The following is a 243793-nucleotide window of genomic DNA, read 5'->3' as shown; positions in this document are numbered from 1 at the left end:
TATGTAAAGGAAAAGGTGAATAAAGGAGATAGGAGGTGGCACAATTCTAGTTTAGAAAATTTTACCTTTTTATTTAAAACAAATTTTGACATAGTATCATATAAGAACCTTGCAACTCGAAATTGGTATTAGAATGTACCTCTGTTTTGTGAACTATAGAAGGAAGTCTGATATTTTTATGCTAAAAAGTGAAAGAGGGTGAGGGAGAAAAAAACTTCAAATGAATGAGTTAAGTAGAGATGACCTCTATTTGAACTACTGGGGCTTATAGCTGAGATACCTCACAAGTTGGAAAGGTCAACAGAAAACAATACATCATTGAACACTTTTATATGTCAATTTTAGAAATAAAATATTATTTATTAGTATCATTTCAATGTGTATTATTATAATTATGCATGAAATATATTAGTGTAAGTTTATAGGCCCTTTATATTTATTAATATTTTATTCATTTTATTGCACTGTGTTAACTTATTGGCTGTATGCTCTTTAGCTATTAAAATAATAAAAAGTTTTCTTCCATTTATGTATCACAAACAAACCAAAATATAAAGTGTTTCTAGGACATAATGTGGCGTAGTTTTAAAAGATATATTTAGAGTTAATAAGACTCTCAGCATCTGTATAATGTAAGAAAAAACATTTTCCCTAAGTGTCTCTACTTTTTCTTTTTGCAAAGGCTAATTCAATTGTTTTTTTGTTCTTTTGATATATTCCCTCCTGGTCATTCACATGTTGTGTTGTGTACAATTTTATTTTGTTATTACTTCCAAACATTGGGTGATTCAATTTTTTGCAACAATCCAAAAATAATTTCTTATGTGTCCAGCAATAATCTTTCAGTTCATCTATATTACTTAAGTGCTTCATCCACTATTAACAGAGTTTAGCAACTGATAACTGATGTGTAAGTAACCTAGCATCCTGCCTGTTCTCCTTAGAAATGTAAGTGACAGCCACTTTCTTGGGCTCTGATGGGTTGAATTTGATGCGATTTGGTTGAATCAAAAGTGGTTGATATGTGATCACAAGAGAGTTCATATTGTGATATCTCCTCCTGAAAAGAACATTTTCATTTTCAGCTTACAAAAAAAGTAGAATGTCTGTTAATGTCCAATTCAGTGCATACTATATAGGAAATTCCAGAGGACATATTGATGCCCACAAAGGTGGCTATAATTATTTTTAATAAATTTACTTTTTTGTAAAAATTTTTTTAGTTGTTGATGGAGATTTATTTTATTTACTTATATGTGGTGCTGAGAATCGAACCCAGTGCCTCACACATGCTAGGCAAGCGCTCTGCCACTGAGCCACAACCCAGCCCAATAAATTTACTTTTTTCAAATATTTTTTTTTTAGTGGTTGATAGATCTTTATTTTATTTACTTATACAGGATGTTGAGAATTGAACCCAGTGCCTCACACATGCCAGGCAAGTGCACTACCGCTGAGCCACAGCCTCAGCCCCAAGATGGCTATAATTTAAAAAAAGATAATAACAATTCTTGGTGTGTATGTGAAAAAGTAGAATACTCATGCTCTTCTGATGGAAATGTAAGTGACAGCCACTTTGGAAGAGTCTGGCACTTCATCAAAGGGTTAAACATAGAGTCACCATAAGATCTCTCAACTCCACTGCTACATAGGTATAAGAAAGAGCTGAGAAACACAGGTCCATGGAAAAACTTGTACACAAATGGTCATTGCAGCATTGTTCATAATAACCAAAAAGTGAAAATAACCCAAAATGTCCACTGATGGACAAATGGATAAACAAAATGTGGTATATCCATACCAAGAAAAGAAGTACTGAGATAGAGTCTCACTAAGATGCTTAGGGACTGGCCAATTTGCTGAGAATGGCCTCCAACTTGAGATCCTCCTACCTCATCCGGGCTTGCAGTTCAACCCCACTGCACCCTTTTTAAGTGAAGTTGGAGCAACAGAATATAGAATACAAGGCCAGGTTGTGGGTGTAGTTCTGGCAGAATAAAATTATATCCTTTCAAAATGTATTTGTATCTGGTCAGAACAAGGCTAACACTATCCGTGTTACTTTTCACTTGTTGGTAGTGACTTAAAGTGAGATATTTCCATTCTTTTGTTCTTTTTTTGGTACCAGGGTTTGAACCCAAGGATGCTTAACCGCTGAGCTACATCCCCACATCTTTTTGATTTTTGATTTTGAGACAGAGTCTAAATTGCTTAGGGCATTGATAAGTTGCTAAGGCTGGCTTTGAACCTGTTATCCTCCTGCCTCAGACTCTTGAACAGCTGTAATTACAGGTATGTACCACCACACCCAGCCCATTCTTTTATTCTTATAAATAATGTTGTGATAAACATATGCCTATAAATCTTTATATGCATGTATGACTATTGGTATTAAAAATTAATAATATCTCCTTTTATGTGTTTCCAGTTGGAACTGGTTCTTTTGATGGCAGGAAATGGGTCAACCTTCTCACCTGCCCTGTATTTACACTTAAATACAATGTTCAAATGATATTCAGAATACTGCATTGCTTATAGCCTTTTGCCTATAGCTGCAACCTCAGTTGTTGGATGGCTTGGTCCTGAGCCTTTGGTGATTTGGGTGTGGACAGATGAGTTTTGCTCAAAGTTAACTGCTGAGCCCTTACAGGGAAACATCTGGTGGCTCTTTCATCCACAGAGTGGTATCTGACTCTTATTACTTACTCAAAGGCTGAAATTTGGGGTCCTAAGGTGAAATCTATTTATAAATTGCTTTTGCTTTAGTTGGAATGAGAAGTGAAAAATATACCCAATCTAACCATTGAGACATGAATCAAAATGAACAAGCAAACTAGCATTCTCAACAAAGGACCCCTAAGCAGGGAGCATGCAAACATTATTCTTGATCTGCAGCCTCTTTTAGGACAGGGCATTTTGGTTTTGCTATGTCTTGCTTTTAGCAATGATATAAATCTGTTATTCCATTACTTTCTAGTGGGAAGGAAAAATCATTACTTAACAGAGCCTCGGCTTTCAGGCTCATTTAGGGATCTCAAGAATTTCTTGTAACAGTGATATTCCTGGTTATTGATACATATTGCCTAATTGCCTTCCACTCTCTGATGTATGATTATTGCTAAAAGACTAAACTTATTCTAAATAATTCATTTTCTTTTGAACTATGTGCAGTATTTGTTTGTAAGGGCTTCCATAACAAAGAACTGCAAATTGTGTGGCTTAGACACAAATTTATTTGATCATAGCTCTGGAGGCTGAAAGTTTGGGATCAAGGTGTTGGTAGGGTGGTTTCTACTGCAATCTCTCTTACTGGCTTGTCGGTGACCATCTGTCCCTAGTTTCTTCACCCAGATCTCCCTCTGTGTGTGTCTGTATCCTAATCTCCTTATAAGAACACCAGTTAGGTTGGGTTAGGGCCCACTCCTACAATCTCATTTCATCTTAAGTACCTCTTCTAAGACCCTATCTAATATAATCATATTCTAAAGTATTGGGGTTAGGAGTTCAGAAAATGATTTTGGGAAGGGGGACACAATTTATAACAAACACAAAACACAAATATATAAGGAAATGTGAATATAGAATTTTAAATCACCTACTTTTAAGGCTTTCATGAATTCAAACAAATCAAAGTCCTTTCTTGGTTTTTCCCAAATTCAGGCTTAATCAGTGATTCTTATTCCTGGTTCTCATTTACTAGTTTATAATAACATCAGCAATGCAAAGACTGTCAGTTTTATTGCAAATCCAGCATTAAGTATTAGTAGAAAATACTTCTATATGGCTCTTTTAATTCAACTTCTCTTAATGAATCTGCTAGATTGGATGTTTTCTCTTAGATTTCTTTGTCACTAACTTTAAATTTTTCTTTTTCTTTCTTTCTTTCTTTTTTTTTTTTTTTTTGGTACCAGGGATTGAACCCAGAGTCACATCCCCACCCCTTTTAAAAATATTTTATTTACAGACAGGGTGTCACTAAGTTTCTTAAGTCCTTGATAAGTTGCTGAGGCTGATTTTGAACTCAGGATCCTCCTGCCTCCGCCTCTCAAGCCGCTGTCATAAAAGGCATGTGCCACCATGCCCAGCTACTAACATGTTTTCTCATTTATGTTCATTTAACTGCATCAGGTCAATGTGTTCCTCATTTGATTAAATTCCTTTTGAACTACTTATACATAATCTAAAACAATATTAGAAACCATTATACATGTGTGTGTATTTTCTGATAGTTGCCTAATCTCTAGTATTGCCTTAAGGGAATACTATTAAATATGGAAATTTAAATTTCTATTAAAGAAGTATGTATAATTGGTTTGGTGGTAGAGGGCTTGACTAATATGCTTGAGGCCCTGCACTGTAAAATAAATAGTTAAATTGAAAAAGAGGATTTTACATAGGCCCTTAAAGACTGTGACTATATCAATTATCATATCAAACAATGGGGTAGGATGGTCTGGTTCTTATGGGGGTGCGAAGACTAAAACTCCCCAAGCCACATTTTAGAACCCCTGCAGACCCCAAGGAAACAAAAATGAGAAATTAGATGATACACCACAGTGATGTTTAGATGACAGTCTAAACAGGCATTAGAATAAATTATCCAAAGACTGCTCAATTAAACTGTGTGGTACTTGATCATCCTGCCTCTGGAGTCTGGTGATGAAAGAATATGATATTTGGGACTATTGCCAGCAAATTGTGGGGCTGTTGGTGCTTTTGTGTTCGTGCCAATGCAGTCAAGTCAAAGGAAACTATTGTATTGGGAGGAGTTTCCTTATAGTTCTGCATCTATCTTTTCTAATCATTGTCCAGTTGTATTGATGCTTTATTTATTTATTTTTAATATTTATTTTTTAGTTATCGGCGGACACAACATCTTTATTTTGTATGTGGTGCTGAGGATCGAACCCGGGCTGCACGCATGCCAGGCGAGCGCGCTACCGCTTGAGCCACATCCCCAGCCCCAATGCTTTTTTTTTCAAAAAAATATTTTTTAGTTGTATGTGGACACAATACTTTTATTTATTTATTTATATGTGGTGCTGAGGATCAAACCCAGGGCCTCACACATGCTAGGCAAACATTCTACCACTGAGTCACAAACCCAGCCCTATATTGATGTTTTGGAAGAAGTATTTCATTCAATTTTTTAATACTTACTCCTCCCAGCACTAAAATATAAATCCCCATAAAAAAGAAAAAAGAGTTGCCTTTTAACCTGAACTTTAATAGGAGACAGTGTTAGGAATCCATCACAGTTCTCCTTTTGTTTGTCATTTGTTGTCTTCTTTTCCAACAGCATTATGCTAAAGAAGTAGATAGATTATTTAGCCTGGATTTTATGCTGAACAACCTGGATGGGAACTTTTCCTTTGGGTTCTGATATGATTTCCCTTTCAAGGACTTCACATTTACTATGTCTCAGGACCAATAAGCATAATTTGGCTATTGATTTTCAGATAGAGATTTGGTGAAAAGTTTAGAAAAATCCAGACTTGGAGATATTTTTCAGCCAGGCCCTTGGGAGAAGAGTGGACTCTACATTTAGCACACTTAACCATTCTCATCTTCAATTTGCCTTTATTTTGTATCCAGTTGACTTCCCTAAGTCATGAATAGCTACTGTTAGGATCCAAGCAATCAAGGTCACAGTTGAGGTTAGGTTTGGAGCAAGAAGGCAGGGCTATTTGGACTTAGGACATGTTTCCAACATACTTTTAGGAGATTCTAGTGTTGGATAAAGTCTGGATGGGGGAGTTTTGAGGAGGTCCTGGTACACATTGCACAATGCTTCCAAAGGGCAGAAACATTCAGTTCCATGATTTAGAGTCCTTGGAATGTAGGTTAGCTGGTCATTATATTATAGGCAAGACACCTCTCTCCAGAAACCCATGTCTTTATCATTCCAATTACATTGTGGTTGGCCCACAAATCCCTATCTTCACAAAGAACTATTTTTTCTGCTTTTGATGGCTGAATTCCTAAAGTCAGTTTCTGTGCAAAGCATTGGAAGAAACCTAATATTGTTTTTTTTTTTTATTGGGGTGGGGCTGTCATTTAATATAATTTATGCTAATGATTATGACTGATTTTATGAGGCATAGAGGATTTGAGTTAGGAATTCAGTTTTGAGGGGTATATTTGGGGGGGGGGGTCAGGGAATTTGGATGTTTATGATAATGTTTAGTAAGCTTTAATGTGTATATAAATTACCTGGGTATAATTATTAAAATGTAGTCTCTGATTCAGCAGTTTGGTTATCAATCCTCGCCTCCGCCGGGAAAGAGGCTGGGATATTAGGCAGGACAAAACTGAAACTACAGTTAGATTAACTCTCTAGACATGATGTAGCAGAGACTAGACAAGAAGACTGAACTCAGAGATTCCTTTTCAGCTTTGCTATTCTAATTTTGGGTTCTGAGATTCCATGAAGTTTTTAAACTTTTGGGGTCACAGAACTCTGTGGGAAGGCTATGAACACTCTTTTTTCCTGAAATGCGCACACACGTCTGATTCTGCGAACTACTTTAGGCTTCGGGGGCCCGCAGTCCTGGGTTCAGGATCTTTGCCCTGTCTTTCAGGCCCCTGGCACTTGGGACGTATCAAGTCCTGCACCTCAGCTTCTGCAGGGAACTCTGCTCCTGGCTCCGGCGGGGGCGTGACCGTGGGGGCGTGACCAGGGCGTGTCTGGGGGCGGGGCCAAGGCGGCGCACGCCGCGCCCTCGGCGGTACGAGAGGCCGAGCTTGCTGCATTGCAGCCGCCGCGGCGCCGCTCGGCTCCTCACTCCCAACAATGGCGGCTCCGAGCCCGAGCGGCGGCGGCGGCTCCGGGGGCGGCAGCGGCAGCGGCACCCCGGGCCCCGTAGGGTCCCCGGCGCCAGGCCACCCGGCCGTCAGCAGCATGCAGGGTAAGGAACGCTCCCGCGCTGAGACCCTGGCCCACTCGCGCGGCCGTCGGCGTCGTCGCGGCCTGTCTTAGTGGCCGCGAACGCCCCCGGACCCGGCTGAGGAAGCCTTCCGAGCCTTCCGCGCCTCCTTCGCTGCCTCCTCTGGGGCTTCCCGCCTCGCTGTCGGCCGCCTTGGGTCGGGCCTGGATCCGGGCTTCGACCCGCGAAGGCCCGGCCGCGGCCTCTGCCTGCGCTCTGCCGTTCGGCCCTGCTTCGCTTCCCCGCCGGCTGGCGGGGCCCACCTGGCCCGGGACCGCCCCCGCGGTCGCCCCGATTGCGGTGGCCGCTTACCTGGCGCCCGCTGGCCCCGGTTTCCGGGAACGTGCCGGCTAGGACTTGAGGCGGGTGGGAGGTGCTGCCGAGCCTGGCTCCGGGTCCCTGCGGCCGCGCAGGTAGGCGGCGGCGTCCGAGGCCGGGGGCCCCTCGGCCCCGCCGCCCCAGCGCGGCTACCCGCCGCCGCAGTGGGGCCAGCTCAAGGCCATCTTGCTTCTCGCCAGGGCGCAGCTGTAGCCAGACCACCTAGCTGACCTCTGGGGTTCACGGGGCTGTTGGAACCTACGTTTCCAAACTTTTGCAGGGTGTCTGTTCTCTGGGAGGAGCGGGGCGGGGGGTGCTCAGTCCTGTGCCACCTGTAAGGTAGGTAGCTAGCCATTGGCCTGAGGGAGGGGGGCATTTGTTCCAGGTTAGATTTCTGTGTTAGCATTGCATGCAGAAAATAAGATAAAAATAGAAGACTAAATTCGGTTTAAATGGAGAGATAACAGGAAGTAGAAAGACAGAGGTCAAAATGATAGTATCTGGACATCTGAGGCAGTTCTTCCAATTAATGGCTTTTCCCATTGGGAAAGGCTTTTTTGCTCTGTATGACTCTTGACGGGGTGGGGGGGGGGGTGTTATGAAAAATACCAGGCCTGAGCCCATTAGTTTAAACCCTTAAGTTTACTGGGAAATTTTGAATAGTAGTAATGCTATTTTTAAAACAGAGACTTAGGCATCTTTTGACAACTTAAGCGAACTACTTATGTTGAATTATTAGCAGAATCGATGGGGTTATGTTTGGTAGTCAGTATGAACTTGGTTACTTTTAGATCATATTCTTCCTAAAGAGCTACTGTGTTTAGTTAGCGTTCAACAGAGATTTATTGAATCTTTTGTGTTTATGAAAGCATGCTGTGATTCAGGAAGCAGGGACAGGATTTTTATTCATCTTTATATCCCTCCCCATAGTATTTCATAAAAAAAAAAATGATATATAGACAGGATGATGTCAGAACTCAGAGGACACTTTCTGTGTAGGCCCTAAGCTAATTAATTCAAATTGAATTAGTTATTGGATATTCACTATGTTGCATAGCAGGTTATGCAGACTGTACAAGATTGTTTTCCTGATCTCACAGCTTTACAGTGTAGTTGATGGTAGAGGGAAATGAAACAGCAAAATGATGATTTAGGATTGTATGGCTTGTCTGAAATGAGTGACTTGTAAAACTGGTAAAATATTTTAAATTTGAGTGTTTTTTTGGGGGCGGGGGAGGCTGATAGCTTGAAAAAGCTGTATACATTTTTGTTGTTCGAAAAAAATATTTATTGAGCATCTGTTGAGAATTAATCATAGTACTCTAGTGCTGAGTCCTGAATATATAGAGAGGAGTGAATCTGACTATCTCATCTCATAGTGCTTACCCTCCTGTGAAGATGGAGGAGAGGAGACAATATACAGATAAATAAGAAAAATTGCTAATTGAGGAAAGTGTTATGAGGGTAATAAGCTGGGTTTTGTGATGAAAGACAATAGAGGAGGGCAGTTGGCTTGTTAAGATGTTAAGAGATGGCCTGTGTGGGGAGAACAGAAGAGGTTCTAGTCAGAGGGAACAAATGAGTTTGAAGGTTCCAAAACAGGGAAGAACTTGAAGTGTTCTAGGAACTGAAAATAAGTCCTGTGGTTAGGAGTTATTCTGATATTCTTCATTCTCCTCCCTTACCTCTGCGTTTTCATAATCCAGTAATCTGAACTATCGAATAAGCTAAACCCATTTTAAAAGGGTGAGGAAGGCCCCAGACCTCTCTTTGAATTATTCCTGAATTATTATTCTTTCTTTCTTTCTCTTTTCTTTTTTTTTTTTTTTTGTTCTGGGGGATTGAACCCAGGACCTCACGCTTACCAGGCAAGTTCTCTACTGCTGAGTAACATCCCCAGCCCCTGAATTTTCTTTAAATAGTGTTGTGTCTATCTTTGATCAGTGCATGAACATGCTAGCTGTAGCTTGTTCTTGAACCTCTTTAGATTGCTTAGAATGAGAATTGCTTGAAATTCTCAGAATGTTGTCTAGCCCAATCCCAAGTTATAAAACTTGAGCTTAGGTACCAATGAAGATATCTGTCTTACTTGTTTTTCTACATTGGAACCAAGCTTCCCGTACATTATATACCATTGACCTCCTTTGGCTTTATTTTATTTATTTATTTATCTGTTTTTGAGACCTGGTCTTGTTATGCTTCCTAGGCTGGCCTCCAACTCTTGAGCTAAACTGATCATCCTGCCTCAACCTCCCAAGTAGCTGAGACTACAGGCACCAGTGCTCCTGACTTCTCCTCCTCTGGCTTTAGATCAAACTTCCCATAGTGGTCCTTGAAAGATGTTTTGGTGTACTGCCGTTCCCTTCTGACCCACCTTCTTCTACTTGCTATCCAAAGCTGCCTTTCTGGGAGTTCATGACCATGCCCATCCAGCCAGCAGGGTTGTGGGTTGTATGGAATACATTTCATTTAACAGATATTGGACATTTTTTCTGTGTGATGGATGCCATGGTGGGTATTGGATATCTCTGTAGTTTTTTGTGGCTTTACATTTTGTAGTCCAAGAGAGATCCAAGTTGGGATTGTATTCTTTACATCATAGTACTGAAGAATCAGAGCTCTGGAGTCCTAGATTTGTATCTTCTTGCCAGGATTTAAACTTTTTGTTAGTACAGGCAAGGTTCTTAAATCTCTCCAAGCCTGGGTCTCAGTTGGAAAGGCAAGAATAATTCTTACCTCACAGGTACTTTGAGAAGTGTTTTAAATTTCATTATTAGTTGGTCCTACCTTTCTCTTTAATCTGTTAATTTCATTATTGAGCAATTTCTTTTTTAGAATATTCTAGAGGAGACTTTATTCTATTGCAAACTCCAGATCTTCTGTCTTTTCCATATCTTCTGAGGATTCTCAAATGATTGTAATGTTATGAATTAGAAGTCTAGTTATAAATTTGCTATGCTTTTTTTTTTTAATGTGTAGATGGCTGGAAGGGAAATTATGGTGAGTTTGGCTTCATAACATCATTTGGTTACTTTTTTGTGTAATCTGGCTTTTTTTTTTTTTTTTCCTTTTAGCATTCTTCCCATTATTCCTTATGATGGAGAGTAGTTGTTGATTTTGTTATCACTCATACATTTGATTATTTTCATTGATCCTGATTTTTCTTTTTTTCCTCTCATACCCATTCACAAACACATTCATCCTCTACAAGTTAATAGTTTTATACTTTGATTCTTGGGTGACTAAAACTACAACAATATAGATTGTTTTACCAAAATAGGTAAATGGTTTAATAAAAATGTATTTGACATTAGGATAAGTTTGCATTTGTGGAAAAAAATACTCAAATAAGCTACTGTGACATATGCTTATTATTATTGGTATTAGAGATTGAAATCAGGGTATTTTGCTTTGCCACTGAATTAACATCCCCACCCCTTTTTATTTTTTATTTTGAGCCAAAGTCTCACTAAGTTTCCCAGACTGGTTTTGAACTTGTGATCCTCTTGCCTCAACCTTCTTGGATTACAAATATGCAGCTTTGTACCCAGCTATGCTTTAATTCTTAACATTTCATTAACAATTTGTCATCAAGTAGATTTAATTGGGAGATTTTTTTTTTAATATTAGATTACTCTGTGATAGTATGATTCTTTATCTTTTTTATTTTTTACTTTTTGTTACTGGGGATTGAATGGGATCACTTAACCACTGAACCACGTCCCCAGCCCTTTTTATATTGTATTTTGAGTCAGAGTCTTGCTTTGTTGCTGAGGCTGGCTTTGAACTTGGCAATCTTCCTGCCTCAGCCTCCTGAGCTGCTGGGGTTATAGGCATGTGCCACCTTGCTTAGCTAGTGTGATTCTTAAATCCAAAAAAATTTGGTAAATTTAAAGCATGGGATAGACTTGTTACATTTGAGAACTTTTCTAGACAGGGCTTGAATTTTCTATTGTGGCAATTCAAAAGCCCAGGGAATTTAGCCATTTAGTAGGAAGCATGTGAAGAGAAGCAGATTTCCTATACTGGGCAGTTAAACTCAGTTGAGGAGAGCTCATGTATAGAACATGATATTAATATTATTGTTGACATGTTGGAAAATAGCATATTCTAGTTAGCTGATAGTTTAACAGCTTCTGGATTTAAATTTAAATTTAAATTTAATTATTGGTGGGTCCTACCTTTCTCCACCAGTAGCTAGCTTTACCTTGCAGGTAGTAATGTTTAAGAAAAAAAAAAGGATGTTGAAATGGCGAGAACACTGGATTTGGACCCAGAAAACCTAGGCACAGATAACTGCCATGCTGTGTACAAGTTGTACTTTGGGGAAACTTCTCTCTCCTTCCTTCCTTCCTTCCTTCCTTCCTTCCTTCCTTCCTTCCTTCCTTCCTTTCTTTTTAGAGAGAGAGAGAGAGAGAGAGAGAGAGAGAGAGAGAGAGAATTTTAATATTTATTTTTTAGTTCTCGGCAGACACGACATCTTTGTTTGTATGTGGTGCTGAGGATCGAACCCAGGCCGCACGCATGCCAGGCGAGTGCGCTACTGCTTGAGCCACATCCCCAGCCCTCTCTCACTTTTCTGAACTGAAAAATTAACATATCTAGAGATAATACCTAACTTATAGACTGTTTTGAGAATTGCATTATTAAATTAATGCATGTGAAATTGCTTTGAAAATTATAAAATAGTTATAAACATATAAGCATTATTAGATATGTATTTACCTGCTTTATTCGCCAGCCATTTAAAATGTAATGGATTTAAAAGTTCTTTTAAACATAAGAAGTAAAATTTATTATAAAGTAAATATAAGAATAAATTTATAAAATGTAAATGTTAAAGCAAAGTTTTCATAAAGATTTGATACAAGTGCTGAATGTGGTGGTACATACCTGTCATCCCATTGGAGTGGGATGCTGAGACCAGAGGATTGCAAGTTCAAGGCCAGCCTCAGCAACTTAGCAAGGCTTTAAGTTACCTAGTGAGACCCTGTCCCAAAGTAAAAAAAATAAAGGAAAAAGGGCTGGGGATGTAGCTTAGTGGTAAAGTGCTCCTAGGTTAAATCCCCTGTACCAAAAAAAAAAAAAAAAAAAAAAAAAAGTTTGTGTTATATATGTATATGGCTTGAAGCAGGGAAAAAAAAAAGCCTTTTCCTAAACTTTATTCAGGTGACTGAGAAATGTCAGTTTTCTTAAAGTGATTACAATACTTAGTACCTATAATTAATTCTGAAAAACACTGAGGCATTTATAAAAGTACTTGTTAGAGTAAATGGCTACAAAGTATGTGTTGTACGTGCCTCAGAATCCCTTAATGTGCTGAAGTAGGCAGTTTTTCTTCTTATTTTTTCTTCTCAGGTCTTAAACTTGAGTATATAACTGAAAGCTTTTTGTCCAGTCCTTACCTATTTACCCTCAGCTGATTGTTTTATGTATATCAGCCTAAGTAAAAGCATAATAACTTGATTCTACTTAAATAACACACACATAAAACTATATTGAAGTGTATCTGTTAAGAAAAATTGAGTATTTAAAATCAATGTATGTTTTCTCCCCGTAATATACAAAATATAAGCTGGGCATGGTGGCATGGGCTTATAGTCCCAGCTACTAGGGAGGTTGAGGTGGGATGATCTTGAGTTTAAGGCCAGCCTGGGCAACATAATGAGACCCTGTCTCCAAAAAGAAAAGTACGTGTGTATGACACCGTATCTCTTTGGGTATGTTTATCTACTTTTACACTTTCTGTGGTCAAAGAACTGAATTGTGCAGTGACGAGTTTTCAAATCCTGAAATTGCTGACTTTTCCCATTGTGTTGCATCCTTTTTTTTTTTTTTTTGCTATTTAGCATAACCTGCTACAAGTTCAGGTTAGCAAGTTAGTCCTTTTTCAAAGCACATATTGGATTTCTCTTATATTCCCTTAAAATGAGACTGTTTTAATTTTAATGAGAGCAGGTAAGAAAAACAACTTATTCTTAGAATACATATTCCCTTACATTTTTCTATAATGTATCATATCAGAGTGAATGCATGCTGAAATTTGTTTAAGAAGGGATATTAACCTGTTTTTTGAGTCATTCTCTTTTATACTACATTTCTTTCAGTCGATTTCTTCCAAAATTGAGAGCTAGATTGATTTGGGTCCAGAGGGCTTTCCTTATTTTAAGGAGTCTGAATATAATAATCAACTCCATCCTATATTATCCAGATCAGTCTTCTTTGTAATTTCTGGGAGATGGCTTACATTAAACAACCTGGGAAACTTTAATTCAGAGTAAAAAAAAAAAAAAAAACAGAAAAAGAAACTAACAATTGCCATAGATCTTTTTTTCTGACCTTACTTGATTTGATTTTCACAACCACACTTTAAGAGTAGTTGGACATAGGTTAGTAAAGTAGTCCCTTTCATAGGTTAGGCAATCAATGCTTACATTAAATAATGTGCTCTAGTAGAGGTGGGTTTTAACTTGCCTGAATGACGGGTACCTTTGTTCTTCCTACTGTTTGTAGGTTCATACACAGTGAACTCTAAATCATTTAAGCCAGTCAAGTCTGAAGAAAGAATCTTTGCCACAGTGGTACATATACAGGAAGAGATGAGAGAGATTATTTTAGGCTTCTATCAGGGAGAGAATCTTTAAGGAAGCAGGCACCATTTGGGTTGATTTTGAAGCCTTGGTACTTCTTGATGCTCCTTTATATTAGAGTTCTAAACTTGCTGGAATGTTTATAGTGACCTTTTGAATTTAGAGACATTTTAATTGAGAATCTACAAGTAAATAGAAGTCTTGATTTAGGCCTTAGTCCAGGATGTCAGAGTAGGTAATAAAATCCTCTTAACACTGTATAATATATAAAAGGAACCCATTTAGCATAAAGGTTAATAGCATATATTGTTGTTCTGACTAAATTTGTTATCTGGGTAGATCACTGTCTCTGTTAATGGTCATGTCTAGCTCCAGAAAGTCCTTGGGTGTCTCTTCACACTCTTAGCAAGACTGAGAGTTTAATTCAGAGTTTTTTTTTTTTTTAAATGTGAAACTAACAATGGACATAGCTCTTTTTCTGTCATTACCTGATTTGATGCTCACAATTTGCAGAAAGGATTGAAGGGCAAGGAGTCATAAGATTGGCCTAACTGGCTACACAGTGAAAGGGAGCATTGGTCAGTAGTGAACACCACTCAAGATGGGCTTTGAAAGAAGAAAACAATTACATCATACACAGCTTGATTCTTAACAACAACACATCTTTCCCCACCATGGGAAAGAGGACTTAAGTAGATACTGCAGGAGCTTTTTCAAGCTTTATTGTGTTTCATCTTACTCAAAATCATTCAAAACAGAATTAAAAAAAAAAAAAAAAAGAAGAAGAACCAAGTGTTGCCAGACATATTTCTCTCTCTGTGTGTATTTTTTTCTCTAATAAGTATGTATATCTGACATGTCTGTGTCTGTTTATTGTTGTCTTGGCTAAAAAATAAGTGACACTGTGTGACTCCTCTGATGTTTTTGGCAGTTTCCTTGGGATCTGGGTTAGGTTCCTGTCACAGAGAAGTATTGACTTTTTCATTTTGTTAGCATCCTTAGGACACCAGGCTGTGTCTAGGAGGAGTTATGGTTGAGGTCTTCTGTCAAATAAAGCATCTTTTTTCCTCTGTTCTCATATCATAGCAATCAATATAGAAGAATTCTGTGACCTCAAAAGATACTGGGACTTCTCCCCACCAGTAAGCAAGTAATTCTGCAGCAGCAGATACTAGTTGGGTGTCCTCCAGTTAAATACTGATAGCTCTACCTGGAGATAATGTCAGACCATAGGTTGAAGACTTCCCCACTTCCTCTTAGATGCTAGTCAAAAGCCCAGGTGGTTTTTTGTGGTTCTGACCCACTGGCTATAAAATTGGGAGCTCTCACAAACCCTTCCTCTTGTTAATTAATTTGTTTGAGCATCTGAACAGAATTTAGGGAAACATGTTTAAAAGGATATGAAGAGATGCATAGGGTAGGGCATGAAGGAAGGAACTTAGAGCTTACAGGTCACTCTCCAGGAACCTTTATGTTTCGGCTCTCGAGAAACTCCTGAAATCTGTCATTTTGTGTTTTTATGGAGGTTTCATTAGCATCAGTGCTAATAGATTGGATGGGGAAACCTAGCAATGCTTGTTGCTTTAGCATTCATCTTGGCCTTTTCCTGCAACATTCCTCCCTCCAGATTATGGGGCAGGACCCCTCTGGAATAAGGAGGGTCTTATGACCTAATGTAGTAGGTTAAGAGTAGGTCAGAGATTTAATTTCTTCCTTCCAGCAATTGAACCCAGGGCTTCAGACATGCTGCCTGGGTGCTCTACTGTTGTACTACACCCGTAACCCAGGTCAGAGCATTTCTTTATGGCTAGATCCAGGACAGAAAGGTGAGGGCTGATTAGAGTTTCTAAGAGTTCCCTTGAGGAAAAGAATTTACTTCTATGACCTGCTTTGGGAGGTTAGTTTAGAGCAAGAAATCATGTAATGAAAACTAATAAATATGTTATCATAATATCACAGACCTAGAGTGGGGTGTCCATCCCTAGGGTCGTGAAACAGGGGTGAGTGACAATATGGTGTTGTTTAGGTAGAATAAATAAGGTAGTCATTTCCCACAGGGAGAAGAAGAGCTGGCATATAAGGACAATAAAATCCTGAGTTTAAAAAATGTGGAAAGGATTTGATTAGTATTTTGTAAAATAACAACTGGCTCTGATTGGTAAACAACCCGAAATCACTATATTGGGCAGGCTGCTTTTTGATAAAGGTTTAGAAAGTTGAAGCAAGGAAATCAAAAAGCAAAAAACCATCAGGAAATAAACCTGTGGAACTCACTTTAAGTACAGTGAAAATACAAATATAGGACAATTTTACATAACTCGCTAGATATTAGGGCTGTAGTGCTATGCTATGGGTAGCTGCCGTGAAAGGCACCTGTCAGAATTTTGAAGTTGAAGTTGGAAGGTGGCAAACCACTATTTACATTATGACAGAAGGAAGATTATGTAGCATAATCTAAGGGCATGTCCCAGTAAGGCAGCTGCTTTCTTTTATGTTAGTGTAGGTTCATAGTGTAGTTTATAGTGCAGTTTTAGCATAAAAATCCAGAATGTCCAGGGAATCAGAAGGAACCATGGAGATGGTGGGAAACCACTTAATGTTCTGTCCCAAACTAGGTAATACTACCACCATAGAGGAAGGGGAACAGAGATAACTGCATAATCCCAAAAGGGCCATTACAAAAGCAAGATTTAGACACACAGTTTTCAAATTCTAAGATTGTCTGAGAGTAATTTTATGTATAAATGAGAAAAACTACGGCTCAAATGAAATGAAATTTAGTTTCCAGTGAAATGACTTTTAAGTAACTCAGTTGGAAAATAGAATTCTGGTCTGACACTTTTCATTTTGTTTTCTAACACTGTTTGCCTTATATTTATATACACACTTAAATCTTTTATAATTTTATTTTTTCAGTACTGGGACTGAACCCTGGGGTGCTGTACCATAACTGGGCTACACCCCTAGTCATTTTTATTGTATTTTGAGAGAAGGTCTAGCTAAGTTGTTGTGGCTGGCCTTGAACTTATGATCCTCCTCCCTTAGCCTCCCGAGTTGCTGAGATTACAGGCTTGCGCCAGGTACCCAGCTATGCACTGAGCTGTTAGCCTTTTAAACTACTATGGACTATCTTAATTTATTTGATAAATACAGTAAATTATAAGTTTCAGATTGTTGCCAGTTAAGGGAACTCAGAATTGCGGTAAGAGGAGTGAGAATGAAGGAAAAGTGTGAGGAGGACAAGAAAGAGGGTGTGAGAGACCTGGAGAGAAAAAGGAGGAGAAACTTCCATAGTTATAACTTTATTTCTTTCTTCGGCTTACTAGCATTTTGTCCTATATGTCTTGGTATTTATTCTTGGAATGATCTAGGATTTACTTAAACTTGACTGGCGCCAGAAAAAATGAACAAAACTCATTGAAATTGAAGTGGAAAATAATTAAGTCCCACTGTACAGACAACTTGCCAGTGTGAGATACACAAAACTTTGAAAATTAATCAGTTATTATCAACAAGATTAAACTGGTATCTAGCACTCCCAGAGATGTAGAATGGGAAGAGAGAATTTAGGAGATAAGGGAAAGCTAAAAATTGAAACCATGTGAATGAATGTGAGCGGTCATTGTAGCATAGCCACAAACTTGCATTTTGTAAAGTTGAGGATATTGGAATGTTTCCTCACCATTTTCTTTCCACTATGTTTCACACGCTCTAGTAGAGCTATTTGGCACTTTCTCAAATTTGTGCTGAAAGCACTTTCTGACTTCTTCAGATAAATCAATCAATCAATCTTTTAGCAGTATAAAATGATCTGCCTAAAATAGCTCTTTCTACCTTATTTAATTGATGTGCATTTTAAAAAGTCATGGAATTACCAAAGAAATGGTGAACCATCATGGTTAATTAGCTCTTGTTTTGCTGCTTATCAAGTCTTTGCTGAGTGAGGAATAATGCAGAGAGGTGACTGTATGAAACCTCAGAATCCACTCAAAGTGGATTTACCTGATTATGGATGAAGTAGGTAACTTCATCCATAATCAGGTAAAAAAGAGTGAGTTAACAGTTATGCATTAAGAATTTCAATCCACCTTCCCCTTTAGCTATTTGGATTGATTTTGTACTGATGACAGAACTTCAGGTTTTTAGTATATATTGGGCTTAGCTTCTCATGTGTTAAGAGTAATAATTGGTGACATCTATCATTTTCAGTCACATATAAGAAAACTTCTTCTGTCTCTATCTAATTTTACAGTGCTGGGGATGGAACCCAGGCCCTAATACCTGCTAGGCAAGCAGATTTACCACGGAGCCACAATCCCAGACTGTTTTGTATTTGTTATATTTTATTCTGTAACTTTTTCTTTGCACAACTTTACATTTTGTTCCAACTCCTGCTTTTTCATATACCTTTCAAGTTTATTTTTCTTGCTCTATTTGCCAATTATATTGCTATTTTATTCATTTCTCTTCTTACCATTTCTTTTTTCTTCTTAGTAGCAACTCTTCACCATATTTAGGGTTACAAAGAGGAGATTAACTGTTGCCTTAAGATTGTTTCAGTGTTTCCCTAGTGTCTTCCTGTTGTGGGAGGTGAGTTTTTCCTTTCTTCTAATGGAATGGGGAGAGTGTCTTGTTTCTGAGATTAGTGGAGAATCTCCTTTGCTCTCTCTCCCACTGTTGCTTCCAGAGAACCCTTTCCTTCTGACTTGTACCTTGCTCATTTTGGGAGGCTGGTTGACTAGTGTAAAGACCCCTGAGTTTCTTATTTTTCTTCCTGAATTTTTCTGCAGCATGTTCTGTGTGGAAGCATATTGACCTTAGGGTAGAGAGATGGGCAAGTGTACTACCTTTCAGGTTTGCCAGCAGGACTTCTTTCCCATGAAGTCTTTCCATTCCCATTTCCTCCTGCTTTGTCATTTGTATGATTAGGTAGGTACTCAGCAGTGGGTTATTTTTGTGGTGTATCAAAGGAACCTTGGCTATATTAGCATTTTTTCAGTTTTGTACATCATCAATGATAGCTTTTTCCAATTTTGTACATCATCATTGGTAGCTGGCTCTTCTGAGAATCCTAAGAATTTTGGTAATTGGATGGGAAGGACTACTTAAAAAATATCCTTCCTTCAGTCTTGGTTCTTTTTCCTATGTGTTTTCATTGAATTTGTGTAAACACAGACTAAATGATTTTCCTCATTTTGTTCCTTGAAGTCAGTAATAAACACAAGCATAAGTAGATGACTAAAGAAACCACATTTCAATAAACAAGGGGAATAAAACAATATTTTGTAAAGATTTCTGTTTTAAATGGCTTATTGTACTGGGTCCATTTTATAAAAATTAAATTTATATTTAGTGTATGTATGTTATAACCAGGTCCTGTTGGAAAATGTGTGCATGTTTCTAAGTGGAAATTCATATATATTTTTTTAAACCCCTGTAACTTACTTTGCCTTATTATCAGGCAAAGTTTTTTTTTTTTTTCTTCTGTAGATAATTTTAGCTTCTCTTCAGTAGTTTTTGTTTTATCATTTGAAGTCAGCTGATTGATTGGAAATAAATGTTTCTTTATCTGTGTTAAAAATTTTATAGTTTATAAATTACTAAAACTTGAACCATGAGTGGTGATTTATCATGGGTGCTTCTAAATTAATAATTTGAGTTAGTAAAATAACAATGTAATTGAGTTCATAGGATGAAAATATTGCAGAAATTTATGGAATTATCTGAAACTTCAAAGGGCAAATAGACTACTCTTTTTATTGAATAGATATGAAGATAAAGATTAGACATTGTGACACAATTTAAACTTGATTTCAGAGCCATATGATACATCTATTCAAAAGAGCCCCAGTGTTATCATTGTCTCTGTAATGTGGGGGTAATGTGATTTGAACTTTTCTTGAATTAGTTTTATTCAAAATGTAACATAGAAATACAGTGTCATTTTCTAATTTTGGTTTGTTTGATTTACAGTAAATGAACTGGAACTTATCTCTTTTACTTTAGGCTTTCAGATAAACTTCTGTGAAAAGGCACAAAGTAAGCTACAAATTTTGATATTATGCTACTTATTTTTTTCATATCCATCTTGGTATTGGGAATGTGTCCACTATTGTTTTAACTAACCAACCATGGTAAATTTACATGGAAAGAGCTTCCATTTTTCATTTTATTCCCTCACCCAGTGTTGTTATATTTTTGATTATAAATTGGTCTTATTTTTACTTGAATTAGGAAAAAAATGTATATAGATGTTCAGATAGATGTTTATAGATATAGAAAAATATAATCAGTATTCAGGCTTTGTAATTTAAATTGTAAGTTGAAGAAATTTCACTTTTAAGATGGTGGTGCAGAAATTATTTAACTACATTCAAAGATATTGTGCTTTAAAATTTGCTTTTTTAAAAAACATTTAATGCATTTTAATTTTTTTCTTAAACAAAACTTTTTTCTTCCCTCTTCCTTCTTTCCCGTTCCCATCATTCTGAATTAGGACATTAGTCTTGAAAGAATACAGAATAGATTTTCTATAGAAACGCAGTGTAGGTAAAGTTAAAACAAATGCATTTTGGACCTTAAACTTAGTCATATAAAGTACAGTTTAAAAAAATCTCAAGGAGGGTTGGGGTTGTGGCTTAGCGGTAGAGCACTCGCTTGGCACGTGCGAGGCCCTGGGTTCGATCCTCAGCACCACATAAAAATAAATAAAGTAAAGGTATTGTGTCCAACTACAACTAAAAAATATTAAAAAAATCTCAAGGAGACTACTTTTCAGTTAACATAAAAATATCCTAAAGTATAGTGTATGTGATTTTATCTTCTGCTTATTTATGGTCTGGGAAAGAATGATGACCAGTCTTTGATATGTATCATTTTTTAGTAAATTTGTTCATAGGGGGAAAAGTTTAATCTGGAGAAAAAAATATTTCTAGTGTTTAAAAAAATTTTTTTATGGCATCAAAATGCTTAGTTTTGGTGGTTGACCATTGTGACTTCCTTTGAAATATAGTGAGCAAAAATTTATTTCTTGAATGGTTTACACCCATGATGTGAATATATAATAAATGAGAGATAAGGCAGCTATGTCCTAGGTCACAGATTTTAATCGGTCCATTCTTATCACTTTTCTCTTCCTTAAATAATAAACTAAAAATAATACATGATTTCCTGCCCATAGTGTCCTATGAATATGATATTTATATATATGTAATGAAGTTACAACTTCTATTTATGCTATTTTAACTTTAATACAATTTGATAATTTTTAGCTTTTATCTACATTTTGACAAAATATTTCTGTTTGTATATAACACAATTTAACTTTTGTTGACTTAAATTCTAATTCAAGAAAAAAGGGTTGACTTTTCTAAAATTTAACATTCTATTCATACTATTTCTCTTTTCTCTAACTTAGTTGTATTTTGTACATAAAACAGGAAAAAAATAATTATGTTAAATTTTAAAAATGTGTACAGTTTCTGCAGATAACTCTAAATAGATTAAAAATGCCTTTGGACCTTCCAAATGGTTCTATCTTTTCCCCTTGTTGTAGGAATGATAGATTTGCAATGCTGCTTGCTTTGATAAATTTGGAAGACTCTAACAAGGAGGCTTGAGATAGCAGAACCTACTATAACATAATCATGTGGGAGGGGCATGTGCATCTCCACTTTGTTGCTCAAACTCTATTCACACTGCTTTGTCCTGGTTTTTCACATTTTCCTTTTAGTTTCTTCCTCTCCTCTTTATGAGGCTCCTACTTTTCTTTTCAAGCTTTTGGGATTCAGCAGTTATATCTATTCATTTCTGAAGCACATTTTAGACACTTAGGAACCATCTAGCAAGTGAGATTTTTGAACAAAAGATGAATACCATAGGTACCTGGCCTTAGCAGATTACAGTATTGTGGAATAGAGTTGATCCTCTATTGATTATAAGCATCTAGCTACTGATGCTACATGAAAATTGATTAGGAGCTAAAGCCCGGTGGGGCACCTTTGCTCCTGCTATTCCATGAGAGGGTACGAGCATAAGGCATGCTGTGAGCCCGATGATAACTGCTTTTTAAACTTTTATTTACTGATTTATTTATTTATTTATTTTTGAGAAGGGCTCTTGCTATGTTGTTCATGCTGGCCTTGAAGTCCTATGCTTAAAGCAATCCTTCTGACTCAGTCTTCTGAATAGCTGGGACCATAGGCATGTGCCACTGTACCCGGTGCAATCATTGCTTTCTTAATCAGAGATTGACTCAGAAATCCAGCAAAGGGCCTACCCACCCAGCTGTCTGTGCTGGCTCAGACCTCAGTGGAAGACTCAGGACAAAGAGCACACACATCAGGGAGAGGAGGAGTTAGGGAGCTGGTAGGGATGGCCAGCATGAAGTTGGTAGCTATATTATCAGTGTAGCTATCATTATCTATCTTTAGGATGACTTTTCAGTTACTTATATATGTGTTAATCCTATTTTTTTTTTAAACAAGGCTTGTCTGCTCTTATGGCTTAAAAATTAAAAGTACAATTTCATAATGTTTGCCTACAACCTTCTGTTTATTCTAGAAGGCAGACATTAACTTAGTTATAAGAGGTTACTCATTTCTTAAAAATCATCAGAGAAGTGATTTCTCCCCTGTATACTCTAGTTTCCAGAAACTCCAGTTTTATTCTAGGGGTATTCCAGAATTAGCAGAGAAACTTATATTTAATTTATTAAGAATAATTACGTATCATAAATTAATGGTACGATAGGGCATTAAGCACAAAATTAGATAATGTTAAAGTCTTATAAGTTTGAATACTGTTTTAAATGCTTAATTCTCTATCACAAATCAAAAAGATTTACTTTTAGATGATTCTGATGATTAATGGAAGCTCTGAAAGATTAATTTTTCCCATTGTTTGATTTTCACATAGCTTTTGTTCTTTAGATTGTTATATCACTCTATTCCAATCAGTTTATTATAATTGCCTGTAATAAGTTAGTGGAATTTTATTGGAGACTTACGTATTTACATGCACAAATGGTGTGAGATTATATATTTAATTTGGCATCCACACTCGTGGAGAAGTTTAATAAACCCACTGTAGACCTCATGATCTTCTGTTTTATAAATTAAAGTTTGTGTATTTATCTGATATTTGGTTTTCTAAATAAATGTTTATTTAAGAAAATAAGTTAGACTTATTAAGATAGCAATGTTTTTTATATATTTAATATATATATTATATATGACATATAATATGTATATAGTTAATCCTGATGGATCATTGAATTTTTCAATATATAAGTACTGTGTGTGTGGGAACCCTTTCTATTTGTAAATACAGAATTCTAAATGTAGAATTTTCTACCTTTAGAAAGTTCTTTTAATCATTTGGAACACTTGTAGGTTAATCATTGGAGAATAATGCTTTTGCTCATGAAAGGGTATTTATGTAATTTATGATCACATTTGAATTATATCTCATTGGCCTTAATGAACTTACTTAAAGTTCTTTAGAATATGATTTACTTGCTTTTATAAAATGCTTTTTTTCTTTTATAAACATCAACTTTACCTAGTATTGTCAGCATTCTGATTTTTTTTAAAATATTTATTTATTTATTTTTTAGTTTTCGGCGGACACAACATCTTTTGTTTGTATGTGGTGCTGAGGATGGAACCTGTGCGGCACGCATGCCAGGCGAGCGCGCTACCACTTGAGCCACATCCCCAGCCCAGCATTCTGATTTTTATTTTTTGGATAAGAACTTTGGCCCATTAAGGATCTTTGGGCATAGGTCCCCCCCCCCACCCCCGAAAATGTCTAACAGAATCCTGTGGTAGTCTGAATGAGAGTAGTTAGAAGTTTTTTATAAACTCCTTTAATAAATTAGTTTTTATTTAAGGTACTTTTAGTTTTCCCCTCCCCCCACCGCATTGCTGTATTATTTTTGGCTCATAGCTGAAGACTTCTTGGGCTCTAAAGAAAATATTGGGTAGTACTGCCTTTGCCTTTTATATTTTTGGTGGCTTTAAAAACTTTTTGTGCCCCACCCCTCTGTTCCTGCCCTGACTGGGGATCCAACTGTGGGTCTTCTAAAAATTTCTAGGCCTTCTAAAAACTGCTAGGCAGTTCTAAAAAAAGTCCCTAAACCATATTCCCAGTGCTACCACCACCCCTCCATTGTGTCTTTTAAGAATTGTTCTCCTTGGGAATGTTTGCATAGCAATTGAATCTTTCTTTAGAAAATTATATGCTTAGGAACTGTTATCCTTGATGGAATTAATTGAAATTAGACTACAGGTGGTGATTATTATAGGTGACACTCTATATTGGTGTATTTGGAGGAAATGAAATGACTCAATTAATTGTAAAACTATTCTTTTACAATAAATATCCCTAGTAGTTTTTAAATTGGTGATAACAGTAAAGCAACAAAAAGAGGAGGAAGGATGTTTTGGCAATCTTTTCAGAAATTTGGGGTATATATTAATAAGTTTTACTGAGTTAATATAAAGTGTAAAAGATGATATTTTGACTTCTAATAAAGTGGGGTGTGGGTATAGTTAACCAGGAAAAGTAAGGAGTGGAAGGAGGATCAAGTCTTGTGCTTAAAATTAAGAGGTTTTCTAATTCAGCTAAATTTCTAAATCCCTGGTGTGTGTGTGTGTGTGTGTGTGTGTGTGTGTGTGTGTGTGTGTGTGTATAGCAACAGTCTATAACTAATGACAAAAATTTTATCATTTTAAAATTATTAAATGCAGCAGAGCTTTTTAGCAGTCTTAGGAAATAAAATAACCACATTTGCTATTATCAAGTGTTAGTACAGTTAATTTAAAATTATATAGATAACAAAGTTAGTTGAAAAATGAAATTTTTGTAGGATTAGCTGTAAGCCAGGCTGATATCCACTATGTTTATTACTATCTGTGGGGACTTATATAAACAGCCAATACAAAGTCTATCTGCTTGGATAATCAACTTTTATACTAGTTTAAGGATTGTAGTAGTCTCATTTAGGCAGAATGGAGATTCACCTGTTTCCTTTATAACTTATACCATTCCAATGGGGTTGTTTCTAATTATCTCTGACCTTAGAAGTTGGTTGGAACATGAATTCTGAAAATGATTTTTGTTCCTAAAGAAAGGAAGTTTTTAACAGCTGCTGCACCTTAAAAATAAGTTGGAGAAACTTAATGCGTGGTATTTTTAAAAAAATTTTTTAGTTGTCACTGGACCTGTATTTGTTTATATGTGATGCTGAGAATCAAACCCAGTGCCTCACACATGCTAGGCAAGTCTTTGCCACTGAGCTACACAACCCCAGTCCAATGTGTGGTGTTTTTGAAAAAAATAAATATATATATGGTGAATTCTTCCACATTGCAGAAAGTTCCCCTTCATATGCCAATTGAACTTTACTATTAATAACAAAGAGATGTTTGACAATATTTTTGTGGTTGAAGAGATTCAAAGTAGAAATGTGGAAAAGTTTCCCAATACTATTCACAACTACATTGAATCCCCAGTTAAAGTGGTTTCCATGTTAGCTTGCAAATTTCGGGTGATGGTTTTCAAATAAGATTGGGAATTATTTGAATTCTCACTATATGGTTTTATGAGTTTTTCTAAATCTAGACAGAAATATCCAGATTAAAAGGATATTTTAAAAGAAACTTGATCCCATCTTGGTGTTCATCTTCTTATGAGGTAAAACTGCCAGGTGAACATTAATCAAAAAAGAAGATCAAGTGTATACAAGTATACTCACCCTCTTTCAGTAAAGCTCTTATAAGGATAAGTAGCAGAGGCTCAAGTGTAACAGTTAAGAATCTATATTTGTGTATACTTTCTCTCTTTGTATCTATATAGTTTACATAAGTATCAGCAATAATAAAAACCCTGAGTTTTTAAAGATGGAGTGAATCTAGAGACTATTTTGAAGAAGAATATGACTTTGAGAGGTTAAGTATGGGTAGAGAAGTCATGTGGTAGAAATACTAAATAAATAAATAAAACTGGTTCTAAGCACTTTATATTAACTTAATTCTGATAACAACTTTATGAAGTGGGTATATCGTTATTACTGATGAGGAAACTGGAGCATTGAATTTAAGTAAAATTTACACATAGAGCTAATTTGTGGCAGACCTGAGTGACCTTGGTCTTGTTACTGGTTACATTGTAAAAGAACAGTGTTTTATTGATTCTTGGGTGTGGGGGAAAGCAGGGGTGCTCATATAAATGGTTTTCTAATCCAAATGGCTTTTGAGTGGTCTTCAACAGCAAATGTTCATGAGGTCTGGCATTTGTATTTTTTTTCTGATTGTCTGGCACCAGATAATTCTAAATCTTACTGAACATTATAAATTGGGGAATCTACCACTAGGAAAAAAAAAGTTTAATTTGAAACAAAAACTTTGTCCCTGTTTAGACAGATGTAGGGAATGATTTGCTCCAGACCTCTCAAATGACTTGTGTGTTGGGGGTGGGGGGGGGCAGTCGAACAAGAGTAGTAGGTTGGGAGATGTGTAGTTAGTGGACAAGTGGCATAACTGAGCTGCATGAGGACCAACTGTGTATATAACTGTCTGAAGAATAAGTTGACATTTTTAGCAAAAGGTATTTCCCTCCCATGCCCACTTTTTGACAGGATGGAATAAAGAATATAATTGTACTTGAAAGAATTTTTTAATGATAGAATTTTTCAGACATACATAAAAATGATATGACACCCTGAATGTACCTGTTACCTAGTATCAACAGTTATCATTTCATGACCAGTATTGTTTATTTTGTTTCTCCTCCATTCACCAATGTATACTGTAGTATTTTATTTAATAAATATTTAGGGAACTGCTAAGGATTGAACCTAGAGTCTTGCACATTAATAAACACATGCTCTACCACTGAGTTGCATGCACTCCCTGCAGTCTACTGAAATATTTTAAATTCTGATTATCATTATTTCATCCATATAAATGTCAGTCACATGTCTTATAAGTGATAAGGACCCCAATATATTTAGCCTCCAATATTATTATCATAGCATTATATAACAAGACAAAGTTATCAGATAGCAACCCAGTGTTCACATTACCCCAAGAGCTTTGTTACTTTACTTACAGTTAATTTGTTCAAGTCAAAATTTCAACAAGGTCCAGGCACACATTTTGTTTGGTTGATATCTCCTCCAATCTATAATAGTTCCCTCTTCTCTCGTTTTTCATGTCATTTATTGAAAAATAAATTACATTTTATTTTGTTGTATTTTATACATCCTTTAATGCTATTTAACATGTTCCTGTGTGGTCTGCATTTCCCATTAACTTAACCAGAGATTTAATATTAGGCAAGAACACCACATAGGTGATAACTGTGTACTTCCTATTGTATCACATCAGGAGGTGTATGATTTCTGATTATAGCTTTTGTTAAGATTCATCAGTAGGCTTTAGTGTTACCAGTGTGATTGATATAGAATAAATTCCTCACCAACCTTTCACCTAATAATTTTGTCTAAATTATTTCATTAGGTTTAGATAACTCTTATTTCTTACCATTATGGGCCCTGCAAGTGGTCACTATGATTAGCCAAAAATCAAAGTTTGTGTTTGGAGCATAGCATTGAAGCAAATTGTAGAATTAAGCATTGATCATCTCTGACATAACTGTGACAGTATTGAAGGTTATGAAAGTGTGTGTCTATGTGCACACACATTATGCACAAAAATCTATTGGGGCTTTCTGTGTTATGAGAAGGTAAAAACTGGACGTCTGTCCTTCATAACCTGGTACATGAATTGATTTACTCATTAATCAAAGGATTTTTTTCTCCCTAATGAAAAAAGTCAATCTCTGAAGTTAATCAAAAGCCACATTAAAGTATGACATTCTATAATGAAATTGAAGAATAGTGGATATGCAGGACTGATTTCTTCCAAATTAAGAATCTAGCTTTTTATACCTGCCAATCCCAATAGAATCTAGCTTTTTAAATTCAGATTCAGTGCTTAGAATGCTCAGGTCTTTCAGGTACCTTCCCAGTACTTGGGAATAAGAATCGAAAGGCAGTTTGGTAGTTGGTAGAGTGCTTGCCTCGAATGCACAAACCATGGGTTCAATCCCCCCATCCCCCGCCCCACAAAAAATGGGCAGTTTGGTGAGAACAGAAGTCAGAGTGCTTAACCAATATATATAAAAGCAGAACAAAACTAAACAAAACAATAAAATACAAAACCTTATTTTCCAACTAGCAGTTGCTGTTTTAGCACCCAGTAAGTTTTTGTCCAATGGGGGGTCATTCCTCCCTCAGCAGTAATAATTTCTTAGCCAGCTCTCCTTTTCACTATTTTTATTCTGTCATCCAGTTTTAAATTCTTCAGGTCTTTCCCTCATGATGTTCTAAAACTGACTTGATCCTTTGATTTCTGTCTTGGATTGTAAGAATGTACAAGTTTTAAGTAACAAATTAGAAACATTTCAGTCAGGATATTCTCCAGTACTACATACACTTGAAGTAGATAGGATACAACATATCCTCTTTGAGTGCCTTTCACTCATGATTAGTCTTAATTTAGTCTAACCTTAAAAAAAAAAAAAAAAAAAAAACCCTCTATTTATAGAATACATTTATGGTCAACCGATAGTTCTTAATTATGTCCATTGAGAAGCAAAAGTCTTATTCACGTCTTAATGTTTTTGAAATTGGGAGGTATTTCATGAGGGTCAAAAGAAGCTATTCAGATGAGGGAGAGGAGTATAATAGTGCTGTAGTTACTGTTTGTACATATACAATACTAGCTTTGTATAGAAAATGCCTATTCATTTTCTACCTCTCTTATTTGCCTTGGTAATAACACAGTTGGATTTCATTTAAATTTGACTGTGCTTTGTTTCTTTGAGCAAATGGTACTTAAGACTATGAAATTGTATCTTATAGCTTTCTTTATTCTAATCTGCTTGTTAATGTAGTTCTTACAGAACTGAAGTCCAGAATAGTTACTTACGATTAAAGGGAATCCTTGTTGGTTTTGGGGCAGATATGGAAGAATACATCAAATTTACCTTTGACAAAAATCTGGCTTGCTTTTGTGGTTAATAATATTATTTTAAGTAAACTTTCCAAGGAGAAGTCATATTTGTTTGTTTTGGTAGCTCTTTGTGTGTTGCTGTGAATACTTTACCTGTTAGCTGAAATGTAAATCTCCAGTGTAAATCTCTGTAGCCCTGGGGCCACTCAGTGGAGCTTCAGGTTAGTGTCCTTCAGCCAAGAACATCATTGTTTTTTCTTTGTCATGTCACACAAATCTTTTCATCACATCATGACACATATAAAAAAGGTTCGATAGTCCTGATAGAGAAACTACTTATGGTATTGTTAGAAAATGTGGTTAAGTCCTCATTTCAATAATGGGAGGTGGAGAATTTAAGAAGTGTAGAGATATAGGGTGTTGTGGGTTTTACCAAAAAGGAAAAATACATATGGACCTATGACTAGCGAACACTTTAGTTCCTTACTAACATTTAAGTAAGCTATTCTTCTGAGACTATCTGTGTCTCCACGGTGAGAGCTCTGTGGGCTCTGGGAATAGAAATCAGAACAAGCCTTGGGACTTTTCTTGATATAGCTTTCATAAGTTTGCATGAATGTTATGTTTCTTGTTCCATTAGAAAGATGGCTGCCACAAAATAAGAGGCAGTTATGTGGATGATTTTCCAGAAATCTTAATATATTTCTATTGGTGCATAGTGAGACAGTAACTTAAAACTTAGGGATGCTTAATGAGAATGTTGAGGAGTCTGATTGAGAGACAGAGGTCATTATAATCTATCACAATGGCTGGTGCATTATGAAGAAAGTTCTACACTGTTGACAGTTCTACAAAGAAAATTGTATAGGGGTTGTTCAAGGTAGGGTTTATGCTTACTTGACTTTATGTGGCTCTTGTTGATTCGAGCACAAATTTGAGGCTTATAAACAAATTGTCCTATGGATTTGGCAGAATTTCAGGCATTACATTGATTTAAAGTGGTCTGGGCACCTAGATAAAGTACTGTGTACCTTTACTGACACTTGTTAAGCTGTAAACATTCCTTCCTTCTTCCTGGCTAAAACTCTCAGCACCATGTGTAGCAATAGTGTTTTTATGAGTGGAATTAATGCATGTGTGTAGCAGATAGGCCTTTCTAATTGAGAATATGAAAGATGAAGGGATAAAATAACTCTTTAAATGAGCTGGGATAAATTAGGGATGAAAAGAGTTAACACATTCTTTCTCTTTTTCCCTAAATTTAAGGTAGAAATATGTTAATATTAACAGCTGCACCTTTTATGTATCCATTTGGAACTTCTAATTGTATAACTATGGAATTCCAACTCTTAGATTTTCATGGAGTAGGCTTGCAGAATCATTGGTGCATGGAGTTGTGGTTGTATTGAATAGGTTTCTTGTTTTATTAGTGATTAAGATATTAAATTTAGGGCTGGGGCTGTGGCTCAAGTGGTAGTGCACTTGCCTAGCATGCATGAGGCACTGGGTTCGATTCTCAGCACCACATAAAAATAAAATAAAGATATTGTGTCCACCTAAAACTAAAAAATTAATATTTAAAAAAAGATATTAAATTTAGGTGGTACATATGCTTCAAAAATCACAAAAATTATTTATGAAGTATTAAAAGATGATGGAAATGTGGAAATGTCTAAATTGTTTCAGCAGGTATATGAAAGTGCCTATATATATATATATATATATATATATATATATATATATACACACACACACAAACACACACACACACACACACACACACATACATATATTTAGACCATTAAAAAAAAAAACTTGTTTTCTAGGTTTAAGATTAAGTTTAGAGAACAAGGTGTCTCCTTTTAGAAAGGTCTGCAATAACTGGCAAGGAGATTGTAATTAAAACAACAAAAAAATTCTTTTTTTCTTGGGGGAAAAACAATTTTAAAAAGAAAATCTAGCTTGCTTTTTATTCTAGCACCTTGGATTAATCACAAGTGACATTTTGAAGAATAGCCTGTGTGTGTACAAATAAATTACCATACCTAAACATGTTTTCCTAAAATGTTAATTTATTAATCCAATTACTTGCTGCCTTGTTAAAAAAGTTCTTATTACATTATTAATGTTTTCTAGTGTTAATTATTTTTAATCATTTTCCCCTTAGTAACAGTGTAATATTCCAGTTATGGATATACCATAATTTTTGAAGTAATATAGCATTAATATCACTGCTTTAAGCAACATCTTTGCTTAATCTTTAATTTCCTTAGGATTTTTTTTTTTTTTTTTTAAGTATTGGGGATTGAATTCAGGTTTGCTCCACCACTGTGCTACATCCCCAACCTTTTAAATTTTAGTTTGAAACAAGTTCTTACTAAGTTGCTGAGGCTGGTCTTGAGATCTGTCCTTTTTACCTCAGCCTCATAAGTCCTGGGATTACGGTAGTGCACCACTGTCCTGGCTCCTTAGAATAAATTTATAGAAATTGAATTATTGGTTAGTCATAAAGTTATCTTGAGGTGTTTATTAGATACTGCCTTTTAGAGATTGGACCAGTTTATACTCACAGCAGTAATATGGTTCATTCTTCTGTGTATGTTCACTTGTTTACTGAGTAAATGTCAAAGATTTATGTATCTGGCATAATTCTAGGCACTGAGGCATGTTAGAAAAAGAATTTCTGCCCTCTGGCAGATAAGAAAAGTATGATTGCTATGGTAGGCATTAATCAAATAACCACAAATAAAAGTACAGCTGTGATAAGTTACAGACTAATTGATGGTAATACCTTTGTTAATGTTGACATTAGGATTCTTTCTATTTCTGTGTGGTATTAAAGAAAACAATTGTATTTTAAATTTTTTGTAAAACTAGGAAAACTTGATGACTTTTCGTGTTAATGGTTTATTTGTATTCTTTTGTTTATTGCTTTTTCATATTTTTTGTTTATAAGTAAGGCCCTTTTATAATCTTTATAACCCTTTCAATTTGGACTGTGTAGCTTAGACAAAGGTGTATTTGTTTTTCAAAGGTGTATTTGTATGAAGACCTCACAGGAGAATGGGATTATAGAGATCCAAAAGCAAGATTCTGCTAAATAGAATCTGAGCAGTCGTACCACTGTTGTGGACAAGCATCTCTAGTCCTTGATATTTTTTTTCTTTTTGATAATCACATTACGGCTTTCCTGGATTAGCCTCGCCTGGGTATTTTTCAGGGGGTTAAACTATTCAGGGCTTGGCAGAGGGATTTACAACTTAACCTGAAGAATTATATATTTGCTTGTTTATATATACAAAGGAGGTATTTCAGAATCTGATAGAAATGCTGATATTGATATTAATTAATTGATACAGGTAGGTGTGTCTACCTGTAGAATCTTGTAATGATGACACTGTGCATAATTGAAATAAAATTACTGGTGATCACTGGGGGCAAATATAATCAATGTTTGATTATTGATGATTAGCTAAATAAGAAAAGGAAGAATGTATTTCTGTTAATAGGTTTCAGACAATTTTTGGGGTGTTTTATGAATTTCATTCTATGAATCTCTAATTTTACCATTGAAATGAGTTTAAATTTTTTTCTCCTTTTTTGGGTGAACAACTTGGGAGCAAGTGTGGGGTTTTTAAGCCTTTAAATAGTTACTAAAGATTTTTGGTAACCAGACAAGGACTTCATAGTAGTCTATAAGGTGAATGCTTCTTTTGATTTTGTCTGGAGATCATAAGAATCTACCAGGAGCTGTTAATATTGAGCCTTTCTATCAAAGGAGTACCTTTTTGAGAATTGATAGAGGAATAACAGAATTCATGATATTCCAGATTGTAAAATGTCTTTTTACCCAACGAAAGAACTCTGAATCATCTGCCAGAGAGTGGGAATACTGGAGGTGAATTATTTTGGTTGTTTCCTTGACAGTGGAGCCTCAGAAGACCAAGCTTACCAGATGGGGAAATATTTAATATTTAGGAAACATGGCTGTTAGTGATATAATGGCACTTTAGTTCAGGACTTTGCCATCATACATACCTGGACATTGGTAATGATGTTATCAATATCCTAATTGATTAATAAGCCTGGGGAAAATGAGTGACTATGTAGCTGACATTTATGCATAGCAGTACCTTTACATCTTACAATGCCTCTATGAGGAAGATAATTTTAATTCCATTTGTTAAGTATGCAGTCAATGCAGAGAGGTGAAGTCATTTTTGCCCAAGGACTGTGTAGTTCATTAACTACATAGTTAGTAAGTGTAGTTGAGTTTCCAAACTAGGAAGACTGGTTTTACTATGCTATATTGCTTTTTCTAGTTTCTGAGTGAGTACCTTTGGGATATTGGATTTGGATAGGAACAGGGATTTTTATGGAATAGTAGTTTAAACAAATCTACAAATCAAGTTTAATTCCTTTCTTGCTGCTAATATTGGTTGGCTTAAAAGCTAGTAGGCATACTTTTTTTTTTTTTCAGTTTTCTGTTCTGAAGAATTTAGTAATTTTTCAGTTAGGTTTTTTTTTTTTTTTTTTAAACAGTCAGTGGAGGGGGGGAGAGAGAGAGAGAGAGAGAGAAAATTTTAATATTTTTTAGTTTTCGGCAGACACAACATCTTTCTTTGTATGTGGTGCTGAGGATTGAACCTGGGCCGCACACATGCCAGATGGGCGTGCTACCACTTGAGCCACATCCCCAGCCCTAGTTAGGTTTTAATACAGCAAATATCCCAGGTGTTATCACTTTTTCATACCTACTATTTGCCAACCATTGCATATTGAAGGTATATTAATCCTTATCATAATGGTGCTGTTAAGTAAAGGAATGTTTTTATCCCAGTTTTGTAGAAGTGTAGATTTCTAGATCAAAGAAGTATCTATTTTTAGGCTTACTAGTAATTTTTTTTGATACTGGGGATTGAACTCAGGGGCACTCAACCACTGAGCCACATCCCACATTGGTATTTTATTTAGAGACAAGGTCTCACTGAGTTGCTGAGCGCCTCATCATTCCTGAGGCTGGCTTTGAACTTGAGATCCTCCTGTCATAGCCTCTTTAGCTGCTGGGATTATAGGCATGCACCAACGTGCCCAGCTGCTGGTATTTTAATGGTGATCATTTAGCATGTAGCAAAAGCTAGAAATGTTAGGGTCCTCATTCCCATTTCTAATATAAGGGAGAAATGGGAATGAAAGTAAGTTCATTTCTCATACTTTATTTCTCCATTTCTAAAGTTGAGTATAAAGTTGTATGGTTTTGTTTTAGGTTCTTATTATGTTGCAGGTGATTTGTAGAGATAAAAAGATAAAAAAAATTAGAACAGAAAATTATTCACAATGTGATGGTGGTAATAGATTCTTGAGTGTGAGAGGGGATGGCTGGGTAGACCCATCATCATAAACATAGTATCTCTGACAACAGATTTGATGTTTTTGGAAACTATAAATAATTCCAATTCTTAATGAATAATGAGAAAATGATACCATTTCCTTATCTGTAAAAGGTGAATAAAAGATATTTTTGGTAACCTAGGATGAAGAAATTTCCATAGATGCCATATATGAATGGTTGATTCTTAATTGCTAACCTTGGGGTCTTTGGCGAAGTTTGAACCAAAGTATAGGGTCATCTATGTTGATTGTATAAGGTGATGTTAAGTATTGCTTGAGAAGTTAGTAGAGGGAGAATTATCAGGGCTGTTGTCACCTTGTTTAAAGCTAAATAAAGTTGAGCGATAATTCTTCCTTCCAATTTAATAATCTGCGAGTTGCTCAGAATTAGAGCAAAGGATTTCCTAGGCTTCAGTAATTAGTTTGCCAAATCCCTGATCTTCAAAATCATGGTTCTTAATATACTTGATGACCCCATGCTTAGTAGTGCTTTTCTCATGAGGACTTTGAGAAGACATTGTATAGAGATGATATGAAAAACTAGTTTAAATAGTGCTGCATATTCTCTTTTTTTGGGGGTAGTGGGGATTAAACACAGGGGCACTGTACCACTGAGCCACATCCCTAACCCTACTTTGTATTTTATTTAGAGACAGATCTTACTGAGCTGTTTAGCACCTCGTCATTGCTGAGGCTGGATTTGAACTCACCATCCTCCTGTGTTGGGATTTCAGAGTCACAGGGATTAAAGGCGTGAGCCATCGTATTTGGCTACAAATTTATAATCTTTTTGATCAGTTATTTTAAACTGTGTCATACAAACATTTTAATCTCTGTTGCCATCTGAAACTCCAAGACTACTGATAGTTCACTTCCTTCATTTTCTCCTAGTGAAAGCTGTTTTGGGCTTTGGAAAAAAAAATCAATAGTAATGTCCTATAATTGTAGTTTTGGTGATTAGAAGTATCTGAATACTGGGCTGCATATATAGCTCAGTGGTAGAGTGGGTGTTTAGCATGCACAAGGCTTTGGGTTCAAACCCCACCATCAAAACAACAGTCACCATGGACTTGAATTTGATTGAGTTTGATCCTTTGGGCCCTTAAGAAAGAGAAGAAATAAAAGAAGGACCAGCATGGTAGAGGTTCTAGTAGATAAGTGAATGGGAGAGGGGGAGATGATTAAAATGTGCATGCACACACACTTATTTCTTTTTATTGGGGGGGGGGGGCTAGGTACCATGGATTGAAGTCAGGGGCACTTGAGCACTGAACCACATCCCCAGCCCTATTTTGTATTTTATTGAGAGACAGGGTCTCACTGAGTTGCTTAGCGCCTCACTTTTGATGAGGCTGGCTTTGGTGATCCTCCTGCTTCAGTCTCCCGAGCTCCTGGAATTATAGGCATGCACCAACCTGCCCAGCCACATACTGATTTCTATAGAGAGCCTGAATAGGCCCTTTTTAAGTATTGTAAAAACTACTCCTTTCTACCATACCTGAATTCACCTTCTTACCTTCAACTGACTGGAGCCTACCTTTACCTCAAGACTATCATATGTGTTCATCTTGAACTGATCATCATTTGGAGAGTTGGGGTGCATACATGAGAACAGGCAGTATAACTTGATTTGTACTCTTTGGCACTAATTTTAGGTTCTGATTCTTTACTTGGAGAGACTTTGAACTTTTACAGTTACTTAGAATATTTGTTAATCAATGAGATTGGACTATGTACTTGGATGTTTACAAGACAATTACAAATGTTTCTGAAACAGTGTATGTTTAAATTTATGTAAGTTAAGCCCCAATCTGCTAAACTCTGTGTATGTTTGTTTATGAAGTAAATAGCCAATAAAATCCCTGATTTTTTTAAGTGCAAATACAGTGCTAAAAAAGAATCCACATTCTCTCTCTGATTTAAGTGTACTTATCTTCAAAAAAGAGTTTGAGTAATTTTTAATTGTAATAATACATTTTATTATTTGCCTTTGTTTGTAGAAATTACCTATTGTATCCCCAAATTGGACTTTTGAAGAAAGGACCATTTTGGTATTTTTCTTTGGATGTTTTCTTTATTCTTTCTATGCTGTGCATTTCATTAGTGTTTTATCAATTTTTCTCCACATGGAGATCATGAATGATATACTATGTAAATTCAAACATATACCATATGAAAAGTGGCATTCAACTTTTGATTTGGGGAATTGTTGGGTTTGAGCTCATTCAAAATTATTATAGCAAAGGTTTTTTTTTTTTTTTTTTTTTAAACTTTCTGCACTTTGCCATATAATGAAATATTCATAGTTCCCAAGGATTTAGGACTTGGTATATTTGGGAGCCACCATTTAGAACACAAGTAGTCAGTCATATGCATTCTGTGTGTAAAATATGTTGACACTTCCCCAACATCCCCAAAGTTTTACCTCTTTATAGTGTCTTTACAGTATCTGATCTATCCCACATCTCATCATCAGAATTATACCAGTCAGGTAAGAATGAGACTCACAGTATTATTCCTTCTGACACAAGAATCTTCCCCTACTTGTGAACCTAGAAACTAGAAAAGGAATTATCTACTTCTAAAACACGTAGTGGGACAGCTGCTGAGTAACACAGACATTCCCATTCAAAAGGGAGGAAATAGAAGGAATCAACCATTAGTCTGAAGCAATTTCAGAATCCAGTACAGGAAATTCCACAGGGGTTCAAGGCCTGAAAATAGTCTTGTCCAAGTATTACAAAGAAATTTTCAAGAAATAAAGAGCATATTCATTAAAAGAAAAATATTTTTTTGTATATGGCTGAGCTCCTACCGGAAAGTTATATTTTCTGCCAGCAATTTATTGTATTACTGATTCTTTTATCTAGTCACATTGATCAATACATGTATTCATATCTCTAACATATCTGTAACTAATGTAAGACCTTCAGACTTGCCAGTCTTAACATGAGCAAAAGTTCTAACATTTTTAATAATTATACCTTTTCATATTTTTTTCCAGTTTGTCTTATGTTCATATCCTTGCCTAATTTTCTTTTTCTTGATTTGTGTGGTGTACACACACAAACATACATACATACATAATTTCATTTATTCCTCTTTTTTAAAATGGGGGTCTCAATATGTTGTTCAGGCTATTCTCAAACTCTTGAGCTTAAGTGGTCCTCCCACCTCAGCATTCTGAGTGTTAGTATTACAGGGAGGCACAGTGATGCGTGGCCTTGAGTTTGTTGTTTTTAATTATAGTGAAATCTGTCATTTTTTCATTGAGTACCTGATTATCATTATTATTTTGGTGGAGCTGAGGATTGAACCAAGGACCTTGTGCATGTTGGGCAAGTATTCTACTCCTGAGCTATGCCCTCTGGCCACTGTATAAGCACTTTCAATGCCCTCTTCTACTTGCTGTCAGGTAAAAATGATTTTAAAATAAGTATTAGATACCTGAAAGGACAAATTATGTAGAAAATTCATGTTGTACTCTTCTTATTCTGAGATTGGGTGTGTGTGGGGTTCTTAAGAAGTTTTTCCTGTAGAAAGGCCCATCCGTAATAGCTGATGTATGAGCCATGGCAGTGAGCACTGTGCTCTCACCCTTGCAGTTCCCTCCAACTAGCATGGCTCACTCCAGCTTTCAGATCTTATGCCTAGAGTTTGAGCCCTCTAATAAGTCTTCTAAATCTACTGAAGTGTAAAAATGCTTGGATTTTAAAGATTTTTTTTTAATAAGTAGGTACATATGTAATAAACTGTGGCGAGTGAATGCAGGCAAAAGCATCCTGTATGAACATGATGAAACCCAAATTAAAACAAAAAAAACAGATTTGCTGCAAGTGCTTAAAGAACCAATTCTGTTAAAAATTAGCTGTTTAAATCCTAAAGATATATTTCTATAAGATTTATTTATTTATTTTTTGTAGTTGTAGATGGACAGAATGTATTTATTTTGTTTATTTTTATGTGGTGCTGAGGATTGAACTCAGTGCCTCACGCATGCTAGGCAAGTGATCTGCCACTGAGCTATATCCCCTGCCCTGTAAGATTTTTTAATATTGAAAGAATGTGGTTATGAGTAAAATATGTTAAAAACAATGTGATCTGATTTAAATTGCAGTGGAAAATACATGTCTGTATCTGCATAGAAAAAAAATCTGCAATAGAAAGTAAACAGTGATTATTTGGGGATAATTGGATTGATAAACGTATATGAATTTTTTAAGAAACCAGGTGCAAGTGCGATAGCACACACCTGTAATGCCAGTGACTCAGGAGGCTGGGGCAGGAGGATCGTAAAGTTTTAGACCAAACTGGGCAATTTTGTGAGATCCTGTCTCAAAATTAAAAAAATAATAATGAAAAAGGCTGGAAGTGTAACTCTGTGGTAGCTGCACCTCTGGGTTCAGTCCTCAGTACTAGCAAAAAAAAAAAAAAAATAAAATAAAATTTAAAACCCAGGATAGCTCTGTATCTATAAATTTATATATGTATATATATATGTATACACACACATATATAAATGTATAAAAATAGTACCTGCATTTCCTGGCTTTGTATAATAAAAATATTGCTATCTATTCCCTTCTGATCCCAAATAAACTGATTTATGAAAATAAGTATTTGGAATACCTGTGTTATTAACTTGGAAGTTGACTGTACCATGATCCTTTTAGCTCTTTTTGGTTGCAGAATTCTTAATATTCCTTACTCAGTTGTTTATATTAAACATAAGGGAAAATGATTTTTATTAAGTTGAAGGCATTAAATTATAACACTGAGAGGTGGTAATATTTTACAGTTTATCTGCTGAAATAAATGATTCTTACAGCAACTATTATTTTTCTTTGCGAAAGTGTTATTACTTCTGAACAGTGTAAACTTGAAGCACTGAACATCATTACCTGATGCATGTAGCATAGTGAGTGATTGTGGTTAGTAACACCATTAGATAATTTTTATTTGCTTTTTCTTAATTCTGAGAAATTCTTTGTTGCCTTTCAGAATATTATTCTGCATTGATTATTTTTTAAAGCAAGTGTTTATTTCTGCCTTTTTAGTATAAGTTTCTTATACCCTCAGAATAGTACCTGTTTTATGGTACTTGAAACTTTCACTTTTTATTTGTTATTTCTTAGGTAAACGCAAAGCACTGAAGTTGAATTTTGCAAATCCACCTGTCAAATCCACAACAAGGTTTACTCTGAATCCCAATACTACAGGAGTCCAAAACCCACACATGTGAGTATTCTCGGTAATCAAATAAAAAGCTCAACTTAAGGTTTTAAAGTTATTGGATTTTATGAATTTTTTTGAGCTGAGGGGTTGGTGTTTCCATTATATTAATGGACCATTTGAAATATTACTGCTTCAACTTAAGTATAAAGTTATGGATTCTGTTGTCTTAAGTTGATAAACATGATTTTCCTTTTTTAAAAAGTTTACTTGGGAAAAAAGAGCTAAAGATTTAGATTCATTGTTAGCTTATTAAACTCTCTGAGAGTATTATTTGTCTTTTTCCTTCTAGATTTCCAGTTAAATGGCAATATATATTTAGGAAATTTATCTGTCCTGTACCTGTGTAAATCCTTACCATTCACCTGGTAATAGATTACCATTCTTAATAAGCTAAATTTCTCCAAGATTTTCCATGTCATGGCAAATTGAAAGAATGATATAATTATACAGATGTCAGTGATTTAAAAAAATTTATTCACTGAATATTTTTAATTAAAAATAGAATTGATATTGTAGCATCTCACTGAAAATATTATTAGAAACATCAGTTATTTGCCTTCAGAACTATATTTAGAATAGCAATGTCTAGAAGGGAGGGGTGCGTATGTGTTTGTACATACTTATGCTTTCACCTGTAGCCTTAGAACAAAGGATAGATTAAATGAAAGCTGCATATAACAAATTATTTGACTAAGAATTCTGTCAATTTTATTAGGCTAGTTTTCATAATTAGATTTCTTGTCAGAGCTCAGCTAAAGCCCCAGCCTTCTTTCCTTCTTTGAAACATCAGGTGAGGTCTATATTGAGTAAGGAAACATAGTACTTTTTAATTAGTAAGAGCTCCAGTAGCAAGGAAGTGCTCTTAGAAGGATCTCCTCCTCCTTCATTTCCTAGGATTTCTAGTGAAGGCTCATATAGAACTAATTCTTAAAGATATCTCTTGCTATTTACTAGCTAAACCACATACTTGAAGTACCAATAAACTTAATAGATCTATCTCTCTCTCTTTTTTTTAAGACCTTTGAATAGAAGAGACAACCTAACTTGGATTTATAACTAGGGAAACATTTACATATTGTACTCTTCCCTCAGAAGTTTCTTGATTTATGGAGAATTTGTAGAAAAAAATCTCCTCTTTTAGTTTTTTTTTTTTTTAAACAAGTAAATATAGGGTAAATTTTTTTCTAAAAAGAGTTGAGTTTTATTTATCTAAACTAGTGATTTATAATAATTTATAACCTCCTATGTTTTCCAATTTTTTCTCAACAACTGTTAAACGTTTGGGAGGACATGGTAATAGGTACTTTTACCTTATGACAGAATCTTTAGAACTTGACTCTGGTATGTAAAAATTTAGACCTAGACTTTGTTGGAATTATATAATTACTTAGATCTATGGATCTGGATCAGGAGTAGACAACTACTGGCATTGACATTGGTCAACTATAATTGTTTTATTACGTAGGAGGTATATACATAGTAGATGCCACCTCCCCAGCACCTTCTGTAAGGTGTTCTTTGTTCTCTTTGTTGATCGCTGTTTAGGATAGTACTTTGCAATTAGAAATCCTAACTTGCAGTTTGTGGGAGCATTGAAGTAAGATATCTCTTGCTATTTATGTGTTTTTCCTCTTATAATTTCTGTGAACATTTTGTTATGGAACTAAATGTAAATTTGTTCATGACTTTAGGAAAAAGAAATAACTAATGATGTTAAGATATGTCCAGGAACTAGTTTCAGATCCATTTCACATTTGATTTTTCCTGGGTGCAGCGATCCTTTGAAAGACTAAAAAAAAAAAAAATTCACGAATAGCATCCTTAGTTTCTGAAAACCAACAGTTTAATGAAAATGCAAGAGGTTACAGCAATTCAAGAATTGAGGCATAAAAATGCTGATTGAATGTCAAGTGAAAGGTACAAGGGGTGGGTAAGATCACTTTGTAAGTTTTGTAGTGAAAAGTTTCATAGAGGAGCAAGATTTGAATGGAATTTTGAAAGACGGGAAAGGATAGGTGGAAAAAATAGAGAATGGCTTTCTGTTGAGTCTAAGTGCAATATGTTTTGGGAATCATGTAGCTCTAGTTAATTGTAGTAGAGATGTTAGTTACAGATGACCTATTTCTTTCTCTAATTGGCGCTTTTAGCATTGTTTCTTTATAAATGGTATTCTAAAATTATAAGAGGATATGCCTAGGTATGGGTCATCTTTCTGTGTATATGATGAATGCTTTTTAAAGATTCAAGTATCTGTGTTTCTGAGAAAATTTTTACTGCTTTCCTTTTGGTTTATTCCTTTATGTTTTTCCTATGATCTTTTCCTGAAACCTGACTTATTTGAATGTTGGGTTGTCTAAATTCCTTGTGTTTTTTTAAATTTTATTTTTCCTTTTCTTTTTTATTTTTCTCTTTGTTTTCTTGTTCTATATCCTGGGAGATGTTTTTTTTTAATTTTTTGACCCTTCTATAGAATATTCTGTTTTGTCAAGCTCTTAAATTTCAGGGATTGATTGTAGCTTTTTCTTAGTATCCTATTCTTAATTTATGGATGCAAAGTAGGGAATTTTAACTGTCCTCTGGATTATCTGTTTCCTCAGGGGCTCATTTTTCTTGCATCTCTGTCTTTCTCTTTAATGCTCCCCCCGTATCTTGTAAGTCTTGATTATTTATTGATTGGAAGCTCTGATTATGGATCTTCACTTGATAGGCTTGACTTTACTTTTCTGTGAATAGTTGAGAGATGGCTGCTGTTAGAACTGGAATATTCAAAATACCAGATTAAGTAGGGCCAGTATTTTCCCCAGATGTGTTTGTTTTCTTTAGAATTATGCTCACTTTTCACTTTGGAGGGAAGGTGAAGAGAAAATGTGGCACAGACTAGACCTTTCTTTAGAAATAATTATAATAAACTCTTTAGATTCTAAACCTTCATTTCTTTTACTTTGAATCCTCTCTAATTTAGAGTTCATTTGGGGTGCTGGGGATGTAGCTCAGTGGTAATACATTTGCCTAATATGTGTTAGGCCCTAGGTTCATTCCCTAGTACCACCAAAAAACAAAAACAAAAGTTTTTTTTGGAGGGGGGAGCTTAGGGGTACTGGGGATTGCATCTAGAAGTCTTTACTACTGAGCTTTACCCCCAGCCCTTAGTAATTTTTTACAATTTTGAGATTAAGGTCTCACTGAGTTGCTCAGGGCCCCTTGCTAAGTTGCTGAGGTTGTCCTCTAACTTGTGATCCTCCTGCCTCAATCTTCTGAGCACTGGGATTATAAGCCTGTGCCACAATGTCCAGCTAAAAATTTTGATTTTTAATTATAATTGGTTAAAATTATAAATATTTCTAACATAGAAAATTAGTATTATAAAAGATAACTCTTATACCTACTACCTAGATTTAACAGTTGTTAATATTTTGCCTTTTGGTGTCGCGACCCCTTGCCCGCAAGGAAGACGCAACTCCGAAATCTTCTCTCAGTAGTTTTATTCGGGCCCTTGATATTTATTATTCTTTCTTCTTCTCCTCCTCCCGGATGCCCTCCCAGCCTTAATAAAGCATCCCAAGCCCCAATGCAAAGCTGCCGCGTGGAACTCTCTCACAGGGTGATGAAAAATCATGTGCCAACTCTCTCAGATAAGGAGTTGTTTGTCACATACCACAGCGGAGCCAGCGCCATCTCGTAATGGCGACCATAGTCTGCAGAAACGGCAGAAGCGGCTCACCACAGTTCCCCCTTTCTGTTTTATTAAAACAATACAGGCGAGAGTAGAGGTCCTATCCCACTGTGCAGAAGTGGCTGCATAGTATGGCTCAGTCCTAAGGAGGGCCCTTCCCCAGATCCGAGGCCATATCAGCCGACGCCTTTTTTCGTGGGGCGGGGCGTGGACGCGTCTAACCCGCATGCAATAGGACATGCTCTCCTTGAGGTCCACGTCAAGGATCACTCAAGTGCAGTGCCTTGCCTCGCATCCTGTATCGTGACGATGGTGGACGAAGGGGGATAGCTGAGGCTGAACTGTGGCTGTATTAATGACAAACAAGTTGACAGCACCCTGAAAGAAAGGCACGGACTTTAAAGCGATAGTAAAGCACTAGTGTGGAAACCCATCTGCGTGCAATGGCAGCAAGACCAGCAGAGTGCAAGGGCTTTCCAACACTAAGAGAATAACAAGGAAAGTCATGTCGATCCCAGTGCAATGTTATAATAACTTGGGGTGCAACGACCATGACAAAGGTTTACTGTTTAAGATGCGCAAGCCAGACTTGAGGTGAGTTGCCATTTTCTAAAGCTGCAAGAGCTTGTATGATCATAGCCTTTTCTTGTGCATGGCGAGTTTTAAGGCGACAGAGAAACCACAAACAAAGTATAACACTGAAGCAACACATTGCACCAAAAATGCCTACTCCCACCCACTCTTTGAAGAAGGAAAAAGCAGAAGATATCCAATCGGTGAATTGACCCAAAGTCACTGGTTCGACACGGGTACTGTTCAAGACAGCAATCTGAGTTAGTTGAGACTGGATCAAGTTTTCTGCTGCCAAGGACCAGGTTCCGGATAGATATTCCCCGATGATGCGGGAGGCATTTCTGGAATCATTAAATCTGACAGAGGTTATACATAAATGTGCACGTTGGTCAACACAACCCAAAAGCACTAAGTCAGCCAATTCTTCTACCTGAGCTTGAAGTAAATCTATCCTTTGGTTGGCAGCTAAAATCCCTGACAAAATATGTTGATTAATTGAATTTTGGGATTCAAGTATAGTGGAAGTTTGTTGAACAACTTGATTAATGGTGGCAGCAGTTTGTACTTGACTGGCCATGGCTACTCCAGCTGTAACTGCTGCAGCAGCAGACACTGCCACAGCTGTCACTATAGCTGCCGTAATTCCAAAATCTCTACGGACTCTAAGTAGCTCAACAATGGGGAATTTATCTGGGTCCGCAGTGACTGGGATTGGGACAAAGGTTGGAATTTTCATAACCACTGCTACAGTCCAAGAACCATTCCAACACTCAGATAAGAGACAGGTAACACTAGAACAATCCAGCATCCCCGACGAGGTATTGTTAGCCAAAAGGAGCAAGAACGGGGATTGGACGCAGACCATTGCAGGAGGCAATGTAGCATTATGTAGCAAAGAGTTGAGCGAAACAGATGTGAGCCTATTACCTCGTTCACTTTTCCTAACAGTGCCAGAAACATTAGCCAGCCAGGTTTTGGCTCCTAGCAATTGAGCCAATGCAGAAATATCAGCTGAAGCCCCCTTCTCATTGGAAATCAGCCATTGAAACCAGGACCAACCTACTCCTGTAGAGGAGTTGGCACTATGGTTAAAATTATAAACATACCTCTTAAGAGAGGGGGAAAAGGAGAAACCCTTAGTAACTTGAAGTTTCTCCCAAGAATGATCCTGACAAGGCGTAAATGTTGGAGGGAAACCAAGATTAGGGGTACAGTAAGGAGAGGCCTTGAAATGAGTGGCATTGTAAGTACTATTAGAAGAAGGAGGCACTGGGATTAGTACCTTGGAGATCATGGCCAAGGTAGTTATGTTTAAAGCAGAGCTATTTACAGGGGTCCCTGAACCTGATTGCTTCCCCGAAACTACTTGGCTCAGTACAGCATTAATAATACTCCCTGAGACCTGCTTGGACCGCAATGGGTCCTCCCAGTTAGTCAGATTTTTGGTCCTAAGGCTAATGCAATTAGCGTTTCCAAGGCTGAAACAAAAAACTCCTGTGAGATTAACCTGAGATCGATTAAAAATGCTTTCCACGTCCCCTCTAGGAGAGGCACAGGGAGCAGACATCTCACATGAGGTAGAGAAAAGAGTGGGGAGGACACTAGAACTACCATGAACCGGCATCGGCATTGGCCAAGCCCGTGCCACTGCCCACCACTGCATTGGTGTCGTCTGTGCCATCGGCACCAGCACCAGAACCAGAGCACGTAGCAGAGTGAAGATCCTCATCACAGGGTTGCTGTGGTATCTCTTGTTGCTGGTCGGTTGATGTCAAGACTCTTCTTGTCAGGCGTTCAGGGACCCACAACGGCTCCGTGCGATCCTGGGGAAAAACACATACAGATCCTCGTGCCCATGTCAGCACGGGGTCGGGGCCGTTCCATTGGCCTGTAAGAACATCCTTCCACTTAACATAACCAATCACAGAGGGCTGAGGGGACACATGTCTATCAGCCACAGAGCGACCATGAATATCCAAATTTAAAAAATTAATGGTAAAGAGAGCTAAGGACAGGCGTTCTTTAGGAGTGTGTTCAGCTCCTATTCCCCCTTTTTGTTTTTGTAAAGTTTCCTTTAAAGTGCGATGAGCACGCTCAACAATGCCTTGTCCTTGAGGATTGTAAGGCAGACCATGAGTAAGTTGCACTCCCATGGTAGAACAAAAGGATGTAAATTGTCTGCCAGTATAAGCAGGTCCATTATCAGTCTTAAGGGATGCAGGAGCACCCCATGCTGCCCATGCTTCTAGGCAATGAGTGATAACATTACGTGCCTTCTCTCCCGACAAAGCAGAGGCATGAATAACTCCAGAGCACGTATCAACAGAAACATGTACATACTTGAGGTTACCAAAGTCAGGTATGTGCGTCACATCCATTTGCCAGACAACCAATGGTTTTAATCCCCGTGGGTTCACTCCATAAGTAGGGGGATGAAGAAATGTGACACAATGGGGACATTGTAATACTATCTGACGAGCATCCGCTCTTGAAATGGAAAAACGCCTGCGCAGCGTTAAAGCATTAACATGGAAATTTTGGTGAAATAATTTAGCCCCCTGTAAGGAGGAAGCCAAGCATATCAACTGGCCTCTAGTGGCTGAGTCCGCACAGGCATTACCCTGTGATAACGGACCAGGAAGAGAAGTATGAGCCCGTATGTGCATTGGATAAAAGGGAGCAGTGCGGCTACAGATAAGTTGTTGAAGCTGATTAAAGTAAGCAGATACATTATGGGCATTACTAATAGCTCCCACGGCCTCCAGGACTTTGAGTGCTTGTACCACATAAATGGAGTCCGAGATAAGATTAAAAGGAAAAGAACACTGTTTAAAAACCTCAATAACAATTTGCAGTTCAACCCATTGTGGATTACCAGGAGCAAATTGATGCTGAACAGGGGGAGAATCATTAATTACATAAGCTCCCATTCCAGACTTGGAACCATCAGTGAAAATATTAACAGCCCCCGGAATTGGATTGGGTGAAGTTACCTTAGGGAAAATGATGGGATGTTCTTTAACAAAATGGAGTAATGGATGGGAAGGGTAATGATTATCAATAGCCCCTTGAAACGAGCAACATAGAATAGCCCAGTTGTCTAGAGTAGCACACAAAACATTAAGTTGAGCCTTAGTATAGGGTATAATAAGAGAAGAAGGTGATTGTCCAAAAAATTGAATGCTTTGGTGAATCCCTTTAAGTGCTAACGCTGCAACAGCGTCAGGATAGTATTCTAAAGATTTTCCTGGGGATATATGTGGATGGATCCATAGTAAAGGCCCATCTTGCCACAGTACTCCAGTAGGCTGCCGCATAGTGGCAAGCACACATAATTGGAAAGATTTATCACTTTGGAGCCTGCATAGAGTAGCATGTTGTATAGCTTCTTCTACTGTTATAAGGGCCGCTCTAGCCTCTTTAGTGAGGCTACGAGGAGAAGCAAGATCTGGATCACCCTTAAGGGTAGCATACAAAGGCTGGAGCACACCATTAGGAATATGTAAATATCCCCTTATCCAATTAATATCTCCCAACAGTTTTTGAAAATCATTCAGAGTTTGGAGATCTTGAGTTCTTATGGTGATTTTTTGTGGTTTTAGTTTATCATACCCAATTATTGCTCCCAAATACTCAATAGAATTCCCCGTTTGAACCTTTTCAGGTGCAATATGTAGCCCATATTGAGCTAACAGCTTTACTAAGTCTTTATAGGCCTCATTAACTATCTGCTCTAATTTAGCGGCCAATAACACATCATCCATATAATGAATAATCCTGATGAAGGGATACTTACGTCTGAGAGGTGCAAGTGCCTTCCCCACATACATCTGGCACATCGTGGGACTATTAGCCATTCCCTGTAGCAACACTACCCACTCAAACCTAAGATCTGGCTCCTCGTGGTTACACGAGGGAAGGGTGAAAGCAAAACGTTGTGAGTCTTTAGGATGCAAAGGAATAGAAAAGAAACAGTCTTTAATGTCAATAGCAATAATATGCCAGCCCTGAGGAATAGAGGAGAGCAGAGGTAGCCCTCTTTGAATGGGCCCCATAAGTTGCATTTGAGCATTAACTGCTCGTAAATCATGTAGTAGGCGCCACTTTCCTGATTTTTTCCTAATAACAAATATGGGAGTATTCCATGGGGAAGTAGAAGGTTGGATGTGGCCCAAGTTTAGTTGTTCTTTGATTAAATTATGGGCCGCTGCCAATTTAACCGAGGGAAGAGGCCACTGAGGCACCCAAACAGGCTCCTCGGTGAGCCATGTTATGGGTATTTGAGCCCCAGTGGCCCCTAGGAAAAACCCAGACCAAATCTGTTAAGCTTTTGATGACCTTGCACAGGAAGCCTACACCCCTGTAGGTGTTTTCCTAGTCCTAGACCTGGCCTATACCCCATATTTTGCATAATCTGTTGAGACACCGGAGAATAGTCATTACTAAGAGTAAACCCCATGTCTTTCATCAGATCACGACCCCATAAAGAGATAGGTAAATCAAGTACATAAGGCTGAAAGGTGCCATTGTGTCCTTCTGGGTCCTTCCAAGATAGATGTCTACAGCTGATTTGAGGGGCCTGGGCATATCCCAAACCTCTTAGTGATTGATCTGAGAGCTGCACCGGCCACCCCTTTGACCAGTCCTTTTGTGCTATTATACTACGATCTGCTCCAGTATCTAGCAATCCCAAAATTGATTTGCCTTCTATGGTTAAGGTTAAAGTAGGACGGTCATTCATATCTAAGGACAAATAAACAGAATTCCCTCCAGTGACTCCAATCTCATCACTTGTCCTTGAAAAGGAATCAGCAGGAAAGCGGGTATGCAGACTGGGTAGAATTAGCAATTGAGCAATCCGGTCTCCTGGGGAAATGGACACAATACCCTTTGGAGCTTCCACCATAACCTTTACTGATCCTACAGTATCAGGACTAATGACTCCAGGAAAGACATGAAGACCTTGTAATATAGAGGATGCACGTCCAATTAGCAAGCCTACAGTGCCAGGTGGTAAAGGTCCTTTGAATTTAGTTTCCACCAATTGGACTCCCATCTTAGGTGTTAGTACGAGTCTAGAGGTGGAACAGAGGTCCAATCCCGCGGCACCTGTAGTGGCTCTCCGCGTCTCATGGGATGGCGTAGAGATGGCCATGTCTCGGGTCTGGGTGTGACATTCTCCATTGCCCCATATATTTGTGGGCCCTGAGGTCGGGGGCCCCTTCGGCCGTTTTTTGGCCCAGCTGAAACAGGCTGTCCATAGATGTCCCACACTGATCTACACTCTTTTGCCCAATGCTTTCCCTTTTTACATTTTGGACACAGCCCCGGTTGACGAAGGCCATTGGAAGGGCCACCGCGAGGGGGTCCAGTAAAATTATCTTTTTTAGGACATTCACGTCTGAAATGACCAGGTTGACCACAATGGAAGCATGTTCCGGCACCAGGACTGCCCCCTTTTGCCATCCGAAGGACAGCAGCTGCAAGACCTGCATTAGTTAAAGGTCCTCCAATCTCTCTACACACTTTCATCCATGCTTCTATGCCCTTATTTTTATAAGGAGTGATTGCTGCTTTACATTCCTTAGTGCACTGCTCAAAGACCAATTGCTTGATAAGGGGCATGGCTCTATCAGGATCCCCAAAAATCTTTCCAGCGGCATCCACCATCCTTGCTACAAAATCTGAAAAGGGTTCTGTAGGGCCTTGTAGAATCTTGGTCAAATTACCAGACACCTCTCCTCTATTTGGAAGCGACTTCCATGCCCGAATGCAAATGTTGTTAATTTGATCATATGCCTCAAGAGGAAATCCTGTCTGTTGATTTGCAAATCTACCCTGCCCTAAGAGCATATCCTTGTCCCAATGGGGATGTCCCGCCGCATGGTTTTGGGCGGCCTGCTCTATTGCGCCCTCTAGCACGAATGCTCTCCAGTCCAGATATTTACCCAGGGAAACGCAAGCCCGAACAAGGCTAGCCCAATCAGAGGGAGTCATACAGTATCTAGATAGATTCTCCACCTGAGTCAGTGTGAAAGCGGCATCCACCCCATAAGTGCGCACAGACTCCGCCAGGGTCTTTACAATTTTAAAATCTAAGGGTTCATGGACTCTTCCCCTGTTGTCATCCTGAAAAACTGGATAAGCAAGACCCATCTCAGCGTGAACAGCCCTCCATGTTTGGGCATGGAAAGCTCTCCCCGAAGTGCCCCCACCATACGGCGGTGGATCCGGGGGATCGTTTTTCCTGAGCTCCTGTTTCTTTTTGTTCCCTTTTTTTGTAGCTAAACTCCCTAGCTGACAAGACAGCCTCCCGAGCTCTTCCTCCTCATCCTCCTCCTCCTCTGACCCACTTTCGCATGGGGGTGTACGCAGCGTACTGAGATCTGGATACAACCGTCTCCTCCCCCGTGTCATGTTCCGCACACTCCCCTCTTCTCGAGTCACTTCGCTTTCTGTCGTCTCCGACTTTTCCTCATGTAATCGCTCTAAAACCTCCTGTCCTTTAGCAAGTGCTTCCTGGCATCTGCCATCCGTAAGGCAACCACGGACCATTTTCCAAAGGGGTATCACCCCACCCTCTAACATGCCGTGCTCAGATGCAAAATCAAGATCTTTGCCTAATTTATCCCAACTAGGCGCAGTAAGGCTGCCCGAAAATGCAAACCACGGTGCAGCGATATCTACCTTTTGTAAAAATCTCTGTAGTGTACTATGCTTCACTTCCAGTCCCTTGGAACGTAACAGGCCATCTAGGGCCAGAAGAAGCGGACTTGAAGATGTGGCACCCATGACACAACGACAAAAAAAATACAGACAACAAAAACACACTGACACAGCGAAAGAGACACAGAAAGCAAAAGCGAAAGTAGACGCAAAAGTACACGGCGCGGCTGCAATAAAATGCAAGGCTTCCTCTTTCATTACAGACAGAGGAGCTGCCTCGCTTTCTTCGCGTATCCCACTTACCTGGGACTAACCCCGCTTTAATCGCGGATCCCCCTTACCTGGGGACTGACCCCGCTTTGAACGCGGATCCCCCTTACCTGGGGACTGACCCCGCTTTGATCGCGGATCCCACTTACCTGGGACTAACCGGTGCACCACCCCTGACTACTGAGAGTTCTGATTTTCCCGGGTTTCGGCACCACTTGTCGCGACCCCTTGCCCGCAAGGAAGACGCAACTCCGAAATCTTCTCTCAGTAGTTTTATTCGGGCCCTTGATATTTATTATTCTTTCTTCTTCTCCTCCTCCCGGATGCCCTCCCAGCCTTAATAAAGCATCCCAAGCCCCAATGCAAAGCTGCCGCGTGGAACTCTCTCACAGGGTGATGAAAAATCATGTGCCAACTCTCTCAGATAAGGAGTTGTTTGTCACATACCACAGCGGAGCCAGCGCCATCTCGTAATGGCGACCATAGTCTGCAGAAACGGCAGAAGCGGCTCACCACATTTTGGGTCTTAAAACAAAAGATTAAGATGTTTAACCAAGAAGTACAAAGGAAGATCAAAGAAAAAAATGTATGGCTACCTTTTAAATTTTTATCAGATTTGGATTGCATTAGCATATAAATCTTTTTGATGTTCTTATAAATGTGGCTGGTTTATGCTAAAATCATGTTCAGTACATAAATTTGACACACAGAAGTAAATCTTCTGTTAAATTCTGTTTTTATCATGATGAATAATGGTTGAATACTGTCGGTGTACTGAATCCTTAAAAATGCACATAGTTGTTTTTCTGAATGATCAGCCCATTTATCTTTATGGCTTATCAGAATCATCAAGCAAGAAGAAACACTAGTTTAAAAGTTAACACAGGAAATAAATGATGATGAGTACAGATATATTTTGACTCTTAAATATTTTGGAACCACTTTTTAAGTTTAAGGGGCAAGAGGATTACAGGATGTCATATTTATTACATTTGAACAAAGACACAAGTTGTGCTATAGAACATCTAGGAGTAGTTTTAAAGTCTCCAGTAATCACTAATCTTCTAAATTCTATGATAAACTACTTAGTAAAGCTATATCTTAAAAGGTAGAAGAGTAATTATGAATTGTCTAGACATTGTTGTTTAAATTGTGAAAACTTTAGAAATGTAGGAATCCTTGTTTCTATCCCAGCATTGTCACTATCTCTATGACCTTGGCTGTCATTTAACTCTGATCTCAAATTAAGAATTGAATTAGAATAGGGACAGTCACTATTTTATGTAGTCAGTTGGGGAGTTGTGAGGGGGATGAGAGAGAGAGCAAGAATATGAATGAAATAAGCTATTTTTGTACTACTTTTCTTCATATGAAGTCTCAGGAAAGAGTTCATGGAAGGACTGCTGTGACTGTGAGCCAGGAGAGGACTGTAATCTTGTCTACTTTTTTCCTTCAAAATAGTCCTCAAGACATCTCTGGTATATTTCTAAGTATAAAAATAATTAGTGTATATAAACTAGACAGGTTTTTTTTTTCATCTCTGAAGTTTTTTTGAAACAATTGTGGCAAAATGTGGAATTTCTATGTTTCTGTGGCGGAGCACTTAGAGTAGTAGTAATGGTATAAATATTTGTAGGTACAAGTTAATTGATGTTTTAAAACCCAAATTTGTTGAATCTGTGGATTTTTTTTTTTTTGTGTGTGTGTGAAGGAGGGCTTATTTGGCCTGCCTTTTTTTCCCCCTTTCTTTTTGTGATATATATATATATTTTTTTTTTCATGTAAATCATTTTAAGACTATAGTTCCTTGGCATTAAGTACTTTGACGTTGTTGTGTATTCCATCACTCCTATTCATATCCAGAACTTTTGCATCTTCTCATACTGAAACTCTACCCCTCATATAATCTTTTGTCTTTCGTCCCTGGAACCTGCTAATCATCATTCTACTTTATGTTTCTATGAATTTGAGTACTCTGGTTACCTAACTCTGAGAAATATCAAGGTGCTGCAAAAAATCAAACATGCTTGGAAGTGGGTGGGTAAGGCAAACTTTACTTCTGCCAAAAGGGTGTGCTACTGAACTTGGCTAGCAAGCACACTAGGACGGGCAGTCTGCCTGCTTTTATCCCTAACACAGCACTGCGCCTTGCCCTGATAAGGAAGAGTTTGGAATTATAATCTGATTTTAAAATTGGGGCAGGCAAAGGAAAGATTATAGAATTGAATTAGAATAGGGACAGTCACTATTTTATATAGTCAGTTGGGGAGTTGTGAGGGGGATGAGAGAGAGATCCAATGGCTACAATTGGATCTTACATCCCAATTAAGGATAAATGCTGTATTCTGAAAATGGACCACTGAACTTAATATTTCTCACCTAATGGAATCATAACAGTATTTGTTCTTTTGTGCTTGGTTTATTTCATTCAGCACAATGTCTTCAAGGTTCTTTCATGTTGCACCATATATTAGGGTTTCCCTCCTTTTTAAAGGGTAAATATTTTTTGTATATATGTGTAATATTTTGTTTAGCTATTCATTTGTTGTTGGACATTTGGGTTGTTTCCACCTTTTGACTATAGAGAATAATACTGCTCTGTGAATAATATTTTAAAGCTTGTATTATTGTACTTCTGAAAGTTGTAAGTTTAGTGGTATCCAGTCTATGTTAGTTCCCTGGATGGTTGTGGTACAGTTTCATAAGCCAGCTGCTATTTATTGGGGAAGCATTTCTCAACGAGGTGGCAGAGGTAATAGGAGTGGTTGAACTTATTCTGTGGCCTCCTACTCCTCACAATTCAGGGATATAAATTTCTGACTTGATTTTTATAGTTGAGGTAGTGGATGTTTATTCTGGAATACTTATTTGGAGAAATGAATGAGTTGCATGTATACTAAAAATGAGTTTAGTTTTGGAGTTATAAATCATTTTTCTTCATAGCAGACATTAAAGATGGTGTTAGTACTTTATTCTTTAACCCACAGTACTGAAAAGGCCTACTTTTTTTTTTTTTTTTTTAAATATCTGGATTCTTTGCTCCTGATGAGTTTATCAACTATTTCTATTGGGTAGCAAGTTTTGAGTTTTGATTAAGTTTAGAGTATCATGAGGACCTTGCCTTTGTAGTGTAGGCAAGTTTCTGGAAACTTTTGTCTGTTAAGAAAGTTTGCTATGTAAAGAAAATTTATTTTTTCAAATTATTATTTATAGTTGAGACTTAGCATGATAATATTATGGTTATTTAGCAAATTTGTTTTCCTGAGAGTTAACATCACCTTATTAAATGGATCACTGACTTTTCTGTCAACATGATTAAATACTTCAGTTGACCCTCAGTTCTTTTTTTCTATTTAAGAGTCAGCTGTCCATCTGTACTATTTCTGTAATTTGGAGTAGGTGTACTTTAACATCACTTTATAAAGATTTGTGAATGCATGATTTTGATTCTTTGTTTCTGGAATTTTATGTTTTCTTCTAAGTTTTTACCCTTATTTCAGTAGAGTATACTTTCTAAATCTTCCTGAGATAAGAGTACTTTTTTTGAAGAATTTTTTTTTTTTTTGTTTTGTTTTTGTATGTTGGGAAATTCTTCATCCTACTAATCCTCATAACAATTTTTTTTGGCTGTAGCATTCTGGAGTAGAAATTTTTCTTCAGAATTTTGGAGGCATTGCTCCAATGTTTTCTGTGTTGTAGGATTACTTTAAAAAGTCAGTTCTAGTTGTGATTCCTGTATCTTGGAATGTGACTGCTGTTTTCTTTGTGGTTGATTGTGGGATTTTGTCTTTTTTCCTAGTGTCTGAAATCTCACTACATCTGCTCCCCTACCCCCCTTTCTATTCTCCTCCTTTTCTTCTTTCCTCCACCTTATCCTTACTGGAATTTTTCAGTGTAGAAGCAACAGTCTTTCATACTAGGAAAAGCAGTTTATTTTATGAGCCTTCCTGATGGACCTTCACTTCAGGATTTGGACCTCTTAGTTTTAATTCCTGGGTTTTTTTTTTTTTTAAACCTTTTTTCCCCTTTGACTTTATGTGTTCTCTCTCTCTTTTTGTTCTTTTCTTTGGCTGTTTCTTGGGGGTGTGTGTGTGTGTGTGTGTGTGTGTGTGTTTTCTCTCTTCCTCCCCCCTTCTCACACACACACACACATACATGTACACACACACACACACACATACACACACAGACAATAAGACAACAAGAATTTGATTAGAAACTTTGAAATTTCACTGGTGGGACTTACAGTGAAGTGAAAGAAAAGCACTTGCTTTTTTCCTTTGGAGGATTCCCAAGTGTTAGCATCTGGAGGTCTTTTCCTTTTTTCTCTTGGGCTAGTCTACTCTTTTTTTCTTGTCTCTGTTTAAGGATACATAAGAGTTGGATAGGGTGTAGACTATGTTGCTAAACCTAGTTGTATATATCCAGCTGCTAAAATTCTGGGACTCATACTAAGCAAAGAAGGTGAGGTATATTTCCTTTGCTTTTATACAATCCACCTTACTGTATTTCTTCTCTGTGCCTGTTAGTCATCTTTTCATTGCTGTGACCAAAATATCTGAGAAGAACAATTTAGAGGAAGAAAAGTATATTGTAGTTCACAGTTTCAGAGGTTCAGTCCATGGTGGGCTGACTTTGTTGCTCCAGAACTGAGATAAGGCAAAGCCTCATGGAGGAGGAAAAATGCTTAGCTCATGACACCCAACAAGCAGAGAGAGAGAGAGCGCGAGCGCGTACGCTCCTGGAGCCAGGGACAAAAATATATCTCCATGTGCACACCTTCCAATCATACCCAGTCATGACTACACCTGCCTGTAGTTACTACCTCGTAGTCCATACAAATTATTAATCCATCATGAATTAATGCATTGATGAGTTTATAGTTCTTATCATATATAAATCATTTCACCTCTGAACATTCCTCCATGCACTGACACATAAGCTTTTTGGGGGAGATCTCATAATCAAATCATAACACTCTGGTATCTTTTCAGTATAGTTTCTCCAGAATTAATAGCCTTGTGTCACCTACTTAGGCAAAAGAGGGACCATCCCCTGGTTGAGGCCATCTAAGGATCTAATTGCTTCTTACATAGAATTTTAATAATGTCATTAAAATGAGCCCTTAACCCTAATCTTCATTCATGCACTTTTGTGGGTTTTATAGTTTACTTTTGCTCTTCCAAAAATTTATTGCTATTTCATCTTTAGTGTTGCCTCTTCTCCTTTTCTCTTTTATACTGTAAGTTTAAATCCTGTGAAAAATGTTTCAGAAGCAAGGGAAGACTAAAGGCATATTTATCTGGAAATCTCTCTATTAAATGGGCTTTTAAAATTAAGCTTATTGACTAAAGGAATTATACCCTTTTATAACTGATCTCACACACACATACATATTTGTTTTGTTTTGGTTCTGAGGATTGAACCAAAAAACAAACAAACAAACAAACAAACAAAAAAAAACCAGGGCTTTGTGCTTGCTAAGTCAAGTATTCTGTCACTGAGTTGCATGCCCAAATTTAAATATTTCTTAATTTAGGAATTGTGTTTTTAATTGAATAGACATGAATTAAACCCAGTTGAGGAAATGATTATGGTTTGAATGAATCAGGAAAAGAATGTGATGTTGTTGCTAAATATTGAAATGTCTAGGCAATGTACAACATAGAATCATTAGAAGAGTAATAAATAACTTTAAGGAAAAGAATGAATTAAATACTTAAGTAGGTAGAAGATAAAGGTTAAGAACAGAAATCAATGAAATAGAGAATGGATGAAGAGTAAAGAATATGCACCATTTCAAAAGTTGTTTCTTGGAAAGATCAGTAAAAGTGACGTACCTTTAACAAGACATAGCAAAGAAAAGAGGAAATCTAAGTTATCATTGTCAGGAATGAAGGAGGGCATATCATCACAGATCCCCTGAACACAACAGCATATTATGGAAATCAAATTATAACTTTATGCCAATAAATTAACCAACCTTTATTAGTCAGAGTTATTGACATAATTAAACCGAACACAAGAAAAATGAAAAATCCAAATCTTTTCATTTATAAAACAAAATTGAATTTATAGTTAAAATCATTCCCACAAAGGAAATGTGGGGGGCTATGTGGCTTTCCTGGTAAATTTTATCAAATATTAAAAGAAGAAATAAATGGCTTAGGTGTAGCTCACTGGGTAAAGTTTAGCTTATTGGGTAAACTGTGCTTGCCAGGTATGTGTGAAAGCCTGGCTTCCATCCCTATCACTGAAAAAAAGAAAAAAAATGTCAAATCTATAAAACTTTTCAGAAATTGTGATAGGGAACATTTCTCAACATGTTTTTATAAAATTAACATAATCCTAATATAAAAACAAGACAAGGACATTATATAAAAAAGAAAATTATAGACCACTATGCTTAATGAACATCTATTTGAAAATCCTCAGCAATGTATAGAAAGGATAGCATATCACAACCAAATGAAATTCATTTTAATTAGGCATTTGAAAATCATCAGTATAATCCATTGATATACTTCTTAATATAGTAAGAGAGAAAAAGCTTCTAAACATTTTAGTAGACATGGAAGAAGTATTGGACAACATTCAAAATTCACCAATAAAAATTTCTGACTAAATTAGGAATAGAAGGAAATATTTCTCAGTCTGTTAGTGGGCATCTACAACAAAAACCTACAGTTAATATCATACTAGTGATGAAAGATTCTTTGGCTTATTCCTGATTGATAACCAGGCAAGAAAGTTTATACTCACCAGTTGTTTCTCATTTTACTTAAAGTCCTAGCCAGTAATAAAACAAGAAAAAGAATTAGAAGACCTAAAGATTGTAATGAAAGATCAAGCCAGTATGTTTTTGAACAGATGATATGATTGCACATGTAATAAATCCTAGTCTGCCAGAATTACTAGACTTATTCAGTGGCCTTAGCAAAATCACAGGATATCTGAAGATCATACCAAATCAAATTTGTATTTTAAATGTTTATTTTTTAGTTGTATTTGGGCAAATACCTTTATTTTATTTATTTCTTTTTATGTGGTGCTGAGGATTGAACCCAGGGCCTTGCATGTACCAGGCAAGTGCTCTATCACTAAGCCACAACCCCAGCCCCCAAATCAATTTTTTAAAAAAGGTTTATTAGTTAAAAAAAAAAAACATGGAAAATAAAGTTTCAGAATGATTGTAGTATCTTGAAAAAGCTTAAAGTAGTTAGGGATACATTTAAAGAAAAGTACCTTAAGATTTTTCTTTCTGAGAGGTAAAGACTTGAAAACATGGATCACTATTCTACACTCTGAGGCTGGAAGTATAGCTTAGTGGTAGAGTGCTTGTCTAACATGTGGATAGCCCTGGGTTTGATTCCTAGCACCACTGAAAAAACAACAACAAAGAAGGTGCCATTTTCATGTATTGGAAGTTAATATCAGTAGTATGTCTGTTCTTAACACTTCAACTTCTTGATTCAATGAAATCTTAGCAAACTTTTAAAAATATATGTAATTTGATATTTTGATTCTGTAATTCACATGAAAAATTAAAGGACATAGAATAGTCAAAATTTTTTTAGCCTGCTGAGGCAAGAGGACCACAAGGTTGAGGAAAGCCTTAGCAAGTTAGCAAGACTCTCTGAAAATAAAAAAGGCCTGGGAATGTAGCTCAGTGGTAAGCACCCTTACATTGAATCCTCAATATCACAAACACACAAAATAATTGTAAAAGAATAAGTTGATTTCAGTGTTTACTATAAGGCTGCAATAATTAAAGCTTTGTGGAAGGATAAGAAATAGAGAAATAGATCAGTGAAATAGAATAGAAAGTCTAGTGGACACACACATACATATATATAGTTACTTCACAGGATTTTTACCAAAATAAAATTTTAATGCTCATCAAACATTTCTAAGAAACATATATACGCAAGTCATATAATCAAGAGAAAATATTGAGTGCATATACTTGACAAAGGACTTTTGTGTATGTAATGAACTACTACAACTTCCAAGATTCAAAACTGGGTTAAAGATTTGAATAGACATTTCACAAAGAAGGTGTAGGAATGGATAATAAATACATGGAAAACATGGCTTAAGAATGTTAGCAAATTAAAATAAGGTAGTACTACTATATTTCCCCCCAATGGCTAAAAGTTAAGACTGTATATAAATACAATAGAAAGTCTATCCTAACCTACCTCTTGATCTAGCAATTCTACTTTTTATTTACAAAGGTTGAAATGTCTTCTAAAAAACTCCTATACAAATGTTCATAAAAACTTTATTCATAATAGACCCCAAACTAGAAAGAACCCAAATGTTCAGAATGGATAAACAACTGTGGCATATAATTCAGTAAATAACTCTTCACCAATAAAATGGACAGTATAACAATATTCACAACCATATCGGTGCCCATCCAAAAATGTTGAGAAGCATTAGCAATACACAAAAGGGAACACACTGTTTGATTCTATGTATGTGAAATTTCGGAACAGGCAAAACTGATCTGTTGTGATTAAGATCAGAATAGTACTTGCCTTGGGGAGATTGACAAGAATGGCACAAGTGAACTTTCTGGGGGTGGTAGAGTGTTATATCTTACAAGTTTATAAGGCTGTATTCCTTTGTCAGAACTCAGTCATTGGACTGTATGCTTATAATTTTGGATTTCACTATATGTAAGTAATACTTCAATTAAAAAAAAGCCAGAATGATAACAAAGTTATATGAATAGGTTGTAATTGTGGTTTTCTGTCCTTGTTCTCAAAGGACCTGTGTGTTTTAGCACTCTAGATACTTGATGATAAATATGTTAACACAGAGTTGTATTGAATTCAGTTCTTATGCCTATAGAATAGTATTGTGACAAATTTTGTTTCTATTTTTTCCCCTTGTCATGGTATTAGAAACATAAAATCTTGGGGCTGGAGTGGTAGCTCAGAGGTAGAGTGCTTGCCTGGCACATGTGAGGCCCTGGGTTCAATTCTCAGCACCACATACAAATAAATTAAAAATAAAGGTCCAGCAATGACTAAAAAAATATTTAAAAAAAAACCATAAAATCTTTAAGAAGTATTTTGAATGTACTTTGAAGATTAACCTAGAGTAATTTGCTGTATTACAGCAAGTATAGACCACCTCTAAGCAGTTGGATTTCCCTAGATGACTTGTGGGAGTATATTCATTTTATTGTGCTTTAGAAAGAATATTTATGAGCTGGGTGTGGTGGCTGACTCTTGTAGTCTCAGCTACTTGGGAGGTAAAGTAAGAGGAGCCCTAGAATTTCAGGCCCACTCACCTGAGCATCATAGCAAGACCCCATCTCAAAAAAAAAAGGAAAAAAAATCTAGTGTTTCTCTCCTTTTTTAATAAAGAAAAGTATAATGAAGGAACCCAATATGGCCCATAATCTTACTATCTATAGCGATAGTTTATGCTATGTTTAAAAAATGAATGACATATGCTTCTGGTAAGAGTATTCAGTTGGTTCAGAAAATTGTCAGATAAAAGGTAAGCTTCATGCCCTTGATATTTCTCTCCAAAGATAAACCTGTTAATTATAATATGTTTTTGTGTACCTAAAACTTATTAGGTACCAGAATGTATAAAACTTATTAAAATATACAATAAAAGTATCCAATTACATATTTTTAAAAGTTTGCTAAGATTTCACTTAATCAGTAAGTAAAAGTGATAAGTTTTTAAGCTTATTTAAAAATCTTCACAAAAAGCTTTATTCAATACTGCTTTGTAACTTGATTTTTTTCTTAGTACATCGCAAAGATATTTTTAAATTAGTATTTACCTTCTTAACGTTATACAGCATTTATTAAATTGTGTAGGTGTATTATGTGTTAAGCTAATTCCTTAAAAGTAACTATATTTTTTTATTTTGAATTAAAAATGTTTTTACTCTTTAAGAAGAGTTTTGCGCTGGTATAGTGTGTGTGTGTTTAATTAAAACATATTTTGTCCTTTATAGATTCGTAGTTTTTGGCTCTTCTATCTTAGGAGAAACTTAAAGTATTTGTATCTTGTCAGTCTTGGCATTATGGACATTTGAGGCTGGAAGAGTGTTGTGGTGGCCCTTCTGTGCATTGTAGGAAATGTAGCACCATCCCTGGACTCTACCCACTAGATGTCAGTAGCACCTGCCTCCCTGAGTTGTAACAAAATATCTTCAGACATTGCCAAATGACCTCTGGGGTACAAAATTATCCCTCATCAAGGATCACTGATGTAGAGAACCTTGTGGCTTTACACAGATGGTTCTTATTACCTCTTTCCTGACAGAAGAGCTACCATGGTCAGATATAAATTTTTCCTTATCTTGGAGCTTGAGTGGATGCAAAAAAGGAGAGTCTGGGGAATGGATATTGAGATAAAGAGTCTAGGAGAACATTTGAGAATTGGGAGCAACTGATAGCATCAGAAACCAACGCAGCCCAGCATATGTTTTGTCATAAATTTATTGAATGCCCACCATCTGCGAGTTATTGTGGTGTTGGCTTGGGTATTTCTTGTTGAAAATGAGATGTTATTGCTACTAAATGAAGCTTAAGGTTTAGAGGTAGATGCAAACATCAAGATTATGTATAACTGGGCATGGTGGTGTGTGCCCAGAGTTACAGCTAGTCAGGAGACTAAGGCAGAACAATCACAAGTTTGAGGCCAGCCTTGGCAACTTAATGAGACCTTGTCTTAATAAAAAGGGGTCAGGGTGTAGCTCAGTGATAGAGTTCCCCTGGACTCAGTTCTAAGTACCAACCCTCCCCCCAACAAACAAAGACTAAAAGGAGGGCCAGCCTGATTTTTTTGAGTAGAGACACAGTAAAGGCCTCTAAATCTGAGTGAGTTTTCATTGAAGGAAGTGTTCCAAATGGAGGCAATAGAAGTATTTTAAATTGTCAGCATGGGAAAAATTAGGCTTTTCATAGAATGAAAAGAATGCCAATTTAGAAAATGATTGAATAAGGAAGGAAAAGTATGTAGGATTAAAAAGATGAAGAGGTAGTCAGTGGAGAGATGGGCCTCATAATGTAGTGCTTTGTTAAAAAAAAATTGGGATGAAATCCAAAGTGCATAGGGAACCTATAGACAGGTTATAAACTGGTGAGTGGTACCATTTGATACACATTCCAAGGTGATTGTTCTGGCTGCTGTATTGAAATCATATTAGAAGGATTCATTAGGGGACCCTAATGGAATTAGGGGACCCTAATAAGTCTCTGGTCTTATGATTGAAATTTGATGGGTGATGATGAAATTAGATTGATGATAATGGAGATAGAAATGGGAAAACTCCAACGAGTACGATTAACAAACATCAATAATAATTTGAATGTGGGTGGTGAAAAGGGGAAGGTGTTTATAGTGTCTGACAGAATGTTGGATTTAATGAATGGATTTATTTGTCATACTACTAAGGAACATTTGTGGATGAAGGGATATAAATAAAAGAACAAGAGTTCAATTTTAGATAAGTATGAGATTCCTATGAAATATACTATTAGAGATATGAAGAAAAAATACATGTGTGTCTATGTATGTATGTATGTATATATATGTGTGTGTGTGTGTGTGTGTGTGTGTGTGTGTGTATGTGTGTGTGTATCAAAGCTACACCAAAGTATGCAATATCAAGATATATATATATTTTCAGTATATCAATATTGCATACTTTGGTTATCAAATTAAGTCCGGTGCCAGAGGAAGGATTATAAGTTGGAGATACAAAGTTAAAGAGTTGTCAGCATATAGATTATAAGGCTGCCTGGGAACAGAGTAAATATGTATTTTGATGAGATAATTGGATACAGGACTGAGCACCAAGAAAATGTAACATTTAAAGGTTGAAGGGACAGGGAAAAAGAAAGATGCTTGAGAGGAAACAAATCAATTGTGTTTGGTTTTATGGAAATCCAGCACTGTTTTCTAAGAGCAGGTGGAAAGAGATTATGGTCAGCTATGTCTAATGTTCTGAGAGTACTAGTAAGGCTACTTTGTCAATAGAAAATTCTGAGATACACTTTTTTAAAAAAAAATTAATTTAGGACTGGATTAGTTAGGTCTCACTAGCCATGTTGAAATTGAATGCAACATTAATGTTTTTGCAGTGCTGGGAATCAAACCCAGGGTCTTGTGTATGTTAGACAAGCACTCTACCACTGAGGTGCAACCCCAGTCCCCTGAGATATACTTTTAACTACTCTGATTTCTTATATACGTGGAGAATGGGGAAGGGATTTTTAACCACCATTGGAGTTTGGGGCCCAAATAAGGAAATGATGCTAAGAAAATATATAGCCTGTTGGTTTATGGCAGCTTTCCTAACATTTTCTATATGAAGCATAGTCCGTAAAAACTATTATAATGGTAAGCTCTGAGTATAGCTGACATAGGATTAGCTCCTAGGGAATATGTAATCTATGGCAGTAAGGTACAACCATGAATGTTCTCCTTGTCCTCTTTAATATTACTCTTGACTATAAAAATACATATTTTTTCTTCTTAAATCAGTATTGCTTTAAAATACTGCAGGCCTAATTTGTCTAATACATTCTGAATATATTAGAATGTGAAAATTTCTCTTTGAAGTGTTTGAGCAATTCTTTTGGACATTTTTCTTTTTTCAGTTTTTCCTTTTGCCTCATTTTAGATTTAGGCAAAGATACTCATTTTGCTAGTAGTGCCAGGAAGCAGGCAGTTTCCATGGTAACTGACAGACTGAGTTTACTGTGGAAATTTCCGGAATTAACAGAGCTGCATTGCAGAAGGATGCAAAAAGCAGTATTCATCCAGAGATCTTAACGTGTGGACACAGAAGAGCAGTTGCAGTGGTATGCAGGGTATGTGTTATGTTTATTTTCCTACATAAGGAAGATTAACAGTTTTATATATGCTGAAGACAGAGTAAAACGGTTTGAGTAAATGCTGGCTTGATTAAATTAAGGTTGCTTAAGGAAAAAGAAGGAAGAAATGCTTTGGGAAGGAAAATGTGCTTGATAGCATTGGGAGGAAATCAACATAAGTCGGATAGAAGAAAATGATAATGAAACAAGAAGAGAAAGCACACTTCAGATTCATTGGATAATAAAGGTTCTTATAGATGGTGGCTCTGGGCATAAGAATACATATATCAAAGGAAAGATAGTTGGTATTGGTATGTTTGAGAAATCACATTCTCACGTCCAGAATGAAGAGGTCAGTGGAGGTAATTAGCTGTTAACTGCTGAAGAATATGTAGATATGTGAGATGGCCAAGGTGTTAAAGAAGACTACTGCCTTCTTATTGTACTTACCTTAGTGATGGAAGAGTCTGGGGAGGGCTACCAGAACCCTGATCCTACTCTTTGTTGACTTGGTGGGGGGGATTAAAGAAAAAGTCTGAAATGTATTTTGAGATTAAATTTTGGAAATAAAAACTGTAGGATTTGAGTAGGTAGGGTTTCTCTTTCTCTGAAAGAGAAAAAGTATATAGAAAATAAATATAGGTTTTAGACTATTTAATCGATTGGTATGATCTAGATGTGTAGCTAAAATTTAAGTATGAGTTATATCATGTCAGGAAACTACAGCTTATGTGCTAAATCTGGCCTGCTTATTTTTGTAAGTAAAGTTTTACAGGAATATAGCCACACCCATCTGGTTGCATATTTTCAACAGAGACTGTATTGTCTATAAAGCCTAAGATATTTACCATCTGGTTCTTTTTTTTTTTTTTTTTTTGGTACTGGGGATTGAACTCACGGGCACTTGATCACTGAGCCACTTCCCCAGCCCTATTTTATATTTTATTTAGAGACAGGGTCTCACTGAGTTGCTTATTAGTGCCTTACTTTTGCTGAGGCTGGCTTTGAACTCTTGATCCTACTGTCTCAGCCTCCCGAGCTGCTGGGATTACAGATGTGTGACACTGTGCCCAGTTTACCATCTGGTTCTTCATAGAAGAAGTTTGGGACTTATGATGATGTATTGATTTCCTAAGGTTGGTCTAACAAATTGCTGGTTTCTTAACCCAACAGAAGTTTAATTCTCTCATAGTTCTAGAAGCCAGAAATCCAAAATTAAGGTATTGGCAGACTCTAGAGGAGGATCCTCCTCCCCTCTTCTTCCTTCTTTTGGTAGTTCTGAGTGTCCCTTGGCTTGTGGCAGCATAATTGCAATCCTGCCTTTAACTTCACTTGATTATCTTCCTTATGTCTGTGTTTCTCTTACCTTTTCTTTTTCAGTCTTTTTTTTAATAAGGATAATCCTTATTGTAGTTAGGTTCCACCCTCATTCAGGATGATCTTTTTTCAAGATCTTTAATATTTGTGAAGATAAGGTTATATTCCAAGATTCTGAATGGATATGTATGTGTGTGGGGTGGGGTGGGGGAAGTGCATTACAGTTCCCCAATGCTATTGAAGAACTGGGTTTTGATTTTTTAAACTATATTCTATGTTAAGGATAGCCAGTTTCTGGCAAGTTTCCTTTGGAATCCTATGAAGAATGTACTCTGCAGGAGATGTGTTGAACTTCCAGAGAAGATATTAAATTCACTTTTCAAGGACAGGACAATATAGGCAAGTTAAAACTATAGAACACAGCCTGTATCATACAAATATAAGCAATAGAATAGAGATGGTAAGAGAAAAACTAGTAAACTGTTTACAGGGAAATGATGAAGACTAGCACGTCCAACTTCATATTGTTCTCTGATCTCTTCATGTCTTCCCAACTCTCACCCCTAAAAAAAAACAATGAATTTGGAATTTTAATGAAAAATGCTTGGCACCAAAATAAGAATCAGTTTTGAGGGATGAGACTTATGGTTATAGCACTGGGAAAAAATAGGATTCAAAAGAACTACACAATAAGTAAGTGGTAGAATGGCAGTATAGAATGTACATACCAGTGTATAGAGGAGTGAGCCTATGAATTGGTTCCTATTGGCCTTTGTATTATTGTGGCAGTATAAAAACTATTAATTTAGGCAGGAAAGAAGGCCTGTTTCTACCTCTTTCCTCTTATTATATGGGCACATTTGTAAGGCATAGTTATGATAATAGATATATCTAGGCTGGCATTCCTTGGAAATCTTATCTAGCATATTTGGGCATATTTTGAAATGTTTAAATAGTTATACATGGATATGATAAAGAATCAAATAATAAGCAAGGGATTCCAGTGGTGCCAGCAGAGAAAACCTTCCTCATTCTGTAATTTGCTAGTCTATATCTTCACCTGTATGCTTAAAACGAAACCTCTGACATCAAAACTTTATGGAGATATCCATAGAATTAAGCAAAAATGATTAGAAGTAATTATCAAAATTAGGGATTGCTAAGGATAAGCAGTACCAAACTAGCCTAACATTTTTTTTTTTTGAAAATGTTACTGGGTTTGTAGATGAGGGATTTGCCATGGGCTGGGTATGTTTTGCCTTCAACATACGTGAGTACAGGGGGGCAATGTGAAGCCCAATCCAAGGTTTTCGGGGAGAGTTTCCTAGAAAGACAAGACTAATAAAGTATGCTTCCTTTCCAATTGAATTTTATTAGTCTATGACATGTATATCCTCAACACCAGTTGAGACAGTAGGAAGTCATTAGATGAGTTTTCTTCTTTAACAAAACATTTGTACATGGTCTTGAACATTATGATTAAGCCTAAATATCTTCATAGAAAAATTCAGATTCCCTTGAATCCAACTATTGTCATACTTTAACTTTTTTCTGTTAGAATCATGAGTATGTGATAAAAAATATTGTAAGGAAATAATATTAAAACATCATTTGTGATTAAGTTAAGCTGGTTGGTCATAGTTCATATATGCAAGCTAAAATTCAAGCAGTATAAGGTGCTCAGAAATATCCTAAATTTCTTTTGAGTGTGGTGGTGGAAACCTGTAATCCCAGCTAATCAGAAGACTGAGATAGGAGGATTTCAAGTTTAAGACTAGCCTGGGCAACTTAGTGAGATCCTATCTCAAAATAAAAATAAATAAAGAGCTGGTGATGTAGCTCAGTGGTAGAGCACTGTTGGTGTCAATCCTCAACACCAAACAACCAAACAAAACAAGCAAAAAATAAAAAAGCAAAACAAAACAAAAAAATAAAATAAAATAAAACATCCCATTTCAAGGTTTGTGTCTGATGTAAAATAATGTGTTTGTGAATAAAATTTATTTCTATAAAGTCTTTTTTCTGGATATTACTTGTATATAAGTAGATTTGAGAATGGTTACAATGTTAAAAAGACATTCACATTATAAAATCAGCTACAAATTATTAAGGAAAAGTAAGTCTCAAGCAAACTAAAAGTGTTTAGTATATGCAATTTCAGGTTTGCGATACAAAATGATGTATGAACAGCAGTGTCTGCTAAAATATTTGTTAAGAAACAAAAGTGAAATACAAAACACTGAAAATTAAGACAACCTAGTGAAAAACTTTCTATAGGATCTCTACTAATAATAACATACCCAGAATCAAGAAAAATTTTATCTAGGGTTTCTCTTACATCAGAGACTGCCTGAGAAACTTGGTCTCCTCTGAGCCACTAGTCTGAAAAGACTGTTTGCTTTCATGTCCTCCACCCCAATAATTAGTCATTTGTGAGTAAAGTGTTATAGGTAGAAGTAGAGAATGATAGTAGTATCACTATAGACTGAGAATTGTATTTTTTGGTTTTTAATTTTGAGACGGGGTCTTAATGTGTTGCCCAGGTTGGTCACAAGCTCTTAGGCTGTAGTGATTGTGATTCTCCTTCCTCATTCTCCTGAGTAGCTGGAACTACAGGTGTGTGCCACTGGCCCTGGCTTGAGGGTTGTATTTTCGTTTCTGCAACTGTCAGTTCAGTGTTATAGTGTTAAGAGAACAAGGAAACTGGGGGTTGAAGAATTTGCCACTGAAGCAATGAGGACTCTAAGTGATACTATACTGAGACTTAAATATCTTAAATCCACCATATATAAGTAATAGACTAATCTCTTTCACAGAAGTAGAGTGGGGGCTGAGGATCTCTCTTTTTGTCTCTCTCAATTTTATTGAGGTATAGTTTATTGATCTATAATAAACTGCACATATTTAAAGAGTGTACTTTGCTAAGTTTTGACATACACACATCTTTGAAACTCTCACCGTGTAGTTAAGTCACATGATATTCTTTATTTCTAAAATTTCCTCCCACTTTTAGAGTTTTTATGTCTATATATTTGATTTGGTTCTTTCTTTTATCTCTTGTATTCCTATTTAACATTCTATTCATCCTTTAATTTCTTGAACATGTGGAATGCAGTTGTATTTTCCTTATCTATTCATTCTTTGTAATTTTGGGGTCAGTTTCAGTTGATTAATTATTTTTCTCTTTATTATTGGTTATAATTTCCTGCTTCTTTACATTGGATTGCATGCCAGACATTATTGGTACAGGGTGTTTTTGTATTTTTACAGATATTTATGAGATGTGTTCTTTGATTAAGTTACTTGGAAATAGTTTTATCCTTTCTGGTATTGTTTTTTAACTCTTGTGGATGAGACTAGTCTAGAACTGATTTTTATCCCACTAATTAAGGCAAAATCCTAGCGGGTAGGAACAGGAATTTTCGTACATGTGTCTGGGTGTTATTCCTTCTAATCTTTTTGATGGTTTCTAGCTTGTGTAGGTTCCTCACAAACATGCACTGATCTAGGAAGAATTCTGCCTTTCTGTGTGGCTTTCCCTTAACCAGTGTACTAACTCTAGTTACCTTGATCTGCCCAGACTCCCAGATTCATGTACTCAGTACAAGATACTGCCAAGATCTTCCTGAATCTCCCTTCCCTGTGTCATAGTCCGAATTCTCTAGGCAGTAAGTTGGAGACAGTTATAGAGCTCACTTAGTATATTTCCAGTCTCTTAGGTCCTACCATTCTTTATTTTTTTGTTTGGTGGTACTGAGGATTGAACCCAGGGACACTCTACCATTGAGCTACATCCCCAACCCTTTTTATTTTTATTTTTATTTTATTTTGAAACAGGATCTCTCTAAATTGCAGAGGCTAGCCTGGAACTTGGGATCCTCCTTCCTCAGTCTCCTGAGTAGCTGGGATTATAGGCCTGCACCACTGTGCCTGGGCCCACTACTCTTTATGGCCTGATGACTAAGATTGTCTCATGTGCTTTGTTAGTTTTTCCAGTTATTTCATTTGTGAGGGTAAGTCTGGCTCTAGATTCTCTGTAGGGACCACACAGAGGTGCCACTATGACACTGATATGGGAGTAAGAATTGAGGAAGTAGTGAACAATATCTTGATGACTTTGAGGAACAGTATCTTTAAGATATTTTGCAGGATTCTATATATATATATATATATATATATTGAATATATATATTTATATTTTGAATATATGTATATTCAATATATATATATTCAAAATATAAATATATATAAATATATATATATTTATATTTTGAATATATATATTTTGAATATATATATATTTATATTGAATATATATATATTTTAATAATGGCTTTGCATTCTTGATAGTGTGGAAAAAGTTACTGAATTTATAAAAAGAGATTGGAAAATCTTGAGGTGGGAACAGATTTGGATAAATAGGCAATGTGATTATTGAAAAAGGTAACAAACGAGGAAAAAAATTTTGCAAGGAACCTGATATGCAGTGGTAGAATGAAACCTGTATTACATGCAGTCATGAATACAAATGAAACTGCATGCTTGCCAGGTAAGATAGGCCAATAAACTGTTCTGTGAATATTAAAATAAAAAATGATACTGCATGATACCGAAACAGAAGAATGTAAAGGGAATGATTAATTCAAAGGCATACAAATTAGTGAATATTTTACATATGTAAATTTATAAATACATTGAAAAGGGAAACCACTAACTGGAAAAATATTTGCAATGCAAGACAACAGTTGATAGTGTTATAAAGAACTTGTAAGCAAAAGCAGCAAAAACAAAGTAAATATCAGGACCAGGAGGGCTGAAGTGTGCTATCTCAGGCAGTCAATAGAAAACACTTGTTTACCAAATAGGATAATTGTGTGTAGCTCTGAGAATAATAAATCAAAATGCAATTGAAAAGAGTCATCTAATTCAAATCACCTTTCAAACTGGATTGAGGAACAAGGGTATTATTGAGAAGGCACAGTGGGCACTCTGGCTTCTGGTGCTTTAAAACCAGTATAAATGAGCTGTGCAGCCATTACAGCAATGATATTAGTTTATCTAATTAATAGTCATTAGTTTATCTAATGACTGTTTTGTTAAAATATTTTAAGCAGGATCTGTTAAGCAGTAGGTGTTATTTGCCATTTTCTATACACCTAGTTTAGAAAAATACAAAAGAATTTTTTACTTTTGTTTTTCCTTTTTTCCTTTTTATTTAACTGCTACCTATGTAGCTTTAGGAGAATTTCAGGTTCACATATTTCAAAGGAGATACAACTGCATTTAGTAGATGGTACGGGTGCAACAGGGTATAGCTAGAGTTGGACCCAAGTAATCTCCTTGTATATATGTCACTTTATTTTTTTTTAAACAAGTTCACCCACCTATTTACTGAGCCCCACCCAAGTAGCTTTTTTAGACACAGTGGGTAGATATACAGCTTTTCTCAGTGCTCAAGTCTAATTAATGTTCCTTAACATTATATTACAGTTGTTTTTTTTAAAAAAAAAAATCTGTAGGAGTTCAGAAATTTATAGAGTTGTCTGGATCAATCAAAGGGTGACAGCTAACATAGTCACAGTATTGAATAGTCAGTGGACAAATTGTTCATTTCTGTTCAAAAGATAAATAATCAGAAAGGACTTCAGTACAAACAGTAGGCTCAAAGATGATGATCTCAGATTTTCTCCTAACAAGATATATCTCTGATTTCAAAATATAATATCTATGCATTATTTTGTACTTTAATAAAACACTTAAGTATGCTACCCTATAATCTTACCTGTTTAACAAAAGTTAATTTACAAACACACACATTTCACTTCTATTGAATGCCCATAGCATCTGTGTCAGTTGTTTTTCTCTGAATGTGTTTTCTCTAGAATATGAAACTGCCACGTTTCTGGATACCAAGAATTATTTATTAGATATGGAATTTACTAAGGCTCTTAAAAAAAAATCTGGGCAGTATTAAGTATTTTACTGAAAGAAGAGCTTCCTTTTTCACTAGTCTGTGCATTTGAAGAGGTTTAGTATCATTGGTCACCAGCCACTAAATTCAAATCTTATTTCCCAGTCATTGTGATGCCCAAACTGCTTCCCCAGTTGTTGGGAGTGTGGGGCACTACCTCCTTCTTTGAGAACTACTGATAAATAAAATAACTTCAGGGGCCATATTAATTAAAAGTGAGTTTATTTGCATATAAACATGAAAAGGACAAAACAAAATAATAAAAAAAAAAAAAAAAACCCAAACGAATAATGGCTTAACTAGATAGTTTATTTCCTCTTTCCAGAAATAAGTCTGGAGATAGGCAGGCTAGGGTTGTGTACTGGCTTCATTGTCATCAGACAACAATGTAGTTTTGGACATTGAGGGTGGCTTGAGCTCTAGTTGTTACTGACATTCCAGGCAACAAGGAGGTAGATGGGGAAAGAGAAAAGGGACCTTATTTGTAGCTGAGTCAGCTTCATATACATATATATATATATTTGGTCACAGTTATGGAAGCTGGAAGTCCAAGATCAAGATTTTAGCAAAGTAGGTTTCTTGCTTATAGGTGACCACCATCTCATGAAGTACTCATATGACCTCTTTGTGCATGTGGGAGGAAAGCAGGCTCACTGGTGTCTACTTTTATGAGGGCACTAATTCTGTTGGATTATGGATCATTAATCTTAATTACTTCTGTTTGGACCCTGTCTTCATTACAGCCACATGAGGGGTTAGAGCTTCAGCAAGTGAATTTTGTAAGGGAACACAATTCAGTCCATAGCAGTTGAGAAGTATAATCTTTTAGCTGAGTGCATTACTGCCCCCAAATAAAAGAGGTTCTCATTGAGAATAAAGAGGAGGATGGATATTGGTTGGCAACTGGTGGTTATTGCCACAGGTGCTCAACGGAGTTTCCCAGATTGATAGAGGAGATTGGAATCCTATGGAGTATTCACTGAAGTCAGCTAAGGAAGATCTGTATAAATCATGGCATAGAAAGTTAAGAAATGAAAGATAAGAGATACTTAGGAATTATTTTTTGATAAAATAGTCCTTTTCTCAAGAAAAATACTATCCCAAAGAGAAAGTCAGGAATTTTTCTCCTCTTTAAAAATACATCTATAGTGTTAGGAGGGCAATTCAATGATAGAGCACTTGACTAGTGTAATTTAGACCCTGAGTTGATTCCAAGTACTGGGGAGGTGGAGAATGTAATTGTAAAACAACATAAACTTTACATCTTTACTGATTTTTACTTTTCACCAGTTGTCTCAATGGAGGTGTTTTCTATTCATATTCTTTCTTTTCTAATCCAATAGTGTAGTTTTGGACAGAAATTGATTGATGGTTAGGTTCAGGTCAGGCTTTCAGATTAGGTAGTCCAGAGCTTTATCTGCTTGTAGTCCTTCTTTGGAAACAATCAAGATTGTGCTGTTGAAGCCATAGCTATGCAAGTTTGACGGGAAAACTTGACAGCCCAGTATGAATAAAGACTGAATGAATATGTTGTAGTGTCATAACCATATCTCGCTGCCCTGCTTTTGTGGTTTTCTTAACTCTTTTCCTATTTAAATGAAAAACATGGAACTCTGGGTAGTAATTATGTTTTCCTGTTCACCTGTTTTATTGTCAGCTTTATTGAATTAGAATTTACTTGCTATATAATTCACACATTCACTGTGTCCATGTAGTGTATCCAACACCTCATTCAATTTTTGGACATTTTCATTAGCCCAAGAAGATACCTGGTATGTTTTTTAATTGTCAACCTGTTCACTTTCAAAAATAAAATAAAATAAGGACTTTATCCAGGAACTGTATAGCAGACTAAAAGTAAGCTAAACTATTAGCAGGGATACTCCATGATTCTAAATTTTGATCTTAAAATGATAGAATATTATGACTGCAGTCTTCTGTATAGTAGACAGTGTGTGTGTGTGTGTGTGTATATATATATATATATATATATATATATATATGTGTGTGTGTGTGTACATATATGTGTATATATGTATATATATACAAATATATATGTATATATACAAATATATATGTATATATGTATATATGTATATATATATACAAAATAGTATACAGTATATATACTATACAAAATACATAAATACTATACAAGAATACTATTTAGTAATGAAATATACTATTTAGTAATGGAATATTTCAGTTCTCAAGAATTTTAGCAAGAAGGATTATATAACTAATATAATGATGTTTGTGATGTCCTATCACCTTTACCATATTCTGTTGGTTAGAAGTAACAGGTCTCATCCACACTCAAAGAGAAGAATTATACAAAAATGTGAAACCAGGAAGGTGGGAATGTTGGAAACACCTAAAGCCTGTCTGCCATAGCTATTGCACTAGTCAGTACTTACAAAATGTTGCTTCCAATTCACGAGTAATTTCAATTAACTTTTTTCAGTTACTATCAGCAATAGGCTTGTGTTGCATGTTTCACCAACAATTAAAGTGAGCCATGGAGATGATTTTTACTTGCCAGAGATTGTACTACAATAATTATTATATGTGGAACTCTTTTCTGTTAGAATATTTCCTGGCTGGTTGTCTACTTTATAAAATAATTACTGAGAAAATTCCTCTATCCTTGTCTAGATCGAATTCGCATCTTAAAAGGTCAGTACTGGCCTCAATCTTGACCTGTATGGTCACTTACGCCACTAATCACTGGGCTTCTTTTAACTCTGGGTGCTAGAGTATCCAATAACGTGAATGAGTTTTTGGACTGGAAAGTACTCCTGTGAACAGAAGCTTGTATTATGACTAATACTGTGATTTAAGAACCTGTTATTTGGAACTCTGCTTCACTAAGTTATTTAGATGGTATGTGCTAATTTTTCAACTATAATCTTGAATCTTGGTCATTATTAATATTAGTATGTATGACTATTCAGGAGGAGAGATTTTAACATTAAAAAATTTGGGGAACATTAAAAGTGGCTACGGAAAACAATACTGATTGGAGAAAACTTTCCAAAATTTGGGGGGGAACCCTCAAGCATATAATCTTGTCTTTGTTTTATATAATAATTAGAGTTCAAAAGATTCTTGATCATTTAGTATGAAATTGAAAAGTATGGTTTATATTTAATGGACTTCTTGAAGTTGCTAGGTTGGTATAGTTACATGCACACGTGCACACATGTGAATCGGAGAGGGAGAGAGACAAATTGACTTTACATTTTTCATTGGATTTATTTTTTTACAAAGTGTGGTTAGAAGTCAATCTTTTGATCTCCAGGTTGAGATTTTGGAGGTGATACTTTATTTAATGCAACTGTAATGAATGAGCTCTTTTTTCCACGAGTAACACATTTTTCAGCCCATTGTTCTACCTGTTGAACAAAGACTGAAAAGTTTAATTTTGATTAGCACATGACAGATTTTCTGTTAGAGCCATCTTTCTGTTTATTTCCTCTACCTCAACATGGTGTTAAGAAAAATAGGGCAATATATTAAGGCATTACTTCCCAAACATTGTCAGAATCACTGAGGGATATTTAAAAATGTTTGACTCCTATCTTTCGATATTCTGATTTGATTACCATAGGATGATACCTGGGCTTTGGAATAATAATAATAAAAAAAATCTCTCCAGGTGATTCTAAGATATAGCCAATTTTTGGTACAGTTTTATTAAACAAAAATTGAGGTTCTGTAATATGTAACTTTGAATAAGATAGAGTAAGCACTTTTGGAAATGAAGTTTACAGCTCCTGGGATGCTTACTTGATAATGTAGTTTTGCAAAGTGTGAAAAAATCTACTATTTGGAAATGAAAACCAATAGCATTAGTTTGATCAGTAAATGGAAATTTGATTTTATAAATGTTATTGATGCTATATGTATAAGCTGCTTAAATTTTCTTAATTTGTTGTATTAAAAAAAAAAAAAAACAAAACACCAAGATGACACAGAAAACCTCCAAAAATCTGGAGGTCAGACTGTTGAAGTAACTTACAAGAAAAACAGATACCCCCTCATATTAATCAGTGCTAGCTAAAAAAAAAAAAAAAAAAAAAAGTTAAAACCTATTTAAAATGTGGAAAAATTGCTTCCCAATATTTTAACAGAGAGAGACTGAGAACACACAGCATTGAGTCATCAGGAAAGCTGAAGATCTCCCCTGAACAGCACTGGGATTTCACTGCAGAGGACTTGAAAGACCTTGGAGAAATTGGACGAGGAGCTTATGGTTCTGTCAACAAAATGGTCCACAAACCAAGTGGGCAAATAATGGCAGTTAAAGTAGGTGATGCCATGATTATTTTTGGTACTTTAATCCACTAGGTGAAATTTCATGGTGCAGTGATACCACTATTGTTTGTTCTTGTATTTCTGATAAAAACGGGTATTAAAGAATTGTTTTTGACTTCTTTGAGATTGTTTTGTATTGAGGTTTTCTTGTTGGTGGCACATTTTCTCTCTCTGGAAACATGAGTGTATGTGTTCATTGAACTTTTGGCATGATGCATTAACAGGTTTTAAACTTCTGGCCCTTCCACTGTCCAGGTGAGTTCAGGCTGGGCGGCTGCACCCCTGGGAGCAGGGCAGTGCTGCTCTGAGCCAGGCGGGAGCTGGAGGAAGAGACAGCACACTGGGCTGGGCAAGGTGCGGGGCTAGGGCTAACAGCAGTCTTACTGAAGGTTTCCTGGAAACCATACACATGCTGTTGCCACTAACCTCAACCTTACTCTGTCCTGACCGGCTCGGCTTCTGTTTGTTTATTTCGTCTTTTCTCAGTACTGCCCTGTTCCCTGGTTTTAAAGTTGTATTGAAATGCATACCTTGTGATAATGCTGTCACATTCTATCCTTATTGTGAGTGTCATGCCACTTAATATGTTCATTAAAAAAAAAAAAAAAAAAAAAAGACCAGAAAGAGATTTGACCTATAGACTGTACCTGGCAGGCTTATATTGATACCCATAAATGAACTAATGATATCCATCTGCTCCAATTAGGTTTGTGTAATTGTGTTTATTTATTTGTTCAAATATTTAACATGCGTTTGTTCTGTGTAAGATATTTCAGGAAAATCAGCAATGTGGGGGGTGGTTTAAAAAGAAAATCCAATAAAAGGAAGATGAGGCAATACCCTCACTGCCTTTCCTGTGAATTGAAATTCCTATGGTTGTCAGTTGAGAATACAGGCAACCTAAGCTAATCATCATCCTGTTAATTCCCTGTTTTAGAGTTTATCAAAGTGACTTGCTGATATGAGGTTCTCTGGTTTTTATTTGACATTTGAGAGTGGGCTTATATCATACTAATTGAAAATGCTTTCTATGTGGAGGTCAATTGTAAACAAAATCTGTTAGTTTCCTTCATTGTTGACCACTTCTCTCTGCTCTTGGGTCATTACAAGCAATGTTAAATTAGTGGTAGGGGAAAATTTGATTCTTTGTAGAGGTTTTTGTTTTTGACCATAATTTTACAATGTCGTGAGAACTAATGATCTTTTTTAAAAAAGATGTGTATGTATACAAAACTGCATATAACCTGCAGACCTCTAAAGGTATACAGGCTAAGACCTCTGCTCAAATATCCCTTTAGATAATATATTGCTTTTCTTGAAATGTAAAATGATTTCTCTATTCTTATTTTGTGTTATTGCAGTGTTAGTGGGAAAAGAGTCATGTAGACTCTTTTTGTTGAGTGTTGCATTGTCCTTACACACTATGCATGCCGTGTCGTTATGTATTGTGCATTTGGTTTCAGTTGATGGAGTCTTAAGGGAAAATTTTTGTATGTGAAGTTCTAAAAACTTTTCTCCCAGGTATAAGGGAAAGGTACTTTTAAAGAACTATTTCCTGTTTGTTTTTTTTTTTCAGATTGTGTTGGGTGTACTTAAACTATGTTGATCAATATTATAAATTGTTATAGTAATATGGATGGAATTTAACTGTGGCTAAAGGTTTTAAAGTAAAAAATGATACTTTGTTTTTCACATTTTAAAGTTTTTTTCAGTGATTAATTTTATTATATTTGGAGTTATATAAAACTCAAATTTTGAAGAAATTTAAGAATGAAAAAATGAAATTGTTGTCCAAAATTCATAAACTGATTATGTAAATCCCAACTCATAAGAAATGCTTCAGAGATAGTCATGGGACCTATAAACAGTCAACGTCAAATCTGTACCCATTAAGTGTTACTTTCTTAAATACCTTAGCAAACAAAACAGGGATGGGAGAGTGTGGCAGTATGACATATCAGTTAACATATAGATGGAGTGTATCATTGGATTTCATAACTTAATACTGGAATAATAAGTCTCTTGTATTAATGTAATTATTATTTGATACAAGTTGGTGAATTTTAAAATGTATTTATAGTTGATTTCTTCAGAGAAGTCTAGTCTTTCATCATACCTGAGAGAGTTTGTTTCTTTAACATTTAGGCATACAGACCAATTTGACAAGCATAATTGTGCAGAAGCAAAATGTGATTAAGGAGGAGTGAGATTTGACACATTATATATAATATTGTTGAACAATGGTTCACACTGCTGAAAACTTTCTATTATTATTAGTGAAATGAGAAACATCCTTGAAGTAGCTTCATGTTAACATATTAGTATGCATTTTGAGAATTTAGAGTACTTTCTTAGATGTTAAGCCTGTCCTAGAAATTATCTTTAATATTTACTTACAGTAGGCTGAGTACAATAGCTCAGGCCTTTGATCCCTGGAACTCAGAAGGCTGAGGCGGGAGAATTCTGAGTTCAAGGCAATCCTCACAGAATAAAAATACAAAAAGGCCTGGGGTTGTAGCTCAGTGGTAGACTACCCCTGTCATAGAATAAAAATACAAAAAGGCCTGGGGTTGTAGCTCAATGGTAGACTACCCCTGGGTTCAATTCCTAGTACTACCTCTCCGCACACACATACATACACACACAAAAAGAAAGAACCGCATAGTAGCTGTACAAAAGTAAACCATGTAATTAGCCTGATTTTTTGTTTTGTTTTGTTTTTTGTTTATTGGCTTTTTTTAAGTTTGGAGGAAATCCTTCCCTTAATATATTTTGCCATATATAAAAAATATTTGAAAAAGATGACCTCTCAGTTACCAGAAATAATTATCTTAGACTTAATCTAAAAATCAATTAAGATATAATATATAATAAATCAGGTTTAGTGAGGTAACAAATAGTGTATGTAAAAGATTTCTTCATGTATTGTCTGAGGACAGTTTCCTAGGCTTCCAGTGATGTTCTGTGTTAGGATATCAGATATGGACATTTTTAATCTCTCAGTTTAAATTGCACATACCTGGGGAGAGTGGTCTTGCTCATTGATTTGTGGGAATAATATAATGCTAGTTTTTCTACCTATGTCTGAATGACTAAGCCCCAGGACTGCCTAGGACAAAAACATGTTGTCCCTGGGTCTTCTAAAGCTTAGGGAGGGCAACTGTCTGCTCTGACTAGGTACTTACTCGTGGTTTTGATCAGCATCCTCTATAAATTTTGTTTAATGACCCCTTGTTTCAATTTAAAATGTTTTAAACTAATACATAAAACATGAAAGTTGTACATATTAATGGGGTAATGTGATGTTTCAAAATATATATACATTGTGTAATGTTTTAAATCAGGTTAAACATATCTGTTTATTGAAACATTTATCATTCATTTATGGTGAAAACATTCAAAATTCTTTCTTCCAACTTTTTGAAACATATAGCTCACTTACAGTCATCCCACTGTACATATATATAATAGCACACAAGAGTTTCTGACTACTATCTAAGTGTAACTTAGTATCTGTTGATCAATTATTCCCCATCTCTTCCTTTCTCCTACTCTTTCTAATCTCTGGTAACTACCATTATACTGTCAACTTATATGAGATCAACAATTTTATATTTCACATGAGTGAGATTATGAGGTAATAGTCTTTATGTGCCTGGCTTATTTCACTTTATATGTTGAACTTTAGTTCAAAAAGGATTTCATTCCTTTTTATGCCTGAATTGTATTGCGTGGTGTACATATACCTCATTTTCTTTATTCATTCATCAGTTGATGTACTTAGGTTGTTTCCATTTTTTTTTGGAATTTTATTATAAATAAAAAACTTTGGAATTTTTATTATGAATTGTGCTGCAGTTAATGTAGGAGTTAATACCCTTACTTTATATGATGGTGGGGTGAATACTGAACGAAAAAATGAGACTGAACAACCAATGTCTTTTAGGGATAAAGTAGATATCTCTGTGTAGTTATCTAGAAGGGTTAATTGTAGTATGGTAAAACCCAGTGCTCAGACCCAGTGTTTGAAGAAGCAACAGTCGAGACTGGAATTCTAAGTTAGGTTTATAGAAATTTAGCTCTAGTAGAAACACACAGCAGCTTTTTTTTTTTTTTTTTTTTTTTAGGTGATTATAATTAAGATGTCAAAGTGAATTCCAGGATAGAGGAGAGAGGACTTAGAATAGGTGAAGTATCGCAGTTCAGATCCATGGGCTGAAATTTAGTGGAATTACACACACAGATTGTTAACAGAAAAATGACTGAGAGGATATAGTTAATCCTACATGTCTAGAGTATCAACTTCCTTGCTATTAGTCCTGTTCCTTCTACCTTCAACTTTATTCTTTCATCTCTCCATTTTTTCATTCATATAAGTGTTCCAGATCCTACATGGTTGCTTGATCTCTGGTGTTTAATTTTGATGTCAGCATCATTGAGACCTAGCTTAACTCTAGTGCATGATAGGAAGGACTAGAGCCTTCTACTGACAGTATCAGCAGCCCACAGGTTAGACTTGCCCTATGCAAAATGTCACTTTTATCTGCTGATTAGGTAGGCATCCTAGTTGCAGATTATATGTCAAGTATGAGAAGTCAGGGATCAGGAAAGCACAGCTTAGCTTGTTTTCCACCACAGTGGGTCCATGCCACTCCTGTCAGAGGTTTGTTGCTGTGTGATTTTGGTGGGATTGTGATGGTCAATAATGATTGAGGGAGTTGCGTTTTAGTGTTTTAAATGTTGGTCTTTGCATAATGTCCTAAAAACACTAGAATGATATTTGACAGGGATGGCCTTAAATTGGAAAAGCTCCTTTTTGATGACGTGTAGTGCTTTGTGAGACAGTTGAAAGACCATAGTGATGATGTTCAATTGTCCAAATCATTTGTGAGATGAAGAAATAATGGCTATGTTGTTTCGAATAGAGAATGGTTCTATTATCTTATACTCTTTTAATTGACCATATCATGATATCATGTGGTTTAATTAAAACCCATAGCTGGACATGGTGGTAGAGGCCTGTAATACCAGCTACTCTGTAGGCTGAGGCAGGAGGATTGCAGGTTTAAAACCAGCCTGGGCAATTTAGCGAGATGGTCTCAAAAATAAAAAGAGGTAGGGGTGTAACTCATTGGTAGAACTCTTGCCTAGCATACACCAGGTCCTGGGTTCCATCCCTGGTCCAGTAGCAAGAAAAAAAGGATGAAAGGAAAGAAGAGATGAATTAATCTGTGATTGACAGGACCTTTTTTAAATTTTTTTTACACTAATGTTGCTTATTAAGTGTTGTATTTCATATAAAAAGTGTAAGTGAAATGTTTCTGAAAATGGGCCAATTCCAGGGATGTGGCACAGTTGCCTTCAGTTAGCCTTGATTTTTGAACTAAATGTGTGCTTCCTTTGCTGTTGTTCAAGGCAGTGTTTTTCAGATGGGGTTCTTTCTAAAAAGAATTGTATATGAAAAAACTCTTAGCTTTTCATCACTGTGACCAGAATATTTGACACAAACAACTTGGAGGAGGAAAGGTTTATTTTGGCTTATGGTTTCAGTCCATGGTTGGCTAGCTCCATTGGTGAACAACATAATGGAAGGTCATGATGGAAGGAAACTGCTCATCTCATGCAAGAGAGAGAGAGAGAGGGGGGTGGGGGAGGTAGAGAGAGAGAGAGGTAGAGAGAGAGAAGTAGAACAAAGGGAGCAGGCATGAGAAATATCCTTCCAGGACATGCCCCACCAACCTACTTCCTCCAAAGTAGACCCCACTTCCAAAAATTTCCACCACCTCCCCATAATATCATCAAATTAGTAATCCACTAGTGGATTAATCCACTGATGTGGTTAGAACTTTCATGATCCAATCACTTCTCAAAAGCCCCATCTGTGATGGAAGGAAACTGCTCATCTCATGCAGCAGGAGAGAGAGAGAGAGAGAGAGAGAGAGAGAGAGAGAGAGAGAGAGAGAGAGAAAGAGAACAAGCCTTCAACACATGAATCTTTCTGGGACACAATATCCAAACCATAACAAATCCCTAAATTAAATAGTTAACATCAGTGTTAGAGGTGTAGTACAGGAGACAGAGTATGTGCTCAGCGTGTTGATGTACACGTGGGAGGTACTGGGGATGTAGCTTAGTGGTAAGAGCACACTCTTAGCATGCATGAGGCTCTGGGTTCAGTCCTTTGCACACACATCAATATAATAAAAGATGGGAAGTAGAAATTGAACCTACACATTGGAAGTCATCAGGGGGCATCATCTTAGAGGAAGCTTAGGAGCATTAGGACAGTCTGGGAATGGTTGCCCTAGGAATTTTAATCATCCATTAGGTGTTTCTAAATATGTAGTTTCTGAAACCTTCATTGACCTAACTGAATTATGACATTAGACTACATTCCACCTTATTTAAGTGCTTAGAGAAAAACCTGCCTTATTACCCCCCCCACTCTAAATAGGGGACATCTGAACTAAATTGTTGTTTTTTGGCAATAGCTCTGAAATTAGTCATTTATCAGATTTGTATTGTCATTTTTACTTTGTTGTCATGGGTACTGAGGTCCTTAAAATTTTCAGTGCTGAGATTAACATTGTATTCTTTAAATATGTATGATATAGTTAGTAAACAGGAAGTAGATACCACCCTTATCAAGGCTTATCAAGCTTGTTCCTTAAAGCTTTGTACTCAGGGCAGATTTTCCCATTAGGTAGTGAAACATGCCTTTGGAACTGATCTCCTGGGTTCTCTGATAGTGCATAGCAGAGGATATGTAAAAGGAATTAATTGGGCTTCAGTATCCCTAGTGAAAAGAATGGGAGGTACTACTTACTGTTAATGAATTAATGTGGCTAAGATACAACTGGGAGTTCATTAAATTGATTTCAAAGACTTGGATGATTTGGGGGTTAATCAGCATCCTTTCTGCTGGTCTTAGTAAAAGCATATGTCTTCATAATTTAAAAAAAAATTGACTTCACAGGCACCATTTGTCACTTTTTGACATGAAAGCAAATTTTGCATGTGATCAACATTCCTAATACCTTGCTTTTAAAACTATTTGTTTTGGCTAATACTGCCATCTGCTTTGATTTTATTAATGATGGCATTGTGAGATGTCATGGATTTTTTTTTTGTGTGTGTGTGTGTGTATGTATGTATGTTATTTGTGTGGAAGACAATAACAAGAATGAACTTACACAGCAAGGTTGTAAGTCTTACTGTATCTGTGGAATGTAGAATCTTTGTTTTGCAAATTAAGAAAATTAGAATTCTAAGATTTCCTGTGGCCCTGTAGAAAATGTTAGTACATCTATACTGTAGTAGTTTCTGGAATTTTACATATTTGTATTAGAACTGAATTTTGGACATTTTTGCTGGGAAAGCAGCATTTGTTTGTAAGGATCAGAAGAGTGGAGACGCTTTGGAGTCTGAGTTGTACCCCCTTTTATATTTTCTTCACAGACACTTTAGGAAGGTTTTTGACAAGGAATGTTTAATGAATATTTATGACATAGCAGTATTGGTGCTTGTTGATCACAGGAACTGGTCACATTTTCTTTTTTTGGTGGTTAGGGGATTGAACACAAGGCTTTGCACACGCTGAGCACATACTCTGTCTCCTGTGCTACACCTCTAACCCCTTGGATGCATCTTCAAAATATCATAATAATAATGATATTCATTAAGATAATATTGTTATTTTCGTCTTTTGATTTTAAATGTAATACTGTTAAAACTTAACTGTATCATTCTTTATTTTCTATGGTAAAGAGTTCTGCCTAAGGTCCCATGTAATATGTTTGCTCATGTACCAGTAGGATTTCTGTGTGGGTGATATTAACCAATGTCCTCCTCGTCCAAAAGGCAAACAGTTCTCATTACAGGGATCTTTGGTTTTGTCACAGAGTGGTTGTTCTAGCTATCTTCCTAATTAGCAAAACATTTGACAGTTGCTTTGACACATGGGATACATATACTCTGGTACCCTTAGACGACAGTAAGAGCTTACGTAGAGGAATGAGCCACATGCACTGAAATATGAGCTTTACTCTTCAGTATAAAACCATTGTGGGTGTGGTATATGCTGCATTCTCTGTTTTCAATCCCCTGAAAAGAAAGTTCAGTGAAGTTTCACTATCATTGGGTAAAATTTGCTTTTGGATATTATTTTGATGATAAAATGAGGATTCTATGGTTGTATGAAGTTATATAGAAAGAGAAGCATGTGTAACATAGTCAATATATTTTGCATTTCAGGCATTACATCTTTGTTTAAAAGGAAACATTTGGCTGATTTGAGAATAAAATACAATTGAGTATGCAACACTATAAAGATAAATCATATTTTATAATGATATTAATTAATATCATCTACTGACCTTAATGTTTTTCTTCAAGCTTTCCCTTAGCACCTTGATTGGAGCTGGAGTCAAGAAATATTATTTTTGTTGTAGGTAGGATATTAAAGGATATCTGTCATTAAGGGAAAAAACAAAGAAAAATGAGCTTTAGCTGATGGTGATAGCATGATCCATATAGTTTTGCTGGTGTTCTGAGTTTGGTTGGTGATAAATTTAAAATGGTACTGTTCCTTGATAATGGACTTATAGTACTTTGCATCTTTTTATCCCATTCAAATTGTTTCATTCAGTGCCTAGAGTAATCTCTAAAGTCCTATACTGATTTCTTCTATAGTAACTGAATCCATCACCTTGCTGAGTTTTATTGTGTGTATGCCTTATTTCTAACCAAGGAACTCACCTCTCTTTTGCTTTGGAGTACTCTTACCTTATTCCTACCATATTCTAAGCACCCTGAGAATGAACTTGGGCCTCAGGGATATGAGTCTTCTACTTCACTTTAATACCTTGAAAGATTGCCCTTTGTACCCTCAGCCATACAGAAACCTGACAAGAATTGATCATGTTAGGATTTAGAGACCTTATCTGCCAGGATTGTAGTCATGGTCTTCCACATTAGTTTTCCCATTTCTTCTGCTCCCCCAGCTTCATTTCTCCTATACATTTTTTTTTTTTCATTTTAAAGCAAATATTGTATCAGAACTAATAGTCATTTTGTAAAGTTTGTTGCTATTTTCAAGTCATTGCTTTCTTAGGTCACTTCTTGATTCCTGGTATGTTTGCTGATGACTCATATCCTTTTTGCATGGAGTATTCACATTCTAGGAACTGACATCTGTCATACACACTATGGAACTACTGTTTTAAATTAAGAGCATGTGTGATTTATCACCAATTATCCTAACTCTGAGTCTTTTGAAGATATAATGACCTCTTTTCTCTTTCTTTAACAGGAATGGGATCAGGTAATCCTGAATGTCTCCTCATACACAGTACAAATAGAGCTTGTCATCTGTTTAACCTTTTCAGATAGCTTGATTTAGTGGAAAGAAAAATTCTGGGTTGATCTGATGATAGTCAGTAGTTGTCACATCAGGACGCAAGGAGTTACACAATGGTCATTTCAAGCAGGCCCTGGTGCTTTGTTATATGGGACATGCCTTACCTTTCTAGCAACTGAGAGATAGATCTAAGAACCCCAAGATATCAGGTTAACTGTGAATGAGTGTGTGGCAAGGACCACTATCAGAATCAGATAGGTGTTTATTTAGTGTCTAAAACAAAATAGTCTTTGATGATCTGCTTTTTGCTACCAACTTTGTGAGTCTTATTCTTTCCTATGGTGGGAATCAAACCCAGCACCTCCTACATGCTAGCCAAGCACTCTACCACTGAATGTGTCTGTTATTTTGCTTCTTCTGCAGTTGCATCCTTAGCCATTGTATGGTCAGCGTTCCTTCTTTTTCTGTTTGCCACATTTGAGTCTTCTGGTTTTATCCCCTAATAGTGATGGGTTTATCATCATATTCTTTCCCTCTATTCCCTCTCCCTATTTCTCTCCACCCCTGAAAATAGATTAAAAAATGGAATGGGCAGGGGAGTCACCATTATGACTAGAATATGTCATATTATCTCAGTAAGAGATAGTTTTTCTTCAGAGTATATACACTGCTTATTACCATCTTCTTGTTTTCTTCTTTCTCTTTGGCCTTCCCACCAATAGGTCCTTCGGTGAATTGTTTTATTATTTTCCCCCAAATAATAATACTTTTCCTTTTCCATTATAACAATGTGTCTTAATCTACTTGAAAGTTCTTCATACTTATTGATGTTAGTTTTGTCACTGGCTATTCTTTCCTGAAGAATACCAGTAAATTGTGTATCCAAGGTGAGGTTGAAAAGGTTTAGACAGGTTAGAGAATCATGTCAGCATAGAGAGCGAGCTGCCCTGAAATTCCCAATGTTAAATTAGATGACATTTAAAACTATACTACATGTGCATGGATGTTCATTATCAGTATAAGGGGTATTTGTACTTTAAATTCATGTTGTTAAAACTTTAGGTTTTCTATCTAAGCATAAGATGTCAACATTTAAATTTAGCAGTGACTTTTGATACCATGTGATTGAGTGATTTGGGCCATTTCTTCTGAGTGGGACTGTTTTTAAAGTGAGAATAAAATACAATTGAGTATGCAGCACTATAAAGATCAGTATCTATGAGAAAGATTTCTACCATTTGAAACAAATGAAGATCTCAAATTAAGGTAGCATAACCATAAAATTGTTTTGTAATGAGGTAGGAGGGTGAGGAAGGGCAAGGGGATAATTTCTAACTGGAGATTTTTACCTTATTTGTTGAACTTGTTAAATTTTCATTATGGCAGGCTAGTCCTTACGGACATCCCAGAAACTGAATTTGCAGCTATTCCAACCAGTGGCATATGTTGGATTGGTAATTTTAGAAAAATGAAGCTCTTTGTTGTTGTTTATATGTAAGAACAATATATAATACTAGTTAGTCGAAAAACCAGATGGTTAGATACTTAATTTGACTTTTCCCCTCTGATTCTAGTTGGAGTCATTTTGGTATTTCTGATCTGCTCCTACTTGTTTTTATTGTCATTTACTAGCTTTTAAAGGCTTGCAAAGTGTATAAAACACCTTGAATACAAATTTGGACAATTTAAAAGTATTTTATGTACAATATTGGTGCAACATAATGCACCAATAAAAAATGTGGGGGAAAATAAAATATTTTGTTAACTTCAAGTATATGTGTTTCTTCACTAGAAAACATGTGCACACACACACATATACATAAATGTTTATATATATGGTTGTAGTTCTTATTTTGATTTTAAATGTTTCCTCTACATTATGTTTTTTAAAAATTAGAAATAATATGAAAATGATTTTCATTATTGGAAAAGAGATTATAGTGCTTTTCAAGAAAAAGTTTTAACTTGTCCCAAGGGCATGTAATAACTTAAGCTAGGTTAATAAAGAATTGACATGCATAAGAACTCAACACCATAATGGAGAAAAATAATGATTTTGATGAACTCTGATATTTGAATGAAAAATGAAACTCTTAAAACTTAAAGATTCTTTAGATGGTTTTAAAAAAATTTTTGTGGGGCTGGGGTTGTGGTTCAGTGGTAAAGTACTTGCTTAGCATGTGTGAGGCACTGGGTTTAATTCTTAGCACCATATATAAATAGATATATAGATAGATAGATAAAATAAAGGTCCATCAACAACTCAAAAAATAAAAAATAAAAAAAATATTTTGCAATCTCCTAGGAGCTTTCTTTCTAAAAGAAAAAAGAACGGAGAAAAAGACAAAGATTTGCTGAGCTCAAAATAAATATCAGCTTTACCTAAATTTGATATAATGAGCAAAAATTTTCTGGAATCCAAAGCATTTATCAATAGATTTTGATTTCTGAGCATTGTGATTACAGGAGGGAGAATTTTTAGTAACATAATTGCCTTCATCTTTATATTTCTATATTCCTGTGTCCCTAAGGACAAACTTATAAAAGGAAGGAAAGTTTGTTCTCAATTTTATGGTTATGTTACCTTAATTTTAGATCTTCATTTGTTTCAAATAGTAGAAATCTTTCTCATAGATACTGTTCTGATTTTTCATTAGAAAAATTTTTCCTGGTAGTGTCTTTCTTTACTCAGTGTTCACTGATTTTTAATCATAGATTATCATTAAGTATTCTTCACCTTGAATGAATTATTGAGTTGTTGAATTAAAATCTTAGCTTGAAGTTATTATAGGTATATGCTTATAATTAATCTCCTTTTGGGGGTTCTCTAGGTCTTTTGAATTAGTTTATTAAGTGCTCACATATGATACATGTTAAACCCAATGCTAAAACTTTATTTAACTGTACTTGCTTATTCCCAAATAATTCAGATGTAATATCAGCAGCTAGCTACTCTTCTACCTACCACCAGTCACTTGGACAGAATGTTTGGGGAGCTTGAGGAGCATCCAGGAGCACCATCGATTTCATGTTACATCTATAGGCCATTCAGCTGCTCCATGTTCTGTTTTGTACTAGAAGTGGCATTGAAGAATATGTTATAGATAAATAGTTTTCCTGTCATGTGAGATGATCTCAAAGGTTAGCTGTGCAAGAAAGCCTTCCATATTTTGGTTAATAACAATTCTGTTAGAGTTTGTCTTCGTATTAGGTATTGATCACATGCAGGAATTTCAGTTAGAACTCCAGTTCATGTAGTAGCTTGTATCCTTTCTGTAACTACAGCAGAGTTTTGAAAGTTGGCTTTCCAAAGACAAACATTGACGTTAACTGAAGAACTCTTGACTATCATGTGCTTTCTAAGAGTTGGAATATAAGGATTTATACAAATATAAATTTAGAAAGCTACGTAGCCAGTTTAAGAAAACTAAAACTAGTAAAGAGGACATGTTTTAAAATAGTATTTTTAAGTGCATACTTATATATTTGTACATTTACATTTGCCAGTATATCCATAAAAGTAAAAATAGAAAATATAATACATTTTTAAACCTTTTAATAGTTAAAATTGTTTAATAAATAGAAATCTTTTCCCAACTAAAGGGTCATTTGAATTTTCTTTCCTACTTGTTTCTTTTAAATTTAGATATAGTATTATCTTTTTAAAATCATCTTTTTAAATAAATATTTTCACAGCCATACTTACAAATTTATTTTTAAAAGTAGAAATAAAGGTAATTAAAATGATTCCAAAAATTACTTAGTGTCATGTTTTGAACAAACATAAATCATGTCTCTGAGCCATTTTGACTTTTAAAAAAATATCCTTTTTGGGCAAACATTATGCTGATGTGAATTTAAAAACAAAGTCAGCAATTCCCAAACTATAAAAATAGAGAAGTGGAGAGAGAAAGAAGGAAAAAGCTTCTTAATTTTAGCAGAACTAGTCTTATTTTCTTTTTCACTCTTTTTATCTGACAATGACATTGAATGTAGAAGTTTTAAATAAATCAGTGCATATAAGACGTCAGTTAATAAATTTTATTTGGTATGAAATACAGTAGCTAGCAAGGTATAATTTTGCAGCAAAATTAAATTTGTATTTGGAGAATATGGAATTCCTCGTTTAGTATCAATAAATGAAACTTAGAGAACCTATTTTTATTCTTTAAACAACTGCTTATTCTTGTCACATGGAATACATCTTTTGTATCTCTCTGTGCCTCTGGCTTGTCTTCTGTAAAATGGGCTCAAGAATTTAAATGACTGCCTTCCTCCCTTTGGAGAACATTGAGAACAGATACCTCCAAGTCTTTGAAGACAATTGCTACCTTGTCTATTTTTTGATTCTAACTTTCCCTGTAAGTATGTGCTGTGTATTGTATCCAGTGGCGCGATGTGATGTTGTGAACTTTTTAAGTGAGAACAGAAGTTGTTTGCATGCTTTCATGTTAAACTATAGTTCCATTACTAATGTTTCACATTTTCTGGACTTGATTGTGTCCTTTCTCTTGTGCATTGGGAACTGTTTCTCTGAACACCTACATATTTTATACTGTTCCTGGTTGGGAGATGGGCGGTGAAGACATGAATGGTATTTGGTAGTCTCTCAGAAATCTGCAGAGAAGTTGTGATAGAGCTTGATTACAGATATGTCCCAGGTCTTCATTGTACAGAGGAGTACTGACTGCATCAGCTTAGGAGTAGACCAGAAGAGCCCTATGTTTCTTCATTTTTAGGTTTTCTTTTATAGGTTTATGCTGACTCATGAATTGGATAGTTAGAACTTTTTGTTAATGTCTAGAAATTGCAGTGAAGGCTCCCAGTCTAGGATTTGAGCGACTTGGATTCTTGTTTGAGTATTGTCCCTACATTATATACTTTATGTGTTTTGTTTTCCATCAGTGAGGATGCTTTTGGTGTGAGGATACTAGGGAGTAAAGAGGGGTGTTATTGCATGGGATGTCTAAATCCCATACAGTTCTGAAATGGCCATTTAAAATACATATGAAAATACTTATGATTAATTATTTATGTGGAAACTGTTAACTTGTGATTTTCTTTATATTTGCATGTGGGTGTTAATTTTCACTGCCTAGGAATTTTTTTGCGTAGTTTCCAACATCATTAGTCAATGCTGTGGTTCAAAAGTCCTGTACCATTTAAAGAAGTTCCAAGTACTATCTTCATACTTTTTTTGTGTGATAAAAGGATGGTAATTTTTATATCTGGTTAGTACTTGTGAAGTCTGGTAATTTTCAGTACCGTGGTAGAGGTTTTACTCAAATTTCTTAAATTGTTTTATGTTTTTATGACATCTGTTGTCATTTTTTTTTTTTTTCCAGAGAATACGGTCAACAGTGGATGAAAAAGAACAAAAACAACTTCTTATGGATTTGGATGTAGTAATGCGGAGTAGTGATTGCCCATACATTGTTCAGTTTTATGGTGCACTCTTCAGAGAGGTAGGAATAAACTGTTTGGATTTTAGCTGATAAATACCTGGTTATAGAAAGAAAGAGGATGGCAGCATTAACTAATCTAAATGCCATATGTTAGTAATAAGTTAATTATCTCTATTTTCATATATAGCCTTGTTAAACTATATATTTACTTCTATCACTCATTGTTCCTTTTTTTTAATATTTTTTTTTTTTTTAGTTGGATACAATATCTTTATTTATTTATTTTTATGTGGTGCTGAGGATTGAACCCAGGGCCTCACACATGCTAGGTGAGCGCTCTACCACGGAACCACAACCCCAGCCCCTCATTGTTCCTTTGATTAAGGAGTGACTCATATATACATACATATAAATATATAAGTATATTTATATATACTTGTGACTGTCATTCTTAAGTCCTGTAATTTCTTTCTTCATTTACAAATATTTTCTGTTGGTTAAGAACTTGACAAAATCGCAATATCAGTACTTTTACTCACTTTTGCTCTTAATTCTATCTACACTTAATGTGTTAACCCCGCGCCCCATCCTCAGTTATACCCATTGGACATAGATAATTAACTATTACAATATAAATTCTTTTTTTCTAGTTCTGTTATCCTGAGTTTTGGGTAGAAACTAATACTCTGATTTCTTGATCTCATGATTATGTTTCTTCTTTTGCCATCTAGTTACTCTCTCTCCCAACACTGCCTCTAGTTGTCAGCCTACACACTCTAAGTCATACACTGTCTAACCATGAAATGAGTTAGGGCTAGGAGTAAAGACGGAACTGTACGTGAATGAAGTTATCTTACACCATTCTGGACTGTCATAAGTTGGAATATTTAATTAGTTGAATAAAACTTGAATTAAGTATTTCATGTAATGTTAATACCATTCTCATCTTGAAAATGTTAAAATTAGCTGATGGGGTTGTTATGAATTGGAATTGGGAAAAACTTCCTACTCTTTCTGATACTAGGTTTGAAATTGAAGGGTTCTCTGCCATTGAGCTACATCTCCAGGCCTTTTTATTTTTATTTTGAGACAAGGTTTTGTTAATTTCCTAGGCTGGCCTTGGAGCTTGCGATCCTCTTGCCTCAGCCTTTTAAGTAGCTGGAATTATAGGCACATGCTCTTCTCTTCTTTTGATGAACTGATTATAAAGATTGTGACTTCAGTGTTTCTCTCACTTTTTTGCCTAAAAATTTCTTCTTTTCTTTTAAAATAGTGCTGAATGTAGCATTGAATAGAAATATGTGAGATCTTGTGATATAAAAGACCTTTTAAGTTAGTTGTTTCTTAATCTAATTTTGAAATTTTTATGTATTTTTTGTGATCTTAATAGATAACTGTAATAATTATGATTCATGATAGAGCCCATTTCTTTGTTGTTAGTTCTTAATTCTATAATCATGTACTTTCTTCCTATTCCTTGAACTTTTTAATGACTTAAATATTCTTTTTTATGACCAGAAGCATTGAATTTGTTAAGTTTCTTTATCATTTCATTTCAGTGTTACACTGTATAGTATGTATGTCCATGACTATATCCTGACCTAAATATTACATAATGTCATAATGTTCATAAGATCATTAATCTGAAACTTTCTTCATGTTGTACAAGAATCTATTTCCTCCTCCTTTTATCCCCAAACTATATACTTACTCTTTACCAACACTAAATCCTCTGATCACTTGACTTAGGCAGAATATATTCTTTCATTCTTAGTCAGAATAGTTATTTAGGGACAGAATGAGATATTTTTCTTCTAATTAGATTTCACAGTTAGCTTTTTTAAGGCTCTTCATTATTACTGTGGACTCTCATCAGTTCTACCTTCGTTCCCAAATCAACCCCATAGTGCTGGAATTTAGTAGTTCATTTCCCTTCGCATTCACCTTGGCAGCATTTAAATATGTAGCCACAGGCCAAGATTGTGTGGGAGTCTGATTTTATGAAAGGAAGACCGAGTAAATGATTTCCATGATTGACAAGTTAATGGAAACAAAGCAAAGAAAGCTTGGAGTAGTGTCTGAACTGTATTTTTTTGTTTTCTTGTCATGGATAGTCGAGTAAAATTTGGTTTTATATCGTAGGTTAAAGGAGTTGAAAGATGCAGCTGTAAGCAGGAGCATGTGTTGAATGTTTATTGTTTTTACCATGTTGTCTTCCCAATAGTTCAGGAGATTTGGTGGCATTATTTCCTCTTTCTAGAGAGGAAAACAAAATTTGGAGTATTAATTTGAACAAAAGTGGTAAAGACAGGACTCCAGAGACAGAATGTTCACTGTTTTCTTTATCTCAATTGGTGCACGGTTGAAAAGCTTTTAGCTTCATGTAAAAAATAATGTACTTTTAAATGTTAGAGTGAAATAGGATGAAAGCTTAGACGCTACACAGTTGAGCTGTAGCAAGTCACAGAATACTTAAGTAGATGAAGTATTAACTTTCCCTTCACATCTTATAATCAAATAAGTAATATGTACTTCTCAATAATCAAAGACGAAGTTTTAGAAAAGTAGAAAGTTTATATTTTAAGAGAGATTAGTCACAGTGTGTTTCCTGAAGTTTCAGAGGCTAAAAAAACCAGTGTTTGGAGAAACATTTGAGGTGGATACCTTAGAAGTGTATATTTTTAGTGACATTACGTTCATTTCCAATGATAAAGGTGAAATTCTGTGTTTAACAATGGAAATGAATGTATGCCTATTGGAACTTTTTAACCTTACCTTATATACCATTGGAAAAGAGACCCTCCAGTGATTTAATTTCACATAATTTGTACCACTACCAGGAACTTATGAGATGCTCTTTTTCTTGGTCTTGCTGCTGCTGTGTGGATATTAATCTTGCTATAGGGTAATAGTGAGCCTCTGAAAGCTCCATAATTTTATTCAATAATACCTAATATTGAAGTTGGCAATTTATGTTTTTCCATTGTTTTTACTCATATCCATATATTTCCTTCAATTTGCCTTTATGCATTTCAAAGTTTGCATAACTGGAATCATCCTATATGTGTCCTCCACAGTATATTTTATTCAACATAGTTTCAAGATTTGTTCGTATAAATATAGGTGGATTTGTTCAATTTATTTTAATCATCTTGTACATTCTAAATGACTAAATAGACCATATTTGATTTTTAAAGAGTCCCAATGCAGTTTATCTCTAATTTTTTTTTGCAACTGTAAGCAGCGCAGAAAATGAATAGTGTTTTGCATGTCTATTTGACAACCTAGGTTACAGATTCTTTAGAATATTTTTCCAGGACATCTAATTGCTGGATCAAATAAGAATATCTTCAACTTGAATGATCATTTTTACATTTTTCTCTGGACTGGTTGAACTGACTGATATTTCTACCAGTAATGAATAAGAATTTCTGTAGCAGGAATTATATCCATTTGGCAGCAATGGAAATAGTAGATTGCTTAATGATATATATAGCAATAGATTAGTAGTTGCTTAATTTGTAGTTTTCATTGTTAAGATGCCTCATGGTCCATTTGGCACCCAGAGTTCATGTCATGGCCACTAGAAAGAAGGAAAAAAGAATGGAAAGGGTTTTCCTGAAATCATCAACTGACTTTTGAGTTGATATTTTATTGGCTGTCTTTCTCTATATGAAAGACTGGGAAATTTTGTTCTTAATTGTAAAAGGTAATGCTTATTGGATAGGTCATAAACATTTACTGTCACAGATCCCGTTTTTTCCTGGTCTATATTAATTTTAAATGTTTCTCTTAATAAGGGGTTTGGAATGGTATCTCACTTTTAAAATTGCATTTGGTTAATTACTGGTGAGATACAGAATATTTCCACGTATTTACATTTTTTTTCCTTGTGAATTATCTATTTATATCCCTTTGCCATTATCCTAATTAAGATTTGTCATTTTGAATAGTTTAGCATACTTCTTTATTATTCAGGGTACTGATCTTTTGTTTCTTTATACAAATTCATGTTTTAATCTTATTTTTAACTTTTTGGTATGATATTCTTTATCATATAGAAATATATGTTATAATGGAGACATTTAAATTTATAGGTCTCTTGGTGTGTATTTTTCACGTCTGATTTTGGCAAGAAATTTTTACCTACACTGAAGAGATTAAAAATCTCTTACAAAAATGTTTTAAACTTACTTTTCAGAAAATCCACTTAGAAGTTTTTATATTTGTGTTTATGAATGATTTGAGCTGATGATTTAATTTTAACTTTTTTTTATATGAAAGACCAATGGTCTCAGCAGCATTCATTAAATGATCCATCCTTTTAAAAAAATTTTTTTATTTGTTCTTTTTAGTTATATATGATAGTAGGATGTATTTTGACATATCAAACATACATGGAGTATAACTAACCATTTTTATGATTGTCCATGATATGGAGTTATACTGATCATTCATTCATATGTGAACATAGAAAAGTTATGTTCAGTTCATTCTACTGTCTTTCTTATTCCCATCTCCGCTCCCTTCCCTTCATTCCCTTCGTCTAATCCAGTGAACTTCTGTCCACCCCCCACACCCTTATTGTGTGTTAGTATCTGCATATCAGAAAGAACATTTGGCCCTTGGATTTTTGGGATTGACTTATTTTACTTAGCATGATAGTTTTCAGTTCCATCCATCTACCAGCATACTTTAATTCTCCTTTATGGCTGAGTAATAATAATCCATCCTTTTGTGATTGTTTTATTTTTTTTGGTCACAGCTGTCACATATCAAATTTCAGTTTGTGCATAGACTTTTAAATCTGTTCTATTGCCATATGTGTCTTTTAATAGTTATAAGTTTATAAAAAAGTCTTTGTTTAGTAGGTCAGTCCCTCTTCTTTGAATCTCTCTCGGCTGCTTTTAACCCTACTTTTCCTATATAAGTTTTAGTATAAACTTGAAAATTTCTATTAGAATTCAGTTGAATTTGTATGTTAATCTAAGGGAAATTTGACATCTTTATGATCTGAGTCTTATGTGGGTAAACATTCTGCCTCTCCATTTGGTCAGGTTCTTGTCATATCCTTTAATAACATTGTAGTTGTTTTCATTATAGTTTTTGTCTATTTTGTTAGGTGGAGTCCTGATTTTTATTTCTTTTGTAAATGGCATCTTTTTAAATATTTTATATTTTAATTGATTATAGTTGATATATAAATATGCTATTGAGTGTATCTAGATGTCATCTTCAGAAACCTGTGTTATCTCAGGAGTGTACTTTTTTTTTTTTTTCCATTAAATCCACATATAGTAGTTTCTTCCTTTGTGTTTTAGAGAAGTGACTTCTAAAATTTTTTTGTTTTAGGGTTTTTTGTATTTTTAAGTTTCCTTTTATTTTATATTTATTTCATTTGATTTATATATTTCTTATTTATTTTCTATATTTTAACATGAAAGTGGTATTGCTTTCACTGTTTTTTCAGGCAACTCAGACCTCAGGCCATTTCTCCTTTTTTCAGTTTCTTAAAATGTCTTGTTTTGGCCAAAGGGAACCGCTGAAAGAGAAGTTTTTAGAAACTACAAGGACTTTATCCTCTGAAGCTAATTGCTTCTTTCCAAATTGCTTTTTTCTCATCCTCAGTTCTGTTTACTTCTTCCCTTTATTCCTCTGCTCCCATATATTTCTTTTTTGTTTGCCTTTTTTTCCAATCTTTTCTCCCTTCAGTTTTAAAACTGTAGTTTTTAGTACCTGCCAGGTCCTTTATTGTATGCTTTATACATATTAACTCAATTGACATTTTCCCTAGTTCTTTGAGGATGGTAGAGTAGATGAGGAAGCAAGGAGGCCTGGGCTTATGTAAATAGACACAGTTGGAGAACCTAGATGAGTCAAGTCTTTCACTCTTTTTTTTAAATGCAAATATATTTAAAAAATTAAAACACCTAAGAAATGCAATCTACATATGGAAAAGTAAAATATTTATGTACAAAACAAGCAGTAGCAACATTGTCCATAAGCAGCAGTTAGTGTTTATTTTTCCTATATGTTGGTTTAATACCATAGTGGTAGTTTATTCTTTTTTAGGGAAATTATATAAGGTATACATAGAATATTGTGAGTAAGTTATACAGAAGACTATATAATTGGAAAATTAATTCCAAGTCACAGTGTTTACTCTAAAGACACATTTAATATTAAACTAATATTTTAAATTAATGGACCTCAAAATGAGCCTATAATTTATTAAGCCCAAGATATATAGTTAACTTGCGTAAAATTACATATGACAGTTAAAAAACAATTTAGACAATTGGGATTTCCACAGGAAATGATTTGTGTTTCATTTTATTTTTATGAAGAACAGGTCTGCTTTCAAGAACATTACAACTGTGTTATTAAGAAATGTTATTGTTTACTTCAAAAATCAAAATGGTGAAACGTATTCACCAGTATATTCTTTTACTTGTTGGTTTTAGCCCACAATCAGCATTTCAGAAGGTGATTTAAATCTAATAACTACATTTCCAAACAACTTTGGCTTTTATCCTCTTCTAGAAAATACATATTACATGTATAGTTAATAATTTAAATTTCTATTATAAACAGGAACCTAGTAATAATGTTTATCTAAAGATGTAAGAAATAAAGTACTTGGATTGTCTAGTACTTTATTAGAAATGTATCTGCTGACTTAGCAAAACCAACTTGTATACATTAGCAAAATACTAACATTTCTGGTTTGGGAGAAATAAAATACTATGAGTAGTTTCCCCTTCATCTCTAATTGTAAAAATTCCTTTTGTCTATTTATTTGGAACGTCTCTATTCATGCAATTTAATGAGCCCTTAGAAGAATTTATACATTTTATACAGAACTCACATCTACATCAGTAAACTGCCAGTCCTTTTATATTTTCAGTGCCTTACCAAAATATGGATAACAAAGTTCTTCATTCTGTGAGGCAGGAAGATGTTTCCTAAGAACTTCTTTCTTTAATTCTATTAGAAGGTCACCACATTAGTCAAGATTTTTTGGAAATGGCAGCCCATATCCAATAATAACTCTTCTCATGCCAGATTTCATAATATCATTTATTTGCATAGGTATGTTTCCCTTATCCTTTGTTGGCACATTAATTGAACACAGTGCCAAACATACAGGTCACACTTGATTGTAGATCCTCTGGGACCAAGTCTAGAGTCTTTTCCATAGCACTGGGCTGCCTGCCTTCAGTTTCAGACACTGATCAAACTGCTATTACCCCAACTACATGTAGAAAAGAGGCATATTCTCGTGAAACCTAGGTCTGCCAATGCTCTGTGCCTCTCCAGGCCTTTCACTCTTAATATAATCTTTCCACTATTAAAGTTTTCCCTAAGTGTTTTTCTATAGTTCTCTCTAATAAAATATTGTAGTGGGGCTGGGGCTGTAGCTCAGTGGCAGAGCACTTGCCTTGATGTGTGAAGCACTGGAGTTCAATCCTCAGCACCACATAAAAATAAACAACTAAAATAAAGGCTGTCCATACACAACTACAAAAAAATTTAAAACAAAAGTATAGCAAATTTATTGAGATGATGTATTTAAGTCTAGAGACTTAGACTTAGGAAAATACATAAAAGTTCACTATATGAAAGAAGCTTTACAAAAACCTATTCTGTATAGCTGTTTAGCTCCATCAATGTTCTAGCACATGGTCCTCTTTTAAGAGTACTGTTTTCATCTCAGTATCCATCACAATGTATGATCTTCCTACGTGTAATTTAAATAAGCTTGCATTGTAAATGTTGATGGTAAAAAGAAAAGACCTCAGAAAACTGAATTTTGTTCATGGGTCTATCACTAATTAGTCAAGCTGTTTACCTTAAAGAACAGTGCACAATTTAAAATTAAATTTATTGATTTCTTACATCATCAATCTAGGCGTAAGGGTAAGAGATTAATGGGTAGAAAATCTTTGAGGATACAGCTGGATCCCTAAATTGGTAACAAAATAAAAATGGCTTACAATAATTTTGTTCACCATTCTGGTGGTATTTTTATTTTCATAAGGTATCCATAGCCCTTGTTCATATGCATGCAAAGTTTATGGAATAATTATGTTTCCTGTTTTTTTTAAACTTACAGACTATATAAATTTATTACCAAGAAAGTGTACAGTTAGAGATACACCTATGTGTATACATATAACTTTTCCAAGTACTCTGCACTTTCAGCAGGAAAATATCAACATTTGATTTAATCAAGTATCCTATAATTTGCCTTTTCATAGAAGCAAAGATAGTTGAATAGCAATGAGCATTTCTAAGACCCATGTCTTACTGTTTAATAGTACTCACCAATGAGAGGACCTAGGGCTTCTCAAAGAAATTATTTGATCCATGACAGGACAGAATGGGCGTACATGGAGAAACAAACCATTTTTATGCCCAAAACTTAGAAATATATTCTTTTAAATGTCAGAGCATTTCATAAGGATAATATTGCCGCTGTGAACTTGTAAGTCTGGCATAATTTGGGTGCCAAAATAATTGTGGAAAAAATTAAAAAATTATAAGCCGTTGGAAAAATGGGAATCAATTAGGCTACACTAATATGAGAGAGAGAGAAAGAGAGAGAGAGAGAGAGATCCTCTTTCTAACAATAGAATGTGAAATACCAACTAATATACATAGAGAGTGGTAGAGTTGGGGCATTATAATTTTGGAACATCACATCAATATTGGTTCAGGCAAAAATCATCAATGAGTATTAACTTTGACAAGAATCAGGTATTTGAATGTTAAAGTGTTTCCCAGAGATTGCTTATTGGTTGCAAAAATAAAAATAGTACCTACACAGTGGAGAAATAAGACAATACCTAGACTAGAAGACCACAATTAGCATCACTAATGAAGGGTAGATTGGGGAGCATGCCAAGAAGCACATAATATTGTTTTCTGTTTTATATTCTTCATTTTTTCATGCCTACCTCTCATGAACTGTATAGTTGTCAAGAAACTTAATTTTAGATAACCCCTTTGTTTTACACTTCTAGTTTTTTTTTCTTTTATTTCTTTTTGTAATTTTTGGAGTATTTAAGTTTCATTCCCAGTCATGGGATAGTTCTGTGAAATGACATCAACACATTTACAGTAGTTTCCCCCTATCCGCAGAAAATAGATTCCAAAACACCAAGCACATGCCTGAAACCTCAGATATTATCAAACCCTGTATATACTGTGTTTCATGTACTATTTTTTCCTATATGTGTAAACCTGTGATAAAATTTAATTTATAAATTTGACACAGAGATTAGCAATAATAGCTAATATTAATAGAACAATTATAACACCTTAAGGATTACTGGAACATCAGAACTATAGTATTTTGACAGTTGATCTGATGAGTGAAATGGCTACCAAGTGACTGACTAACCAGGCAGGTAGTATATACAGTGTGGATATGCTGGATAAAAGGATGACGCACCTCCTGGTGGGGTGGAGCAGGACAACATGAGATTTCATCATGAGACTCAGAACAGTGCACAATTTAAAACTTATGAATTGTTTGTTTCTGAAAATTTCCATTGAATATTGCTGAATCATGGTTGACCACAAGTATCTAAAACCATGGAAAGTTAAATCTTGGCTAAATGGGAATTACTACTCTATTTTTTCTTGTTTTATTATAGAATTGCTTTTAAATTTGTTCAAAACACTTTGTAATGCTGCCAGCAGCATTTGAATGATTCATTTTAATTATAGCCAGCTTTCATTCATTTAAGAAGTATCTACTGAGTTCCTATCTTGGTGGAGGTTATATCTAGTGGGAAAGGTCTATAACAAACATAATAATTTTACTCCAGATGATAAGAGTTGCACAGAATTGATACCAGGGTAAAGGAACTCTGAGTGGAATAATTTGTGTATTATATATCAGAGTAGGTCTCACTAAGAAGGTGGCATTTGAGTAGGGTTGCTTTACATATTTGTTTTCTGATTTGCTTTCTTTTTTTTTTTTTTTTTTGTTTTGGGCTAATGTGAGAAGTTTATTAATCCCTCAAGATTGCTATTTATGATCTCTTTGCTAGTGAGAAAATTTTCCCACACATTTTGTAATTTTGTTTTTATTTTTTTTAGTCATACATGACAGCAGAATGTATTTTGACATACAATACATACATGGAATGTATGCAATTTTAATTATGCCAAAATTTGAAATTTTTATAAAAGGACAAAACTTTTCTACGTAAAATTGACCCTGTCCATATAGTTAAGAATGTGTAAAATTGATTTTAACCACATAGTTTGTATTTAAACCTGAGTAGAATTTTTGGCTCAGGGTTTTAATATGGAACCAAAAGTTATCATTAGGTTGAGAATTGATATAGTAAAGAAAAATAAGATTGCTTCTTTTCTAATTTTGGATCTGTTTTTAGTAAAGGCAAGGTAGTTCTTAATGTTAAAACTTATAAGAATAACATCTATTATTTTACAGGGTGACTGTTGGATCTGTATGGAACTCATGTCTACCTCGTTTGATAAGTTTTACAAATATGTATATAGTGTATTAGATGATGTTATTCCAGAAGAAATTTTAGGCAAAATCACTTTAGCAGTAAGTACCTGGGTTTTAAATTATTTGTTGTATATATGATTATATAAAGAAGTTGCTGGTGTTTTCAGTGCACATATTTGAATGTCCTTTACAGAATGTTATTACCTTCCAGGAAAATCATTTTTAGTAGATTTAGAGACAGAGTTACTTCTGTGGGAGAAACAATACAACAGACCATAAGAACACTTCAAACCATAGTCTTGGAAAATACTGACAGTGCTGTTTTTATTCACATCTCAGAGAACCACAACAGGTTGTGGTGTAAATAATGAGAAAAGGCTATTTTCTGTACATTTTCCCCTGTTGTTTTAATTATTTTCACATTTTATATTATCACACATTGTTCCTAAATTAATTAAATTGTGGAAGTCTCATGAATGGGCTCTCCTACCCACTCCTACTGGGGATCAAACCAAGAGGCACCATACCACTGAGCTACATCCCCAGTCCTTTTTTATATTATTTTGAGACAGGGTGTCGTCTCATTGCCCAGGCTGGCTGTAAACTTGGTATTGTCCTGCCTCAGCCTCTGGAGTTGCTAGAATTACAAGTGTGCACCACATTCCTAGCACAGAAGTCTCTTAATTAAAGGTCTTGGTCAAAGTATGTTTCTTGTAAGCTGGGAACAGTGATGCATGCCTGTAATCCCTATGACACAATAGACTGAGGTAGAAGGATCATGAGTTCAAGATTAGCCTCAACAACTTAATGAGATCCTATCTCAAAATAAAAATTAAAAGGACTGGAGATGTAGCTCAGTGGTAAAGTATCCCTGGGTTTAATCTCTAGTATCGAGAGAGAGAGAGAGAGAGAGAGAGAGAGAGAGAGAGAGAGAGAGAAGGGCTTGTTGGATTTTCTAAACTGTTTTAAAATGTTTACTAGCAATTTCAGGAACCAGCTTTAATACTAATTTGGCCAATTCAGTTTATCAGAGTACCAAAAGAGTAAAAAGGTACTCTCTTGATTATGCATTTATAGTTCTGAAAGTGAATTCATGATCCCTTTGTTTCTTGCTCTGAATCTTAGTTGACTGATTTTTTACAAATTTTTTCCCAAGGGAAAAGTAATTTATTTTTAATAAAGCAAAATTAATAAGATTCTTAGAAATTTCTGAGACTCTAGGCTAATAACATATCCTGGGTTAACTGATAATGTAAACTAAAGTATATAGGAAGTTGTAAGATAGTATGGTTGCATGTGATTTTTGTCTTTTTTGCATACACCTTTTACTTTCAATATAGTCTACCTCTCGGTGACCAATGTATCTTGGTTAATCATTAAGAATTAATAAAATGGGTGAAAAATATAAATGATTTCTGAACTACATTTTAGTTGTAAGAGATGTATGTATATAGCTAAATTTTAAAAATTCATTAAACTGTAGTCATTATAAGTTTCAGATTGTGTTAGAATTGTTAAATTTAATCACTTTGTCAAATTGATGATTAAATTTAAATGTTTTATGCGCTAATTTTAAGATACATACTTTCATAATTCTATAAAAATAAATTGAGTTAGACTAAAATTTACTCATTTTTCAGATGAGCATATGAAATGGTACATTAATTATCCATTTCCCTCCAATATACCAAACAATTATTATCCAAGAACTTGCCACCACTCAAATTATAATGATAGTGAGTAATGATAGTAGTTAATGTTTGGTGAATGTTTATTTAAGTCAAGCCAAGATTTTATTATGACATTTAATTTTTATAGTAATTCTCTGTGGTAAATAGTGTAACCTTATCTTTACATATGATGAATCTGAAGCATAGAAAGTTTAAATAATTAATTTGTTTTGATGCATATATGAGTTATAAGTAGTAGATGGTTAAAGCCCAGGCAGCCTAATCCCAGAACCCTGCTATATAACAGAATGGTCATGAAATTGAAAAATAAAGATAAAATTATTATATATTTCAGTAATACAATATATACATTAATAATCTATTATATATTTGCCTGTGTTTCCAGATTTGATGATCACCTTATATATTAAGCATGACATTTAACATTACTTTGTTAAGTCTTTTGGTAATTAATAAAGCAATGAACCTGGAAGAATAGATATTTAAACATTATAGGTTTGTGTATTCTACATTACTCACACCCAACAGCTTCATGACAGCCGAGACTTGATTTTTTTACTGTAGGCTGTTGTTTCTATTTTGATTTGAAGCTGTAGAAGTTTTAATACAGTTCTCAATTCCTTTTCTTTCTGAAGAAATCTGTGATTTTTCTGATTCTGAGCAGTGGTCAATCAACAGGATAAACTGTGAATAAATTGCCATGCTAGTTGAGCAGATAATCTGGCATTGCAAAAATTACTTTGAAAGCTGAGCCTCAGTGAGGATGAATGATTGTAAGGAACTGAGAATTTGGGACAACTGTTGATCTTTACTATTTACAGTGAGTTCTTTTTATTCTTGAAAATGTTTAAGGCACAAGAAAAATGATACAACTTTTAATGAATTTTTGAATCATGCTACTTTTTTTTTTAAGCTGTCAGAGAATACCATGTTAAGGCCACCAAGTTTTCAGATTCAAAATCATTACTCAGTATCTTTAGTTAACATAAAAAGAATATTGAAGTATTAAGCTAAACACCATACAAAGGACTACATGGAATATTAGGATAAACTATTGTACTCTTTTATTTGAAAGAAACAAGTTCTTTATCCCATCTCATCTTTTTTTTCCCCTAGACTGTGAAAGCACTAAACCACTTAAAAGAAAACTTGAAAATTATTCACAGAGGTGGGTATGGATTGCTTTTTATAGAATGGAAATTAACTTTCCCCCCTTAATTGGTTAAGCAAAAATGAGTAAAAAATAACAACATCACTGTGTAAGCTTTCCAAAATATTTGTATTTTTAGCAAAAAATACTCTATGCGTTCTAAAACTTAATTATTTAGGGGGGTGTGTGTGTGTGTGTGTGTGTTATTTCCTCCTTTGGGATTCCATAGATTTCAGGCTCTTTAGGCTTAAAAATTAAATTTTGCTGCAAGTAGTTACTCTAAGTTAGAAATAATTATTCACTTACATGACAGATAAGGAATGCTTCACTGCATACTGAAAAGACACCAAGTTGGTCCTGTGGACATTCAGAGAAGAATTAGGGGATAGTACCCTCAAGCATTTTTTGTTGTTGATAATGGAGATTGAACTCATGGCCTCTGCAGGCTAATGTTAGGCAAATACTCTACCAACTGAGCCACACCCCCATAATACCCTACTCTCATGCATTTTTTAAACCTTATTACCAATCCCTATCAAGTATTTCTTCTTCATTTTCAAGGATAATTCTTAAGAGGGATCTTTTAATTAATAGTATAAATTGAAATCCATTTAAGGCATGACGTATTTGTCAAAATGTTGGTCTTGGCCTCAGGTACAGATTATAAATTTAAATATTTGATGGAGTTCAACACTAAGAAAAGCAGTAAGTTCATGGGAATTCTGAATTTAGTTCAGCTAATATATTAAATGTTTGCTAGATTGAGAGCAAAAAGCAGAAAGGGTCACTACCCTCTGTAGATTGTAATGAACAAACAATATGTGACAATATATGATTCAACCTGATAGTTATTAGAATGAAGAGTAAAAGTCGAATTCATGAAAGTGAAAAACCTTGAGTTCTAGGAAATTGTGCTAGTGGTTAAAGAAGTTAGTAATTGAGGGAATTTATTTAAGGACTTTTCATTTGGGGTTGAGAGCAGTGATATTTAACCTTGAATATCAGAATATTTTGTTAAATTTTGCCTGGCTTAATGCTTGTTAAAAATATTACTAAATAGCCATCTTCTCTTTTGTCTTAAAGTCATGTAGGTTAGGACCCAAACTTTATTTGAAAGATTAAGTTCTTTCCTACTGTTTTGCCTGTTAAATAATGAATTTGGACAAGTAAATGAATATAAACTTCTTAATGAAAACAAAACATTCTAGAATGTCTACATTTATTCTGAAGCATTTTGGGGGTAGTTTTTAAGCATTAATGTTTAGAAAATGATTTTTTCCATTTCCAATAAAGAAAACTCATAGTTACTGTGTATGTTTTATAAATATGACCATGTAAAGAGAAATATAATCTCCATTCATATCTTTTGGATTATGACATTGGTGGTGAAATGGGTTTGGCTAGCATGCATTCTAGTCATTAAAGTTATGTGTTAAAAACATGAATAATGATTGCATGTGCTAAATGAAGTTTTTGTTGTTGTTTACATGTCTGAATTTAAGGACTTAGCTACTTATATTGTCTAAGGTTTTTTGATACTTTGCTTAAAGTACTTTAGAACTCATTGATTAATTTTATACCAAATGATAACTGTGTCTTGTAGATATCAAACCTTCCAATATTCTTCTGGACAGAAGTGGAAATATTAAACTCTGTGACTTTGGCATCAGTGGACAGCTTGTGGACTCCATTGCCAAGACAAGAGACGCTGGGTGTAGGCCATACATGGCAGTAAGTGTGCAGTCTAAGCCTTCTTGCTATTAGTCATTGCAGATAGTCTGTGCCCTTCCTTGCTATATCTCTAGACTCTACCATTTGTTCTCAGTTTCATCATTTTAGAATGTTTTTCTCTTCTCGAAGCTTGAGAATGCTTTTCTATGCTACTGCTAAATTTTTTCAGTGAACTTCTATATTCATTGTTTTACTCACTTCCTCTTATTTGGCATTTAGCACATATGGTCTTTTCCAATTATTATTTTTTATTTATGCAACTTATCTAATCAAACAGATGATAAGTTCTCAAAACTGTCTTGATGGTTCTCGTACTCTTTGTGCTCTTTTTTTTTTAGCTGTAGTAGATCATTAATACATGTTGTGAATGTGTCCTAGGCTACTAAGGGATACTGTTTCCAGTTAGAGACTTAAGTTTCTGGCAGAATGCAGCATGTTTTACAGAGTCTGAATTTGTGTTGTATTTGTCAGTTTCTTCCTAGGAGTGAATGAAGCATACAGACAAAGGCAGTCTGAACACTTGGTATTTTTGCATCCTGAAGTCTCTCTCCTCAGGGTATACTGTCCTTTCAGAGATATAACCCTCGGTGTATTTGCACATACATGTTTCTACAGCCCGAATTTTGATGTCTGTTTGATTTGGAATTTAGGATTAGTGTTTTAAACTTTTTCTCTCGGGGTTAGTGACCTCCATTAATGTGTCTATGGTTCTTTGGAGACTAGCACACACTGTAAATAGTGATTCATAAGGTTTTGCTACCATTTATTGAGACATTCCTGCCAGTCTGTTGTTTTCCCCATGATTTATGTTTCCAGGTTATAAAAAAAATAGAAATGTCAAAAGAATGAAAGGCCAAATATTATAAGTTTTCTGACTTGTTTATGAATGGATGAACTTAGTATTTTATATTTATTTAAAAAGCTTGAACAGATTTATTTTCCATGTCATTTACAAGTAAATTTCTAAAACATACTTATTTCTCTTCCTTTTTACCTCTCAATATGTAAATAGTGCAAAATTTGTATTATATTTCTTTGTACATATTCAGAACAGTTGCCTGTTTTTACTCTAGTTTTGTTTGAAAAACATTGTTATTTAAAATTTTTCAGTATTGACTATGTTTTAGAATTATTGCATATTTCAATATCAATGTTAGTTGTATGTGTATTTTAAGACAAAATAGACCTTCACTTAAAGTCTGGATGTTGACTGCCCAGGCATATTATTGGGACGATTCAGAAAATCAAGTATTTCTCATGATAATTAGGGGGATATGGCACAACAGATTCAAAGGCAAGAAGTAAAAAGCATTTGGGAAGTGGCATAATTTACACATTTAATAATAATGAAACCTAGAGAATTAAGTGAACATGTCTGCACTTTTAGGACATCCCTCTCCCTTCCCCCGCCAGTCTGGGAGTGAACCCAGTGGCACTTTACCACTGAGCTACATCCCCTGCCAGCACCTGCCCACGTTTTTTTGTTTTGTTTTGTTTTGTTGTTGTTAGAGTTAGGGCCTCCCTAAGTTGCTGAAGCTGTCTTGGAACTTGTGCCTCATCCTCCTTAGTCACTGGGATGATAGGTGTGTACTGCTGCATCTGGCAGGGCTTGTCTTAATACTAAGGTTGACTAAATGTTTTTGCTGCATTAGTCTGTTTTTGTTACTATAACAGAATGCCTGAAGCTGGGTTCTTGTTAAGAAAAGAAATTTGTACACCATTTATTACATTTCTGGTAAGAGCCTTCTTGTTGAATCACATTGTAGAGAAATGGAAAGAGAATTGGCTATTTGCATAAGGGGATAAGTGTGCCATTTGGCCTTGCTTTGTTAACAGCTCCCACAAGACCTAACTTGTGAGACCAGCATTAATCCTTGCTAAGGGTGATGCCCCCAGTGACATAATTACCTCCTGGTAGGCCCTACCTCTAAATGTTCCACAATCTCTTAATACCTTGGGGACCAAACCTCCAGCATGTGCACCTTTGGGAGATGCACTACATTCAAATCATAGCACCCTGTAACATTGGCTAAGAATTATATTTGATTCACGTAGGTTTTTAAAATTCATTTGTGGCTCAGAGCAGAATTTTTTTGAATTCAGGTAATTTTTATAAAAAAAGACTTTTCATTCTTGCATGGAAATGTGTTTCACTGGCCCAAGAAGGTACAGGGCTTTTCTTTTCTTGCTGACTTTCTTTGGCTTTGGATATTGAAGGCTAACAATAAACACTCTGCTTCTAATCTTTACTAAATCAAATGAAATGAACTTGTGTCCATCCTACTTTTTGCAGCCTATATAAATGAATGAGAATGTGGTCAGCATTAATTTTAAAAGCCTTTTTATTCCTTTTTGACAGAAGATTTATACTTTGTATTTAGTCTGTAGAAATTAGATTATTCATTAGATCACTTAACAGAAAAAGCACAACAAAATGTACGGTATATACGTAAGTTTTTTCATAAGCTAATTGTTAACGTTTTGCCACAGCTCCTCCTCCCATAAAGATGTATGTATGTTTGTGTTTTTATGTGCTCAACATACTGAACCACTGAACAAAAGTTAGTTGCAATATTATTATAAAAACTTAAGTGCACATCTTCAAAGACAAAGGACATTCTTTTTCATGACCACAGTATCAATACCACACCTAAAAAGGTAAGACTTTCATAGTATCTAGTATATAATTGATGCTCAAATTTCCTTAATGTCCCTGCCCCCCAACCCCCCAAAAAGTTCATGTTAAGGTTATACATTGATTTTAGTTGGTATAGTCTTTATTTTAATTTAAACTGTCTGGACCATTCTTTCTTTATTTTCTGATGACATTGCCCTTTTTTTGAAGTATTTTTCGAATATCTCACATTCTGGGTTTGTCTGATTGCTCCTTCATGATTAGATACAGACCATACATATTTTTGGTATTACTATTTTAGATGATGTGATTGCTTTGTATTGCATCACCTAACAAAGTACATAATATACATATTTGTAATGCTTACAGATATCTTTTTTTTCTTTATCAGTTGAAACATCTGTAATGTGGAAATTTCTGCCCTCATTTTTTTCCTTTGTTTGCCTTTTTCAAGTGAGTGATAATCTTTCATTTTCAAAGGATTCTCTTAACCCTCTGCTACCCTCCAACACAGATTTCTGAATATCACTTCAGTATCTCTTTTAGAACTTTCCTTCTTTTAAAATTCCTTCCATATTTGTTTATAATGTGGTCTTAGATCATTGGTGAAAGACATAAAAACTCATTTCATAGCAGTACTTTCTAAAATATTTCTCAAACTTTGGTATTATAATCTCTTGAAATCTATTCTAATATTTCTTTCCTTCTGTTATCTTTGTGTTAACTCTAGTGTTTCTAATTGTTAAGGTATTATGTTATTAGTGCTCTTTGTTTTTTTAATGTAGGTGTTTATAGTTATAAATTTTCTTTTGAACATTGCTGTTTCTGTATCCTTTAAATTCTATATTCTGTGTTTTATTTTCATTCATCCCAAAGTATTTTCTAATTTTACAGGTTTTTTTTTTCTTTTTTTATTTATTGGTTAACTGTGCTGTTTACATTTGTGAAATTTTTTTTTCTATTTTTATTAATTTCTAATTTCATTTCATTGTGTTCAGAGAAGATAACTGTGTGATTGAGTCTTTTAAAATTTAGTGACATGTTTTGTGAAATAACTTGTAGTCTGTTATGGAGAATATTCCATGTGCACTTGAGAAGAAAATGAGTATTCTACTAATGTTGGGTAGAGTTTTCTGTTTTGTTTCAGTTGGTTTATGGTGTGTCCTGTTTTGTGTTTGAGTCTAACACATCTTACACTGTTTGTTTGTAGTGTTGCTTAAATCTTCTATACTATTAATGATCTTTTGTGTAAATGTTCTATATAATTTAAAGGGGCATATTTAAGTCTGTAATTATTAATGTAAAACTGTATTTCTCCCTTCAATTCTGTCAAAGTCTGCTTTCTGTATTTTGTGATTATCTTGGTTTGTATATGTTTATATTTGTTACAGCTTCTTTAAGAATTAACATTTTTTGGTATTTAATGATCTTTTATCTCTTATCACAATTTTTTGTATTAGAAACTGTTTTGTATAATATTAGTATAACTCTCCTAGCTTACTTTTGGTTACTATTAAATTGAGTATCCGTTCTCTTACTTTCAACCTATTTGTGTCTTTGGATCTAAAGTAAGTCTCTTATAGATAGCCCACAGAAAAATCATGTTTTTGCCTCTTTTGCTAACCTTTACTTTTTAATTGGAGAATTTAATTAGTTTTATTACTCATTCTCTTTTTTTTTTTTGTTCTTTATTTTCTATATGTTTAATGCCTTTTTGAAAAAAATATATTTTTAGTTGTGGATGGACACAATACTTTTATTTTTATATGGTTCTGAGGATCTAACCCAGTGCCTCATGCATACTAGGTAAGCTCTCTACCACTGAGCCACAACCCTAGCCCCATGCTTTATAACTTTTTTTAATAGGGTAAAGTAATAAAATTTTATTTTTCAATTACTGCACACTTTTAATCTAGCCATTATAAATGAATTGTTAAAATATATAGTAATGTTTTGAACAACCAACAATAAAAAAAAACAAATAAATAAATAAATAAAACAGTTTAAAATAAAATCAGTACCTTTAGTACATCCAATAAATATCTGTTAATGAAACAAACCATTCACCAGATTTAACAGAATTGATGATTTAGAAGTAAATTGAGGCCTAATCTTTCCATGCAAGAAATTTAGAGAAAATTTAAAATTGAAATAATATTTTCTATAACCTACAATGTAATCATTGCTCCCCTGTGCTCTGGGCCTCATAGTATTTCATTAGTCCTACCACAGTTGAGACAATGGTTAAAAAAAAATACAGTGGAAAATACAGAATGATTCCATAAGATGAGAGAAAGAATTTATTTTCAAATGTTTTGTTTTTTAATATGCCCATTTTACTAAAACCAATAAATGGTAAATTGTGTTTGAAAAAAAAAATATATAGTTAGGAAACATGCCTTTCTATTGTTGCTTTGTCTTTATTTATTTTTTTAAAAAAATTTAAATTTGTTTTACCTAGTTATACATGACAGTAGAATGCATTTAAGTACTTTGATATACATAGATGGGATATAATTTCTCATTTTTCTGTGTGTACATATTGTAGAATCATATTGGTCATGCAGTCACATATATATATAAAGCAATAATGTCTGTTTCATTCTACTATCTTTCATATCCCCACATCCCTTCCCCTCCCCTTCTTTCATTTTCCTCTACCCAATCTAAGGTAATGCTATTCTTCTCTAGTGCCACCCCCCCACCCCCCCACCCCTCGCCCCCACCTTATTGTGAATTAGCATCTGCACATTCGGCCTTTGGATTTTGGGGATTGGATTATTTTGCTTAGCATAATATTCTCCAATGCCATAACTTCATTCTTCTTAAAAGCTGAGTAATATTCCATTGAATATTATATACACACACACACACACACACACACACACACACACATACATACACACACACACACACCACATTTTTCTTTATCCATTCATCTATTGAAGGACACCTAGGTTGTTTCCATAGTTTAGCTATTGTGAATTGAGCTGCTATAAACATTGATGTGGCTGTGTTACTGTAGTATGCTGATTTTAAGTCCTTTGGGTATAACCTGAGGAATGGGATAGCTGGGTCAAATGGTAGTTCCATCCCAAGTTTTCCGAAGAATCTCCATACCACTTTCCATAGTGGTTGTACCAATTTGTAGTCCCACCAGCAATATATGAGTATACCTTTTTTTCCACATCGTGTCCCGCATTTATTGTTGCCTGTGTTCTTGAGGATTGCCATTCTGACAGGAGTGAGATGAAATCTTAGTGTACTTTTGATTTGCATTTCTCTAATTGCTAGAGATGTTGAACACTTTTTCATATGTTTATTGATTGATTGTATTTCTTCTTCTGTGAAGTGTCTATTCAGTTCCTTGGCCCATTTATTGATTGGGTCGTTTTTTTTTGGTTTTTGGTGTTAGTTTTTTGAGTTCTTTATATATCCTAGAGATTAATGCTTTATCAGAGGTAAAGATTTTCTCCCAATCTGAGTCTCTCTCTTCACGTTATTGTTTCCTTTGCTGAGGAGAAGCCTTTTAATTTGAATCTATCCCATTTATTGATTCTTGATTTTACTTCTTGCACTGTAGGAGTCTTATTAATAAGGAAGTCAGATCCTAGGCTGACATGGTGAAGATTTGGGCCTAGTTTTTCTTCTATTAGGCGCAGAGTCTCTGTTCTAGGGCCTAAGTCTTTGATACACTTTGAGTTGTATTTTATTCAGGGTGAGAGATAGAGGTTTAATTTCATTTTGCTACATATGGATTTCCAGTTTTGCCAGCACCATTTGTTGAATAGGCTATCTTTTTTTTCCAGTGAATGTTTCTGGCACGTTTGTCTAGTATGACATAATCGTATTCACGTGAGTTTGCCTCTGTGTCCTTTATTCTGTACCATTGGTTTACAAGTCTATTTTGGTGCCAATACCATGCCTTTTTTGTTACTATAGCTTGTAGTATAGTTTAAGGGCTGTTATTGTGATGCCTCCTGCTTCACTTTTCTTGCTAAGGATTGCTTTGGCTATTCTGGGTCTCTTATTTTTCCAGATAAATTTTATGTTTGCCTTTTCTATTTCTATAAAGAATGTCATTGGGATTTTAATAGGAATCTGTATAACACTATTGGTAGTATGGCCATTTTGACAGTATTCATTCTGCCTATCCAGGAGCATGGGATATCTTTCATCTTTCCATCCTCTGAGGTTTTCTTCAATTTCTTTCTTTAGTGATGTGTAGTTTTCATTGTAGAGGTCTGTCACCTCTTTTGTTTGATTGATTCCCAGGTATTTCATTTTTTTGAGGCTACTGTGAATGGGGTAGTTTTCCTAATTTCTCTTTCAGTGGATTCATCACTGATGTATAGGAATGCATTTGATTTATGGGTGTTGATTTTATATCATGCTACTTTGCTGAATTCATTTATTAGGTCTAGAAGTTTTCTGGTGGAATTTTTTTGGATCTTCTAGATATATAATCATGTCATTGGCAAATAGTGATAGTTTGAGTTCTTCTTTACCTATTTATTTATATCCCTTTAATATCTTTCTTCTGTCTAATTGCTCTGTTTAGAGCTTCAAGGATCATGTTGAATAGAATTGGTGAAAGAGGACATCCTTGTCTTGTTCCAGTTTTTAGGGGGAATGCCTTCAACTTTTCTCCATTTAAAATGATACTGGCATTGGGTTTAGCATATATGGCTTTTGCAATGTTGAGGTATATTCCTACTATCTCTAGTTTTTCTAGTGTTTTGAACATGAAGGTGGGCTATATTTTGTCAAATGCTTTTTTCTGCATATTTTGAGATGATTATATGATTCTTGTTTTTAAGTCTATTAATATGATGAATTAAGTTTAATGATTTTCGTATGTTGAACCAACCCTGCATCCCTGGGATGAACTCCACTTAATCATGGTGCACTTTCTTTTTAATATGTTTTTGTATGTGATTTGCCAAAATTTTACTGAGAATTTTTGCATCTATGTTCATCAGGGATATTGGTCTGAATTTTTTTTTACCTTGATGTGTCTTTGTCTGGTTTTGGTATCAGGGTGATATTAGCCTCATAGAATGAGTTTGGAAGGGTTCCCTCCTTTTCTATTTCATGGAATACTTTGAGGAGTTAATTCTTCTTTGAAAGTCTTATAGAATTAGGCTGAGACTCCATCTGGTCCTGGGCTTTTCTTGGTTGGTAGGTTTTTGACAGCATTTTCTATTTCATTACTTGAAATTGATCTGTTCAAATTGTTTGTGACCTCCTTATTCAGTTTGGGTCACTCATATGTCTCTAGAAATTTGTTGATGCCTTCGATACTTTCTATTTTATTGGAGTATAAATTTTCAAAATAGTTTCTAATTATCTTCTGTATTTCAGACATGTCTGTTGTGATATTTCCTTCTTCATCTTGTATTTTAATAATTTGAGGGTTTTTTTGTTAGCATGGCCAGGGCTATTTTATTTATTTTTTCAAAGAACCAGCTTTTTGTTCTGTCAATTTTTTCAGTTGTTTCTTTTGTTTCAATTAAATCGAATTCAGCTCTAATTTTAATTATTTCCTGTCTTCTGCTGCTTTTGGTGTTGATTTGTTCTTTTTCTAGGGCTTTGAGATATAATTAGGTCATTTATTTGTTGACTTTTTAATTCTTTTTTTTTTAAAACCTTTATTTTATTCACTTATTTATACGTGGTGCTAAGAATTGAACCCAGTGCTTCACACACGCTAGGCATGCGCTCTACCCCAGCCCGGACTTTTTATTCTTTTAATGAATGTGCTCAATGCAGTAAACTTTCCTCTTAGTACTGCCTTCATGGTGTTCCAGAGATTTGATACGTTGTATCAGTATTCTCATTTACCTTAAGAATTTTTTTTTATTTCATTCTTGATTTCTTCTACTATCCATCCATCATTTAATAGTATATTACTAGTCTGCATGTGTTGTATTTTTAATTTTATTGTTGAGTTCTAATTTCATTCCATTGCAGTTGGATAGAACACAGGGTGTTATATCTGTTTTTTGTTTTGTTTTGTATTTACTAAGAGTTGCTTTGTGGCATAAGATATGGTCTATTTTAGAGAGAGAGCCATGTACTGCTGAGAAGAAAGTCTATTTGCTTGTTGATAGATGAAATATTCTATATATGTCTGTTAAGTCTAAATTATTGATTGTATTATTTAGTTCTATAGTTTCCTTATTTAGTTTTTGTCTGGAAGATCTGTCCAGTAGTGAGAGAGGTGTGTTAATGTCACCCAGTATTATTGTATTGTGGTCTATGTGACTCTTAAAATTGAGAAGGGTTTGTTTGATGTACACAGATGTTCCATTGTTTGGAGCATAAATATTTATAATTGTTATGTGCTGCTTATGTATAGTTGCCTTAAGAAGTATGAAACACACTTCTTTGTCTCTTCTGATTAACTTTGGTTTGAAGTCTACTTTATCTGAGATGAGGATGGAAACCCCTGCTTGTTTACACAGTCCATATGAGTGATAAGTTTTTTCCCATCCTTTCACCTTCAACCTGTGGATGTCTTTGCCCATGAGGTGAGTCTCTTGGGGACAGAATATTGTTGGATTTTGCTTTTTAATCCAATCTGCCTATCTATGTCTTTTGATTGATGAGTTTTTAGGCCATTAATATTCAAGGTTAGTATTGAGATATGATTTGTATTCCCTCTCATTTTGGTTTATTTCTGGTTTTTGGTTTGTCTTAGTTTTCCCTTTGTTTGAATGTTCCTATAGTGTAGATCTTTCCTTTGCTGCTTTTCACTTTTTTGTTTTTCACTCTATCATCATGGAATATTTTTTGAGAATGTGCTTTCCAGTTGTGAATTCTTTTAATTTTGGTTTATCATGGAATGTTTTAATTTCATCTTCAAATCTGAAACTTAATTGCTGGATATAAAATTCTTGGTTGGCATCCGTTTTCTTTCAGGTTTGAAATATGTTATTCCAGGACCTCCTAGCTTTGAAGGTCTGGGTTGAGAAATCATTTGAGTTCCGAATTGGTTTTCCTCTGTACGTAATTTATTTTTTTTCCTCAGCCTGTAAGATTTTATCTTTATTCTCTGTGTTGGTCATTCTCATTATAATGTGTCTTAGAGTGGGTCTACTATAATTTTGTACACTTGGGGTCCTATAACCTCTTGTATTTGATTTTCCATTCCATTCTTTAGGTGTGGGGAATTTTCTGCTATTATATCATTGAAAAGATTGTGCATTCCTTTGTTTTATATCTCTGCTCCTTCATCTATTCTGATAACTCCTAAATTTGGTCTTTTCATGTTATCCCATAATTCTTGGATGTTCTGTTCATGGTTTCTTACCATCTTCTCTGCATGGTCACCTCTACTTTCAAGGTTATATATTTTGTCTTCATTATCTGAGGTTCTGTCTTCCAAATGGTCTAGTCTGTTGGTGATGCTTTGTATGGAATTTATAATTTGGTTTACTGATTCCTTTATTTTGAAGATTTCTGCTTTTTTTTTCTTTTCATAATCTCTGACTTTATTGAAGTGATCTTTTATGTATTGTTTCTTTGATTTCATTCCTTATACTGCCCTTTACTTCACAGATCAATTTAACCATGTACAACCTGAACTTCTTCTTGGACATTTCTTCTGCTGTATTATCAGTGGTTTCTGTTGCTGAAGCATCTTAGATTGTTTGGGGTGCTTTCTTCCCTTAATTTCATGTTGTTAGTGTGTTTTCCCATCTATAAGTATGGATCTAAGGCAGCACAAATTCCATCCTGTAGAACTATAGTGTCCCTGAAGGTTTCCAGAACCTCACCTTTAATTGTGAGACCAATATCAACAGCACCCACTGTGCACAATATATCTCCTTAAACCTAATAGCTCACACTAAGGTGTCTATTGTTTTCCTGCATTAAACCAAAATGATGAGTTCAATAGCTATCTATAGTATGAACAGAAAATTTGTTAAAACGGTTTACAATTTCAAATAGACAAGAGAACAGAGGTAGTATAGTACGTGATGTTCTTGAGGGAAAAAGAGAGAAGCTAGAATTAAAAATTCACAGGAAAAGTGGAAGAGGAGTCAACAGAGATTGGCTGTTGGTTGGAGAAAAGTTGGAAAAAAAATCCAAGAAAACATAAAAGAGAGGAAGAGTACGAACAAAGAGAAAAAATTAAAGACATAAGACTAAAACAAAAATGCAAAACACTATTCATATATCATTGTCCTCCACACACTGATGCATAAAGAGCACCCTGTTGCAAATGTGGCAGAGATATTAGCGAATCAAAAAATAAAATAAATTAAATCTCGCGGGAAAGTCGAACTGTCTCTGTGGATGTTCAGAAGTTTCTTAGCCCTGTCTCTGACATCTCTCGGGATCTCCAGACCCAGATCAGCCCTCGAAAACCCAGTCACTATCCCAACCGATCTGGGCTTCAGATACCTCAGGCTCTGCTATGCTGTAGTCCCAAGATCTCAATGCTGCTCCTACTTGCAGAGAAACCACCAGTATACACTCCAGCAGAGGAGCAACCCCGACACGCAGCAGCAAGACGAGCCACCAGCACTCCCAGCAGGAAGACCCCAGGTGCCTCCAAACCCACAGGCACCCCTACACTGGACCTTCAGGTTCCGACAGGAGCCCCCAGAGGCTGCTGTGGTTGTGGTGGTAAACCTGCTGGCACCAAGCCCCAGGCTCTGGTTCGTATCCCAAAATTGTTGCAGCTACATGCAACCAAACCTGGAATCTCCGCTACAACAGTCCTTTAGAAGGTGGTAGCAGCAGTAGTAGCAGTGGTTGTTGGCAGCAGGCAGCTAGTCAGCAGCAGTGGTGGCTGCACCTGCAGCTATGGGATCAGCAGTGGTGTCCACCTCACTTGTGTCCTGGGCATCGGTGTCTTCTGTGGCAGCAGCAGGTGGTTGCAGCTGCAGGGGCAGCAGCACTTAGAAGGAAGACCTCCAGGTGACCACGGGATGGCAGCAGTGACATCAGAGGCAGCAGTGAAGGTGGTAGAGGTGCAGGTGGCAGCTGATTGGACAGGAGAACTCTGTTCATCAGTGGCAGTGGCCAGGGAAGTAGTTCAGAGGTAGCCGAGGCTGTGCCCAGAAAAGAGAATCTGGACATGGCAGCTGCCTCTGTGGCAGCCGCATCTGCAGTTTTATACCTTTTTCAAAAATAATTTTTCCTCTATTTCTGCCCTTTTTCTGTTATTTGAATTTTTGTGTTGTGGCTTTTTGATTCCCTTCTCATTCATTTTTACATTTTTAGATAGTTTATTGATGATTATCATCTTCATTACAATTAGCCCCTTAAATTTATAGTAGTTTAGTTTGAATTAATGCCACCTTAGTTTCAAAAGCATACAAACTGTTCATATAGAGTCTCCCATGTTGTTATCATCACTAATCATGTCAGTCCATTGTGTGTGTCTGATAAAGATCTATAATTATTATTTTGTGCATTCATCTTTGAAATATTTAAGAAGCAAAAAGAGGATTTGTAAATTAGAAATATAATTATAATGGCCTTTATATTTACGTATGTAGTTATTTTGCCAGCTTTTTTTTTTTTTTTTTTTAACTTCTTCATATGGCTCAGTACAGTCACTGGTGCCCCTTTCAGGCTCTCGTTTTTATTTCTCTGAGAAAATTTCATTTCTTCTTCAGTTTTGGAGAACAGTTTTGCTGGATAAGGAATCAAGTGCAGTTAAAGTGATTGCCTATGGGGAAGGAGTGGAATAGGACCCATGAGGGCCTGTTGCCATGAACTGAGGAGCAAACTTAAGTTGATTCTCTGCATTTGAGTGAAGAAAGCTTTTGGTCATTAATTAAATATCAGGTTTTAAAAATTTGCTTAAAAATTAAAGGATTAAAACCACAATGAGGTACCACTTCGTATCTGATAGGATGACTAGAATCAACAAGTCAGATAATAATGTTGCAGAGGGTATGGAAAAATTGGAACTTCCATATACTTCTGGTAAGAGTATAAAATGGTATAGCCACTAGGGAAAAATCTGGCAGTTCCTCGGATATTTAAAATAGAGGTATTATAGGAACAAGAGGTTTAGTCCCCGGAGACCTGAAGACATATATCCATACAAAAACTTATACATGAATGTTGATAGAAACATTTATGATATATAAAAGGTAGAAATGTCAATCAGTTGATGAATTGGCAAACAAAATTTGGATAATCTATATAATGGGTGACTAGGCACAAAAAGGAAGATGTATAGATGTATAGCTACATCCTCCAGCCTGGTTAAACTTGGAAACATTATGCTAAATGGAAGAAGTCAAATACAGAAGACCAAGGGAAATTTATTAGCGACAAAATATTAGTGGTTTTTTAGAACTAGTGATATAAGAAGGATGGGCGTACAGTAGGGTGGTGATTACCAAAAGGTCCAAATTTAATTACTTTTTTTAAGGTGGTAAAAATAACAGTGCTCATGGTTGCACATTATCTGTGAATACACTGAAAGTCATTGAATTGTACACTTTAAATGGGTAAATTATATAGGTATATAGATTATATCTTAATAAATCTTAAAAAATAAATATGAACACCAGTAGTGATTTTGTGAGTCAGTACTGAAACCCCTGGATGTGTGTACTACAGAGAATTTTGACCTAGAAAAGTCAAAAACAGTAAACAAATATCCAACACTGATATCATCTTTGGAAATGTTGATTTGCAGTTGAGTTAACCAATACAATTTTTTTAGTAGTTGAATTTTTTTTTTTTTTTTAAATATGAGATGACTGCCTCTTATCTGGGCATAAGTTGGTGTTGGGCTAAAAAGGACTTTTTACTTCCATTTTTAATTTCCTAAGGATTCCCAAGACTTATTGCCCAGTAAAGCATATTGGAATATTCAGGAAGAGATTCCAGGTCTGATTTTTCCTCACTCCAAAGAATGTATATGTATTCTTATTCCCAAATAAATATCGGGTGACACTGTTTTTATCTATTATCTTTAAATAATTTATCCCTAGTTTCTTTATTTTCACTCCTCAATGATATTGAAATCCCATTGAATTATTATTTTCTACTTTTGAAAATGTTAAATATGTTTGAAGAATTCTACACTGATATTTTATAAATGTGTTTCTTATTAGAAGATTGTATCTCTGTTAAAAATATTAAAACTAAGAATACAGACAGACTTCATTTTGTTTTGTTTTATTGTGCTTTATAGATATTGTGTATTGTATTTTAAAAATATTTCAAATTTGTTCATTGTTGTGACATGTATCTTGGTGGTTTATGACCAGTGGTCTTCCATGTAATTGTTTTTAGTGCCAGGAACTGCAAGAAGGTGAACTTAACTGGTAAATGTTGCATGTATTCAGACTGCTCCATTGACCAGTCTTGCCCCCACCTCCTACTCGGGCCTATTTCCTAATACACACCAACACACCCAGTATTGGAATTAGGCCAATTAATTATCCTGTGGTGGCCTTTAAGTATTAAGTAAAAGGAGTTGTCTCTGGTGTCTCCCTTCAAATCAAAAAGTGAGGGATGATTAAACTAGGAAGGCATTTATTTTAAACTTAATGGAAAAACTCATATGCCAAATGCTAGGCCTGTTGCTCCTGTTAGTCAAGTTGTTAACACAAAGGAAAAGTTCTTGAAATAAATTAAAAGTGCTAACTCCAGTGAACACACCAAAGAACAAAATAGTGAAACAGCCTAATTGCTGATATGGACAAAATGGTTTGGATATAAGTTAAATCAGCCACACTGTTCCAAAGGTTAACCAGAGCAAGGTCCTAAGTCTCTTCATTACTGTGAAGGCTTAGAGAAAAGTTTAGCAGAGGTTAGTTCATGAAGTTTAAGAGGTCATCTAAGTAACCTAAAAGTGCAATTACTAATGTAGAAGCTATAACAAGTTATCCAGAAGATCTAGTTAAGATATTTGATGAAGGTGTCCACATTAAATAATATATTTTCATTGTAGATGAAATAGCCTTCTGTTAGAAGATGCCATCTAGGACTTTAAAGATTGCCTGGCTTTATGGGATAGGCTGACCCTCCTGTTAGAGGCTCATGAAGCTGGTAAAGTTGAAGCCAGTCCTTATTTACCATTCTGAAAATCATGGGGCCTTTAAGAATTATGCTAAATCTCTTCTGCCTGTTTTGTAAATGAAACAGTAAAGCTTGGATGATAGCATATCTAATTACAGCATGGTTTACTGGATACTTTAAACCCATTATTAAGAACTTCTGCTCAGAAAAAAATGATTCCTTTCAATATTATTGATTATTGACAATGCACTTGGTTACCCATGAGCTCTGATTGCAATATTCATCAAGATTAAAGTTATTTTCTTCCCTGCTGACAATATCCATTCTGCAGTCCATGAAACAAGAAGTAATTTAGACTTTCATTTTTTATTATTTAAGAATACTTTTTATAAGGCTTTTTCTGACAGGGATAGCGATTCCTCTAATAGATCTGGGCAAAATATCAATTGTAAACCTTCTGGAAAGGATTCACCATTTTAAATGCCATTAGAAATAGCTGAGACTCATGGGAGGAAGTAAAAATATTGACATTAATAGGAGTTTGGAAGAAGTTGATGGCAAATCTTATGGGGTTCAAGACTTGAAGGGTTCAAGACGTCAGTGGAGGTATGAACTGTAGAACTTGTGGGAAGAGGAGAATTGAAAGTGTACCTCTTCAAGGTGTGACTGGATTACTGCAATCATGTGATGAAACTTTAAATAGAGAAGGAATTGCTTCTTAGGGATGAACAAAAGAAAGTGGTTGCTTGAGATGAAATCCACTGGTGAAGATGCTTCAACATTGTTGAGATCACGACAAAGAATTTAGAATGTTATCTAACTTTAATTGGTAAAGGAGTGGCAGAGTTTTGAAGAGGATTGACTTCAATTTTGAAAGTTCTCCTGGGGAAAATGCTATTAAATAGCATCACATGCTACAGAGAAATCTTTTGTAAAGGAAAGATGATTCAGCAAACATCATTCTTGTCTTACTTTAAGAAATTGCCGCAGCTAACCTAGCCTTCATCACTAGCCATCCTGATAATTCAGCAGCCATCAACATAGAGGCAAGATCTCTCTACCAGCCTTTGACTCATGGAAGGCTCAGATGATCATTAGCAATTTGTTTATCATTACATAGATGTAAACATAGTTATGTAAACATAACTTTTATGTGTTTTGTACTTGTGATTTGCTTTATTGTAATATCTTGTATGTACAGTGTTCACATATTCTGGCACCTTTGAGAAAAGTATCATCAGAAGAGTTCGTTTTCTAAACAATCTAAATCTCCTCTGGTAATCTGTGTTATAAATTTACAGTTATAGCTTTGCTAAACTGATAGGTCAGAGTGGAATCTCCTTTTAATGTAATATTGCTTTGGTTGTATGTTTTAAAATTAGTTAATAAAATTAAGTGTTTTTATTCTTTTTCTTATATTTGGCCACTTTTATATATTATTTTTATCTGTTTTTCTATTAGGAATCTTTCATATTTATATAAAAGAATTTTAACCCTTTTATAATATATGTGTGTGTTCTCAGAGTTTGTCATCTGTCTTTAAATTTTACATTTTTGTGTTGAATTATAAAAATAGAGAATTCTAATGGGAGCCTGTCGAGGTGTTTTGTTTTGTTTGTAATAGGGTTTTAACCTAGGGATGCTTTACCACTGAGCTTCATCCCTCCCTCCCTCCCTCCACCCCCCCCCCCCCTCTTTATTTATTTATTTAAAATTTTGAGAGAAGGTCTTGCTAAGTTGCTTAGAATCTCACTCAGTTGCTTAGGGTGTCCTCAAAATTTGTAATCCTCCCGAGTCACTGGGATTACAGGTGTGTGCCCCTGCACCAGGCTGTTTTTCATTTTCTTAAAAACAAGTTTCTTTCTGGCTGTTGTCATGTCTTGAAAATTTTTCCTCATTAAGATTGGAAATAGCTGTAAATTTTAATTTAGTGCCTAAGTTTAACTGTTTTGTTTTATTTTTTTAATGTGGTACCAGGGATTAAGCACAGGGGTGCTCTGCCACTGAGGTAGATTTCCCTGCCCTTTTGATTCTTTTTTTTGGAGACAGAATCTTGCTAAGTTACTCAGGCTGGCCTTGAATTTGTGACCCTCCTGCCTGGCCTCAGCCTACTTAGTAGGGATTACAGGCATGAGACACTACACCTAGGTCTAAGATTAAGTCTTCTTGTTCTTTGTCCCAGTGTTGGGAATTGAACCCAGTGTCTCAAACATGCTGAACCAACTCTCTATCACTGAATGATAACTCCAGCCCAATATTTTTTTTTTAAATTCTGTTGTCAATTCTAGTGATTGTCAAAGGAAAGGAAAGGAGTACACATTTTCTCCCTACAGTTAACCAGTTTAAATATTTTTTAAAAATTCTCTGTTTTTTTCAAATTCCATTATTTAGAATCAATACTCATACTGTTCTTTTGGATTTAGGACTATTTCTGGACTTCACTTTTAATTTTCTATATTTTTCAGATGAATATTTATAAAAACAGATGTAATTTTATTGGTATTTTATTAAGCTTTGTAAATTAACTTGATGGTTGCTTTTTTATAATATTGAGTCCTCCCAATGGAAAACTCATTTATTGCTGCTGATGCTGGATGGAATATTTTTTTCTCTTGATTGAATAGATGGGAGTTTTATGTACTGTGATTGTAATAAGGTGAATAAATGTATTCACAACTAAAAACAAAGTAAATAGCTTTTCATAAATATTTATGCAGCATAGTATTCATGTTCAAATTAAAATATATAGGTCTCCAAATTAGTTGTTGCTGATAGGCAGAGTGTAATACAGTCAGCTGTTAATGCTTTTCTGTGCATTTCTATTTAGCAACAGTTATTATCAGCCTTAGCTAAGGATCCATTGTTGATTCTGTGCCAGTGATACCCTCACTTTCTTTTCTTCTCCATCCCTGGCATTACTGTGTAAATGATGGCACCTAATTTCAAGGAAATGTAAAGATGCTCCCTTTACAGAAATTACTAAAAGTGGTTTTTGCTTTTCAAATAACAAGGTAATATATTGACTCTACTGCAGTGCTTTGATTTAGCTAATAATGAATAATAGAGATTTTCAAATATAATACATAATTGATAAATTTAGATTTATTATGAAGAATGGGTAAAATAATTATAATGAATTTAGGCTAAAGTTTTGCTTTTGTGTCTGAAATATATTGTGGTTTGGCTTTGTCCACTGAAACAAAAGACTAGTAAAATTAGAAGACAGCTTTTCCCCCTATACAGCTAAACTAAGTCTTACTAATCTAACTTTGTAATTTTTTATATTTTCAATTTTTTTTTTCCTTTTTCCCCTATTGACATTCTCAGTTTCAGCTTTATAAATCCTTTGGGTCCTTAGGGGAAGAAATTGAAAGAGTTGCTGTGTGTTCCCTTCATGAAAGCAGCCATTGAATTATTTTTTGTTTGTTTGTTTTCAATATAATAATGGCTTCCTGTTACTCCTATTCTTGTGGTAAACATGTATCTTCTAGGAATGTGCTAGCATTTTAACTACCTTCCCAACTATTGGCTTCCAATTTTGTGTTCCTTGAGGGTAAACATAGTTAGTGACTTTGATTTCTCTTTGTGTTCTAGCCTGAAAGAATAGACCCAAGTGCATCACGACAAGGATATGATGTCCGCTCTGATGTCTGGAGTTTGGGGATCACATTGGTATGTTTATGTTGACCCAACTTTGTCATAATAGTGTAACAGTAGGAAAGTTAGAAGTGAAACATACTGAGGAAAGAACAATGAGAACTTGACTCATTTGCAGCGAGCAACCAGAAACAAATAAGCTCTTTATACCAGTGGATTGTACTGAAATTTTGATCACATAGAAAAAGTATCCTAGTTTGGGTTGATTTAATGAAAAATCGTAAACTGCATGATTTATCAAGAATAGAAATTGATTTCTCACAGGTCTGGAGGATTTGAAACCCAATATCTAGATGGTGACAGATTTTTGTGTCTAGTGAACTGCAGAAGGGCCAAGGGACTTATCTGGGGTCTGTCTTGTAGGGGCAGTAATTCCATTTATGAGGGCTCTACCTTCCTGATCTAATGACTTCCCTAAGACTCCATCTCCTAATACTGTCACCTTGGAGATTGAGTTTCAACATACATTCGACACCCTCCTCCCAAAGTACTAGAGTGTGAATCCAGGGGTACTCTATCATTGAGCTGTATCCCCTGTCCTTTTTATTTTATTTTTTAAAATTCTAAGACAGGCTGTCCCTAGGTTGCCAAAGCTGGCCTTGAACTTGGTGTTCTCTTGCCTCAGCCCTGAGTAGCTAGGATTATGGGCATGTGCCACTGTGCCTGGCCATTCATTCAGATTTTAAGGGAATATAAACACTTAGTCTATAACAATATCTTTATGTGCTTATTTCCAGTTTTCCAAATTTTATTTTTTACCAGGACTTGTTGAGATTTTTCTGATTTTTGGAAAGATTCTATACTTTCTTCTACATTGTTTGTGAATTTTCTGCACAAGATTGGACTGGCCTGTGAGATAGCATAAACCTTTCTTTTCCATTTTTCTCTTTCAGTTTGAGCTACCTAGGATCCCATAGTTGAGATTCAAAGATTCATGCAGTGAGCTTTATTGTAGTTTTTCAAATAAGCTCCATTTTTTTCATTGACATTGCCAGAATAATATACTCTTTCTAGTTATTCTTTTTTTAAAATTTTCTTTAAAAAAAAAAAAAACACTTTTACTTTATTAATTTATTTTTTATGTGGTGCTGAGGACCGAACCCAATGCCTCAGGTATGCTAGGCAAGCACTCTACCACTGAGCCACAACCCCATCCCACTAGTTATTCTTGATGAGTAATATTACCAGACTAATGAATTCTCTGTATAGTTTAAGGCTAATTGCTCTCCTCTGCAAAGAACTTTTTTCTTGTGTCCAAATACAGGAAATACTTCTTACAATCATTTCTGATTGTGAAACTAACTGGCTAAAGAAGGGTCTTGACAACTGCTTCTAAAAGACTCTAGCAAGACCTGTAGTTTGTATGAATTCAGAAATATCTATCTGCAACATTATCAATTATGTTTAAAGAACACATACATGAAGAATTTTGTTTTATGAAAGGTTTTTTTAGTGTAGTACTGGGAATTGAACCCAAGACCTTGCCTGTGCCTGCTAGTCAAGTGTTCTATCGCTGAGCTATAGCCCTAGACCTTTGCATCTTTTTAAAATTTTAGATACTAAATTTAATTTCTGTACAGATTTTTAGTGAAATAATTTATATGGTTTATTCTGAAGTCATGAGTAAATAAATGAAACTATTAAAGCTATTGTACATTTAAAATGTATTGTTTGAAGTCATTGATGGATATTGGACATTTTTCTTCACGATAATCTATTTATCTACTTTCCTGGTCTCATGCCACAGAGCAGTTTGGAAAGCACCCTTCTCTCTACTCTGTTATCTTCACCTCCCCAGACCTTTAAAAGTTTTAACAAAGAAATTTTTTAAAGCAAATTTCTTGAAGTACTTTTGTCTAACCCTTGTTATTTAAAAGCAAGGTATTCAGTACTTGCATTTATTTAATAATTTATTTTTCATAGGAATAATAAAAAAATTATGACATATATGAAATTAATTACTAAATCCTGAGTATTTTATGGTATATAAGCCCCTTTTTTCTTCTTTTATTAAAATCTGTTCTCAAGAATGAATCTAATGAAATTATTCTTAATGCTATGACTAGCCATTTGTTTCTTTCAAAGTATTTGTAATTTTAACAAAGAAACCTCAGCCAAAGGAAAAAATTTCAGTGTGTGCATGCATACCTTCTTGCTTTCCCACATATACATAAATGAGGGGACAACAGTGATCTAACAGAGGCCTTTGGTGGTGTTGGGGGGTAACTGGGAATTGAACCAGGGAGAGTTTACCTCTGAGCTATATGCCCAATCTTTTTTATTTTTGAGAGTGTCTTGTTAAATTGCCCAAGCTGGCCTTGAACTTGTGATCCTCCTGCCTCAGCCTCCTGAGTCCTGGGGATTATAGGCATGTGCCACTGTGCCTAGCTAAAACAGGCTTTTTCAGAGAGAAAAGGCTGAAACAGTTATTCTGAGATAGTGTTTGTTCACATTCATATTCTCTTTCTCTCCCTCTCCGCCCCCCTCTCCTCCACTCTCTGATGCCATCTTTCTTTATATTGTTTGGTATCTCATTCCCCTGTGTCAGCTACATGTCAAAACACATAAAATGGGATTCATTATGCTATGCAGCAGTTTCTTTCTTAAAAAGCATAACTCCTAGGTTTTCATTATATTCAGAACAGAGTAGGGAAAAGGTGAGAATATGAGTACTTGATTTTGATTCTTGATGAATTGGAATATAAGAGTCTTCAGATTTGTTTTGTAAGGTTTTAGAGATTCTGTCCTGAGTTCTTTACTCAGAGTGAAGGATTTGACCCTGACTTGATTTCTTCTGTAATAATAAAATCTGATTGTTATTGAAGTTGTAACTACAGAATAACTGTAGAACAGGATCTATACATTGTTTTCTCTAAACTCGGATTAGAGTCCATTTTTTTTTTTTGGACCAGGATTGAACCCAGGAGTGCTTAACCACTGAGCCACAGCACTAGTCCCTTTATATATATATATATATATATATATATATATATATATATATATATATATATATATATATATTTTTTTTTTTTTTTTTTTTTTTTGAGAAAGGGTCTTGATAAGTTGCTTAGGACTTTGCTAAATTTCTGAGGCTGACTTTGAACTTGTGATCCTCTTGTCTCAGCCTTCCAAGCCACAGGATTACAAGCAGGCGCCCTGCACCCTGCCAGATTAGGTTTATGTTTATTGAATTTTGTATTAACTTACAAAGGAATATGACCACTCTACTAGATCATGGCCTTCCGCTCAGGTAATTACAAATTGTGCAGAAAACCTGTACTAAAAAAAGTTATAAACCAAGCTTCCAGATTCTCTTATATAAAGGAGTTAGAGACAGAGACTGACCAGGGCATGCATTGTGGGGACATAATTTAGGTTAAATTTTGGTGTTTACCTTTAGTCCAAGTCCTCAAATTTGATCCATAGTTTTCTAAATAAAACATAAGGCACTTACCCATCTGAAGATTCTGAAGATACTACCCCTACCTTATCTTAGTTGATTCAAGGCTTTTACAGAGTTTTGCTTGGAGTTTAGATTATCATCATAGTCATTCCAGTGGGGAGTAATAAGTAATGCTTAGTATATTTTACTTTTTCCTCTGTTCTCTTTAGTACGAGTTGGCCACAGGCCGATTTCCTTATCCAAAGTGGAATAGTGTATTTGATCAACTAACACAAGTTGTGAAAGGAGATCCTCCACAGCTGAGTAATTCCGAGGAAAGGGAATTCTCCCCAAGTTTCATCAACTTTGTCAACTTGTGGTGAGTACTTGATTTGTGAAATCCCAAATACATGTGATGAGAATAGCAATATTACTTCATATTAGCAACATTGTATAAATAGGAGGGACCCTTGGTCACATCATCCTGACTTCCAGGCTAGGATTCTGGCTCTCTGTGATGGTGTGAAAGGCACTAGCTAGCCTGCACAGTACTCCCTCCTATTCTGCTGCTCAGGTATGTGTGAGAAACAACTGTGGGCGGTGAAGCTGCTGCCTCCAGACTTCTAGTACCTGTACAACCAGGTTAAACCTCTAGGTGAGACTGCTGATCATCTTATCCTGATGTGGTTCTCACAATGAAATGATACTAGAATCACTTGAAAGCTTTAAAAGTCAAGACATTGCCATATCAGACTTTCAGGCATGGATCTCTACTCTGATACAACAGAACATTGGGCGTATGTAGTAAGGTCAGGACCAAGACTTAATTAGTAGAACTATATATATTTGCTCTCTGAAACCTTATTTCAAAGATGGTGAGGACCCCACATTTGTTGATATTGTCTGTCTACTTTTAAAAAGAGTTCTTTTATGTGTGTATTTGACACCTACAAATAAATATATTTAGATACGGCAATAATATCTGACTGTTATAGTCTCCATTTTAAATAGAACCCTTTTGTTACATGAATATTTTGATAATTACTTGTTATTCAACCTGATGTAAAGATAGGAAGACCTATCTAGTATATCTTATTTATTCTTAACATGCCTTCCCCACCCCCACCCCTATTTTTTTTTTTTTTTTCTGCCAGGAAGGCTGTTTGCACTCTGTCTGGGTCTTTAAACATTTCTATTTCAGGGTCTAATTGAACGAACCAAAGAGCACCCTAACTGAGCTATACCCTCAGCCCTTTTTATTTTATTTTAAGATAGTTTCTCATTAAGTTGCCCAGGCTTGCCTACAATCATATAGCTAGGATTACAGGTCTGTTTTTTCCTTTTTTAAAAATAATCTTTATTTGTACTAATTTGCACATGATACATGCAGTTTATAATTATATAAATGTGATCATTCTACATACTCTTTTTTAATGAAACATTTGGTTAAAAATCCTGTGTCACATCTAAAATGATTACCTATGGACCTTGCATCAGAGTTGGTTTCTTTTTAATTCCTAGATCTCTTTATTGGTTTTGTTTTATGTATGTATAGTACATGCATTATGTTTTTATTTCAGTTTCCTTTGGTACAATAATGGTTAATAGTTACAGATAAAATCTTTTAGGTCTACAGTTGAAGTATACTTATTTCTAGGCATGCTTATATTCACTTTCCACCTTTGTCTGTTCTTCCTGTCACATATCCTTATCTTGGATATTGTCTATCATCTCTAACCTGGATCATTCAGTTTTCTAATTATTTTCCTCATAATCCAGCAATACCATGTTCTTTTTATCAGTTCTATGTTTTTTTATGATGATATCTGAGCATGTTGCTTCTCTATGTAAAATTATATAGGCAAGCATTCTTAATGGAGTAATAGTGTCCTCAAGGAAGCTAAATTTGATTTTGGAGAGACAGAAAATCTTGAATTATACATTGGTTTGTAGCCTGCCTCCCTAGACCTATAGAAAATAAACAGATTCACAGTACATCTGTGATATTTAAATTTCCTAGTAGGAAAGGGCAATAATGTAAAAAAGATTAAGAAACACAGCTCTGGAGACTTTCAAATTCTTAGAATAGTCTAAGTTAACATTACTTTCAAAGCCCAATGAGTTGGATTTGGTTTATTGCTCTAGCCACATTTCTCACTCTTCTCTTTGCACTTTTTTTTCCTGCAAAACTGAATTTCTTCTGTTTTATAAATTAAAAGCACAAGGAGAATAATAGAATATTTTTATCACCCTGAAATAGATAAAGATTTTCATAGAGATATTTGACTTGGGACAGACTATGTAAAGAGTACTTATAAATACAAAACCCTTTTAAATAGGGAAATGACAACCCAAAATGGCAAAATATTTTAAGGCACTTTGAAAGATGATATGCTTAAGAGATCAGTAAATAGATTAAAGGGTGCTCACTCACATTATTGGTCACCAGGGGAAAGCAAATCATAATTACAATGAGATAACCACTGCAATCACCAGAACACTACAATTTAAAAGACTGACAGTTCCAAGTGTTGGTGAAACACCTGGAAGTTCCATACATACCTTGTAGGAGTGTCGATTAATGCATTCCCTTGCAATGCTGGCAGTATCAAACACAGCTGAAGTATATCTAGCAATTCAAGACCTAGTTATGTATCCAACAGAATTGTGTGGACTTCAATATACTAAAGGACACAAGAAGGTTTATAAAAGCACATTCATGATAATCTATGATTATAAAATATGTTAACAATAGAAGAGATTAAGTTTACATTATTTAGACTGTAGTATATAACAAAGGGGAAGATCAAACTTTGCTTACACTCAACAGCATGAAAAACAATCTCAATATGGTTCTCTTTGAAAGTTAAAAGCAGACAGAATTAATATAAGGTGATGGAAGAATATTGTTCCCTTTATTTTAGTTCTATGGTTAGGAATTGTGCCCTTCTCTGTATGTTTGCTTAAATTAAAAGTTTCCTTAAGGAAAAAAATAAGGGTGAAGATATGGTTCAAATGAAGGCCTCAGCTCACATTTTAAACTCTTTCCTATATTTAACTTTCTTTTAAAAATCACCCATGGACTGTTTTAAACAGGGGGGATGGGAGGCGGTATTTGTCCTGGAAAAGAACCAAAAGTTCTATCCTTGAGAAGTTTTTGTGAAGCTGTGTAGATGAAATTGAATTCAGGGGTAGATTGACCATCTTGTGCAGAGAGAAAAAAAAGTTAAAAGGAATATGTAAAACCTGAACAACTCTCTAGCTGTGACAGCAAAACCTGGAAGAAAAGGCAGCTGTGGAACAGACAATTAGGAATGAAAATCTCAGTCCTAAAAATGTCAATCCTAGAAATGTCTTTATTCTAGATCCCACATGCATCTGAAATTCTATGACAATAAAGGTTTGGTATCCTTTATCCAAAATGCTTGGGACCAGAAATGTTTCAGATTTCAGATTTTTTTTTTAGATTTTTGGAATATTTGCATATACACAATGAAACATCTTGGAAATGGGACTCAAGTCTGAACAAGAAATTCATTTGTGTTTCATACACACCTTGTACTATATTCACATTATATGTTTAATGGTTTGTGCATGAAACAGTTTCATGGTGAAATTTTTCACTTATGACATAACATCAGCACTAAAATATACTATATTTTGGAGGATTTTAGATTTTATGTTTTCAGATTAGGGATACTCAGTCTGTGTTCACTCCTGCCTTATGCCTTTTAGAAAGAACCTATAAAGAAATGCTCAGACTTTGCTAAAAGTAACTTCTAGTGAAGATGCTTTTTTGTATTCACTAGAAGGTAGGAATGTCATACAAAACTCTTAAACTCAGAAAATAAGCTGTTTGGCAAGGTGATGATGAGAGTGATGGCTCTCCACCTGTTTCTCACAATTGTCTAGATCTATACCTGAGATCAACATGTGGAATTTGATAAACCCTTTGACCCTTTTAGGAAAGAAGAAATAAAGAAAAGCAAATTCACTGACAAATGAAAACACCAAGTGGTTCAGAGAATTGTACCAGAATGGAAAATTTGAAAAAATATTTTCTTGAGAAATTGTCACTGAAAAAATTGGTGAAAATTTTGTGAGGACATAATGTTGTCTTCATGTGGTAAACATGATTTCTGAGTTAAAAGGAAAGAATTAATGGTATGCAGCAAAATTGTATGTTGCAAATTAACCAAATCTTTCAGAAGAAAGGAATAAAAAGGTGAACATGGTGAATAATGAGAGACATAGAAGAAAAATACAGTATATTCTATAGTAAGCAGAGAAGGGATTAAGATAAAGATGCCCTTTAGTTGAAGAAAAACTTGATTCCTTGAATTATCAGACCAAATTAACTAAAGGAGTCACATCTAGATTATATTATGAGAAAAGATGAAGACTTAATAGGCTTTCAGTTAAAACACACAATCCCTGCTACCCCCTCATATACCAGTGTAGAAAAACACAAAGTCAAAGCAGTACCTAAAGAGTAGAGAAACTGCTCCAGAAGGATGTGTGTGGCCACTTCAGATTACTTGGATACATTGGATATCTTGCACAATACTTTCAAAATACTGGATAAGCATTTTAAAGTGCATTTTAAAATGTATCAAGAGTTGATACAATTAAAGTGCATTTAAAAATGTATCAAGAGTTGATACAAGACTAATGAATCCACAGAACTCTGAAACTAAGTGAAATCAGAAGTTATGGGAGGTAAGAGAATTTCAAAACATTTAAAATTATAATAAAACCTTAATATGAGTTTGCTATTGAATTCCTGATTATAAATAAGCTGTGCAATATACCTAAAGCAGATAATTTAATAATTTTGAAAACAGCAATTTTAAGCCCAGGGTAGGAAAGACACCCTCACTCTCCCTCCAGTTAATGGACAGAAGAAGCAAAATCTCAAATTCAGGAATAAAGAACCCTTAAGCTGGGCATGATGGCTCATGCCTGTAATCCCAGTGAATCAGGAGGTTGAGGCAGGAGGATCTCAAGTTTGAGGACAAAGTCAGCAACTTAGGGAGGCCCTCAGGCATTTAGTAAGATCTTGTCTCAAAAATAAAAAGGGCTGGGGATATGGCTTAGTGGTAAAGCACCCCTGGGTTAAATCCCTGGCACAATAAATAAAATAAAAAATTCCCAAAGATAAAAGTTAAATGAATGTGAATATTCCACCAAAAAAATTGTCAACATTAAGGAATCAAAATTGATGCAAAGACTTCAAATTTTAGAATGATCAGAAACAGAAAAAAAAAAATGTATCGCTTGTAATCCCAGCGGCTTGTGAGACTGAGGCAGGAGGATCTCAAGTTCAGAGCCAGATGCAGCAACTTATTGAGGCCCTAAGCAACTCACTGAGACCCTGTCTCTAATTTAAATATAAAAAAAGCACTGGGGATGTAGCTCAGTAGTTAAAATTCAATAACTGGTACCAAAAAAATAAATAAAATAAAAAAGAAAGAAAAAGCAACTACTGAACAGATTTATAAAGAACCAAACAGAACTGCTAGAAATAAAAAGCATAAATAAAAAAGTAAAAGCATTCAGTAGCTAACCTTTGAACACATTAGGTATAATTGAAGGTAAATTGATGGACTGAAGATAATGCTGAAGTCCTTCCAGTAGAATTTACTGAGAAGATGGAAATGTTCTGTAATCTGCTTTATCCAATGCAGTACCTGTTTGCTACTTGAAATGTGGCTAGTGTGAGTAAGGAAGTAAATTTTATATTCAATTGGAATTAATTTAGCTAGTGGCTACCTTATTGGATAATCTAATTGGGGTTAATATGATTATCAAAACAGATTACTGATGTCAGCAGTAATCAGATACAGAAGACAATCAGTGTTAATGGTAATTTGGCTTAAGATTTCCACCTAAATACCATCATGTTTTTATATGTTGACAGTTTTCTGCTCTAGTAGATGAGACAGAAAAACATAAAACCAAAAAGGCGTGGTAGTTTTACAAAGAAAGTAAATCTAGGAGAAAAATGTAATAGAAATACTTCTAAGATGCTGTGTAGTACTGAAGCCATGGGGTTGCTATTTTCCAGATCCAGAAGTAGGTAGTAGCAGCTAGGATCAGAGTTTTATAAATGCTCTTTTTGCATAGGGGACCAACAAGAATTAGAGTCATTCTTCAGAAGTCAGGGTCTGGATAAAAATATATTGATGTCAGTCACTGTCTGGACCATAGCTCTAAATAAGCAGCAGGACTGCAGAATGACAATACTATAGATAATGTTTTTGTAACCAGAGGGCTGGATCTGTCATGGTTATAATTATCAACATAGAACTGGAATTTGAAAGGTACTTTATAGGACCTTGTTATATATATTGGTGCTGGAAACTGAACTATATGATTTATTACTAACTGCTGTTTCCGTTCAAGTACTTAGTAGACATTCACGTATTTATACATATGTGTGGAAGGTTAAACACATTCTTTTCAAAACGAATCTGCAAACTAAAACCCCCAAATACATGAAGTCTAATATTAACAAAAGTATCCAACAAAATAGAACATGAATTTCCTTTAAGTTGAGATGAACTTATAGAATGACCTGAAACACATTGTAAAATGTAATAAGCATATTTAGAATTCTTTATAAGTTAAAATAAACTTATGAAGATATAACTTCCAATAAAACTGAGGAAGAAATAAAATAGATATGGAACAGTTAGATATGAAACTAATTAAAAGTCTTAGGAATGAATAAAATAATAACTATTGAAATAAAAGACAAAACAGACTTAAAATTCTCTGGACTATAAACAACTGAAGTCAGAGTTAGGGAAATGGAGCTAAGGAATTTCCCCAGCATAGCAAAAATAAATCACATGAAAGGCAATTAAGAATCAAAGAGAACAGAATATAGAGTGAGAGGGTCTAAGATGTTTATAATGGAAATGCAGAAGACAGCTCCAGAGGTGAAGAAGCAATATTTAAGGAGTTCATGGGTGAATACATTTGAGAATTGATCTAGGGTAGCTTTGCAAATTGAAGGTAAAGTCTCTGTATCATGGCAGATAAAGGTAAACATACCCAAAATGCAGTGAAACAAAACTGTAGAACAATGACGAAGTAATAGCAGGAAAAGAAAACAGATGGCCTTCAAAAGATTGGTAACTGGGCTGAGAGCAAAGTATGTTACCAACAATAATGATTGCTAGAACAAAAATGGAGTCTTGCTTTCAGAATATTTAGGGGAAAAATAATGGTCAGCCTAGTCCTAAATATTTATACTTAGGCACTTAAATATCATTCAAAATCAGCAAAATACAGACATTTTTGGGAATGGAGACACATAAGAATTTGGCATTTATAGAGTGTTTTGAAAGGATATACTTGTCCTAGAAGAAAAGTTAACTAAAAGAAAGGTGTCATAGATTGGGGCCCTGAAAAGCAGAATTTTGAGACAAAGTTGGGCAGTTAATCAGTTAGTGATCTTGGGATCAAAATGTAGTGCAAGAAAAGAAGCAGGAATGGGCAGAAGGAGAAGTTGAGCTGCACTGCAGTCTCAATAACGACCTCAGTCTTCTTGGGAAGGTTTGAAGCCAGGATGATGCATTAAACTTGCCATGAGGATCCTAGATTTTTATACCCTTTTGTGGATCCATCATTGGATACAGGCTTTCTCAGAAAAGGAAGGTGGCTTTCCTCAGCTGAGGTAATCCTGAAGAGGCTAACATTATTAGATGGTTGTCTGCTGTAGCAATCTCCACCTTGGAACAGTAAGTCTTTTATTCTTAAAGAGGGTATGTATGTAGCTTCTTGCAGCATCTAGTACAAAAGATGGGGGATAGTAAATATAGCAATGAGTTTAGCATAGGTGAACTGTTTTGCCAATACTAATTAACGTTTGATAGGAAAAAATGAATTTGAGGTTGGAGTAATGATTAAGATAAGGGCCAACAAAGGTGAGGTAAATAGAAACAAAATGAAAATACTTCTGGCAATATTAGATGGGATAGAATTCCAGGGAGAATACCCACGGGGCCAGGGTTCTTATATAATGACATTAGTTTTGGGTAAAGTTGTAGCATGTTACACTTTGGGACCAGAGAATGTAGCAATGAATTACAAAGTACAGGAGTTTAAAAAACCTTAATGGTAAATTGATGAAATTCATAATATTGTTTACTTCTCAGGATTACTAGATTGCTGATTTCTCTTGAATAATTTCTATATTTTTTTAAAGTATATGCATTAAAAAATACACATATCCAATTTTATTTTTACATATACATTCATATATTTAGCTACACAGTAGTCTTACATGGAGCTATGCCATGATTTAGTCAACTTTCAACAATTAGTATTGTTTTAATTTTTCTCCTAGTGATCCACCATACACTGAAATATCCTAAGGATAAATCCTTAAGTTATAGACTTTTTGAGTGTGCTTTTCTAAGTTTGGCATGTTGTTTGCTTTGTTACTTTGTATTTGAAGGAAAAAGCAATTTGATTCTTTTTAAAATTTCATTTGTGAAAAGAAAGACACTTGGGTAAATATGCCTTCATCTTAACACTGTTATTTTTATGTTACCTTAGCCTTACAAAGGATGAATCCAAAAGGCCAAAGTATAAAGAACTTCTGGTGAGTATGGGATTTCGGGAAATTTTAGATAAATCCTCTCTCAGATTCTCTGAGCTTGCTGAGGTTCATTAAGCCAGCAATGGACCTGTCAAACAGCTTGATCTTATCGAGTTTTAAAAAAAATGTTCTGCAGTGAAAATATTTGGAAAGAGAAAACTTGTCATTATAATTTTCCTCCATATTCACTAGCTACATTTTCATGGAAATTTTGGTCTTAATATGTATAAATTTCATCAAAGAACTCTAACTTTTAATTTAAGAAGCCATTTTCCACTGCATATTCTATGTATGCTGTAACTCATCCAAAAGAAAGAAAAAGTTAGTGAAAAACTTATTTATTCTTATTTTGCCTCTAAAAATGCTTACATGCAGATTTACATCTTTATGACCTATTTACATTTCTTTGCAAGTTCTCCTTATCCCATGGAACTTGGATATTTTAAGCACTTTATTGGATGTGGTATTACTCCAGGCATGTTGATTGATTGATTGCTACTGGGGATTGAGTCCACTTTGCTTTTGAGCTACATCTCTAGCCCTTTTTATTTTTTTGAGACAGATCTCACTAAGTTTCTTAGGGACTTGGTAAGTAGCTAAAGGTGGCCTCAAACTTGTAATCCTTCTGCCTCATTCACATGAGTCAATGGGATTACAGGTAGACACCACCAAGGGAGTCTTTTCTTTAAACTTTGGGCAGGATTTTAAAGAAAAGACTCCCTTGGTTGTCACATTTATTTTCCAGCTCTCCAAGGGTATTAAGTTCAATTTATGGTCAACCCAGCAACGATTATAAAGTTACTCAGATGATGTACTTAGAGAATCTGTAGAAAAAAATATTGATAGCAGTGGATTAATGAAGCAAGTATTGATTGGGCGTAGGCTCTGGAGGGCACCAGGCAGAAGCTCATAGGGCAAGTTTCTATTGGGCCTTTTTTGGAATGGGTGACAGAAACTACAACTAAACTCCTTTGTATAAGATACTTCTGCTTAAATGGAGGATGTGATTCATTCCTGTGTTCTAAAAGGACTGGGCCTAGTATTCATGTAGTTCTTATTGGCCTCAGATGGGTAGTAGAGGTTACTGCTTTGTTTTATGCTGAGGAGCGAACAACTCCACTGTCTGCCTCAACAATACTCTCTAGTACAAAGGTAAGTTCCCAGATCTCATTTCTAGAATGACATCTCCAAATCATAACATCATGTACCACATCTAGGCACATCCATACCTCTAACGTAACTGTGCAAAATAAAGGCTAGCCTTGCCACATGTAGCCTGGAGCCTACAATTCTGTGCTATATAGAAGAGTAAAGTTCATTTTGGACTTTGATACAGACTTTTGATTTTTTTTTTCTCCTAATTTTCTTACAGAAACATCCCTTTATTTTGATGTATGAAGAACGTACCGTCGAGGTCGCATGCTATGTTTGTAAAATCCTGGATCAAATGCCAGCTACTCCCAGCTCTCCCATGTATGTTGATTGATATCGCTGCTACATCAGACTATAGATAAAAGGGCTGAGAGGAAGCAAGACGTAAAGAGTTTCATCCTGTATCACAGTGTTTTTAATGCTCGCCCAGACACCATGTGCAATAAGATTGGTGTTCGTTTCCATCATGTCTGTATACTCCTGTCACCTAGAACATGCATCCCTGTAATACCTGATCGATCACACAGTGTTAGTGCTGGTCAGAGAGACCTCATCCTGCTCTTTCGTGGTGAACATATTCATGACATTTGGAAGTCAGTACGATCAAGTTGTTGACTGTGATTAGATCACTTCTTAAATTCATTTCTAGACTCAAAACCTGGAAACACAGCTACTGGAATGGTGTTTTGTCAGACTTCCAAATCCTGGAAGGATGCAGTGATGGATGTACTATGTCTGAACATAGAGACTCGGGCTTGAGTGAGAAGATCTTGCACAGCCAGTGAGACACATTGCCTTCTGGAGCTGGGAGACAAAGGAGGAATTTACTTTCTTCACCAAGTGCAATAGATTTACTGATTTGATATTCTGTTGCTTTACAGTCACAGTCGATGATTGGGAATCGATGTGCTCAGCCAAATTTCCTGTTTGAAATATCATGTTAAATTAGAATGAATTTATCTTTACCAAAAATCATGTTGCGTTTAAAGAGGTGAACATTAAAATATTGAGACAGGACAGAATGTGTTCTTTTCTCCTTTACCAGTCCTTCTGCTCTTCATTGGGAAGACTCAGGAGTCTGTCACTTGTCAAAGAAGGTGCTGATCCTAAGAATTTTTCATTCTCAGAATTCGGTGTGCTGCCAACTTGATGTTCCACCTGCCACAAACCACCAGGACTGAAAGAAGAAAAAAAAGTACAGAGGGCAAAGTTTACAGATGTTTTTAATTCTAGTATCTTATTTGGAACAACTTGTAGCAGGTCTATGTTTTCCCTTGGTTCCGAGCCTGATACTTTAGCCATCATAATTCACTAACAGGGAGAAGTAGCTAGTAGCAATGTGCCTTGATCGATTAGATAAACATTTCTTGTAGGCAGCAAAAGACCAAATCTCACTTGTTTGCTTCTTGCCACCACTGGTCCAGGTCTTTAGTTTCTGAACCTCTGTTTCCCTGTGGTCTATTGCCACTGTGTAACTTTTGCTTAATCCAGTATTTCACTTTTTATTTTTAATAGTAAAATCTTTATAATTACCAGGGATGTTTCTTACCAAGAATTTTAGCCCCAAATCTCTCATATGCTCTAATGTTTAAAAGGCTGAGAAAAGCGGGGCCCAGCCAATGTGGTAGGTGATGAAGAGGCATCTTTTCTAGAGACACATTTGACCAGAGGAAGAATGGAAATGGAGTCGCTTGTTGCCTGCTAGAGTAGCGGTTCACCATTCATTTCTTAGAATTAGAATTCTACCCCAAAAAAACCCCCAAAAGATGAAAAACCCAGAACAGTTGAACAGTTGTAAGAGGTCACTTAAATCTGCTATCTTTAGCTTTTTATCTTTACTTACCCATTAGCCACACTCTGGTTAGGTTTTGCTCCAGCCTCCCTGGCACTGAACATTAGGCTTTATATAGTAGTTAAGCAGCACTGTGAGTGGTCCAAGCACACTGGAATCTAAACAGCCATGGTCTGAGATGCAGGTGATGCCATTATAGAACCAAATTGTGGCAGGTTTTGCTGTGTCTCCTCCCAGAGTGACAGTCATAAATACAACAATAAAGGGAGAATGGTGCTGTTTAAAGTTATACTTCTGTAAATTGCAGACTTCAAACGTGATTTATCTTTTTAGTCCATTTGCCTAATTTCCCTATTTTCTCCCCCATGACATCCTAAACCTTAGACTTCCCAGTGTTCTGAAAGAAGGCATTGCTGTATGTCTTCCTTCAACCACACCAAGCCATCATCCTCCATTGCTCCCAGGGACTCAAGAGGAATTTGTTTCTCTGCTGTCATCTTCCCGTCTGGCTCAGCATAGGGTCACTTTGCCATTATGCAAATAGAGATAAAAGCAATTCTGACTGTCCAGGAGCTAATCTGACCGTTCTATTGTGTGGATGACCACATAAAAAGGCAATTTTAGTGTATTAATCATAGATTATTATAAACTATAAACTTAAGGGCAAGGAGTTTATTACAATGTATCTTTATTAAAACAAAAGGGTGTATAGTGTTCACAAACTGTGAAAATAGTGTAAGAACTGTACATTGTGAGCTCTGGTTATTTTTCTCTTGTACCATATAAAAATGTATAAAAATTATCAAAAAGCTAATGTGCAGGGATATTGCCTTATTTGTCTGTAAAAATGGAGCTCAGTAACATAACTGCTTCTTGGAGCTTTGGAATATTTTATCCTGTATTCTTGTTTGAATTCCTCCTCTATTTAAGATATATACATGGAATCGAAGTGTTTATGTAATAGTTCTATCCTTTTGCCTGCAGGTCAGTTGTAATAAATCTAGGATGTGATGATGACTTTGTAATTTGATTTTCTGAAGTTTCACCTTGAGAGGGGAAGAATCAAGGAAATTGCCTTAAGTTTTCTGTGCATTTCATGTTGGGAAAAATTATCTCCTTCCCAAAATGTTTATGGCTTCCTTTTCTTTTATCTTCTCCTTGTGCTCTCTTTGCCTATCCTTGAAATTAGAAATATCCATGAAATACGACTTTGCTTTCTGTTCGAGCAGAGTCTCCTCAAGTTTCTTTTTTGGTTGCCCTGACCTGCACAGCTCTTCATGCTAAAGGAAGGGGTGGAGGGTATGGTTCAACATGTGCCATGACACATAGGTGCAGCTTGGATAGGCTGGTTTGGCCCTGTGTTTGTGTGGTGAGTCATGCTGTCTGCTCCTTGTCCTGTGGCTTTCATGTGAGCACAGACAGCAGATGCCAGGTTGAGTGTTAGCTTGTAATTCCTCCCTGCTATCTGAAAGAGGAGTAGAGGGAGATTTGTGGGTAAAAGAATTAAGGGGTGTCAGAACCGGGAGTTCTGTAGATAGGAGGACAATAGAGTTCAACAGAAAGTGATGGGAGGGCTGGGGTTATGCTTAGTGGTAGAGTGTTTGCTAGCATGTATGAGGCGCTGGATTCGATTCTTAACACCACATAAAAATAAATAAATACGGGTATTGTGTCTATCTACAACTAAAAATAGATTTAGAAAAAAAAAAGTGATGGGAGCCTGGAAATGATGGAGGAAGCACTTTGCGGCCCCATCTGTTATACTACCACAAGTTATTAATCGAATGCTGACTCACTTGTCTCATAATACTATAACCCCTTGCCCTTTGTTTATGCCTACTTCTAACTGGATCTGAGAATACCATCACAGAAGCAAATATGGTAAGTATCCAACATTCTCCTACAGTGCCCTAAACCTTAGACTTCTCCTTAGAAGGGTGTGTCTGAAGGGATCCTGGCCTCTCCAGCTAAGCCTCAGCTACTAAGGGAAAGGATACCTCAGGGAGTTGCCATATCCAAGCTGCACCTGAGTGTGTGCAATACACTGACATTGAAGATAGATTATGCACTCCATATTTTATAGGACAGTACCTTATAATTGTCCATTTCTGATCCTAAGAACAGTCTACCAAAATCAGGTGGTAAACCAAAACAAGATATAAAGAAGTGAAGTTCCAGTAGGGAACAGGACAGACACAAATCTGAGACTAACACATGCCATAAAAAATTATATTAATGTAAAAGCACTACCATTAAAGAAGTGTTGGGACGTTGAGAAGTACGAGAGTGAACTATATAGTTGAGGGATACTGTGTTTCCAAATCTTACTAGGGCCTGCTTTGTTGTCCTGGAAATGGGTTGAAGGTAGAGGTTCTGTGGGTCACAGTGCGCTTAGTATTCATATAAAGGCAACTGTGTAGTTACCTGAGAACTAACCAGAAAAATGCTAGGTGTTAGTTCCTAATTGTCAAGTACATTGCCTGAAAACTCAGCATAGCATGTTGTCTATGTTGAGTGGTAATGATATGTGGCAATCTCAGAAAAGGAACTTAAGGTTCTTTTCCTTAGTATTAAATGCCCTTTCATTCATTGGTACTGTCCATCTGTCTTAGCTGCAGGATAAAGAAAGGAGACACATGTCTTGAAAGTATTTTGGGGACACTGGCTAACTATTCAGTTGAGAAGGCCTGGCAGTGGTTTTGTGTCTCCAGCTCTTGGCCAGGCTGTGTGTTCCATTCACACCCATCTTCTCTGTGAATATTGCTTGGGATGTGAAGAACAATCTAAAACTTTGGCCTTGAACTTGCTGAAGACAAGTTACCTTGCTAAATGGTGGAAGGAAGTGTAAGCAGCAATAATAACTCTTTAGTTGCTCTGTAAGAAACACGTTGACATTAGCCTGTCATGTAGGGAAGACCTTTGGTATGTGAAACACTCAGCTTGCTCGTCTTCTGGAAATTTATTACAGATTGAAGTGATATTTTTCTTAGTCCTGCTCGTCTTTTGCATAAATGAATATCCAGAAATTCTCATCTTAAATCTGGAAATCATGAGGATCAGTGGTGTAGTAACTAATTATAATAACATTTGAGATGATATACCCAAATATATTTGTACTTTTGAATATAAAATGTGGTCCCGCTGTTTAACAGTTGTGTACTTGTAATGCAGGATAAATCAAATTCTTATCTGCATTTAAGATTTTCTGTAAATGCATTTTGCTGAAGAATTGTGTAGTAAGATTTTTAGTTTTTCGTGGTACTCATACATAAATTTAATGTGTACACAACTCTTTGATGTAGATAGAAAAGAAAGGTGTTGTTACCTGAGTCCTACATACAAGTAACAGTACTAATTAGATAACTTGCATATGGCAGCATCAATAGGGTGTATAGAGTCCAGGGCTCCTGATGTAATGCAGGATAGGTTTTTCCCATAAAATTTGTCCTATTTGAAAATGTGATGAATTACAATTTTTGATTGTAAAATGGTTAGATTTTTTTTCCCCCTGAAAGCAAAAGTTCATTAGTACACATGATTCTTGCCTGCTTATTCCAGTCTGTGGAACCATTAGTCAGAAGTATTTTTTTTTAATTTCTTTGGAATAATGCCTCTAGTACAATAGAAGCAATAGTACATAATTTTGAAGCAATAGTACATAATTATCTCTAGTCACTTTTGATCCTGAATGTTATTTTACAACTTAATTTCTTTGTTCATAATACTTGATTTCATTTCAACTTTTGTCCATTTCTAGACAGGAACTCTATTTTCAAAGCATACAAAAAGGCTTTGTTAAAAAAAAAAAAAAAAGTATTAGACCTTGTCAGAATCAATGTTTGTTCCCTAAGAGGTCTAGACCTTTAAAAGTATAACTTCTGATAAGTTCTTTCTCTTTCACCATCCACCTCCAATTAGGAACCAAGTTCTCTTGATTATTTTCTTAAATTTTCTCTAGTTCCTTTTGTTCCTCTACTTTCATTCCACTCATTTTTCACCTAATATTCCTGATCGCTGGTCTTCTTTGCTTCTACTTTTGTTCCCCTCCAATATATCCCCACTACTGTTCTTAGTATTTGTAAAGTGCTAATCATGGCCACCTTTTGCTTACAATTTTCTAATGAGTCCCTGATATATGCAAAAAGAAGCCAAACATCTACATTTCAGATGTATAGTATTATTTAATCCTCAACACATGGATAGCAACTATTATCTCCATCTTAATGATGAGGAAATGGGTTCACTGAGTTTACATGCCCTCTATTACACAGACGATAAAGAATCTAGAAGGGTCGTGAATGTGACCTGAATCTGAAAATGTAGATAGGGTCATAATCATAAGGAATCATGCCAAGGATGTTCCATGCTGTCTCAAGTGCTGGAGAACCATATGGGATTTTAAGCAAGGGGGAGATAAAATAGTAGAATTGCAAGTGGAGAAGAGAGACTTTCAGAGCCACTAAGGGATGAAATTAATTAAGTATGTTCTTGATCAAGTGTATGGGATGGGAACCTGGAATGTTTTCTGGCTTGAGTGACTTGGGTTGTTTTATGCCATCTGTTGCCCATTCACAGCCTTTTATGGTTTATCAAACCTGTTATGCTGTTGAAATTCTTTTTGCTTATTTTTGAAAGCACCTATTCATCCCTTAAGACTTGGTTTAAATATCAGACTCACTGAAAAGGCTTTGCCCTGTTCTGTTGTCTGAGCTCAACTCACGTTTTCTTATTGCATCTCCTTGTGACACATTGAATCATGTTGAGTTACAGTGATTTGTCTTTTTTCCTTACCTAGCCATGAATTAATTTTAAGTCAATCATAGATAACTTCAAGGGGCAGGGATCTGGCCATACGAGTCTGCCAAGTCAGGATAGTGTTTTTCTGTTAAAAAGTACACACCTGATGCTATCACATTTACTGAAGACACTTTGTTCATGGGGGTGAGATGAATTTTTTCTAGAAGAATGCAAAATCAGATTTATATGCCCATGGCATATTTCTGCTAGAAGAAAAGTGAATGTGACTTGTAGTTGGGGCTGTTCTACTATATAGTCTCAGATAACATGTAAACAAAAGTAGCTAACTCAGTTGCAGCCTTTAAGAGAGTCCTACTGACTTCTATGTCTGACAAGATGCTGGATGAGGTAGCATCATTTTACACATGGTCCCTGACTTGAAAGGTTCACCTCAGTGATTTTTCAACTTTACAGTGCTGTGAAAGTGATACATATTCAGTAGAAACCTTTCTTTGAATTTTGACTTTTTATCTTTTCCCAGGCTAGCAATGGATCTTCCACTGATAAGATTTGCTCTTCTTTTGTTAAATTTTTTCCTAAGTATTTCATTTTATTTTTTAATGCTAATATGAACAGAATTGTTTTCCCAGTTTTATTTTTAGATGTTCATTATGGTACATAGAAGTACAATTGTTTTCTTCCCATAGATCTTGGATCCTGCAGCCCTGCTGAATTCAATTATTCTAATAGTTTTAAAACTAGATTATTTCATGTTTTCTTTGTATAAGATCATTTTATCTGCACATAGAAATAGTTTTTCTTCCATTTTAGTCTCTCTTACTGCTTTCTTTTGCATTATGCAAATATTTTTAATATAGCATTTAAATTTCTTTAATGATTTTTTCAACATATCCTTTAGATTTTTATGTGGTTGTTGTGGGGTTTACCATATACTTAACTTACCTAACTCAACTTCAAGTTTATGCTAACTTCAGTGATACACAGAAATGTTACTTTGATATAACTGTTGCCCTTTCTCTGTTTTGTGGTTTTGATACAACTCCTCCCCCAGACAGAGTCATGCAGTGCTTAAAGTCAGGGATATATTCTGAGAAATGCACCATTAGCCAATTTTTGGCTATACTTTTATACAGTTGGCAGTGCAGTAGGTGGTAACTTTGGTACTAGTCCTTCTTCCCCAACCCCCTTCCCAAAAGTTTATTACTGTTATTTGCCTGTTTGATTTTCAGTGGTTCGCAAGATTATTTTAGGGACTTCTACTCCCTTCTTCTCATCCCCTCTCCCCATGGTTAAGCCTCTGATGTTGCTCCTCAAAGGTAGAACTTTGAGCAAACCCACATTTAACTTGGGGGCACAGTGCAATTGGTAGGGCTATTATTAGGGCTATTATTCTTTCTTTCTTTGACCACTTCCTACTGTCAAACTCTGCTGCCATCTGATGGCTTTATTGTTTCTAACAGTGCCCTGGGGTCATAAAATTGTTCTAAAACTGTTCCATCAAATTGTGGGTCCTTTGTAGGGATCCTGTGTAAAGGCCATATTTAGTATTCTGATTCTAGGAAGGGTCCTTCCAGCTGGCTTTTTTCCTAGTTTGCTCCTGCAACTTCCAAGCCTAGAGTTATGAATTTACCTCATTTACCTTTCACTGCAACCTCCACTGTTCTTGGGAGTGCCCTTAACCTTGAACTTTTCTGTGCCGTGTTATAAATTAGGTCACCTTCTTGGTGGTGGTGGTGGGGAGAACTATTTATTTTACATCCTTTTTTTCCTCCCCAGGTAAAATCTCAAGAGACAAGGGTTCTGGAGCTAAGGCTGAATAAAACGACAAACTTCTCTTTGAGAATGTCCTCCTCTTGGGAGTTAGACATTAAGTGGAGGTGGAAGCAGCAGTAGGAGTGCCACTTGTAATAGGAGTGCCACTTGTTGTAACTCAACATGATTCAATGTGTCACATGGATATACAATAAGAAAATGTGAGTTGAGCTCAGAGGGCAGAACAGGCAAAGGCTTTTCGTGCTGCCTTCCCTGACACGGAATCACTGTCTGATGAGTTGGGTAAGAGTCATCAGGGTCTTGATGTTTTCAGGCACTGTGCCCAAGGCCACATATCAATTCTATTAGCACAAAAGGACAGAAGCAGATGCAAGCTTCACAGAGGAGCACAGCTTTTATTCAGGAACAAGGTGATGCCTCTGTGGACCCACTTTCCTAGTGGAAAATGAACCACTGGTCAAAGGGGGAGTCTATGCTTATATAGGTTACACTGAGTGGTGACTTAATGAGCATGTCAGTTTGGGCACTCTGGAATTTGGGATCTGTTTTACTGGGTGAGATGGGGGAGTCTGGGGTCAGCAGTCAGTATCTGGGATTTATCTTTATAAAGCCAGATGGAGAGTCTGGGGAAGGATTTGTTTTTGGAAGAATCAATGCTTTGGTCTTTTCCCAGGGACTGTCCTTCGAGACCTGATGGCTTTCTCTTCCCTGGGGCCTGTCTTAACAGTGGGAAAGAATGTATTGGGAAAGAATCAATGTATTGCCTTCTCCCTCCTCCCCTCTCCAAGCCACACTATTTTGGGGTTTGTTGTTTTCTATATCCAATACATTGCACGAGTAAGGGATGGGTGGAAGAAGGGAGCCCGCATCTCTTCATCACACTCAGCTGGGCCTGGGCCTCAGCACCAGGTAGCTCTTCCTGGGAAGAAAGCCTCCAAGTGGGAGCTGTGGGAGAGATGGTGCCCTATCTTCTTTGTAACTTTCATCAAATAGATCTTTCTTCATAGGTCTTTGCTGTCAGGACCATTTCCAGAGGCTCCTTTTTAAAAAAATGACCAAGACCACCAGAGTTGTGCTTCCTCAAGTTTGAAAGTTTGAACGTTAGAGAAGCACACCAAAGCATAGAAAGCAGGTTTTATTTAAAAAAGTAGTAACACAGACTTTCCCAAGAAATGAGAGCATCCTGCCCCTTTTACACATTGTAGACTTTCTTTGTTCTCCTGCCCTTCTTCCAACCCTTATCTCACTCCTTCACTCATATGTGACTAGGCCCTGGGATGGCCCAAAGGTGAGAAGCAGATGGGTAGGGGAAAGGGCCAAATGGGATGATCCAGGCAGATAGCAGCCCAGGGGGCATTAATTAGCAGCTACCTGTCTGCTCTGGGGGTGCTTCCTTAACAACCTCCTGGGAGGGGCAGTATAGGCTTGAAATCTATGGAGACATTAACATTCCAATCTTCCAGGTGCAGTCTCCAACTTCCCGACCCAAACCGGCATCCATCTTTCGGTCTCCATCTTCATGACCCAATTACCTATCTACACTAACTGCCTGTCTTTAATTCTTACCTAAGTACTTTTCACCAGTTTGACTAGAAAGTGGGTCAGTGGATCGCCTCACAATGCCACATGAGATGTTGATCTTATTTAAATTTTAGAGCAATCATATTGAGTTCCGTGAAGACTCTTAATTTTCATTGGCATTGTATTGGATTTAATGATCAGTAATTCTCAAACTTCGGCATCCATCAGAATTATCTAGAGTAGAGGGATCTTTAAATTATGAATCGCTGGCCTTATCCTTAGAGTTTCTGATTTGGCAGGTCTGGATGGGGCCCAAGAATTTATATTTTTAACAAGTTTCCAGGTGATACTGATAATGCGGGAATGAACCAGACTTTGTGAATCACAAGGAGAGCTCAGTTTGGGAGGAATTCATCTCTTTACAGTACTGTGTTCTATCCAGGGGTATAGTCTGTCTTTCCATTCACTTAAGTCTTTTTTAATATCTCAATAAAATTTTATGATTTTTTTCCATAGAGGTCTATCACATTTTTGTTGTAAGATTATTATGAGGTACTTGATATTATTATGAACATAATCTCTATATTTTTACTTATGTATAGAAATCAATATATCAATTATATTTTTATATTATATAATATAATATATTGATATATTAATCTTAAAACTTAATGCTTCCTAAGCTCTCTTTGTTCTCTCTAATAATTGGCCTATAGTTTGTTTTCATTTTTCTACATAAGTGGTCATTCTCTTTTGCAAATATATTTTTTTCCCTTCAGCCTCAATTTAATTTTTATTTTCTTATTAGTCTGGCTATTGTCTTCAATATCACAGTAAATAAAAGGGTGATAACTGAAGCCAGGTGATCAAAGGACCCTAGTCTCCAATTATTCAGGATCTATGCTCTGATTGCTTCTTATTACAGAGTTGCAAAGGCCGATAGCTGTTGTGCCTCTCCACTGTTGCAGCCCCTTCCCTCCACTGAAGTGACTTCCAGGCAATGAAAGGACCAATGGCCCCATCCTTTGTAGAATAAAATTAACTCAATATAGGAAAAGCCATATATAAAAATATCTACAGTGAACATCAAACTCAATGGCAAAAGATTGCAAGCTTTCCCTTCAGAATCAGAAACAAGGCAAGGTTGCTCACTTTCCCTACTCCTGTTATGGTGCTGATAGTTAGAGCCAGAGTAACTAGGCAGGGGGAAAAAAGGCATTCAAACCGGAAAGGGAGAAGTGAAGTAAAATTGTCTGTTTGCAAATGATACATTCTTATATGTACATAGAAAAACGTAAAGAGTTCACATAAAAGTTATTAAAACTAATAAATGAATTTATCAGAGTAGCAGAAAACAAAAATCAGTTGCATTTCTGTGCACCTACAATGAAATTTTTTTTAAAAAAATTGGATTAATATAGCATTGAAAAGAAGAAAATACCTAAGGATTAACTAAGCGAAGGAGGTGAGAGACTTGTATAATGAAAACTACAAATAATTGCTGAACGAAATTAAACAATACATAACAACTGAAGCACATCTCATGATCATGTATCAAAACTCTTAATATTACTAAAATATCAATACTATCACCAAACAATCTATAGATTCAGTGCTATCCCTATCAAAATCCCAAAGGCAATTTTTTTAAGGAAATAGAAAAACCCAACTTTAGACTCATATGGACTCTCAAAAGATTCTGAATAACCAAAACAATCTGCTATAAAAGCCACCAAAACAATGTCATATATACTGTCATAAAGATGGACATGTAGACTAATAGAATAGAATGGCTTGGATATAAACCACTGCATATACAGTCAAACGAGTTTTCATAAGGTTGAAGAATATCTAGAATGAAAGGCAATTGGTGTAGGAAGAGTCATTTACAGTCCTGCATCTTGGAGGGCTGACATGGAACTTCTTTATCCTCTTGCTGAATGCTCTGGAGCTGCCTTGGATCCCAAGGAACCCTAATGTTTCAATCTCTGAGCCCCCAGTGCCACCTGGGTCCCACTGCTCTCCCCCACCCTGCCCCCAGAACCCCTCATGGAACAGCACATGACCGGGTCCCCAGCCAGGGTGGTGAGTTCTCTTTTCCTTACACGCTAAGGTGTAACAGACAAAGCAATTGTTCTTTTCAAAATACCAAAACTACTTGTAGGGATGGCCAAGATGCAGGAAGCCCATGGCAGCCCATCTCCTCCACAAATAACAACTAAACAATCCAGAAGAATGCAAGAAGCAAGTCCCCAAGGATGCTGGGAAGTGAGCAACAGCAGGTGGATGGGGAAAGGAAGTCAACATGTGGAGATGTGACTACACTTTGTCAAATCTCACAAAAAGGGACTTTCATTAAAAAATGAAAATTAAAAAATAAAGCAAGAAGTTCAACAGAATTGAAGTTCAAAAAATGTGGATTCCACTGGTCTTAGCTACTTATTAATTGCTTGCTCTTGGTCACTTAACTGAACTTCAAGAACAAAAATACTCCCCAGACTACCTGGAGATAAACAAATAAAGCAAGCCAATGGCTGTGCACCAACTGCACTATTAAACATGCTGACCTGAAATGTAGGCTCTTGCTTCACCTCATTGATTGTTTCTTACACTGAGAAGAAGCTTTTTAGTTTGAGTCCATCCCATTTATTAAGTCTGGATTTTATGTCTTGTGCTTTGGGAGTCTTGTTAAGGAAGTTGGGGCCTAATCCAACATGATGGAGATTTGGGCCTATTTTTTCTTCCATTAGGTACAAAATCTCTGGTTTAATTCCTAGGTCCTTGATCCACTTTGAGTTTTGTGATGGGTGAGAGATAGGGGTTTAGTTTCATTTTGCTGCATAACAATTTCCAGTTCTCCCAGCCTCATTTGTTGAAGAGGCTATCTTTTCTCCAATGTATATTTTTGGTGCCTTTGTCTAGTATGAGATAACTGTATTTATGTGGGTTTGTCTCTGTCTTCTGTTCTGTACCATTGACCTACATGACTATTGGGTGTCAATACCATGCTGGTTTTGTTACTATAGCTTTGTAGTATAGTATAAAGTCTGGTATTGTCATGCCTCTTGCTTCACTCTTCTTGCTAAGGATTGCTTTGGCTACTCTGGGTCTCTTATTTTTCCAATTGAAATTCGTAATTGCTTTTTCTAGTGCTAAGGAATGATCTTTGGGATTTTAATTGGAATTGTATTGAATCTGTATAGCATTTTGGGTAGTATGGCCATTTTGACAATATTAATTTTTCCTATCCAAGAGCATAGCATGCTCTTGGAGATCTTTCCATCTTCTAAGGTCTTCTTCAATTTCTTTCTTTAGTGTTCTGTAGTTTTCATTGTAGAGGTTTTTCACTTCTTTCACTAAGTTGATTCTCAAGTATTTCATTTATTTTGAGGCTATTATGAATGGGGTAGTTTTCCTAGTTTCTCTTTCAGAGGATTCATCACTGATATAAAGAAATGCATTTGATTTACAGGTATTGATTTTTATATCCTGCTACTTTGCTGAATTCATTAATTAATTCCAGAAGTTTTCTGGTGGAGTTTTTTGGGTCTTCTAAGTATAGAGTCAGGTCGTCAACAAATAATGATAGTTTGAGTTCTTCTTTTCCTATTTGTATCCCTTTAATATCTTTCATCTGTCTAATTGCTCTGGCTAGAGTTTCAAGGACTATGTTGAATAGAAGTGGTGAAAGAGGGCATTCCTGTTTTGTTCCAGTTTTTCGAGAAAATGCTTCCAATTTTTCTCCATTTAGAATGATGTTGGCCTTGAGTTTAGCACAGATAGCTTTTATAATGGTGAAGTATTTGGGAGCAAATTTTTGCCACATGCATGTCAGATAGAGCACTAATCTCCAGGATATATAAAGGACTCAAAATCCATAACACCAAAACAACAAACAATCCAATCAATAAGTGGGCTAAAGAGCTGAACAGACACTTATCAGAAGATGATGTACATTCGATCAATAAATATATGAAAAAATGTTCAACATCTCTAGTAATTAGAGAAATGCAAATCAAAACTACTCTAAGATTTGATCTCATGCCAGTCAGAATGGCAGTTATGAGGAATACAGACAACAATAAGTGTTGATGAGGATGTGGGGGAAAAGGCACACTCATACATTTCTGGTGGGACTGCAAATGGTGCAGCCATTATGGAAAGCAGTATGGAGATTCCTTAGAAAACTTGGAATGGAACCACCATTTGACCCAGCTATCCCATTCCTTGGTCTATTCTCTATCCAAAGGACTTAAAATCAGCATACTACAGGGACACAGTCACATCAATGTTTATAGCAGCACAATTCACAATAGCTGAACTGTGGAAGCAACCTAGATGTGGTGAAGGTGTTCCTGCACACCCTGTTAGACAGGGTCCCAGTGTGGGGGATGCTGTGGCAGGGTTGGAAACTGGAACCATGGGGAATGTTAAGTGTTTTGTTTATGATACTCATGGTATGGATAACAAGGCACACACCAATCAATAATAAAAGTACATATTGCCTGAGATTGCAGGAAAATTCCCAGAATGAGACTAAGGATACAATTAAGACATGTCCCCTAGGTGTGTTTCAATATCTCTCAGGATACAAACAATAGTGTTATTTCTCAAGCTTAAGCAACAAGAAATGTTTATTCCATGGCTAACAATTTACACTAAGCCTCCCTGTTCTAAAGCCACAACTTGTGCAACATACATTCCCCCTATCAACAGACCCTCCTTTGCCTTACACAGGAATTCATGATAAGAATGGCAAACACATAGTTCATATTAATGGCAAATGGGTTGAGGTGCAGAGCCTGTCCTTTAGTTAACGAATACAAAGACATAAGACTTGGTGTGCTTTGACCAAGGATCAAAGAAACTCTTTAAGAAAGCGGTTAAATAGGTCATATGCAAAAAGGAAATTACCTTGGAGATTAAAAATAAAATAATGTGAAATTTACATAGATATATTTTAGAGGCACTTCAGTGTAGTAGGCTTTTAAGTAATAGACTTTTACTATTTTAAGTGTCTTTTACTGGAATTTTAGATTAGAAGTAAGAAAGCTTACCAATAATCATAGGTATGCTTTAAAGGTTAATGAAATAATTATAAGCATGCTTTAAAGTTAAAAGTTAATAATAGGTCAGGAGACATGTAGTCTAGTTGTGTAGTTCAGCACCTAGTGATTGAGGTGAAAATGTAAAAGATTAATCATGATTGGCAAAGGAAATATTTTTAAAAAGTATTCAATATCTTATGTAATCAATATATGTCACAAAAAGATTGTAGGTCTTAAGAAGTTTCAGGGCTTGGGGTTTTCCATTAACTATCTCAAAAAACACCTGCAGAAAAGGTATAAAAATAAAAGCCCCTCTAGGGGCAGCAGATCCTTCTTAAGGCTGTTCATAACTTGTAACCTGTGTCTGTCCAGTCTCTTCTTCTTCCACCAATGCCACTCATCCTTCAGGACCCCTGGATCCCTGCTGGGGCTGGACCCTGGCATAGATGCCCTTCAATAGATGAATGGATAAAGAAACTGTGGTATATATTCACAATGGAATATTAACAGCATTAAAAGAGAATAAATTATGGCATTTGCAGGTAAATGGATGGAGTTGGAGAATATCATGCTAAGTGAAGTAAGCCAACCCCCCAAAACCAAAGGCTAAATGTTCTTTCTGATAAATGGATGCCGATCCATAATGGGGGGTGGAGGAGGATGGGAAAAGGTAGAAACTTCGATTGGACAAAGGGGAGGGAGATGTGGGGAGGGGGCATGGGGGCAGGAAAGATGGTGGAATGAGATGGACATCATTGTGTACAACCAGATAAATGAAAAGTTGTGCTGCAATTGTGCACAATGAATCAAAATGCATTTATCCAGTCTTACCCCTCCACAGAGACCTGACACAGAAGGGCTTCCTTGTGAAGGGCTCAGACTCTGGACAGACTGCCTGGGTTTGAATCCAGGATGAACACTTCCCCTGTCATCTTGAATCCTGTTTCCTCACCTATAAGAGACAGATAAAAATACCTTATAGTGTTTGGGTTATTATTTACTGGCAAACAGCTTACCTAAGTGCCTGACACATGTTGAATGATTAGTAAACTCAATTCTTAATAGCTACTACATGAAAACTCAAGGTGTTCATTCCAGTGACATTCATCCCATTGGCCACTTGGGGGAGCCATATAGCTATAAAACAAACACCTTCGCTCCTTGTTAAGATGGAAAGTTAGGAGTCATCTAATTCTAGAGCTCGATTTTGCATATGAGGAAATAGAGGTTCGGAAAGGAGAAATGATTTGTTCACAGTCATACAAATAAATAGTAGTGAAATAAGTGCCTTTATTTCCCAATTTATAATCAAATGGCACGATAAGAATCAATATAGTTGCATTAGGTTCCAAACATGTTGTGTATCTCTTTACAGTTTTAAATAATCCTTCCTACCCTTCTCAACTCCTCTGTTGATGTATTTGGGTAGTACTGTGTTTTGTTTTTTGTTTTTGGTTACCAGAGATTGAACTCAGGGACACTCAACCACTGAGCCACATCCCCAGCCCTATTTTGTATTTTATTTAGAGACAGGGTCTCACTGAGTTGCTTAGCACCTTGCTTTTGCTGACACTAGCTTTGAACTCATGATCCTCCTGCCTCAGCCACCCAAGCCGCTGGGATATCAGGTGTATGCCACCGTGCCCGGCTTGGGTGGTACTTTTTATTTTGTTGAGTACTATGCTTAACAAATAATAGCTTCACAGATATTGCTCATGAAATTCATTGCCTTGATGTATATCCAGGCTTTATAAAACACAAGCCAACAAGCATTGCTTTCAAGAAATTTACAGGAATAAGGTTACCACACACACACACACTTCGTTGGTGATCACATTCAGTTTCAAAGTTTGAAACGTCACTTATTAGTAGATAATTCTCCAATTTCTATTTCTAGCTCAGTGTATCCCCAGTGCCCAGAAACTGAAACCTAACAAATTGTAAGAATGAAACAATACGCACTTAAAATGCTGATTGAGGTGGAAAGGGGTTGTTAGAAAAGGAGTCCAATGATTTTGGGCTGCTTCTCCCTGTTTGATTTTGGGCAAGTTACTGCATCCCTCTTGGTGTAGGTTAGAGCCTAGCCCATCCCCTGGTTTTATACACAAGGAGATCAGGGTCTCTGTTTTGCTTCAAAAGGCTGATACAATGAGCTAAGACCCTCTAGACATTGGATGTACAGCACTGAGTTTCTGAGGTCCTCTAAGTTTTGAGGTAGGAGGTGATGAGCATAAGCTGGTAAAGTCACTGGCCATGGGGCTGGGGTGGGATGTGACTAGGCAGCTAGCAAGCAAGTATGCAAGAAATGTCTGAGGGTGGTGTAAAGGCAGGTCAGACAGTGACAGAAGGTTCAGTGAAGGGTATGGTGGAGAAGAAAACTACAAAAATAGAGTAAAGCCATGTTTGGAGGAATAGTCTAAAGGCCAAAGTCCAAGCTCTGTTGTACAGAATTTAATGGGTGAATCAAAGATCATCTTGAGTGGGACAAGACCCAAGTAGAAGGTCAAAAAGATTATTCTATACAGGGTGGATTAAAGAGAAGTGAGTTGAGTCTGGGTCCAGGAGCCAGTCAGAAGATTGTTTAAAGATTTTAGGCCTTGAAAGATAAAGACCTTGACTAGTGTGGGTGGCAATAGCACTAGAATTGGACAAAAATTTTCTTTGAGATAGGTTACGAAGGAAATTGGGAATAAGATGTGACTGTAGAAATTTGGAGGGAGAGATATGGATGTTGCTCGGTGGTAGAGTGTTTGCTTGGCATATCAGAGGCCCTGGGTTCCATCTCTAGCGTCAAGGGAGACATTGAGAGGTCCATGGACATCAGTATTTTATAGGGAAGGAGACTTGAGTAGAGGTCTCTTTTTCTGGGTGTTCCCTAGCAAAGCATCAACGTCCCAGGAAATATTCTTCTCCATATGGGAAGATCTTCTACTGTTTGAAGGCAAGAGGGAAGGAACCAGTGGAATCAGAAAAAGACTGAATAGGCTGAGCCGACTGTAAGCAGGAGAGATTGTCCCTCCTCAGGAGAGAGAGTCCCGTTTACCAAGACTGGAGGGGATGGGTGCAGCCCAGAGGAAGGCAGGGTAGAGATAAAGAAAAGCAAGGGGGTTTGGCGAGGTGGTATTTTGCAGGGGAGGAGCCGCAGTTATTTGGCAAGAGTGAGACCAGAGGCAGGAGAGAGAGAGTGGGGCTTCCAGAAAACAGGAGCAACTTGGGCACAGGAGCGCGATGACAAGAGCATGTGCCTCCTGCTCAGCAGCCTTCCATGACTTCAGCATCCACACATCTCCACATGACCTCATTCTCTTCCTGTTATGGTTTAGAGCTTTAATCCCTCCAAGAGCGTATGCGTTAGTCAAGCAGAAGTGTTCAGAGGGGGAAATGATTATGAGAGCTGAAACTTCGTCAGTGGATTAATCCATTTGATGGATGAATAATTTGAATGGAGTACTAGGTGGTAGCTGCAGGCATGGTTGGAGGAAGGATGTCACTGGAATGGTGTGTTTGGGGACCCTATCTGTCCTTGGCCCCTTCCTCTCTCTTTGTGCATACTGGTAGCTTTCCTCTGTCATGCCCTTCCACCATGATGTGCTATCTCACCTCAGGCTCAGAGTAATGGAGTTGGCCAATTATGGACTGAAAACTCTGAAATGATTAGCCTCAAATAAGATTTTTCTCCTCTAAGTTATTCTTATTCAGATATTTTGGTCACAGCCATGAAAACCTGGAGAACACACTTCTCTTGCTTTATGTATGTGCTTGCATTTATCACAATATGACCTCATGCCATTTATTTGAGTACTCATTTCCATGTCTTCCTTTTTGGAATGGAAGTGAAGGGCATCAAATGGGTGAATGAGGGCTACACTGAAATTACAGGCCATGCAGTGAAGCCCAGGTGCCAACAGCATCTTGATCCCATGAGTCTGTCCGTCTACTGACCCCACCATCTTCTCATTATTCCCCGATCTTATGACTCCTTCACCTCCTGCTTAAAATCCATGCATCAGCCATCATTTTAATCATTTTCATGCCCTTCTTCCTTACATGATTGTTCTTATTTATTTATTTTGCAAAACCACAACCCTGATGTTGTTCACCTCTTTGCCCACTCTGCACCCACACTAAATGAAAAATATTGCATGAACCGCCCCCCCCCCCCAACACTGCTGACTGCTCTCCCTTTAAATTCATGATAGTTCACTCAAAATGGGTATTCAGTGCTGCCATTGAAGCTAGATTTAGACAGGCAGTCAGTATAGATAGGTAAATCGAGTCAGGTCAGATCAAGGAGGCCAATTTTGAGTGAGTCCAGCAAGTTGGAGACTGTCCTCTGAGGGATTGAAATGTCAATTCCTTTTAGAGCCCTTCCTCCACCCTTACCAAGAACTTCCCCCTGCTCCAACCTGCTGCTGAGGTAACCTGTCCCAGGAATTGCCCCTCCCTAAAGGGAGCTATAAGGTTGTTAGGAAAAGATCAGTCCTAGAGAGAAATAAGGTGGACGATCCCAGGGCTCATACTAGTTGGGACACCCATGAATTCCCACCAGCCAGGGTAGAGAGGTCTTGTTGAATACACATGGGAATTACCAAAAAAAAAAAATCCTAAAGACCTACCTTGGTAAGGAGCTAAACCAGCCACCCAAGAAGTGCTTCTGTGGACCTATCTTAATGTAGAAACTTGCCCCAAATGTGTCAAATAGATTTTTTAAAAAATCCTGCCATAATGGAGACTAACATTCTTTAAGAATTACAATAAAATCCAGCATATGACATGAAATTTACAAAGACTTATACCCACTAAAAAAATGACAAGACTTGAAAAGATCTGAGAACATATAACATGTAATCTGGAAACAAATTAGATAATAGCAGTGACAGAGAAGAAAAGAATGGTAAAAAACAGCATTGAACTATTGTAAATATGTTCATTAAATTCAAGGATGGAAAGGAAAATAAGAACATAAGAGATTAATGGGAGATATATTTATATCTCTCTATTTATATCTATATATACAGATATATCTCTATATAAGTATACATATACATATATAATATATATACAGATATATATTTACAAATCTATATTATAAATATGAAAGACCTAAATGGAAATTACAGAGATTAAAAAATACACCTTCTAAAATGAAAATCTCACTGCATGGAATAGGTAGCAGATACCAGAGGTAAAAAGATTGAAGATGAAAACTTAAGGACACAACTATCCAAAATGAAGTACACTAAGAAAAAAAAGAAAAGCACAGAGATTTAGAGATGTATGGCACAAAATGAAGCTTTCTGGAAGAAAAATATATATTCGATGAATTAATGGCTGCCATTTCCCCCAAATTATTTCAAAACTATAAACACAGAGAACAAAGATGATGGTAAGATGAAGATCTTCTTTCTCAGATAGTCAGAAGCTAAGGTGAGTGTCCACCAGCAGAGGGATACTGAGATTAATTACAAAGACAGTTTTATAGTCAAAGGAAAATGATGCTAGACTGACATTTGGATCTGCACCAGAATGAAGGGTGCCAGAAATAGTAAGTCTACCAATAAATAAAAAAATAAAATCGACTATTTAAAACAAAAATCATGACAATGTGTTCTCGGATTTGTAGTATAGGTGGAAGTAAGTTGTATGTTACTGGTAGCACAAATAGTGGCAGAAGAGATAAATGGAAGTATATTGTGATGAGGTTCTTACATCATAGGTGAAATGGTATAAAATTATAAGTTGAAAATGGGGGCAGGATAGAGCTCAGTGGTAAAATGCTTGCCTAGCACGTGCAAAGCTCTGGGTTCAATCCCTAGCACCACCAGTTAATAAATGATATAAATAAGCCATAGAATAGCCAAAACTAGACAGTGGTGGGGATTAAATAGAAAACCGAAAATTACTCAATTATTCCAAAAGGAAGCCGTCAAAAATGGGAAAAGAAACCACAACCACACTTGGATGTGCCAGATAGAAAACAATTAGATGATAAATTTAATTGTAACCATGTCAATAATTACATTAAATGTATGTAAACTAAACACTCAATTAAAAGGCAAAGACTGTTGGACAGAATAAAGAAAAAAGACACAACTAGATGATGCCTACAAAAGAGACCTCTAAATGGGAAGACACAGGTAAGTTAAAAGCAGAAAGATAGCAAAAAGTATTACAACATACAACATAGACCTCATAATTAAGAATATCACCCTAGTTAAAGTGGGATATTTTATAAATAGCAGAGGGGGTACATTCATTCAAGAGCTATAATAATTCTAAATCTGATATACTTAAGAATAAAACTTCCATTACATGAAAAAAAAACAAAAATTAAAAAATAAGTAGGCAAATCCACAAAAATTTGCCCTGACATTTATAAAGTATTTCCCCTCGCCACAACTAAGTACATATTTATTCAAGTGGACATGGAGCAGTCAGCAAGTAAGATCATATGCTGGGCTACAATGCAAGAGTTAACACCTTTCAAAGTGTGAAAATGATACAGGATATGTCCTCTGACACACCACAACAATCAATTAGCAATCAATAACAGAAAGATATCCAGGAATTAAAAAAAAATATTTGCAAATTAGTTAATACCTTTCAAAATAACCCAAAGTTCAAAGAAAAAAATCACAAGGGAAATTAGAAAATACTTTGAACTGAATCTCGATGCAGTGTATCAAAACCTAAAGTATACAGCCAGGGGTCTGTTTCCCAGCTGGGGTTCTATGTGTGCACTTTTGGGTCTGACCTCAGGCAATAACACAGCTCTGGCTTGCAGAGCTCTGAGGAGAAGCTGACCTCCCAACTCCAGAGTTGGTGGAAGAGCTAGTTTTCTGGAGGTAAGTCAATTTCCATTCCTTCTCCTCTCCCTAAAGTCAGAGTTGGGGCTGAAAATCCTAATTCTACTCTAATGATTGTTTCCTCTGGCAACCAACCCCCGTCCTCCAAGGGTCATTTCATTAGTATAAACTTAAGTATGATTGAAAGGAGTGTATTATGAACAAGCGTGTTCACCGTTTATATCACTCAGAAAATCCCAAGGATTTTTAGGAGCTTTGTGCCAGGAACTGGAGATCTCAAGTATCACAAGTATCGATCATGTGTTTGTGTTGTTCATTCTTTTAATATGATGTGTAAACCTTAATTGAATGTTGGATGTTAAACTAATCTTCATTGTGAGGACTTGATCAAGTTCCACTTGACCATGATATGTAATCATTTTTATATGTTGCTAGATTTGGTTTGACACTTTTTTTAGGTTTTTGTATTGCTAATCATCAAGAGACTTGATCTGTTGTGTTTTTTGTTATCCCTTTATCTGGTTTTGGTATCAGGATAATACTGATTTCATTGAATGAATTAGGAAGTGTTCCTTACTATTTTATTTTTTTTGGATGAACTTGTTAATTTTTTAAATTATTTGGTGGAATTTTTCAGTGAAATAATAGTGTCTTGATCTTCTTTTGTGGGACCTTTTTTGATCACTAATTCAGTCTCTTCACTATTCAAATTTATCACTTCTTCTTGTATGAGTTTATAGCACATATCTTTCTAATTTACTTAATTTGTTGGCATAGGCCATTTATAATATTCACTTATAATCCTTTATATTTTGGTAATATCATGAGTGATGTTACTTCTTTTACTTCAGAGTTTAGAAAATCAAATCTTTTGTCTTTTTTTTTTTTTTTTTTTAGTCTAGTTAAAAGTTGAACTTTGAAGGGACCAACTCTTGGCCTCATTGATTTTGTCTATTTTTTTCTAGTTTCTCTTTTATTTATCTTTTCTCTAATCCGTATTATGTTCTTCTTTCTGTTTGTTTTGGGTTTAATTTGGTCTTATTTTTCTAATTCTTAAGGTAGAGACTCAGGGTATTGATTTGAGATGTTTCTTCTTTGAGAATAAAGACTTTGATAGTTATAATTTTTCTCTAAGCCCTGCTTTAATTATATCCCATAAGTTGGGGTAAGTGGTGTTTTCTAATTTCTGTTCTGATTTCTTCTTAGACTCATTAGTCGTTTAAAATGGTATGCTGTTTGATTTCCACATATTTGTTAATTTTCCAGTTTTCCTAATGTTATTGATGTCTAGTTTTATTCCATTGTGGTTAGAGAACATGCTTGATATGGTTTCAATATTTTTAAACTTAGTGAAGCCTGCACTGTAGCTCACCATATGGTCTATCCTGGAAAATGTTCTACCTGCATTTGAGAAAAATATATTTTCTACTGCTGTTGAATGGAGCCATTCATCAATGTCTAGTGGGTCTAGTTGATTTATAGTGTTGCTCAACTATTCTATAGTCTTATGGGTCTTCTAACTTTTTTTTTTTTTGGTACCGGGGAATGAATCCAGAGGTGTTTAATCACTGATCCACACCCCACACCTCTTTTTGTATTTTGTTTAGAGACAGGGTCTCACTTAGTTACTTAGGGCCTTGCTAAGTTGCGGAGGCTGGCTTTGAACTCCCACTCCTCCTGCCTCAGCCTCCTGAGCTGCTGGGATTACAGCCACCTCACCTGGCTTCTACCTATTTTTCTTTCCTGTATGGGAAGTGGGGATATGGGAAGCTCCAACAATTATTATTTAATGGTCTATTTTTACCTTCAATTCCTACAAGTTTTGCTTCATGTATTTTGGGGCTCTGTTAGGTGCATCACATATTTATAATGGTTGTATTTTCTGTTGGATCGAGGCTTTTTATCGTTATGAAGTATCTTGTTTTCTATCTAGTAACATTTTCTTGTTTTAGAGTCTATTTTGTCTGTCATTAGTCACTCAGGAGCTCTCCGGTGCTTGCTATTGCGTGGCATGTCTAAACCTTTTTTTTTTTTTTTTTTTTTTTACTTTCATACTATTCGTACCTTTGAATCTAGCGTACATTTCTTTAGTTGAATCCTGTTTCTAAAGAAAAATCTAGTTGAATAATCTCTGTCTTTTGTTTGGTTTGCTTGATCCATTTTCTTATGATGCTCTCTTGCTAATAAGGTTTGTGACTCCTATACTGATTTTTTTTTGTCTACATTTTTAAGATATTTTCTTAAAGGTTGCTCTAGGGATACAATATGCTTATTGGCTTATGAGAACCTAACTCAAATTTATGGTCCCTTCATTCCAGGGGTATATAGAAATGTATATCTATGTATTCCTGTTCCTGCTCACTGCTTCTTGGGCTACTATTGTATATTAGTATGTTCATATATACTACAAAACCATCCATTCGTTGCTTTAAATTATTGTTTTTATAATGTGTATCTTTCAGAGAAGCCCAGAGACCTGGGAGAGTAAGTCTGTATTTATTGAGTTGGTTGTTATTTACCACTTCTGTTTTTCTTCATTTCTTCCTGTGGATCCAAGTTATCATCTGTTGTCATTTCCTTAGTTCCATGCAGATTTGCTACCACCCTCTCCTTTATATTGTTGATGTCAAATATATTGCATTTCTGTATTTAACAAGTCTCAAAATACACACACACACACACACAGTGTTTTGCAATTGTGTTTTGTTTATTCATTTTTGTTTATTTTGATGCTGAGGATGGAACCCAGGACTGGCCAGGCATGGCAGGTGCTGTATCACTGAGCTACACCCACAGCCCCTTGCAATTGGTTTTAAGTCAGCTAAGGGAAGAAAGGAGAAGAAATGTACACTCATACTATTTTTCATACTTGCTTACATAAATGATTGGAAATACTGTCTAGTGTCATTTTTCTCCCATCCTGTAAAGCTTCTTTCATAATTTCTTTTTTAAAAAATATTTTTTAGTTGTCAATGGACCTTTATTTTTATTTATTTAATGCGGTGCTGAGAATCGAACCCAGTGCCTCGCACATGGTAGGCAAATGCTCTACCACTGAGCCACCACCCCAGTGCCTCAAAATTTCTTGTAAGGTGGATGTGCTGGAAATTACTTGTTGATTTTGCTTATCTTGAACTGTCTGAATCTCTCCCTTTAAAAAGTTTTAAATTTTAATTTTAAAAAATTATTATTTTTTAAATGCAGAATTATCCCTTGTTTGGAAGATTAGCTACTTGGACGTATTATTCTTAGTTGACAGTCCTTTATTCAGTCCTTTGGATAGGATGAGCTTACTGCCTTTTGGTCACTGTTATTTCTGATTAGAAGTCAGTCATTAATCTTATTGCAATTCCTTTGTACGCAAGGAGATTTTTTTTTTCCTCTTGCTGCTTGCAAGGTTATTTTTTCTGTCTTTCAATCTTGCTGGTTGTGATGAAACTGATCATGAATGTTTTGTATTTATCCTGCTTGGAGTTTGGTGAGTTTCTTATGTATTAATTGTTTAAAAATTATATTGGGGAAGTTCGCAGTTGTTATTCTTTAAAATATTTTGTCTGGCCCTTCCACTCTGTTCTGTCTTTCTGGTACTACCATTAGGCATATATCAGTGTGCGTCATGTCTCATTTTTCTCTGAAGTTCTGTTTTTTTTCCCTTGTCTTCTCTTTCTCATTTGTTGACTCTTTGTTCTGTCAGGTGAAATCTATAATTGAACCCCTCTGCAGTTATTTATGTTTTTGGACACCAAAACCTCTGTTCAGTTATTTTATTGTCACTTCTATCTCTTGATAATCTCTATGGAATGTGGCATTGTTACAATATCTTCCTTTAGTCCTTTAAGACCTGTTTTCTTTAGCTATGTGAACATATTAATAGTACAGGTTGAACATTCCTTGTCTGAATGCTTGGGGCCAGAAGTGTTTCAGGTCTAAGTTTTTTTTTTTTTTTTCTGGTGTGTGTGTGTGTGTGTATTTTATATATATACATACACACAAATACTATATATATACATAGGATACATTTTGTGTGTGTGTATGTGTGTGTGTATTATACACACAGGGAAAAGGTAATTTTATTCAATACTTTTAGTGTACCTGCGCTTTGTGCTCCACCACATGAAGTCAGATGTGGAATTTTCCACTTTTGGAATCATGTCAGGGCCTCCAAAGTTTTATATTTTTAGAGTACTTGGGGTCTCAGAATTTCATACAGAGAAAGCTCGACCTGTAGTTTCTTTGAAGTCTTTATCTATTGACTAAGTCTCTATTTGGACCCCTCCAAGGCAATTTCTGTTGTCTGTTTTTATTCCTGTATATAGATCACACTTTCTTTTTCTTTTCTCCTTCAAATCTTTTTTTTGTTTACTTGAAAACTGGGCATTTCAGATAATATATTAACAAAATACTGATTTCCCACCTCTAAGAGCTTTGTGGTATTGTCGTTTTCTTATTTGACGGTTTCTTTGGTGACTGGGGTTGGCTAGTTTAGTGATGTCTGTTTTACCCATGCAGTGTGAAACCTCTGTTATTTTTCCTCAGGTGGGTCTTGGGCACCCTCACTCCAGAATGACACAGAATGACAGTGATGTTAGTCAGGATCTTTTTTGGTTTTCTTTTCTGATGTTCCTATAAATTTGGGGCATATAAATATATAAATATAATATATATTGATATACAAAACATATTGACATATAATATCTATTATATGTCAATATATCAATAATGTTATCAATAATATATTATCAATATATATACATCAATCAATACATATCAATAATATATTGATATATAATATATATGATATATAAAATATAAAAATATGTATTATATATATTTAATATATAATGTGTATATATTTATTTATTTATATAAAGGCTATTAGTCTTCTCTAATTCTGATCTATTTATTGTTTCCAATTACGCCCTTGGGCATATACTGCTCCACAGTCTGATCCAATTAAAGTCAGACCTTTTGCAGGAATAAGCTTTTCATGCCAGATTTTGAGGCTTGTTTAAGTCCATGATGGCCCTTCTTTAGCAGTCTCCCCATCTTCCCTGGTCCTCTCTATTAAGCTTCTAGCTGATCTAATACATAGCAGTCTTGCAGCTACAAGCCTCCTCTAATTGCTCACCAAAGAATTCTTTATTGTTCATGAAAATGCCCTTAGGCTTGACCTCTCACAGCCTTTTCTAAAAATAAAGTCTTCTCAGGTGGGGGTGGAGCACAGCTCTCTGTTCTTAATGGCCTGCCTCTCCCAGGAGGCAAAACCTCTGCACTGTTGGTCTGGAGCTGGACTGGCTTATATCTTAATTCATTTGTGTTGTTATAACAGAATACCAGTTTATAAAGAATATAAATTTATTTCTCACAGTTCTCCAGTTGAAGACTTGGGCATCCAATATCAGGTGTCAATAAGTTTGGTGTCTGATAAGAACCTAGTATCTACTTCCAAGATGGCACCTTAGGTACTGCAACCTCCAGAGGAAAAGAATAATGTTCCTCATCTAGTAGAAGATCAGTAGATAATAATTTGCAGGGCTCCGTGCACAATGAAAATGCAGGGCCTCTTTCAAAATGAGCATTTTAAGAAGGAAACAGTAGAAAATTGAACCAAGTGTGGGGGTCTTTCTCAGTGCAGGGCTCTTTGCTCCTGCACAAGTCATATACCTGTGAAACCAACCTTGAAAGTATAAGCAAATAAATGAGTCAAATGTAATACTATAAGTCATCCTCCACAAGGAAAGCCACGTATCTGTTGTACACTCAGATGCAATGAGTGCATTTTCATATGCAATCAGAAAAGGAGGGGAGCTGGGTGTGGTGGTGCACACCTGTAATCCCAGGGGCTCCAAGAGGAGGCTGAGACAGGAGGATCTTGAGTTCAAAGCCAGCCTCAACAATGGTGGGCTGCTAAGCAACTCAGTGAGACCCTGTCTCTAAATAAAATATTAAAAAAATAGGGCTGGGGAAGTGGGTCAGTGGTTGAGTGCCCAGGAGTTCAATACCCACCAAAAAAAAAAAAAAAAAAAAAAAAAGAAAAGAAAAAGAAAAGGAGGGGAAGAGGGAAAGAGAGCAAGTGAGCCCATTCCTATAAACCCATATTATGATGGCTTCAATCCCCTTGGATAGGTGAGGCCCTCATGACAAAATCACCTCCCACCAAGCCCCACCTCCCAACATTGTTACATTGGGGGTTAAGTTTCCAAGACATGAATTTTGGGAGACATATTCAAAACATGCCAGAGTAACAGTCTACTTCTTGGAGTGAGATCCTTGCTCCCAGCTCAGCTCTGGGCATGGGTAGGGATCTCTGGTTTTCTTGGTTTGCGTTTTTTCACTACAGAGGTTTCTCTCTACAGATGAGGATAATCTTGACCAGGTGTTCTTGAGTTATTGTGTCTGGGGGAGCACTTCTACTGCACACTTCCACTGTACGGATGTGTACTGCGGGAAGGAAGGCATCCTCAGGTCTTTGAGTTTCATCCTCTTGCAATGGAGCTTGTGAAGTATAAAGCTGCGGAGAGGGATGAGAACTGTTGATAACATGCTCCTGGGGCGGGGTTGGGGCGGGTACGGGGTGGGGAACTACCTCCAGACTGAGGGACAGAAGACTATTCCTGGCTGCATCTGCCCAGAGTAGAGCTTCTGTCTTACGGAGCTGGAAAGAGGTGACATGTAAGCTAGTGTAGTCAGCTTTTCCACAGCTGTGACTAAAATACCTGACAAGAACACTTTTAGAGGAGGAAAGGTTTATTTGGGGGCTCACAGTTTCACAGGACTCAGTCCATAGACAGCAGTCTCCAGGTGAAGCAAAAGATCATGGTGGAAGATTATGGCGGAGGGAAGCAGCAGGATCCCGCTCCACTCTCCAGGTACAAAATATGCATACCCTAAAGGCAATCCCCCAATACCCACTTTCTCCAGCCACACCCTATATGTCTTCAATTACCACTCAGTTAATTCCCATCAGGGGATTAACTCACTGTTTGGGTTAAGGCTCTCATAAGCCAATCATTCCACCTCTGAATGTTCTTGCATTGTCTCACACACACGAATTTTGGGGGGACACCTAATATTTAAATAAAAACATAAAGAAAGGGTTGTAATTCAAATACTCTATATACTATTTTACAAAGGTCTAAATTTTTTTTCAAGAAATGTTTGTCCATTTGCCATATGCCTTTAGAACAATTTCCCTAGACTTCGATCGGTTGTTTTATAAATTTCACTGTTTATAGACATTGTCCTGGAGAGAAATGTATGTGGAACTTCTTAAGCTGCCATTACAGAGTACTCTTGAATGCCATTGAGTTTATGTGCTAGCCTTGTGAGACCAGGGCAAAGGACAGGCAGCTGATTATCAAAGAAAAGAAAATAGGTAGATAGCCCTCCCCAACACCTGGTTGCTAACAACCTTTGGGGAGGGAAAAGGTGACATTTTCCAACACAAGCAATCACCCCTGGACAGCTCTCTTCTGGCCTTTAGGTTTCCAAGGTTACATAAAAAGGACAGGTACCCCCTCTCCCTTGGGCACCAGCTCTGGACCTTCTCCTCTTTGGAGGAGTCTTTCTCTCTGTTCTATTCTTTAAATAAACTTATTGCTCTTGCCTTGGTGTTTCTCAGGTGTTCAATCTTCAACACCAGGGGTACAGGGATCCAATCCGGATTTTCAAAACCCATTTCACTTTTATCCGGGAATCTTGCTGCACTATGGCATTCCTTCATTCTCTCATCTTACTAATTATATAAGCATTCATCAGGTTGATTGCTCTGAGCTTTCTATGTATGTGAGCTCAAATAACTGCCATTTTTCAACCTTTTCTCCCCCTCCCCCTCTCCTTCCTCCCCTCCCCCTCTCCTTCCTCCCCCTCTTCCTCCTTCTATCTCACTGAGTTACACAAGGACTTCCCAACCATGGAAAACAGTAGTGATTAGAGCAAATATATTTGTTACCTTATAAAATGTCTTCAATAGGTATTTTCCTTGCTATAGATTTTTTAATAGGTTAGATTTATCAATTTAGGACCCTCTTTTATATCTCTGCTTTATGAGAGTCTTCAATAAGAATGTGTGGAACTACAAATGCTTTCCATTATTTATCAAGGTAATCATTTGAGTTTTCTGTGTTAATTTACTTTTGTGAGTTAGATTGACACTTGTCTTGAAGTTGGGTCATGCACTAACATCTGGGATAAAGACTATTTGTTTTAATGAATTATTTAAAAATAGAGGTTGGAAATAAATGTTGAAAGTCTTATATTTTATTTCAAATTCTCATTTACATTTGTAAGTGAAATTGACCTACAATTTATTTTCTGTATTTTATTTCTGTTTGGTCTTGCTATGAAAGTAATTCTTTTTTTTTTTTTTTCATGTAGATGAACAGCCTTCCTTCTTTTTCTTTTCTTTTCTGGTGGGGAGCACAACTTGTATAAGAATTATTATTATTATTATTATTATTATTACTACTACTACTACTACTACTATTATGTGATAAGGGGGATCAGACCCAGGGCTTCATGCATACTAGGCAATCACTTTACCACGGAGCCCTAGCCCCAAAAGAAGCATTATTTTTAACTTGAGGGTTTGTTAGTACATCAGTAAAACCTACTAAATCTGGCTTTTATGTGAGTGTGAGGTTTTTAGAGAAGGCTTACTACTACTTTCTAAATTTTTTAAGTATTACTAGTCAAAATAAACTGTTCTTTTGTATCAATTTTTGCATCTTATACTTTAAAACAAATTCATCTATTCGCATCTGGGTTTTCAAATTTGCCAACATTGACTTGATCATAAAATTTCTTTAAAATTACTAAAATCTCACCCATATCTGTTGTTCCTTCCCCCTTTGTATTATGTTATTTACTTGCATTTTTGTTTTTCCTCTTGACTACTCTTTACCAAGTTCCATATTTTTAGTTTTTTCTGTGAATCAACTTTTTTGTTAATTTAATCATCTATTATTGTTTTTTGGATCCTGTGTTTCATTGATTCTTATTTTTAGAAGTTCTGTTCTCTTTTCCTTTTTTTTTTTTTTTTTAAGATTTTCACTCAGAATCCATTATTAACATCCAGGCAATAAGTTCATTAGATTCTTGTTCCCATGGATTTTTGAAGTTGTTTCCCTGGAATACTGAATTGTAAGAGTGCTCAGGGGTGATCATCTATTTCTTTGATGGCAAATATTTGATGTGCTTTTTCTGAACCCATTTTCCACATCTCTTGTCCCTCCACTGAGGTCGGAAGCATCCCTCCTGCTCCCAACACGGCTGGAGACAGAGAGCCCTATAGAGGAGGTTCCTTTGCCATCCATGATTGTGGGGTTCACATTGAAATCACCAAGGAGATTGCTAGAAATACAGACTCTTGGGCCCCACCCCAGACCAATTAAACTGTAATTTGTATGTTCATATCTTGGGATAAGTCATTTGAATATTAAAGTTTGAGACGCACTTGGTCTGACACCTTCATTTTGTAGGTAAGAAAACTAAGCCAGAGAAGTAAGGTCATTAACTAAGGCTGTCCAAGAATGTGAAGGAGAGGGAAACAGGGTGGGGGAGGAGGGAGGAGGGAGGAGGGAGGAGGGAGGAGGGATGGCTGTACATGGTAGGAAATTAGGAAAATAAAACCCAAAACCCGATTGAGTGGGTAGATGGGGGCTGGGGAGGCATTCTTTACACAGGGTACACTTCTTGTGGGGCCAAGTCCGGAGCATGCTCAATTGTCAGGAGACACTTGATTCACAATAATAGAAGTTTATCTCAGTGCCGTTGGTATCAGACTTGAATGACAGTCAGAAAACACTCAAATTTCAATCATCTCAAGTTCTTTCTCTGGCAGTGAGAGTAGCAGCAGTCACAAAGGCTATAAAAATGGGAACATCTGCTTCCTGGCTCTGGAGGTGCCCAAATGTCACAACCTTGGGACCAGCTGCCTTTTGTAGCATGGATCTGTTAGACCTCCCACTTATCTGCAGGCCCCTGGACTGTGGCCTGCTGCCTTGAAGATGCAGTCATAAATCTGCAGTGACCCTATGCTGTCTGCGCACAGAGCTCCTTTCCAGGAACCGCGGGGATTATTTATTGTGGCCCATAGAATTCTCTGTAAGGTTTCACCCTCAGATGTAGGAGATGCATGTTCTATTTCTGTTTGACATCTCATGTCAGAAGTGAGCCCTGGAAGAGGCGTAAGTAATTCCGCATTATATACAGAGGGTGAAGTTATGTGGTTATATATCAACAGCAGGCACTGGAAGTCCTTGGAAATCAGGAGAGTATAATTTTAGAATGAACGTAATGAAAATGTTAAAGAAGATCCATTTTTCTCCTCTACCTCTCAGATGTGCTAAAAATAATTGGGAGAATTTTCCAAGCCTGGATGAATGCTTTATGCCAGAGCTATCCCCTTCAGGAGGACATTGATTTGGGAGAGAACACCTCCAAGTCACCAGCCCTGACCTCTGTAGATTTCCCAAGACCTGAATTTCTAACTGATTCTCAGACATTCCCAAGAGCGTCCCTCTAATAGCACCTCAAACTCAACACGCTTGAAACTGAACTCATTGTGTTCCTTCCAAATTCCACCTCCTCCTTTATTTCACGTCTAGGTTATTATTACCTCTCAGGCTCTAAGAAGTTGCCACTTTGATTTCTCATGTTCTGCTCATCCCATCCACAGGTGGCTAGTGTCTGTTAATTCTGCCTCCAGAAAGGTTCTCAGACCCATACTCTCTCTTTTCCAATTGTAGCTGCCCTGATATAGTTCCTCATCTTTCATTTGGATTTCAGTAGTTACCCCCACCTACCTGAAGGGAATATATTCAGACTTGATGTCTGAACCCTTGGAGAGTGCCAGTTCTAAAGTATACCATGTTTTCTCCCCTGTGTTCCCCACAGTATTGCCAATAGTACCAGAGTTAATTTGTACTTCCATGCTTTATGCCCTGGTCCCTTTATTTGTATAACTTTTCTTGCACTTTGGCACTGTTATTAAGTAAAATAAGGGTACTGAACACAAGCACTATGATTTTGCAATAATTGATCTGATAACCAAGGGAGTTACCTAGTATTTAATGGGTGGGTAGTATATACAGCATGGATACTCTGGACAAAGGATGATTCTCATCCAGATGGAACAGGGCAAGACAGCATATGGTTTCATCACACTACTCAGAATGGCTTGAATTTTTAAACTTGTTTATTCAATTGAAATATGACTTGTTTACTTCTGAAATTTTTCGTTTAATATTTTCCAACTATGATTGACTGCAGGTAATTAAAACTTTGGAAATGGATAAAGGGGAACTGTTTTATTGTGATGACTTCCAAAGGGCTTCTAGTCTCTGTCCCCACCATCACCATGTTGACCTTCTGAAAGCCCCTAACAGAATGTGTTTGTTGCTTCCTCAGAAACCTTCTCACTCAGGCAGAATAAGAGCTAGCATCAGAGCACCTTCCTGTGTCTTCCCTGTGAGCTGGTCCTGTCTTCTCTACTCCCTCTGTCCACATGTCCTTTCCTATCCTCAACACACTCACAATTGTCTGGCATGACTAGTAGTCAGGTAATTGTGTGTTGAAGGCTCTGAGCAAAGCAAGTTATATAGATGAACAAAGCTGACTCTATTTCTTGCAATGCATCTGTGGGTTTTTTGGAGTCTGCACTGGTGATATTCAACTATGCTTCTTATAGCATACGTACTACATTTCCACCCTGGGGCAAGCTTAGGGGTCTCTTATGTCCTCCTTTTCTTCCCAATTTGACTTAGCGCCTATGCAAATGCAAAATTGCATGTCTACTTTGGAAGACAGATTGGCAGGTTCTTACAAAGTTAATCACTCCCCTATCCCATCAACAGGTGAAATGAAAACATACACCTACTCAAGGACCTGAACCCAGCTGTTCACAGCAGTGTCATTCATGATTACCAGAACCTACAACTATTCCCAGTGGACATCAGCATATGAACAGATGAACATTTGGGGCATATCCATTGCATGGCATACAACTCAGCCATACAAAAAAAAATTAAAAATGTACATGAACACGGACAAATTTCAAAGGCATTATGCTAGAGAAAGAAGTTGGGACACAAAAGACAAAAGACTGTATGATTCCATTTTATATGACTTTCTGAAAAACAAGCAAAACTAATGTGAGGGAAAACAAGCAGATCATTGGTTGTCTGGGGTTCAGGGTGGAGGGAGGGGATTGCAAAGGGGCATGAGTAAAAGTTTTGCAATAAAGCTCTATAATTTTATATTTTACATTTAGCTCTGTGGTTCTTTGGAAGTTTAATTTTGTGTATGGTGTGAGGTCATTTTTTTTTACATGTGGATATTATTTTTCCAGCATTATTTTGTTGAAAAGATTATCATTTCCCCAGATTCCTTTGACCTTTTGTTAAAGATCTATTGGCCATATATATGTTTGTAGGCTGTAATTATTTTTAAAATTACAGATTTTATGTAAATTTGTAATCTTAAAAAAAAAATCTGAATTTCTCTCTAGCTGCAGATTTCTTCCTTCTACATCATAATTTCTTCTTCTTTTTTGATGGTCCTGGGGCTTGAACCCAGGGCCTCGTATATACTAGGCATATATTCTAGTACTGAGTGCTCTTGCACTGAGCTACAACCCCAGCCCACATCATAGCATCTTAATAGTGATAACTACTAATAGTAAAAGCTACCATGTACTGATTACCTATCACCTATCTAGCACCATCCTGACATTTCTTTTTTACATACATCCACTGATATAATTCTCACAATTTTACTCTGTGAAAATTCCTTCTATTATCTCATTTTATAAAGGAGAGAACTGAAGTTCTGTGACTTTTGATAATTTTACCTAAGTTCCAAAGCTAAAATAACAGAACTGGAATTTGGTCCAGGTGTTCAAGTTCTTTGTTTAAATTCTACAGTATACCATCCTCTCCGACTCTCCCATTTCTGGTATATAGTGAGTAAGTGCTCAGCAAATATGAACTGAATCAGTGAAGATAATTATATAGTACTTATAACATAGTAGGTATTATCATTGTTTGCCTGGTTATGGTGTGCTTTGTAGGGAAGGAAATGTGCCCTTTGATTCATTGTAGAACATTTAGTGAGGGAGATCTGTAGAGTAGAAAAAAAGGGACCAGGGGAGGAAAAGAAAATACTGGGGAATGACATTCACCAAATTTTATCGTTATACTGCATACGTATGTGTGCGTAACCACGAATCCCACCATTATGTACGACTATAAGGCACCAGTGAAAATATGGAAAAAAAAACAAAAACCCAGCATTTAGTGAGACTTACTGTGATGTTAAGCAGTGTGTCTGAAAGGAGGAAAACAAAGGTTAACACCTGGGTAGATGACGAAATGAATGAACAAACGTATTGGCTTCAGTTGGTAGATTTTGTTCTCAAAAGCGTTGACTTACCTGAAAGCTTCCACTGTGGTTCAGATCTGGAGTGGAAAGCCTGTTGCTTCACTGCCCCTTCTCATTTCTGATCTTCAGTTTAATGATCCATGGCATGAGGCTAATAAAACTTTCCCTGTATACCTTTTAGGATTATTATGAAGCCAAAATAATGCCGTCCATGAAAGAATTTAGTGAATGTACAGAGCCAAGCAGACGGCAGAGACTATTACCTTGACTTGGAACTCGCTCCATGTCGTAGGAGGCCAAGTGTGCGATCTATCTGCTCATATATGTGGGTTGCAGCCTTTTTCAGGGGGCTGTAGGAGGATGGAGAGCAAATGTACAAATGGTGCATAAGAAGCCTTGGGAGTCAACGTCGACTCTGGCCTGGAAAATCATCGATGGATTTTTGTGCTGACTTCAAGGCACGGTGATGGTTTCTGTCTCTTCTGGCTTGTGGAGTGAAGATCATTCTCACCGGTTGTAGTACTAGATGAAGATGTGTTAGGTGCCTGTGGATCTGGAACTGCAGTCAACAGAGCAGGGCAAGGAGAAGACCCCAATGAAGAGGAGAGAACAAGAGAAGACTGGATGGAGGTTTTAAAGCTCTTTGGATTTCGGCATCAATAGTCTGGTGACTTTTCTCTATCTTAGAGTATTTTATTTTATTTTATTTTAAAGAGAGAGAGAGAGAGAGAGAGAGAAAATTTTTTAGTATTTATTTTTTAGTTTTTGGCGGAAACAACATCTTTGTTTGTATGTGGTGCTGAGGATCGAACCCGGGCCGCATGCATGCCAGGCGAGCGCGCTACCACTTAAGCCACATCCCCAGCCCAGAGTATTTAAAAAAAAAAAATATATATATATATATTTTGTATCTAATTCAATGCTATAAATGTTTATTGAACACCTACTATGGTATATGTATGTATAGGTGGAGTATTCCTTATCTGAAATGCTTGGCATAGGAAGTGTTTCAGAATTTGCATTTTTTTTTCAGATTTTGGAATATTTACATGTATATAAGGAGATATCCCGGGGAATGGGAGCTAAGTCCAAGTAAAATTTGTTTGTTTCATATACACCTTACACAGGTAGCCTGAAGATAATTTGATACAGTACTTTTTAGTGCGCTTGAGTTTGGACTGTGACCCATCATGCGGGGTCAGGTATAGAATCATGTCAGCATTCACACTGTGTCAGATTTTGAAGCAGTTTGGATTTCAAATTAGGAATGCTCCCAACTACTGTGGGACCATAAAGATGGACAAGACCCAAACCATGTTCTCTGTGAACAGTCGTGCCTGCAATTAGTGGAGGCACAGAGCAATATGACTTGTAAAGAAATGAACCCATTGAAGGTCATCTTCAAATTCTATGGGATTGCTTGGTTTGGGTTCCATCTTGATTTTGACTTAAAGTTCACTCCTTTAAGTTTTCTTGGCTTCCACAAGAAAACTTGCATCACAGGGCTTCAAGGGAAATATCTGATGCTTTGCTGAAGGTTCATGACATCCTGGAGGAGGCGTTAGCACTTTGAATTTCCCTAACTTTCTCCTTCCACAGACTGCTCCTCATCTCAGGCCCCTACCCTGAGGCTCACCCCTCATGAATCCTCTCTATGTTGCCCCATGACTTTTTCCCTCCTGTGGCAAATTTACTTCCTTCCACAGAAACCCTGGGTTCCAAGTGGGATCATCTCTCCTCCCAAGAATCCCTTTTCAATGCCAAGTGTCTTCTTTACAGGGAAGCTCTTCCTACAAAGGAGTCCTCAGTGAAGCACTATGAAGGGCTGGAGATATAGCTCAGGTGGTAGAGTGCTTGCCTCACATGCACAAGGCCCTGGGTTCAATTTCCAGCTCCACCTGCTGAGAGCCACAGCTGAGTCGGAATGGCCCCTGGCATCTTGCCAATAGTATTGATTGACAGGCGAGGCATTACTATCTGCCTTGGCCGCTACTTTGCAGTTCTCATGCTACTTTGGAGTTCTCCTGGGGATTCCCGGGGATTCCTGGAGAGTTCCCATTGGTTGGGGAAGTGCAGGAGGAGGGATTTCCGGAGGATATTTCCTGCTGCTGGTTCCTGGACTAGCCACATGGCGTTCGGGAGGCGTTCCTGGGAGCGTGTGTGGAGCGTGCTGGTGGAGTTCAGAAATAAAGTTTGTTCCTGCTTCAGTGGCTTGTGATTTGTGCCCAGCCAGACTGCGGCATCCACCCACCAAAAATAAAAAGCACTATGAAAATATACATGTGTAGAAATTATTAGTTGCCATGGTCTGAATATTTGTGTGCCCCCATTCCTATGTTGGACTCAACCCCTCAACATGATAGTATTAGGAGGTGGGTCCTTAGAGGGTATCAGGGCATGAGAACAGAGCCTTCAAGAATGAGATTACTGCCTTCCTACAGGAACCTCAGAAGACTCTCTCCATCTTTTCCACTATGCAGATGCAGGGAGAAGGCGCCATCTATGAGCCAGGAAAGGGGCCCTTTGCAGGCACTCAAGCTGCCAGCAACTTGACCTTGTATTCCCAGCCTCCAGGACTATGAGAAATAAATATCTGTTGTTTAAAATCCACCTAACTTATGGTGTTTTGTTACACCAGTTTGAACAGACTAGGGTAACATTATTCTTTTGATTGAGGAAAAACACACATAACATAAAATTCACCATTTTAATCATTTTAGAGTGTGCATAATTCAGAGTCTTTCAATGCAATCATGGTGTTGTGTAACTGTCATCACTAAGTCCAGAACAGTCTCATCTCCCCCAAAAAAGTTCAACACACATAGAGCAGTCGCTCCCCACTTAGTCTTCCCTTCCATGAATATAGCTATATGACTTGCGTCAGGACCAAAGCCTTTGAGTTACAATGGGCTCATATGTCTACGTGGCTGCCATAGGGTTTTGGGATACGCCTGTACCGCAGATGGCCCACAGTTTCCCTGTTGACGGACATTCAGTGTTTTCTGCTCTGGTTCCTTTGAGGATCCCGTTTGCATGTTCTCATATTCTGCTGCTCTTAGTTTTTAAAGGTCAAGTCCCAGAGTGAAACTGCTTTGTCTTCTTCAATTTAACAGATATCAGAATATTACTTTCCCAAAGGGTTCATATGATATGTTTTTAATTTTTTTTGCGTGTCAGATGACATTTTATTCTCTGTTTATCCTATATCATTCATCTTTCCGGTTCTGTCTCTGTTTGGTATCTTTGTTCTCACACACAGATGGTCCCCACATTAACATTTTTTTTTGTTTATGATAATATGAGAGGGTACCCTTACAACCCTTACAGTTTTACTTTCAATGAAGTATTCGATAAATTACATAAGGGAATCAACACTTTGTTATAAAATGGACTTTGTGGTGGATGATTGCACACACCAGTAGGCTAATGTAAGTATTCTGAGCATATTTAAGGTGGGCCAGGCTGAGTTGTGATGGTCAGCAGGTCAGGTGTTAAGCTGGTCAGATTTCCCTCCCTATAACAGAATACGTTGCTATATTTTCAACTTACAATGGCTTTATCAAGACATAACCCGGATAAAGGTTATGTCAAGGAACATTTGTATTTGAACAGATCTGGGATCCCCTAAAGAGCTTGGGACTGGGATGGACAAAGAGATACTGCCCACATGGAACAACATGCCCTCTGTGGCTCTGGAACTTTCTTTACGCTCCTGAGGCAGATGTGGTTGGCAATGACAGTTTGATGATCTCCTTTTTGCCAGGTTTAACTGAGGAGGTCTTTTATATTTTTTCAATAGCAGTTAAATAGCTGGCTGGCAGCATTTTAATTCTTTTTTAAACAAGCTGTTTCTTTTAGAGCAATTTTAGATTTACAGAAAAATGGTGAAGATAGTACAGAGAATTCCCATGTAACCTTACACCTATAGTTCCCCCATTATTAATATCCTACACTGGTGTAGTACATTGTTATAGTTAACAAATGGATATCAATACATTATTGTTAGTCAAATTCACACTTCATTCAGATTTCCTTTGTTTTCACCTAAGTTCTTTCTTTCTGTTCTGGGACCTCATGCAGGATACCCTAGTACATTGAGTTGTCATGTCATTTTAAGCTCCTCTGGGCCGTGACAGTTTCCTAGAACTTATTTCCTTTATGCAGAATTTAAAAATGACATTTTTTTCTGTCTTTATGGAAATTACATGAAGACCATAGAGGAACCGTGCCCAGGATGATGGGAGAAGACTTATTTATTGGAAAACACAGCATTTGAGCTGGGGCTTCAGAATGGCTTGGCAGGCAGACATGGGTGGGAAGAATCCAGGTCGAAGTGGCTCTGTGAGTTAAACTGACGTAATGAGAAGGAGCTGGGTGTGCTCAGGGAACCCAGATTAGTCTGGGACAGGGATGGGGGAGGTGGAGTGTGTGGGAGCCACCCAAGAGAGCTTCTAGGGCAGTGAGTGCCTGCTCAGGGCTCACAAGCATTTTAGTGAGGACGCCCACTTGCTTTCTCTACTTTGTCAGACGTGACGAAGGAAATGGTTTACATTTCCAAGGTTTATATGCCCAACTCTGCGCCTGAGTAGGGTGTTCTGTTGAGTGAAAATTCCTTCCATGAGGTACTCTGGTCTCACCTGTCTGGCTGATCAAGAGCCCAGTCTGTCTTTCACTCTGATTGCAGAATTCTGGGACCTTTGTGGGGTTAAGAAGAGACATGGCTTTAACTCTTCCTGAGAAGACTTCCCAAAGTCATTAAAACGCACAAATTTACCAACGTTCTATTCCAGTTGCTAAAAATATCCCACGGCCATTGGTTAGCTCGCAGTAATAGATATCCCACAGGCTAATTTAATCGTTGGCATCAGGCCACCGAGTGTCCAGACAGAATCAGGATCAAACTGGGGGCTGCTAAATATAGAAATATAAATTTGGGTTTGTTGAGAAGGATTTGCAAACGGAACAGACACACGAGCCAGGACACAAGCATGCTGGTACCGGACAGAGTATGGCTTCTGGGGGTCTCCCTTCCCCCCAATGCTGTCTGCACCCCACGGTGTGTTTTGCTTTTCAACTGGGAATGTGAGACAGGTCCCCCATTAACAGGGCACATTTGTGAAATAGTCTGGGCCGGCGATGGGTTCTTCTTGAAGGTTTAACACCATTTCCAGAGGTGTCCTCAATGACAGATCAGTTTCAGAGATGACAACTGCCCTCCTATCCCTGAGACCCTTCACATGTGTCAAATTCCATCGATACCTGTGAGTACATATCTATCACCGCTCCTTGAAGCTACTGGAAACTTATGACTTCATGGTTCTTCCCCTCTCTTCAATTCAAATGTCACCTGCTCAGAGAAGTCTCACTGGAAGCCACATCTATAGCAGTTTATTTACAGCTCTATCCTTCCCCTTCCCTGATTTATCTTCTTTGATATAACTCATTATTACACATTTCATAACATATTGTATGAATATTTGTTTATTGCCTATCTCTTACACTCCAATATGTACTAATTAAGGGTGCCCAAAGAATGTTTGTTGAATGAACAAGTGAATGAATAATAATTTTGTCTATTCCCTATAGATGGATGAAAATTGATTGACTGCAAATACGGCTGTAAGTTTGCAGGCAGATTCTATTTTTTTTTTTAGAGAGAGAGAGAGAGAGAGAATTTTTTTAATATTTATTTTTCAGTTTTTGGCGGACACAACATCTTTGTTTGTATGTGGTGCTGAGGATCGAACCCGGGCCGCACGCATGCCAGGCGAGCACGCTACCGCTTGAGCCACATCCCCAGCCCCAGGCAGATTCTATTTGAAATCCACATTCTTATGCTTTCAATACATTGATGACTCCTCCTGAAGGATCACAGCCACACTTGTAAATGTGTGAGTGAAAGAAAGTGTCACCAACAGGAAACCTCAAGGATGAAAGTACATGAATGAGTGTAAACAAAGACACGTCAGTGCTTGAAAAGAAATCTAGAACTGCTAGACCCTGAACGTGAAGTTTATGAAAATAACCACAATCAAATGAAGTTAGCACATTTTCATTTTTATGTAGGCTGAAGAACCATATATGATTCACTCAGTCCTGTGTCTAAAGAAACCTAAAAGAATTCCTTCCATAAGTACCATTCTGAATGCTGAGAAAGCCTAGTGTCAGCATTTCATTGGCAGAGATTTTTATTTCTTAAAGTTCTATGAAATGATGGTGCATCTTAGAATCAGCAAGATGTTGAAGTTGATGCAGTCTAGTAAAATTCCTTTGAAGATCTGAGAGAACAGCATTAGGTGGGGCATCCCTAATCTGAAAACCCCGGATTAGAAATGCTCCCAAATCTCAAGATTTTGGAGCACTGACACAAAGCAACACGTGGAGAAGTTCTCAGTGATGAGTTGCCATCAAAATGCACGGGCACTAAGATTACTTTGAGGCTATTTGTATGATGTGTACATGAAACATCAATGAATTTCTTCTTTAGACTTGGATCCCATCTCCAAGGTATCACTTATGTAGAGGCAGATATTTCTAAATTAAAAAAAAAATCCCCAATCCATATTACTTCTGGTTTCAAGAAGGTTGAATGAGGGATGCTCAACCCATGTCAGGTGATGTGGACAAGTGCGTGGTGGTGGGGCAGCCAGTAGGGGGCACGGTTGAGCAGTGGTTGCAGCCCAGTGAACACTGGGAAGGGACCTCTTCTCCAAGATTGAACTAATGGGCTATTTTCTGCAACATCAATGCATTGTCGTCTTAATAGCCCTTTGTACAGTTCAAGTGTAAGAATTACTTTGCTACTGACATTGAGCAAAAACACATGGCAGATAGACACAATACTTACTCTCCAAATTACCCCCACATAAATAAATAGAAGAATGTTATAGGCACCCCCAGGGATATATAGGGAAGAGGAAAAGGCAAGGGTGAGTTAAGATCTGTGGGCTGGGGAGAGAAGAGAGGTCAGTGAAAAGGCTGTTTAGCTCTCCAGGTCATACAGTATTTGCGAGCAGTAAATGAAATTGTCCAAATTTGTTTTCTCATGAAAATGTCAGCTTAAGAGTTTAAAGTGAGTAACTCTTTTCTTATGGCCTGAAAAAAAAAAGAAGCCCTTTTTATTTGGTTCCCCTTGAGACAAAAGAGGCTTTTTGTTCTTGTTCCATGTTTGCAGTTTGCTGGTACTTCTCAGTTTGCTTACACAGAGGGCTGATATAAATTTTCAGGGGGAAAGAGACTGGACGCCGCCATATTTGTTTGGTTTAAGCGAGAGCTGTCACCGCCAACCTGCTGGGGGTTGGAAAGATGGGGTTCTCGCCCTCCCCTCCGTCTGGTCCCCAGGTGAGATCTGTGGCCTACAAATGGTTCTTTCCTTGCAAGACGTTTTAATAGTATGGAACATAAAAGGGATATGGCTACATAATTCTTGTTAATAAATGTCCTTTTTTAGTTACCTCATGTTAATTAATCTCTAAGTAAAGACAGTTGTCAGATTTGTTTGGGCTCAAGCCTGAAAATAACTTGCAGGTCTTCTTTGAATGCTTGTCTCTTCTTTCTCCTTTTGCTTCTTCTTCTTGTCCTCCTCCCTTCCCTCCTCCTCCCCCGCCCCCTGATTCAGTTACAGTGATTTGATGCTCTTTTTGTACATACTGTATTTCTGTCTTAGGTGTTTTGTGTTTGCTTGTTTTTTGCAGTTCTGGTGAACAAACCCAGGGCCTCATGCATGCTAAACTGGTGCTCAATCACTGAGCTACACAGCCTCAGACCCCTGTCTCTGGTTTTGTAAGGAGAAAAAGATCCTTTTTAGTTAAATATTTTTTTTTTCTTTTGGTACTAGTGATTGAACTCAGGGAATCTCTATCATTGAGCTAAATGCCCAACCCATTTTATTTATTTATTTTTTTATTTTCAGCTCATTAAGTTGCTCAGTCTGGCCTTGAACTTGTGATCCTCCTATCTCAGCTTTCTGAATAGCTGGCATCACAGGAGGGAGTCACCAAAGATTGGAGTCTTGGCAAGATCTGAAAACTTTTGGTGCACATTAAGACTTCCACGGATGAGAAAACTGAAGGTCATGGAGGTAAAGTGATTTGCCTAAGGTCATGAAGTTTCTCAGCCAGGGAATTGGGACCAGGAATCCTGTCCTTTCCCTGATGCATCGTGTTGGGTAGATAGGAACCATTCTTTTAAAGTACAGATAATGTGGACAGAAAGAAAGGCCCTGTCGTGTGTCCATCTCTTTGGGATGCAGAGCAAGAAGGGTCTCTTGAAACACCTCTTGGTGTTAGAAGGTTATCTCCATTGTGGTCGCAGAGAAAAAGTCTTTCTTCTCTGGCAGTTGGAGGAGAACATGTCACGTCTGTTATAGATTCTTCCACAGTTTGCGGTGTGGGGTTTGAACTGCTTTCTGATTTCATTGCAAACAGAATTTTCTTCTATACCCTTTGGTTTATTATTATTGTTGTTGTTGGGTTTCTGGAAGGGTTTTTGGAAATATGCACCAAGACTATCACATTTTATAGTAGTGTAAATTTAAACTTTAGAGCTGAGTCGTATTTAGGACTATCAATTTTAGAAAGTTTTTAGGTAAATAAACAGATGTATATTAAATGTCCAATGTGTTTTTAAACAATTCTTTGTAGTTTTCATTATAACAGTAAAGATTGTTCTGACTGTTGTGGGAAGAGATTCTGGAAATCTGCCCCTGCTTTCTGTTGTCGGTATGACACTGGGAAAGACACTTACCCATTCTGTGCTTGGATTTCCTCATCTGTAAATTGCTGATGATACAGTACCTTTTGTATGTGGTTACTGTGAAGATCAAGTATGTCAATACATAGAGTGCCCAGCTCCCAAGATTCACTGTGCTTCAGCAATATCAACATTGGTATTCGTGTTAGTCAGATTTTTGTTGCTGTGACTGAACACCTGAGAAAAACAACTTAGAGGAGGAAGTTTATTTTAGCTCATGGTTTCAGAAGGTGAGTCCATGACTGACTGGCTCCATTGTTTGGTGAAGCAGAGCATCATTTTGGAAGAGCATAGTGGAGGAAAGCTTCCCAGATCATGGCAGCCAGGAAACACTGAGAGGGAGAAGAAGAGTCTTGATATAAGATGTACTCCCCAAAGGCATGCCTCCAAGGACTGGCTCCTTCCAGTTAGATTCCACATCCTACAATTTGTACCACCTCCTAATAGGCCATTCATCTGTGAATCCCTAATGGGTCGATCTACTGCTGAGATCAGAGCCCTCAATGAGCCACTTATTTCCTAAAATCTCTACCTGTGAACATGGCTGCATTGGGGATCAAGTGTTCAACGCATGAGTCTTTGGGAGACACTTCATTTCCAAACCATTACAGTATAATTCAAACCATAACAGTATCTCTCAACATTACTTCTTAAATTCTGGAAATTTCTTGTCCTAGATGTAAATATTGTCTTTTTGTTTCTGTCTGCTATAGACTGAATGTTTCTATTCCTTTTTCATTCATATGTTGAACGTGATGGTATTTGGAGGTGGGGTCTTTGGAGGTGATTAGGTCATGAGCGGGGAGTTCTTGTGGATGGGATTAGTGCCCCTATGAAAGGGATCCCAGAGAATTCCCTTGCCACTTCTAACAAGCAGGGGCACCATGAATAGTAAGCTGCTTATAAAACCATGATGCAGGTTTTCACCAAGAACGAAATCTACCTGAACTTTGATCTTGGATTCCCAGCCTCTCGAACTCTTAGGAAATGAATTTCTGTTGTTTATGACCCACCCATTCCATGGTATTTTTGTTATAGCAGCCTGAATAGACTAAGACATTGCCTACTGGACCTTCTCAGGACCCATAGCACCTCTATTCTATTTGCATTTTTTTTTTCTCTAGGGGATCTTCTGGATAATTTCTTTAGTTCCAGCCCTCAATTCACTAACATTCTGTTCACTGTGCTTTGTAACCTGTCTTTGATGGAGACAACTTCCTGTACACAACAACCTGCTCTGTAGTTGGATATGAGGTTATTCAGCTTTGTGGCTTTTCTCAGGAACCTCTGCAGCTGGTTGTGATCACAAGACTAATAGAACTAGAAGTGAGAATACCACTTTAACAGGGCGCGTGCACTTCTTGTACACTTTTTCTCCTTGTGAGCTGAACTAATGCTATCAAAGAATTGTCTGTGGAATATAGCAGGTTCCCATTCTGTCCCCGGTTTGCAATCAGACAAATTGAAAAATGGGGAGGAAAACAGTGAACAATGTTATATCAGTTCAACACGGTTACAATACCCAAGTATCTAATTATTTTTCTGGTAATGAATTTTATTAAAATAATAGTTCAAAAAGGATTAAACAGGCTGGGGATGTAGCTCCTTGGTAGAGTGCTGGCTGGGTTCAATCCCTAGCACCACAAAAACAAAATCAAAATGGATTAAAAAACAAACAAACAAAAAAACCTGTCCTGTCACCTATGTTTATGATCAGCTGAGATTAGCATTCAAGGGGACATCTGAGAAACAGAGGGAAGAAACCTGTGTCCTGAATGATCACCGGGGTCAGAGAGCTATCTGCCAACCTGCCATGTGCCCTTCTTTATATGAGAGGGAAATAAATCAGAATTAAAGAAGAGACAAACTAAATAGCCATTTAACCTGTTGAATTCTTGCTAGGCATTTTCTTGGGGCAATTAAATCTTACTTTCTCACAGAGTATTCCCATTTTCAAATTCCAATTAATATATATCTCATTTCTAGAAATTGTATTTGATTCAAATCTCTTTGCTTTAAAAAGATTCTCATTCCTTGATCACAATTGCAAGCCTCTGTTATTTTTTTTTTAATCCTTCAACATTGTTTAAAATAAAGTCTTGCTTAAGCACCAAAATATATCAGATAGGAACTTTCAAACTGAACTGCTAAATCTACCATATGCAGATATTCATCAGTAATTTCTGAGAACTTGTTCTGCAATGCTTATCTATTTTCAATGATGCTGAGAATATGAAAGGATTATAAGAATGGATGAGAGAAGACTTTAGTGAGAAAGATCTCTTTAGGAAAACTGATATTGCAAGCTCCATTCTTTCCCTATCCTAAAAAAGAATCTCACACCCCAGTTAGTGGTGGTGGTGGTGGTGGTGATAGGAGGGTGGTAAAAGCAGAACTTGCCCCGGGGACAACAGATATGTGGATAGAAATTGATTAATTAATTTGAAACTAGCTGAAAAATACCTTTATTTCTATTTTCTTTGATTGGGTGGGATACAGAAAAATCTTAAAAATTGGATGTATTATTACAAACTGGGTGCTTTAAACCAACAGAAATTTATTTTCTCAAAGTTCTAAAGGTCGGAAGTTTGAATTCAAGGTTTTAGCAGAGGTATGCTCCCTTAGAATCATCTAGGGGAGTGCTGTAGTTTGGATCTTGAATGTCCCCTCTAAGCCCATGTATTGAAGAATGGGTTCCCAGACCGTTAAGAGCCAGGGCTTGGTGGGAGGAAGTTCGGTCATGGAGAGTGTGCCCTTGACAGGAACATGGGGAACCTGATCCCTTGCTTCCTCTGTCTTCGCTTCCCAACCACCATAAAGTGAGCAGCTCCACCATTGTGCGCTACCCACCATGATATACTACTCACCATGATATACTGGTCTCCATGATGGATCTGCTCACCCTCCCTTTCAGTCACACCTCAGGGGGCTGGGCAATCAAGGTCATAGCCTTGACCCTTCTTCCATAGTGTGTCTCTTTGGCTTTTTTTTTTTTTTTTTTTGTCCAGCTTACAATGAACCTCTCATGTCAGAAGTCTTGTTTTCAAGTCTCTGTCCTCCTAACCTCTTGAATCCAGCCATCTGTGGGGTGTGGTCCTCCGGCCACTTGCTTCAGGGCTGATTCTGGGTCTTTCTCGGAGCTGGGAATCCCAGGGAAAACCCCTGGGGTGAGAAAGTTCTCATGTTGGACATGGAGATTGCCAACAACTTTCCCTGGGGACCAGTATGGTGATTTGCTAAAGAACAGGGATCAGTGCTTGTGAAGGGGAAAGATACAGCTGCTGGAGAGAGATTTAATATTAGAAAACATTCATGCAGAGTGTCTGCAATTTAATCAAGACTCGGAGTCCAAACTTCTTCCCCCAATCAATCCTGTGGTGTTTCTATAAATTCACTAGTGTTTTAGAAAAAATCAATACCTTAAGCCTTTAACAGAGGTTAACCCAGGAGTCCTGTCTAGCTTACTAAAGATTTCCATCAGAATACACCCCCAAGAAGAGGAAGGAGGACCATGTTTAGAGTTTGGGACTGAGCGTTAGGGAATTTGAAGTGTTTCAACTTTCTGCATTTTAGTTTCCTCATTTGCAAAAAGAAGCGGTGGGTGAGTCTACAAAGTCCTTTCACCTCTACCATTCCAATTATATATACAAATATTGATCAAAGACTTTTAAAGTGCATCCAATACATTAAATATGTTAAATAGCTACATCCTAATCCAATACCTTTATACACTTTTATTGCCAGGAAAAAAAAATCCCGTAACTTTCTATTTCTGTAATAATACTCATTTTACCCAAATTTAGGAATGAAACAAATCTGCAGATTAGCTACAGAAAATAAAAAATTAAAACTGTCTGACTCTGGAAAACTTAACACCCTCAATTAAAGTATATAAAATTCACATTTTTAGGGTTTTTTTCCCCCTAAATGCATGAGCCAGTCTAAAAATTATTTTTCAACTGAACACATTGTCCAGAGACAACTTGAACTATCCTGTTCAGAGGAGTGCAGCCAAAAACGTCTTCCTCCCTATAAAGCAGTTCTCTAAATCAAGACCAACTTTTTAATGATTCAAAGTCAAAGAAGCATTTTGGATGCTACAAAGGAAAAAAAAAAAGCACTCAGACATGAGATTATGTTTCCCATTTACCCTAATGAGGCCGAGGTTTAAAGTTTAGAAAAAGTTTTTTACTTTGTGACTATAGGTCCATATGAATAGGCCCCCTTCCAAGTAGAGTGTCATGATAATATTTTCTGAATGTCACAGTGGTCTCTTATAAAACCATCTCTTGGTTTTGAAAACATTATATAATTTTAAAAAAACAGGGCTGGGGTTGTGGCGCAGTGGTAGAGTGCTTGCCTCTCATGTGTGAGACACTGGGTTCGATCCCCAGCACCACATAAAAATAAATAAATAAAGATGTTGTGTTCATCAAGAAAAATCATATAAAAAATAGCAGATAAATTTATATATATATATATATATATATATATATATATATATATATATACACACACACACACACACACACACACATACACATACATACATAGATTAACAATTTGGCCAGAAATATACGTCACCAGATTGGGACCCCAGAATGGACTGGTGGTTTGAAAGTAGAGGGAGTTGGCTGGTAGCTGTCAACGTTCATCGGTTATGCATTTGACATTCATTTCCCTTCTTCTCCCTTCCAAAATAGTAGCTGAAGTTTCTTGGGGGAATCTCATGTCCGCATTCTGTGGCAGCCCTGTTTGAAGCTCTGTAGTGAGCTCTGCTTGGGGTAGGCAGGTCTAGGCAATCTCATCTCATTTGCATTAGCCAGACAATTTGTCTGAATACTTATGTCCCCTAAATTCATTTGCTGAAACTCTAACCCCCATGGGGATAGTAGTAAGAGATGAAGCCTTCAGGAGATGATTCAATCATGAATGGAATTAGTGGTCTTGAGAAGGGGGCCCTAGAGACCCCTCACGCTTTCCACCTTGTGAGGACACAGGGAGAAGGCACCGTCTTTAAATCAGCGAACAAGCCCTCCCCATACATCAAGTTTTCGGGCACCTTGTTCTAGGATTTCCTAGACTCCAGAGTGTAATCAATACATTTCCATTGTTTAGAACTCCCCAGTCTATAGTATTTTGTTATAGTGGCCTGGATGGACGAAGACCTAGCTGGTGGCTTTCCTCTGGCTATAGGGATGCGTGCAGAGTGCTTGGGTACTATGAAAGCCAGTATTTTTGTGCAAAGTGGCTCTTTGTCGATGTGAAAGAGGAAGCATAAAGCCCTAGTTTTTGCTCTAGTGGTCCCAAGAGAAGCAAAACTGATATGAGCAAAGATGGGGGGGGAAAATGATCCAATTGTCGAGAAATCTTGTGGTGAGAATGGGGGAACAGTGAAAGGAGGGAGAAGACAGAGAGTAAACAGAAAGAGACAAATAAATAGATGAGGTTAGCATGCCAAAAAATTAAATCAGGTGGTAAGATGGTCAGGGAGGAGAGAATTTCCCTGCCTTGGATGGGATAGGCAGGGATAGGTGTTCTGCGGCTTCACCATGGAAGTCTGGGACCTGAGCAGGAGGGATTTCCCACCCATGAGGGAATCTCCTGCGTGTCTTCACTGCCGATTTCCAGCTGCATACAATTTGCACATGCCAATTCCTTGTGACCCTGTGCACCGGATCCTCTTGTATCTTTCCTGGCTTCAAGTACTGTGGACTCTGGGCAGTGTCTTGCTCACATTCAGTAGACCACAGTTTCCATTTTTATGGTTCACTGCAAAGGGGGTCATGAATATAAGAAAAATCCCTCCTTCACTCCCCCTTTGACTGTGTCTGTTGGGAGAGAGGGAAGGAGACTTTCACCTTGAAGCTTCCCCGCCTTGCAGACCTGCCAAGGAATGTACTCTGGGGTGGAGGAATGTCCACAGCTGTGTGGAGGGTGGTGTTCCAATGGCCAGGTCCCAACTGATGCTTTTGGCCCATGCGGAACACTTGGCCTTTGCAGGAAGGTCAAGGAAACCTAGAAAAAATGATGGAGGGGATGAAGGCGAGTATGGCGGCAAAATATGAGAAGAATGGGGACAATTTCTCCTTGAGGAGAGGCAGACAGCTCACGCAGGAACCTGATTTTGAGGGAGGTTCTTTCTCTTTCTGGGGCTTCGTTTGTTCATCTGGGTAACGAAGTAGATTAACTTCATGGTCCCATACAGTTGCTTTCAGCCTAAATTGTGTACCTTGGGGAATAAATTTTACACGTATTAAAGAGTTATTTAGGCAGAAGATGGGTGTCTGTTTTTCAACTCCATTGCAACAAAAGAAGAAAATATGACATCTGAGGCAGAGGTTTGCCCCTATAGAAAAAACAATGGAGATTATCAAATTCCAGTTTCTTGGAAATTTATAAGAAAATAATACATTGCTATTTGGGGGATACTCCCTAAAAATTGTGAATTTGAATTGCATGGAGTTTACTATGCTAAAATATAAATACCAGGTCCTAAATTCTAAAAAGTGTTCTTGTGCCCTAATAGGGAGGACTGGGGTGACTTCTTCTAACATGTTTAGAAGAAGTAGTATTTTCTTTTTTAAACATAAGCAAAGAATCTGATGCAATACATACAGCATGTCCAAAACAGGCCAGTCCCATCGTTCCCATTTTCCGGAAGGGGAAATAAGGGATAGTGATCACAGATCCTCCCTAAGGCCACATGTCTAGTGAGTGGAAAGTTCAAGATTTGAACATAGTCTGACTCTGGAAAATGTGGAAGACCCAACTCTGGATTGTATGTAACAGCAAAGGAGTGTCACTTAAAGGTTTCCAGCCAAGGAGTGACATGACAAAGAGCTTTTAAATAAAGCTCTCAATCTCCATTATGCTCATCTTCCTGTTTGGCAAAACTTCAAGGGTAGGTGTCCCCAGCCAGGCAAGGGCATTCAAGACAGGCTTTGAGGGTTTTGAGGAGACTCTGATGGAGTCCAGAGTTTCACCTGGGCTTTGACGTTGCCTCTAAAACTTTGTCTCCATCTAAGCTGCCCCTACCAAAAGATGAGTTGGTTGGAGGCAGGTAGCATCTGTGTAGAAAAGCAAAATGGAGAGGAAGAGATGGACCTAAAGACCATGAGCAAGAGGACCATGTGTCTGTCCACTGCTGGCCTGTGGGTCTGGGGATCCTGGAAGCCACTGATGAATCCTTTGGTATTGCTGGAGATAGTCAGATCTCATGAACCGTCGGCCACACGGATCACATCCATATGGCCAATATCCGGTGTGTATCTGCCTATGTCGTCCAAGCTCATCAGAAAAAAAGAAAAGACCACATGCAGCCTTCCCAGGTGCACCTATAGGGCTTCTCACCTGTGCGTTTGTGCTGGTGACTCCCAAGGAGTGAGCGCTTGGTATAAGCTTTTCCACAGTTCTTATACTGACCGCCATAAGGCCTTGAAAGTGGGGATTTCCTCCTGGATGACCCTTTCTGGACACTAGAGTTCTCTGCTCTCCTTGGAGCCTGGGTGGGCTGCTCAAGTAGGAAGCGGTGAGAGTCACAGGATTCTAAAGTTGGCCAAGACTGGACCTATCTGAGGGCATCCCAAGGTCATAGGATCTCTAGGTGGCAACATCTGAACCATGGAGCACAGCCTGGGTCTCAGTGGAGGGCATGTTTGGGGCCCATAACACTTTAGGAGGGTCTGATAGAAGGTACTAATTGGGGATCAGAATAAGGCATTGTTGGGGCACTGGTGTGGGACACTGAGATGCCACTTGAAACTGAGACTGGCAGCCTGTTGCGGGGGTATCTTTACATTTCACTGAGGTCCTGGCCATTCCTGGAATAATGGGGTCTCCTAATGGTGTCATCATCTAGGGTTCCTTGCACATCACCATTCCTGGCTGGGAGGGAGAGATTCCCTGACAGTAAGTCATCTGGGAAGGGACAAGAGTCACTTGGTGCTCAGGTAGTAACACATTGAACTGCGGCCCCACTTCACCCATGTTTTGCCCAGGTGCCTCAGCAGACACCAAAAAGGTCCCAACATCTCTGTGCCCTGAGGAAAGTGGTGAGTGTCTGGTGGGTCATGGTTCCACTTTTGGAAGACACAGATGTATCCAAGATGGACGTTGCTTTCTCATTGTTCAGGACCGCTGGTGCATCGTCTGCCGCCCTGTCAGCTCCTCAGCCTCCTGCTCTGTTAGTAGGAAATTTTAGCCACATGAATTCCTTGTGAAGAGGAGATGGCTTCTAGACTAAGAAAGTGAGGTTTTTAATTCTGAGGTGGACAAAGAAAAAAATTGGAGAGCATTAATTTTTATTTATCATTATTATTATTATTAAAATAATGCTCTAAGTTTTAAAAAATTATGGTAAGCAGAATAGTGGACCTTCCACTGCTCATCATGTCCAAGTTCCAATTCCAGAAGCCTGTGAATATGTTCCTCTCATGGCAAAAAAAAGAGTTTGCAATGGGATCAAACTAAAGATTTTGAGGTATGATTATTCTGGGTTATCCAGATGGGTTCTGTATCATCACAAAAGCCCTTAAAGGATGTAAGAGGGATGTAGGAAGATCAAGAAAGATACATGACAATGGAAACAGGTTGGGGAAATGTAATCACTAGAAGAGGCGTTAGCTGAGGGATTCAGGAATGTTCTAGAACTTAGAAAAGACAATGGTATGGAATGCCCCTCAGAGCCCCCGGTTATGTTGGTCTAGTGAACCTGTTTCAGATTTCCAACCTCCAACACTGACAGATAATAAATGTTTGTTGTTTTAAGGCATTAAAACTGTGATCATTTGTTACAGCAGCAATAGGAAACTAATACATAGAGAGAAGGCAAAATGAATTGATGTAAGGAAAAAAAAAACCACTTAAGAACAGGAGCAGGAGAGATAAGATAAACTGGAAACAAGAAACACAGAGCCAGACTTGTGGAGACAGGTGTTGGTGGATGCTGCATACCCGTATTGCAGTGTCTCCTGGGAATCTGCAGAATGTAGGCATAGAAGGAACCAGGAGAGAGAGAGAGAGAGAGAGTGATTGGCCCAAGGACAGACAGAACAGCATCTCCTTCCTAGATGGCTCAGCCTGCATCCCTCTCAAGGCAGATTCTGAGATAAAGCCTTCTGTGTGATGAACAGGAGGATGAGACAGGGCAGGAGGGAGAGCTGGTCCTACTATGTGTCATTGAGGTGGACACTGCTGCAGGTGGCTGGTGCCTGACCAGGACAAGTACGTAGCCATGTGGGCCCAGCAAGAAATCTCTTGCTTCTGGTCCAGGCACAGCCTCCAAACAGTGTTCTGCTCCTTTGGTTCATTTGTATTCACTAGTTGCTTCTTTAGTATCCAGCTCACATTGGGTAACAGTGATCTCGGCCAAATAATCACATGCACATCCACTGTGAGTTTCTGAGGGTTGTGTGAAGATAAAAGGCCATTCGGGAGAAAGTCTATCCTGGTTGAGTCGTGATGCACAAGGAGACTAAAAAGTGGGAGGAAGAAAAAGATGGGTTCACACAGAAGGTAGGTGGTCTCTCCCATTTTTTTTTTCTGTAGAGACTTTGGTGGCAGCTGGCATGCTGGTGGCAGCTGGCATGCCCTGAGTATTATAACTGTGTGGCTGCCACCATTGGAATCCCAGCCTCCGTCTATTCTGCTTTCTTCTGAAGGAATCCTCCTCCCTGGAGAGCTTATGTGACTCAAGAGAATAGGGAACAACCCGCAGACTTTCAGGGAATGCTATTGGGCTCACTGACATGAGGGGACCGTCCTGATTCTAATTCAGGCACTAGCTGTCCCCTTGTGCCCCCTGTCCCTTCTCACCATAGTGACATTTTTATCATTTCATCATACTCATGTTACTAAACAACTCATTCCCTAGGAACAGCAATGAAAGTTATCTGGACATATTTGGGATTTTGCTTCCAATTCAGATATATGAATGCCAATGAACACACGCACACACACACACACACACACACACACACACACTCTCTCTCTCTCTCTCTCTCTCTCTCTCTCTCTCCCCCAAACCAGCCACATATATAATTTATTTATTTATTTATTGGTACCAGGGATTGAACTTAGGGGCACTTAACCACTGCCTCTTTTGTGTTTTATTCAGAGACAGGGTCTCTCTGAGTTGCTTAGGGCCTCCCCAAATTGCCAAGGCTGGTTTTGAACTAGTGAACCTCCTGCCTCAGCCTCCCGAGCCACTGGGATTACAGGCATGTGCCACTGCGCCCAACAATATTTTTTTGAGTGAGGTCTTTCTTGAATCCTATTTTCTTTTACTGATCTCTCGATGTTTTTTAACACATGCCCATGAACATAGGAAAGTCCCCAGATGAGTGTGAACACTCCAAACTACTTGGCATCAGAGATCTTATTTTTTTTTAGGGAAGAAAAAGTTTATTTGGAGGCTTACAGTTTCAGAGGTCTCAATCCACAGACAGCAGGCTCCATTCCTCAGGGCTTGAGGTGAGGCAGAACATCATGGTGGAAGAGTGTGGCAGAGGGAAGCAGCTCACATGATGATCAGGAAGCAGAAAGAGAGGTCTGCACTTGCCAGGTACAAATATACACTCCAAAGCCACACCCAATTCTTACCTCCTCCAGCCACACCCACACACTAGCACATAAGTTGATCCTATCAGGGGATTAATTCCCTGATTGGGTTAAGTCTTTCACAACCCAATCATTTCTGTCTCAATGATCACCTTCTTATATGCAATGCATAGCCTCAAGTGTTTAGTAGCCCTTTCTTAAGGGATGCCCCAAACTGCTGGGATTCCCTCTTAATAAATTTATATGTGAAAAGCCACCATGTTCCTCCTTTATTCTCTCTCCTATTCAATCCACAATTATTATCCCCCACCTATGTGGAGACTAGATTCTACCACAACTTTAATATGAAACTGGAAATTTCAATAAGATACATATGGCAATTCAACCTTTAGGTCTCAGATCAAATATCACTTTTTCTTTTTTTTATTGGTTGTTCAAAACATAACAAAGCTCTTGACATATCGTATTTCATACATTAGATTCAAGTGGGTTATGAACTCCCATTTTTACCCCATATACAGATTGCAGAATCACATCGGTTACACATCCACATTTTCACATAATGCCATATTAGTGACTGTTGTATTCTGCTGCCTTTCCTATCCTCTACTATCCCCCCTCCCCTCCCCTCCCATCTTCTCTCTCTACCCCATCTACTGTAATTCATTTCTCTCCTTGTTTTTTTCCCATTCCCCTCACAACCTCTTATATGTAATTTTGTATAACAATGAGGGTCTCCTTCCATTTCCATGTAATTTCCCTTTTCTCTCCCTTTCCCTCCCACCTCATGTCTCTGTTTAATGTTAATCTTTTCCTCCTGCTCTTCCTCCCTGCTCTGTTCTTAGTCGCTCTCGTTATATCAAAGAAGACATTTGGCATTTGTTTTTTAGGGATTGGCTAGCTTCACTTAGCATAATCTGCTCTAATGCCATCCATTTCCCTGCAAATTCCATGATTTTGTCATATTTTAGTGCTGCTTAATACTCCATTGTGTATAGATGCCACATTTTTTTTATCCATTCATCTATTGAAGGGCATCTGGGTTGGTTCCACAATCTAGCTATTGTGAATTGTGCTGCTATGAACATCGATGTGGCAGTGTCCCTGTAGTACGCTCTTTTAAGGTCTTCAGGGAATAGTCCGAGAAGGGCAATAGCTGGGTCAAGTGGTGGTTCCATTCCCAGCTTTCCCAGGAATCTCCATACTGCTTTCCAAATTGGCCGCACCAGTTTGCAGTCCCACCAGCAATGTACAAGAGTACCCTTTTCCCCACATCCTCGCCAGCACTTGTTGTTGTATCTTACTTAGACTCCTCTGTGTCTTTTTTTTTTTTTTTTTACAGGTTTTTAAAAATAGCCTCTGTGTTATTGGAGGTGGGAATCAGCATCCATAGACAGGGAAAATGCCAATATTGCATGCGTTTTATTGGCCATTTAGAGAAAAGGGGGAAAGGGATACCAAAAGGGGATACAGATCTCTCCACATGGCCTCGTTCATCTGTGGGTAAGGGAATGCAAGATGTGTCCTACTTCTATTACAAGAACCAGAAATGGGAGAAGTTTTGATCTCCCTCAAAGCCTCACCATGGAAAGTCAGGACTCTTAGGAAGTAGCTGCACCCCCAGCTCTATGGGGAGCCGTTCTAGGCTCTAGCCTGTGACGTTGCATGGTGTTCTCATTTTGTATTCTGTTGAGGTAGAGACAATGCCGTGAATTCGCTTGCTTTTTATTTTCCTCTTGCTGGGCATACAGGAAGATTGTACTTCCAGTCTCCCTTGCAGTTGAGTTCATGTGACTAATTCTGGCCAAAGAGACATATGTCTTTTCCAGCCTGAAATAGGGGTGAGTGGGGATGAGGTCTCCAGAGTTTTCTTGGTCCCCTGTTGTAGTGACCTTGAATGCTATATGAGGCGGAGACCTCAGATTACAATATGACAGAGCCTGTCTGGAACTGCATCTCTGCAAGACTGCGTGGTACAAAGCCCCCCACCAGTCCATTTTGGAGGAGCAGCATGAGGGATAAATGAATCTTCCTTGGGCAAAACCACCGAGATTTTGAGATTTACTTATTACTTCAGCATAATCGTGCTTATACAGACTAACACCAAGGAGAGCTCATGTGGTAGCTCTTTTTTAAATTTTTGTGATTTATCGATGGTGAGTACATTCATACCCCTCTCTTCTAGCTACTTTGGGATATATAATGCATCATTTTAACTACATCCACCCGATGCTGCATGGAACACCAGAACTCCTCCTAGCCAACTGTAAGGTCATGCCAAGTGACAACTTCTTTCCATCTCCCCTTTCCCTTCCTCTCTCCAGCTTCTGATAACGACCATCCTATGTTCAACTTCTGTGAGGTCAGAAGTTTTTAAATTGCAACAAACAAGTGTGATCCTGCAGCCTTCCTGCATCTGGCTTATTTCACTTGACATAATGCCCTTAAGTTCCATCCGCGTTGTCACAAATGACAGTATTTCATGTTAATGGCTGAAGAGTATTCCAATGTGTATATGTACCACCTTTTTTTTTTTTTTCCCTTTTTATCTATGGGTCTGCTGATGAACATTGATGTGGGTTCCATATAGAAAACGATGTGGTAGTTTTGAGGCTTTGAAAAAAAATTTTTTTTTCTCATTGAAATTTTACACCGTTTTCTTTTCTTTCCTTTTCAATGCAATTGCAAGAGCTTCTTGTATGCCAAGACCAGTAATAGAAGTAGAGAGAATCCCTGGAAGGAAAATTAAAGGCAAGAGAGGTAATGCTTTCCCTAGAGTGTTCCTGAGTCTGACATCCTGAGGGGGGTATGAATCAGACGGTGGAGTGAACAGAGGATGATGTGGGTTCTGGTCACATAGTACCGTAGGGAGGGATTTCTGGGGTAGGATACATTCCTTGCAAAGACGGTACTTGGTCACAGCGGTCTTCTTTCGTTTTAATAGCGTCTGTGTTGCTACTCAATATAAAACAGAAAATGACACTTATTTATACCTACCCTGTGTCTTCAGGGCACAGAGAAACAGGTCATATTAGGCCAGAAGTAGAGAGAGTAGTGGGGAAGAATTCCTTGGTGTAGGGGTGGCATAGCCCAGATTTGGATCTGGGTATGTGTTTTCAAGTAGCTGAATGAAGGAAAACCCATTTTCCCCTCAAGCCTGCACCCTTCTCATTTTTACTTTCTCTTGGGAATTTGCTTTTCAGCCCTAAGGGATGGGGTTTTCTTTTGTCTGTCCCGCCTAAAGCTCAGGTCTGTTGTGATTTGCATGATGTATTTTGCTATCCCTCCTCTTTTTTTTTTTTTTTTTTTTTCTATTTCCATTTCTAGTCCTGGCTCCACCCGTGCCTCTGTCTCGGAAGCTCAGTTGCCATTTACCTATTTTATCATTATTGTTTAATGAGAAAGTTGCCCTTTGCTTTCCATGATGACCGCTACCTCGTCAGTGTGACTAGTCTCTGTTATTAGGGTTGTTGATGGGGATGTCTTACTTCAAAGAAACTGGGTAGCTGAAGATGATTGGGTAATCATTATTAATTAACCAATGATTACTGAGCACTATTTAAACGCAAATGCATTGTCCTAGAAACTCAGGATATGATGCCTAAAAAAACAAAACAAACAAACAACAAATAAGCCAAAACAAGGAACCAGTTCCCTGTTCCAAACAAGGTTCCCTTCCAGTTGAAGGGCAGATGATAAATAAGCAGTACAGTGAATAATCAGCCAAACTGACCATGGAGGGAAGTGAGACGTGATGGAAAGATAGGGGAGGAGGGGTTGCTAACCTAATACGGATGTTTCCTGAAGCCTCATCAAAGTGGTCACAATGGATCTAAAGTCTGAAGGACTAGGGTTAGTACCCTGTCATGGAATACCAGGGGCAGAGTGTTCAAGGCTAAAAGATCTGGAAGTGTATGTTTTCTCAGATGGTAATTCACTTGGAACAGGAAATAAGTTCATTGACTGGAGGAAGAAACTGTCCAAAATGAAGTTGTAGCAACGAGAGAATGAATAGAAGCAGAGTGAGACCTTTAGTGCGCAGGCTTGGGAGACGATGATTTGCTAAAGGCCAAGGCCAGCACCCTGCTCCCTGATGGCCAACCCATCCGTGTGTCCTGAAGCAGTTCCTCTGTTGTCTCCTATAGTTCCTCTGTTTCAGAGATCTGCTGGGATCACTGTACATGCAGGACAATGTCCCCACAGGGATGCTCTGTCTCCCACTTTGCCCAGGACCTGAAAAAACATCGTCTCCTTCAAAAGGAGCATGGATTGTGGGTCTGGTTGCATCCTGGGCCAGCACTTACTGTGCAACCTTCTAGATGTGCTTCCTTAGCTGGAGGTCTGAGGATGAAATGGTATAATGCACACCAAATTGCCTTCCGGTGTCTGACCACATGACACACAGAACCCCACTCAGTGATGTGGGTTTCCATTCCTTTCTCAGAAATGGTGAGAGGAGAGGATGGAGAAAAGACACTTTGCCATCTCCAGTGGTTTTGAGTAAAACTGACCGAACTCTGAATTTTTCTTCAAAATCATTTTATGGAGGAATGACCGATATACATAAAGCTGTACTTAGTTGATACACATAACTTGGTGAGTCGAGGATAAGTTCACACTGTGAAAGCAACTTCTCCATCAAGGCCATAATCATAACCATGATTTCCCAAAATTTATTCCTGCTCCCATTATTACTACTTTGGTAAGAATATTTAGCATGTCTCTTAGCAAAATTTTAATATTGTATCATTAACTGTCATCGCCATCATATACATCAGACCTTCAGAACTCATTCATCTTGCATGACTGCAACTCTATAATCTCCCATTTCTCTAACCCCTACCCCCTGCAACCACCATTCTACTCTCTGTATCTAAGTGTGACTATTTTAGACTCCGCAAATAAGTGTGATCACAGTTATTTCTTCCCAGGTCTAGCTTATTTCACTTAGCCTAGTATCTTCCATGTCCATCCACGTTATTGCAAAGGGCAGGATTTGTTTCTTCCTTTTTATTTTTTTTTAAAGATTGAATAATATTCCGTTGTAGGTATTGGCCACCTTTTCTTTATCCATTCTTCTACCAAAGGACATTTAGGTTGTTTCCACATCTTGGCGACGACTGTGGATAAGGCTGCCATAAATCTTGATGAAATCTAATTGAGAAAGAAGCACCGTGTAACGAGGATTATTTCCAAACCTGAGGAACAGCTGCTCTCCAGACTAAAAGAAAATTGAAAATACTGTTGTTATCTGACTCCCAGAATAGCCGGCTCCTCTTCACTGAAACTCTTACAGTTAATCTCCAGGCCCTGGAGGAGGTGGGCCTCCTGAATCTCAGCTCTCTCCCATCTATCTCCTTATCAGGGGACAGAGTATTTCTTGGAGGCTCTTTGCCCTACAGGAGGAATTGCAACCTCAGCTGGAAGATCGGTGGTGGCCTGTGTTTGCATCTGGTGTTGAATGAATAAACAAACAAGCCCCGCTCAGCTTCCCTGAGTTCATCATAGTTCTTACCACACTCTACTTCCCCAGCACAAATTGTGAGCTTTGAGTAATTGAATATGCTTTCCTGCCTCCAATTGGACGGCAAGAAGTTAAAATTATTTTTAGAAAACCCAGTTGCCCAGAGTCGAGTGTCATTTGAACAGCATGGGCTCCAGTCAGTTTGTTTAGCCCATTCTCACTGCATTCAATTGTGAAAGCAAGCCAAGCCAAGGTCAGCTCTCCTCCCATCTGGATCCTTGTGAAAAAAACCTCCTCCCTGCTCAGCTGTGGGGTGTGCCCTAGGTAATGGCTGGATTTGCGTTAACTACTCTGGTTTGATGGTGTCTTGTGTGTGGCCATGTGCCTTACGTAGCTGTCAGTCACTGTATCAGTCCAGATTATCCAGAGAAATAGAAGATTAATATCTATATCTGCATCATCTACATCTATATGTCCACCTATCTATCAAGAGGAGATTTATCTTAGGAATTGGATCACCTGGTTAGGGAGGCTGAGAAGTCCTGCTATCTGTCATCAGCATCTAGAGAATCATGACAGCCACTGGAATACCTCAGTTCAACTCAGAGGGTCTGAGAATTGGCTGTGGGGCGATGGTGTATGTCCTAATCTGAGTCCAAAGACCATGAAGGCAGAAGTTCCATAGCCCAACTCAGACATGGCCTCAAAAGTCAATCTCTTCCAGGAACATCCTCCCAAACACACCCAGAAACAATGCTTTATCCTTGTGTCTGGTCAAAATGACATAAAATGAACAGCACAGCCACTGAAGGTTGTCCTACGCTCAAGTCAGACTTTGTCATGTAAGCAAGTTAATAGTCACTCCCCAGGTGGAGCCTGGGAGTGCAGAATTGGGACACCTCATGGGGATCTGTGGCCTTCCTGCTTTCTACCCGGGTCCCTCCCTACATATATACATGGAGAGACGACCTCACCATCCTCTTGAGAGAATCCAGCTCACCTGAGCATTGTGAGGATTGGAATCTCTCTGAATACAGGGTGTTCCTGAGTGTCTTCCTAAAGCTCAGGAGTGTGTTTGGTTGCCTGTGGCAGAGCTCACAGGCATTTGCGGTGAGAGAGCTTTCCTGGCGCTTCGTTCTAGCAGCCACCAGGAGCTAGACAGAGGAGAGGGGAGATATGAAGAGGCACAAGCTGGAGCCGTGAGAGGTGATGGGGAGCAGGCGACTGCTTGTGAGCACAGTCAGGAGAAGCTGAGAAGCTCCCTGACATTTCCCAGGTGAAGGCCCCTGCTGTGGAGTCTGGCCCTGCTACCCAGGTGCCAGCTTGGCATCTCCTTGGCCCCTCTTTCCACCCACTTGGAAAATATCTGCTTCTTCCCTGCCCAAATCCAGGTGTCCAAAGGCTCAAAAAGAATTCCTTTGTTTGGATCTGAGTGTCCCAGGTGTTGAAGGCTTGGTCTCCAGGATGGTCCCCAAGATGGTGTTACTGGGAGTTGGTGGGGACTTTGAGAGGTGGGGCCTTCTGGGAGGTGCTTAGGCTACTTGGAATGTGTCCCTTGAAGAATACTGTGGACTCTACCCCTTCGTCTCTTTTCCTGTGGCTGCCTGGCCATCAGGTGAGCTATTTTGCTCTGCTACGCCCTCCTGCTATGGTGTGCTGCATTGCCATAGGCCCAAAGTAACAGGCCAACTGGTCGTGAACTGGCACCATCAAAGCTTCCAGCTAAAATAAACCTTTACTCTTTTTCAATTGATTATCTCTGGTATTTTGTTTTAGTGATGGAGAGCTGATTAACACAGAAGGGGTCTGGCTTCCTCCCCTAATTAACTTCATCTTTTTATTGTCATGGAGAAAAGCATGTATGCTGAGATGGAATTTATCCCATCCTAGGCATGTGGATCTGGATTTCCATGATCATCCAAAATAGGAGCAAATCACAGCATGGTTGATGATAGTGGTCGGACCCGGAAGACCTCACTAACTTTTCAGCCTGTCAGTGTGAATTGTGCCAGGTGTGCTGTGAGGGTGTAATGTGACCATGCACGTGACCTCGGTGAGCCCACAAAGTAATTCAGAGGGATGTGACCGATGAATCATATGTTTTTGGAATTTCAGTTTCCATTGTATAAAAGAGGCAATGAGCACGGTTTATTTGAGCTCATACGATTGGCTAGTGGCAGGGCCGGGACAAAGCTCCTGGTCCCTTGTTGGCCACTCAAAACGCTCCTCTCCCTTGTGTATGGCTGAGAAGACAAGGAAAGGAGAATCGGCCCCATCTTTATTGCTGGGGATAGAACACAGTGACATGAGCATAACTGGGTTAATGTGTCCTGAGAGATTAGAGCTGTCAGGTAAAAATATAAGATGTTCCGTTCAATCAAGTCGGGACCTACTTTTTATGCTAAAAATTTATTTGCCACTAATCTGCAATTCAGATTGAACGGGGCATCCCACAATTTCATTTGTTAAAGCTGGTGACTCTGCAGCAGAGAAAGTTCACAACACTGGAACTATGTAACCAACCAAATTGTGGTTACAGAGTCCTGTCCTGGGTCTCCACTGGGAGGCCGAGTCTCTGTACTTTCTGGGAATTCTTAGGAGGGCTATAGCTCTCTCTCTGCAGTAGTGCCAAATCTCGATAGGAAACCAGAACAATTCGATAGCTGATTCCCCGTCTAGATGTTTGCACCGGGTAGACAAAATATTGAGATGCTTGGCAGAACTGCTCAATTGTCTCTTGGAAGTCTGGCATCTTGCAGCTGCAACCTTGGAGTTCTCTCTGTGCCGGGACAGTAACTACAACCCCAGTTCTCTGATCTGCGATGACCCCGCGGCCCCTCTCCCCTCCTTTTTCCAAGGAGGGGCCTCAGACATGCTACTAGAATCTTCAAGGATTCAGCTGGAGTCTGGACGTGCTTTGCATACTGTTCATTCTTTGGCCCCGGATTCACATGTACGTACAGTTGTTTTACTTCAGTCTGCCGATAAAGCTCAGACTCTCCTTAGGTTCTGTTCTGCAGGAAATCCAGCAAGAAAATCGGATTCTTTTTTTTTTTTCCCCCTCTGAAGTGCACAATGAGCTGAAATAAATCCTGTCCATGTTACAACACTCTGACCCCATTAAGAAGATGGATGGAGAGCAGGGATTTCAAACAGCACAAGAAGACCCTAGCCACTCAGGGTTTCTGGAGGAAAATGCACTCATTGATTCACTCATTCATTCATTCACTGAACCAAATTGGCCGGCCCCTTTGTGGCCCAGGAGAGCCGTGAGGAGCCAAGGAATGATAAACCTGGAAACAGGCTCTATGGTGTCCGGCTATTCTGGGATCTGTCACCTCCTGGATATACAACCTTGGCCAGTTCATTTCTCTGTATCTCCATTTGTTTGTTCGTCTGTTAAATAGGATTAATAACGGTTCCTACTTCATAGGTTGCTGGGAGGATGAAATGAGGTTTTGTGTCACTGCTTAAGAACGCCTGACATTTAGTAGGTACTTATAAATGTCAGCGATTGTGTTGGACACGCGGCTGTGGCAGGGCTTTGATCTCTGAGAAGGTAGGCTCCTGTCCCTAAAGGTAAAATTCTGAGTTATTGTTTGGCAAAGCTGGTTGTGAGTCATGACTGAAGAGCTTTGTCCTGGGTCTTCAAACTCCTTGTCTTATTCCTCCTGACTTAGCAATTGATCTAGGAATGGCCCTGATCTCCAGTCCTGGCTGAACAGATTAAAATGGGATTTTTGGAAAATCTTTGGCTTTCCTGATTTAAATAACACTGAGAGGAGAGAAAGAGAGAGAGAGAGAGAGAGAGAGAGAGAGAGAGAGAGAGAGAGAACTTTTGACCTGGAAGATGGTCATAACAATTGGAGGTTCAGAAGCCATTTTGTGACCCTGCAACCACAGCACAAAGATAAAGGCCACTGTGATAAATGTAGTGAAAAAAAAAAAAAAAAAAAAAAAAAAAAGGGAAAGAACCCAGATCTCTGAGAATGCATTTGAATAACTCCACTTGTTGGTTTGCTTCTGAGACTTATTAAGCGATGAAAATTGACATATACTTTTTAAGCCACTGTAGTCACATTTATTTTTTTTATCACCTGCAGCTAAAATCGATTTTTTAAAAAAAATCAATACCACCAAAGAGACAATCTCCTTCCTCAAAGACATCACAGCCAATTAAAGGGAAAAACTGCAACATATTCTAATACCAAAATAAAGTAGCAAAGTAGACAGTGCTACGTGTACGTGTACCTAGAATAGGAACAATTAGCAGGTGATGGGAGTATTTTAATGGATTGAAAGTTGAGGCTCCGCCCCTTCAGATTCCTTGACCTCTATGACCGACCTGTTGCTCAGCATCTGGTGCTCAGCACAGGAAGGACAAGCAGAGTCCCCCCCAGCTCAACGGCAGAGCATGCTCAGCTCATCTTCCCGCTCCTCAGGTCAGTGCTGTAGCAGCTTCTTCTGTCTTCCTGTCCGTCCAGCTCTCAGGACAGGCCCTCACTGTGTGGGCCTGGATATTGCGGCTTCATTCTTGTTCCCTTTTACACTGAAGTTTGGCTCATCTGCTTTCCATCTGTTCCTGCTGCCTCCGTCCAACCCACAGCCCCTGGTGGTAGAACGCCTGGTCTGTGCTTGGTTTGGATACGAGACAAAGGACAAAGGATTGCTAGTGGGAAGAAGAAGAGTCAGAGGCCAAGGATATCACGTGAGGCATCCGAGATGCAGGGGTGTGCAGAGAAGCTGGTTGGAGGGGGATGGAGGGAGGAAACCACGGGTAGAGGAGGAAGGAGGATGAGTCTGGAGAGGGCTGAAGAGGTGGCCGGAGTGAGAGTTTGCCTGCTAACAAGGAGTTCAGACTTGGCCTACCTAGCAGCTGGGAGGCACTTGGCTTCCTGAAGGCAGAATAGGTGACCCTAGGGGGTTCCTCTGACACTACAGGGTAGGCTGGTTTGAAATACTATTGACAAAAGCATCAGGGAAATCAATCCAAAGATTTGCAGTCACGAAAAACAGGAGTGTTCCAAAAAATTTCAGAGATACAAATATTTAAATAGTTAAATCTTTTCAATTATTTGTTTTAATCAGCATATAATCATTGTACATATTTATGGGATATGGTATACAGTATTTCAACTCATGTGCACAATGCGTAATGATCAAATTTTGGATAGCTAGCTTATCTATCACTGCAAGTATTCACCATTTCTCTGGAGCATTCAAGATCCTTGCTACTAGTTATTTTGAAATATAGAGTTAAATATTGTCAATTACTGTGCTAATGAATGTTTCTCCCCTATACCCATGAACCATCCTCTCTACATCCTCTCCCCCACCTTCCTAGCCTCAGATGCATAATTGACCACTTAACATTCAGTGCAGACACTAAGCTAATTCAACATAAGCCTTGCTAATGAAATTTATCAGTAAGTTTTTTTTTTTCTGAAAATAGCTGGTTAAGTGAAAATTTCAATCAGGAAATGTTTTAGCTACCCAATTTATTTTTTTTTCCCATTGGGGAAGTGGTTTGTGTGTTATAAAGATACAGCCTATGAGAAGACATCTTTCTGGATTGATCTGCTTCTTTAAAAAAGTATCATTTCAAATGAAAGTCTTAGAGATGTTGGATAGACTGATAGTTTATATGAGAATTAAAAAAAGTTTTAAAGAGTTACTATGTGTTAGACACTGGTTTAAGAGCTTTACATGTATTAACTCAGTTCATCTTAGAAACTCTGAGCTTCGTACTGTTTCTGGTTCTATCTTACAGATAAGCGGGGTGAGGCTCAGAAAGGCTAGGGAGAATTCACGATATAGGACCTCAACAATGAAAACTACAGACCACTAAAAAAGAAATTGAAGAAGACCTTAGATGATGGAAAGACCTCCCATATTCTTGGATCGGCAGAATTAATATTGTCAAAATGGCCACACTACCAAAAATGCAAAACAGATTTAATGCAATTAAATTTATTAAAATTCCAATGATGTTTTTCATAGAAATAGAAAAAGCTGTCATGAAATTCATTTGTAAAAGAGGCCCAGAATAGCCAAAGCAATCTTTAGTGAGAAAAATAAAGTGAGAGGCATCCTAGTACCAGAACTTAAAATATACTACAGAGCCATAGTAACAAAAACAGCATGGTATTGGCACCAAATCAGGCACGAAGACTAATGGAACAGGATTGAAGACAGAGAAACCCACACAAATACATTTACCCCATACTAGACAAAGGAGCCAAAAACATATGTTGGAGAAAAGAGAGCCTCTTTATCAAATGGTGCTGGGAAAACTCGAAATCCATATGCATTAGAATGAAGTTTACCCCCCCCCCCCTTACCCTGCACAAAACTTAACTCAAAATGGATTAATGACCTAGGAATTAGACCAAAACCCCTGGACCTGCTAGAAGAAAATGTAAGCCCAACACTCCCACATGTTGGCTGAGAAACTGACTCCTTAACAAGACTTGTAAATCACAAGAAGTAATATAGAAAATCAATAAATGGGATGGCATCAAATTAAAATGCTTCTTCACAGCAAAGGAAACAATCAAGAATGTGAAGAGAGAACCTACAGAATGGGAGAAAATCTTTGCCACCTGCACCTCAGGGTATTAATATCCAGGATATACAAAAATCTCAAATCCCACCCCCCACCACCAAACAAACAAACAAAAATCCAATTAATTAATGCAAAAGGAACTAAACACTTTTTGAAAGAAGAATAATGAATGGTCAACCAATATATGAAAAAATGTTCAACACCTCTAGCAATTAGAAAAATGCAAATTAAAACTACACTGAGATTTCATCTTAATCCAGTTAGAATAGGAATTACCAAAAAATACAAGGAACAATAAGTGTTGGCAAGGGAGTGGGGGAAAAAGGCACACTCATACATTGTTGGTGGGACTGCAAATTGGTGCAACCATGCTGGGAAGCAATATGGAGATTCCTAAAAAAAATGAGGATTGAAACCATCATATAACCCAGGTATCCCACTCCTCAGTATATATCCAGAGGATTTAAAATCAGCATACTCCAGTGACACAGCCACATCAATGTTTATAGCAGCACAATTTATAATAGCTAAGCTATGGAGCCAACCTAGGTGCCCCTTAACAGATGAACAGATAAAGAAAATGTCATACATACACACAATGGAATAGTACTCAACCATGAAGAAGAATGACTTCATGACATTTGCTGGTAAATGGTTGGAACTGGAGACTATAGTGCTAAGTGAAATAAGCCAGACTCCAAAAGTCAAAAGCTGAATGTTTTCTCAGATGTTTGGAAGCTAATCCAAAATAAGGGGGAAGGGGAGAAAGAGAGAGAGAGAGGGAGAGAGAGAGAGAGAGAGAGAGAGAGAGAGAGAGAGAGAGAGAGAATATGAATACAGGGTATGGAGATTGCTCTGCGTTGTACAAGTATGGTGAAGGCAGCATTTGGAACCAGGCTAGAGTCTGTGACCATTACTCTATACAACCTCTCATTTTTTAAGTCAAATGCCTGGGAGTATGACTAAGTCCCTAGGGTTTATGACAGCCATGCCAAAGTCTAGATGTTGCCTAGAGATTAAACAGAGTGGAGTATTAATGGAAAAGTTGTCCATCTTCTTCATTCTGTTATTACTGGTCCAGTGATGGATTTCCACCTAGGGTGCAAGGATAGCATGTGTCCTATTGATGAGAGGTGACCTGGGGACCTTGCAGGGTAGTCATAGCCCAGTGAGAGTGACTTCCACCCTTGGAAGCTGTCAAAATATATAATGAAGAATCTTATCACCTCGGCTTAAACAAACAATCAAGGGAAAGGCACTCATCCAAAAGGGACATTGTGTAACGCTTAGGGGAGTTTTTTTTAAAAAACGGCAGGAAAGCATGTTAGACTTAAGCTTTTTTGCACATGGCTATAAATCACAACTCAGAAGGATGTAAAAAAAATATCTAATTTGACATTCAAGTGATCTTTGAAATTTTTACGGTCAATAGGGGATGTTTGATGAGAGATAAGGGAGTGGATTGTAATATGAAGAGAGGGGATGGACACTTCGTGGCACTTGCTGAAGGAGGTCCAACGAAGGGTCATGACACACCATCTGTAAGAGGAAATGTACAGTGATTACGTTCTAATGTGGAAATGATCTCTTTTAAGTGGATGAGTGCCAATTTTATGAGAGAAAACTACAGGAGAAAGATTCTTTTTTACCCTGGGTGAGCACAGTGGAATTTCTTTAGGAGTGAGGTGTCCAATTGCATGCCCAGAAGAGAGGGATGGGTGTATGCAGTTATACTTCTGTTAAAGGACCCTGAAGTCATTGCCCTGCATGCTTTTTGTGTGTGTTGTTAAGATGGGCAAACAGCGAAGTGTGGTTAAGAGTTTTGTTCATAGAACAAACAGCATCATCTAAAATCCACACCTGCAGAGCTGTGCATTAATTCTATTATTACCTTTTAAGAAGGAAAAACTGGAAGAAAGGAAGGTCTGAAAAATATCCATATTATCACAATGACAGAACTTAAAGTTTGGCTGAAATGATCCCAGCTTTCAACAGGAGAACGGCTCATGGTCTTTAATTCACCCCACTTCCCAAGACCAGTGTGGCGGGTATGAATACTATTCCAAGAATGCTAATTAAAACCAACATTGAGCCTCCCTGACCTGAGGAAAGGGGAAACATATTCTATTTCAGATAGAACCGGGGCTCCCTCAACTTCTTTATCCTCTCCATTATGCAGAACTTTTTAACTCTTCCAAAGACTTTGAACAGAGCAGGCTGCTGATGAGTAGCTGGTTTTTTGTCCCATCTTGTTACAGTGAAAGTGATAAGTACTAAATTAAGTAACTAAAGTGGTCCCTTGATGTTTGATATTTATTTATTTATTATTGACTTAAAAAAAATGACAGCAGAATGCATTACAATTCTTATTTCACACATATACTACAATTTTTCATATCTCTGTTTGTATATAAAGTATTTTGATACCCAATTTGTGTCTTCATACATGTACTTTGGATAATGGTGTCTATCATATTCCATCATCCTTGCTAATCTCCTACCCCCTCACTTTCTCTCCAACCCCTCTGCCCTATCTAGAGTTCATCTATTCCTTCCAAGCTCCCCCTCGCTATCCCACTATGAGTCAGCCTCCATATATCAGAGAAAACATTTGGCATATGTTTTTTTGGGATTGGCTAACTTCACTTAGCATTATCTTCTCCAATGCCATCCATTTACCTGCAAATGCCCTGATTTTATTCCCTTTTATTGCTGAGTAATATTCCATTGTGTATAAATGCCACATCTTTTTTTTATCCATTCATCCACTGAAGGGCATCTAGGTTGGTTCCACAGTTTAGCTATTGTGAATTGTGCTGCTATAAACATTGATGTGGCTGTGTCCCTGTAGTATGCTGTTTTTAAGTCCTTTGGGTATAGTCCGAGGAGAGAGATAACTGGGTCAAATGGTGGTTCCATTCCCAGATTTCCAAGGAATTTCCATACTGCTTTCCATATTGGCTGCACCAATTTGCAACAATGTATAAGTGTGCCTTTCCCCCCACATCCTCTCCAACACTTGTTGTTGTTTGTCTTCATAATAGCTGCCATTCTGACAGGATTGAGATGATATCTTAGAGTAGTTTTGATTTGCATATCTCTGATTGCTAGAGATAATGAGCATTTTTTCATATATTTGTTGATTGATTGTGTATCATCTTCTGAGAAGTGTCTGTTCAGGTCCTTGGCCCATTTGTTGATTGGGTTATTTGTTTTTTTCGGTGCTTAATTAAAACCAAGAAACAATAAATGGGATGGATTCAAACTAAAAAGTTTCTTCTCAGCAAAAAGAAACAATCTGTGAGGTGAACAGAGAACCTACATCCTGGAAGCAAATTTTTATCCCTCATACGTCAGATAGAGCACTAATCTCTAGGGTATATAAAGAACACAATATGTACTCTTTTGATCATTAGTCTGGAGATGATTGGCTGTTTTAAACAAATGAACAAAATCCAGCAACAACATAAAACAAAAGCAAACAAACCAACCAAAAAACCCCAACTTTTTTTTTTTAATTAAAAATTCCAACTGTCATGGAAATGTAAAATTGATGTGTACCAAGGATTTTAATTCATCATGAGTTAATGAGAGAATCAATAAAATAACAAAACCAATTCAAAGGAGGATTCAAAGAACACATGCTTATCAGTAATATTAATACAGATTTTCTAACAGATGCCAAACTGGTTGTTATGGTTTACATATGAGGTGTTCTCCAAATGCTCATGTATGAGATAATGAAGGAATATTCAGAGGTGAAATGATTGGGTTATGGCAGCCTTAACTTAATTTGTGGATTAATTCACTGATATGGATTACCTGGATGGTAACTGTAGAGAGCTGTGGCTAGAGGAAGTAGGTCACTGGGGTTGTGCCTTTGGGGTATATATTTTGTCCCCTCTCTCTGCTTCCTGTTTGCCATATCCTAAACTTCGTTCCTCCATTATGCTCTTCTGCCATGATTTTCTACCTCACCTTGAGTTGCCTTGGCTGACCTTGGACTTTTGGCTCTGAAACCATGAACCCAAATAAAATTTTCTTCTTTTATATTGTTTTTATCAGCTCTGTCAGTCACAGTGATGAAAAATATATGAAAAACATTCAGCATTCCAGCCACATCAATGTTTATAGCAGCACAATTCACCATAGCTAAACTGTGGAGCCAACCTAGATGCCCTTCAGTAGATGAATGGATAAAAAAAAAGTGGCATATATACACAATGGAATTTTACTCAGCATTAAAAAAAGAACAAAATCATGGCATTTGCAGGTAAATGGATGGTGTTGGAGAAGATAATGCTGAATGAAGTTAGCCAATCCCGAAAAACAAATGCCGAATGTTTTCTCTGATATAAAGAGGCTGACTCATAGTGGGGTAGGGAGGGAGAACCTGGGAGGATTAGATGAATTCTAGATAGGGAAGAGGAGTGGGAGGGAAAGGGAGGGGGCAGGGGATTAGTAAGGATGGTGGAATATGATGGACATCATTATCCAAAGTACATGTATGCAGACTTGAATTGGGTGTAAACATACTTTATATATAAACAGAGATATGAAAAATCGTGCTCTATACGTGTAATAAGAATTGTAATGCCTTCCACTGCTGTTGTGTATTTAAAAAAAATAAAATCAATAAAAGATAAAAAATAAAGTATTATTCTAAACAACAACAAAAAAAGAAAAGTGTTTGGCATTTTTAGCAATCAGGGAAATACAAATCAAAACTACACTGAGATTTCATCTTGCTCCAGTTAGAATGGCAACGATCAAGAACACAGATAACCATTGCTGGCAAGGATATGGGGGAAAGGTACACTTGTACATTGTTGGCAAGATTACAAATTAGTACAACCACTTTGGAAAGCAGTGTGGAGATTCCTTGTAACTTTAAATAGATTTTTAAAACAAAAAAAAAAAAAAAAAAAAAAAAGAAAGAAAGAAACTAGGACTGGAATTAACATATGACCCAGCTGTCTCACTTCTAGGTATTTATCTCAAAGAACTAAAGTCAGCATATTAGAGTGATACATGCATACCAATGTTTGTAGCAACACAACTCACAATAGCCGAGTTATGGAACCAACCTAGGTGTCCATCAACAGAAAAATGGAGAAAGAACATGGGATATGTGTACACAATGGAGTTTTGCTCAGTCATAAAGAAGAATGAAATGATGTCATTTTCTGGTAAATGGATGGAACTGGAGAACATCATGCTAAGTGAAATTAGCCAGTCTCAGAAAGTCAAGAGTTGGATGTTTTCTCTCATATGTGAGAGAAAGAGACAGAGGTTGGGGAGAAGGAGTTAAGAAAAAAGGAGGATCTCACAAAAATAGAAGTGAGAGGGGACTGAGGGGGAGGGGAGATGGAGAAATACTGAAGAACAAAATCTACCAAATTATGCTATATCCCAGGTACAATTATACCACGAGGAATCCCACTTTTGTATGTAGTTATAATGCAAGATATTAATATTATTAACAATTATAATGGAAGGAAATCAGTAGAGTACAGCAAGCAGATCCAGGAGGAGAGGAAAGGAGGGAAAAGGAATACACTGCAGAGAGATCGGTACATAAACCTATTATGTATAATTATAATATACCAATAAAAAATATTTAAAGAAAAAAGAGCTGTTTTACCAAGTGTGTGCATGGGAAGGGTCAGATTTGAGATATATCCAGGAAAGGGTACCAGAGATGCATCTGGGGTCAACAGAGGACTATAAGTGCTGTAGTCCTGAAATTGATACCTGTTGTAGATATTGAGGGTACCACAGGTCCTGTGTTTTCCATAGAACTATTTAAGATTTTCTTTGAGGAAAATTTCAGAGGAAGAAAAAGAAAGAGAACACTCAATAGTAAGTAGTTAGGTGTTGGGTTCCTAAACTGGAGCTGATTTGGGTCTGATTTTCTTAATTTTCCATCTTTTTAACAGGGAAATCGAAATGTTGCTTTTTTCCTCGCCCCACTTGGTGGCTGGCACCCCAGGCCTCCATCTTTTTAGCTCTTAAATCACGGAGGAATTTCCTGGAGCATAGTTAGACCCCACAGAACCCATGGCATCTCAGCCACAGCCTGTACATTTTTGTGCTTCTGGCCCCACAGCTTCCCTGTGTCTATTGAGATAGTCACATATATTTTCTCCTTTGAATTTTCATTTACATTTTAAATTACAAAATAATTTTAGATCACATAGAAATCGGGACAGTAGCATAGGGTGTCCCTGTGTGCCCCTCACTCTCATATCACTGTGGTGTATTTGTTAAAACCAAGAAATTAATATTGCTATCTTACTACTAATTTAACTCCAGACTTTATTTGGAGTTCAAGTTTTTCCTTTAGTGTTATTATTATTATTATTTTAATTTTAGGGTCTGATTCAGGTACACATGGCATTCGGTTTCCATGACTACCTGTGCTTCTGTGGTCTGTGACAATTTTCTACTCTTTTTTATTTTATTTTTTTATTGTGCTAGGGATGAAATCCAGGACCTCATGCATGCTAGGCAAGTGCTCTGCAATGCCACAACTGAGCTACATTCCTGTACCCATTCCCTGTCCTTAATGACGTTGACAGTTTTGAGGAGTATTGGCTGAGTGCACTGTAGAATGTCTCCTTGTCTAGGTTTCTCTGAGGGTTTTTCTCATTATTTGATTGGTATTATGGATTTTTTTGGAAAGAGAACCACAGAGGTGAAAAGCCCCTCTGTCATGGTATGGATACGAGGTGTCCCCCAAAGGCTCATGTATGAGACAATGCAGGAATGTTCAGAGGTAAAATGACTAGAATATGAGAGCTATAACCTAATCAGTGGATGATACAATGGATGGTTTAATAATTTGGAAAGATTACTGTACCTGATGGTCACTGTAAACAGGTGGGTCCTGGCTAACAAAGGTGGGTCATGCCCTTGGGGATTAGATCTTGTCCTGGCTCTACCCTCCATCTCTGTCTGCTTTCTGACAGCCATGTACTGAGTGGCTCTCTCTGCCATGCCTTCTACCATGATATTCTGTTTCACCTGTGGCTCAAAGCAATGGATTAGGCTGAAACCAATGGATTAGATGAAACCTCTGAAAATGTAGCCCCAAATAACCTTTTTTTCTCCTCTCAGGTGTCCTTGACAGGTATTTTGATTACAGCAATGTAAAGCTGACTAACATATCTTCTCGTCACATTGTATGAGGGCATGTGATATTGCATGACATCAATGGTGAAGTGGACCTTGGTCCCCTACAGTGTTGGCCAGTCTCTCCATCATAAAATTACTGTTTTCCTTTTCCTTTCTGCCCTGGTTTGTATCCTCATATATTCGTGTTTGAAATTCAATAGTCAAATTCATATGTTGATGGTCTTTGGAAGGTAATCAGGGTCAGATGAGATCATGAGAGTGGGGTGTCTGTGATAGTATTAGCGGCTTTATAAAAAGAGGAAGAGAAGCCTGAGCTAGCACACTTGCTGTCTCACCATATGATACCCTCCACCGTGTTATGATGCATCAAGAAGGCGTTTACCAGATGCCCAGATAATGACACCTAGATATTAGCCTTCTCGGACTCCAGGATCATGAGCTAAACAAGCTTCTTTTAAAATTAAGTTTCTCAGTCTCAAAGTATTCGGTTTAGCAACAGAAAAAGGTAATTTATATCTTCTACTTCCATTCTTCAGAGTGTCTTAGACAATTCTTTTTTTTTTCACCAAAGTTCCAAATAATTCATAATTCACACATTATACTATTTGGACCTAAAGTCTTTTCTTTCTTCCTTTCTTTTTTTGGAGATAATTTTTTTAAAGTTCCCCCCAAATCTGTATTATCATAAAAGTCTTCTATATCTTCTAACATCAAAATATTTGGTAATTAAAATATACAGATAAAATGATCCATTTCATGGGGACTTTGAAACTGAATAGAGTCTTTGCATAGTGTTTTCTGTTCTTGTAGATCTGGTATGCTTTTCTGATTTCTAATATAGAGGTGCATTTTCTTGTCATGGGTTGGCATGGTGTGGATGTGGTTTCCTTTGTGAAGGAAGTGGTAGGACACTCCAGATTTGGGAAGTCTAACATGTGAAAACCCAGAGATGAGGAGAAGGACATGTCTGGAATCACAGGCTTGGGCTTTATTGGAGCAAAAAACACTGGATTCCAGGAGCAGATACTTGGGTACTTCGAGCAGGTTCAGGTGGTGGGCCATTAAATCTTAGTTCTCTTAGAAGCTCTTTTAGGAAGACACTCGAGTTTGAATATGGAGGGGCTAACTAGATCTCTGGGATACATGGCAGACTATGCTTTTCACCCCAATCCACCACTGCCCAGAACATTTTTTTTTGTCAACTGCCACACAAGATTTGCTTATGCAGTCCACAATGAGCGTCTCCCCATCTTAAGAATTACAACCCTTTTATACCACTATTCTGATGGGAGTAGGTACTTTTGGATATTCAGGGGCAGGAAAATAATCAAAAGACGTCAAGCCTGTGTGGGCCCAGAGTTCAAAGGCATCTCTTTTTCTCTTCACACTTTAAGAACCTCAAAACTAGGGTTAAGCAAGGTAAAATGAAATTTCCAAGGCCACAGGGAAAGTCTACGACGAAGCTGGGACTGGAACCTCGATTTCCTTACTTCAGGAGTGAGGCTGTTTTCATAGATGGCAACTGTCCTTACCTTTGTCCTAAAAGACCCAGAGGCCATACAGATGGTCCAAGAAAGGGCAGTGAAGGATGTGATGTAGTTACATATCCTAACACCAGGGAAATTTTGTAGGGTGCCTGTGCGCCCCACTGCAGATACGTGGTTGCCATAGGACCTGCCCCGGTCAAACCGCTCATAAAAGGATTGAACCTGCAAATCTCCCATCAACTGCACTTTGCAAATCCTCAGGGAAAGCAGAGACATATTTGGAGGAATTGCTTTATCTCTTCCATCGACTTCTGAAGTAATCCTGAACTTTCAGAGTGCGGCCAAGGGCCGGGATCCTCGCCAGTCCATATACACGCTGTCCATCTGTAGGGGATAGACTCGAATTCAGGCTAAATGGAGATTCCCTCTTTTGGCTGCCGCGTGCTGTCTCAGATTGTGTATCTTGAAGCAGGATCCACATTCTTGGCAGGTCAGCTGTGAAACGTGTTTGACGTTGGTGGAAAAGGGCAGTTCTTGGACCAGGGGGGCCTTGCTGCTTGTGTCTGTCTGCACTCGTGCGGAACCCTTTTGTAGAAGCCAACTTTTGGAGAGTCTGTTTGGCTCTATCTTTGACACTGATGGAGCAGGATAGGCTGACTCAGGGCTTGGAAAGATCCCCTTTCCCTTGACTTTGTGTAGAACACATACAAATCCACCTTATGTGAAAATGAGTATGTTCAACGTCCATTGGAGTTCTCTCAAGGAGAGTTATTATGGGAAATGCAAAAATTAAATTAAGGTTATGCTACGTTCTTTTATTATAGGATGACAATTTAATTAACGGAAGACCATTTATTCTCTTCTCAACGTCTAGGACCCAGGCTTTGTTGATTAGTTTTTACCACGTTTTATGTCTGTGGAATTGCATTACAGGGTGACAAATTTTATACCCCAATCTCTGGCAACAATCCCAAACCAGATATAATTTTCCCTTTTGCACCGATTACTTTTATGATTTCTGTGGGCCCATCTGGGGGTCATCTTCAGCTTCTATTCATAAGGTAAATACCTACCTCAGATGGGAAGTGCCCAGTTAATATGGACACAAACCCGGGAGACACAAAGGTGAAAAAAAAAAAGTGTTGTGTCCTAAGATTGTATCTATGCTGTGAAAAATCTGTTCCTTGCTAATGATCCTTTGGGGACATTCTCAAATGATGCCCTCATTTCATCCTTTGGTCCTGGCTGAGATTGCTGTGCTGAGATATGCCAGAGATAGGCAGAGACTTCAGCACGTAAAGAAAACAACTCCATCAGCAAACTGTGTGCAGAATTGAGTGAGGAAGTGAAAGTCAGGCTGGTAGGCACAAGCTTCCCCTGACAGATATTATCGGTGTTGTTCAGACGAGCTGTGCCAAACCGGTTGGCTCCAAATCTCATCCTTCTCCCCCAGCCCAGCCGTGATGGGTGCATGTTCAGATCACAGCCTAACTTCAGTGGCTTCCAGAAGAAATGCAGTGAGGGAGTGAGTGGTATGATGGAGAGGAGAAGTGCACACTGGAGAAGTGCAGAGAGATGAAGTCCTCCCCAGGCAGAGCTTCGGCTGAGCTCTCTGGAGCTTTTCAGCAGCCCTAAAAATACAGGAAATTTCCCCGGTTCAGGGACCTTATGTATTAGCTTACTTATTCAAATATTTAAATAAAAGTAAAAATCAGTAAGACTTTAGAAGTTCTTTTAAAGACACTTATTAGCTGTTATATATAATCTTTTTTTTTTTTCGGTATTAAGTGTATAAACTCCAATGAAAGGACTAGCAATTGACAGATACACATTTATATGTGAAGGTAAAATAAAAGCTTTCAGACAATCATTTTATTTTTTAAAGTGATTCTCCTATCATTGCTCTCTTGATCAACTATCAGTCCTGAGCCACCAAATCAGAGAGCTTGTATTGTTTGTGTCTTTTACTCCCCGTTTCTCAGAAGAAAGCCACCTCTCAGCACGAGCTCTATAAAACTTGATTTTCTTTTTTTTTGTAAAATGGGAATATATTGCGTTGCGTTGTGGAAATTCAATTGGGTAATATTTGTGTAAGTGCCTAGCATAGTACCCAGTATATAGTAAGTGCTCAGGATGTATGACTTAAATCTGAAAATGTCGATGGCTATCGAAAGGATTAGATTGATTTCCTCTAAGTTACTAAGGGTACATAATTTGCAGAACTGCTGAGCTGCCAAGTCTATGTGTCTATGTGCCAGCTGTACTATAAAGGTTACACATTTTTTTTTAACTTTCTTGTGCATTACCTGCAGAATCAAAAAAAGGGGGCATTTTTAGGGAAGACCCCCTTATTTCATGAAAGTTATTAGTAAAACCTATTTGGCTCATAATTTTTACACTTTCTACCACACTAAATGTCCATTTGTAAAGACAGTAGCTTACCCTATTTATCACCATGCATGATTCTCAAGCTGATCGGTTTCTGTGGGTGGTGGCTATGTATTTGGTGCAGTTTAGAGAGCTGCCTTTGAGTAGCTATTGACTTGATATTGATATAGTGACAAAATGTAAATGTTCAGAACTGGTCTCTTCATTGGCCTGAACTCAGTGGATTTCAAACGTTGTGTTCATCAGGGTTTTTCTTTTTTTTTTTTGGGGGGGGGGAGGGGCTGTGGTCAAAATACCTGTCAAGAACAATTTAGAAAAGAGAAAGTATTTTATTCATGGTCTTAGAGGTCCCATCCATGGTTGGTTGGCTTTCACATGGTTCTGGGCCCTAGGTGAGGAAGTACATCATGGCAGAGAAGCTCTGCTTGGTTCATGGCAGCTGGAAAGCAGAGGCGGGGGGGGGGGGGGGGGGGGGGGGGGCGCGGCAAACTCTGCAGGGAAGATTCACCCTTCCAGGGCTTGCCCTCAGGGAACCACAGTCTCAGGTCATGCCCCACCTGGCTACAATTACCATCCAGCTAGTGGGTTCAAACTAGGACAGACTGAATAGGCAACAGCTCTCAAACCCATTTTACCTCCAAACATTCCTGAATCCACATAGGAGCTTCTGGGGGACACCACATATCCAAACCATCAAAAAATGCAAATAGTGTTTCTCTCCTAATTTTTCTATTCTCTATCTCATTTTTCTGTTCTGTAATGAATCTTAAGCAGATATCATAATTTTCTGGTCACTTAATGCTGTCAAAATGAAATCCAGGGACTTCTGCTGTGGTCATAATGGACCAACACATGCTAGATTTACCCTTTGATCAGAAAAGTCCAAAAGGTTAGATAAGAGACATGAGACTGTGGCTTTGGATGTTGGTATCAGGGTAGATGAGGGGGGAGACAAAGGAGCTGAGCACTGTGATTTGACTGAGAGTGTTGCTCAAAGAGAGCTTCCAGACCTATAGTATATAGTGGGGACACCCAGCAGAGCTGATGGTCTCCTCATATTGAGGAGATGGGAGTTTGGGATCATGGAACCATGGTATATTCCACGGCACACGTATGAGCAAAGAGAGTGCTTGCAGAGAGAAAGTTCCAGAGGTCTGCATTAAAGAGTCCCCCTTGAGTTTTGGGTAAGGGCTGAGCAGTTCATGGATATGAAGAAATATCCCCATATCTGGGGGGGAAAACACCCTAAACGTTTAGCAGAAACAAATTTATGTGTTTTACATTTGCAGGAGGGTGTTAGAGATACAAAGGGAGAAACAGGAAAATCAGGAGCCCCAAGAATCAACAGGACCTGGATGAGGAACTGGATAGTGGAGGGCTTGTGTTTGGGTAGAGTATATATTCTGAGAATTCCATTTTTTAAAGTAGATTTTTAAACTGCAATACAACATCCATATAGAAATGTGCACAAATCCTAGCAGACTCATTGAATTTTCACTAACACACTTATGTACATTAAATAAAAAAACCAGAGAGCTCCCAGAAGCTGCTTTGGGGTCCTTCCTAGTAATTATCAACTCCCAGCTCTCAGAACATCATAGGCTCATCTCCGACACCACCACCACCACCATCACCATTACCCCACCAGTACCACCCCTGTCACCATTCCAACAAGGCTAATTCCTCAGCTGGGTACATTTACAGTTCTCTCTGTAGTTGCTGATGCTTCTCTAGCTGATACTGCCTGGCCAATTATGAGCTTTGTACCATGTGGCAAATGTCCAAATGCTGGCTGTCTTGGGGGTGCTGTTCAAATTCCTTGGAAGACCCCGTGGGGTGTCCCTGCTGCCCACTTCCCTGACTCTGGACTGATGTCCACTCTTTGCCAGCTCCATTATAAAAGTCTGTTTGCCTGGCAGGCAGCCCTCTTGGTGGGGTACCGGAAAGATGGCTCAAGCCCAGCTACATTCCACAGTGTCCGCTTGACCCATGGGAAACTTATGTATTCTGGCCTTGCCAAGCAGTGGACCAACTGCAGGCTGTTCCACAATCCCCCTCTGGACGCCTATGTCCCTCCAGTTCTCTTTTCTTCTGTTAGCAAGTCTGTGAAGGACAGAAATCTGCAACCAGAGAATGCAATGCTAGTCTCCCTGTTGTCCCTGTAACAGGCTATCTTGGAACCTCTCCGCCTTTGCACTTGGCTTTGGAAGGAAATGGGAGAGTCATTACTTATCGTGAGGCTGATGCAAACCATGTTCTTTTCTCCATGTCACTCTCTTTTTAAAGGTAGGCAGCATCTGGAGAGCATGACCAGTGTTTTCAGGTATCTGATTTGTTTTATTGAGGTCTGATAAGACATTCAGACAGACAGGGACATGACTGTCATGAAAGAAGTTTCTCATACTCACAGCCTTACCTTGTGGAATCTGCCAGATTTCTGATGCTGTGACAAAATACCTGACATAGATTGACTTAAAATTTTTTTTTAAATTAATTTATTTATTTCAATTAGGTATATATGACAGCAGAATGGATTTTGATCCATTGTACACAGTCACAACACAACGTTTCATTTCTCTTATTATACATGATACAGCATCGCACCATATGTGCAGTCATACATGTACCGAGGGTAATAATGCCCATCACATTCCACCATCTTTCCTGCCCCCATACCCACTCCTAACAAAGGTTTATTTTGACTCATGGTTTCAATCAATTGTTGCTTGGTGCATTGCTTTGGGCCTCTGGTGAGGCAGCAAGGCGTGGTGAGGAGCATATGTGGAGCAAAGTTGCTCACCTCGTGGTAACTGGGAAACAGAGAGAGAAGAGACAGAGAGACAGAGAGAGGGAGGAGGGCCAGGATCCCAAGATCCCCTTTAAGGCATTATCTCAGCAATCTAGACCCCTAGACCCCATCTCCTAAGGGTTCCACCACCTCCCAACAGTGCCATAGCCTGGTGACCAAGTCTGTGCCTGGTCTTTTGGGGGGGGGGACATTTCAGGTCCAAACCGTAGGACAAGGCCACATAGAGAAGCACCAGGGTCTGTCAGGAGGGCAGAGGGAGTGTGGGAAAAGTGTGGGCAGGAGGAACAGGCAAGCAGGGGTAAGCAGGCTGAGGACTGGCAAGTTTGAATTTCTTCCGCAGGCTCTAGAGCAGAGTAACTTCCCTAATTGTAGCTCATAGGGTAATTAGGGCAGTTGGATAGTGCGGTCGTATGAAGGCCAGATAGAGGAGGATTGGGGTTGTGGGCTCAGACTTGGTTGTGTGCATTAGAAACTAGGATCAGGTGAGTCATTTGCTGTATCTATGAATTAGCTAATCCTGGAAAGGATATTTCCTCCCAGATCAGTGGAGCCCTGAGATTTTGGAGCATCAAAATATGGAAAACAGAAGAGCTGGCTAATAAAGTCAATTTTTTTTTTTTTTTTTGCCTTGGTGAGCTCTGAGGAAGGTTTCTGGTTGTTGTTGATTCTTTTTAGAAGATATGATGTTTTGACCTCTTTGTCACCTGCTTTGGGTGCTGGCTGTCAATTCTGAAACAATGAGAAATATCCCAACAGGATGCTACATGGTGGTCAGTGAAAAACATGTTGTATATCATATTATATAACCTTCATATTAAAAATTGCAGATCTTGAAATGGATCATGCTTTTGACTGGGGCTCAGTGTGAAGATTCTTTGGTTGCAAACAATGAAATGCCATTGGCTGAGTTAAACAAGACTGGAATCTGTTAGATGGTGGACTTCCAACTGTCGGGTGTCTGAAACAGCAGAGCTGTCCAATTGGCACCTAACTGCCCCAGCATTTTCTATACGAAGGAGTCAGAATCTAAGAAGGGGAATTCTTGGCCAGAGGCTTGGAGTGGAGGGATTTTGACTGACAATCTCATCAAGAATACTTCATAAATAAATACTTCATAATACTTCATAATGTGGCTTCCCCAAGGAAAACTGGGGCTAGTGGCCAAAAGCAGAGGGCATGAATTATGGGTGGGCATAAAATCATTCACTGCAGGTAGACAGGTGAACATAAAGAGCACAGACCTGGCTTCATAAAAGCTACATTTCAGTTCCATTTTGCTACTTATTACTCTGGCTACAATTTTTATCAATTCCTGTTATCTCTCCTGTAACATAGAGGGAAATGATACCAACCTTACCATGTTATTCACAGTAGTAACAAATAGTTATGTACAACCAGAAAATGAGAAATTATACTCCACCATGTATTATGTATTGTAGTGCATTCTACTGCCATTTATAACTAATCAGAACAAATTAAAAAAAACACTATATTATCCAATATAAATTAGTACAAATGACATTATTCCTTCTGTTTCTGAGTGTCATTATCTTGTAGGTGGTGTGTGTTTTTGTCACTGTGCGGTGATCACTCCCCCTGAGTATCTGCACTGATTTGAAAGTACAGCATAAAATCTTTTAAAAGTCCCATGGAAATACCAGAGTGTTCTAATTTAGTAAATTTTTAGGCTCTGAATCCCTAAGTGCAGCAAATTTGACTTACAGTTGTCAATATGAAGCACGTAAAATGCCAAACAGATCTTATCTGACCTGTTGCTGCCCCGTGCACAGCTCTGAGCAGCTCCAGAATCCGTGCTGACAATATTCCAACGTGTTCAGCTGATGTGCCAAAACCTATTGAAAACCCTAGGTCTGGATTGTGCTAACAGCACCTTTTAAAGTCCTTGAAATTCAGGCATATCCTGGGAGGAAAGAGACCTATGAGTTGTCTCACTTCTCTAACAAGAGAAATGAGTGGGAAGTGTATCCAGACAAATACCTGGGTATTGTTAGGAATATTTTCCTTTGCTAAGGGATGGAAAATTATGCACGGAAAAGTTAGCAGCGTATTGTGAATCCGTGTCCTCTGTTGGGGGCCTTAGCTTGAGAGTATAAGAACCTTCAGTGAGAAAATGGATTTGTTGTTGCCTTTAATAGACTTCCAGTTGTTGAAGGGATGGGGTAATTCTGAGGACAGAGTGTGTTTATTTATACTTAACTTTGTAGCCTGGTCTCCTCATGGTGGGGTGGGTGAGGGGAAGGTGTGGATTTCTCATGTGGGTGGTGAATGTGAGATAAACCTCAGTTACCACAAATTTTAGGAAGTCAGGACACAGATGGGCATTTGGTGCTGGAGTGGAATAGCAGAACACTGGATCAGGAAGAGAGGTTTTTCCATTAACAAACATTTCTCTTATTCATGGGAGATTCATTCCAAGACCTCAAGTGGAAGCCTGAAACTGCAGATGGTTAAATGTATTTTTTTCTATGCATATGTACCTGTGATGAATTTAATTCATAAATTAGGCATAGGAAGAGATGAGGACTAATAACTAATCATAAAATAAAACAATTTTTAATAATAGGCCATAATAAAGTTAAGACTCAAGTAGTATTTAATTTCTGGCATTTTTCATTGAATATTTTGGTTACATAGGTAACCAAAAACTGTGGAAAGTTAAGGTCAGGAATAAGGGAGACTACTGCTTCTGTTGCTGCCTAACAGTGTTTTGTAAAACTTAATGGCTTAAAAACAACCACCGTTTTATTAGCTCTCGTGGTTTTGTGGATCAAGAAACTTGGCTGGGAGGGTCTTCTGCCTCAAGCGGCAACTGCTGGACCATTGATGGTATCCAGCAACGCTCGTCTGGTCCCAGATGGCTTCATTCACATCCCTGGCATGCTGCAGTATAGCTGGAAGGCTTGGCTTTCTGGGGCCGCTCCATGTGGTGTCTCCGGCAGGATAGTTAGATTTCAACATGGTGGGTCAAAGTTCCAAGAGTCCAAGGCAGAAGCTACCAATAGGGTTTACAAGTGGGAATGGAGATCTTTCTATGTAGTCTTTTTTGTTCAAGTAGTCAGGATCCAGTTCTGCCTCAAGGGCAGAAGAAGTAGGTCCACCCCTCGTGAACAGGATGGTTGCACTGATCTTTAATCTGTGCAGAGACATTCTCCCTTCTTCTGCTGGCAATTTGGGCTTTCTGGGTAAGCAGCAGCCATGAGTACAGTAGAGCCAGGTTGTCTGTATAGGCACCCCAATAAGGCAGCTTGCTTGTGTGATATGGGGCAAAGGTGAGTCATGCCGTCCCCTCCCTCACTGAGCAGGGGGCTGAAAATGGCTGATGCAGAAGTTAGCTGGATGGACCTATGAAAGATACCATTTGGGAACTGCTACAAATACTCATGGGGTGGTGAAGTTGATATACCAAAGCTCTGCACACCCCAGGCATGGACATGGATGTCCAAAAGCAGATCAGAGCAGCAGAATCTGGGGTGCAATCTTCGGCATATCCTCCTGATCTCTCACACATACACCCAAGGGCAGATAAAGTCTGTGGAAGAATTGATCATGTGTGTCCTAACTTCATCTCCTAGCCTGGTAGTTTCTTCCAAGGCCACATCTCAGAGGACAGCATCACTCTGTGCAGGTAGGGCCCCTCCAGACCCCAGTGCAGCCTCCACAGTGACATCACCTGGGATGCTGTGAACCCTCTGTGAAGACCACGGCCACCCTGTGGAGGGCTCCCCTGTGTCACATCCTGCACCTTCTGGTTTCATCCTCATCTCTCCATTGAACAGCGATTTTCAGACCCTCGTATTTGCAGATGTGGAAACTGAGGCTGGGAGATGTTGAAGCACATGTCAATGTCGCTCGCTCTGGCAGTCTGGGTGTAGGACGATCTGTCTGCCAACTATTGTTTGTTGGAGGTCCTGTCTCCCAGGAAGCCCTTCCAGGGACCAACGCTGTGAGTACTTAAGAGGAGGCTGCTTGTTTTTTCCTTTTCTGCCAAGAGGCCTGCAGCTGAGCTTTCAAAACTTGATTATGACAGCCTTTCAGTTTCTTTAGCCAAGAGTTCAGTGAGGGTCTTGCAGGGAGAGGGTGCAGGACAAATGCTCATGTTGTGCTTTCCATCCTGACCTAGTCTTGCTGGGTTTCTCTACATCTCACCCCACGGTGGGGTTAGAGAGTATAGGAGGGGTCTTTGGTTTCAGGCCCTTCTTGATATCTAAAACCACCTTGCTTCTTCTATCCCACTCTGGACTCTCATGAGAAAAAAAAATGGACTTTTCTGGCTTTGATGGAGCTTTTGATTTTAGACCCAGGGGAACCGTGAAAGGAATTGTGTTCTCCAATGGCCGTAAAAGGTCTTTGCACCCCAGAGACTTTGTCCTCGCTGCGTGGGGCACCCTGCCTCTCTTTGGAGAGTAGTGGAGGTCTGTTGGGGAGCAGATGCCGTCATAGATAATGTGTAGGAGAACCATGATTTTCTCCATAAAAAAAATTCTTTCAGCTCCAAGAGGACCCATCTATGGCTCTTCTTTATTCATAGTCATTGAAGCCCATTTCAAAATTCATTTGCAGTAGTTCAAAATGTGCCATTATGTGTCTAAGGTTTGGTATCTTTCAGAAATCAATTTTGAGGAATTCTACCTATGATAGTTTGAACCTTGAATGTCCCCCAAAGCCTCATGGTTTCTAATGTGGTGCTATTAGGAGGTGATGGGCCCTTTAAGAGGTGGGGCTTAGTGGGAGGCTAGTAGGTCATGGAGGAAGTGCCCTGGAGGGGAATTGTGGGACCCCAGGATCTTTTCTCTTACTCTCTTTTCCTTCCTGGCTGTGAGGTGAGTGGTTTTGTTCCATGATGTGCTCCCTGGTGACCTGCCACCTCTGTCCAGGCCCAAAGCAGTGGGGATAATCAGTCACAGACTGAAACCTCTGAAACCATGAGCCAAAATAGCTTTTTTTTTTCTATTTAGGAGGTACCTCATTAGAATGAAGACCTACCTGGGTGCTCAATAGTGTTAGCTCCATAGTTTGTGCTCCAACTGTTGCCTGGCATCCTGACAGCCACTGGGTGTTAACCTGAAATCTAACATCTGCAGACTGTCATCAAACCTCCCTCCTGACCCCCTCCTCCTCTTCCTCTCTCCCTGGCCTGCTCTTCTTGCCTCTCTCTCACAACACACGCAAGGTAAGTGTGCACAGTGTGGGGTCCTGATAAAAGTGGGATGAGCTCCCCTGGCCTGGCCTGTGAGCAGCCACGTTCTGACCCCTCCCCATACGACCATCAGCTGATTCTTCTTATTTTAAAATATTTTGTTTTAGCTGTAGATGAGCACACTATCTTTGTTAATTAATTTATTTTTATATGGTGCTGAGGATCGAACCCAGTGCCTCCCACATGTGAGGTAAGCGCTCTATCACTGAGCTACAGCCCCAGCCCAGTGGATTATTTTTGCTGATGCATGGCCATGGGCACTCAGTTCTGCTGCAAAGCCGTCTCCATTGCCTAGTTGGATAATCCGTACTTCTAGTGTGTGTTCAAGGTCCTTCTCTTTCTTGTTCCAGTTTACCTTTCCAAGGTCATGTTCCCCACATCAGGGCAAATCGGGCTATTCATTTTTTTCCCCAGATACTTTCTACCTCTGTGCCTTGCTCAGAGTATCATTTAGGATAAATGCTCTTCCCTGACATTTCTGGTTTTCATAAAGCTGATTTCTCAAAGCTATGTACAAATTTCTATCTTCCAGGGGAATTCTTCCTTGAATTTCACAGCCTGGGTAGAGGTCATCTTTCTGTGTTCCCAGAGCATTTTCTAACTGACTTTCTTTCTTTCTTTATTTTTTTTAAAGAGAGAGAGAATCTTTTTTGTAGATGGACACATACAATGCCTTTATTTATTTATTTTTTTATGTGGTGCTGAGAATCGAACATGGGTCCCACCTGTGCTAGGCCAGCGCTCTACCGCTGAGCCACAATCCCAGACCCTAAGTGACTTTCTTATAGCCTTAACATCCTAACACAAAAGTTGTGGTGTGGTGGACCTTGGGAAGTGGTTGTTGAGATGGGAATCAGTTATGTTTGTGCTTGATTAATTAATTACTGAAATCCAAAGACCGTGGTCTTGCTTGTCTTTGGGACTTATTCTTAAAACCAACGCTCAATAATTGTGTAGAATATAAAGATGGTGGATTCTACCCATATTTCTTTTGTTCAGGAATAATTTGTTATCTTAAAATGCTTATGATATTCAATTATTTTTAAAAAGTCTGTTTTTGCTATTCCTGGTTTATGTGTGTTGAATAGATGACCTGTTAGCCTCAGGCAGATTAGGTTTATTTTAATGTGACCATGATTTTTCACTACCACTTGGTGGCAGTGTACCCCAATTACAAGACTGTCTAAGGGAAAACTAGACTGATAAGTGCTAAAATTACAAACCAGAAGTTATGAAGTGACAGTAACATCCCACATCTAGATTCTATTTTAGTGACAGAGATTCTGGTTTAGTGCCATATACCTAAATACTTACTAAAATCAGTCTCTTGGGTGTATGTCTCCTATGAATATGTTATAATTATCTTTTTTCTTGTGAATGAAGAATAGAGATATAAGATCTTATGAAGAAAAGCCAGAAAATTAACCACTATCAGCATTTTATTAAGCACATTTTAAATGTTTAAGACAAGGTGTTCCCATATGACTAGACAAGTTGGACCCTTCAATATGATTTATAAACTCTCTGCAGAGAGAAGAGTCCTATGTAAAGTTTTCTACTCCTCCTTGAAAGTCTTACAAATACAATTCCCAAAAGGAACAGGAACATTCTGTAAAAATCCAAGCTCACAAATCTAGGAAACATCAGTTGTGGGAATGTTATCTGAGGGCAGTTTGGTAGTATGTGGGAGGAAAAAAGGAGACTTTGGAAGCTGAGCCTGGATACACGTCACATTTTCTACACTCGTGCATTTGTCTTTGTGTGTGCTCTCTCAGCCGCGTAACTAAGGCTGTGAGCAGAAAGGATGAAACTATGCTTGCATTTGAGGGCTGCATTAGAGAGACACTGCAGGGCCAAGACTAGGGGAGCAGAGAGTCAAGGAGGATCTCTTGGATGAGGATCTGAGTCCTTGGGGACTTGTTCTTGACACCAGGATATTCAGAGTACACTGGGCATGCCCTCCTATGCAAGACCCTCATTGCTATAGAAGCAGGCAGAGATACTTAGTGGCCATTACATTTACAAATCTAAGTCTGAGCTAAAGTTGGTGGGACGTCTGAAAAAGGTAGGAATTGGGGAGTGACTTTCATTGTGGCTGAGTTGCCAAGGGGCTGTTTTCTTTGCTCAGATGACTCAAGGGAGAATAGGGAGAGAACACTACCGTATGATGATGTTTGGAGGAACTTGATAGCATGAAATACTCTGGGTGACTTCATTTATAATGAAATTTGTTTATAGTTATACATAGTATAATTTTAGTATATACTATAATATGTGTGATATTTTATACTTTTACTACTATTATTTATGATTTGGAATTTCTTTTTATAATTCAGAGAGCACCTTCATATAGGAGAAGATAAGATCTTGTAAAGGTAATATTTACTAAGACCATGATTATATAGTTGGGGTTTGAATGTCCTACAAAGGCTCATGTGTTGGAGACTTGGTCCCCAATGTGGCAGCGTTCACAGGGGGGGCTTTTGGGAAGTGATAGGATCATGGCGGCTCTGATCTTATCAGTGGATTAATCTGTTGATGGTTCATAGTGGAATAGACTATTGGGAGATGGTGGAAACTGTAAGGGGGGGCCTAGTTGGAGGAAGATCATTGGGGGTGTATCCTGGAAGGGTGCATCTTGTCCCTACCCCACTCTTCCCCCTTTGCTTCTCAGCTGCCATGAAGTGAGCTACTCTGCTCAACTATGCCCTCTCCAGTATGATGCTCTGCCTTGGTACAGGCCAACAGCAACAGAGCTGGCCAATTATAGCCTTGGGAACTGTGAGCCAAAATCAATCTTTCTCCTCTAAGCTTATTTTCTCAAGGACTTTGTCACAGTGATGAAACCAACACAAAACTTGCTTTGAACTCAGCCTCATGTACAATTAGAATTTTTCCGGCTAATGGATCTTGAATTGAAAAATGGAGTAATAAATAACATGACCCATTACTTTTACAGGACCACTGTGCCATTCAGACTCTTACGAGTCCTGTTCATCGTCATTTCACGTAATCCTCCCACTACCTACATGTGACAATCATGACAATCTCTGTTGTAAAGATAAATAACTCAAGGCTCAGAGAAGGTAAACAACCCCATAAAAGCAAGATATTGATCAATGAAACACCTTACTACTCTAGAGAGGTGGGCATCATTATTTACTGTGGTTCTGATGATATAATTTATTATAATCCCAAATGGAGCTTAATAAATTATGTTTGACAATTACTCCAGAAGACAGACAGACGAACAGGCCCACAGTGCTGCTCGATTTCCAGGATACTGTTCTCAGAATAGAGTGGGCTCTCTGAGCACAATTCCCTACATGAAGACCTCTATTGAAGTGTATCAGGGGGATAGTAGGGGATAGGAAAGGTAGCAGGGGGATAGTAGGGGATAGGAAAGGTAGCAGAATACAACAGTCACTAATATGCCATTATATAAAAATGTGAATGTGTAACCGATGTGATTCTGCAATTCGTATACGGGGTAAAAATGGGAGTTCATAACCCAATTGAGTCAAATGTATGAAAGATGATATATCATGAGCTTTGTAATGTTTTGAACAACCAATAAAAAAAAAGAAGTGTATCACGTGGTGGGTCACCGGGAAACCTAACCTCTGCTTATCTCCTCTTACACCCCTCCAAATTTGCCCTTCAAAGGCTAATTGATCACCTTGGGGAAACCAAGGTTGGATGAGGAGCTGTGACTTGGCTCTCAGTTTGCTACAGACCTGGGTGCTGTCTTTTGAGTTCTATTGCCGAATCTGCCGAGTGCTCTAGAGCTGAGTTCTTCCTGGTCACTGCATCTGGACTAGATGATGTGAGATTCTCAGGTATTCCTCACCTAAAGGGCCTAAGCTGCTGAAAAGTCCATGTGTAGTTCTTCCTTAAAAGTCAGGGTTGTTTTTGTTTGTTTGTTTGTTTGTTTGTTTGTAGATGCCAGGTCTTCGAGAAGAGAGTAATAGCAACAAAGAGTGTCTCAAGATTAGAGTTCATTCATTCATTCGTTGAACTTACTGAGCATTTTTTTTTTAAGCATTACAAATCGAATAAAGAAGTAGCCCCTGTCCTCAAGGAAGTCACAGATTGAGAAGGTAGGTAGATGTCATTCTGTGATTATGAACTAGTGCAGTGTCAATCCGATAAGTAAGATAGCGGTACAAAGTGAAGAAAATATGGGGTTTCCTACTGGTCTCTGGGCCAGTTGGATCCCACAAGATGGGAATGAAGGCATTGTCTATTTTGAATTTGCACTGGAACCTCAGTCTTTACCCCTACAAGGATCCCACAATCTGCTTTCTCCCTGCCCTAAGGTGGGACATGATGAGTTGTGCTCTCTGCCAAAGGATCTTTCATTCATGGTTTCCTTTTGGGATTCCAAGAAGGGTCACTTGAAGCCACAGCCTGTGTCAGAAATCCAAGTTCCTAGAAGGGGTCTCTCTGAGTAATTGTCAGGGCAGCAGGGCAGGCTTCCTGGACATGGGGGGTGGGGTGGGAAGGAAACCAGGAACAAAGCAGCCACAGTCTTCACACAGGGATACCCCAGACTCTCTTAGGCAGCTCCTTCAACAGAAGCAAGAATACATATAGAGTACGTATGCATTAAAGTATTTGGTGGATATCTAGTACAGAGAGGAAAGCATAAGCTCCTGCTATGGAAACACTTCCACATTCTCACATTGGGTGCATTTCCCTATTTTTTTCTCCTCTCAGCCCTCCAGTTGGACCACCTGTACTGGCTGTATAGACCTCCAGGGGTCCCCACGCAAGTTTCTGCTCTTTTACTACCTGCAGGAATGTGCTTCTCTTGAAATCCTCCACCTGTGGGTCTTCGGCTTGAATCTGGAAATTCAGCCATGTGAATCCGTCTGTGCTGTCTTTTCTGCTTTCCCAGAGATGAAAATTTCCCCTTGAACTAAAAAAGTTTCCTCATTGAAGAAAAATACCCATAACATAAACTTTTCCATTTTAACCATTGTAAGGGCACCGTTCAGGGGTGTTGAGTACACCCATCAGCCTCATCCACCTCCAGGCATTTTTACTTTACAAAACTGAAACTCAGTACCCATTAAACACTAACTCTCCATTTCCTGGTACCTCTGATAACCACCATTAGGTCTTCCGTTTCTATGAATCGGACTACTCTAGCTCCATCATGTAAACAGAATCAGTCTGTATTTTTGTTTTGTGACTGGCTCATTTCACTTAGCATAATGTCCTCAAGGTCCATCATAGTATATAGTGTGTGTCAAAATTGCCTTTAAGGCTGATAATATTCCCCTGTAAGGAGACACCAAACGATTTATTTGTTCATTCATCTTTTGATGGATCCTTGGGTTGCTTTCACTCTTTGGCTTATGTGAGCAATGGTTCTATTGAACTCAAATTTTTACTGCCTTGATTGGTAGATATGTTTTCTTAAAAAAAAAAAAAAGAGAGAGAGAACAGATTACTTTTCCAGGAAACCAGGGTTGAGACATCAGGCATGAGCAGGGAAGGAAATCTCTCTAGGATCAGGGACTAATTCTTTTGCTTGGGGTCCTCTCACTTCCTCATGTGGTAAGTCCAGAAGCCCTCCAGATGGCTAGACTCAGTGGTGCCCCTTTGTGATTGGAGGTTGTTCATTATGGCACTTGAGTGACTTAGGAATTTGCAAAAAAAAAAAAAAGGATCTATCTGTCTATCTATGTATCTATCTAGTACAATTTGGAGAGAACTCTGGAATTTGCAATAGTGGGATTCAACCTCTGTGATGAAATCAACTGAGCATAAATGCAGTGGATTCTGAGAAAAGGCAAGTGGTATATTAATAGTTAGACTATTCCACTCAGGGAACTCTAAACCCTGAATATAATTTGCTTTTTTTTTTTTGCTATTATTTGGTTGTTTCCTTTAGAAGAACATTTTCTATTCTTATGTTCACCTACCAAATCTTGATTGGGAATCTATTCCACACCATGCAAGGCATTATGAAAGATACTTAAAATGTAACCACTCCATCTTTTGTGGCTTGTATTATCTAGATGCAATGATAATTAGTGAAATTCAGCATGTGGAGGAAAATGGTGGGCAAAGCAGGTATGATTGGGTCCACAGTGTTCAGGTGCAGTGGCCGTGGCATACTGAGAAGGGTGCTTTTGATTCACATGAAATCTAGGAAGGCCACTCGGAGGAGAGAAAAATGTTTGGATTGGATTCTGAGGGATGCCTCTCTAAAAGCCTGCATGGGGATATTTCTTTGTTAAAGACACTTTAAAGACTTCTCAGCCAGGAAAAGAAAACAAAAATTATAACATTCAACTCAACAGAGTAGTTGCTGTTATGACTGGGGTATGAGAATTGACATGCAACATTTTGACTTTAAATTTTTAGACTCATGGAATCATTTCAGATTTAAGGTCTGGCTTTCCCAGAATTGTCGTAGGGTACGGGAACTAAGTTATGAACTTGCAGTGTGGAGGAGAAGAAGCAGTTATGAGAAAAACCTTGCAACACTGGTTCTTTCTTCTGCAAATTTATATCAAAGTGTTTTTTATTTTTTATTTTTCACCAGATCCTCATGTTTGAATCTTAACTCACTAATCATAAGGGAATTTAAGAAGTAAAGGGGCTGGTGGTTTGGCAAAGATGTGACTGGAGAGTTTGCAAGCAAGGGCCAAACTTTATAAAAGGATCAGAGAATCTAGGAAAACACCTAGCAGGTACAGTATGGGGAGAGGGGGTTGTAGTTTCCTTTGGGGAAGGTCAGAGACTCAACAGAAATGAAAGGAAGTCATTAAGATTGGTTTGCTTCATTGAAGGGGCATAATTTAAACAACAACAACAAAACCAAGAGGATTGGACCACATTTCTCTTTTCATGAAACAAGGAAACTGTTTGGAAGGCCAGAGCAGTTGAGGCTGCAGTGGAGGCCCTAACGATGGCTTGGGGAGGGATCATCTTGCTAATTGTTAGAGAGGTTAGGAAAATACCGAGGCTTGAGTGGTTCCTAAAGTGAGATAGAGGAAGTGTATCTCCACCTCTAAACACATTGCACTTGTCTTTGTCACAATGTCACAATGCTCAGCTCTGCTCTTCACACGGAGTAGGCAGTCAGTTTCTGTGGATGGGATTCATTCACCCCCTTATTCATTAATTCCACAAGTATTTATTGAGTACTTGCCTAAGGTCTGGGAATGTAGGCAGCAGTGTACGTATACACCCTAGTGGTAGATTTAATGATACTGAAATATATTCTATATAAAGCAATGTGTATATGGTTAGGTATACCAGTATCTATACTGCTATATTTGGGCAGGAAAGAATTTATTGGCTGAAAGTGCATGCTTACTTTCTCTTTTTTTTCCTCCCTACTCACTCTCTTAGAAGGAAAAAGAATCCTTCCTATATGGAGAATACAATCCCCCCTCTCTTCTGTAAGGAAACAGTTCCTGATGAAGGTTATCAATCAATCAATCAATCAATCAATCAGATGGTTATACGGTTTAGAGAAAAGTAAATTGCATTAGTTTAATTTTTATGGGTAGGGGTGTTATAATAGAGAGTCATACATTGAGTGGCTTAATGAATAGGAATTCAGTGATTCCCAGTTACGGAGAACACAGGTCCAAGTTCCAGGGTTGGCAGGGCCATGGTCCCTCTGAAAGTTCTGGGGAGAATCTGCTCTAAGCCGTTTTCCCAGCTGATGGTTCCTTGTGTTATGGCAGGAACTTTCACATGGCACCCTCTTTGGGTCTCTACCTCTGAGTTAAAAAAAAAAATTCCCCCTTCTATAAAAACATTAGTGGTATTGGATTTAGTTCCTTCTAATTACCTCATCTTTTAAAAAAATTTATTTATTTATTTTTAATTTTTTCTTTTTATATGTACATGACAGTAGAATGTATTTTGGCATGGAGTATAACTGTCCACTCTCGTGGTTGTACATGATGTGGAGTTACACTGGTTGTGTATGAACATAGGAACATAGGAAAGTTATGCAGACATAACATTCATTCTACTGTCTTTCCTATTCCCATCCCCTCTTTCCCTTCATTCCCCTTTGTCTAATGCAATGAACTTGTTTCCTTCCCTCCCCTCCCCCTTATTGTGTGTAGTCATCTGCCTATCAGAGAGAACATTTGGCCTTTGGGTTTTGGGGATTGGCTTATTTACTTAGCATGATATTCTCCAGTTCCATCCATTTATCTGCAAATACCGTAATTTCATTCTTATTTATGGCTGAGTAATACCCCATTTTGTATATATACCACATTATCTTTATCCATTCATCTGTTGAAGGGCACTCGGTTCGTTCCATAGCTTGGCTATTGTGAATTGAGCTGCAGTAAACGTTGATGTGGTTGCATCACTGCAGTATGCTCATTTGAAGTCCTTGGGTATATGCTGAGGAGTGGGATAACTGGGTCAAACAGTGGTTGCATTCCACGTTTTAATGACCTCATCTTAACTTGGTCATCTGTAAAGATCCTATTTCCAAGGTCATATTTATAGGTATGGGGGTTGTAGGATTTCAATGTCACTTTGGGGAGATACACTTCAGCCTGTAACATGGGTCAGTGGAGCTGCTCTTTTATACGGGTGGTCAGGGGAGGCCAGATTAAGTGGCATTTGACGGTAGACCTGAAGAAACTGGGGAAGTGAGCCAGGAGGATATCTGGGAGAAGAGCATTCCATGCAGAGTGGAAGAATGTTCTGTGTGTTCCAGGAACAATAAGGAGGCTCATGTGGCTGGGTCCAGGTGGGCAAGAGAGAGACAGAAGCTAAAGATGGAGCCCAAAAGATTCTGAGATTTTTCTTCTAGTGAGATGGCGAGATCTCAATGGGTTTGTGGAGTGGTGTGCCCAAATCTGTGGTGTGTGCTGAAAGGATCTTCAATGGCTCTGCTGTGAATGGACTGAACTGAGCAACAGTGGAGATAGGGAGGCTGCTGCAGGTGGCCTGCACCAGAGCTGGACAGGTGGTGAGATCTGGCTGGAGTCAGGATACATTTCCAAGGAGGAGATAACAGGATGGCACATGGTTTAGATGTGGGGTGTGAGAGCCGAGGCTCAAGAGAGAGGCTTAGGCTATGGGTTTCTGAAAGCATGAGCTTTGCCATTTATTGAAATGGAAAGAATACATTTTGCTGGGGGAAAAAATAAGAGGCAGATTTAAGGTAGCATAGGTTATCCAAGCAGAGATGACAAGTAGGTGGGTGGAGATGGGAATCCAGAATTCAGGAAGTCATCAGGTATATATGGTATATGGTGCCATGGTTTGGCATGAAATCCCCATGGAAAGAGGATGCACTCCTGGGACCTCTAGCAGTTGGAGGATGGAGAGGCAAATCAGAACAAGGAGAGGAGACTAACACTGTGCAGCTGGTGGGGTAGGAAGAGAATGAAGGTAAGTGCAGAGCGTGTTTGGAGAGAGGGTAATATATATATATGGCTATTGTGAATTGAGCTGCAGTAAACATTGATATATATATATATATATATAATATATATATATAAAAATATATATTATATATATATATTTATATATATAATATATATTTATATATTTATATATATTAATATATTAATAAATATATATAAATATATATAATATATTAATATATAAATTAATATATATAATTAATATATAATATATATTAATATATAATATATAATATATTAATATATAATATATAATAATATATAAATTAATATATAATAATATATAAATATATATATAAATATATATATATATATAATATATATATATTTATGAGAGAGACAATGACTGAGGGACTGAGGACTGACTGTGGGGTTTGGCAATGTACAAGTCACTGACGACTTTGCTAACAGCATTTTCAGGGAGGAAAATCAGATTATATAGCAGGTTCAAGTGGGCCCGGGAAAGAGATTGTCTGTGTTCAGTATCTCTAACTCCTTCAAGAATTTGCCCTTACAGGAAATCCAAGAAATCACAACTAAAAGTGTATGTGGGGTCATGGGGGTGGGGGATTCTTTTTTTTTTTAAATGGAGGATCATCTATGATTTTGTATTCTGCTGGAGATCATGCAGCAGAGAGGGAGATTAATGATGAGAGCGATGACGGAATTGTTGAAGTGATAGCTTTGAAAAGATGAGAAGTTACAGGTTCCAACAAAGAGTTCCTTTAAGGGGAACAGACAATCCATTAAAAACAGGGAGGCAGGCAAGAGAAGGACGTTTAAGTGAGTCCAGACATAGGTAGCTGAGTTGAGGGGTAGTAGGAGGATGTGGAAGGCTTTCTGTTGTGTCTTCTAATTTTTTTTTTTTTTCCGGAAAGATCAGAAGTAAGGGCACTGGTAGAGAATGGAAGGCAATGTTGAAGATCGGATGACAGAGGTGGTGTTGAATAGTCCCTTAGGTACATAGGAGAATAACTGCATTAAGGACACACAGTCGGATGACTGAGTCACTCTAAGCAACCTGCTGAATATCGGTGGTCATTAATTTCAAGTTACTCTCGTGAGCATGATTGGGTGGTTTTCGGCAGCCATGCTGAGCTGCACAGGTTCTGGCTCAGAGAAAAGCAAAGAGAGCAATCAATAGAGAAAGGAGAAGGGTGGGAATTGGGGGATATGCAAGTCAGTGACTATAAAGATGGACTATGGAATCTGAACTGGGTGACAGGGAAGTGAGGATCAGAGACAGATGAGGGAGAGCAAGTGTTTGTTGGATGAATGGACTGAGGGCCTGGTGGGTATGGATAAGTGTTGAAACTGGAGGTAATTTTTTAAAAAAGGGACAGCGGGTGGGAGATAATTGTGAGATATAGGCAATTAGGATTGTGCAGTAGCAGGTGCACTTATTGGTAATAATCAGGTCTAGGGCATGACTACAAAATAGGTGGCTGAGAGAGGGCAGAGGACAATACAATTGAAGGGTAAGGTTCCGAGAGACCAGGGTTTTGGAAGGATCATTAACTTGATATTACAGTCACTGGGAATTTGGGCAAGAGTAATATTTGAGAGAATCAAGGATCAAGCCTTCAAGGACTGAAGGGAAATCTACTGAAGTCTGTGGATGACTTATGCATAAAGGGCACCACTGGTAAAAGGAGGAGGTATGAGCTTTGTGGTTGAGGGAGTTGGGGAGGAGAGAGGAATAACCCTTGGAATAGTCGCGATGAGTGGGTAGGACATGACCCTGCATTTGGCCAGGTGGACTGAGGATGGAGAGGCAGAAAATGGTCACCACTTCAGATGTCTATATTCTCAGAGATGAACCAGGGTTTGGTTAGAACAAAGTAATGGGAATGTTCAGACTACAGGGAACTGGCTTGTGTTGGATGAGTTGAAGGAGGTGAGAGACAAGTTTAGAGTAGTGATGTCCAGAATGGCAGGATGATTAGGGATGGCTGGTGACTCTTGGGCTCCTGGAAGTGACTGACATCCTGGGGGATACAGGTCATCATGGCAGCCAAGACAACGTATGGTGGCAAGGCCGTCAGAGAGGTATGGACCATGGAGTGTGGACTTTTGCCAGATGGGTCCCTGGTGTCCCCTTTTCACTCTTGTGTCTGATGGTTTTGCAGCCTGGAGGGGCCAGGTGACGTCTGTTACATGGCTCCTCTTCAGAGCCATGAATGTCTGCTGATGATTCTGTTTGGTCCATCAAGGGATGTTGGCAGCACATGCTAAATTTCTGTGGATATGATATGGAGCATTCTCAAAAAAGGAGAAAAGCCTCTTTTCTGGAGGCTGGTGTAAAATGAGATTCATCAAAGGTTCCTTTACAAGGAGCACTAAAGGTGCTAGATCAGGAGTTAAATTCATAGGCACTGCACATCAGCCTGACGGTTAGTGATTGCCAATTGTAATTGAGCTTTGGGATTCTATTCAGTGATTGGTATAGATTCTAATTATCCAAATGAATTCACAGTTTTGTTTCACCATGGAAAGATAAAAGACCACTTCTCGCTAATGATAAACAAAAAGAATGTTTTCTCAGCTGAATAAAAAGTTACACGGCTATTAACGATGTTTTGTCTGAAAGTCTTTGATAGAAGAAACTTTGGTTCTTACCATTTATAGTTATGTGAAAAAGGTACCGTTTTGGGCAAGTATAGTTTACGAAAGAGATTTCAACACGTACGTGATCTGATTAGAAACAACAAGAGAACCCAGATCTGTTCCCTAGAAGGGTGGAGATACCTTTCCAAAGTTTTGTTGTTGTTGTTATTTTTAATGAGTTCGGAGAAAAAAATCATTATGTCATTGTAACAAAAGGAAGGGATTATGAGAAACTAATATTTGAAATCTGTTTTTTTTAGGGTGGCAAGCATTTAGGAAGGTGCCTGAGGTCATATCGGGGAAATAATCAGTAATAGAATGTTAATGGAGAGCTAGAAACAGAACCTGTCTTGTGAACAAAATGGCAGCTCTGCCTGACTTGGGTAAGATTCTGTTTCCTATCACAAACACAGAGAAGTGCTGGGTTAATGATTACCAACAATACGTTGTGTTTACCTACTCAAGTTAAAAGAAAGATGAAGAAGTCACAAGGTGACGGAAACTAACAGATAAATCTAGGCCAGAAGAGGAATTGGGACCTGATGCTGTTTTTTGCTCTTTGAGGGTGTAAAAGCCATAGAGGCCCCAGGGGTAGGGGTTGCAGGGTAATTCTCCAGGGTAGAGCCGAGAGGGGGGCTTGAGACTCCTAGAGAAGACCTCCCGGAGTGGAGTCTGGGGCTTCTGATAGCTGCTTCTTTGTAAAAACCACTCTGCTGCTAGTCAGGGGGAAGGAGCAAGGGAGTTGGGCCCTTGGATAGGGAACCCCCCCCAAAAAGCCTTAAGAAACACAAACCCCAGGCCTATACCCCCAAATTTGAGCCACTTCCCTGGTGTGAGAACACCGAGGCAAAGAAAGTTGACATGAAAAGTTACTAGAGGAAAGGAAAACTCTGGATCTATAGCACAGAGTCAGCACTTTTTCTAGGGCTCCGTTTACCAACTCAGAGAACAAAAGAGAAGAAATAAAGGATGACATCTTTGAGGGGGAATTTACTTAAGAACATACCTAAAAAATTTTTGCGGACTCCCTAGATTATATCACCCTTTATACTATTGATTTCTAGCTCCAGTCTGAACTCTTAATTCTAGATGCTTCTCAATTCCGGATTAGCTTCAAGATGGTTCCGTGGAGAAATCTAATAAGTGTATCAAACATGTATGTGTTAGCCAGTCTCCAGGGTGACCCTCAAAGACCTCTGGCTCCTGGTAGGCCCATACTTGTGTAGTCTTTCCCATGCTGAGGTCAGAATTTGGGTGATTGACAGAATGTGATTGACAGTAGTAATATGAAGTCCCTTTTGAGAGTCAGTTATATTTAAAAAATATATTGAGCTTCTTTTATAGTCACGTTTGATCTTGCTCTTAGATTGCTTGCTCCAGAGGATCCCAGCTACCATGTAGACGGCCCCTGTGGAGAAGAACTGAGGCTTTAAATCAGCATCCAGCATGAACATGGCAGACTTGTGATCTTGGAAGCAGGTCCTCCACTGCTGGTCACACTTTAGATCCTTGAAGCCCTGGTTGATGAGCTTAACTCTCTTCTCATGAACTATCTGAGGCAGAGCCTTCAGGTAAATGGAGGTTAGATTCCTGGCCTTTAGACATCCTGATAAAATAAATACTTATTGTTCAGTCTGCCAAATTTTGGAGGTAATTTGCCATGGCAAACCAATATAATGTGTAGAAAAACATTCTCCTGATCATTCTGCAAACTCTGTCCCCCTGTGTTTTCATCATTTGGTCTCTGTGACCCAAGTTCCTGATGAGAAAATCTCAGAGGAGAAAAAGTTTGTGTGCAGCTTGCAATTTTAGAGGTCTCATGCACACTTGGCCAACTCCATTGCTCTGGGTCCAAGGTGAGGTTGAGCACCATGGCTGAATGGTATGGCAGAGGAAGGAAGCTCATCTTATGGTGGCTCAGAAGCAGAGAGAGACAGGGAGAGAGGAGAGAGGGGCCTCAGAAAGACACTTTCTTCCAGGGAGAGTTCCCATTGGTCCATTTCTTCCAACCATGCCCCACCTGCCTGCAGTTACCATCCAGTCAGTCCATTCAAGCCAGGATGACTGATTAGGTTATGGCTCTCACATTCCGATCATTTCATCTCTGAATATTCCTGCTGAAACAGGAGATTTGGGGGAGATACTTCATATCCAAACTAGAACACTCTGCATCTTCTCTTTTCTCTATAAATGATAAGTCCATTCTCTCAACAACTCAGGCCAAAAACTTTGGAGTCACCTTTGAATGAGGAGATAGTCTTTATGTTCCTTACATTTCACATCCAACTTTTCACCCAATCCCTGTGGGGTAGACCTTGAGGATAGACCCAGATTCTGTCGATTCGTCACTACCTCCCAGTTCTTGGTTCAAGTCGCTATTATATCTTGAAAAGATTGCTGGAATAGCTCTTTTTGGTCTCCATAATTCTGCTTTGTTGTTGTTATTGTTTCCTATCCTCAACAAAGTAGCCAGAGTTATCTTTTAATAATATTAATTGGATCATGTCATTCCTCACTGAAGCCCTTGAATGGCTTCCAATATTATTTAATGTAAAAGCCAAAGATCTTACAGGGGCTCTCATGCCTTTCAGTACCTTTCCTCCAGTCATGCTGGTATCAATGTTATTGCTCTAAAAGTCCAGGCACGGTGCTGTCTTAGGGCTTTTGTATTCACAGTCCCTCTGCTAAGAGTGTTCTCTTAGATAAATGCAGAGCTTGTTCCTTGCTCTCTACCTTACACAGGTCTCTCCCATGTTATATCTATTTAAATCTGCATCTTTTCCTCTTCCCTACACCTCTCCTGCTTTATTTCCCCCCTAGCTTTGGCCTCACTTGACATACTCTCCATCTTATATGTCTTATTTATTGTCTGTCTCCCTCCACCAGGATGCAAACCCCAGGAAGGCAGGGAATTTACCTGTTCTGTTCATGGATGCATTTCAAGTTTAAAGACTAATGCCTGGTACCAAGTATATAGCCTCTCAAATACAGTCATGAGTTGCCTATGGCAAAGATATGTTTAGAGAATTGAGGTGTTACATGATTTAATCATTATGTGAACCACCATATAGTATATTCACACAAACCTATAAGGTACAGTCTAGTAAACACCTGGGATATCTCTCTCTCTCTCTCTCCTCTCTCTCTCTCTCTCTGTATCATATAGCTTATTGCTCTAATAATTATGTTTGAAATTATTAAAAGTAAAAGGAGTAAAAAAAATCAAGGTACTTTTGAAATCAATTAGGCTTAAAAATTAATGTAATTGAACTTCAAGAAATTGAAAATACAGTAACTGAAATCAATGAACATACAAGGTATCAATCAAATTCAGCTTGATTTAGAGGACAGATCTGAGGCAACTACTATGAATATATCACAGAGATATGAAGAGATTACAATGATGAAAAGGAAGTTAAAAGACTCAGAGCGAGAAGGCCTGCCATTTACTTAATAGAAATTCTAAGAAGAGAAAATAATGGCAGTGAAGGAGAGAGAGTATTAAAGGGAAGACCGAGGGAGATTTCTATATCTGATAATAAGACATAAGTCTTTGAATTGAAATACTATGCAAAGTCTCAAGCAGAACTTTGAAAAAAAAGATCTTCACCTAATCACATATGGGAAAAACTGCCAAATACTGAAGATCAACCAAAAAATTCAAAACACAGTACAAATAAAAGATAAAATATATATCTACAAAAGAACAACTACTGGACAGATAGCAGACCTTTCATAGGTAGTATGTCAGAATACAATGCAATTATGCCTTCAATGTACTTAGGGAAACAACTAACACCCTAGAGTTTTATACCCAGCTAAAGGTGTCATTCAACAGTGAGAACCAAATATGAAAATTTTTTCAAAGAACCCTTACTGATTCTGTGTAAATAACTACTGAAACATGAAAGTCAGGAGGAAATCAAACAGAGGGATTTAAGTTATTGTATGAAAAAGATTGATAAGCATATTGATAACTCTAAATAAATAAACAATGATATATAAACAGGGACTAATTTGTAGGAGAGAGTTAAAAACAAGGAGACACTCAGTTGAATGCTGGTGCTGCATGCACAATTTCCTCAATTTTTTTTAAGAGAGAGAGAGAGAGGTTTTTTTTTAATATTTATTTTTTAGTTTTCGGTGGACACAACATCTTTATTATTATGTGGTGCTGAGGATCGAACCCAGCGCCCTGTGCATGTCAGGTGAGCGTGTTACTGCTTGAGCCACATCCCCAGCCCACAATTTCCTCATTTTGACCCAGTCTAAAATTAGACTTACATAAAAGGCCCAGCCCCTTTTGTGCTCCCATGTTAAGAGTGTATACTCTGGTGAGTGTGTGCAGAGATAGGGAGGTGCACACTTGTGCACACACACCACGTATACACAGATGAACTCAAGGGAGACAAGACTTTATGCTTGCAAAGGTGACAGCTGCTGTGGCTTCACACTGGCTCACAGGAAGTGTCTGATGTGACCCGCTTGGATGGTATACATTCAGAAGGAGCACTATCCTGAGATCTCTGGTGGGAGCACCCCACCCAGTGTGACATGTACTGTGGCCATGGTTGTCATAGCTCAGGTCTTTTTATTGAAAGATAGAATTGACCCAAGCAGCTTGAACACAACCTCTGGTTGGATCTGTGACCTCTCTCTGCCTTCATTGAGTTAGAAGTTCTAGAACCTGGTTTATAACTCCACAACCATGGCTACACTCAAAGGAAATCAAGTGTATGATACCATACTCCCAGAAATGGTAACAGCAACCCCATAAGCCTTTAGGGAATCCCAAGGAATTTGAATTAAATGCCCTATTTGAATGAAGTATTAAAGCTAATCTTACTGGAATTTTCTGTGTTCAAATGATAAATCTGCTTGGCATTTGCTGGATGTCCCAGGATCTGTGTTTTTAACAATGGCGACAAAGAATGGAACAGACTTCTGCACAATGGGGCCAGGTTTCAAGTTTTATCATTTTGGTATAAACTATGTTCTCTGACTAAAAAGCTATTTCATTTATCATTTCTAGAAATCCAGGTTTTCTGGATATTGTAAACCTGTTGAATATGGACATAATTGTATACACTTCAGAGTGTTTTATTTTGAGATGAGAATTTTGTTACAATTTATAAGAGATATTTTGCTCTTCAGACCTCAGAACTATCTTAATGCCTACAAATAAATGTGACCTCCCCACCCCCAGCAGCTTCAATTATTGATATTCAAAATATTCATATTCTTAAGCTAAAATGTGATATTACCCAACAGGAAAAAAAAGTGTTTTTTGCCTCCCATCCAATGTTTAAAAGGTCAAGAAAAAAGACATGGCAATGTAAAAATATGGCAAGAGAATTAAAAATAACTTGAAAAAATAAAGAAATCAAGGAGAAATTAATTTATCATTAATAAATTTATCATTTATAAAATAGCAGATGGGAAAGGGAGATCAGAATTGAAGTTTTGTCTGGAAGATAGAGGTTCTGATTGTTTCTATTTTTAGGTATCTTAGCTATCTAAAATGATAAATCAGAGTGTATAATTTTTGAATTCATGGAAGGAAAAAGGGGAGTAAAGAAAACTATTTATTTACTAAAAGACAGGCAGAAGAAAAAAGAAACAAAGAAAAACCCATAGTAATAGAAAATGCAAAAGAGTAGAAGTAATAGCAAAATATTTCTGGTAGTCTTTCATAGAAGAGGTGAGTAATTAGTTTAAACTATGGTCTTGCAAATTCAACAAGAGCATCTTAGAGAGCTCTCTCTTGAAGCTCAAGAAGATGCTCTCTGGTCTCCTTTGTCTTTTCTCTTTCCATATTTTCTACAATTTCTGCTCTACTGAGGGTACCTTTTCTCTCCTTTTTTTTTTTTTTGGTATAATAATAAACTACAGTAGTCCTTCCTTATCTGCAGGGGATACATTCTACAGTCCCCAGGGATTGATAATAATAATAATCTCTGAATCAGAGGACAGTGCCAAGCCCTGTGTACAAGCACTGGGATACCTTCACAGTGGATCTGATCGCTGAGATGGCTACTAAGTGACTAACAGGTGGGTAGCCTATACAGTGAGGATACTCTGGACAAAGAGAAGGCTTGTGTTTGGGGCTGGATGGAGCTGGTCAGAGTGGGGCTGCAGGAGATTTCATGATGTTCCTCAGAACCGCCTGCAATTTAAAACTTATACATTGTTTATTTCTGAAATTTTCTCATTAATGTTTTTGGGCTGCAGTTGACTATGGGTAATGAAATTGTGCATAAGCAAAGACGGCCCTAGTTAAATTTTCTTGTGCCAATTCTCATTATGGGGTAGGAGGAAAAGACTGCAGCTGGAGCTCTGAGTGCCATCCAGATCTGAAGATAAGTCTTCAGTTTTGTCCTTACTTCCCCTTGACTATGGGTTTCAAGTTTTCTTCTCTGCTCAGCTACTTCAAAAAACAATTCTCACCAGGAATCACAGTTGCTAATGAAAGCTGCCTGAGATCAACAACTAAACAGGAAAGAAAACGTATTTAAGTGAAGACAGTGGAATTAAGTTACTTTTGTTCTTCTGTCAATCATACCTCCATTTCTTCTCATCTCAAGCCCTCTGGACTTGGTCCCTCAAAACTCCAGTGGGAAGAGATTTATTCCCCCCACAGGGCATGACTGTTGTTCTCTGCAGTCCTCTTAGGAGCCCTTCCACTTACTGTAGCCACCGTCTTTGATCAAAAGTTCATTTCTATGACTCAGGCAGGACATGTCTGTGCAGTTTTACAGGTGACAGTTTTTCCAAGGGCTCGCAAAGTCTGTTGTTTTACAAGTGCATTTGTTCCCTGAAGACTTTTGGCTGCCCTATAAGCCTTGGGCTGAGAAAGAATAGTTGATTCTGGTTATCAAAGCTTTGTCTAAATAAACTGGGACCTCACTATATCTCTCTTGGCTATAGAGCTAGGTATATGGACAATCCATCCTGGAGGCCCTCCAAAGTGGGGATAGTTATTGAAGTATATAAAAAACAGACCTCCTTATAAGGAGGTTTCACCTAGGAAGAAGGCCCCCAGCATTGGCTAAGCAAATAGCATTATAGTGTAACTCCAGGATACTAGAGCCAAATATGAGTCTCTCTGCCCTCAACCAAAGACCCAGCCTGGTTTTATAGGCCAGACATAAATCTGAGAAAGTGTTTATAAAATAGACTGAGTCTATCTGGAAGGCTTAAAAAACAACTTTTATAGGTTAATTCTTAGGAAATCGATTTGAGGCTATTTAGAGAAGCTGCTCTTGTGGGGAATGGGATCCTTCTCACCTTATCTTGCCCTGTCCAATTGGGATGTGTGGTCCATTCATCAAAATGGTGCTATTAATTTTAGGCCTCTCATGCTCTTTTGGGTAGAGAGGACTGCCTCCCTGAGCCCACCATTAAGGGACAGGGGACCAATTATGAAGTATCTGTTAGCGGACCTCAAATCTCAACGCTTGTTTTCTTCCCTCGGGACACCATTTCCACTTTATGTACGCTCTTGGGATTCTAGCTTCCAGTTGCGACTCTCTTGGCCAGGACGGGTCTCGCCCTTGGAGGCTGTGTGTTGGCCTTGCCTCTAATACACATTCCACACAACCCTCCAGTCTCAGAGATGAGGAGGCTGATGCCCTGAGAGATGGACTCTCTTCTGTCAACAAACACCACGATGTACAAAGCACCATGCTTGACCCTTTTGTGGTATGTAAAAATACATGGGTCAATGTTTTGGTCCTCCGGGAATATTCCCCATGATAGGGGAGATAAAGCGAGTAGAGGAATAACTGTAATTCGTGATTGTGATAAGAGCTATGAGTGAGGGGGGAAATGCAAGATGCATTGTGCCAGAGCTTATCTATTGCGAAGAAAATTAGCATAAACAGGATAGAAGCAGCAGCCTGGTAATCATCATGATGTACCTGGCATCTAAGGACAAATCTGGGTGACTTGCAGGATTTTTTTTGCCCAGGGCCTATGGGACTTCAGGGTAAACCTACCTTAATGGGAACTCTTCTGGCATGAAAAGGAAACCCTAGGAAGTCCAGTTGGGTCAGAGAATGGATTACAGTAAGGAAAGAATAACAAACAAGATTGGAGAGATGGATGGAGATGAGGTTACAGAGGCCCTTGGAGGTTGGAGTGAGCAACGTGACTTTATTTGGTAGACGGTGCTACCCATAAAGGGCTCTGAACGGGAGGTGACCATGGATGAGATAGGAAGGACAGACGGACTAGTCATAAGAGAAACATAACAAGAACAAGAGGGTTATCAGGAAACAAGAAAGTCGAGATTCAAAAAAGTAGGCAGTGGTGAGTACATTGAGTACTTTCAAGAGGTGAGAGGAAATGACAGAGAAAGGCTGGATAGACTCCAGGATTTTTTGATTGTCGGATGTCTAGAGAAGGTGGGTGCTCAGCTCCTGAATGTGTCTGCACTGCAAGCATTTCCTAGACGCCGAACACCTCAAGGTGCTGGTTCATCTTCTGTGTCATTACTAAGAATATCGAATTTAAAAATCTGGGCCCCATCTGACCATTATGGTGCCCTAAGGTGAATGGAGTCCTGGACCCTATTCACAAAAGACCCAGAGAATCCAGCAAACAGAAATTTGGATCATCCTGGCTCTGTAGGTCAGATCAAAGGAGATTAAATCGAAACGTTGCATCCTTTACTCAAGTTTGGCGAAATGTCTCAATTCTTTTGAGAGATGATTTTTGAGTTTTGTAGAATTAAGTCTCTCCCCCCTCTGAACATATTTCTCTCCATTTTCAAAAAGTTGGGTACTTGTGGGAAATTTAATCCGCGTGTTTATAATTCATTTCGACTTCACTCCTTTTAAATTTATCTTTGGAGCATGCCTGGGTACTTGAGAAGCCTTTTACAGTCCAGGGCTTTTTAGAAGTGAATAGTTATTTTGTTAGATGTGTCTAGAAAACGCATTATCAAAAATTTCCATAAGATCAAAACTCAGCGTTTGGAGGGTCATCTGAATGCAGCAAACTCCCAGCTCTCAATGTGTCAGCAGCAGCACATCCATAGGCAAAGGACAGCGGATGCACGCAGGGGAACAGCCTTACCCATGGTAGCTGGTGTTTGTAAGGGTGTCATCCCAGCTGCTTCAAATACTCCCAGAGAAAGCAGGTCTGGAAAGCATCATGGCATCTGCATCCTTCCTAGTAGGCCATGATGCTTTGTACAGCTGCTGACACCTAGATCATGGGGCGGCTTGCAGAACATTCCAGATAGCCTCGAGCCTGCATCAGCCTCTTTCTTTCATAGATGAAACTCGAAAAGATTAAATGTCTTGTTCAAGTTTCCACACACTGGTGTTTGAATGTCTTCAGGTTTCCACTATGTCCATTTTATCCCAACAGGAAGAATCCGTGATAGCAGCCAAGGTCACACCACTGGGATTCGGGGCTGGGTGTGGGCGGGCGGTGGTGGTGACATGTTTTTGGTGAGTGGAGAGAGAAAAATGCTAATTTCTACATGGTCTGCACCTTTTAGTGTGCTCTCTTGTTTTGATCGTCTGTGTCTGCACCATTCCTTGGAAGAGGGGGGTTTCTGGTGAGATGGACTCTTCTGGTGAGAGGCATCGGATGGAAGGGTGGAATACTCTGATGTGAAGCCCTCTTTCTACAGCCGAATTTGACTAAGACATTGGGGTGAAGCAGATTGCTCTATAAACAGATGCCTCCCCTGCTCCAATGGTACTCATTTCCTGTTCCAGAACACTAATTGCTTGTTAGATGAGTCAATGGGAGGCCATTCTAAATATGTTGGATCCACTCTGTCACTGCAGGGGAAATCTATTGACCTTGGATACAAACTTTGGCCCAGAACAGCTACACTTGGTTATTTAGTTTAGTTGTAAAAAATGTGGGAAATAGATGGATATCAGCAAAGGTCTTG

The 243793-nt window shown here is 37.6% G+C and overlaps 1 protein-coding gene across 2 annotated transcripts; it reads left to right on the top strand.

Annotated features, from left to right (window-relative positions):
- The first annotated feature begins 6772 nt into the window (after positions 1-6772).
- Positions 6773-138994, top strand: Map2k4 (mitogen-activated protein kinase kinase 4). Of its 2 annotated transcripts, XM_071603013.1 has the most exons (12): positions 6773-6908; positions 19841-19873; positions 39381-39483; positions 74941-75115; positions 89828-89947; positions 100356-100475; positions 103184-103235; positions 104821-104948; positions 123181-123258; positions 126856-127004; positions 135194-135239; positions 136609-138994. In XM_071603013.1, exons 1-12 carry the CDS (start codon positions 6794-6796, stop codon positions 136720-136722), a joined length of 1233 nt encoding a protein of 410 aa, XP_071459114.1. In that variant the 5' UTR covers positions 6773-6793; the 3' UTR covers positions 136723-138994. The 2 variants fall into 2 exon arrangements, with proteins under 2 accessions (XP_071459114.1, XP_027809858.1); XM_027954057.2 differs by lacking the exon at positions 19841-19873.
- The last annotated feature ends 104799 nt before the right edge of the window (positions 138995-243793 follow it).

This window comes from Marmota flaviventris, chromosome 17 (genome assembly GCF_047511675.1).
Source record: "Marmota flaviventris isolate mMarFla1 chromosome 17, mMarFla1.hap1, whole genome shotgun sequence".
NCBI classification, from domain to species: Eukaryota; Metazoa; Chordata; class Mammalia; order Rodentia; family Sciuridae; genus Marmota; species Marmota flaviventris.
This window is presented reverse-complemented; position numbering and strand designations above follow the sequence as displayed.

Coding starts and splice junctions, on each gene's coding strand:
- Map2k4 (XM_071603013.1), top strand. CDS start 6,794: ATGGCGGCTCCGAGCCCGAGCGGCGGCGGCGGCTCCGGGGGCGGCAGC. Junction 100,476..103,183: donor TAGGCAAAATCACTTTAGCA/GTAAGTACCTGG, acceptor TTTTTCCCCTAG/ACTGTGAAAGCACTAAACCA. Junction 123,259..126,855: donor GGAGTTTGGGGATCACATTG/GTATGTTTATGT, acceptor TGTTCTCTTTAG/TACGAGTTGGCCACAGGCCG.